The 288,358-nt window shown below is 42.9% G+C and overlaps 2 protein-coding genes and 1 long non-coding RNA gene across 12 annotated transcripts in view; 2 read left to right on the top strand and 1 right to left on the bottom strand.

Annotated features, from left to right (window-relative positions):
• ESRRG (estrogen related receptor gamma) overlaps positions 1 to 16,658 on the top strand; it is a 537,949-nt gene extending 521,291 nt beyond the window's left edge. For all 10 annotated transcript variants that reach the window (XM_075925198.1, XM_014580750.3, XM_014580752.3 and 7 more), the window contains one exon: positions 13,003 to 16,658. In XM_075925198.1, the coding sequence (XP_075781313.1) occupies positions 13,003 to 13,247 (245 nt within the window). In that variant the 3' untranslated portion in view covers positions 13,248 to 16,658. The remainder of the gene's footprint in view (positions 1 to 13,002) is intronic.
• A 47,833-nt stretch (positions 16,659 to 64,491) lies between these two features.
• On the top strand, positions 64,492 to 242,531 carry LOC142828021 (usherin-like). Its single transcript, XM_075925196.1, has 20 exons — positions 64,492 to 64,976; positions 70,378 to 70,543; positions 119,756 to 119,891; positions 120,859 to 120,922; positions 129,952 to 130,246; positions 133,162 to 133,346; positions 136,257 to 136,478; positions 137,764 to 137,857; positions 153,841 to 154,036; positions 154,803 to 154,933; positions 166,960 to 167,155; positions 170,653 to 171,294; positions 193,144 to 193,327; positions 201,002 to 201,165; positions 206,024 to 206,192; positions 207,820 to 208,304; positions 213,957 to 214,229; positions 216,912 to 217,069; positions 221,263 to 221,407; positions 242,293 to 242,531. Exons 1-20 carry the CDS (start codon positions 64,492 to 64,494, stop codon positions 242,529 to 242,531), a joined length of 4,629 nt encoding a protein of 1,542 aa, XP_075781311.1.
• Positions 210,404 to 240,531, bottom strand: LOC142828022 (uncharacterized). Its single transcript, XR_012902930.1, has 3 exons — positions 240,396 to 240,531; positions 213,932 to 214,079; positions 210,404 to 210,505 (listed from the first exon to the last, which is right to left on the bottom strand). It is a non-coding gene; the product is annotated as an uncharacterized LOC142828022 (long non-coding RNA).
• Positions 242,532 to 288,358: the final 45,827 nt, after the last annotated feature.

Below are 288,358 nucleotides of genomic sequence, written 5' to 3'. Positions count from 1 at the left end.
TTATAAACAAGGTTTTTTTATTGTTAACACTAGACATATTAGTTACTAAAGGTCAAAATCTTGATCCTACACATTCTTTAGCATACGAGTAGTCCCACTGAACTTTTTACTTAAGGATAACACACATTGACATAAACAGGAGTTTTGTCCGAGCAGGAATTTAGGATTGTATTCCTCAGGCATCATTTTCAGGAAAAGGTCAAACCAATCTCTAGTTTTAATAAGTTACATGTGCACCTCAGGTAGTTAGATGTCAAACTTCTACCTATTGCTAGCTCACTAATTGTAGGTATGAGTTGCACCTATAAAATTACAAGTCATTAATAGAGAATCAGGCCCTTAGTGTTTTGATTGATAATTCTATTAAAGATACAGTATAAACTTTTTCCTAGATAAAACAGAAATTTTTACATAACCATGTCCTTGATTAATGTAAATGCAATTATAAGAATAATCATTTAGTAGTTTAATTTTAAATATAGATTGTTGTTGTGGCATCTTTCTTCTATGAGTGATTTTAGAGTTATTCAGATATTTATTCCCCCAGCTTAACCTTAATGGACTCCTATATCTGTAGGGACAAAAAAATCAAGTACCACAAGGAATCTCACAGCTTTCATATGTTTCAGGCTGATCTATCTTGTCTAAAAAGAATCTCAGGTTAACTCTAATGTAAATAATAGACGATAAGGGGTTTCTGACACAGTATCTGTAGTTAGTGATTTATGATTTAACATCGTGCCATTTTCATTACTGGTATTCAAAGGCAGAAAAAAGAAAATTTGGATTATCTTAACTATGTTGGACTCTATTTTTAATAAATACCACAAGCTGTTGTGTGAACAGACAAATCTAAATGTCAATAAATAATCTTTTAATTATAAGTTCTCCAACAGTATATGCCATTGTTACCATTAAAAATCACTGTTTCCCAACAATTTGTGTAGAATGGTATCTAAAATACCACAATTATTTACTACTAAGAGCAGAGGAGAAATTTTGTATTTTGGGTAGTGCTGTGTAGTGCATATTGGCAAGTTTTCTCTTTTAAATGATGATCATTTTAGTTCTGTTTTTATAATTTTATAGACATCATACTGTGTCTGTTCTGTAGGTATCAGTGAATACAGAATGTGCAGAAAGTCTGGGAACAGTCTATAGTTGTTATAACTACATAACAGAATACATTTTTTCACATTTTGTACACACCGTTCAGCCCTGTGTACAGGCATGATTTCAATGATTCTTTTTTGACCTACAATGTTTGATATGACATTCATCTAAATTAACAGCTTAGTTTTAAACATCTGGCTTGATTCAATAATAATTAATGCACTCTTTATGCTTTAATACCAAAGAAGAGAGTTACTATTCATGTTTGTCCTATCAATATCCCCCCTTTCCTTTCCTTTCCTTTCCTTTCCTTTCCTTACCTTTCCTTTCCTTTCCTTTCCTTTCCTTTCCTTTCCTTTCTTCACACACATAAAGACAGACAGGTATCTTGAAATGGCTTCAAGAAAATTCCCTGTGTTCAACTGTACTGCTCAATGGACAGAAAATCTGGCACCACTTAGCGCTTTGTTTACTCACACAGAAAACCAGCTTTGAACATTTTCCAAAATATTCACATTCCAGTTCCTTTCTCAGATGTTAGGAGAGGTAAAAGGTTTGCACTGAATGTGTGACTGTATACACATAGACTTGTGCATGTGCACGCACGCACACACACACACACAAAGGGGATCCTGCCCATCTCTTTATGGGATCATGATATGCTTTTGTGTACTGATTTATACAAAGAGCCAGGAAAGCAGAGTTTTTGTTTTCATTTGCTTGTTTGTTTTGTTTGGGAATTTCTTAAACTATGCCTATAGGCCAGAATTTTAAAAAAGGGGGTCAGATTTTTCCAGAATAGCTCAGCTCCCATTTAAGTTCCATTTCAGAGGCAGCTATTTTAATATCCCTTGCCCCATAAAAGAGAGAGAAAGCAAGAATCAGGGGCTGTACATCATAACACAATGAAATACAGACAAAATGCACATGTAAGGAGGGATGAAACTTCATTGATATCAACAAATTTGGCTCTTAGCTAGGATCTAACTTCTAAAACTTTATCTTCACCTAAGTTCGATGGCATTTATATTTAATTTTATGACCAATTTTGATAGTAGCTATATGGTATGCTATGGCAGACAATATTTAATTTCTAGTGATGCCATCTTTTGTCGCCTGTATTTTCTCTATTGTATTATTATTTCCATTAGTCTTGAAATTAGTTAATAGGACATATATAAAATCGGTACTGATGTCATTGTTACTGTATTAGTATTACTTCAGCTAATATAAATACCAAAAATGAGGTCTGTTCCTTTCATAAAACAAATTGGAAATTGCTAGTATAATAAAAGTTTCCTGATACACACATGCAAGTTCATTTTCCATGTTGTCATCTAAGTACGATTCACTATTTGGGGAGCAGATGTCCCTGTTTGCCACCATTTACTAGAATTTTATTATTAAATAGACTTTTCTCTGGCACTTCATGCTAGAATCAACCTTGTGTTCATTAATGAGTTTTTCTTCATATCTTTATGAAGTAGGCCAACATTATCCCCATTTGCAGATTAGGAAACTGAAGTACAAAGAGGTGAAGTAGTATGCCCAATCCTGTGGCTGGACTGGGATCAGAACCCCAAGTTGACTACTGCCATTTACAGTCGAGTGACTTTACTAAAAGAGTCTATGGCTCCCTTGCTAAGAAGCAGGTATATTGACCAGGAAGCAAACTCAGATCAGCAGCTTTATTAACACAGTGGCAGAAACAGAAAGGCTTAAATTCATAGTTGCTTCTCCTGTTTTTCCAAAGTACAGCCCAAGGAACTCTCATTGATTATCCTGCATCGGAAGAATAGGACCCTTAATATTATCCACGCAGTCTTGGGGGTTTTGATATCTTGTTCAGTTACTCAGTATTGCAGTCTATCCTTCTCCAAACACTTGGTCTGCGTCTAGACTGACATGATTTTCCGCAAATACTTTTAACAGAAAAGTTTTTCTGTTAAAAGCATTTGTGGAAAAGAGCATCTAGATTGGCACGGACGGTTTTGCGCAAAAGCACTTTTTGCGGAAAAGCATCCGTGCCAATCTAGACGCGCTTTTGCGCAAGAAAGTCCCGATCACCATTTTCACCATCGGGGCTTTTTTTCACAAAACAGTTTTTAGCTGTCTACACTGGCCCTCTTGCGCAAATACATTTGCGCAAGAGGGCTTTTTTCCGAACGGGAGCAGCATAGTATTTGTGCAAGAACATTGACAATCTTACATTAGATCATCAGTGTTCTTGTGCAAATTCAAGTGGCCAGTGTAGACAGCTTGCCAGTCTAGACGCAGCCTTGGTATCTCTGCTTGGTAGCTGTCCTGTCTACTTATTTATTGTCCTGATCCTGTGACTCCTCTTGAGATGTAGGTAATTTTAGGAACAAAAAAGACAATTTCCCCCCTTTTAAATTCATGTTAATCCTGAATTTACTGTTTTTTCATGATACCATAAATCCTAACCACCTTAAACACCATCAAATAAAGTAATTCTTGAATTCATTTTAACATTCTGTTCTCATCTTTAAAATATATTTTCTCCACTGTTCATTAAGGTTACCTCTATATTGAGATATATACTCTATGGTACAGTTGCTGCTGGCCCAGGTCAGGTGACTTGGACTTGGACTGTGGGGCTAAACATCACTATGTAGACTTTCAAGGTCCGAGAGCTTGGACTCCAGTGAGAGCCTGAAAGTCTTCCCAGCAATTTTTCAGCCATGAGCCTGAGTCAGCTGATCTGGGCCAGCAGCAGGATTTTTAATCCACATTTAAACTGTGTTGAGGATTCACTCTACTTAAAAATAGGCCAGATCAGTGTACTCCCAACTACATATGTGTTGTCTGAAATTCCATTTTCTGTCTACTTGTTTGTATATGCCCTAGGTGTTCTCTGTGGGGTACCAGAATTTCTTCATTTGTATCTCTGTAATTTCCCTGGTATATGGTGGCGGAGAAGTTCTGCTTTCCAATGTTATAATCAGATATAATCTCCTCTTCAGAAAAGTTTTGCCCAATCACTTTAGCTGACAACAATACCAGACCCCAGGGCAGAATGGTCACTGCCCCTCCCCCCCCCCCCCCCCCATGCACAAGTCACACCCATAGAGGTATGTATGATCCACTGACATTTGGGTATTGTTGTGCCCAGCAAACTGCCAGTTGCTCTGCTAGTGTCCAATGAGCTGCTGGGCACCCTTTCCAGGCATGGCCAGGCCTTCCACATGCCTGTTCGGCTGCCTTCCCGAGCACTGGTACCAGCCTGCACATATCTAGGAGCCCTGCACCTAGTTCAGCCAATTTAAAAGGGGGTCTTCTGGCTGCTACCCCTCCCCAGCCCCGATCTATTTAAATTGTCCAGGCCCCTGGGCAGTTGCTGCCTTTGCTCACCACCTCCCAGTGGTAGCCTATGTCAGGCCACCAAATTCATTTTGAAATATACTTCAAATTCAGATCCTGCAATCCAGTGTTGCATTAAAAGCTCTATAATTACTATTCTGCTTGTTCTTGATCTCATCACATTCTCTCAGAATCCTACAACTACTTAATGTTGTATCTATTTTGGACTTGTGAATTACGTAGTTATACAGAACTATCAGTATATCCCCATGGTTGCTTTCAATCAAGTTTTTTCTCCTACTTGTTGATGTTTTTTCTGTCTCATGTCTTGTGAACATGTAAATGTTTATGCTCACTGCTGAATAATCCCTGTTGCTTGATTGCTACTATTTTCTTGATTTAGACAGCCTCTATTTTTGACATTCAGAAATGCTTCATTTGAAGTCCATGTGTTTCATCTCTTCATATTTTCTTCTTAGTGATATTAAATACATAAACACTACAAAGTACCATTTTAGAGTGGTCTTTCCCTCAGTCTAGGTTCATGCCAAACATTTGCTAGTTTTTGTGCTTTGCGGTGTGTCCTGGGTGGCCAGATGTTTGTTTTCTTCATTTGAGATGAAGCCTGAATGTTAAATGAGGTAGATGGTAATCAGAGTTGGGATCTGGACCTTTACAGTATTTTTCAGAGATGATAGGTCTAATTTTTCTCTTTTCTGCACAATGATATAATTAACCAGGTTTCTGTGAAGCTGATCAAAAGAAGTCCAATTGTATTTTCCCCTGCTGCTATGGGGAAACAAAGCATTTTCAAGAATAAGATGATTCTCAAAGCACAGTTCAATGAGTCAATGTTGATTTTATCTTCTTTCATTGCAAACCTCTGATCAACCACCTTTTTCACCAATTCAGCCATGAAGTCTCTTGCTCTGAGCAGCTGACGTTGGTTGGCATAGTATCAATGAGTTCCTGGGCTGTAGAAATCTTCAACCTCATCCACCTGTGCTCCTTTTTTGCATCCTAATGTCCTCGTTTACTTTCATTGTTAATCTAGGCACTGGGTTGAAAAGATTTCATATCTGAGTGTAGATTTCTACAGGACAGTATCTCTTTGGAATGGTAATTGTAAGATGTCCAGGAGGTGTTGAGCTATTACAAAAATGATTTTTTAAATTTTATATTCACACTTGCCACAGACAGACCATTTAAACTATTTACATTTAACATCTAACTATTTATTATGTTATTTGATATGTTATGCCTTTCTGAGTCTGCTTAGCTTCTGTGTTCCCTTAAATTATAATAATTCTCATTTACCTCACCATCATACACTTGCATGGACAGGGTTTATATTCAATAAAATAATATGCTTTTGATTTTCACTTCAGTTCCTGTATTTGCCACTTCATATTTTTTGCAACAATTTCTTTTAACTTTTGGGGGCAGTACAACATTCTGGGCCACTTCCCTTATTTTCAGAAACAAACACCAGCCTGATTAAGATCTACATTAATTTAATACTGGCAAGAGACATAGAGCCAAACTGCAAGGCCAGAACATGAAGAAGGATCTTAGTAGAGATTAATATTTTCTGGAGCAGTCTGCTATCTGACTCATGGTCGTCTAATTAAATAGCACAAATTTAGTGAGTTTGCATTTAAGTGTTTGCAGACATCAGGATGAGTAAAACTGAAATGATTTTGATTCTTTTCTCTAAACAGGAGGTTAAATGTTAGTAATTAATTTCATTTAAAAAATTTTCAAGCTAAATCAAAGTCTGCAAAGAATAGTTTGAAATCTGAATCACTGTTTGTAAACACACCTCTCTGCTATGTGGTCTGTCCATTTCTTGTGACATACATACCGAGGCATCACTGCCCAAACTTTTTCCCATGAACCCATTAGTTGTCTACAGAGTACATGCAGATGGCCCTTGGACAGTTGGCTGGTGACTCTGGGTTCATCTACATAACACCCTTACCTCAAAATAAGCTACGCAATTTGCACTATATAAATTGCGTAGCTTATTTCGAGGTTAGTTCAAAAAAGCTTATTTTGAAATTCGGTGCTGTCTACACGGTGCCAAATTTAGAAATAAAGCACTATTCCAACAAGTCCCTTAATACTTGTGGAACAAGGGTTACAGGGACGTTAGAATAGTGCAGCCATTATTTTGAAATACATTTCGAAATAACGGGTGCATTTAAAGACACGGAATTGCTATTCTGGGATACTTCCGGTATCCTGAAATAGCCCTGCTGTCTAGATGTAGCCTGTGTTTCCCACTGCCAAATTGATTTAAAAGACAGCAAAAATGCATTGTTATTATTACTTTTCTGTGTAAGCAATTTCATTGTATATCCTAGGGATGCTACATGATCACTGAGGTGAAAGGAAGGAAGCCACAATACAAATCCCTCTCTTAAAATGTAGTCCACACTGTGAAAAGGTTTGGGAGTCTGAGGTGTAACAGCTATGCTATGTCACAGATTCCAATTCGCTTTCCATCTTTTTTTTTTCTGTGCTTCCCCTCCCTCCCCCATCATCAAATCTAGTATAAGGGGGAAAATGTACAGGCAGCAAGCATTTGTAAAGTCATATAGCTGTAATTTAATTTGAGTTGCATTGTTACAGATTTGCAGAATCCCCATTGATTTCAATAAAAGTCTTGTACTCATCTGAGGAAAACATTACGAACCCACAATGTCTGCCCCCTGTCACTTTGAAAATTCAAACTTCACATCCACTGCATGAAAGGAAAATTTACCCAGTTAGGTGTAATCGGCATAATATGGTAAAGGGTAGAAATTAGCAAACATGTAAGGTAAATTTCTGCTATGTTTTGGCCTCTTTTTGCTCCTCTGGTGGCCAGAGGGGCTCAAGAACAGGCTAATTTGGCGAGCTGAATTTCTTTGGGATGGAAGTCCTTTCACCTGGCACAGAGCCAGCATACATGGTTCCTATACCAGCCCCCTAAGCATAGGTCTGGCGTAGAGAGAATGGAAGACGTAGTCTGCACGTATTGTGCGTTAGCGATGCATGGGGATGGTCAGCTCCTTGGGGATTATTATTGGCCACCAGAGTTTAGAGCAGTCAACACATTGTGCAATCAGAGAATCAGTGATCTGTTACTAGAAAATTGGCGCAATAGAAAGCCTGGGTTTTGGAATGCCATGCAAAGGTTTACAAAAACAATCATTTTAAATGGAGTCCAGTGGTGGTCAAGAAGTGTTTGTTTATGAATGCTGAATTTAATAGAGTACTCCATGTTTAATATCAGAATGTATGTGTGTGCATGTGCATTGTTATGTTATATACGGAGGGATTTGCCTTAAATTGTCACAGGTGAATAGTATTAACCAACCAGTTCTATACTAATACAAAAGAAGGGAAGATCTGAAGCTTTTGTTACACAAGTTTGAGTGATAGGAACAGTCTAAAATTTAAGAGATTTCCTTTTTAAATTTTTTAATCCTTATCTCTCCTTCACATATTTTGTTTTTATTATTCCCTTCTAATTTTTTTTACGCTGACCACCTTAGTGCATTATCTATTCTCTACAGTGTATGTGTATCATATCTAACTACCTGATTCTGAAAGCATCCATTCACTGAGACGTAGAATTATTAACCATCTAAAACCCCCAAATGACTTTGTTATGTGTAATTAATAGATAAAACTGTAATCTGAATCAATAAAATATGCTAAATGATCCAAACTTGTATATAAGGGTATGTCTACACTACAAAGTTAATTCGAACTAACAGACGTTAGTTCGAATTAACTTTCATAGGCGCTACACTAGCACTCCGCTAGTTCGAACTTAATTCGAACTAGCGGAGCGCTTAGTTCGAACTAGGTAAACCTCATTGCACGAGGACTAAGCCTAGTTTGAACTTACTAGTTCAAATTAAGGGGTGTGTAGCCCCTTAATTCGAACTAGTGGGAGGCTAGCCCTCCCCAGCTTTCCCTGGTGGCCACTCTGGCCAACACCAGGGAAACTCTATTGCCCCCCTCCCGGCCCCGGACCCCTTAAAGGGGCACGGGCTGGCTACGGTGCCCGTGCCAGGTGCAAGCCTGCCAGCGCCCAGCTAGCAGACTCTGCACCTGGCACGGCTCGAGCCAGCCACCCGATGCCCCCCAGCCCTCCCCCTCTTCCTGGGACCAGGCTGGCAGCTCCTGGGAGCTTGCCCAGGACCGTAAGAGGCGGGCACCCGCCTGGTCTAGTGCGGACATCGTGGACCTCGTCCACGACCTCCGCACTTGGCACAGGAAAGTGGCCGTCTAGGGCAGGAGAGCTGCCAGCCTGGCCACCCAGGAGCAGGTTTGCATGAAAATCAAGGTGGTCCACTGAGACCCCCGACCCTGAGCCCTGGGCTTAGAATGGCCATCCTGGGTCAGACCAAAGGTCCATCTAGCCCAGTAGCCTGTCTGCCGACAGCGGCCAACCCTAGGGACCCTGGAGGGGATGGACTGAAGACAGTGACCAAGCCATTTGTCTCGTGCCATCTCTCTCCAGCCTTCCACAAACTTTGGGCAGGGACACCACTCCTACCCCCTGGCTAATACCACTCCATGGACTCAACCTCCATGAATTGATCTCACTTCTCTTTAAACTCTGTTCTAGTTTTAGCCTTCACAGCCTCCTGCAGCAAGGAGTCCCACAGGTTGACTCTTTGCTTTGTGACTCTGTTATTAGTTTGAAGCCTGCTATCCATTCCTTTCCTTTGGTGTCCTCTAGTCCTTCTACTATGGGAACTAATGAAGAACTTTTCTTGATGCACCCTCTCCATCCCACTCATGCTTTTATAGACCTCTATCCTATCCCCCTCCGTCTCCTCTTTTCTAAACTGAAAAGTCCCAGTCTGTTAACCTCTCTTCATAGGGGACCTGTTCCAAACCTCTGATCGTTTTAGTTGCCCTCCCCTCTCCCACACTCTCTCTTCCCCTCTCCCAGCTCCTTTTCCCAGTCTCCCCCAGTTTTGTTCAATAAAGAGAGATTCTATTTTTGAACAAGTTTTCTTTATTTTGTACATCAGGAAGGAGGGCTATGGAAGGGTAAGTGGAAGGAGGTGAGGGAGGAATGGGGTACGAGCCCCTGATGGGGAGGACTGGGCTGGCTCTGCGGGCTTCTGGGGGTGGAAGCTCTCCTGCAGCCCCCCAATTGCCTCCTCTCTCCAGATGGCAGCCTGCAGCAAGTGCAGCCGGTCTTATGGCCGAGTGCTGTGATGTGCCCAGTGTGGGCACTCAGGGCACTCCAAGCCAGGACTGCTTTGGAAACGGGAAACCCCTGAGAACTGTCTGTCCGGGGTGGGGGTCGGGTCCCTTTAAGCAGAGCCCTCGACTAGCCTGAGGCAGCAGCTCCACGCTCTAAGTCCTCATCTGATGCCCTGCCGGCACTGCTTCCGGCCATCCTTAACCCTGGTTCAGGTCCACTTAATGTAGACATGCTAGTTCGAATTAGCAAAACGCTAATTCGAACTAGTGTTTTAGTCTGGATTCGTTAGTTCGAATTAGCTTAGTTCGAATTAACTAATTCGTACTAAGTTAGTTCGAATTAGCGCTGTAGTGTAGACATACCCTTATTGTTTGTTTAAGACCAGGAACAATAACTTTTTTTCAGTTTGTACCTTTCTTTCAAGGTGGAATATAGGCCATTCTTTGTTAACCTCTTATTTATCCGTGCATGTAATGTTTTTTTCCCCTTTCACATTGCCTTTTTTAGTAAGAGGAGAATTTCCCACATGCTGAAATTATCTCATAAAAGAGGTATTAGTAGGAAATATATGTATCTTATCTTTAAGATTCTAGTTCAGGTTTCTGGACCTAATCCTGCAATTGTTACTCACTTCAGCAACTTTTAGTCAAATGGTCCAATGAAAGCCAGTGGAGCCACATGCTTGAACAAAAATTACTTTGATAAGTAAGACTTGCAAAAATCAAACTCATGTAGCACAACCTGATAGACAGTTATCTTCTGTAAGATAAAACTGACAAATTAGATGCTGTGTCAGCCACCAGATATATGATACTGCTTAATACAAGAGATGAAATAATCATATAATTGATTTTAAAGTTTTTGACTATTTAGCAAAGCTCTTTTTTCAGATGTAATGATGTGAAAGTGAAATGTCTTCCTGTAGCCCCAAAACAAAGCTGCTACGATATGAGAGGTAGGAGGGGTCCCAAATCTACCTTCATCAGCTCTCCGATGATGGTGGTGTAACTATCTCTTAGAGAAGAAAAGAACATTTCTCCCCCCTTCACCTCCCCACTGCTGGAGAAAGAGAGGCTGTTAGGGTTCCTGTGGCTAAGTACTGAAGTGCCTTAACATTTCAATCTTGTTAGAAGATATCAGATAGCAATTAAGAGCTAACAGAGAAAAAGAATGGGAAATTATTATTTTATTATTATCTAACACATTTCATGTCAGAAACCATACCCAGGCAATTTAGGACAATACCTCTTTGACTTCTAGGGAAGGATAATCTATTGCAAGTGATGTACCCAATGCCCATTATTGCGCTCAGAAAACTATATAAGGTTCTGTCACCTTTACATATCTGAACCACTTGTTTCATGGTCCACGTTTCTCGCCACCCCCAATCTTCCATTATTTAGCTTTCATCGTTAAAGGAAATAATCATAGGATTAGGACTACAAATTTAAAATACACCCATTGGCTGTGTCTACACTGGGCCACTTATTCCGGAAAATCAGCCGCTTTTCTGGAATAAGCTGTGAGCTGTCTACACTGGCCCTTGAATTTCCGGAAAAGCAACGATGCTCTACTGTACAAAATCAGCCGCTATTCCAGAAAAACTATTCTGCTCCCGCTCGGGCATAAGTCCTTATTCCGGAACACTGTTCCGGAAAAGGGCCAGTGTAGACAGCCCAGTAGTCTTTTCCGGAAAAAAGCCCCGATCGCGAAAATGGCGATTGGGGCTCTTTTCCGGAAAAGCGCGTCTACATTGGCCACAGATGCTTTTCCGGAAAAAGGGCTTTTCCGGAAAAGCAGCCTGCCAATGTAGATGCTCCTTTTCCGGAAAAACTGAAAACAGAATAGTATTCCGTTTTAAGCATTTCCGGAAATTCATGCCAGTGTAGACACAGCCATTTTGTTGTAGTGTGTTTGGCTTTTTGATTACATCTCTTTGCTTTGTATCTGTGCTCTTCAGGGCTTTAATTTAGGTTGGACTAAATCTCCCCTTGTTGTCTGCAGCTTCTACTGCTTGAATCTTACCAGGTCACTTGGCAGTCCAGTTTGGTTCCTCCAGTTTGGTTCCTCCTGTGTGTTTTGGTTAGGTCTCTTATTCAAAACAGTTGAGTTTATCCCACTGAAACAGCTAGACAGACACAAAGTATCCAGGCAAGATGAAGAGAAGCATTTGGCTTTTTTATTTTGTTTTAGATTAATTGGCAGAAATATCAAAATGGGACTCAAACTGCCTCCTAACACTGACATGTCCTGCTAGATGTAGCCTGCCCAGAATAGAGGCATCTCCAAACACCACCCAGATGTGCTCTGCAGACCACTTGATTAGAATTTATGTAAGGATGACTTGCAGGAAGGAAATGTTCTGTGCTAGCCCATGAAGGATGAAAGAAGTCACATGCACACACAGTTTCCTTGTGCAAGCCCATGTGACAGACCAGTGGCCCTTTTTTTCTGATCAATGGCATCTCAGTCTGTAACCATGGAGATTGCCATGGATTGATGCCACACATTTTGAAGGGAGCCATTTTTGCAGAGCTAGCAATATAGGCTGTGACTGAGTGGGACTCTGCTCTTTCATTACTCCAATATCTGTGGAACTAGGAAAATGACCACAGGTTGAATCTCTCTGATCCAGCACATTCGGGACCTGATCAGTCCTGAATGAGGGAATTTGCTGGACCAAAAGAGTTTCCTTGCTACTAGTTGCCCAGATCACCTTCCCTCCATGCTGCCAGCCCCAGTCATGCCCCCTGCCAGGCTGCCGGGCTGCCCAGGTCCTAACCTCACTATCGGGGCTAGCCCCAGACCCACTACTGGGAATGCTGTGGCTGCTGTGTGTCTGGCCCCGGCCCTGCTACTGGAGCTGCCACAGCCCTTGCTGTGTTACCGGGCCTCCGGCGCCAATCCCAGGTTCCAGCCCCACTGGGCTCCAAGCCAGGACTCCCTGGTCCAGGAACACCATAGTTATGCCAGACCACGGATGTTGCCGAATGAGGGAGTCCCAGTTTTGGAAGGTCCAATCTGTCTAGGAAATGTGTCTATTTGTTGCAGGGATAGTTTTTAACTTTTTCACGTGTACATTCACTTAGCACTTTTACAGATGGCAATTACATGTGTGTAATTACACAAGGAGACCTAAATATTTTCCTGAAGGTCAATAGAGAAATAGTTACCCACTTACCTAGCTTATCTTAAACTAAGATGGATGTATTTACAGAGTATTTTCCAAGTCCATCAATAATTATAGTACCGTTACTTATTACAGTGCACATTACAGTCTAGAACTGTTATGCTGTCATCCAACATCCCAGCACACTGCTGAAAACTGATGTTGCTCCTCTATTTTGCAGACTCAATGCACATAGAAGATGTTGAAGCAGTGCAGAAACTTCAGGATGTCTTACATGAGGCTCTACAGGATTACGAGGCCGGGCAGCATATGGAAGATCCACGCCGAGCTGGCAAGATGCTGATGACTCTCCCACTTCTGAGGCAAACTTCCACTAAGGCCGTGCAGCATTTCTACAACATCAAACTTGAAGGCAAAGTCCCCATGCACAAACTTTTTTTGGAAATGCTGGAGGCCAAGGTCTGACTAAAGCATAATGGGCCTTCCCATCATGCTCATTGAAAAAAGGGAAAATACACAGGATAATAATGGCAACGAAACTTAGTGTTTAATTAAGGGAAAAAATGACTGCACTGATATTTAGCAGCAAGACTGTGAAGCAGCTTTCAACTCTTTCTTCTGTGTCTATCTGATGCAGGTTTTTTTTTCTTTCCTGTTTTCCTTTTCTGTTCTTTTATTTCTTCCTCTTCCTCTCTCACCCCTCCTCCCCCACCCTTTGCTGCTGAACTTTTTAAAAGAGGTCTCTAATTGAAGAGAGATGGAAGCCAGGCCTGCCAAAGGATGGAAATCCATAATATGGATGCCAGTGAACTTATTATGAACCATAATGTCCCCAGTGACAAAGGAATCAAAGAAAGAACCATCATACCTTGCAGTACAGTACAACACGATGAACTGACTGAATGCAGTATTAGATTTCATAGGAGCAGTCTCTAATTAGACAACTAAGCAACGATGCATCGGCTGCTTCTTATCATTGCATTTTCCATCTAGATCAGTTACAGCCATTTGATTCCTTAATTGTTTTTTCAAGTCTTCCAGATATTTCTTAGGTTAGCTACAATGTAACTTTTTCAGGGAATAGTTTAAGCTTTATTCATTCATGCAATACTAAAGAGAGAAAAAAATACTGCATTTTTGTGCTGGCTTGAACAATGATGAACAATAATGAAGGACAAATGAATCCTGAAGGAAGATTTTTTTAAATGTTTTGTTTCTTCTTACTAATGGAGATTTTTTTGTACCAGCTTTACCACTTTTCAGCCATTTATTAATGTGGGAATTTATCTTACTAAAGCAATAGTTGAAGGGAAGGTGCATATTATCACGGATGCAATTTATGTTGTGTGCCAGTCTGGTCCAAAACATCCAGTTTCTTAACATGAGCTCCAGTTTCTAACTAAATGTTCACTGACACAAAGAATTAGATTACACCTACCGCATATCTGAGTAGTCTAATATCAAGTATAAATCTATGGTAAGAGAGTGTGACTGTACAAATGTACAGTTGCTACATGATTTCTAAATGATTCAGTTGTAAATGAATGAGATACTGCCTGTTACTTGCAAAGTTATAATCACACAAAGACCTGTGTACCAATACTAGCATAGAGGCAATAAGACAAATGCCAATGTTTGCAAAATTAAGAAATCAGAATAGTAGACTTCTGACCAAATTCAACAATTTAACACGTCCACACTTTAGTTATTAACTTAGACTTTATTTTGGAAATTGCAATTTTTAACAAGTAGCTAAATCAATATATGTGCTTTTCAACCAGTATTGTCACAGCATGAAAGTCAGTCCGTTTCAAGACTGTTAGAGGTGTAATCTAATGTATAAGCCAATTAGATGCCCCCAGAAAACTACAGTCGCTAAATAACCAATAAACAATAACCTCCATCAAATGCTATACCAATGTACCAGTGTTAGTAGCTGCTCCCTGTACTATGTGAACATCCTTATTCTATGTACACAGATGTAATTAAAATTGTAATCCTAACAAACAAAAGAAATGTAGTTCAGCTTTTCAGTGTTTCATGTTTGCTGTGCTTTTCCAAATTTTTATGTTGCATTCAAAGACTGTTGTCTTGTTCTTCTTGTGGTGTTTGGATTCTTGTGGTGTGTGCTTATAGACACAGGGTAGAATTAGAGACAATATTGGATGTACAATTCCTCAGGAGATTACAGTAGTATATTCTATTCCTTACTGGTAATAAGGTTCTTCCTAGTAATAATTAAGAGATCGAAACTCCAAAACAAGTACTCATTACTGACAGATACACATTGAAATAATAATATTTTCAAAACAAGGGATAATTTCTGTAACAGTTTATTATAGAATACCAATGTATAGCTTAGAAATAAAACTTTGAATATTTCAAGATTCTAGATAAGTCTAATTTTTAAATGCTGTAAATATAGCTTTTATTCAATCATCTCTCAGATGTTGTTATTAACTCGCTCTGTGTTGTTGCAAAACTTTTTTGGTGCGGACAAGTTTCCAAAACTATTGCTACTTTGTGTGCTTTAAACAAAATACAATAGGCTGATGGTGCATCAGCCTTGTGCTAGAAAATACTGTGTATCTATCATTAGCTCTATGGGACTATATTGTAGATTGTGTTTTCTCAGTAGAGAAGTGACTGTAGTGTGATTCTAGATAAATCATCATTAGCAATTCATTCAGATGGTCAATAACTTGAAATTTATAGCTGTGATAGGAGTTCAGAAATTGGCACATCCCTTTTAAAAATGACAAAAAAATACAACTCCTGGGAAAAAAAGGTGCTGATTCTATAAGATTATTTATATATGTAAGAGTGCAAAAAATGTTTATTTTCCAGATAGTTTGTGCAGGGTTTAAGTTACTACTGTTCAATTACAGTATATATATATATATATAAATATAAATATATAATATAAATATTGTTTTGCTGTATCACATTAAAGAACTTGGGCTTCAGGGTCAAAAGCCAATAAACTAAAAATACAAAAAACACAGAAAAATGGAGATGTGTTAAAGGCACAAGGTGCAAACATTAGTTTTCATTTTTAGTAATTTGTAGAGCTGCAAAAGAACAAGTATCTCAAGACTTTAAAAACTTTTCAATGAAATAAGGCTAAAAGAACTGCACAGTCTTTATAATAATGTTAATCCTAAACCTAGCTGGAGGAGAGTTCTTTCAAGACCACTTATTTAATGTGAAGTGTTGGGAAAATTTCAAAAGGTGTCTGTTTTAGCCATTATGATTTAATTTCTATTTTTTGCTTCATTTTTTATTTTTTCTTATTTAAAGCAATATGATTGTGTGACTCCCAGAAGTTACACATTTGTTTCAATCAGATCAGATTGTTGTATTTATTCCACTATTTTGCATTTAAATGATAACATAAAAAAGATATAAAAAATTAAAACTGCTATTTTTCTTATAGAAGAGAAAATGGGTGTTGGTGATTGTATTTTAATTATTTAAGCGTCTCTGTTTACCTGCCTAGGAAAACATTTTATGGCAGTCTTATCGTGCAAAGATTGCAAAAGAACAAAAAAAAATTAAACTGCTTATAATAAATAAAAATCCAGGAGTTGCATAATAGCCAGTAGTAAAATAACCATGTCTATAGCTGTAGATGGGCTTCACATCTGTAAAGCAATCAACTGTATATTTTTGTGATGTGTATCATACCGTGTGCTCCAACCAATGTCCATTTGTGTAAATGTATTTATTTTATATTGTATATATTGTTAAATGCAAAAAGGAGATATGATTCTGTAACTCCAATCAGTTCAGATGTGTAACTGAAATTATTATGCCTTTCAGGATGATGGTAGAGCAATATTAAACAAGCTTCCACTTTTGATCGCTTTTATTTTATTTTTTGTGTTGTGGTTATGTTTTTTTGGTTTTTGTTTTTGTTATAAGAGGGAAACAATTCAATAAGCATTACCTTTTGTTACTTCCATTCAAAGAGTAGCAAGCATTACCCCTTTCCCTTTAAAGTAGAGTACAAGTCTAAATAAATGCTATATAAAGGCTTGTCAAAATGAATTCCAGTGTGGTGCAAGACATTTTGCATACTCTTAAATATGCAAAATGTCTCATAGCACATTAGAATTCATTCTGACAAGCCTTTATATAGCTCTTATTTAATCTTAAAGCATCTCCACATCAACCTGCATTACTCAAAATCATTGTCTCTCTGTCAATGTCATAAAAGAAAACTTTCCCACTATTTTAAGATCATATTAATACCATCTAGAAATAATTATTTGATTTCTCCATCAACAACTAAATCCATCATTCATTTCCTATAAAAGGGACTCCTTTTACATGTTCTGGGTTTGTTTCTTTTAAAATATATGCATTATTTGAACCAGCTTTCATGCATAGAAGTAAGTAGTCATGGGAGCAATAATAGAGATTGGTGTTAATGAAGAACTCTCATTAGTCTTGAAGATCCAAAGGGTTAAACAGCTTGGTTTAAAACTGACAGTAAATAGCCTCTCAACCTTTTACCAACTGAAAGGTTATAGCCCTTATTGCACTGGGTCCAACTGTGTGTCCTGCGGACCCTTCTGGAGCCGTCACAGAAGTGCTAATGTGTGCTTTTCTTGCTTTTTAGACTCTCTTCTTGATAGTATTTTGTCATTGTGTTTGCCCAACATATTTCTCACCTTCAGTGCTGGCTATTCCCTGGAGACTTTGGCTGATGACACAAAGGCTACTGAACTGAATGGTATTCAGGGACAAGAATTGTTTCAGTCATTCAGACAAACTATCAGGAGAACGCTTGGTATTTTAGAATTGTACAGTCTTTTAATTAGTAATATGCCATTGAAGGATATGAGAAGGGGGGAGGGAAAGTACTTTCTACATTTTACTTGTTTTAAGAAAGTTCTCCTGGAATAAAGGAATGACAGAAAGAAATCCAAATATTTTGAAACAGCATATACAATTTTGCCTGACTTGACTTTTATGATTTGATTTTGAGTTCTTGCCCAGTAGCTCTTCAGACTGGAGTATAATGCATCATCACATCCTAAAATGGAGAGCAGCATTGTTCAGAACATATCATTCTAAAAAAAGCAAAGCAAACTGTAATTTGCCATATGTAAACAATATGCCACTCTTCGAGTTGCAGATGCCCCAGATTTGAACAAAATGTAATTGTATCTATTCATTGGCTTGAAACGTTTGACTGTGAACATTTCCACAAACATTTCTTATAATAAGTAGCACTTCTATTCCATTGTTCAGCTAAGGATCTCAGAACAAGCATTGAATGAGCATCACATTTTCCCAGGAAAGGCATAAATAGGGGTATATACAAAGCAGAGAGCGTTTCACACAACTGAAATGCACCCACTTCTGGGTGCACCATGGCAAACATTTAACAGCTAATAGCACTACACAGCTGCTTAGTTGAGGAAGTGGACAACTATCCAATAGAAATATTTAAATAGGCACAAATATTTTTGCAAGTACCCATGGGGAAGTTGGCCAAGACTCACTAACTCTTAGCTGTAAAAGAGGAAAAGTGCTCAGAAGCTTGGTTTTTAAATCTCATTCAACAGGTGTTCTCTCCACCAGTGTGCTATCTAGTGCTAAAATGCAAAAGATTCAGTACTGATTCTGGAGGAAAAAGTGCTACTAATTGAGTATGTCACTGAACCACATTCTACTTCCGATAGCATCTTGGTTATCCTTGGAGACTCCCTGCCAGCAATAGTCTACTTCTCCTTCGCTTTTTATGATCTCATGGACTCACAGTACTGGGTGATATGGAACACCACCAAATTAGTAGCTTATATTCTCTCTAGATAAGCCTTCTGTAGAAAAAGACATTGTATGGAAATCAGTCTTCAGGCACTATGTATTTTATGCATACACTTGTGTTTGTGGTTATTTAGAATGTGGTACTATTGTTACAGAAATACTAGTACAGATTAAATGGATGTAGGAAAACAATATATTTCTAAAGATAAACATATGGAAATATTGCTTATGTAGGGACAAATATCCATGATGCGTAAATGTTCTTTTTAGGTGCTCCCCTCTGTCTCCTCTGGAAATGCCCCATACATGGTATTTTCTCACTGGCTTTTTTTTTTTTTTTTTTTTTTTTTTGCAGAATATCAAAACACTTCCTTATTTTTTCACTTAACCTGTATTGGCTCTTTAGACTGAACACAAGAATGGCACAATTTTAATCTGTTTGCTGAATTCTAAGTCAATTTTTGTTTACCCTTGCTTATTTTCCTTATCTGTTTTTTCACTTGCACCTTTCCTTTCCTTTGCATTCAGTCTCTCTAGTGGATTGTAGTTCTCTTTGATTTCACGTGGCTCTTTGTTAATTACTATATCCTTGTTATATAGTCTGGCTGCAGTAACTACATCACATGTTTTTTCTTGTCTGATAAGATGATGATTTTGTGTATCTAGAATACCTCTCCTCTAACATATTCTATAAACTTTCTCCTCTCCTTTGCTACAGAAATGCAAATGTGGAAAATGCCAGTAGTAGATTTGTTTGCCTTTTTAAAAATTTTATTCACAATCATTTAGTTTTTTATAGGTGGATTGATATATCTTGGTCATGGTAATAGTCGTCTTTGTTGAGATTTTCACCCATTCTTTCCCAGCATTCAAATTCCCAAGACTAATTTCTTACTATGTTAATATAAAAAAGCACGTAGCAGTAGATTGATTACACACAGCATCTTATTATTAAGTAGAACAGAAAAGAAGGGCATTTCAAAATATAATCCTCCTTTCCCAGGAGTATTCGTCTTGTTCTCCATGAAGTTAAAGGTCTGAAATAATGTGCCCATCAGGAGCTCAATGTTGCATGTCCATGCCAGTTGGTCCAAGGGCTTGTTATGATGGTAATGACCTGCTGAAACGTGAGCTTTGATGGCAACAATACAATTGCTACCAGCTCACCCGCTGGGAGAAATATTTTATTATTGTCAAATGCCCTCCACAGAGATTTGTTTTGCCTGTTCCTGTTTAAATTAAATTCAGAGCAGCACTGCATTATTATTTCTCTGGAGTATATTTGAAATAAACAACTAGTCCTCAAATTTAGGATTCCTGGCTAGTTTAAATTTTCTTATTAGCAGAAAAATTACAAGAGGTGACAACATAGCTGCAGGAATATGATTATGGCAGCTGTACAAGAGATTTACTCACTGAGCACATGGCCTAAAAGCACAAGAACTCCCTTCTACTTTACAGATGCCAGCCAAATTAATAATTAACTGTGTCATAAATTCTGTAGCCTCAAAGAATGGTGTCCAATAGGAACAATGCTTTTCTGCATCTTTCTATAGGAGTTTTGTCACAAACCTAAGTGAATGCTCTTCACGGGGTGTGTGACTGATCAGACTAAGAAACCAGTGCATGCCATTCCATATCACGGCTGCTCAGTGATAGTATGACTTGGTAGTCCAAAAAAAAAGGTAGTCCAAAAAACATATTACCCCATCCACCCTGTGTCTCCAATAGCCTGGCCCCACTATGGCTACACCACTGCAAACAGCACAGATTCGGAGTCATTTATTGCTGGTTGTCTAAGGCATAACTGCGACATTCTGCTAGCCCTGGCTCACTGAGAGTTTTGGTACAGATTAAATGGGCCAAGTTGTCAACTTCATGGACTACATTCACATACAGGAAACTTTGAGTTCCCGTTCTTAGGATTTCATTCAATATTCTTCTTTTGGAGAGTGGCATTCCCATGCTCACCTATGGAATTACTTAAGGGATTGATGGCACTACAGTGTAAAAATAGCTGAGAATTTAGGACACCAATAAATAACACAAAGCACAATACCACATCCTGACTCCATAGCACCACCGTGCGGTAGCTGTAATTCTTCAAACACTTTCCCCAAATGCTGCAACTCTGTGGCAAACAGCGTAATCGAATGGTGCCTGGAAGGGTATTTACATTGCCAAAATACATGTTCTTAATTCAGGTTAACTAACTCGCAGCAGCTAAGTTAAGTTAAAGTTGCAAGGGGAGACCTGCTAAAACCTGGAGAGGAGCCTAGGGTTGGTGATGAGCTGGTAACCTGCATTAACGTTTGCTGCTCACCTGAGGTAAAAGCCAGGTTTTTGTCTCTTCCATGTGATTTTTGCCTGAGTTAACACACCCTTTTTTCTTCAATATAGCCATATGTGAAATCAGGGTTTTTTTATTCAGGCCTTATACTTCTGAAGCATTTGGATAGGGGAGGTAATAGTAAGGTCTGGATTAAGAAAGAGGTTTTGCAGGCTGCAACTCTGGGCTAAGAGGGGCACAAAAGGGTGACAACAGTAATGGCGCTAGCTGTATAAACAAGGTTTCATCATAATGACTATTTGCATAGTTTGCATTTATTCAGCACCTTGTGTCCAAAGAAGTCAGTGGACTTTTGAAAAGCAGAGATGTGTTGTTATTTGGGTAAAGAGAGGCCCTGAGAAGTTAAGTTCCCTGTTCATAATTACGCTGCAAGTCAGATAGCTGGCTTCTCACCTGACTCAGCCATTGACTTCCTGGTCTGCACTCTAACCATTAGATTACAATACCTGTACCATGGAAAAATTCCTAGCACATCTTCATGACCTCCTGAGGTCTCTTCCAGCTCTATGATTCTATGATCTCTGGAAAAGTCACCCCACACCATTTAGCTGGATGGATGTGGCAAGGGTGGACTAGCTACTGTTCAGGTTGATGTTTCAGAGAAAATAAACAATGGTAATTGAAAGGAGTTAAAAGGAATGTATTTTTATAGGGCAAGAAAATTGAACTGGAGAGGGTTAGGAGTGTGAATTTAATCTAATATGCTCTAGCTTGCTTTACTGGGAATGGCCAAAAGGGACTGTTAGTAAAAGGAAGTCAATAAGGAGGACATGGTTGTGGAGTGTGGCCTCCAAGGACGGCAAAGGAGCCTTTTTTTTACATGCCTGCATTTAACTTTGACCCTTTAGGACTCTCAAGCTATGTCCACACTGCAGAGTTTTTGTGCAAAAAGGTCCGTTTTTGCATAAATACTCAGAGCGTCCACACCTCAAGTGCGTTTTTGTGCAAAAAAATTTACAGTGAATTGACAGAACGGGGGGGAGGGGGAGGTTGTTCAAGTATAGGTATTCCTCTTTCTACAAGGAATAACTCCGTTTTGCACAAGCGCTCTTGCCCAAAAAGGTATATGTGGATGGGGAAACAGGGTTTTTTGTGCAAAAACAGCCTATCAAAAGAAACACAGGTGCCCTGGTGCCATTCTGTTAATGGCAATCAGGGCTTTCTTGCAAGAGAGCGTCCATACAGTCTGGATGCTCTCTTGTGCAAAAGTGCATCACTTTTCCGATGCACTTTTGCAGTGCGGACACACTCTTGCAGAAGATCTCTTCCACAAAAAGATTCTTGCGCAAGAAGCCTGCAGTGTAAACGTAGCCTCAGCGCCCTCCACTTCTTCTGAAGAAGAATCTGTGTAACACACTGAGGAACTTTCCCTTCTGTTGCCACAGTTATTTTAGTGACAAACAACAACTGAGGCTACCCTCTCTCCATCCAGGCACTTTATTTCGCTCCCCTTGCTCATCCCATCCTTGTTCTCCAGAGCCCTGCAACAGAATTGGAGCCTTCCCTCCCCTATCTGAGCATGCTCTGCATAATTTGTCCCTTACTGTTCCATTATTCCAAACCAATCTATTAATAAGTAGTACTGGACACACTGAGCTTGAGCTATTGCTCAGTAATACAGGCTCTGAACTACGTTCTAGGAGCCCATGTCATGTGCAAGCGCTTATATGGTCCTTCCTGCTTTGTTGCCCATCCCCATTCAACCATCAAATTTGGCATGGAATATGAATGATTAGTCATTAAACACCACCAGTTAATTAGTTTGTGGCTACTACGTGGTGACCAACTTGGGAAAAAGCAATTCCTCTTAGAAAGCAAATCCCTGTTGGGGGGAAAAAAAAGATAAAAGCTGCTATGTTGCTAATAAGAGCCTGCACTTAACAAAAACAAAAATATTGCTACTTCTGGAAGGCTTTTATTATGGGGCTCCCGTGACAGATTAGTGGCCCAACCCTGAGCCGGGCTGAGTGGGAGTGGCAGGTTTGAGCATTCTGGCGCTACCAAAATTTTTACAGAGTGCCTCATTCAAATTCTTTCTCCTCCCTGCCACCTGTCTAAGGCTCTGGAAGGGAATTTGGGTTGGGAGTTTGGGTGCAGGCTCTGGACTGCAGCAGGGGGCTAGGGGTGGCAAAAGGAAGTGCAAGTTCTTGGGGGGAGTTTGGGAGGAGAGGTTGGCGTGCTCTGGAGGGAGTGGCATGCACAAGATGGTGTGGTAGGAGTGGATGGGGAGAGCCACACTTACCTGGGACCACTCCCCTCTGGCAATGGGTGCTGCTGCCCCAGTGTGTTCCTCAAGACACCACCCCTTCTCCCCCCCCCCCGCCATGATCTCCTTGTGCATCCCTCAGCACCACCTGCTTCCCCAGGTGATTTCAAACACATTTCATCCCAGCTGCTAGCATGTGCATCCCTGTGGCCCGAAGGAGGGGGCGGGAGAGGCGGATGCCTGCAGGGGGGCAGCAGGCATCAGCAGGCTGGTGGTGAGTTTTGATGGAGCCCAGCCCCGACCCAGGAGTATTCCTGGGGCTGGGACACCATGGGCCCATATAGTGCGGGTGCTTCCTAGGAGTTTCCTCAGCTTCCCCTGAGCTTAATGGCAGCAAATGCTGAGCAGGGCACTATGCACCGCTCAACACCTGAGGGGATTGGGCCCATGTCACCCTGTACGAGACAACAGAAGGCATCTGTCATCGGCCTAATTTAAGAGCTCCCGCCTCTCATTATATCTGTTCTCAGGCTACCAGCCCACACCTCTCTGCTTATTTAGAAAAAATGACCAGAGCAGAGGCATACGTGTGTAATCGGAGCTGGCCCAATAAAAGCGCCGGAATAGAGGTTATGCATGTCACCAAGCTGCAAGCAACACGCAGAGGCTGAGACAAATGCTCCGACCACTATGCCTACATGGGGCACTCCCCTCTGCAGCGGTGTCACTTGGCACGCTAAAACCAGCCCTTCCTTCTGAACAAAGCTAGTACAGGGATGGGCGCCCGAGGAAACAAGACAGTGTCGGATTGTTACGACAAAAGGACAAATTCAGGGAGAGGATTAGTGAAAGTCTACAGTGTGTGTGGTCACTGGATACTGGTTTAACCCCTTCACCGCTGACTGTCACCTCAAGCCCCACGAGGCAGCATTGTTCGTCAATGGTTGCGAAGAAAGAGGGGCAGAATCTCTGGTGTGTCTGAGGTGTTCTCTTGCAGGTTTAAAACACCTTTGCTTTTCTTGAATGCCAAAGACACTGCGTTGGCCCAATCCCTATCATCTGCATACCTATGGCACCTAGCTAGCATGCAGCAGATGGGGATCCATCACATGAAACACTTTGCCCTCCACATGGGTAGTGCAGGAACAGTTTGCTGCCCTAGTCCTGTGCATTTATGAGGAATACTCAGGTTACTCTTCCACAAGTTGATGTCTACATTGCACTACGTGGCTGTGCTTTATGAAATCCAACTAGACACTGGCCCTCCCATTGGCATGTGCTAGCTATTCACCAAGATGCTCAGGAACACAGCCCTGTGCTACAGACATCCCTAAGCCTCAGACTGCCAGATGATAATTGCTGTCTTCTTCCCATTGCCTTTGAAGCATCTGGCATTGGCCACTGTTGGAAGACAGGCAATTGGGCTAGCAGGATCTTTGGTCTGGCCATTTATACCATCTTAATTTCCCCCTCACCTCACGAGAAGGGAGTTGAAGAGGGCTCACCAGCTGCCCAGGTGAATGCCCTAATCATTGGGCTACAGTGATTGATGAGGGCTCCCACAATGTTACCAACTGAAGCTGTTCCACTTTACTAAACTAGTACTGCAGTGAAGTGGTGTTTGAGGCTCTCTCTCTAGGCCTGTGCTGGGGCTTCAGTGAGAAGGTGTTTAAGGCTCCCTCTCTAGGCCCCTGCTTGGGGCTTCTCTGGTGCGTTAAGGGAGCTGTTGGTTCAAATCTCCTTTCTGCTCCTTGAAAAGGGTGTGGGAGAAGAGGGAAGTGCTGCAGTCATGTATGTGCCTGGGTTGTACAGCTAGCTGTGGTGATGGAAGTTGGGGGCATCTTGAGCATGCCTGTTGAAACTAATACACTTTAGTTAAATATTTAGACAGCAGCAACTCTGCATGTTGTAGTCCAGAGGTTAGACTGCCTACCTTGCTGAGTGGGGCTGTGAGTTTGAATCCTCCTCTGCTTGATGTAAGAAGGGTTATGGATGGGTTTCAAACACAGTTGTTCTGCATGTGCCCTAGGTGATGCGGCTTGCTTCCCTTTTGCCTGTGGAAGCTGTTTAATTAAATTGAGCCAAAAGCTGTCTGAGACTTCCTCGGTAACCCAGGGGTTTGCCTGTGGGCTTGGCCCGCAGCAGGTGTGGTGTGAGTCTGCCTTGGTGCAAGCCTGGGGCTTTGGGTCAGGAGCACAACTACCCTTACTTCTAGTCCAGTTGCTTAAGTAGGGCGGTGGGCAACAAGCAGCCTTTCATGGACATTGTAAACAGCCACTGCTGGGCATTTCGGGCAGTGGCATTTTTATCAATAATGGGTCATGTTATTGAGAACTGGCCTTGAGAGGATTGAAATCCATATTGGTCACTGCCATCTGGAACTTTTTTGGTCCCTGCACACTGCACCCTGAAGAGTGGATTTAAGGTCAGGAGGAGATGTTGCCCAGCCATGGGCAGGTTGCGCTCTTATGGTTATCCATGATTAATTTGGATGTACCGGATCAGTAATAACTTTTTAAATGCCCAGAATACAGCCATGCAGTGTGGCCATGAACATTCAGCTCTATGGACCCACAATGCCAAACATATTGTCGTTGTTATAAAAGAGCTCTCAGGTACACTGAAAGAGCCATAGAAGTTTCAAGCAAGCCTGAGGTGTTTTAAGGCTTTCCATGTGTGCTTAGACAACAGTTTACCTATTTATATAAGCTGAAAATCTCTCCTCAAGTAGATGTTGAGATGCCAGTTGCCAGCTCATGCCAAGGTCTCCGTATCTCAGCAGGACACTGACAGACATGTAATTGGAATCTCTCTGGCTCATTTATGGGTTAATACAGTATTGCTAGAATAGCATGGGTGGCGGGTATTGTAGGCAGGAGAGGCTGAACTTCCCCAAACAGCCTATTATGGCCCCTCCCGCAGGCCAGTGCACTTTCCGTAGGGAGTCAGGGTTGGATGTGTTGCCTGCCCAGTGCCCTGAGGCGTGGAGCCCTGGGCGTGTGGGTGCAGCAACCTCGCCACCCAGGAACTGTGGGCATTGAAGCTGTAGCACACCAGGGCTGGGGACTTGCATCTCTGCCACAAGCTGAGAAGTGCTGAAGTCATGAGACATTGTGGGTGTGCTTTGGGCTCCTCTTGTGGTTGGCTTGGGGGAGGGGAGCTAGAAGAGGGGGCATAAAGAGAGAGGCTGGAGGTTAGCCCCCGTCTTGAGGCCTGAGACTAGTGTGGTGGAGAACCTTAAAAGGTGCAGCTATGAAAATTCTGACACCTCCTTCCCATGGGAAGAATAATTAATTAATGATCATAAATAAGCCAGCACATCTGTTATATATAATAAACCACGGGGGGGGGGGGGGGGACCTTGTGGGAGGTGTGTGTCTGTGTAAATTATGAGGCCATTTTTACACCTAAGGAAGAACCCATAATGGACAGACAAGTAGTTTAATTGTATTTTGCATCTCAGTTTGAAATCCAATGAAAAAGCTCTTTAATATTTTTAAGTACTCTTCTTCCTGATACTATTTCTATCATACTCTCAGCATATGGCAGCAAACAATGCTGCCTTTGCTGTAGCTGGGGTAGCAAAATGTCTAGAAAGTTCATTGTAAAATTGGCTTTGATAATGTTGTGAGAGGTAAATGTACCTGCAAGGAGAGGATTTTATATAGTTACTACACTGAAACCCTTACCACAATGTAACCTAGACTTAGGACACCCATTCATAAGGTAACCGGGGAAAAAATGCACAGTGAAGTGTGTGTATGTGGCGGGGAGGGGAGGGATCCTGCTCCTACAGAGTGACCAAATGTTTCGCTAAATGACTTGCTGAGCCAGGCTAGCCATATATTTTTCATATAAATGGGATCCATCTTTTTCCCAGAAGATTTCAGGAAAAAATTCCAACTCCCAGTGAGAAAAGACTTAAGGTCAGCTTCTGTACTTCACACTACAAAACCTTTTCACACGGTCAGGGTAACAAAGGGACCTGCAAATCTAACAGCAACATGTTTTATAACATGAACAAAATCAGGAGATTTCCGTGACATCCAGGTTTTCTTTTTCAGGGCTGTACTACTTCTTTTGTACCTCTGTTTTAGAAAAGGTTGAGAGAAGGAGGGTGATATTAATCATGTAGGAAGGATTGCAATACATTTCTTTCCCTGGCTCCACTTACCTGTTAATGCTTGTTATTGGGAGAGTCTTTGCAAGGCAGTATGCATGTTTGATGCAAAAAACAAAGATGCCTTGTCACAGTGGTCTGAAGAGTGTTACCCCCACATAGCAATATACATTTCTGCTTTTCCTGCAAATAATAATGACCTTCAGTAGATAAAGCATGTTTCAACTCACTGGTTTAGGTGAGACTCTGTGAGTACAAGGGTCTATCTCTGTGAATTTAGTTGCAGGTTTGGTACCAAACTCACTAACATATAAATAGCCCCAGTATGAAATATATTGTCTAGAATGGTATTAATGACCTGGAGAATGAGTCCTTGTAAAAGGATGGACTAGGCCTTGAAGCCCCTTGTTGGAGGCTTGGTATCCCTTCCACACCTGGCCCCAAAAAAGGGCAGTAGAGAGGTCCTCCAAGCTGCCTAGAGTGTCTGTGTGAGAATCAGCCAATCAAGGCCCAACAGGTTAGTATAAGAAGAGCTGCGGGGCCAGAGAGAGTTTAGCTCTTAGTTAGACCTGCAGGAGAGTAAATGGTGCTCTGGGGTGGCTTCTGGAATTCCACCAGGACAGGATCCTGAGATGAAGATCGAGACTGTGCTGAAGCTATGGGGATGTGGCCTACAGAATTGTAGCAGAAAAAGAATTTAGTGAAAGGGACATAGCAATGGCTGCTGCCTATGGGCTGTGAGGGGATCTGTGTCTCCTGCTCCTTCACCAGCCACTGGGAAAGTGGCCTGGACTTTGATGCAACCTAGAAGGGAAACTGAATTCTTGTAGTGGCCTGACTGAAGAACTGAGGTGAGAGAGGCCCAGGGTATGTCTACACTACAAAGTTAATTCGAACTAACGGACTTTAGTTTGAATTAACTTTGATAGGCGCTACACTAGCACTCTGCTAGTTCGAACTTAATTTGAACTAGCGGAGCGCTTAGTTCGAACAAGGTAAATCTCATTCCACAAGGACTAAGCCTAGTTCGAACTTACTAGTTCAAATTAAGGCCTGTGTAGCCCCTTAATTCGAACTAGTGGGAGGCTAGCCCCCCCCCCCCAGCTTTCCCTGGTGGCCACTCTGGCCAACACCAGGGAAACTCTATTGCCCCCCTCCCGGCCCCAGAGCCCTTAAAGGGGCACGGGCTGGCTACGGTGCCTGTGCCAGGTGCAAGCCTGCCAGCACCCAGCCAGCAGACCCTGCACCTGGCACGGCTCGAGCCAGCCACCCGATGCCCCCCAGCCCTCCGCCTCTTCCTGGGACCAGGCTGGCGGCTCCCGGGAGCTTGCCCAGGACCGCAAGAGGCGGGCACCTGCCTGGTCCAGTGCAGACATCGTGAACCTCGTCCACGACCTCCGCACTAGGCACAGGAAAGTGACGGTCTAGGGCAGGAGAGCTGCCAGCTTGGCCACCCAGGAGCAGGTTTGCATGAAAATCAAGGGGGTCCACTGAGACCCCCGACCCTGAGCCCTGAGCTTAGAATGGCCATACTGGGTCAGACCAAAGGTCTATCTAGCCCAGTAGCCTGTCTGCTGACAGAGGCCAACCCTAGGGACCCTGGAGCGGATGGACCAAAGACAGTGACCAAGCCATTTGTCTCATGCCATCCCTCTCCATCCTTCCACAAACTTTGGGCAGGGACACCACTCCTACCCCCTGGCTAATACCACTCCATGGACCCAACCTCCATGACTGTATCTCACTTCTCTTTAAACTCTGTTCTAGTTCTAGCCTTCACAGCCTCCTGCAGCAAGGAGTTCCACAGGTTGACTATTTGCTTTGTGAAGAAGAACTTTCTGTTACCAGTTTGAAGCCTGTTATCCATTCCTTTCCTTTGGTGTCCTCTAGTCCTTCTATTATGGGAACTACTGAAGAACTTTTCTGTATGCACCCTCTCCACCCCACTCGTGCTTTTATAGACCTCCATCATATCCCCCCTCCATCTCCTCTTTTCTAAGCTGAAAAGTCCCAGTCTGTTTAGCCTCTCTTCATATGGGACCTGTTCAAACCCCTCATCATTGTAGTTGCCCTCCCCTCTCCCACCCTCTCTTCCCCTCTCTCACCTCCTTTTCCCAGTCTCCCCCAGTTTTGTTCAATAAAGAGAGATTCTATTTTTGAACACAATTGTCCTTTATTTTGTACATCAGGAAGGGGGGTTAGGGAGGGGTAAGTGGAAGGAGGTGAGGGAGGAATGGGGTACGAGCCCCCGATGGGGAAGACTGGGCTGGCTCTGCGGGCTTCTGAGGGTGGAACCTCTCCTGCAGCCCCCCAATTGCCCCCTCTCCCGAGTTGGCAGCCTGCGGCAAGTGCAGCCGGTCTGATGGCCGAGTGCTGTGATGTGCCCAGTGTGGGTACTCTTGGCAATCCAAGCCAGGACTGCTTTGCAAGCAAGGCACCCCTGAGAACTGTCTGTCCGGGGTGGGGGTCGGGTCCCTTTAAGCACAGCCCTCGGCTAGCCTGAGGCAGCAGCTCCATGCTCTAAGTCCTAATCTGATGCCCTACCGGCACTGCTTCCGGCCATCCTTAACCTCGGTTGACGGTCCACTCAATGTGGACATGCTAGTTCGAATTAGCAAAATGCTAATTCGAACTAGTTTTTTAGGTCTAGATGCACTAGTTCGAATTAGCTTAGTTCGAATTAACTAATTCGAATTAAGTTAGTTTGAATTAGTGCTGTAGTGTAGACATACTCTGAGTGAGGAGTGGTTTTTTTTTTAAATTCTTACACCCCCCCCCCCCCCAAGTTTTGGGCATTGTAATGGCAGGGCATGGGATGAGAAGACTAGAATGCTTTAGTTCTTGGGAAAAAATGGGATTAACAGTCCTGTGTGAACCAGAATTTTGGCAGAACAAGATTAGCATTCCTGTCTGGATATCCTTCAGAACTGCGCTCCATTCAGTCCTTGGTCTGATGTCTAAAATTGCTAATATGGGTGATGAATGCTGGGGCAGTTATAGTAGTGTCAAGAAGCTCCAATCAGGTCAACATTACATTGTGTTGATTGTTGTTCAAATACATAGTAAGAGGAAGTCTGTGTCCTCAGAACTTAGATAGTCTAATTGAAGGCAAGATAAGATGTGCATGTCTGTCCACTAGGAAACCACCATCAAATGGCAACAGTTTTTAGGTTGTACCAGTTTAGATAGTCTTCAAATCAGTAATCGAGGGTATGTCTATGTAACCACCACTAAGACGGACATGTAACCACCATTAAGGCGGATTTGAACTTGGGACCTCGGGAGCTGACTATAGGAGCCTCTATCTTCTGAGCTAAAAGCCAGCTGGCTCCCAGCGCATGCTGTAGAGGTCTCTTGATTTTAACTGTTACAGAGGTCTAGGTGCCACTTGCAGTACTCAGTAACCACACTAGACCTATGTCTACACTCGCGGCTTCTTGCGCGAGTAATATGCAAATGAGGCAAAGCATGGAATATCGTTGTCTCATTTGCATACTTAATGAGCCACCATTTTTTTCAGAAGAGGCTCTTGCACAAGAAGGAGTGTCTACACTGCCCCTTCTTGCGCAAGAAAAACCCTCTTGCGCAATGCCATTCTTCCTGTCAAGTAATAGGTGTAATGGCATTGCGCAAGAGGCTTTTTTTTGCACAAGAAGGGACAGTGTAGATGCTCCTTCTTGCGCAAGAGCCTCTTCTGAAAAAAAGGTGTCTCATTAGGTATGCAAATGAGGCTTGGCGATATTCCACACTTAGCCTCATTTGCATATTACTCGCGCAAGAAGCCGCAAGTGTAGACATAGCCTAGGGCTGCGTCTAGATTGGCATGATTTTCTGGAAATGCTTTTAATGGAAACGTTTTCCGTTAAAAGCATTTTCGGAACAGAGCATCTAGATTGGCACGGACGTTTTTCCACAAAAGCGATCGGGGCTTTTTTGTGGAAAACGAATCTGAGCTGTCTACACCGGCCCTTTTGTGCAAAAGGGACTTTTGCCTGAACGGGAGCAGAATAGTATTTCCACAAGAAGCACTGATTTCTTACAATAGGAAGTCAGTGCTTTTGCGGAAATTCAAGAGGCCAGTGTAGACAGCTGGCAAGTTTTTCCAAAAAAGCGGCTGATTTTCTGGAAAAACTGGTCAGTCTAGACACAGCCTAGGTGAGTGGGTTACATCTACACTGCAGAGTTTTTTTGGAAAAATGGCCTTCCCTATATGCCACTTATGCTAGTGCTTGCTCCAAAGCTAGTAGGAAAATTGTGTGCGTGTACTAAAGGGAGGGAGATTCATGTGGGGTAAGTCTGTCAAACTATGAGCTCCATTGTGTATTAAGAAATAAATGTTATATCCTATAGCAAACACTTGTCTAAACTTTCCTGAGGGCAGCTCATTTTATTAATTCTAGGACGTGTCCAGAACATCTTACTGAGGCTATGTCTACACTACAGAGTTTTTTCGGAAAAACAGCCATTTTCCCCAAAAAACTTCACTTACGCCCACACTGCAATCATGTTCTTTTGGAAAACAATTGAAAGAGCAGAGGAGTTTTTCCGATATTGGTAAACCTCTTTCTATGACGAAGAAGCCTTTTTATAAAAGAGCTCTTTCAGAAAAAGGCACGTGAGGATGGGGAAGAGGGAGTTCTTTAAAAAATGAGGAAAGAGGAAAAAGCACAGGTGGCCTGGTGGCCACTCGGTCCATAGTAATCACAGCTTAAATGTGAGAGAGTGTCCATTCATTGTGGACGCTCTTTGTCGAAAAAGCAGATCGCTTTTTCATGTACGTTGGCAGTATGGATGCGCTCTTTCGGAAGAAGTTTTTTTGGAAGATTTCTTCTGGAAAAGCTTCTTCTGAAATAAGCCTGCAGTCTAGACGTAGACTTAGAGGTAAAAGGCTCTATTATGTTAAAAGGCCTCTGTGTCATCCAATCCCTGAGCCACTAGTTTTTAATCATAGATCTTTTACCAATGGATTGCTGGCACTATTTTGCTGATTACCATTTTAAAATGGATACATGATACTGCAGAATTAAGAGACAGACTTTTATTTTGAGCGACAGATGAAAAAACTGAAGATGGCATTTCTTTTCAAGCAGCTATTTTCACCATTTTGTAACTTTAAATATTAAACTTCCCACCTGAAATATAATAATAAACTCACCCCTGGGAAAGTCTCCTTAGAAGAAGCAGAATCAGTTTTTATATGGGAGAGGATATTTTGGCATTTTGATCCCAGTTCTCGCAGCTTTAAGCTGCTGCTTTTATGTCAAATAAATGCTTGAGCGGGGTACAGTCAATATAGTGCCTACTTTTCCTATTGGTCTGCTGGCACAGGTGTCATGGACAAGATAAATGGGTTAGCCAGGATATTCCTGAACATATTTCTGGTTGCTGGAATACCCTGATTGAAGCATAGGATGGGTAGAGAAACAAAGGCATATGGTGGTGAAGTGCCCTGAGGGAGTTCACACAGTAGGTCTTTAGCACAGCTGGGACTAGAACTCGGGACTCAAATTCTGGCTTCATTGACCAATATTTTATTTGAAGCCTCCTGATTTCCAATTGTCGCCTTTTTTCCTAGAGCCTGCTGCTCTTCTTTAAGCCTTCAAAATGGGTGCATATTCTCTTTTGTCCCATCCACCCTGAGCTGCCCTGACTTCAGCTCACGATCTAGAGGCAGCAATATAGGTCTCCTTTTGTCCCCTTTTCTGTAGGACAAATAAGAAATCACATTTGTAAAAAAAAAAAAATGTTCTACTGAGTCATTTTGAAAGCGTCTTTAGCAACCAAACCAAAGTAGGTAGAACTAATCTGCACAGATTAATTTTGTTCTCTTGCCCCATTTTATGGGGCAGCAATCTTGCAATGATTATTGATTATCAGGCATGACTACTAATTCCCTTAAGGTCATTAAGTGTACTTAATTAAAGAGCAGTTAGCAAGCTTCTCTTTACCAAAGTAATAGTGGCTGTTAAAAGTGATTTGCACATTACCAATATGGTGGCTATTACTCTAATGGTCAATTTGTCATTTATATTTTCGAAAACAAATACATTTGGGAGTTCAAATGAGTGCAAAAAACCCATCAGACATGAACTTGTTACAAAATATGTGAAAAGCAGCTGTCAGGAAGACTTTTTTTCTTAATGAACATAAATGTGAATGCATTTGTTTTACTTGTACATTTTATTTTAAGGTGAAGTGTATAATTAAGTAGACAATTTTTATTTCTTTTATGCACACGTCAATATCTGAATATCTGTGTAGATTTTATTATCTTGATGGATTTCCAACTTTCATGTAATTCCTCATAGCAGTTACTTTCTCAGATATTTTTTCCAAATTTTTCATACTTAATCTTAGCCCAGACATGAATATCTCTGGAAGGATTTTTAGAAAAATCAGTTCAGTCATTTTGCTTTTGAGGAAGAAGGGATGGGAAGAAAATAAATGTTATGTGTGTTTGAAAAAGCACTTCTGAACTTGTGCCGTGTGGTTCCGAGTTTCAACAGTTTTAATGAAGCTCTACCCCTTATGATATCACTAAGCAATCTGTGGATTGTCCTTGCTTGATGTAATTTAGAACCTGTAAGAGAGATTATAATTTCTGAAGTTTCAGCTGGGATAATTTTTGTGACTGAAATACACTCTACAAAATCCTTTAACCTTCAAAGAGAAAAATCTCCACTACAGGCAGTCCCCAGGTTACATACAAGATAGGGATTGTAGGTTTGTTCTTAAGTTGAATTTGTATGTAAGTCGGAACTGGTACATATTGTAGGGGAAACTCTAGCCAAACATTTCTCCAGAGCTCAGTTTTATTCTCCCACACCTCACTTCCCTCAGTCCTTTATTCTCAAGCTGAGGTATCTGCTGAGAAAAGCCACTCCGCGTCTTCCTGGTCTCCTGGAGGCGGAGCGCTAGCTTCGCGTCTCCCTGGTCTGCTGGGGGGAAGCAGCTAGTGTGGGGTTGCCTCACCCCGTTTGTAAGTAGCGATCCGATGTAAGTCGGATCCATGTAACCCAGGGACTGCCTTTATGAAAATATTGCAATAAATATTTTAGGTGTCCTTCCTTCTCTCCAACATCCACTTCTATCTTTAACCAAATCTTAAAACTTTCTTTTCTTTGTGAAGACACAGTATCTTTTCCATTTCATTGTGGCAAACAGGATTGCTCACCTTCTAATGGAATAAAGCACCTCTTTTGACCTCTGAAGGGTTACAGGATATTGGATCTTAAACACATCCTTGGTCCAGGACTCTGTATGACCCATTTTTGGATGTCAGGCAAGGGTCATTTGGGACTCTGCATGTGTGTGTTGGGCGGGGAAGAGGAAATGTTTCTATATGCTGTTTTCTTCTTAATGGCAGCTGTTTAGGAGGTTAGAGTTGACAAAGATGGGCACCGTGCAGGCAAGGTGGAACAAAGCTGCATAAATAATACATTCAACTGCATAATACATGCAATTCATAATCCATCTAGTAAGAGAAACATCACATCATATATGGGTAAAATATAGTTGGGTAAAAATTAGGGGTGTTAACTATCAGGTAATATAATAGTCAACTAACTGCATGAATTCTTAGTGGTTAGTTGACTATTCTATAGCCCTGGGGGTGAGGCCAGCAGACAGTGCAGTCTGGCCCCACTTCTGAGGAGCTCCTTGCATCCTGAATCAAAGGCAGCAGTGAGGAGTGCCAAGCGAGAGCCGGTCCACAAGGGGAGCCAGTTTAAAAACCATTTCCCTGTGCAGACCGGCTGCTTGCTGCCCCTGTATTAGAGGCAGCAGCACAGGGTGGCAGCAGCTTCTGTCCACAGGTGTCCAAGCTCCCTGTGGACAGAGGCTGCTAGGGGGTGGGGGAAGGGCAGGGATCAGGGGAGGCTGCCACAAAGCCACTCCAATCTGTGGCAACCTATGGGGGAAGGAGGGCTGCTGCTGAAGCAACTTCTGTCTGCGGCTAGCCCAGGCTGCCACAGACATGGGCTGCTTCTTGGCAGCAGCCCCTATCCACAGTGGGCCTCGGCTCAGCATGGACGGAGGCTGTTCCATGAGATGTGGACAGAGGCCTCTCTGTGGCATGCGGAGCAGCCTCTGCACACGGAGAGCTTCTCCTGCTCCCCACCCCCACACTGATACCTCTAATATAGGCAGAAGCATGGAGGAGGAGGGCAGGGAGCACCATGGAGACAGTGCTGGGGGGATCTGGCTTTTAAGAGGCAGCAAGATGGTGGAGGTGAGGGGGGGAAATGAGGGTAGTCAACTAGATTAACTGATAAGCCTAGGCAGTTAGTTGACTACTCACTTACATCCCTCCTAAATATGTCAATCAAGTAAACTGCAAATTCTTCATACACAGTGCATGTTGAAACAAAACAGACTGCTCCTCCAACATGAGGGCAAATTGATAAAAGGGCTTGAGTGTGCCACTCTGAATCACACATGGGACTACTTTTGGAGTAAGGTATTAATCAATATGTCTAGTGATACAAAAATCGCCATCCATAAGGACCCTGTTCCCTCCCACTGTGAAGCCAAGGGGAGTTTTGCCACTGACTTTATTGGGAACAGGCTTGGGCCTAGTTTTTGGTGCATACTAGTGCCATATTACATGTGCAACCATCTTCATTTTAAATATCTACATAGTGTTAGATCCCCCACTCTCGCTACATTTAATTTAGATATTTTCAAGCAGCTTACCAGCTAACAATCTTTTAATATTCTATTTATTTAATACTGTTGCTTAGGATGCCCGTATAATCAGATAAGGGTCATTAAATCACTTTTGTGATTAAATAGGATAATACTATTTATTCTCTTTACTCACCCTATTAATATTAGAGCTTATGCTGACTATATTTCGATATTTCAAATGAAGTTGTTATATTTTTCAAATATCATAATTATATGAAAAAGCTATATTATCTCATTGTAAGGATTACCCTCCTGTATCTTATCCACCATAATGTCTGGACATATTGGCCTCCAGATTTCCTCATGTTAGCTGCTGACCTCAGGTATTTCTCTAGTCTCCCATCTGGCATTTGTTATTTATCCTCAACATAGTTTTAAAGCAGGTCTCTCTCCCTCACCCCATTCTTGAAGATGTGCTGAGCAGTCACTCTTAAGAATTCATTCTCTCAGTGATCTCTGCTTCATTCAAAAGCAAGAGTTTGCATTTTCTGGTCAGGCTGCAAACCAATTTTTCATCTCCTCCTTTCTCCAACTGAAACCAAATTCTGCCACTTGTGACCATATCACAAACCACAGGGCCCCTGCCTGAGGATTCTGGGGAAGGTGAGTGAGATTATTCTTTGAAGGTTCATGCTCACCAAGTTTAATTAACTTAGCTTCTATTTCCAAGGAGCTAGGAACAAATCTTCAATATCGTGCAAGAGAAGTGGAACTCAACAACTGTACCTAATTGGCAGTATTTGAAATAGTTTTGGAAGGGACAGTTAGCCAAATGCAATGGGTATTAGAGTTAGAAGCACCCTGGCTATGGAGAGAATTTATGTGCATTTAGTGAATTTTATCACTTATGTAGCACTCCGCAGTCATGAATTATTCTGAACAACGCTGGGCAAATAATACAAACTTTTTTTCTAAAAGCATTTGTTTTCATAGCTTGAAAAGCTTACCCAGCAATTACACCTACCTCCACAGCTTCCATATCAGCCTCTCCACACTTGAGCTGTATCCAGACTCAGGGGTTTTTTCGAAAAAAGTAGCCTTTTTTCGAAAAAACTTCACCTGCGTCTAGACTACAGCCGCGTTCTTTCGAAATTAAATCAAAAGAACACGGCTTTTCTTTCGACGGCGGTAAACCTCATTTCACGAGGAAGAACGCCTGTTTTCGAAAGTGCTCTTTCGAAAAAAGGCGTTCTTGAATGCCAACAGGGCTTTTTAGAAAGAGAGCATCCAGACTCACTCTCTGCTTTCTTTTGAAAAAGCGGCTTGCTTTTTCTAAAGTTCCGCTTGCAGTCTAGATGCTCTTTTTCGAAAGAGGCTTTTTCTAAAGTATCTTTCGAAAAAGCCTCTTTCGAAGGAGGCTTGCAGTCTAGACATAGCCTTGCAGTGCACACAGACATGCTCCTTATATGCCACTCATGCAAGAGCTTGCTCCAAAGCTAGTAGGAAAATTGTGTGCATGTACTAAAGGGAGGGAGATTCATGTGGGGTAAGTCTGTCAAACTATGAGCTCCATTGTGTATTAAGAAATAAATGTTATATCCTATAGCAAACACTTGTCTAAACTTTCCATTTTCCCCAAAAAACTTCATTTATGTCCACTCTGCAGTTGCATTCTTTCAAAAAAAACCTGAAAGAACAGAGGGATTTTCCTGACATTGGTAAACCTCTTTCTACAAGGAAGAAACCTTTTTCTGAAAAAGCCCTTTCGGAAAAAGGTGTGTGTGGATGAGGCAGAGGGAGTTCTTTCAAAAGAAGAGGAAAGAGGAAAAAGAACAGGTGCCCTAGTGGCCACTCTATCCACAGTTATCACAGCTTAAATGCGAGATAGCATCCATTCAGTGTGGACTCTATCTTTTAAAAAAGAAGATCACTTTTTCCATGTGCTTTGTCAATGTGGACTCTCTCTTTCGGAATGCATTTTTTTGGGAGATCTCTTCTGGAAAAGCTTCTTCCAAAAGAAGCTTGTAGTCTAGCTGTAGCCTGAGGGACTGTCATGTAGGGGCCATGCAAACTGCTTTCAAGGCCTATTAACACTGGCTTACCTGCCGGGAATGGTGGGTTTTCTCTGCAGTGGGGCAAACCAGTGCGGGTTGCCAGTGGTGCTGCTCTGAGCAGGAAGCTGACCCATCACAGCACAAGTGGCTCTGGCTTGCCTGAAACGCTAACAGAACTTCACAGGGTGAAATTAGACTGGCGAGGGTGCAACTCAGAACTTTGTTGCTGTCTATGATCTCTAATTCGGTGCTTTCAATAATAGCCTCTGTGCTAAGCCCGTGTTTTTTGGTTTTCTGTCATGTTGTCCCCAAAGGGGCTAAATTAGAAGCCCAGAATGTCCACAGCTTAGAATGTTGTGTGTAAATAACTGGAGAGGCTCAGACGGAGGCTCTGATTTGGGGGTGCTATGGGTCTGGACAGTGGAGATCAACTTCCCAATAGTGGGCCATATCGTCTATTGTGGCTTGATTTTGCCTCATTTTTTGACGTCACTAGAACAGTCTGCATCCACACAGATACTGAAATATAATGGACTCGAGAGCCTTAATACTTATGTGGATCTGAGCCTTTGCCAGTAGCTTCAATGGTAACAGAATCAAATCCCAGCATAGCTGCACTGAAATACTTTTCACCAGCTAAGAATCTGGCCCTTAACTAATCAACTATAGTGCACATTGTAATTTATGAATTTTATATTAGTGAGAGGTTTGAATTTAATGCTGTTGTTTGGCCATCAATCATCCAATCAGTCAACAAAGCATATCTTATGGCTTGCTATGTCACTTACAAATGCAGCTCAAATTTTTCAAAGGTAGAACACTAGTCGTAAACAATCTAAAGATATGGAATTATCCATTGAAGAAACTCACGAATGACTTTTAAATATAAGATAGTAATAGAAATGTAGCCGTGTTAGTCTGGTGTAGCTGAAGCAAAATACAGGACTATGTAGCACTTTAAAGACTAACAAAATGGTTTATTAGATGATGAGCTTTCGTGGGCCAGACCCACTTCCTCAGATCAAGTAGTGGAAGAAAATAGTCACAACCATATATACCAAAGGATACAATTAAAAAAATGAACACATATGAAAAGGACAAATCACATTTCAGAACAGAACCTTCCTCCCCTCTCCCCTGCATCCTCCTTCTGTTCTGAAATGTGATTTGTCCTTTTCATATGTGTTCATTTTTTAAATTGTATCCTTTGGTATATATGGTTGTGACTATTTTCTTCCACTATTTGATCTGAGGAAGTGGGTCTGGCCCACGAAAGCTCATCATCCAATAAACCATCTTGTTAGTCTTTAAAGTGCTACATAGTCCTGTATTTTGTTTTAAATATAAAATACACTGAATAATTTGCAACTTGTTTGTAGACTGTTTATGAAGAGGATGTGACTAATTATAGATTATTAGAAACATATTCATGCAGCTCTAGTCAAATACCCCTTTTGGAGCAGGTCAGTATTATCCATCCTGGGGAATGAAGATAGGATTGGCAAGTTAATAACCACAGAGGGAATCAGTCGGAACCAGCAACTGAACTCATTCTATTATCTGATAATGCACAGTTCCTTCAGTGTTCCTTTCATTTAAATTACTATTCTGATCATTTCAATTTATATAACTACGTTTTAAACCAAGACTCAAGTAGGAAGGATTCCGAGAACACTCCTCCCTTCTGTCCTCTCCTTATAGAGTGTGGAAAGGATTGGATACAAATCCATGGAGCCTTTCATTATTAGGTGGCTGGTTTAAATACAACCTGGTTGGTAGGATTTGCAAAGTATCATGTCAGGGCTATATGGTGTTTTATGGGAAAGGAGCCTGATTTTAACCCAGATACCTCACCCATAGGGGCAGTATAATATTCCATACAAACAAATTATGTACTCATGCAATGACAACATATAAAAAGGACAATTAATTGTTCCCTTGTTACCTAATCTGAGAGGTGAGGTGAAGCACTGAGGAGTGGCGGGGGGTGGGGAGTGAATTAACTTTCTCACACCTATAAATTATACCTCCAGATCAGGACTGAGGCAGACTGACTGTTAGAGTATCTTGTCATGTAAACCCTGTACATCAGGGGTGGGGAACCTAAGGCCTGGGGGCCAGATGCGGCCCCAGCTTGCATGGATCTGTCCACCAAACTTCAGGGCTCCTGACCACCCAGCATTGGAGAGCCAGAGCTGGTGCACCAGCCCCTCCACTTCCCTGTGAGGCTGGAGCACACAATTTAATAGCCTGCTGATCCCCGCGTCCTCTCCCCTCCAGCTCTGGTGTGAAAGGGGAATGTGGGGAGTGTCTTTCCCATTCTCCGTTGGGAGCCACATCAGTGAGGGTCCACTGCCTCAACCTGAAAAAGGTTCCCCACCTCTGTTCTACGTAGTCATATGAGCACCATATTTTTAATAAACGAATTATAAGGATCAGGTATGGAGTGTCAAAGGGAAAGTCTGTGGGAGGTTCTCAAACACCTGGATAGGACAATCCCATTGTCCAATTATTTTGTTCAAGAAGTCAAGTCCTCATGCTGGGACAAATGCTTAATTTTCACTCAAGCAAACTCTGATTCCAATGAAATGGAGAAGGTATGTATTCCAAATCACCAAAGCCTTGAATCCTAATGATCTAAGAAGCCAAATACTCTCTAACTATTTTGTAGCCAGAAATAGTTTGACTTTGTGACATCAACTAATGAAACAAATGCTCTTACGAATCTGCTCCTTGCATGATTTCTGCTGAATCTGTGTTTTGCTGCTGGTGCCTTAACTCAGGGCTTGTGTGACTGATTAGTGAGCCCCGTTAGGACCTTTACATAGCAAAAAGAAGAATTCCAATTTCTGGTTGTAAGACTGACACGTCGGTGAGGAACACTGAGCACCTGGAGGCACTTTTTATACTGGAATCTTTGCAAAAGATCCTGAAAATAAAAAGTCCAGAGGGAGGAACCTTTTCAGTACCCTAGGATATTGTATGAGGTTATCAAAAGATTGTATCTAACCAATGTGGAAAAGCAACACTGGCCACTTCAAATGTCTTTCTCCTTCTCAGTTGGGAGCCACGTCCATGAGGGTGTTTCAGGTTTTTTTGCTTCTTACTTGTGTGCAGCCCCTGACTGATTTTTCTGTGGGTCCACAGAACAGGAAGGAAAGGCAGAGGGACTATTGAAGGGAAGTATGTGACAAGAGCACATGGGTTCTACCAGGTTTCCACTGAACAAAGGGTTCAGTTGCCTCTTCGCCCTTGCAAAGATGGACCACTTACGGATTGGCTGCTTGGAAGACCAGCTCTACATCCACTAGTCATGGGACTCGGGTAAATCTTAAACTACGAAATCTTGTTTCCTTTTCTGCTTTTGTTATATTTCTTGTGGAAAGGAAAACTTCTTAGACAGCCTTTGCATTTGTTTCTGCTTAGTTATCCCATCAACTTACAGGAAGATTCTACCTTTATATAAAATCAAAGACTAGATGGGGAAGAAGACAACAATTTATAAACCCTTCTGGGTGAGAAATGCTACAATGTGTCCGAAGAAGGGCAATTGAAAGAATCATGTGTTGAGATTAAGAAATTGTTTGGGAATCCAACCAGCAGCAAATTGCTGTCCTACTTGTCTGTCAAGTTGTTAATGACTGAGTCGCTAATTTGTGAATATATGTTAAAAGAATAGAAAATGTCACTACTGGTAGACTAGGTGCCAGCTCCTGCCAAGCCTGTAAGCATCAGCTAATCATTGACAAACTCATAGCCAGAAACCGGACCAGCTTACCTCTGTTAGTATTGTTAAAGATAAGTGTTAGACTTGTAGGGATGTTTATTCTCTATAAAATGACTATAAATTGCTCTGTTTTTACATGTAATGTCTGTATCCCATATTCATAAGGCAATATGTAACTCTTGTTTTATACCAGTAAAAATCTCAGAGCAGGAATGGTTTCCTCACCCATAAAAAAAGGACTATCAAAACTAAGTTGACCATTCTGAAATATCACAATGTAAAGACTGTGCTAATTTCTCCTACACAGGTTACATCAGTTTAGATTCTGGGAAGTTGCAAATCAAGCCCAGGATAAATATCCCGTGCTTGAATTGCATGTTCCCAGCCAGTCGCCATTTTAGAAATTCACTAGCCCAGAGTAACCGCCCGCATCTACACACAGCAGTGAAACGGGAGTCCGATTTAAAGCCCTAACTCGAATTAGCTGGTATTCCTCCTGCAATGAGGTTTACCAGCTAATTCGAATTAGGGGCTTTAAATCAGACTCCCATTTCACTGCCATGTGAAAACACGGGCAGTTACTCGGGGCTAGTGAATTTCTAAAATGGCAACTGGCCGGGAACATGCAAATAAAGTACGGGATATTTAAATCCTGGGCTTGATTTGCAACTTCGGTATGCTTCATTTGCCTCACTACTTCAAAGTAGGGGGCAAGTGTAGACATACCCTGAGAGAGTTATTTAAAGGTTAAAGCAGACAACATATACCCTCAGAAGGCAAAGAGAGACACTAGGGGAAGAGGTTGTTCTAGATTTGATTTTGACAAATGGGGAAAAACTAGTTGTGAATTTCCAAGTAGAGTGCAGCTTGAATGAAAGTGATTATGAAATGAAAGCATTCATGATTCTAAGGAATGGTAGGAAGGAAAACAGCACCATAGACAATGGATTTCAAGAAGGCAGACTATCACCTTCCTGAGCTAACTAGGTAAGATCCTGTTAGATTCCCTCACTGGCCCTTTAAGGGGTTAAAACCCAGCCTGGGAGAGGGGTGGGACCTGGGAGAGGGGACCTATGGAGCCAGCAGCTATGGCTAGTATGAGTCAATTAGGGACCAGCTGAGAGCAGTATAAATAAAGGCTTTCAGGGGAAGGATAGACACACTCTTGCTCTAGCTGTAGAGCAGGAAGGACCTAGCTGCCAGAGAAGCTAGAGGCTTCCTGATTTAGAGCAGTGCTGGGGAAAGGAGAAAAATAGTTTAAGAAAATTGGCAGTTTTTCAAGGAGATGTTATTGAAGATACAGACATACTATCTCACTGAATAAGAAAAACAAAGTAGGGAAAGAGACCACCCTGGCTTAATAAGCTCTTCGATTATCTGAAACTGAAAAAATTATCAATTTCCATTTTTACTAAAGTCACATTACAAAGGAATATAAACAACACAAGTATGTGGGGAAAATTACAAAGGTCAAAGTGCAAATAAGTTTTACAAACACATTAGAACCAAGGACAGAGTAGGCCCCTCCCTCAGTGAGGGAGGCAGGAACTAACAAAATATGGAAATAGCAGAATTGCCAAAAGATGTTTTTCACCCAAAAGTTTAGTAGCAATTTAATTTTGGACAGCTAATTTAATGAAAATGAGATAGGATCAGAGTTAAAACAGGGAAAGAAAAAATTTAAAAATACTTGGACAAGTTAGATGTTTTCATGCTGAAATGCATACTAAAATACTCAAGGAGCTGCCTGAGGAGATATCTGAGCCATTAACAATTACCTTTGAAAAAGTAATGAAAGATGGGTAGGATTCCAAAAGACTGAAAAATGACAAATACTGTTCCCTTTCTTAAAAATGGGACGGAGATAATGGAGTCAATCTTGCAAACATCAAGAAGATGATGTGATAAATAAGTTACCATGAATTTGTCAAGAACAAATGATATTAAACTTAATAGTTTTCTTTTGTCATGTTAACAAGATTTGGGGGTAGGGGGAAAGCAGTAGACTTCATATATCTTGACATTAGTAAGGTGTCTGGTATTGCCTTTCACAACCTTCCTGTAAGCAAGCTAGGTAAATCCATCTTATATGGAGCTACTACAAAATAGGTGCATAATTGTTTGGAAAACCATTCCCAGAGAGTCTGTGGTTCTGTCAAGCTGAAAGGGCATATCACATGGGGTCTCTCAGGGACCAGTTGTGTGTCTGAAGATATTGAACAGAAGCAATGATTTAGATAGAGTACACTTTATAAGTTCGTGGACAATACCACTTTGGGAGGGGTTGCAAGTGCTCTGGAGGATAGGATTAAAACTCAAAATGATCTAGACAAACTGGAGAAATAGCCTGAAGTAAATAGGATGAAATTCAATATGGATGAATGTTCCCTGCCAAGTGGAGTGCTTAGCTGCACACATACTAAATGGGAAATGACTGCCCAGGAAAGAGTATTGCAAAAATGGATTGAGCGGTCATAGTGGACCACAGATTGAATGAGTCGACAGTAACACAGTTGCAAAAAAAAGGAAATATCATTCTGAGATACGGTAGCAGTAGGCTTGTAAGCAAGCTTCAAGAAGTAATTTTTCTGCTGTTCTCTGTGCTGATTAGGCCTAACCTGGAATACTGTGTGCAGATATGGACACCACACTTTAGGAAAGATGTGGATAAATTGGAGAAGATCTCAGAGAAAAGCAACAAAAATAGGAGTCTAGAAAACATGACCTATGAGGGACTGAAAAAAAAAGGATTTGTTTGGTTTGGAGAAGAGGAGTCTGAGAGGGGACATGACAATTTTCAAGTACTTGAAAGGTTGTTATAAGAAGGAGGGAGGAAAAAAAATCTCCTTAATCTCTAATGATAGGACAAGAAGCAATGGACATATATTGCAGGAAGCGTGGTTGAGGTTGGACATTAGGGGAAAAAACTGTCAAGATGGTTAAGCACTGGAATGGATTGCTTAGGGAAGCTGTGGAATCTCCATCAGTGTAGATTTTTAAGGACAGGCTAGCCAAACACCTGTTAAGTATAGTCTAGATCACACTTAGTGCTGTGCTGAGTGCAGGGGACTAGATTAGACTAGAACTCTCAAAGTCCCGTGAAACTGACTTTTTTTCCTAGTAAATAAATCCTTAGTTTGCCTTGGAATTAGCTATAAGCAGTGCTTTTGGTGTGAGATATAAGGTACAGGTTGATGTGGTGTGAGGGACTGATGTCTCAGGATTGGGAGGAACCTAAATGTTATGTGATCTTTGGTATAAATGACAATGTTTACCTAAATCCTGGGTGGCAAGATGGTCTGGCATATCCTAAGGGACTGTCTGTGACTCTATGATCTAAGTCCCAGTTTTGCAGCAGTTCACGCTTGTTACTGGGTTGATTAAATCCAATTATAGAACAAGCCACTATTTTGGGGTATCTGCTCTGCACTTTGTTTTGATAATCTGCCCTGACTTTGGCTCGCAGTCATAAACCACTCCAGGCAATGTAGGGTTAACCTGGTGGTTCATGTAATTTTCTTTTGTGACTCTAAACATTTTTTCAATTGAACACTGACAACCAGTTTTTATGCTAGAGCCTTGTATGCGTCGGTTAGCCTATATTGGTATGGGTCACACACACAGGGGAGCTGAGGGTATGACTACACTAGCTCATTAATTCGAGCTAGGTAGGCAAATCAGGCAACCGGAGTTGCAAATGAAGCCCGGGATTTAAATATTCCTGGCTTTATTTGCATGTTCCCGGGCGGGCGCCATTTTAAAATCCCCCTTAGTTCGAATGAACTGCCCGCGGCTACATGCAGCATTTTAAAGTTAACCCTGGGCAAGGTGTGGGAGGGCATTGTGGGAAGGGGCAGGACTGGGGGCAGCCAGTCCTCAGCAGCACCTGGAGTTTGCCATGCCTCCCCAGACCTCAGTGCTGCCCAGAGTGCACGGTCAGGGCTCCAGTAGCAACTTAAAGGACTTCGGGCTGCAGCCCTGGCAGTGGCTGTGGCTGTGAATCCTAGACCCTTCTGAATCACTAGGACGCAGGGTAACTTCTCCCTTTGGCCCCCCTCTTCTCCATGGGCAGGCTTGCACAAATTGTACAATATTTGTCTGGTTCTAACCCACCAGAAAGGATCAAGTCACTTTCAGCTATCTCCAACTTTCAATGTACTGCTGCTGTTCTAGGTATGGCTAGGCTTTCATGAATCACAGAATCTCAGCAGGCACTCCTATAGATGTTATAGTAGCCATCCTTACAATATTTCATAATGTAAGCCTTATGCCTTCAGCCCTTATAAGTGTGAGTACTCTAGTTTATTTTAATGGGACTGATAACAGCTGCAACACTAACCATGTTCCTCATATTGAATTATGAAGAAAAATTGTTTAACATTATTCTCAAAGATAAAATGTAGGCTATCAAACCAACAAACTACATTGTACTGTATATTCAACAACAAACCAGTGTTAACAATTTTTTTCCTTCTAAAAATGGTTGCTCTAGTAGAGAGTCTGACCTTTTGAGCAAATATCTATTGAAAAGATCTTAATTTAAATTTCCAACTGTTAGACTAAATGTAACCTGCTGACACATCTTAACACAAAGGAGGGAGAGGCTACCAGTATAGTAGATGAATGTGACATTTTATTTCTAGAAACCTAGATTTGACACCTAGCATTCAGTAACTACAACCTTAGCATAACTTCTGTGAACATTTTACCATAGTTAAAACAACAACAACCTTCCTGCAGTTTTGCACAGTTGTTACTCTACAGTTCTCCTGAGAAGAGTGTATGTAATTTCCTAGCACTGTGCTTCATTATTATTAATCTTCAGGAAAAAGATGAAAGTGTCAAGAATGCCAATGCACATAGGTTTGTGTGAAGGTTCCCAGTGTAAATGTTTTATGGCTATCTAAGTAGAAAATGCCATGTAACTGAGTGACCTCTTGTATACCAATGAAGAGCAAATAATCAAAGACAAGGGCCCATCCTTGCAGTATCTGAGCAAACACCCGTAGCTTCATGAAGCTCCAGGGAAGATGATGGAGCTCAGTGGCCATGCACGGCACCTGTATGAAAATAACTTCCAGAATGAGGGCCATAGCTGAAGCACATAGTTTATGAACAACCAATAGGGCTGACATACCTTTTGCAATACCCTGAACATTCCTCTGTCTGTGCTCTGTCTAACCAAGACAATTAATGTTTGGGTTAGCCTTTACCACCTATTGTTAGAGTGTGACTGCCATCTGTTTGAGTCAGTCTCCACAACTATATTATTTAACAATAATCACTATTGAAAGTAGAGCAAAGTAGTAGTAAAACAAAAGAAAGTGTTGCATAACATACCTCCTATGAATGTTTTACTAACTACAATGAGATTATTTTCTGCTACCAGGTTATTTTTAAGTTAACTAAACAGTTCTGAACTTTAAAAAAATGCCTGTATTTGACCCACTTCCAGACAGAACCTTGAAAATATCTTTATGTATTTTTCTTGTTTGCCTGAACTTCTCAAAAGGCTTTGTCAAGATGGGCATCGTTATTCTAAATTTGCAGATAAGTAAACCCAGTTGAGTGACTTGCACAAGGCCACTAAACAGCTATTGACAGAACTGAGGTTGGATTTTGAGTCTCCTGACAATGTCTGGTGCTCCCTTGGCTTACCCTGCTTCTTCCTTTAATTTAACACCCATGTTTCCCAATTGGAAGATTGTTGATTTATCTTCTCCAAATTGGTCCAGTCTTCCTGAATTCCAGTTCAAGAAAATGATGTTGAAAAAAATGTATTCCTCAAAGGGACTCTAATATTCCTTGAAACTTGAAGAATGAAATTAGTGTACAAGATGACCATGCAGAAACATGTATGTAGTTATTGCAGATAACTGGGAATAATAAACCGTTCCAAGTTTAAAAGATGAACTATGTTAATGTATTTCTTTTACAAGTGGAAGCGTAATGTGGTTAACACCATAACTCCAGGGAGACTACTGTCTCTTTTAGTGGAATGCACTTTGTAAAGGGCCATGGGAGAAAGATAGTAGTAAGAACACAGAATAAACACCAATTTGAAGAAAGCCAAAGTGACTCACAAAGTCTGCTGGCATCTGTTTTGCTTTATTAAAAACAGCACAAAGTGGAACTGGGGAATTTAGGAGAGAAAAATGCATAGGAATAAGGGACTTCCTAACTATGCACCTAAAGGAAAGAAAAGAGAATCAGAGTCCACTAACCCAGCTGGCTTTGCCAAAGCCTAGAACATGTCAAAGCCCAATTCATTTGGGATGATTCAAAGAATTAACTTTTGATTTGAGGAAAAGGTACTATAGTTAAACACTGTAGTGGGTGTGGGGGAACCTTCCCCACCTAGATTTCTGTGTGAAGAGAGAAATGCTGGGAGCAAAGGATAGCAGTGCTCAGCCCTTATTGCTGGCAACGAAGGCAAAACTGCACGGTAGCTTCCTGGCAATAGGAGATGCTTTGATGCTGAGCAAGCTGGAGAGTGACTATCATCTGCAGCTAGCTCAGCCCCTGCCTATAGGTTTGCTTCCTCAGCTTGCTCTGAGTCCTGCACCTTCAAGCAGGGGGGATGGAGAAGGACTCTGCTAGGCGGCAAAAGAGGGAAAGTCAGAAGTTGGGTTTTTGAGTCTGTGAGAGGTTGGGGGCAATGCAGCTTTCAACGGGGTTTGAAGTGATTGGGAACCAATGGAAGGGGGAGTTTAGAGGCTTAAACTCAGCAGGGAGGGATGATCAAGGGTGAGTGAAATGCAGTGCTTCACAGGAGATAGTAGCAGAGAATGTCTGGGGGAGAACTCAGGCAGAGGACAGAGTGAGTCTGGAGCTGAGGGGTATGGAATGAGGGCAAATTGGAGCAGAGAAGGAGGGATTTGCAGGAAGGCTCGAGGGGATAGCTTTTCGGAGCACTATGGCAATGGGCTGAATCAGATGTGTTGGGCTTGGCAGATGAGCTTTGTGCTTTGACAGTTAAACCTTTCCTACTTCCATCTTTTGAGGCAGCATTATCATACTGCTGTCAGAGCTGACTTTTGCTACAAATGCAACCTGTACGTTGAGGTACATTTTCAGAAGAACAGCCTCATTCTTGTGGGTAAGGTTTTCATCTACCCAGCTGGAGCTGAACTAAAATTGAGGACTTCAATAACTAAGGGTACGTCTACACTGCATCCCTAGTTCCAACTAGGGATGCAAATGGAGACAACCGAAGTAGTTAATGAAGCGGGGATTTAAATATCCCGCGCTCCATTAACATGATCTCCCTCATTTTGTGAGGAGTAACATTAGTTTGGACTAAGGGCTTTAGTCCGAACTAACGCGTCCCGGCACGCACTTCCTGGTTCGAATCAGCTGTGATTCGAACTAGCGCGTCGGCGAGATCATGTTAATGGAGCGCAGGATATTTAAATCCCCGCTTCATTAACTACTTCGGTTGTCTCCATTTGCATCCCTAGTTCGAACTAGGGATGCAGTGTAGACGTACCCTCACTTACTCCCCTGCAGTGAGAAGCATAGGCCTCAGCCTTCTTGGAAATGTACCTGATGATCATATTGTGACAGACCCCCACCTCTGCCATGCTTTAGAAAATGGACTTGTGGACACAGATATGCTTAACTCAAAGGTTCTTTGGACAAATTGTCTCATGAAACCTGTCAATCTTCATGTCACAATCTGCTGGATCTGTATATCTTATGTTGATGTAGGTATTATCCTTGTGTGTAAAATTAGATGTATGGAGTATGGAATGCTTTATGGCAGGCATGTCCAAAGTCCGGCCCGCGGGCCAATTGCGGCCCGTGTTCCGGTTTAATACGGCCCCACAGGTAATTTGGCAATATCTATCTTTTATGGCCCCCAACGAATCCATATGTATTGAGATGAATACATTGTAAAATCTCAGTTAATGTCAGTTGGTCTAAATCAGTTATAAATATATTTGGACACAACATGTATACTTGGTGTTATGTTCCTGTTCATATTTTTTGAACTTAAAAGTTGACAGACAACCTTTATTACCAATAATATGTAATGTACTTTACAATGTTCCTGACATATATTTCAGCTTCCTGGATTTTTTTTTCATCTGGCCTTCAGATATGAAAGGCAGAGTGATTTAACACCTGTTTAGATTTGTCATCCATGTGACGAAATGAAAAGTATGCCGTTTGCAATAAACTTTGCATAAAATAGTTAATTTGCATTTAATTTTAATGGTTCAAAGAATGTCAGGCAAAATGGTCGGCCCTCACGCATGTTCACTTCATCAAATCTGGCCCTCTTTGAAAAAAGTTTGGACACCCCTGCTTTATGGTCTTAAATGTGCAAAGGAAAAGCCATCAAGGGTGTTTCCATGCTGGGATGCCTCAATGTCTGGGCAATCACATGTAAATAGCCTTTTGTCCTTACGTCTTAGCAGTGGTTGGTCTTAGGAAGTTACATGACCTCCCTAACTGGCAGGGACTGGCCAGGTAACTTCTCATGCAAAAGTGGAAATCTTTAAAACAATATGAAACGAGCAGGTCTTTGTCTTTGGTTGTCATGGCACTCCTAGGAAAGTGATCCAAAGACCTCAGGGTGAGGAGCTGCCTGGGTTTGGAGGCTTAGCTGGAAAAGGAACAGGTTTAGAGTGAGTTTGTAATAAGTTTGTACTGATGTTTTAGCATTTGAGTTAGCTAAGCATTTTTTGTTATTCTAAGTCTATCTACTTTGTTCTGCCTGTTCTCACTTATTAACACTTAAATCCTACTCCTTAAACTTAATAAAAACACTTTGATTTACTATCAAGCCCAGTGTACATAATTGTTACCTGGGGGAGCAACCAGAGTGTACATTTCCCCCTTTCAGTGTTAAAGGGGGCTTACCTAAATAATTCTTTTGGGGTTCTGATCCCATTTGGGGAGTGGTATCCCGGGAAGCCAGGCCCAAAACTGCACTCACCTTGGACCTGAAGAGTTTCAGTGTCTAAACTGCTTCTCAGGTAGGCAGTGATCTCAACTCAGTGTCTTGGCTGGGGGAGCCCAGGGAGTTGGCTGAACAGGCAGGGGTGGCCTGTGAGCCTAGGCAAACTAGGCAGTTGCCTAGGGTGCCACCGGCCCGGGTGCCCTATGATGACGCCACGTCCATTGACAGCCATGCAGGCAGGGGTGCCAATCGCGCCTTCCGCCTGGGGCACCAGCTGCTGCAGCTGGCCTCGGGCCGCTCCTGTGAACAGGACAGAGTGGTGAGAAGCCCCAGATAGCAAGAAGGCAAGTGTCTGTGGCCTTGTCAGCACTCAGGGAAGCCCCTCAAGGGGTCTTCTGTGACCATACCAATGTCACATATATCTTAGAAATTATTGCAAACTCTGGGACAAATCCTGAAGTCATGCTTGGGTACTCATTTGGAAAATATTTACTCAAGCCTTCCACTAACTTCATGGAGCATTGATGTGATTGGGTTCCCTACACAAGGCAGAACAGGCTAAATTAGGAAGGATAATTAACTTAATAGGCAACATTTTAGAAAGAGCGAGAGATTGAAAGGCTCCCTTTTCAATCAGCCCATCTGTGGAGAAACAGGAGGGACTGGTATAAAGCCAGGAAGCTGATAATAAGGAGTTATAGGGAAGTGGGATGCAGTTACCCCCTGGGAATGGGGAGGTGTGTTTGAGGGTATGGAGTTCAGCAGTCGGAAGCTGCTTCCTGAGAGGTGGGAGTTGAGTTGGAACACCTGGGAAGGGGCAGAAGGTATCATAAGGAATCTAGGGAAAGAACAACAGGGCCTCAGAGTGAGCACGCCAGAAATGCCAGATACAGGGCCACTGGACAGGAACCTAGGATTCAACTTTTTTGCTCACATGAATCCAAACCTCCGTGCCTCAACTCACCCCTGCTCATTTCATTCCCCTCTCCCTCTGTCACTTGCTCTCTCCACCCTCACTAGTTCATTTTTCCTAGGCTGGTTTGGGGGGCTGCGGTGAGGGCTTTGGTTGGGTGTGCAGCCTCTGATGTGGGAAGAAGGTGATGGAGCATGGGAGGGCTCAGGGGTGCAAGCTCCAGGGAATGCTTACCTCAAGAAGAGTGGCATGTCCTCCATCCATCTCCCAAGTGAAGGCACAGCCAGGTAACTCTGTGCGCTCCCTCTCTGAAGGTACCTCCCCCACAGCTCCCATGGCTTGTGGTTCCTGTCCAAAAGATGGACTGATGGGCATTAGGGAGGCATGGGAATATGTGGGGAGCTGAGCAGAAGGGAATAAAATGGACTGGGGAGCAGTGATTTGTTGTGAGAAGGGGCTAGAGAAGGGGTAATGGTTAAATTAGGATAGAGAAATGTTTGGAGAGGCTTGGGGGCATGGAGAAAGATGAGTGGGGATGGAGCATTGATGGTGCTACAAAAAAAACCAATATTGATGGGGGGGGAGATGGAAGATTGATGGAAATCTGAGGGGGGAAGCAAAAGTGCTGACAGGAGAGAAATTTTTAAAATACGTAAGAGGGGATCCCCTAGGACCATGCTACTAGATGGTGCTTGTGTCCAGGGTTATATTTTAGGCACACACAAGATTTCTACATAAATGGCCTTCACCTTTCAGGAAACTGATTTACTTTGGTGCTTCCCTTTGTGCAAAGGACAAACTCATTCCCCAGTGGAAATATGAGAGGAAATCTCAGCGAGGAAGACCTGAAGTCCTCACCACTGACTTTTCATATGGGAGTGGACAGATTGATCCAATACTATTTCAAGTGAAAGAAATTGTTACAGCTTCTTACCTGAATGACCATTTCAGTCCTACCCCTCTAGTGGCAAAATAAGTTTTTGGTGCTAAAAGAAGCTATGTGATGTAAAGAATTTCAAAGCTGTTAAAAGGCTCTTAACAGCTTCATAAAATGCTTGTGCCTCCTCCTGCTCTTTCAGAAAATTTTACTGTAGTATTTATCTCTCTGGCTTACACCGAATTTCCTCCCCTAAAAGATAAATTGTTAATTATTTGAAGATGTCAGGATTTAACTCCCTTCTAGCTATTAAAATGTTCTTGCATTGTGGTTTATTAGGGTTGAGAGAATATTTAAAAAATTCTGTAAGTCAGTTGAATTCAAAATATCAACTTGATCACGTAAATAGGGATGGGTCTGGTTCACATACTGAAAATAAGTGACTGGTGAATTTAAGGAAATTTGAACTAGAATACTTGCTGTAAGTGAATCTTGAATTTTGCAATTGTCTAATCTTTGAAATACATGATACATAGAGTTGTTTACATAGGTCCCTTCCATAAAGAAGCAGAAGCAATACCATGTAATTTGTACTAACCAATGCTGTACAAAGTTTGCTGTGGAATACAAGTTTTGCAAGTATATAATGTTCTCAGCATGTTCAAAACATTTTTGTAATTTTGCAGTCTGAGTAAACAGAAAACAAAGCAAAATAGATCAATCATTTGTTATGAATTATTTGCTCAGCACTAATTATTATAATGCTTAAAAGGGATTGATGCCAGATCTAAATGAATGTGCCAAATCTGTGGGGAAATTGATTAGAGAAAATTTTATATTGCTCTCTGAATGAGAAGGAATTCTGCATAACTGTATTAAATTCTTCAAAACTGCATGCAGATACATTGGGGAGTATGTATATACATTTCCACCTATACCAGTACAGCATGGTAGAACCATGTGTGTTATTCTAGTTGTTCATATGTACACGTACACAAACTATATTAAAAGAACATTGAGGTTTCAAAGTTGAATAGTCAAAAGTTACACATTGCAAAGATGATCCTTCATTAAAAAAAAAAAACCCTTAATTTGGCCTGACCATGTGCAAACTAAGGCTACGTCTAAACTACGATCCTCTTGTGGAAGAGGAAATGCAAATGGAGCGCTCATTTGCATATGTTGCTCTCATTTGCATTTCCTCTTACTTTCTTTTTTGAGCAAGAGGTTTTTGCGCAAAAAAGCGCTGTGTAGATGGTGTGTTTTTGTACAAAACCTCCCCTCTTGCGCAAGAGCCGTTTTTCTCATTTTTTGAGACTCATAATTTGGGCAGATGTTCAGATACCAAAAAGAACCTCTCTGACCCAACATAAGAATAGCTGAAGTGAATCTGACCAGAAGTTCCTCTGGGCTATTCTCCTGCCTGACAGTGGCAATGCCAGGTGATGCAGATAGAAGGAACAGAACAGGTAGTCACCAAGAGATCCAGTCTCTGCTGCCAACTCCCAGCTTCTGGCAAACAGAGGCTAGGAACACCATCCTTGCCTAGCTTAGATTATAACTATTGAGAGACCTCTCCTCCATGAATTCAAAAAGAATTAGAGCCTTCTTATAGTCTTGGCCTTCACAACATCCACAAGTTGACTACTTTTTATTGTTTTTAAACCTGCTGCCTATTAATTTTGCTTATTCCTTGTGGGTATGTCTACACTACCCTGCTAGTTCGAATTAGCGGGGTAATATAGGCATACCGCAATTGCAAATGAAGCCCGGGATTTGAATTTCCTAGTTCGAACTACCATTACTCTTCGTGGAATGAGGAGTAACGGTAGTTTGAACTAGGCTTCCTAGTTCGAACTACCTAGTTCGTGCCGCGTGTAGCCGCGCGGCATGGGGTTCGAACGAGTGGGGATTTAAAAATGGCGGCGCCCCGCTTATGCAAATGAAGCCCGGGAAATTCAAATCCCGGGCTTCATTTGCAATTGCGGTATGCCTACATTACCCTCCTATTTTGAAATAGGAGGGTAGTGTAGACATACCCTGTGTTACTTTCTCCAAACCAGTGCTGATTTTATATATCTCAATCATACCCCACTTCCTTAGACTTCTCTTTTTCAACCTGGAAAGTCCCAGTCTTATCCATCTCTCCTTATCTGAAAGCCATTCCATACTCCTAATTACCATGGGTGTACCATGGATTTATACAGAGGTAATATACTCTCTTTATCATCTGTCCCTTAATGATTCCCAAGGATGTTTTCAGAGAACTATCTATAGTGACTCCAAGATCTTTTTGAATGCTAACAGCTAATTTAGATCTCAATAATTAAGATTGTTTCCCAGTGGGCATTACTTTGCAGTTATCAACATTGAATTTCATCTGCCATTTTCTTGTGAGAAATCTTTAAACTGTTTGCAGTCTGCTTTGGATGTTCTATCTCGAGGTAAGTCAGCCTATTCTGCCAAATTTCATGTCCCTGTTTTGAAGTATATATGTGCAACAATGAAACAGTCATGATCATTTTAAATAGGAGAAAAGTAAATTGTTTTGCATATGCTTTTGAAATGGCTGAATTTTTGTAGCTGAAATTTCCCCATAAACTTTTGCTGGATGCAGACACTTGATATGGAAAATTTTCAAGCCAAATGGTTAATATGGTTAAGCAACTGAAAAGGATCTGCCTGATACTTTCCATTATTATCTCTAGGCATCTGTAGTCACACCTCATATAATAAGTGATCTCTATTTTGAGACCACATCTGTAAATAGCTGAGGCTTCACCTTCAGGGCTGCTATTCAAAAAAGGTATTTCCTGTGTCTGTCTCCATTTTTCCATTCTGTAAAACGGGGGGTCATATTTATCCATCTCGTGAATATATTTTCAAAATATACACACTTCTTCAGGAACCTGTATTGGGCTCTGAAATTTAAAAAATTATGTTTGTATATTTATTAAATGGGCCTCACAACATTTCAGTGGAGTGAGTAACTATCTCCTTGTAAAATTCTCATTTAGCGTATGTCTACACTACAGTGTTATTTTGAAATATCTTATTTTGAAATAGTTAATTCGAAATAGCTTAGTTTGAAATAATACATCTACACACAAATGCATTTCAAAATAGGGTTTTGCTATTCAAAATAGCATGTCCACACTGAGTGGACACTGAATTGCATTGAAGGCCGGCCGGAACCAGGTCCAGCAGAGCATCAAGTCAAGAGTTTATTTGTGAGGCTGCTGCCTAAGGCTATCTGAGGCTTGTGCTTAAAGGGACCCCCACCCCAGGCAGCCGGTTCTCAGCTTTCCCTGCTTGCTTGCCTACCTCGATGAGGGACAGGAAAGCATTTGTGTCTCTTCATACTCTGGTTGCCTGCAGTCGGGACACCACAGCACTCTGCAACATGGAGCCAGAGCTGCCCCTGGGCACTCTCGTGCTTCTTGTGAATGCGTTGATGTGAGCCTGGCTGCACTTTCTGCAGGCTGCCATCCAGGAGGTCCATCGGGAGGCTGTCATTATCCAGGAGGCCCTGCAGGAGAGCTTCCACCTTGAGGAGCACTAAGAGCCTCCCTGGTGTGCCCCACTGGGGGCTTGTGCCTCATTCCTCCCTCATGTCCTTCCACTTACCCCTCCCTAATCCCCGTATTTTCATGAACACAAACTCTCTTTATTTAACAAAACTGGGGGGTGGGAGGATAACACTGTTGAGACTGGAGAAAGGAGCTGGGAGAGGGGAGGGGGAAACCTGGGAGGAGGGAGGTGGAAGGGGGAAGCAAGGGGAAGAAGGAGGAGGGGAAGCTCAGGGCTCAGGGTTGGGGGTCTCGCTGGACCAACTTGATTTTCATGCAAACCTGCTCCTGGGTTCACGCGTGTCGCCTTTGGCGGCCAGGCTGGCAGCTATCCTGCCATAGATGGCTGCGTTCCTCCATCTAGTGCGGAGATCATGGACATTGGAGTCATCCCCCCCAAACCTAAGTAAGATCCACCCTGATCTCCACCCTGGACCAGGAAGGCGCCCACCTTCTCCAGGTCCTGGCAGGCTCCTGGGAGCTGGCAGACTGCTCCTGGGGAGTGGTGGAGGGCTGGCTGCCAGTGGCTTGCTGGCTTATGTTTTGGGGCCACTGGGTCAGGGGCAGTGACTGCTGCCTCTGGGCTGGCAGGCTTGGAGCTGGCACAGGCACTGTGGCCAAAGTCAACCCCTTTAACGGCTCCGGGGAGGAAGGGGAGGGAGAGGAGTGTTCTTGTTTGAGGCTGGAGCGGCCAACAGGGCACCCTGAGAAGGCTGGAGGCCCCCTATTTCGAAATAAGTGTCTACACAGCACTTATTTCGAATTATCTATTTCGAATTTGGCATTATTCCTCATAGAATGAGGTTTACCAAATTTGAAATAAGTGCTCCACTATTTTGAATTTATTTCAAAATAGCAGTTTGGCTGTGTAGACGCTAATAACGTTAATTTGAAATAATGGCTGTTATTTCGAATTAACTTTGATGTGTAGACATACCCTTAGATATTGAAGAGATGGTTTGTTTTGGCTCTTAACTTTTGGATAACTACTTGTAGGTCCAGCGTGAGTGGCTTCACCAGGAGCATTTATTGTCTCTGAAAAGATTCAGGGTATGTCTACACTACAGCACTAATTCGAACTAACTTAATTCAAATTAGTTAATTCAAACTAAGCTAATTCGAACTAGTGCATCTAGACCTAAAAACTAATTCGACTTAGCGTTTTGCTAATTTGAAATAGCATGTCCACAATGAGTGGACCCTGAACCGAAGTTAAGGCTAGCCGGAACCAGTGCCGGCAGGGCATCAGGTTAGGACTTAGAGTGTGGTGTGCTACCTCAGGCTAGCCAAGGGCTATGCTTAAAGGGACCCGACCCCCACCCCGGACAGACAGTTCTCAGGGTTCCCCTCTTGCTTGTCTACCTCGATGAGGGACAGCAAAGCAGTCCTGTCTTGGAGTGCCCTGAGTGCCCGCATTTGGAACATCACAGCACTTGGCCATCAGCCTGGCTGCACTTGCCACAGGCTTCCATCTGGGAGGGGGGTGTCAATCGGGGGGCTGTCAGGATCCAGGAGGCCCTGCAGGAGAGCTTCCACCCCAAGGAGCCCGTAGAGCCACCCCAGTCCTCCCCATTGGAGGCTCGTGCCCCATTCCTCCCTCACCTCCTTCCACTTACCCCTCCTAGCCCCCCTTCCTGATGTAAAAAATAAAGGACACGTGTGTTCAAAAATAGAAACTCTCTTTATTTAACAAAACTGGGGGGGGGGAATTATCCTCTGGGGAGACTGGGAAAAGGAGGTGGGAGAGGGGAAGAGAGAGGGTGGAAGAGGGGAGGGGGAAACCTGGGAGGGGGAAACCTGGGAGGAGGGAGCTGGAAGGGGAAATCGAGGGGAGGAACAAGGAGGGGAAGTATAAAACTATGGTACGCCATATCTTCAGTACTGTGTACAGATGTGGTCTCCTCACCTCAGAAAAGATATTTTGGCCTTGGAAAGGGTTCAGAAAAGGGCAACTACAATGATTAGGGGTTTGGAACAGGTCCCATATGAAGAGAGGCTAAACAGACTGGGACTTTTCAGGTTAGAAAAGAGGAGATTAAGGGGAGATATGATAGAGGTATATAAAATCATGAGTGGTGTGGAGAGGGTGCATAAAGAAAAGTTCTTCATTAGTTCCCATAATATAAGAACTAGAGGACACCAAAGGAAAGGAATGGGTAGCAGGCTTCAAACTAATAAAAGAAAGTTCTTCTTCACAAAGCAAAGAGTCAACCTGTGGATCTCCTTGCCACAGGAGGCTGAAAGGCTAGAACTATAACAGAGTTTAAAGAAAACTGAGATAAAGTCATGGAGGTTGGGTACATGGAGTGTTATTAGCCTGGGGGTAGGAACAGTGTCCCTGGCCTCTGTTTGTGGAAGGCTGGAGATGGATGGCATGAGACAAATCGCTTGGTCATTGTCTTCGGTCCATCTCCTCCAGGTTAGCTGGTGTTGGCCGCTGTCGGCAGACAGGCTACTGGGCTAGATGGACCTTTGGTCTGACCCAGTATGGCCATTCCTACGTTCTTACGTTCTAAGCTCAGGGCTCAGGATCGGGGGTCTCACTGGACCACCTTGATTTTCATGCAAACCTGCTCCTGGGTTCGCATGTAGCCTTTGGTGGCCAGGCTGGCAGCTATCCGGCCCTAGATGGCCACTTTCCTGTGTTTAGTGCGGAGGTCATGGATGTTGGAGGCCTCCCCCCAAACCTCGATGAGGTCCACAATCTCAGCACTAGACCAGGTGGGCGCCCGCCTCTTGCAGCCCCGGGCAGGCTCCTGGGAGCCACCAGCCTGGTCCCGGGAAGAGGCGGAGGGCTGGGTGGCAGCGGGTGGCTGGCTCATGCCATGCCAGGTGCTGGGTCTGCTGGCTAGGTGCTGGCAGGCTTGCACCTTGCACAAGCACTGTAGCCAGACCGTGCCCATTTAAGAGCTCCGGGGCTGGGAGGGGGGCAAAAGAGTTTCCCTGGTTTGGCCCAGAGTGGCCACCGGCGAAGCTGGGAAGGGCTAGCCTCCCACTAGTTCAGATTAAGTGGCTACACAGCCCTTAATTTGAACTACTTAATTCGAACTAGGCGTTAATCCTCATAGAATGAGGTTTACCTAGTTCAAATTAAGTGCTCCACTAGTTCAAATTAAGTTCAAACTAGCGGTTTGTATGTGTAGCGTCTATGAAAGTTAATTCAAACTAACGGCTGTTAGTTCGAATTAACTTTGTAGTGTAGACATACCCTCACATGCTTCTGAAGATCACTTCTGAAAACCCGCCCTTCAATTACATGTTCAAAACTGTGGTAGGGTTAGAAATCAGAGTCTTATATCCAGATTGTTTAGTCTCATGCTTTTGCAGCAAGGCCTTTTTTTCTCCTCTTTTAGTTCCCCAGAAACAAAAGGCTAAGCAATATCTTCACCAGATGTCAACTTAATCAAATGAATGATCACCTGGGTAAGTGGGTTTTTTAAGCAGGCAGAGAATTGTGGGTGAAAAAGTTAAAACGTGGCAAAGGAATAGACGTGCTGTCACCTGAACCGTAGCTAAAGATACAAAAAGAGGAATAGGAGCCCCCATTCACCCCTCTCACTTCTATTCATGATATGAGCAATGCTTGAAACACAAAAGCAGCATCATTGCACTAGAGAAGGGGTCCTGGCTCACAATTTATCTAGAAGCATGTGATGTGAAACATTATTGCTCTAAGTAGACTCTAAGCAAACTAATACCAAACTTACCTTTTATTTCTTTCTAACTTCTTATGCCTCATGACTTGTAATCACTTTCTGTAGTTAAAAGACTTGTTTTATTTGAAATGTTTGGGAGCTTCCATGGGAGATAACAGCATTGGTGAATATTATTTTCTATTGTGGAATAATGGACTTTCTACAGGCTTGTACTATCCAGAAAAAAACAGCTGAGCAGTACAAGATGCACGTTTCTGGGCCGAAGTATGGAACTTGGTATGTGCTGGTATTGCTCTGCAGTAATTCAAGATGGCCCTGGGAAGAAACCATCAGACAGCCATCTTCCCTGAGCCCCACACACTTTTCTCTGACTTCTGCAGCCCCACCTCTTGCCCTGAGCACCTCCTCACACCAACCCTGACTTTTGCACCCTCAAACTCTCCCAGCCTCTGCCATGAACTTCTCACTCCCCAACTCCTACTCTGTACTCCCATCCCCCCAGACTTCTGCCCTGAAGCATTTGAGCAATGCTGGGTAAGTCTTCTAATAAAAGATACAAGTTAAATTGTCAGTACCTAGTGTTGCTAGGGGTCCTTTCCTCAATCCTCAATTTTGTTTTTCTTTCTGTAAATCATTGCTCCAGGGTGTGGCTGGGGACGAGGGGTTCTGGATGCAGGCTTCCTCAGAAAGAGAGGACACCCCAGCTTTATCTCACTGCAGAACCTTGGTGCAAGGCAAGAAGCACCTCTCCATGGCTACTACAGCTCCAGTGGGCACAGCCAGGGGAGAGGTGTATGTCTCTGGTTGGCGTGTATGTCCCCGGTTGATTCATCTATGCCTTCACTTCCCAGCCAGTGTAAGGAATGAAGCAGACTGCACTTTCTCCTCATACCCTGAGGAAGGGCAACAGCCAGCAATGTTCCTGTATGAATTGGGGAGGATGTGAAGGTGCAGCCATCTGCACCTGGGGGATGGAAAGCTTGGGGCCCAGATGGGAGGGAGGTGCCTCCAGCCACCCCATTTCACCTGCCTGGCGAATGGCTCTTTACAGTATGGTTTTATGCAGCCCCATACAAATTGGGGAAAAGGCAGAGCTACTCCCTCACCTGTATACACAACCAAATCCTTACCTTGCTTTCAGTTATGATAAGAAGAAGCTGCATACCAAATATGGTGGTTCTAGTTCTCACTGTTCTAGAGGAGTTCTTGAACAGACAGAGAGGCTCGCTTCCTCATAGACCAACTCTCTGGGTACGTCTAAACTACATGGCTCCGTCAACAGAGCCATGTAGATTAGTTTACTTGAAAAAGGGAAATGAAGCGGCAATTTAAATAATCGCCGCTTCATTTAAATCAAAATGGCCACCACGCTGTGCCGAACAGCTGTTTGTTGGCACAGCGCGGCAGTCTAGATGGGGATCTGCAGACCCCAGAACCCATCATCGTCAGATCCTGTAAGCCTCATTTCACAAGGCATAAAGGATCTGCCGACGAGGGGTTCTGGGGTTGGCAGATCCCCGTCTAGACTGCCATGCTGTGCCGAAAAACGGCTGATCGGCACAGCGAGGCGGCCATTTTGATTTAAATGAAGCGGCAATTATTTAAATTGTCGCTTCATTTCCCTTTTTCAAGTAAACTAATCTACATGGCTCCGTCGACGGAGCCATGTAGTCTAGACACACCTTCTCAGTTATATAGTAGATTTATCATCTACAGCAGAAAAGAAAACAGAATAATTCTATAATTGCCACAAAGTTTGCAAATCGTGGTATGTTAGTATAGCATGTGTAAAACCATATATGTGAAAGTGACATGGTGATTGTGGAATCATGTTATAAATACGGTGATACACCAGGATACAATCAGAAGCTGTGTCACCTCTGCCCTCTAATCTGGGGTGCTTTCCTGCTATAGCCTCTGTGTGGACTTCTCACAAACAGCCTCTACTATGCAAGTCACTGTCTGTGTGTGCTGCAGCCAGCCCACCACAACTTGGCTCTTATTAGGCTAGAGTTTACTGCAAGGTGTTAGATTTTCCCAGAAATGTACATCCTGTGCTGCCTAGTCTCTGCTGGATAACACAAATGTATACGAAGTCTTCGGTTTCTTTAGTAGCAATATGTGCACAACTTGCTGCCTCAAATTGTTTTCCAAATGCTTCAGTTTAAACACACTGGATTAGATCAAATAAATTTTAGCGAGATTTAGTGAGTAAAAGTCATGAGACATCAATGTCAGAAATAGTTACAAGAAAATAAAGTTAAACAGCTATTGGTGTCAAACTTAAACTAGATCAGATTCAAGGAACGTTTCCCACCATATGCTTTTATCAGTCTTACTGACCAAATAACTTAGGTCAGAACCCCTTCTCACAGAGCTCAATGAATGCTTGCTTTTTCACTTCTGGTGCTGTGAATGTGATTGGGCAGGGAGAGAGAGATGAGCTGTCTCGGGGATTGCTTCTCGTTTTTCATAATTTTGTCCCCCTTTTGAAAAACACTTCCAGCTAGGTAATGAAGGGACAAAAGGTCTGTATAGAACGTTTCCTGCTTTTAACAGTGTTCCCTTCCTGCCTATTGGCTGTTTAAGGCTCAAATGCAAATCAGAGCACCCATTTCTTTGTTGGAGGCAACCTGTTTGCCAACCTCTGGTTGGAACATATGTCCATACCATACAGAGGAGTCTTATAACGTCATATATAATGTTTTATCAGGACAACATTGACTAGCAAATAGAATTTTCAAATGATACTGTACAAAGGTTGTTACAATAGAATGTATTGTACAATAGAATCCAAACCCTACACACTGTCATACCATGTTCCACTCCTGTGTTTTACCCATGAATCTAACTGCTTTCACACAATGCCCTATATTTTAAATTGTTCCAACAGAAAAAAAATATTTCTCTGTTCTCATCTGTGGCATTCACTTAACATCTGAGCTCATAAATCAAGTATGGGATGCATGAGAATACCTATTCTTAGCCAGACAGCAGTACCATCACAGGTCACAGCCTCTAATCCTCCAAAGCCAGACAGCAGAGAACATGCCAAATGTGGCACAACCTACAGCTTGGGTTCAGATACATGCTGCCCAAGTTTTGAGATTCCATACTAAAGTCTATTTTCCAGCAGTTTAAATGCTTGTAACCTTTGTAACTCACAAAAAGGAACAAGTTGTCATCACTTGCTGTATTAAATATTTTATCCCTTAAATTTGAGTGACTGGAAAATTGCTTGACAATGTACTTTTTTCAATCATGAGGGGAGGAAAAAGAAGAGTGTGTGTGGTGTGTTCTTCTACCTTGAAATGATGAATGTATGGCTAGTAAGTGTGTGTCTCCCACTGTGAGGAGTACTAGATGCTGGCCTGAAGAGTTAGGCCAGTGATGGGCAATTTGGGCTAGTTAGTGGGTCACATGAGTGGTCATCCCTCATCTAAGTGGATGTAACCAAGATGGTCTTCCAGGATAGGCTAGTTTTGCTAACTGTACTTGCAAACCTAGACTATGCGGGATGTGCCAATTGAACCATAGCAGCACTTTGACTGGCTGCAGAGGGAATGCATAGCTCTCACAATTAATATTGTGTGCAATCAGCACGCACCTCACTTCATATGCGGATGGAAACCAGTGGAATCTGCCAACAATGCACGTGGGTAATGGTAAACAAAATGTTTTGTGGGCCACAGAGAGAATCCCAATGGGCCACATGCAGGTCACAGGTTGCCCACCACTGAGTTAGGCTGTTGCAGCCAGGCTAGAGAGCAGACTGCTCTCCCACTCTGGTTAATAAAGTGCTTACCTGTGAGTCTGAGTGTTCCTGCTGCCAAGACCTGTTTACTAAGAGTAAGTGGGGTTAGCATGGTGTTGCCAGGCAACGGCAGCTGGCGTTCCTGCCAGTGAGCCAATTGTCAAACCGAGGGAGCAGTATCTTCTTCTTTGAAATGCAATAAATAACGGTAACTCAACTTATTTATCAATTGTAATTAAATAGTGCTAGCTGTCCATATATAACCAAAATTATATATCTGTCTCTAGTATCAGTGCAGACATTTTCTGTGAAAAGGTTTACATGGGGCAGATGGCGATATGTTTTTAATCAGCTTTACTTAGAGCTAAAAGGAGCTGCATCAAAAGGACAATAGGGGTAAGACAGAGCTTTGCAAACCTAAACTGTAACATTTTTCATTCAAACTTTGGATGCACCTTTAATTTCCCATTTGTGTGTTGGATTTTGTGTCTTAAGTGCAGGTGAACAGTTTATGGCATTTGTACAGTTGAACACCCTGTGAACTTTTAAGTATAGCAGTATACAGCTCGTATTCTGTGTAGCTTATATATGAAACTGTAGAGCTATACAGTTATGTTGCAAAGTTTAAGGTTTTAATTTAAAAAAAACTTAAATCCATATATTTGGCAGCTAAACTGTGCTTTTATATAATACAGCATTTTCATTACTTTTGAATTTATCGTGTGTTTTATAATAAAAGTGTGCCAAACACTGCAACTTCCATTAGGACTAATCCTACATTCTTTACCCAAACAAAACCCCCACAAATTAAATAAGACTGAACTTAAAGAGAATTTTGTCTGAACAGGCTGCAGGCCTGCCTCACTGACCTGTAGTCAAAGGAAGATTTTGGCTCCTAATATTTCCAACAGGATGTCTTCAATTTTTTTTTAAATGTAGCACTCATCCCATGGATACTGTCTGTTTGTCTCGGTTTACAGATGCTGGTGGTCATCCACGTCTGTGCTGTTGGCCGGAAGAATATCCACGTCCTGCAAAAATGCAAATCTGCGTTGGTTTCCCAAAGATGAAGCTCATTTTAGAACCACCCTACTTGAAAGCATCATTGCTGAGATGGATGGAATTATTTATTTAGGGATGTTTTAGCACCAGGACACTTTTTTGTAAACATGAATTGCCTGGTTCTTTCCTTGGGCTGTGGCTTCCTATTTCATGCCATTGAAACATTACTCTTGGCTTTTTATGCCTTCCTATCATTGGTTAGATCACAGGGGCATTTCCCCAAGCTAGAAAATGTGGGAGCTTTCAAGAATGTGTCTGTTGTGCCAACTCAAGCAACCTGTGGATTGCCAGACCGAAGTACTTTTTGTCATAGTTCTATTGCTCTTGAAAGTATTCAGTCCTGTACTCAACGGTTTTGTATTCAGGGGTGTCCATATAGATCTTCACCTGCTTCCTACACTGCACTTTTCTCAACAGGCCTTGGCACCTGTATCTCAGAAGACAAGAATGATTTGCATCCAGGCTCCTCCAAGAACTCAAGAGGTTTTATTTTCCATAATCACAAGGATTGCTTTTCTACTCCTCGTTCTCAGCAGATCTCAGCTTCATTTACTTTAACGGTGTGGCTGAAACCTGAGCAAGAAGGTGTAATGTAAGTAGTGTTGCACATGTTTACTTTCCTGGTGCTCTAAAAAATCAGTCATGGTAGTCAAGGCTACTATTACTTTGTTGTTTAAAATTTAACAATGGTGTATTGTAAGAAAGTATAAGACCTTTTTAAAATTATATTTCAGATCAGAGACTTCATGCTCAGCAAATATTAAGGCTAATGAAGTCTGTTCCTGCAGTGTTACTCATGAGTAGAGCCATTAATTTCAATGGGGATATGCATATACAAACCCATCTTCATTTTTTCAGTTAAATGTATTAAATCCTAATTTATATCAACTTTTTAAAAGATTACTTGTAAATAACTTTTTAAAAATAGGTTTGTGCTCATTTTCACTTTCTTTTAAGATGGATGAAGCTGGCCTAATGTTTTTAAAAACACAGAAATATTAGGAGTATAAAGTCTGATTGTCACAGTATTTTTGGAGGATTTCTGACAGGGTTAGGAATAAGGTGGATTTCTGTTGGTGAAAAGTTTAGGGATTTTTATTGAATTTGAAATGGTGCTAACCCTTTTAACGAAGGCTTATGTTATTCAAAATGTTAGCCATTGATGTTTGAATAAGTGTTTAAAATCTGACTAAAAATGGCTCCATTTCTCAATTGCTTAAATTTCACTTTCCTAGCAATTGTCATATTCTTATATTAGTTCTCCCATCATCTTTCAGCCTGGAGAGGATATGAATCTAATGTTAAACAAAAGCAGGTTTAAAAAAACAAACAAACAGCCTTTCAAGCTGACTTTATCATAAAGAAGAGCCAAAGCCCCAAAGTTTTTCTCTTTGCAGGTGACCTTTAAAATATAGTATGTGAAAAGTATAATATCTTCATGGTGAACCTATATTAAAAATAAAATGTTTCCCTATCTGTGCTGTTAATAACTTATTAGATTAAGGTTTAAAACTTTAATATGCTCTTCTGTGCCATTCTAGATACGTGATTGTTTATATGTCACAAGGAGGAAGGAGAAAATGTGTTCCTCTTGGTTTCTGAGGACAGGACAAGGAGTAATGGGCTTAAAGTGCAGCAGGGGAGGTTTAGATTGGACATTAGGAAAAAATTCCTAACTGTCAGGGTGGTCAAACATTGGAATAAATTGCCAAGGGAGGTGGTAGAATCTCCCTCTCTGGAGATATTTAAGAACAGGTTAGATAGACATCTGTCAGGGATGGTGTAGACGGAGCTTGGTCCTGCCTTGAGGGCAGGGGGCTGGACTCGATGACCTCTCGAGGTCCCTTCCAGTCCTATTATTCTATGATTCTATGATATTTTTACTCATCTCAGACAAAACTTCTTGGTTTTCAAACAGCATGGCAAAGCTGTTGTGTTCTAAGCACAAATGTTAAGATGAAACGAGTAATTGTAATTAAGCCCTTGCCATATGCTGTGGACCACATGCATACAGGGGTGCCGACAGCCTCCATGGACCCTAGGCAAGGTGAGGGGGGTGGCCCTGTGTTCCCAGAAGGGGCAGGACCAAGGACATATTAGGAAAAACTACTTTACTGGGAGGGCGGTAAAGTACTGAAACGGGTTACCTAGGGTGGTGGTGGAATCTGCATCCCTAGAGGTTTTTAACTCCCAGCTTGACAAAGCCCTGGCTGGGTTGATTTAGCTGGGGTTGCTCCTGCTTTGGCAGGGGGCTGGACTCCATGACTCCTAAGGTCTCTTCCAGCCCTAGGATTCTATGTCAGCTGCCTGGCGCATGGTGCACACCCCACCTCCCCTCAGCCCTCACTGCTGCCCAGAGCACAGTGCAGTGCTCTGGTGGTGATTTAAAGGGCCCAGGACTCCAGCTGCTATCCCCCCCTTTTCCCTCCCCATATCTTGTCAATAGACCTGCATTCTCTGCATTCATATACGGTTTTTGTGGTCAAAATCAGTGACTGAATCTGATGCCTTCTACAACAAAAGGGTGGGACCCTAGTACTTATGCTAACGGAGAAAATCAGCTGTGATATATCTGTAGAGGGTTATAGGCTCTGAAGTTAGCTACTCTGAAAATACAGTACAGACCCCTAGATCATGTGAGAGCTACAAAATGTAAAGTCCAACATGGGGAGACTAACCTGCGCCTACATACAGACATCATTGTTATAAAGGCAGAACATTCAGAACCAAACAGCAAGCTCTTTTAACTGTATCTCAAGGAATAATTGTAGCCCTGATGTAGCGAAGTGCTTAAATGTGGACTTAATTTTAAATATATTAGTGGTCCTATTGAAGTCACTCAGTGTGATATCACGACAAAATTTAAGCATATATTTAAATACTTTGCCAAATTAGGACCTCTATTAGATAGGAGCAGGCATAGACAAGATTTTGGGCCTGGTTCTTTGTTGGCTTATTCCTTATTTTGCAGTCTTTTGCAGAACCATAAATGACTATACAAGGGGCATATATAGTGCCTTCAGTTGTTATGGAGATAGGATTTTAAAGTATCAAATTTGAATGTTTTTGTTCAATTTTTGCATTGGATATCAGCAGTTTCTGTAATTTTGTCAATAAATATTCAGTACATATATGTGCATATTATGCTGATTAATCTATGGTTGATTATAAACTGGTGGTCTAGCAGACCAAACTTGAAACAAAAGCTCAACCTGACAGAGGAAACAGTTGGAGTTTTATGCAGATAGACGTATTGGGCCATACAATGGTAATACAAAGCCAGTCACCCACATAGTGCCACACAAATAGGCTTTAACCAATGTCTGATTCAGCAGGCATGTAGGTCACCACAGAAAAAGCAACATCGGCAGAGTAGACAGAGAGAGCTGCATTTTTCACTTTTGATATACAGCGTCTGTAGTAAACCTTTTCTTACTTGCTCATAGCATTTGTAGGCCCTTCCTGCATCAGAAAAAATCTTTATACAACAGAGAGACACTCCAAACCCCATTTGACTAAAGAGAAGGTGAACTGAAGTGGAAGCTGTACTGGCCAAGGCTTTACACAACTGCCTTGGCAACACTTAAGGAGACAGGAAAGTATCTGTTTTACTTCAGCTTAACTGAAAACTTACCCAGTGTTGGACTAGACCCCTGATCTCAAGGATAACTGATCCAAGTCTCGTCCATTTTTCCAATTGGTGTTCTTACCTGTGCTGTTTGAGATGACCCTGACCCTAATCCTAACCACTCAATCCCACTTTGTTCCTAGAGCTAGGAATGATACCCATGAGTGTAGTGTTGAGAGACAAGACCCCATAATAGTAAGACCCCTCCCCCATAGATGCAGAATTAATATTGAATGTACTAAGTTTGCAGACTTACTATTCTCTTATCAGACATGTTTTGTATGCAGTATTTATATGTTCCCCTTTTAGTTAGATTTTTAAGAAACTGAAGACAGTATGGCAAGAAAAAAGAGAAACATTAAGATAGAAAGAATGATCTTTGTATAACCATTGCATCTGAAATTTAAAAAGCTTTTCATTTCTCTGCCTTTGGACAATAACAGGATGAATCCCAACCTCCCTGGACTGTCTTCTTTTCCCCCTCATGCCACCATGCACTTTCTAGAGGCAATAGACCACCTTCATCTCTTTTTCTTGTTTTGTTTTTGTTTTTGTTTTTGTTTTTGTTTTTGTTTTTGTTTTGAATAGCTGGCAGGTGTGGATTCCAAGAACTTTGCAGTCAGGAAGTAGGTCTTTACAGATGTATTTTACCAGAAAGTTGGAACAGTCACAGAGAATGGCTGTTCCCTTTCACGGGTCTGGTTGAAATGCAAAATACCGGTCCTAACCAGAACTGATACCCTTATGCGTATTTCATAATTTCTCTTCATTTATTGACATAATTTCTCTTCACACACACATCTCGCTTTTTTTCTTTCTTTTTTCTTTTTTCAGGGGTAGGTCGCAATTCATATCTGTAATTTCCAGTTTTCAAAATCCAGTAAATCAAGGTCACTTGCCTTCTTAAAGTCATGACACTGGGGGGAGGGAGAAAAAATGTGGGGGTTGTTTGTTTTAGATAAGTAAAATGAACAAATCCTGGATAATCCAATTATTGTTTATCCAGGAACTGGGTAAATCCAGTTCCTAAATATTTTGCTACTTAGCTGTGCCTTCTCTCACATTTATTATCTACCAAAACTAGCATGTTTACAGGCAAACAAAAGAGTGAGAAGACCAATCAACAATATATTCAGAAATGTGTTTTTAGTAGGCTTGGAAAATAGGAGTCTGTGTTTGGCAAGTAAATTTTATTGACAACATCCCTGGAGGCTAAAAAGAGTGACAGTCAAATTCCATTTATTTTTCTCTTAGTGGTTTTAAATGTGAGTCAGTTAACAACAAAGGTACCTTTACCAATAAACCAACTGCTGTGATACCCTTGTGTGTACGGGAAGAGTGGCCATCATAGAGGAATAAGGTTTAATAGAAAATAAAGTATACTGAAACAAATTCTGGTTTCTCTTGCTCCAGTGAGGTCTATGGAGATATGAGTGTAAAACTGGTTTAACTCCTGATTTAGTTCAGTGTAACTGAGATCAGAATCTGGCTCTTTATGTATATGTTCATGGATGGGTGAGCGGAATTTTGCCTGAATGGCTTGATGGATTGATAATGCAACATAAAGCTTTTCAGCTTTAGATTGCCCACTCAGTAATGCCTAAAATACTTTACGATGTAGCCTATGTAGCCTAGGTCTGTTGCCTAGCTGCAGATAACATGGTGAGACTAGTAAAACTACTTTCAAAGCTAGAGATGTGAAATGAGTTTGTGTGGCCTCAGTCAAGTTCCTTGTCCATCGGTGTCCATGCTGCATTTGAAGTTAACCTGAAATCCTGCAGAAAAGCTAAGGATTGACTGAACAACCTTTTTGAAACTCGAGGGCTCTCTAGAAAGGGTAGAGCCATATCTACAAATCATTGTGTGGGAATCTTGCTCTGCTGATGACTCTGCTGGTTCTGATCTGTGGAAAAATAGTAGCCTTCTGGCACATATTTCCAGTCCACAATATTACAATTAAAAGAAAGCATGCAAATGGCTTAGCCTTGTCATCATGCACCAAGTTTGTAGGAAAGGTACAGCAAAGAAACTAATGAACCAGAATCTTAAACATTAGTTTTACAGACTGTAGCCAGCCACCATGTTTTCAGTCATAGATCCATGAAGAAAGGAAGTGGGACTGTGGGGAATAAATTGTAAATAAAGATTCTCCTTTCAAGTTAAAGAGGGTTTTAGCAGGAATAGTCTTCCTAATGTGCAGTGTATACTGTGACTCCTATCTTGCTGAACACCCACTTGGGTTATATTTTTAACATTTTTTTAAATACATTCTGGTTAGTGTCACTTTTCTGCATAGCACCTTGGCTTGAGTGTGTCTTCGTGTGTGCCTCTGACCTTATGTTGTTTTTCTTGGTTATTTTCAAAGGTGTGTGATGGAAAAGGCTATTGATGGGCAGACTGTGTTCAAACTCACAGTCTCCGAAAAAGAGAGCATGTTTTATTATCGCACAGTAAATGGTTTGCAGCCACCAATAAAAGTAATGACACTGGGGAGAATTCTTGTGAGGAAATGGATTCATCTTAGCGTGCAGGTGAGTAAAATAATAATAAAAAAGTTTCCTTAAATGCCAGAAGTGAGTGTGGTAAATCTGCACAAGCACCAAGACTGTAGGGAAAATATTTATCAACGAATGATAAATTCAGGGACCCTTTAGGCATTAGTAGCTCATGGGATATTTTTGAATCAAGCCCTTTGTGTAAGTTTTTTTTTTTTTGGAGTGGGGGGGAGGGATTTTGAAATAAACACTACTTTAGCATTGTTGCAATAGCACATATTTGACCTGATGAAGCAGAGGTGGACATCTCTTCATTCTGTCCCACAAACTCAAAGCTCTAGCACTGGAGGTAAAAGAGAACACTTTTTTCTGATACTAGTATCTGGTATCATAGCCTCTAGAGGGCAATGTCACACTCAAATATAGACACAAAGGCCCTGATCCTGCAAAGAGTTATGTATATGCTTATGTTTATGCACTGTGGATAGTTCTGTTGCTTTAGACAGACTATTTATGATTTGCAAAGTTAAGCATTCTCTGCAGGGCAAGGGTCAGATCAAGTACATTACAACACTAAACTTTACTTTTATTAAGTGTCATGCACATTATAAAGACAAAGCCCCTGCAACTTAAAAATTAATCTGCCCTTGACGTATCAACTTTGTAAGGATTTAAAAGAGCTTGTGAAAGACAAGCAGGATTTTTTAAATATTTACAAAAATCAGTCAATGTATACAACAGCAACTAAAATACTTTAAATTATTTGCATATCTTATAATTCCCAATCAGCTATGCTAAATCCTGTTTGTAAGCCAATTTCAACTAAAAATGTAATTATCACTAATTATCTGATATTGAAATGTTTTTCTTTGTTCTACTTAAGGTTATTTGGTTAATGATACACTTAAGAAATGGCTTAATGTATCATTCATGCAACTTGTTAAAGTGTATTTACTGTGATTTCTGTTAGTAGTGTTGATCTCCTCACTCATAGAAGTATCCAAGCTGTCCCCGATTTTTTTTTTTTTTTTTTTTTTTGCAGTTTTCTTTTTCTGAGATAACAGTGTGGTAGTGTGAATAAAATTTTGGCTGTAGGATTAAAAGAGTGACCTTAAGGTAGAACTAATGAACTCTGCACTTCAGACACCCAAAGGGTGCTATATTACTGCTGTGGCTGTCAGCCACATTTGGTACTAGCTTCAGAAGTTGCTAAAGGCTGGGATAGCCAAGTGAATAGCAAATGGACCAGATTTCTTTTTAAAAAGTTTTAAATTGCATGAAAAAGAGAGCTCCACATTATTTAGTCCATTTTTTTGAGCTGGGGCTATGCACACTGCACTTCTAGTAATGCAGCTTGTGGCCACCCTGCTCTCTAATAAGGAAGTACACCTTTTGGGACCAGGGGAGACTAATGACTTAATCCATTGCTGTGCTGCTTAGGTCAGGGTTGAATCTTGCATACTGTGATACATAGGCAGGCAACTCCCTACAAAGGATAATAATGTCAGCACACTGCTCAATACTTGGTAGAATAGATGTGGCTTTTGATCTCCAGGCCCTCAGTTTTGAATTATTTTTCTAGTCCCTACATTTAGATAACTGTTAGCAAATAATAAGACACTAGATTTTGCAATTTTTGTAAGGATATGAAGGTGGCAAGCTATCAATATTTGGGGAGAAGGGGTGGAAGACTGCAGAAAAGGCAGGCAGTAATGTTCATATGGGAGATGCTATGCTAGTATTTCTTAAACCAATGATTAATGTCCAGTAGGGGACAGAATGTTTCCAGAAACCTCAACATAATCAAGGTGGGGGAGGCAGGAGAAAGTGTTCTTAAATCCAAATTTAGCTCAAGTTAAAATCCTAGTGGAGACAAGTTATTCTCTCAAGTTAGAGTGTTGAGCTAAATCCCAGGTTCCCCCATACTCTGTCTTAATCTGCTAACTCATATGAAAACTACAGGCTTCTCTTCACTAGGTTATTAATTACAAGGCTTACTAATTACTAGGTTTCTGGGTAATTACTAGGTTATTAATTACAAGCCTTTTATTTCTTAGTGAAGACAAGGCTCAGGACCGATCTGGTTGCTTGATCAATTAGAAAAAGTTTAGTGCCTTTCTCTTACCAACTTGCTTTTTAATGTGCATCTTAGTTAGGTGCCAGGAATCATGAACCCAGGTCTAGGGGGAGGAGGGAGCTGAAGAAAGCTTTACCCTCTGCACAACTGAGCTGTGAAAGCTGATAAGGGAACTGTTGCTAGATTCCCCCACCAGACTCTACTAACCGAAGTGGGGTCAGTTGACTAACAACAGACTGCTGATTAAAATAACATTGGCATAAAATTTCCTGTTCCATCCCTTGTCTGAGCAACTAATTGCCAAATCTGTTGTTGCTCTGAGCTTTGAGACCAAATCCCTGCCTTCTTGCCTGATTTCCACTCCTGTCCCTACTACTTGATCTTGTTCCTGTTAGTGAGCCTCTCACCTGTTCTTGTTGCTATGGCTTGTTCCTGTAACCAGCCCCAGATTTCCTTTGCTAGAAGATGATGGTACCTGCAGTAAATTTTGCAAGTTCATGACCTAATGCAGACTCCAGTTTGTGTTTCAGCCGTAGGAGTATACCACAGATCAAGTTAGGATGGGACTAGTAGAAAGCTTACCCAGAGGGTAGGATGTATCATGGACCTCTCCCTTTTTAGAACAGAATTACCCAGTACTGATCACCTAGGACTCAATTTTACAAGCCTTTGCTATTTTTCAAAGTCTGCATGGCAGACACTGTCTTACCAAAGCTTAGGCAAACCCAGTCATTAGCCCTTTCCTATGTTGTCCAGGTCCGATGTTTAGCCATAAATGCTGCCTAAATTAATGCTGCATTCCTTAGCCTTTGCAAAGCACTAACAGATCAGCAGATGTGGGGGGGATTGCCTCTTCAGTTTAAAGGCCTTCATGGACCATGCAGATAAATACCAGACTGCTTGAATGGAAGCTGGAGCATAGGAGAACCTCACAAAAAGGGGAATATTGTACAGAAGCAGCCAACCCTGAAGAACCACCCTTTGAAATATTAAAACCATGCCATTTCATTTGTGTGTCTGTATATTTGGACTTCCTTACCATGATTGGAGCAACCCTCCTTAATAATCCTTTTCAGCTAAACTCATAACTTCATCCAAGGAGAGTCTCCCAGCTACTACCTTATGTTGCTATTCCTGGGTCAATGACTTCTGATATTTCAGGGGCTGACTGCATCCCTGTTGGTTGCATACACCTACAGACTAGCTGACCCAAGCATATATTAGACTAGCAGTATGCAGGTCCTTTCATAAGAACGTAAGAACATAAAAATGATCGTACTGGGTCAGACTATGAACCACCATTTTTTTTCAGAAGAGGTTCTTGTGCAAGAAGAGCATTCTTCCTCTCAAGTAATAGGTGTAATTAGGTATGCAAATGAGGCTCAGCGATATTCCATGCTTAGCCTCATTTGCATATTACTTGTGCAAGAAGACGCGAGTGAGACATAGCCTTATAGTTCTAGCCTTCACAGCCTCCTCTGGCAAGGAGTTCCACAGGTTGACTATACGCTATGTGAAAAAGAACTTTTGCTTATTAGTTTTAAACCTACTACCCATTAATTTCATTTGGTGTCCTCTAGTCCTTATATTATGGGAACTAATGAAGAACTTTTCTTTATTCACCCTTTCCATACCACTCATGATTTTATATACCTCTGTCATATCCCCCCTCAGTCTCCTCTTTTCCAAACTGAAAAGTCCCAGTCACTTTAGCCTTTCCTCATATGTGACCTGTTCCAAAACCCTAATCATTTTAGTTGCCCTTTTCTGAACCCTTTCCAAGGCCAACATTTTTTTTTCTTTTTGTGGTGAGGAGACCACATCTGTACACAGTACTCAAGATGTGGGCATACCATAGTTTTATACAGGGGCAGTAAGTTATTCTGTGTCTTATTTTCTATCCCTTTCTTAATAATTCCTAATATTCTATTTGCCTTTTTGACCGCTGCAGCCCACTGTGTGGATATTTTCAGAGAACAATAACTCCAAGATCTCTTTCCTGATTTGTCGTAGCCAAATTAGCCCCCATCTTACTATATGTATAGTTTGGGTTATTTTTTCCAACGTGAATTACTTTACGCTTATCCACATTAAACACATTTGCCATTTTGTTGCCCAATCACTTAGTTTTGTGAGATCTTTTTGAAGTTCTTCATAGTCTACTTCTGTCTTGACTATCTTGAACAGTTTAGTATCATCCACAAACTTTGCTACCTCCCTTCTTGCACCTTTCTCTAGATCATTTATGAATAAGTTGAACAGGATTGGTCCTAGGACTGACCCTTGGGGGACACCACTAGTTACCCCTCTCCATTCTGAAAATTTACCATTTATTCCTACCCTTTTTTTCCTGTCTTTTAACCAGTTCTCAGTCCATGAAAGGACCTTCCCTCTTATCCCATGACAATGTAGTTTACACAAGAGCCTTTGGTAAGGGACTTTGTCAAATGCTTTCTGAAAATCTAAGTATACTATATCTACTGGATCCCCCTTGTCCACATGTTTGTTAACCCCTTCAAAGAACTCTAAGGGTATGTCTATGCTGCCACCCTAGTTCAAACCTGCAAATGAAGCCCGGGATTTAAATACACAGGAGTAGAAATGGTAGTTCAAATTAGGAGCTTTAATTCAAACTACCTAGTTCGTGCCGTGTGTAGCTGCGGGCAGGTAGTTCGAACTACGGGGCATTTAAAAATGGCAGTGCCCAGGAACATGTAAATAAAGCCCGGGATATTTAAATCCTGGGCTTCATCTGCAAGTTTGAATGACTACATTAGCCACCATCGTTCGAACTATGGTGGCAGTGTAGACATACCCTAATAGATTAGTAAGACATTATTTCCCTTTACAGAAATCATGTTGACTTTTGTCCGACAAATTCTGTTCTTCTAAGTGCCTAACAACTTTATTCTTAACTATTATTTCGACTAATTTGCCCGGTACCGACAGTAGACTTACCGGTCCGTAATTGCTGGGATCACCTCTAGAGCCCTTTTTAAATATTGGTGTCACATTAGCTATCTTCCAGTCAGTAGGTACAGAAGCCAATTTAAAGGATAGATTACAAACCACAGTTAACTGTTCTGCAGTTTCCCATTTGAGTTCTTTTAGAACCATTGGGTGAATGCCATCTGGTCCTGGTGATTTGTTAACGTTAAGTTTTTCTATTTGTTCCAAAACCTCCTCTTAATGATACTTCAATCCAGGACAGTTACTCAGATTCATCTCCCACAAAGGATGGTGCAGGTTTGGGAATCTCCCCAACATCCTCAGCCGTGAAGACTGATTCAAAGAAATCATTTAGCTTCTCCACAATGGCTTTATCATCCTTGATTGCTCCTTTTGTATCTTGATAGTCTGGGAGACCCACTGGTTTTTTAGCAGACTTCCTGCTTCTAATGTACTTAGATAACATTTTGCTATTGTTTTCTGCGTTTTTGGCTAGCTGTTCCTCAAAATCTTTTTTTGCTTTTCTTATTACAGTTTTACACTTAATTTGACAGTGTTTATGTTCCTTTCTATTTATCTCACTGGGATTGGACTTCCATTTCTTGAAAGATGCCTTTTTGTCCCTCACTGCTTCTTTTACATGATGGGTATGCTATTTCGCTATTTGGCAGATCAGTCTAGTGGCATTTGACTTACAACTCTCACAATCCTGGAAGATCCACCTAGTCTTCTATATCTTCCTGGTGACGCCTTACTTTGGCCATCTGTTTCTTGGCTGGTATATGCCACCTCCTCTCCTGGGTCAAGTTCAATACAAATGTAACCCTTCTACCAGGTAGTCCCAGCAGCAACCAGTGCCGAGTTCAATATCTAGGGGTCAATCTCACACAGAACCAGCTCGAGCCCCCATCCAGTAGCCTAGGAAATTCATATACCCCTGGGTGCCTCTGAGAAGTAATGCTTCCCCACTCGCAAGCACAGAGTCTGAGTGTAGAAAAGAAACTTAATGAAAGAGAGAAGTCATGTGGCATTATCTTGCTCCTACTGGCCGCCTGCTGGTCGTTCCCGCCAGCCACTCTGCTGGCCACCTGCTGCCGCTCCTACCAGCCGCCCACTGGACATTCCCGCCAGCCACTCTGCCGGCCACCTGCCGCCGCTCTGACCGGCCGCCTGCTGGTCGTTTCTGCCAGCCGCTGTACCGGCTGCCTGCTGCCGCTCCAGTCAGCCACTTGCCAGGTGTTCCAACCAACAGCTCCACTGGCTGCAATGGGTCTGGCTCCTGGCCAAACCAGTGATTTCAAATCTTAGTGATTTCAAATCTTTAGCCACCAGCTAGGCTGGCCAAAGATTCCAGCTTCCACTGGACTAGCAAAAGGACTCTTCATTGAGTCTGCTTTAGGTCTGTCCTTAAAAGCAGGGGGAAAGGGGCAGGTTGAGCCAGCCTTACAGCTCACACCTGGCAGGTGTGAGGCAGTCTGACTCGAGCCTTCAAGCCCTTTGCCCCCCCAAACTCAGTTCACTCAACTCTGGCAGGGGGAGGCTTGTTCCTCTGAGACCTCTTAAAATGATGTTGTCTCTCCTGCAAGCACTGGTGTCATATTTTCCAGTTCCCACATTTAGCGGTAGCATGATTTGTGACCCCCCCACAACAGAGCCAAATTAGTTACAATACATCCCATTCCAGTCCAACACTGATCCTCCATCAGCCCTGGCTGAACTGGATTTACATAACCGCACCACGGATTCCTTCCCCCTCCTGGCATGAGCTGTATTTATATATCAACCATTACTTACCTTGCAGAGCTAAACAATTGGAGTGAGCATACCCACCCCCAGGGCAGCTCTCTCCTTTTAGCTGGCTGATAGCAAGCAGCCCCGGCTTACAACAATATCTTGTCTATGATGTCCTAGACTCCCAAATGAATGGTATTGTCTAATTGGGAGGGTTATGGGCCTGAAGCATGCCCTCAGGAGCCAGTCAATCTTTTGGATGCTCATACAAAAGCATGGGCTATCCACAGGAGCCATTCTGAGAAGCCTGTACCATGGCACCCAGGGATTGCCCTGGAAAGGGGATGGGAGTTTCAGTATGCTATGGGGGTTGCTACATGTCTCAAACCTAGGCCCATAGAGGCTAGGCTCTGTGTCTACACTACAGAGTTTTTTTCGGGAAAATGGCCATTTTTCCAAAAAAACTTCAATTACATCCACACTGCAATCACATTCTTTTGAAAGAAAATGGAAAGAACAGAGGGGTTTTTCTGACATTGGTAATCCTCTTTCTACGAGGAAGAAATCTTTTCCCAAAAGAGTTCTTTCGGAAAAAGGTGCACGTGGACAGGGAAGAGCGAGTTCTTTCAGAAGAAGAGGAAAGGGGAAAAACCACAGATACCCTCATGGCCATTCTGTCCATAGTAATCACAGTTTAAATGCAAGATAGCATCCATTCAGTGTGGACACTATCTTTCGAAAAAGCAGATGGCTTTTTCAATGTGCTTTTGCAGTGTGGACGCTCTCTTTCAGAAGAAGTTTTTTTGAAAGATATCTTCTGGAAAAGCTTCTTCCGAAAGAAGCCTGCAGTCTAGACATAACCCAGAAGATTTAACCTGTACACCACTGAGCTGTAATGACTGAGGCTATGTCTAGACTGCAGGCGGATCTTTCGAAAGAGAAATCCGCTTTTTCGAAAGAGAGCACCCAGCGAGTCTGGATGCTCTCTTTCGAAGACGGCCTCTTTACATTGAAGAACGCCTTCTTTCGAAAGAGGAGCTTTCGAAAGAAGGCGTTCTTCCTCATGAAATGAGGTTTACCGCCATCGAAAGAAAAGCCGCGTTCTTTCGAAATAATTTCGAAAGAACGTGGCTTGAGTCTGGACGCAGGGGAAGTTTTTTCGGGAAAAGGCTACTTTTCCCGAAAAAAACCCTGAGTGTGGACACGGCCTGAGAGAACTGCTGATAATACTCTCCCACCAGAAGATGCACCTGCTGGTTCAATGGAGTCTGATGTCTAACAGTAGACACCAGATATAAAACTTCCTTTTCTTATCTCCTCTTTTGTCAGAGTAGCTAGTTGCTAGCCTTGTTGCTGCTCAGACATCTGAGAAGAAGGTCTCACCTGGTTCCTGCTGCCATGTCTCATCCCTGTTCTTGGTAACACGTCTTGTTCCTACTCTCTTGTCCAGACTCCAGTTCCTGACTCTGGCTTTGACCCTTAGCACAACTTCTGACTCTGAATTCAGCTTTGACTCTTGATATGTCCATGACTGGATCTGATCGTCAGGTCACACAGTCCATGTAACAGGCCGTGATAGTACTGTACATTGCAATACCTTTATATTATTTATCAGACTTAAGCTATGTGAATGTATCAACTATATCGGGATGGGCAATCAGGAATAATGAGTGGACTGCATGAGTAGCCTCCTTCACTTCAGTGGGCTGCAGCAGTCTGCAGCCTTCTGGGGTTCCACCTGTAGCCTCGCAGCCCCCTGGCTGTCACCCTCCCCCATGTGCCCACTGCTGTAACAGAACTCCACACTTACCTGCTCCTCCTCCTCCCTCTCAGGGCTTTAGGAGCATGCAAATCACCTGATTCATGCTCTGTGCCCACCCCTCCCTCTCTCTCCCCAGAGCTGAAACTCCGCAAACAGCTGATTAGTGGTGTTCCAGTTCTGGGTGGGAAGGAGAGGAGCAGGGATGGAGCATGAATAAAGCAATTTGTGGCTCCTCCAAAAGTGCTGGAAGGCAGCGGGGAGGAGTAGGAAGTGCAGGCTCCAGTGCCCCAGTGTGTGGGAGAGGGGCTGACAGAGGGTCCATGGGCTGCAGGTAGAGCCCCAGTGGGCTGCATGCAGCCTGTGGGCCACAGGTTACCCACTTTTGAGCTATAAACTACAATGAGAAATCTTAGGTCACTATTCTACCTATTGTTATAGGACTGTGTGGAATGTGAAGTGTAAGGTTTGGGGCTGTCATATTCAATCACAAACAATTACATGCATATAATGAAGAATCTGTTCTTAATTTGATTTTTTGAGAGACTGTATAGACAGTGGACGGCTTCAAAGCAGCCTGCCAGCTGCATTTGTTGTGGTATTATTTGGGTTCAGTATTTTAACTCGAGCTTGGTGAAACTATTGCAAAAAAAAAAAAATCTGTACAAAATTGTTCACCAGTTCATTTTATTGGATCTAAAGTCTCCAAAATTCTGATGTGTGATTATTATTTTGGGTTTTTGTTTTGGATGAGAAGGCTAAATATTAGTGAAATATTCTGAAAATGTGTAGAACCATTTTCATGGAAATATAGCACACACGAACATTTTTTAAAATCATTCTGGTCTCCCTTGAATCTCCTTTCATGAGCCCCAGTTCAGTGGAGAAATATGCTGTGGGCAGTGCTTTTTTTGTGACGGTACTGCCCGGTACACAGTACCGGCACCTCCAGTCAGAGTTCCACAACTTTTCCCCTGGAGTACCGGCACCTTCATTTTTTTTTACAAAAAATGCACTGGCTGTGGGTATAGAGGTACCAGGCATTCATGGAGGACTTCTCTTTGCATGGATCTCAGCAGCTATGAGCTGACCACTCATATTATTGAAAATATTTATTTCAACCATTTTCAGCTATGATAGTAGTGGTAGTGTAACAGTTTTACTTAATTCTCATTTTCATGAAGTATATTAACGTTGTGAAGGGCATGTCATAAAATACAACTTACCGTCTGTCAAAAATTATTGAATTATTTAGAAACGTACTTTATAAGTCTTAAATATGGATAGCTCACACATTTATCCATAGTACTGTATATGATTTAATAAATTAATATTTAGAAATGTGCTTTTGAGGAAAATGAAGTTCATGCTTGTTTTCCATGAGATAAATGAATATTGAAAAAATATAGATTTTCAAAGAATTTTTCGGGGGGGCTTAAATATTTTGTAATGAGTGCAATCACCAACAGTGGGCCCAGTTAATCCTGTGCAATTGACGTCAATGGTATTGAACTGGGGATAAGTTTGGCCAAAAATTTGCTGTTAGCAAATCACAAAGCATTACCACCCAATTTTTAGCAGTGCCCAATTGGTGTATTATAAGCATTTTCACCTTCCTCTGAAATATTATTTATAGGCCACTGCTATTTACAGCATGTTAAATTGATTGACCAATAGACTTAGGGGAGATTGCAAATTCTGTGGATTTTTTGGTAATACGACACAATTGTTTTAGTAGATGGTTGGTCAGATTTCAATCTCATTAATTGAAAACTGGAATCTTGGCCCATTCTCTCTTTTTAAATCCCTGTGTACCTGTAAAAAACAAACAAACTAACAAAGAAAAATCTGTTTCCTTGCCAGCTTTCCTCAAGAAAATTGTGAATCATAAAATGAGGTTAAGAGCTGAGAAGGCCAACTTGCTACTATTCTTACTGCAGTGGCTGTCTACAGCTTACAATACAACCCTGTTTAATGTGTGCTATAATAATGCCTTAGAATCACAAAAATGCAGGGCTGGAAAGATTTCAGGAGGTCATCAAATCCAACCCACTACACCGTGGCAGGATCAAGTAAAGCTACACAATTTCTTCTTCTTAACATTCTCCAATAATTGGGATTCCACAGCCTTCTTTGGAAGCTGATTAGAGAACCCAAGAAAAACGTTAATATCTAATCTAAATCTTCCTGCTGCACATTAAGCCCATTACTTTTTGTCCTACTTACTGTGAACATAGAGAACAATTGATCACAGACGTCTTTATATTTGAGGATAGTTTTGAGGTCCTGTCTTTAGTTGTATTTTCTCCAGACTCAGTGTGCACACTGTTTTTAGCCTTTCCTTATAGGTTAGGTTTCCTAAATCTTTTAAAGATTTTTGATGTCCTTTTATTTCTTTCCAATATATCCATGTCTTTCCTATACTGTGGCACCCAGAACTACTCGTGAAATGAGGAGTAACAGTAGTTCGGACTAGGAAGCCTAGTCCGAACTACCTAGTCCGTGCCGCGTGTAGCCGCGCGGCACCGAGTCCGCACTAGCGGACATTTAAAAATGGCGGCGCCCGGCTTTATGCAAATGAAGCCCGGGAAATTCAAATCCCAGGCTTCATTTGCAACTCCAGTTGCCTACATTACCACCCTAGTTTGAACTAGGGTGGTAGTGTAGACATACCCACACTGACAGCAGAGACAGGTGTTGGTGAAAATATGTGTACAGTTTATTTCACTGTTGGTTTTTTGAAAAAATAAAATACTCTTTTGTTTAGAAAAATAAAGTGTTTGTAAACAAAGTAAGTGCTTCCCTCAGTGACTCTCACAGGTGGGAAGGGAGAATGTCAACCTGAAAGGGGGAGGGAGGCTCAGGGCTGAGGGTGCTGCCTTGATGAAGATGAATTGAACTATTGAATAATTATCAGAAATGAATATGGGCTATTACATTATTTTTTATTTCTTTTAGTGTAACTAATATTTCTCTGACCATGATGTGCCATACTTACATTACATTTAAAAAATTATATATAACAGGAGCACAGTTGTGATTTTTTTTTTTTGCATTGTAATTAATGTGTACTAAAAAAAAATTGTATCTTGTTCCCTTTGAATTCAGATGGAATACTCTCATTGATTTCAGCAGATCAAGTCCTTAAGGGCTGGGATAACTGCAGGCGTTAATTCTATTTGCTTTGGGGTGTTTTACTAATATTTATTGTTTTTCTCATTTAGGTATATATTCTCAGACAAAAAACTCTGTTAAGGTGTATAATAGTGTAAAGATGGAGAATACATATCAATAAGTTAAGTGTAAAAGGAAGTTTTAAGAACACAAGATTTCAAAAGTAGGAATGAAAACCCAGAAATTTCATACTTACAAATAAATTTAAGGGTAACCAAAACATTTAAATGTAAAACACTGCACAATGCATGAACCCACACTGCCTTAATTTTTGCTTCATAACAAAACCTCAGATCTGAAGATATTTGTATCACCAGCTCTCTCTATTTTTTCTTACTGCAATCTGTTCAGAGTCCCACATTTTCCCCTTTATAGTTTGATTTATTTAACAAGTTGAAGATGGAATTTAAACATGGATTCTATAGATACATCCAAGTCTGTTAAAACAGGAGGTTCTGGAGAACATGTCAGATTGATGTGTTTTCATATTTAGTGTCTGCAATTATAAAAATAATCTTTTTACTAACCTTTATTTTGCCTGATCATATCTGTGTAACTCTGCTATGTTTTGGCAGACAGTAGCACATTAAAAGCTTTAGAAAGAAAGTTTAAAATCTAAATGCAAAGAGGTAACCATAACTGAATTACTCTCCTGGGAACAAAATGCTCTTAGAGTGCCTATTGAAATCAGCATTATCATTTCAATACATGTCAAATATGAGTCATTTCCTAGTTTAGGTAAAATTTCTTTATAAATCTTTAAATCTTCCACTTCTTTCAAGAAAAGGTTAAAGTACTTATGATTTAATGAGACCGCTTTACATCATAACTGTTTGACTATCAAGAGAAAACTTGTCCTTTCCAATTTGTGAAATCCTTTTATTTTCTGCACAAGTTTTTGACTACTTTACATTTTATATTAAAAGCCAAGAGCCCTACTATGTCTTAAATGCATTGAGGAAAACAATAGCAGGTTCTCTATGTACATACAAAATATGAGATCCCTTTTGTATAGGCCAATGTGCAACATGCATCCTGATTTAATGGGAGCATAGTCTAAAAAGCAAGGAAACCACTTACTTCATTAAATCACTTTAGTCTCTTGCATGTTGTCATCTTTCACTTACAATTCACAACATTTTGCCTTTTCAGAAGAGGATGGAATCAGCAATGCAACAAAAAGCTCTAGTAAATGTGTTTGCCTTTTTTATCCCCCCAAACATGTCTAACACTGACAGAGCCTTGCTTATTTTCTCACATGTTGCTCCAGTATGCAACAAACTGTATTACAGATTGTTAATGAGTTTTGTTTGTATGCTAACAGACCTGTGTGTGAGAAAATAAGCATGGCTCTCTCAATAACTGGTCCATCATTTAGAGTCTGTTATGATTAGGGCCCATACAGACGTAGATTTTGACATGGAAATTAAGGTCCCCAATGCAGCAAACTCACTCCACCAGAGTCAGAAATGCAATGTTTAGGCCACAGTGTGTAAAGTATGGACTGCTTTGTGCTGATTGAAAGCTCACTGGTTATAATGTCTTTAGCTCTATGGGAAACTTGGCTATTTCCCTCAATTCCCCATTATCTCTTCTTCCAAAGCTTCTATCTTTGCCAGAATAAGTACATAAGTTGCTGTTCTCCAAACATTTCCAACTCACAAGAGTATTCTGACTGAAGTCAAGCACTATGCCTATGGTTTTGCAAGATTTGGGCCTTAACCTATGCCTGGGAGGCTAAGGTATATCCCTACTTTCCAAACTAGGAATTTAGCGCTATTATACAGTCCTGAAAAAGTAGTGTCACCAATATTATCTTTGCAGGGTAAATTGCCAGCAATAGAACTTGGTCAAAAGCCCATTAAAATCGATGGAGAATTTCTATCAAGCGACCAACAGCGAGACTAGGAATTAGTGTCCGGTTTGTTAAAGAAATGCCTTGCTTGTCTTTCAAGCAACATCTATAACACTTTCTACTGGATGGAACATTAGTGGGGGGGGGGTCTAATAGATTGGCTATATGAAACTACATCTGGGTTACATTTGATATTCAAATGTTCATTTCAATGTAGAAAATTGCTAGCAACCAATTGTCATATTTGTGTATTAATATTAAAAAAGATCAGATTAAGAAAAATTCAGAGACCTTTTCCCAAATCTTTAGCTCTAAAAATAAAATTTTGCTGGTATTTAGTGTAGTTTTTTTTGGGGGGGGGAGTGTATAAAACTGAGTAAATTGCTCAGTTTCAACCTGGAACTCAGGATTTCTTTACATTTAAAAAGAGAAACCAAACCCTCTTGTCCATCCTTCTGAATAATTCTACACATTTTATAGAATAAACGGGGTTAAAAAATAATCAGCCCAGTGAGCCTTCTATTGACCATTTGTAATATACAATAAAACCATCTCTGTATCTTACAGCTGATGGAATACAGCAGACATGGAGCCGACCAGTGAATTAACAGGAATATTTAACATTTTTCTGCAAGATTCTGAGAGTGATACCTAACATGGCATACAACAAAGTTACAGTGCATGCTAATCTTTAGCTGTCTATCCATTCCTTGTAGGAGTATGAGTGGGAAGGTGAAGGTGTAGGGATGGGATAAGTGTTCTGAGTGCTCAAAATAGGTATCAAAATTAACTATAATTGAAAGAATCAAGAGATGAAGGAGTGGGTGGTTTTCAAAGTCACTCTATGTTTAAACTAGAGTCTTTGGATTCATATATCTAATTGACTGATTTTATCCAAAGTAGAACAGGAGACACTTGATATGGATTGTAATCAGACTGCAACTTTCTTATAAAATATGTACAGAGCTGGTAAATCCATGTTTATTCAAATCAGTACCCAAGGTTTTCACACTCTCTCCTCCATGCAGTTCCCTCCCCCCAGTAAACCCATGGCTTAGACCTTAGCAACCAACTCCCTTGTAGGAGGTTTACGGTGGGCTATGAGAACGGGAAGAGGTTCACTCCTGCTGTATCAATAATTGAACTCCCTACCTCCTCTCCCCTGTATTGTTCCTTTGCCCAGTACCTCCTCTTAAGTCCTTTACCAGCCATTTATCTGACCACTGGATGCCTTCTCTATGGAATACCTGCACTGGACATCTGCCACAAAGAGGTGCCAACAATTTGCCTGGCTGCCTCCTCTCCAACCCAGTCAGTATCCTGGATATCTCCCATTGGCCTCTTGTAAAGTTGCCCCAACTGGTGAAGCCCCATTCGCTGAAAGAAGTCATTGTCCCTTGCACCATGGATTGTCAAGGGGTGCCAGCATCTTGGTAGTCCTCGTCCAGGTACTGCAACAACCATTCTCCTCAGTAGGCCGTGTCAGTGACCAGCACCTGGGATCCTTAAATCAAAAGAAATCATTAAAAGATAACTGTGTGGCCCAAAGCCTAGAGCTCCATGTCATGACTACATCATATGCCCAGGTCCCATAGAGCTAGCAACATCTGCTCCGGTTCGTTGCTAGCTCCTGGTGCAAGCTCACAAAATCTTCTGTCATACTGGAAATGAGACAAGGCATCTGCTATGTCATTATCTATGCCCAGCACCTGCTTGGAAGAAAAACAGTGCCACAAAGCTGACCACCATTCACCTTTTAAAGCAGTCTCTGACCTCATTTTCTCCCCAGCCATAAAGCACAGCTGCCATCCCTTGGCAAGCACAGCCAGTGTTTGCCCCACTTTAAGTGCAGTGCAATCATTTGGAATGGCTAGAAATCTGGAGTCCTAATGCAAAAGAAAATGTAAGCAAGGCTTTCATTAGACTAAACAGATCTTGCCTCTGAATTAATCTGAGTGCATGCCCATGCCTCCACCTTGATAAACCTCTTCCCATTTATCTATTGATTGCAGTGACATAAAATATGTTTATACAGTGGTCTGAGTACTTTTCCAATCGGTACACAAGTTGTATTCCCTGACGCTGTCTAAGGAGCAAACTGAGAGTTACAAAATCTCTGAGGGTATGTCTACACTACCACCCTAGTTCGAACTAGGGTGGTTAATGTAGGCAACCGGAGTTGCAAATTAAGCCCGGGATTTGAATTTCCTGGGCTTCATTTGCATATTGCCAAGCGCCGCCATTTTTAAATGTCCGCAAGTTCGAACTCCGTGCCCGTGGCTACACGCGGCACGAACTAGGTAGTTTGGATTAGGCTTCCTATTCCGAACTCCTGGTACACCTCGTTCCATGAGGTGTTTGGAATAGGAAGCCTAATCTGAACTACCTAGTTCGTGCTGTGTGTAGCCGCGGGCACGGAGTCCGAACTAGCGGACATTTTAAAATGGCGGCGCCCGGCAATATGCAAATGAAGCCCGGGAAATTCAAATCCCGGGCTTCATTTGCAACTCCGGTTGCCTACATTACCACACTAGTTCGAACTAGGGTGGTAGCGTAGACATACCCTGAGTATATCTGATATCAGTATTTGTAACTAAACTTCAAAATTTTCCTGATTGCGTACCTGAAACCATATGAAATTTAACAGGAAGCTTCAGAAATGCAGTGAAATTTTTAGAGCAGACTTGGATTTTTTTTTCAAAACGAATTATTGAATAGATTCAGGTTTTTCTGTGAAAGAAAAGTAAAAAAAAAAAATCAGGTCAATATATTAAGGTCTAGATTTTCCAGTTCTTAATCTGGCCTCCAGTTGTACATGCTCAGTTTTCTACCTGAAAAAACGTTTGTATGCATACTTTAGTGATATCACCTCCACATGAAAAACTGGCAGAGCAATAGAAATTACACATGCAGAGCCCATTCATGGTCTACATAGGGTTTGTTCATATAAAATGCAAAATCATGTGCAGGTGTTAGTGTTCAAATAGTATGTATATGAGATTCTCTAACACAGGCAAAAATCTCTCCTGTACCCAGCTTGAATAATTTAGTTTGAAGTTGTGAAATTCTGTGGAGGAAAGAGGGAGCTGCTTCTCTGCCCAACTCCAGCCTAATAATCCAAATATCTCTGGGTATGTTACATTACTATGTAAGGGTATGTCTACACTACAAAGTTAGTTTGAACTAATGGACGTTAGTTCAAACTAACTTTCATAGGCGCTACACTAGCGCTCCGTTAGTTAGAACTTAATTTGAACTAACGGAGCGCTTAGTTCGAACTAGGTAAACCTCATTTTACGAGGATTAAGCCTAGTTCGAACTAGCTAGTTCGAATTAAGGGCTGTGTAGACCCTTAATTCGAACTAGTGGGAGGCTAGCCCTACCCAGCTTGCCCTGGTGGCCACTCTGGCCAACACCAGGCAAACTTGTCTGCCCCCCTCCTGGCCCCGGAGCCCTTAAAGGGCCACGGGCTGGCTACACAGTTTGTGCCAGTTGCAAGGCTGCCAGCACCCAGCCAGCAGACCCTGCACCTGCCACAACATGAGCCAGCCACCCGAGGACACTCAGCCTCCACTGCTCCCAGGACCAGCCTGGCGGCTCCCAGGAGCCTGCCCGGGGACGCAAGAGGCAGGCACCAGCTTGGTCAAGTGTGGAGATCGTGGACCTCATCCAGGTTTGGGCGGAAGCCTCCAATGTCCACGATCTCCACACTAGCCACAGGAATGCGGCAGTCTACAGCCGCATGGCTGCCAGCCTGGCCGCCAGGGCCACCAGCGCAGCCGGGAGCAGGTGCGCTGCAAAATCAAAGACCTGCGGCAGTCCTACTCCCGGGCCTGCCTGCCAGGGGCCGACCCGGAGGCCTGTCCCCACTTCCAGGCTCTGGACCACCTCCTGGGGGCTCATGCCGTCCCTGCCCCCGGGACGTGATAGACCCCGGGGCAGAGGGACCGCTCCAGGAGACGAAGGAGGAGGAGGAGGGCTCCGAGAGCCAGGAGCCTGCCGGCAGCCTGCCCAGGACCTGGGACCCCCGAGGTACCCTACAGAGCCGCTCGCCTGTGTCATCCGAGGCCGGGGAGGCGTCCATCTGTGAGTACCATCGTGCTCCCCTTATGTGTACGGGGGGCTGGGGCGAGAGGGAGCCCAGGGACCGTGCGCCTGGGCCTTGCCCACCACGGAGCAGCAGCTGGGGATCCTGCAGGGGCCCTGGCCTTGCAGAGGGGAGCTGGGTTTCACACACCTGGGCCCCTGGGGTAATTGACCGCTGGTCTTGTTGTACCACAGCCGCAGCACCTGGGCCTGCAGGGCGCACCACCCCACCTGCAGCAGCTGCCTGTGCCTGGGCAAGCAGGAGAGCCAGGAACCAGGAGGACTACCAGAGGTGGCACCTCTAGTTCCTGGAGCAACAGCTCCGTCTCCAGGACCACTGGGTCCAGGAGGACCTGAGGTTGCGACGGAGGAGCTTGGAGGCCCTGGAGGAGCAGGGCCTGCGAGGCCACCTCCAGAGCCTGCTCAACCGCTTCCCAATTCCTCCTGCTCCTGCTCCCCCTGCTCCCTCTGCTGCTCCCCCTGCTCCCCCTGCTCCCCCTGCTCCCCCTCCTGCTCCCGCTCCTGCTTCCTCCACACCCCCCGTCCCTCCTGCCCCACCCTCCACAACCATTCCCCACCGACGCCCCCGGACCCGCAGTGTGGCGAGACGGGAGAGGCAGCCGGACTCCCACCCCTGAGCTATCCTTTCCCTTCCTCCCTTCCCTCCCCTTCCAGCTCCCTCGTCCCAGGTTTCCCCCTCCCCTTTCCCACCCTTCTTCCTCCCTCCCCCCACCCCAGTTATGTGAAATAAACAGACGTTTTTGTTTGAAAAACAGGTGTCTTTATTTTACAGTAAGTAGGGAGGGGAAAGGGGAAGGGGGGTAGGGTGGAAGAAGGCACCAGTGGGGCATGCAAGGGAGAGGTCAGTCCTCCTCCTCCACCTGGAAGCTCTCCCGCAGGGCTTCCCGGATCCGGACGGCCCCCCACTGGGCTTCCCGGATGGCGGTGGTGCGGGGCTGACCGTAGTGTCCAGCCATGCGGTCAGCCTCAGCCATCCAGGCTGGCAGGAAAGCCTCCCCCTTTCGCTCACACAAATTGTGGAGCACACAACATGCTGCCACCACGGGAGGGATGTTGTGCTTGGCCAGATCCAGACGGGTGAGGAGGCATTGAAAGCGGACTTTCAGTCGCCCGAAGGCCCCCTCCACCATGATGCTGGCCATGGTCAGCCTGGCATTGAAGGCCTGGCGGGAGGGATTGAGGTGCCCCGTGTAGGGCTTCATGAGCCAGGGCTGCAGTGGGTAGGCGGCATCCCCCACCAGGCACACGGGCATGTCCACGTCCCCGACTCTGATGTGGCGGTCGGGGAAGAAGGTCCCGTCCTGCAGCCGCTGGCACACGGAGGAGTTGCGGTACACCCGGGCGTCGTGTGCTTTGCCGGACCAGCCCACATTAATGTCCGTGAACTGTCCCCGGTGGTCACACATGGCCTGCAGGATCACGGAGAAGTACCCCTTGCGGTTCACGTAACGGGAGGCCTGGTGTTCCGGGGCACGGATGGGGATGTGCGTCCCGTCGATGGCCCCCCCGCAGTTGGGGAAGCCGAGGGCGCCGAATCCCCGGATGACGGCGTCTGGGTCGGCGAGGTGGACCACCCTGCGGAGCAGCACCCGGTTGATGGCCTTGACCACCTGCGGAGAGAAACACAGCAAAGTGCCAATCAGTGGGGAGCCCGGGTGGCTGGGAGCGTTCGTGCCCTGGCAGTGCCCCGCGCCCCACTCCCGGAAGCAACCCCCCTGGCAGCGTGTAGTACGGCCGGGACAGACCGACCCCTCCGGTGCGGGGCGCGTTTGCCTCTTCCCGCCCCCCCTTTGTCCCTGGGGTGGCCCATCCTCTCCTCGCAGCCCCCCTCCTCCCTGGCGTGGTGGCCGACGCGTGCCATACCTTCATGAGCACCGCTCCGACGGTGGATCTCCCCACGCCGAACTGGTTCCTGACGGATCGGTAGCTGTCCGGCGTGGAGAGCTTCCAGAGGGCGATGGCCACCCGCTTCTGGAGGGGGATGGTGGGCCTTCATGCGAGTGTCCCTTCCGCGCAGGGCAGGGTCGAGCCACTTGCAGAGCTCCAGGAAGGTATCCCAACTCATCCTGAAGTTCTGGGTCCACTGTCAGTCCTCTCAGTGCTCCAGGATGATGCGGTCCCACCAGTCGGTGCTGGTGTCCAGACGCCAGACGCGGCGGGGCACGCCGGTGCCGGGGCGCCGCCGCGGCTCCTCCACGGCCCCCATTGCGGCCAGGTGGAGAGGCAGGGGGCTGACGTGCACCAGGAGGTGCCAGGCAGCCTCGAGCCATTGGTGGCAGGCTTGCAGCAGCAAGTCCAGAAAGTGCACCAGAAGATGCAGGGCGAGCTCTGGCTCCATGTTGCCACCTGCGGTGGCATCCCCGAAGGGAAGCACCGACACAGACGGGCGCAGAGACCAACGCTTTGCTGTCCCTCGGTGAGGTTGGCAAGGAAGCAGGAAAAGCTGAGAACCGTCTGTCGGGGGGGGGGTTCCTTTAAGCACAAGACTCAGATAGCCTCATACAGCAGCCACACAAAGCAACTACTGACCTGATGCCCTGCCAGAACGGGTTTCAGCTGCCCTTAAATGCCCCCCTGCGTCCAATCAGTGTGGATGCGCTAGTTCTAATTAGAAAAACGCTAATTCGAACTAGTTTTTAGTTCTAGACGCGTTAATTTGAACTAAGCTAATTTGAACTAACTAATTCGAACTATGTTAGTTCGAATTAGCGCTGTAGTGTAGACATACCCTCCTTCTCATGGTATTACCCACTGTTTTATCCTCCTGGCCTAGCCTTACTTACTCTTCTCCAAGCCTCTTGTGAAACAGCATGTTGAGATCCACTGCAAATCTTAGCATTCTGTACGTGTGCATATACACATGCAATTTCTCTGCAACCACCTCTCTGAATCCTCTCTTCATACTTGTGAGGAAAATGCACTGGAGGAAGTGTCAATGTTTTTCAATTTAAAATATTTCTTTTATCATTTTCGAGGTGTGCTTTACCAAAATTAATGAAATAAGTAAATGCTGTACATTCAACCCTTCCCCCAAGGAGAGTACAATGTAAATTATAAAGACCATGCTGTTTACACTGCTAGCGAAGCACCTATGACTATGACTATGACTATGACTATGACTATGACACAGCAGGTGTCTTTAAAAAAATTAACATGCATCTGACGAAGTGGGTCTTTGCCCACGAAAGCTTATGCTCCTACACTTCAGTTAGTCTATAACGTGCCACAGGACTCCTCGCCGCTTTTGCAGATTCAGACTAACACGGCTACCCCTCTGATACTTTAAAAAAATTATGAACTTGTTTCTCATGGAAAGGCCTTCTGGAAAAGTGAATTCTAGGAAAGATGACTCTGAGAGTGAGGTGGTCAAGGAAAAGGGGGCTGTTCCAAAGGCAAGGTACCCCAGAAGAAGGCAGGAGAGAAAGGAGGAAGGGAAGAGTTAGGCATTGGTGCAGGAGACAAAATGGGTCAGGGAGGAAGAAGAAAGATGAATGGAAAGCAGAGTTGTTTATGACTTTTAGAATAAAGAAGGATTTGATCTTGTTACAGAAGACAATGGGAAGCTGAAAACACAGGAGTGGCTCAAGCGGTAGGAGAAAAAGACGATGTTATGGTTATACTGCCAGATTGTGCCTGGCCTTTGCCTGGATGTTTGGATTCTGGGTGGAAGGGCACTCAAGAGACAGTCTTTCACTCCACATATAAATCATCCTCCAAAATGTAGGCAGAAATGAGAAGAGGCAGGTCCCTGTTCTTTTCTCCATTGTCCTGCATCCATGGAGCTGGCAAAGAAACACCAGATGGCTTTTGTTCATTTCCCCCCTCAGAAGTCCTGCAGTGCCCCGCCATGAGTCATAATTATGCCCAGAGTTCCCCCGGTCAGTTCAGTGCTTTCCTATGTTCAGCTCTGGACAGTGCCTTCATGGATCAAAATTGCTCTCATATGGAATACATTCCAATCAGGTGACTAGAAAGAGTCTATAATTAATACTGTGATCTGTATTAATCCTTATGTATTAATAGCTGTTCACTTCCTTCATCTATGCAAGTAGTTACTTATTCTTTGGTAAAGTACAGAGACTTTATTTAAAACCAACATTTCATTTGACATCTACATCTCATTACTCATTTACATGATTACAAATAGTTCAGGAAAAAATCAGAATCAGTGGTAGCATTGTATTTTAAACAGATGAAAAAAACCGCAATGTTATGAGATTATCTCAAATGCACTTCCAGACCATTTTGTTTCAATTAATTTTGGCAAGTCTATTTTATGTAGCCGTTTTAGTTTCTAAAAAGCAGCGTATTGAATCCTTAATACTGGTCTCTTTCCATGTTACTATAGTGATCATTGGTGCTTGGACTGATTTGTTCTGTAACTTGGGGAAAAACAGAGTTATTATGCAGCAAGAAAACAATTGTTCTCCATTTATTTTCAGATATGATTATAAGGTCCTCTTATGTTGTATTGTATGGAACTCATTCGATCTACAAGTTACTTGCTTCTTCACAGTTGCATATGGAAACAGCAAAGACTGCTAAAATAGTAGTTGGAGAAAAGCCTATTTTTAATAATGTAAAGGTTTTTTCGGAATGCTTACAATTTTGAGCTTACATTTCCCCTCAGCCTTCTTTGAAATGTATGATTTGTTCTCTCAAGAGGCATCTGTAATAGCATAATGGGGCATGACTAACCCAGGAAATAAAGACTATTTTTATTGCCACAATGTTGTTTTGGGGTGGAATGCAACTGAACTACAATTAACAATTTTAATCTTAGTTCATACAAATAGCCTGATCTACATAGGCATTTTCAGATTCTTACTTGCAATTCTTGCCTATAAAGCACTGCAGGTCAATTCATCTCTGATTCGAAAGATGCTCTTTTTAAAATTTTAAAACAATATTTACTCTTTGATTAAATACTAATTCTTCTATCAAAATAGAGACCTGTTTTATATATTGTCTCTCTTCCTAATCTGTCATCTCCTCACTAGCTAGTCAGGTAATCAGATCTGTAAACTCTTTCAGTCAGATTTTAGACCTTGTCATGGCAGTAAAATTATCTTCATCCAAATAATTACAGGTACAGTTGATTTGTTATTTTGGATTCTTCTGCTGGGAGCTATATGACATTTTAGCATTTTGAGAGAGTTAGTGATAAGGTGACCATTAGGTTGTCTGAAGTCCCTGAAATACCTTCAAGGCCACACCACATTTCCCTTCCCATCTCATCTCACAATTTGAGGTTAAATAGGTATTACTACATGGCTTGTTCTTGAACACCAAGTTAATTGCTTCAGGAGCACACCAGGGCTCCATTCTTGGCCCCTTCTTTTCTTTTAATTTACATTGTTCTTTGGGGGATTCAAGCTGAACTAGTGGCACTATGCAGAAAAAGAAAGACTTGGATTGAAGGAAAACCATTTCCTGTTGAGAAGGGATTAACATTATAAGAGATAGTGGAAAGAAAAGTAAAGGAGGGCAAAGAGAAAAGCTAAATATCTTTCATTCAAACACCAGGAGCATATGTAATAAGACTGCTGAATTGGAGTGACATGTTTTCAAGGATAAGAAAGATATTATTGGAATAAGAGGGACAACCAGGAAAATGAAGGGGGATTTAAAATACCAAGATACTGAGTTTTAGTGAAGGGAGAGCTAATATGAAGCTGGAAAAGAGGTTGTAATATTGGTGAGGACTGATGCTGAATCTTCAGAGGAAAAAATCATAAATACTTTAACTGACCCAACAGAGACAGTATGTACAGAAGTTGAGGACAATATAAGGGTATGTCTACACTACAAAGTTAATTCGAACTAACAGACGCTAGTTCAAATTAACTTTGATAGGCGCTACACAGGCAAACCGCTAGTTCTAACTTAATTCGAACTAGCGGAGCGCTTAATTTGAATTAGGTAAACCTCATTCTACGAGGACTAATGCCTAATTCAAATTAAGTAGTTCAAAATAAGGGCTGTGTAGCCACTTAATTCGAAATAGTGGGAGGCTAGCCCTCCCCAGCTTTCCCTGGTGGCCATTCTGGGCACCACCAGGAAAACTCATCTGCCCCCCTCCCAGCCCAGGAGCCCTTAAAGGGGCACGGTCTGGCTACGGTGCCTGTGCCAGGTGCAAGCCTGCCAGCACCCAGCCAGCAGACCCTGCACCTGGCACGGCATGAACCAGCCACCCGCTGCCACCCAGCCCTCCGCCTCTTCCTGGGACCAGGCTGGCGGCTCCCGGGAGCCTGCCCAGGTCCGCAAGAGGCAGGCACCCACCTGGTCTAGTGCGGAGATCGTGGACCTCATCCACGACCTCCGCACTAGGCACAGGAAAGTGGCCATCTAGGGCAGGAGAGCTGCCAGCCTGGCCACCCAGGAGCAGGTTTGCATGAAAATCAAGGTGGTCCACTGAGACCCCCGACCCTGAGCCCTGAGCTTAGAATGGCCGTACTGGGTCAGACCAAAGGTCCATCTAGCCCAGTAGCCTGTCTGCTGACAGCGGCCAACACTGGGGACCCTGGAGGGGATGGACCGAAGACAATGACCAAGCCATTTGTCTCGTGCCATCCATCTCCAGCCTTCCACAAACAGAGGTCAGGGACACCATTTCTACCCCTTGGCTAATAACACTCCATGGACCCAACCTCCATGAATTTATCTAACTTCTCTTTAAACTCTGTTCTAGTTCTAGCCTTCACTTCCTCCTGCAGCAAGGAGTTCCACAGGTTGACTATTTGCTTTGTGAAGAAGAACTTTCTGTTATTAGTTTGAAGCCTGCTACCCATTCATTTCATTTGGGCTGTGTCTAGACTACATGCCTCTGTCGTCAGAGGCATATAGATTAGACACATAGGCAAACGCAAATGAAGCCGCGATTTAAATGATCGTGGCTTCATTAAACTTACATGGCTGCCGTGCTGAGCCGACAAACAGCTAATCAGCTGTTTGTCCACTCAGCCCGCTAGTCTGGACGTTCCCCTGCCGACATAAAAGCCTTTTGTCGGCAGCCCCGTTATTCCTCGTGGGATGAGGTTTACACAAAGGGCTTTGATGTCGGCAGGGGAGCGTCCAGACTTGCTCGCTGAGCGGACAAACAGCTGATCAGCTGTTTGTCGGCTCAGCGCAGCAGCCATGTAAATTTAAATGAAGCCGTGATCATTTAAATCGCGGCTTCATTTGCCTTTGCCAAAACAACAAATCTACATGGCTCCGTCGACGGAGCCATGTAGTTTAGACGTACCCTTGATGTCCTCTAGTCCTTCTATTATGGGAATTAATGAAGAACTTTTCTTTATGCACCCTCTCCACACCACTCCTGCTTTTATAGACCTCTATCATATCACCCCTCAGTCTCCTCTTTTCTAAGCTGAAAAGTCCCGGTCTCTTTAGCCTCTCTTCATATGGGGCCTGTTCCAAACCCCTGATCATTTTAGTTGCCCACCCTCTCTCTTCCCCTCTACCACCTCCTTTTCCCAGTCTCCCCGAGTTTTGTTCAATAAAGAGTTTCTATTTTTGAACACATGTGTCCTTTATTTTGTACATCAGGAAGGGGGGGCTAGGGAAGGGTAAATGGAAGGAGGTGAGGGTGGAATGGGGTACAAGCCCCCAATGGGGAGGCTCTGCGGGCTCCTTGGGGTGGAAGCTCTCCTGCAGCCCCCCGATTAACCCTTCCCCCCCGGATGGCAGCCTGCGGCAAGTGCAGCCGGGCTGATGGCCGAGTGCTGTGATGTGCCGAGTGTGGGCACTCAGAGCACTCCAAGCCAGGACTGCTTTGCAAGCAGGGAACCCCTGAGAACTGTCTGTCCGGGGTAGGGGTCGGGTCCCTTTAAGTACAGCCCTCGGCTAGCCTGAGACAGCAGCTCCACGCTCTAAGTCCTAATCTGATGCCCTGCCGGCACTGCTTCCGGCCATCCTTAACCTCGGTTCAGGGTCCACTCAATGTGGACATGCTAGTTCAAATTAGCAAAAGGCTAATTTGAACTAGTTTTTAGGTCTAGATGCACTAGTTTGAATTAGCTTAGTTCGAATTAACTAATTCGAATTAAGTTAGTTCGAATTAGTGCTGTAGTGTAGACATACCCTAAGTTATTTGCATTAGACCATCAGGAAGCCAGAAAAAAAAGACCAGGAAGCCTTTTTTTCAGCAAATAATAGACTCCCTAAAAAGATCAGGTTTTTGATCATTTGGGAAAAGAGGGAATCTGGAGTGAGGTTGTTAGATATCAGTTGTGATGCTTTCTGAGTTTAAACTACAAAGGAGAGCATAGTGAAAGTGCAAGATTGCTGCCTTTATGCAGTTTCTTAGATAGACTAGTCAGAAAGAATGTTCTGAATATTATTCTGGGATAGAATATAAATATGAATGTATATATGGAGATGAAGAACAGGCAGGATCAACTGATCACAAAAGCACTAGATTTAAAATGCTTGGGAGGGTATGTACTAGATAAAGGAAGCAGCCCTGAAGTTATTGATTTTAGCAAAGCTAACTTCGAAGGAAAGCAAAATGCTCCTGGGATTTTTGCCTGAAATCCTGTGATGAATGGGAAATCCACTCCACACAAATGGAAAGTAGACAATGTACAAAACAGGTAGAGAGACTGAAATTAAAATTCATCCCAGTTAAGTCAAAAAAGGGAAAGGCCAATATGGGCCTGAGGCAAAAGAAGGAAAGGCAAAGAGACAAGTTGCCCCTCTTGACCCTGTGCTTCTCACTTCTCCTTCACTGTTCTTTATCAGTCTTCCTCCTGTCCCTTTATCTTCCCTAGCCCTTCTGTTTTCTGACAGTTCTGTCACTATGGTCCCCTGATGAGGTTTGTTCCTCAAGCCTCTGACAATTTTTCATTGCTTTTGTAGTCCTTCAGTTACTCTGAGCATAGGCACGACTGTAGAGGGAAGTGAGAATGAGGGCACGTCTCAGCTTCTCCCATAACATTTTAGCATGGCTGTGCATCTTATGCATTTGAGGTAGCCCCTCACCCCCCAAACCTTTTTACATGGTTGCATCTTAGAGGTGACTCGGAATGCACCATGCACCTTATTGGACATTTTGTTCTGAGATGTAAATAACAGCTGTCAGACAGGAAGTGCATTTTAACATATTTAGGGCTGCAGTCTCAGCAGCTCTAAATCAGTTTAGGTCCGACATGAGATCAATGGGGATATTCCTATTTACACCAGCTGAGGATCTGATCTCTCTCTTAATTGCTTGAGCCAAAGCATGTAGTTTACATGAGTTCAACTGTGGCATTTGTTTTCTAGGAAGATAAGATGAAGACTATAGTGACAGAGAAGAGAAGGTGAATTGAGAAAAAAATGTAACAGGGAGAGTCATGATGGATCCAGTGTCTTTGCTGTCTGTCAAACCTGTATCCCTTTATGAAGTTGTAATCATGTGTTAACTGCAGAAATTGGCAAAAGGCTGAACATGGTGATGCAGTCATATGGCTTCCATGGCCAGTTGATGACTGACTAACCAATTTCTGAAGATGGTATGAGGGATCCTATAGTTTAGTTCCATGTGTATTGTGATGATAGTTGCATCTCTATTTAAAGCTTTCTGTCACTGAAGCACTCTTGGTGTTGTCAGATTGTCTGTTGGACTGGATGAGCTGCAACTTCTTGCAATTGAATGTCAATAAGACCAAAGCAATTTTGGTTGATTCATAGCACCAGCTTAAGCATATTCACTTGCAAAGATTACATTTGACAGATAGTTACCTTCAGCTGAACTCTGTGGTTAGAAGCCTTGGTATACTCTTGACAGTGAGCTTAGAGTTGATGCCTAATGTTTATTTCATATCCTGTTTTTACCTACCTAATATTGCATGTGCATGTCTACATTTAAATATATTCACAGCTACGTTCTAGTCACTCCACTTGTTATCTCTGGACTAAATGTTGTAATGATTCAAGTTCAATCATTTTAAAAAGTGCATTTTCCCAGTTAAGGAATTTTAATTCCAGAAGCCATCTGATCAAGATATTTTTGTTGGATACTCCTTGATAAGCAATCACAAAGGCTAAATACATCTTTGGAGCTATGGGTGTGATTCCCAGCTCTTGTAGATGTACTTGTGCTAGGTCTCATTAAGCTAGCATGCTAAAAATAGCACGGTAGTTAAAGTAGCATTGGCCACAGAGAATAGTGGCACAGGCAAACCATGCTAAAGATATACTAAAGGGGTTCAGGTGGGTTTGGAATCAGCCTGGCTGGATTGTGGTGCTGCTTGCTGCTGCCCTGGCTATACTATTTTTTGCATGTTAGCTTGATGAGAGTTTGCTCAAATGTGAGAGTCACAATCCTAACTCCAAATGTAAATATATAAGGGTATGTCTACACTGCCACCCCAGTTCGAACTAGGGTGGCTTATGTAGGCATTCGAACTTGCAAATGAAGCCCGGGATTTAAATATCCCAGGCTTCATTTGCATGTTCCCAGGCGCTGCCATTTTTAAATGCCCCGTAGTTCGAACTACCTGCCTGCGGCTACACGCGGCACGGACTAGGTAGTTTGAATTAAAGCTCCTAATTTGAACTACTGTTAAACGTCCTTGCAGGTGGAATAATGGTAATTCAACTTAGGAGCTTTAATTCGAACTACCTAGTCTGTGCCGCGGCGCAGTTCAAACTATGGGGCATTTAAAAATGGTGGCGCCCAGGAACATGCGAATGAAGCCCAGGATACCTGGCTTCATTTGTAAGTTCGAATGCCTACATTAGGCACCCTAGTTCGAACTAGGGTGGCAGTGTAGACGTACGCTAAGGAGAGTAGAAGCAAGAAAGGAGTATGAAAATGAAAAGGAAGAAAAGTTCTAAGTAAAAAACTGAGTTTTTGGACTTATTTCCTCAGTGAACAGTTCTGCAGACAAATGTGTTCTACCCTGACATTTTGAGATATTCCAAATTCAGTAAAAATTGAAAGTGCTCAGTAAGATTGGACATTGAACTATATATCTAAAAATATTCAGGGATATGTATACACACATGTGCACATGTGTGGTATAGACACATGTATATTACACTTATGAGCATATATAATCCCTTATACTTAATACAATTCATTTGCCATGTTTTCTTATAACTTTCCTAAATAAGAATGAAATAGAATGGTTTAAAATGTAGGTACAGTCAGAGGATTAGATATAAGAATGTCCATACTGAGTCAGACTAAAGGTCCATCTAGTTCAGTATCTTGTCTGCTGACAGTGGCCGATGCCAGATGGCCGAGAGAGAATGAACACAACAGGTAATCCTCACGTGATCCCTCTCCTGTCATCCATTTCCAGAAAAACAGAGGCTAGGGACACCATTCCTGCACATTCTAGTTAATAGCCATTGATGGACTTAACCTCCATCAACTTGAACCCTGTAAAAGTCCTAAGCTATGTCTAGACTGCTGACTTCTTGTACAAGAAACTTTTTGAAGAAGAAATCTTCTAAAAAAACTTCTTGCACAAGAGCGCGTCCACACTGTAAAAGTGCATCCAAAAAGCAATGTGCTTTTGTGCAAGAGAGCATCCAGACTGCATGGACGTGCTCTCGCAAGAAAGCTCTGATTGCCATTAACAAAATGGCCACCAGGGCACCTGTGCTTCTTCCTATAGGCTGTTTTTGCACAACCCCCTCTGTTTCCTGTCTATACATACCTTTTTGCACAAGAACTCTTGTGCAAAAAGGAGCTTTCTTGTAGAAAGAGGAATACGTATACCGCAAAAAGCCCTCTGTTCTGTTGATTCACTGTGTATTTTCTTGTGCAAAAACACGCTTGAGGTGTGGATGCTCCATGGGTTTTTGCGGAAAAACAGCAGGTTTTGCGCAAAAAACCTGTAGTGTAGACATAGGCCTAGTCTTCACAAAATCCTCTGGCAAGGAGTTCCATAGATTGACTGTGTGCTGGGTGAAGAAAAACTTCCTTTTCTTTGGTTTAAACCTGCTACCTATTAATTTCATTTGGTGATCCCTAGTTCTCATATTATGGGAACAAGAAAATAACTTTTCCTTATTCACTTTTTCCACACTAGTCATGATTTTATAGACCTCTATCTTATCCCCCCTTAGTCTCCTATTTTCTAAGTTGAAAAGTCCAAGTCTTTTTAATTACTCTTCATATGGAACCCGTTCCAAAAACCTAATCATTTTTGTTGCCCTTTTCTGAACCTTTTCCAGTGCCAATATATCTATTTTGAGATGAGGCTACCACATCTGTACGCAGTATTCAAAATGTGGGTGTGCCATGGTTTTAATTAGAAACATTAAGATATTCTCTATCTTATTCTCTATCCCTTTTTTTTAATGATTCCTAACATTCTCTTTGCTTTTTTGACTGTGTTTTCCAGTGTCAACATTACTTTGCCTTTATCAACATTAAATTTCATTTGCCATTTTGTTACCCAGTCACTTAGTTTGGTGAGATCTTTTTGAAGCTCTTCATAGTCTGCTTTGGTCTTAACTATCTTAAGTAGTTTGGTAACATCTGCAAATTTTGCCAACTCACTGTTTGCCCCTTTCTTCAGATCATGTATTAATAAGTTGAATCGGATTGGTTCCAGGACAGACTTTTGGGGGACACCACTAGATACCTCTCTCCATTGTGAAAACTTACCATTTATTCCTACCCTTTTAACCAGTTATCAAACCACAAAAGGACCTTCCCTCTTATCCCATGACAACTTACTTTACTTAAAAGCCTTTGGTAAAGGATCTTGTCAAAGGCTTTCTAGAAATATAAGTACACTATATCCACTGCATCCCCTTTGTCCATATGTTTGTTTAACCCCTCAAGGAACCTAGTAGATTAGTAAGGTATGATTTCACTTTACAGAAACCATGTTGACTTTCCCACAACAAATTATTTTCATCTATGTGTATGACAATTTTATTATTTACTATAATTTCTACTAATTGGCCCTGTACTGACGTTAGACTTACCTGTCTGTAATAGCCAGGATCACCTCTAGAGCCCTTTTTAAATATTGGCATGTCATTAGCTATTTTACAGTCATTGGGTATGGAAGCCGATTTAAAGTATAGGTTACAAACCCCAGTTAATAGTTCCGCAATTTCAGATTTGAGTTCTTTCAGAACTCTTGGGTGAATGCCATCTGGTCCCGGTGACTTGTTCCTGTTAAGTTTATCAATTTGTTCCAAACCTCCTCTAATGACACCTCAATCTGGAACAATTCCTAAGATTTGTCACCTAAAAAGAATTGCTCAGGTTTGGGAATCTCCCTAACATCCTCAGCTGTGAAGACCAAAGCAAAGAATTCATTTAGTTTTTCTTTATCGTTTTTGAGTGTTCTTTTAGCAACTTGATTGTCCAAGAGCCCACTGGTTGTTTGGCAGGCTTACTGCTTCTGATTTATTTAAAAAACTTGTTGCTATTACTTTCTGAGTTTTTGACTAGCCCTTCTTCAAATTACTTATTGGCTTTTTTATTATATTCTTACACTTAATTTGACAGTGTTTATGCTTCTTTCTATTTTCCTTAGTAGGATTTTACTTCAACTTTTTAAAATAAATCTTTATATCTCTCTCTGCTTTTTTTACTTGGTTGGTAAGCCACAGTGGCACTTTTTTGGTTCTCTTACTGTGTTTTTTTTTTTCTAAAATTGGGGTATATATTTAAGTTGAGACTCTATTATGGTGTTTTTGAAAATTTTTCATGTAGGGTTTTTACTTTTGTCACTGTGCCTTTTAATTTCTGTTTAACTAACCTCCTCATTTTTGTGTATTTCCCCTTTCTGAAATTAAATGCCACAATATTAAATTTTATTACATTATGGTCATTATTTCCAAGCGTTCCAACTATATTTACTGGTCTCAGACCAGATCCTGTGCTCCACTTAGGATGAAATCCAGAATTGCCTCTCCCCTTGTGGGCTCCAGAACCGGCTTCTCCAAGAAGCAGTCATTTAAGGTATCAAGAAATTTTATCTCTGCATCCTGTCCTGAGGTGATGTGTAACCAGTCAATATGGGGATAGTTGAAATCCCCTACTATTATTGATTTTTTATTTTGATAGCCTCTCTAATCTCCCTTAGCATTTCATAGTCACTATCACTGTCCTGATCAGGTGATCAATAACATATCCCTACTGCTATATTCTTATTATTAAAGTATGGAATAACTATCCATAGAGATTCTATGCAACATTTTAGTTCATTTAAGATTTTTACTTCGCTTGATTCTACATTTTCTTTCAGGTATAGTGCCACTCCCACACCAACATGACCTGTTCTGTCCTTCCAATATATTTTGTACCCTGGTATGACTGTGTCCCATGGATTGTCCTGGTTCCACCAACTTTCTGGGGTGCCTATTATATCAATATCCCCCTTTAATATGAGGCACTCTAGTTCACCCATCTTATTATTTAGACTTCTAGCATTTGGATATAAGCTGAATATACATATCTAAACTTGCAACTCTATTTAGTGAATGTTAAACTAGAATTAAATAACGAAATTATTTCAGAACATTTCATTTTGTCAGCTTCCAGGCTGCTTAAAGCGAATCCCTGCTTCTGCAGTGAAATTCAACCTCCCCTGACACATGGATTTAAATATACCGTAGTTTATAACTTTACATAAATATTGTCTTTTTAATGGCCTAAACTTGGGGGGGGGTTAGGTTTGAGTATAATCTATTAAACATTTTTAACACACACTCAAAGACCCAGTTTTGTTTTGCTTGGACTGAGAGCCCAGAAGACTTGAAAGCACCATGGAACAGACAGCATATGGGCTTTGGGGCTTCATTTTTCTTTCATTTTCTCCATCTTTTTTTTTTCTTTTGTTGCTGCTGCTGCTGTCTCATATTTCAGGTTCATGCTGTAGCTATTTCCCAGTTTGGGGAGCCCTGTTACACATAGCTAGTGTTGTAAGGACTTGGATTGAGTACATTTTACTTTTTATAATGTGAATGATACATTGTTAGGTTACAATATGGGACCATAGAAGTCTTTTTTGAAAAGCCAATATCCTTTCATAGCCTTTGTGTTCCTTTTGGCTGCCACTAATGTATGTGCATTTCTTGCATTTTTTATATTTTAAAATATAATATTAAGCAGACAATCTGGGAACAATGTAAAATATTTAAAGAACCTTAAACGGCCTCCTGAGATGGCATTTTCATTCTCCTTTCTCAGTGGATGTCTATAAAGACAAATGCATTTGATACTATGATACACAAGATTTCCAGCAGAAACAGCATCAGACTCATTGGCAGACACATCAAGTTGTGGTACTCACTTAGAAGTTGCCATTGGTCTGTCACATATTATGTAGATAAATTATCTGAGCTAGCTTGTCCTCCTGGATGTCAGTCTTTGATTTTCCCCTCTGTTAACATGGCATTTGCATCTTTTTTGTCTGTTTGAGAACAAGGCCCTAGACAAATTCCTCATGACATCTGCAGGGAGGCTCTTTTATGTTAAAAGTGACGTGTGTCTTGTTCTCATATGTTTGCTACATAAATTAATTATCTCTTGCCAAGTGTTAGATCTGCCAAGTTCCCTCTGTGTTGTCTCAATTTTCATTACAAATCAAAAATTAAAATGCAAAGAGCAAAAGATTAAAAACTGCACTCTTTCATCTGTGGGGTTGTATGCCTCGCTTCAGGAAGAGAGAGCACTGAGAGATTTTTGGTATACATAAAAATCTTACTGTAAGGTCATCCCCGCTATATTGAACTTGTTCCTTACAGTTCCATTCAAGTACAGTTTGTAACTCACTAAATCTAGAATCCATTATTATGCTGTTGTGAGGGGTGGAAAGGCGTCTTGTGGCTGTATACACATGCTGTGCGTTGGGCCAGCCAGTTCTAGCAGTGATTTGAAGGAAGCTGGCGTGTGATGGATGAGGTGGTATGGAGCTGTTCAGGATGGGTATCCCATCCAAATGAGCTTCTGGAGCCAGGCTGTGTTGGTTCCTGCAACTCTGGTGCTTGTAGCATAACCATTGTGTAGCTACTGAAAGGGCTAGAAAAAAAGGAATCAGGGTCGTCTGAATGGTTATATTCTATTTACATGCTGAGAAGGCTGTGGGAGTATAGGATATATCTTTCTTTCCCGCTCTGACTGCTTAGGTTTGTGAGAAGGGATATTAGTCCCGATGGGCGCTGGATTGAGTTCCAAGCTTATAGCACAGTATTTCTAGAGAAAAGGAGGAAGCCTGCTTGAAAGGGAGAAAAAGGCACCTAAACGGAAGAAAATAAAAATGAATAGAGTAATACAAAATAAGAGTATTTGACTGATCCTGAAAGGAAAAACAAGAAGCTAGAGAAGGAGTTGGATTAAGGGGGGGAAGGAACCCCTTGGAGTAAGGAAAGAGAAGTTTTACAGAAAACAGGTACATGAAGGAGAGCTGACTCAGTGAAAAGAAAGGGTTGATGTGTGAGGAAGTGATTTCAGCTGCTCCTGATGCATCAACTTCATTGGTACCCAAAAGTTAATATGCAAAGAGGAACACACAGAATGTTAAGATCAGTGGGCTGTATTTGAGTTAGTATAGCTCTGGTCATATGTGAAAATAAGTTTGCTGGTCTCATTCTGCTCTCTGCTTTCAAAGCTGACTGCTTTGAATGGCACGATTCAAAGCAGTCAGCATTCTCTGCGCATGAAAGAGAAAATGGCATGTGTTTCGAAGACTGGGATTAAAATCTATTGACAGATTTCTGAGAGGCAAGTTGCTACACTTTGTCCATTCACGCCAATGCCCTTGATCACTTTCAGGTGTACAGAATTCACCCCAACTTTACATATCTTTTAGTATTTTCATTCTTTTTTTAAAAAAATTCTAAATAGATTCCCCATCTGTAACCATTGCAGTTGTGCAAGAAAATATCTGAGTACATAACCTATTACTCTCAGTTTATGTGGTAATGTCTATTAGGGTATGTCTACACTAGCCCCCAGATCGATCTAGGGAGGCTAATGAGGGCGACTGAAATTGCAAATGAAGCACGGGATTTAAATCAAATCAAGCGCACTTGATTTGCATGTTCCCAGCCGGTCGCCAGTTTAGAAATTGACTAGCCTGAAGTAACTGCCTGCGTCTACATGCAGCAGTGAAACGGGATTCTGAAATAAAGCCCTAACTCAAATTAGCTGGTAAACCTCATTGCAGGAGGAATACCAGCTAATTCGAGTTAGGGCTTTATTTCGGACTCCCATTTCACTGCTGCATGTAGACGCGGGCAGTTACTTCAGGCGAGTCAATTTCTAAAACGGCGACCGGCCGGGAACATATAAATCGAGCGCGGGATATTTAAATATCCCACGCTTCATTTGTAATTTAGGTCACTCTCATTAGCCTCCCTGGATCGATTTAAGGGGCTAGTGTAGACATACCCTAAGTGTGTCTATTTAGCGTTAACTATTATGCATGGGCTCAGAAGCTGGGATGGTGTGAGCCTGTGTATCAGAAGAGAGAACCAACCCCTCATGGGAAAATATGCTGTCTTCCTACATGAGGCAAAAGTAATGTATTTCAAAATTCTGAAGGTGAACAAAATTATATTTGAGTTTACACTGTTGGAGCAACATCTTTAATTTGCTCCTCCATCTATTATTTCTTCCTTCATCTGTTGTCAGCAGTGCCCACTGCTAATTTGTTTTCTCTATTAAAAGTGTTTCAGGAAGCCATAGGCCTGTCATTTTTGACATACCCTTAATTTGTTTTATTACCTTGGAAAAAATGTCTTGATATGCAGCTGTCCATTCCTTTATACTGGGCTTTTTGGGAGAGCTTCTGATTTGTACAGTGTACACAATATATCTGAAGGAGGTGGGGAGAAAAAGTCCATATACTAGAAATATCCATTAGAAAAAACATACAAAATTACTAGGTAAGGAACAGTTGAAAGGGAATATTGTCTAGAGATTTAAAATTGATAGTGGGGAGTCATGATTAACACTAATTACCTGTGTGACCTTGAGCAGAGAAAAATTCCACTTTCACTTACACCAGTTTAAATCCAGAGTAATTCCACTTACTTCAATGGACTTCAAGACTCATCAGCATAACCAAGACGAGAATTTGGCCCTAAACAGCCATATGCCTCAGTTTCCCATCTGATACATGAGTACAGTATAGCTATATTTTTCTAACTCTCAAGTGTGTTGAATGACTCAGTTAATTACTATTGTAAAGTGCTTTGAAGTCCTTGGAACGTGCATAAGTGCACTTTTTTATTAATAATATTGATAGTCCTGAGGAACTTTTAAAGTGTAATTGATAATTATTTAACAGGTGAACTAAATTAATTGGGAGACTCTCTCCACATGCCCCCAGCTCCCAAATTATGTCTGAAATGTAGAGAAAATGTGAACACCTATTGTTCATAATGGCTCTGTGCTTTGCTTTGAGGCCAGGTATCAGGTGCATTTGAAGTCATCTGCGTTTGTACAGTTGCTTGCAGAATGGGGTCCTGGCATATGACTGGATTACCTATGCTCTACAGCAATACAGATAATATAGATTTTTTTTATTTGATGGAATCTAAAGGCTTCTCTCCTCTTCCTCTCTTCTCCACCCTTTCCCCCAACCATATTCAGATTTTATCAGGATATTTCATGGTTGGGTTCAGTGGGGAGCTTAAGACAGAGATTTATTTCTGCTATATGGCCTTGCTGACACATGAAAACTGTACTGATTTAACTAAACCAAACTAAGAGTGGTCACACAAGAGACATACTCTAATTTAAGTAAACCAGTTTCTAAACAGATTTAGTTAGAGATAAAATTTTCTTTTTGGAGGAGAACAAAAATACAATGCCCGGCCTCTTGTAGAAGTAGTTCAATCATTTTGCTTTATATAATTAATAATGACATTTTGAATGGCAGGAAGTTTTGCATACATATATAAAAACATGGTATGGTACATATGACATATTGTATGTGTACAGTACTCTAATCTTTTGAAGTTCCCTCAGCATTGCAATCTCTGGACCAAACCCTCAAATGAGATATTCAGCATTTATTCTCGTCACCTCATTTTATGAATTGTGGGACAGTGTAACTTCATGCACGGGGAAGTGCAAACTCTACTTCTTTGAACCAGCTTGATGCACTACCCCAATGGGGGATTTACCCCAGGGAGGGTAGGTGACCATACTTCTTCCTGTTTTCTAGGGCTTTCTGGCTGCAGAGATCAATTTTAATCACAGCTAGGGCACAAGGTGGATGCTTAGCTATCATCTCACTGGACAGCCCACTGTTGAGGCTGTGCTGGGTGACAGCAGACACTCCACCAAAGGAGAGGTTATGGGGATCTTGCATCTCCATAGCTTTCTGCTAAGTGGATTTTTGACTGATTTTTTTTCTTTGTATCAGGCTCTGTATCAAGCCAGCACAATTTCAAGATGAATCTAGGGAGGGTGCATCTACACAGCAGGGCTTATTTCAAAATAGGGAGTGTCTACACAGCACTTATTTCAAAATAGAGCACTCTTCCTCCAACTTCCCTTACTCCTCGCTCAATAAGGTTTACAGGGGTCGGAGTAAGAAGTCCTCCAGCTTGACAGTATTTTGACTCTATTTCGAAATAACTGCCTGCTCTGTAGACATGGACTAAATAATTTTGGAATAGCGCTAGTTATTTCAAAATAGTGTTGCAGGGTAGATGTACCTAAGTAACTATTCCTTATAACCTATTTGTAAAGTGCTTCAGTGAATATTTGACAGATTGGGACAGAGTCAGAACTGGGATTAAAATTATGGCAGTCTAGGCTTCTGATCCTGTGCTCTGTAAAACCACAAGGCCATACTTAGCTCATCTCTTCATCTTTTTCTACTCTCTTGGGGGAAATTAAAGGTCACATAGAACTTTATAGATAGGAGAATAGGGGAAAACCCCTGTTGTTGTCCGTCTATCTGACAGCAAAAATAGATAGTTTATTTGAACAGTTTTTTATGTGATTTAATACTCCTGGGCAAGGCACTTTAATCAAATAATCTATTCAGTGCCAACATTTCTTCTTCTTCTTTAGCTTAGTTTCCATTGACACCAAACTTGGAGAAGTTCCCTTCCTCCTGCAATGGAGAGTTGCTGAGATATTTTATCCCACACATGGTTCCCCTCCTACAGTTTTCTCCTTTGTCAGATATTCATCCCCCCTTTAATAACCAGGAGAAGGATCATCATATTGAGCTACTGCCAAATGCATAATGACTGCTGCCTTAGCTGTACACACTCACTGCATTACTGCTATCCAGTTCAGCACTGTAAAGTGCTTAGGGCTACTTTGGGAATGTACTATATTAAACCCAACTATTCTAAATCCTATTTAATATAAAGAGGTTGCGGATGGGGGAGTGGGAAAGCTGGAGAGAGATTGAGATGGCATTAATCATCTATTTTTACTATATAGAACATCTAATCATTTAAGGTTCAATTCTGCCAATAGTCCCACTGATTTCCTATAGCAGTACCTATAGAGAAAGGTATTACTCAGTACAAAATAAAGGTGAGACCTATAAGGGTCCTGTAAGGATTAAGATAGAAAATTTGTACTGAGCTGATAGAGTTGAGAACTGGCCCACTCACCCCTAAGTACAGACGTTAATACAGTGAAAACAGAAAATCAAAAACACGCTTCATATCTGACTCAAAATAAAGGTGCACTTAAACTTGTAAAAAGACAACATTTTTATTTGAATGATATGACAGAGCTGCCACAGGAGTGTTACCTGCTATAAAGAAAGCTTAAGAATTATTACCTTTATTAGACCGGTGACACTGAGCTTTAGCCATACATTTCTAAGTTCTGTCCCTCTACAGAGACAATTTTCTTTTCTTAAATAAACTGTCATGCTAGTGTTAATATATTGTTGGCTCTCTCATACTCTGAGAATACTGCTGATATAAAACATGTATATGTTAGATTGGTAATAGTATCTTTAGTGTAGCTGACTAGAACAAATGTGTTTCCCTCATGGCTGTGCTAATGTGATAAAGGAAAATTGGCTGTTCATCAGCTTTTGGCTGGGTAAAGACAGTAGAGATGGAACCACATTCTTTTTTATGCATTAATACCACTGAGAACTTTTCACTAGTTATATTTCATGTGCCTGCATGTTGTGCAAAGATGTTGTAAAACATGAGATAATGCTACAAATAACAAAGTAGAAAAGCCTGTATCTTTTATAATGATAACAGTCATACACCAAATGACAGTAAAAGGCTGTAAAAAATGTGATGCAAATCCCACTCTCCCCCTCCCCGCAATTCAACCAGGACACAAATATACACTTGGAGACTCTCACATTCAGGATATGGGCTGTTGAAGGCTTTGTATTAAAATTAAATAAGATCTTCCTGCATTTGGGTCAGCGATGTGTCAACACAGAAACCTAACTTAAAATGAAAGTGACGTGTTTAAAGTGGGGAAACCCATAAGCGAGAACTTTGTGACAAATCTTGATGCCTAGTAATTATGATGATAACCTTCAGATTTTTTTTCAGTGGAAAGGCAATAAATCCTTGTATCTAAATTTGGGAAATATTGAGTGCATCTGGAAATAACAATAATTAAACTCAGCATATGTATTTTAAAGTATAATTTAAAAGTATAATCTAAGAGAAACAAATTTTCTCCATAAAATCAAATTTCTATTCATTTTATATTTTCTTACTTAAAATACTAATAGAATCATAGTGCCTGAAGCACCAATGATAATCACTCAAGCTCAGATTTATAGATAACTGTAGCTGTTTATCTTGGTCAGAATTTGAAAGGCTTTGTTGGTGGAATAGCATTCTGAATGCCCGTTCTCTGATTTTCAATGAATTTTTCAGGGTCTCGCCTTCCTTTTGCTCCAAATTACTCATAAGCCTTTTGTTTGTCCTCACACACCCCTTGTTCCTAGGGATGCAATTATACTAGCCCTATTTGATTTGATTAGAGTGGATATCAAGGCAGGCTAGAGCACTCTAGCTTCTCTTATCCTCTATCAGTAGAGATGATTCACCAGGCTTCCATTTAAGTTCATGATTACCTGTTTCTTCAAAATGGAAATAACATTCCATAATCTGGCAACAACAAAATAACATTTCAAAATCTGACTCTCTCCAAATCATCATTTGAAATAAAAGTCTCATAAATGAAATATAGTTAAAATCAGATAATTCCTGATTGGACCGTTCTTGCGAATAAATCTCTCTCATACCTTAACAAGAAGGTGTTTCAATAATAGAAGTTTATTCATAGTATTTATTAATGCAGTGAGCTATCGAGGCAAGTTTGAACATTTTAGGGAAATATGGGTAAAAGGCAGTGAAACTGGTATGTGGTTTCTTTTCCCATGTGTGCATCTCCATATTTTTCAGACGAAATTTTAGAGTTCCATAAAGTTGACAGCAAATACCCAGAGTTATACTCTGAATTCTTGCTAATTTTGTGTTACTTGTACGCTAATGAAGATCAGGAAGTGATCCAAACAAGGGTCTGACCCATATTCTTGTTGAGTCCCCACAGTCATGTTCATACGCTTCATTTAAAATCACTATGGTAATGGCAGAAGTCCAGTCAATGCATGCATTTGTTATACTTTATGTTATGGTATATTTTATAGGCTACTATTTGATACAATCAAGAGGACTAATTTTCCCCAAACACTTTGCCGGCTTTCAGGCACAGAGACTATTTAGCAAGGGAGATTAGTGGTCATATCCTTTACATTATTGGGAGCCCAATCATTGTTGTAAATATTTATCTGTGTGTGTATCTTTATTCATGCACAATCGCTTTTTATGAAAGTGGTAAGAGAATTAAATTTAAACTCTGCACTCTGCTTCTAAATCTGATAAAATTCTCACTTTTCTAGGAACGAAGACTTGGTAAAATTTTGTGTGGCTCAGGAAAAAAAAAGAATGCAAGACTCTAAGGCTGTGTCCAGACTCAGGGGTTTTTTCGAAAAAAGTAGCCTTTTTTCGAAAAAACCTCACCTGCGTCCAGACTCAAGCCGCGTTCTTTCGAAATTAAATCGAAAGAACGCGGCTTTTCTTTCGATGGCGGTAAACCTCATTTCACGAGGAAGAACGCCTTCCTTCGAAAGTTCCTCTTTCGAAATAAGGCGTTCTTCAATGTAAATAGGGCTTCTTCGAAAGAGAGCATCCAGACTCACTGGATGCTTTCTTTCAAAAAAGCAAGCCGCTTTTTCGAAAGTTCAACGTGCAGTCTAGACGCTCTCTTTCGAAAGAGGCTCTTTTGAAAGTATCTTTCGAAAGAGCCTCTTTCGAAAGAGGCTTGCAGTCTAGACATAGCCTAAGACACATCACCAGTTGCAATTAAGCCACACAGCTTGAATTCTGAATGTTGAATGTTGTATGCTATTAGCAAACTGGGTGCATCTACATGGCACCATTATTTCAAGATAACTAGCATTATTTTGAAATAACAAAGCGAGCGTCTGCACAGCAGTTCCATTATTTCCAAATAATTTTGAAATAATCGATGGCTTATTCTGAAATCTGTAACCTCATTCCACAAGGGATAGTGCCCATTTTGAAATAGCTATTTGGGAATAGGGTGTGTGTGGATGCGGCAGCTGGACTTATTTGGAAATAAGGGGCCTTCAGGAAATCCCACAGGTGCACTGCTCACCACTCCGTCCATACTCATTAGGACTCTATCGTTCCTCTTCTCCTGCAGCCCTTAAAATTGCAGCCACAGGGAACCGGGCTTGTGGCAGGAAGCTGGCCCTGACAGCCTCCAGCCACACCACAGCTGCCACAGCATGTCTTTGGGTAATCATGACTGGCCTTGAGCCCCCAAGAGCCCTCCCCTGCTCCCAGGGAGCAGTCTGATGGCTCCCAGGAGCTTGCCAGGTGCTGAAAGAGGCGGGCACCATCCTTGTCTGGGGCAGAGATCCTAACCCTCATTGATGTGTGGCACAAGGAGGAAAATCTCCAGTATCTCCACTTCAGATGGAGCAATGCAGATATCTATGGCTACATGGCCAATAGCCTGGCCACCAAGCTGGGCCGGACTAAGGGGTGGGTGAGCCAGGCAGCTGCCCGGGGTGCCAACCGATGGGGGGCGCCTCATGGCAGCTGTAAGGGGTGCGTGGTGCCCCTTATAGCTGCCATCAGGTGCCGCGCACCCAGCTTTAACCCCCGCAGTGCCCTTCCCCCCGCAGCTGCGGGGCCCTGCACAGCCAGGCACGGCCCGCCCGGGTGGCCCCGGGCTGCATGCCAGTAGCAGTAGCCAGGCAGCACATGCACCGTGCACCCGCCCGCGCATCCCGGGGGCAGGCTCACGCATGTGCCATGTACCCGGGGGTGGGCCCACATGCCCTGGAGGTGGGCCCATGCGCCCTGGGGGCGGGCGCCCAGGACAGCGCCGCCTGTCCGGGACCCGGGGCACCAAAATGGCTCAGGCCGGCCCTGCCACCAAGGGCCATATCTGGACCCAGGAGCAGCCCCGGATGAAAGTTAAGGAGCACCACCAGGCCTACGCCAGGACAACGGAGCTCAGCTCCCATTCTGGGGCAGAACCCCACTCCTGCCCCTATTACCAAGACCTGCACTGCATCCTGGGGGCAGTGGAGCCCCTTCCCTACCCCTGGTGGTTAACTCGGAGCTCAAGACTCCCGTCGTTACCCACCCAGGGGCCAGAGCTGGTGATGCGGAAGAAGGAGAGAAGGAGGAGAACCCCGATGAGGCCAGCACCATGACCTCAGTGACACTGGAGCCAGTACTCCATGGCCCAAATATGTCCCAGGCATCCTCCGAGGCTGGGGAGGGAACATCAGGTGAGTGACCTTAGTTACCTCACACAGACAGGGTGGAGGTGGCGGGTGGCAAGGGGCTGAGGCACGCTCTTCCCTTCTCAACTTGGGGATCACACTGCAGTCCGTGCACATGGATGCACGTGCAGCATCCGTCTGCACCACACAGCCCCAGAAGGCTACATCTGAGCACCCCTGGGCTCCTGCTCACAGAGGCTGGCCACACTTCAGACACCCAGGTGGGACACTCTCCCACCACAAGCCACGACTAGAAGGAGGCTGGGGACATGGCCACACAGACTCGGGAGTGCTGCACATGGCACACGGTCATGCCTGCATGCTCAAGGGAGCACCTGCTCCCATGGACAGTGCTGCCAGGGACAGCTGTGTGTGCTATTCACTGCATCCTGGGGGGCAGTGGAGCCCCTTCCCCACACCTACACCCCTTCTTCCCCTGCAGCCAGGGATACAAGTCCTCTCCCCTTGCAATGCTACTATTTGCTGGGTCCGGGGTGTGCGCAGCACCGACGCAAGCCCAGCCAGCCCAAGGCCCCCCGCCCCCATCCTTCCAACTGGATCCCAGGGTGGCTGGCAACTTCCCATGCCTGTTTGTCCCCAGTATGTGGAGGGGAGCCTGCTACTCTGGGGATGTCTGGGCCTCTCTAAGGGTACGTCTACACTGCATCCCTAGTTCGAACTAGGGATGCAAATGGAGACAACTGAAGTAGTTAATGAAGCGGGGATTTAAATATCCCGCACTCCATTAACATGATCTCGCCGACGCGCTAGTTCGAATCACAGCTGATTCGAACCAGGAAGTGCGCGCCGGGACGCGTTAGTTCGGACTAAAGCCCTTAGTCCGAACTAATGTTACTCAAAAAATGAGGAGTAACATTAGTTCGGACTAAGGGCTTTAGTCCGAACTAACGCGTCCTGGCGCGCACTTCCTGGTTCGAATCAGCTGTGATTCGAACTATCGCGCCGGCGAGATCATGTTAATGGAGCGCGGGATATTTAAATCCCCGCTTCATTAACTACTTCGGTCGTCTCCATTTGCATCCCTAGTTCGAACTAGGGATGCAGTGTAGACGTACCCAAAGAAAGGGCCTGCTGTCCAGGCCACACATGGCCCTGCTCCCAGGACATCACCTTCATCTTACCCGAGAACTGTCGATCTCGGCTCACAGATGAAGGTGTGGCTTCAGGGACAGTGTCTCCAGGGATGACTGACCAGCTCTCTTTATTCTCCCCACCTGGACCAGACATGACAGGGGGATGGGCAACACCACCCGAAGCAGCCACCCAACATCGAGGGGAGCCACAGGTGCTGGAGGACGCAGGAGGATCTGCTGTGGGAGTATGTCGCCGTGCTCTGGGCCTGCATGAGATGATGGATCAGAGGCTCTGGGAGGACATGAAGTGGCAGAGAGAGATCTGGACGGAGTTGCTGCAGCAGGGCTACACCACGTGCATGACTGTGCAGTCTCTCCTTGCCCACCCAGAGCCAGCTTCTGCTCCTGGTGCCGCTTCTGCCCAGCCCCAGCACCTGCCCCTCCTCCTATGCCAGCTCCTGCCCCTATGCCCATGCCTCACCCTGCCACTCCTCCCATGCCAGACCCTGCTCCAGTGCCCCCCCTCCTGCTTCTCTCCCTAGTCTCCCCATGCCTCTCTGTGTTTCCTGAAGTCCCTGAACACGAAGTGGTGGAACCATCCGAGCCAGGCACCAATCCCACTCCCAGCTCTGAACCTTTCCTCTCCCCGCCTCTCCCTTTCAACTCCCTCTCTCCAAGGTCCAAGGTTCTCATCCCCCCTCCTGTCCCTCTCCTCTCCCAGGTTCTTTCCCTGTTCTCTCTCCAGTTACTTCTACCCTGAATAAATAACCAAAGAGTTCATTTTTTTCAAAAACAAGCAGTTTGTTTTATTGTCTCTGCAGGAGAGAGGAGTGGAGCAGGGAAGGGAAGGGTGTGGAGGAAAGGCAGAGAAGGGGCAAGGCACAGGCTCCTAGTGGGGAGACCCCGGGGACAGTGTCACTGGGATCCTTGTGAGAAATTCTGCCTCAGGGCCTCCTGGATGCACAGCCCTATCTGATGGGCCTGCCTGATGGCAGCTGTGCACAGCTGTTGAAAGGCCCTGCCCACACAACTGTTCTCTGCCCCCACCCAGGGAGGAACACCTCTCCCTTCCTCTCACGTATGTTGTGGAGAACAACACACGGCCACCACTTGGGGGATGTTCCACTTCCCTACATCCAGGCAGGTGAGGAGGCATCAGAAATGGGCCTTGAGACACCCGAATGCATACTCCACTAGCATGTGGGCCCTGCCCAGCCTGGCATTAAAGTGTTCCTTGCTGGGGTCCCGGTGGCCAGTGTAGGGCTTCATGAGCCATGGCATGAGAGGGTAGGCCATGTCCCCCACAACACACAATGGCATGTCCACATCCCTGACCATGAGCCCAGGGAAGAAAGTGGCAGCCTCCATCTTGTGGAATAGACTGAAATTGCGGAACACACGGGTGTCATGCACCTTCCCCGACCACCCAATGAAGATGTTGCTGAACTGGCTGCAGTGGTCAGCAAGGGCCTGCAGACCCATGGAGAAGTAGCCCTTATGGTTTATGTAGACGGATGCCCAGTGGTTGGGGGCCTGGATGGGGATGTGGACAACAGTCCCTCCCGCCCCCCTGCAGTTGGGGAAACCCATGGTAGCAAAGCCAGCGATGATGGGATCCATGTCACCGAGCTGGATGACTCTGTGCAGCAGAATGGTGTTGATGGCCCACACCATCTGTAGAAGGAGACAGACAAACAGACAGAGAATCACAGAGGTGCCAGAGCCCTTTGGAGGTCCCTTCCCTCCCCCACCCCAGGAGCAACCCCTACGCAGTCCATCCCCTGGCACGTTTGTGTGAGGGCGGGGCTGGAGAAACACCCGGGGAAGGGGGCTCCCCCCACTCCTAACCCTCTCCTTTCTTAGGGTTCCCCATTCCAGCACTTCACCTCCCCCCTCCCCAGATTCTAGCCTGAGAGCACCATACCAACATGATGAGGGCCCCAATGGTAGACTCCCCCACACTGAACTGGTTCCCGATAGAGCTTCCAAATAGCAATGGTAACCCACTTCTCCAGAGGGATGGCGAGTTGCATCTGGGTATCCTGTCACCTGAAGGCTGGGGTGAGCCAGGCACACAGCTCCAGAAAGGTCTCCTTCCTCATGCAGAAATTCTGGAGCCACTGATGATTGTCTCACTGCTCTATAACAAGCTGGTCCCACCAGGTGGAACTGATGTCCGGCTGCCAGAAGTGATGGTGCACAGTGGAGTGCAACTGGAACAGCTGCACTCCCAGACAGATGGTGAGGGTCTCCTCAATAAACTGGGGGTTGCATTGCTGCAGGGCCAGGAAAGCAGCCCGAAGAAACTGCTGCAGAAACTTCAGCATGACAGACAGGGGCCATCGCATGCCCAGAGGCAGCTCTGGCTCCATATCTGGGAGTGCTGTAGTGTCCAACAGGGCAACAAAACCACTAATGGAAATGCTTTGCTTTCCCTCAGAGAGGTAGGCAAGCAGAAGAAGAACCTGAGAAACGGTTTTTCGGGAGAGGGCGGGGGGTAGGTCCCTTGAAGCACGCGTCTCAGAAAGTCTCAGGCAGCATTTCCAGGAAGGAACTGCTGACCTGATGTCCTGCCTGGAGTGCTTCCGGGTGGCTTTAAATGTGATTCAGTGTCCAATCAGTGTGGACGCTCTATTTCGAAATAGCTAAGCACTATTTCGATGTGCTTTTTGTGTGTAGACGCGTCATTTTGAAATACGTTATTTCAGAAAATAAATTCCAAAATAGTTTATTTTGAAATAAATGTGCAGTATAGATATACCCTTTTGTGATTAGTCTTTGAAGTAAAAGGCAAAAGTTACATGGTTGAGGAATTTGTGATCTTCTTATAGATAGTCTGTGAATAGGAAAAGAAGGCTAAATTAATCTAGTAAAGTATTTGTTCCAAATTATTCACTCAGATCTATAAATTAAAGGGAATTGCTTGCATTGCTTCATTTATCAATAGGGTTAACTTTTTAAACTGTGTACCAGGTTCTGGCTTAGGGCTGGGATTGATACCTATAAATGCCTAATTAGGAATACAATGTGCTCTTGTAATCTTATCAGACCTATTCTTTGTGTCATAAAACCCTAAAACAACCATGCAACTTCTGTTTACTTTAAATTGTAGATGATACTCATTTTTTAAAAACCTCGTAATTTTAAGTTCAGGGTTTTCTCCTGGTTAGCACAAAAAGGCTCTTGAAATCTGTATCCCACCGGTCCCACTGCCTTGTACTTTGGCCATTGGCTAGTCATTTAAATTGACTGAGCCTCTGTTTACCCATCTCTAAAAGGAGGATGATACTTATATTACAAGTGTGTAACATAGGGTATGTCTACACGAAAAAGTTAATTCAAACTAACAAATGTTAGTTCGAATTAACTTTGATAGGTGCTACACACGCGAACCTTACTAGCGGAGCGCTTAATTCGAACTAGGTAAACCTCATTCTACGAGGACTAACTCCTAGTTCGAATTAACTAGTTCGAATTAAGGGCTGTGTAGCCCCTTAATTTGAACTAGTGGGATGCTAGCCCTCCCCAGCTTTCCCTGGTGGCCATTCTGGGCACCACCAGGGAAACTCGTATGCCCCCCTCCCGGCCCTGGAGCCCTTAAAGGGGCACGGTCTGGCTACGGTGCCCGTGCCAGGTGCAAGCCTGCCAGCACCCAGCCAGCAGACCCTGCACCTGGCATGGCTCGAGCCAGCCACCCACTGCCACTCAGCCCTCCGCCTCTTCCCAGGACCAGGCTGGCGGCTCCCGGGAGCTTGCCCAGGTCCGTAAGAGGCGGGCGCCCACCTGGTCTAGTACAGACATTGTGGACCTCATCCACGACCTCCGCACTAGGCACAGGAAAGTGGCCGTCTAGGGCAGGATAGCTGCCAGCCTGGCCACCCAGGAGCAGGTTGGCATGAAAATCAAGGTGGTCCACTGAGACCCCCGACCCTGAGCCCTGAGCTTAGAATGGCCGTACTGGGTCAGACCAAAGGTCTATCTAGCCCAGTAGCCTGTCTGTCAACAGCAACCAACAGTAGGTACCCTGGAGGGGATGGACCGAAGACAATGACCAAGCCATTTGTCTCGTGCCATCCATCTCCAGCCTTCCACAAACAGAGGCCAGGGACACCATTTCTACCCCCTGGCTAATACCACGCCATGGACCCAACCTCCATAACTTTATCTCACTTCCTCCTGCAGCAAGGAGTTCCACAGGTTGACTATTTGCTTTGTGAAGAACAACTTTCTGTTATTAGTTTGAAGCCTGCTACCCATTCATTTCATTTGGTGTCTTCTAGTCCTTCTATTATGGGAACTCATGAAGAACTTTTCTTATGCACCCTCTCCACACCACTCATGTTTTTATAGACCTCTATCATATCCCCCCTCAGTCTCCTCTTTTCTAAGCTGAAAAATCCCAGTCTCTTTAGCCTCTCTTCATATGGGACCTGTTCCAAACCCCTGATCATTTTAGTTGCCCTCCCCTCTCCCACCCTCTCTCTTCCCCTCTCCCACCTCCTTTTCCCATTCTCCCCAGAGGTTAATCCCCCCCACCCCGAGTTTTTTTAAATAAAGAGAGTTTCTGTTTTTGAACACATGTGACCTTTATTTTGTACATCAGGAAGGGGGCCTAGGAAGCGGTAAGTGGAAGGAGGTGAGGGAGGAATGGGGTACGAGCCCCCGATGGGGAGGATTGGGGCTGCTCTGCAGGCTCCTCGGGGTGGAAGCTCTCCTGCAGGCCCCCAATTAACCCCCCCTCCCCGGATGGCAGCCTGCGGCAAGTGCAGCCAGGCTGATGGCTAAGTGCTGTGATGTGCTGAGTGTGGGCATTCAGGGCACTCCAAGCCAGGACTGCTTTGCTGTCCCTCATTGATTTAGACAAGCGAACGGGGAACCCCTGAGAACTGTCTGTCCAGGGTGGGGGTCGGGTCCCTTTAAGTACAGCCCTCGGCTAGCCTGAGACAGCAGCTCCATGCTCTAAGTCCTAACCTGATGCCCTGCCAGCACTTCTTCCGGCCATCCTTAACCTCAGTTCAGGGTCCACTCAATGTGGACATGCTAGTTCGAATTAGCAAAATGCTAATTTGAACTATTTTTTAGGTCTAGATGCACTAGTTCGAATTAGCTTAGTTCGAATTAACTAATTCAAATTAAGTTAGTTCGAATTAGTGCTGTAGTGTAGACATACCCATAATTAGTTAATATTTGTAAAGTGTGTTAAGATCCTTGGATGTAATATGGAAAGTAATAACTATTATTGTAATTACATTGCTGCACAGTGAAGGAAGGCTATCCTAAGCACTCTGAGAAAGATGCATTGAAATGTCATCCCCATGAAGAAAAAAATATGAATAGAATTATGGTGTATGGAGACCCGATCTTAAAATGAGGAAATAACTAGGCATTCAAGTGAAATTGGGAATAGAGTGATAACCTTGTTTCTGCATTTCCTTGATTGAGAATTAGTCCAAAACAGTCCCCTTAATATTAATTAAATGTAGCTTTTTTTGGTTTGACCATTATGATACTTTTCTCGTGCATATAGCTGACATTTTTGTTGCCAAGCCTGGGATACTAGAATGACTAGTGGGAAGCTCAGTTAGTAAATACAGAAAATGGACTAGGGGATTTAAAGACACAAAGAAAATAAAAAGCTGCCTTTCTTAGTTTGAAATGGTTAATCAATAATAGATGAAATTAGTACAAAATTTAAAATGATTATTTGTAATGAACCTTTATTTTACTCTTTATATGTATCGTTGTAGGTTCACCACACCAAAATTAGTTTTTTTGTGGATGGGTTAGAGGATGACAACACTGCTTTTGATTCAAGAATACTTGGTGGACCAATTGCAGACCCTGCTGCTGAGGGTGCATTGCGAATTGGGCAAAGTTTCAGTGGTAAGTTCTGCATTTCACAATCACTATGTCAAATCTGTGTACTTAGCTGGACTTTTTGTAGTCACTAGACAACCTTACTTTTCTGAACCAGGGAGAGAACTCAAGTTTCCTGGTAACTAATATTCTTCTGCTGTGAAAGCCACTTGCAAAATGTGAGGTCCTTCAGCCTTCATCAACTGCTGGTTCACATAGATAATAATTTACTGCTGCTACCAGTTCCTCCTTTCAGACTACATTGTGATTTATAGAGCTCTACATCAGTCTACACACAGAATTAGACCATATTCTACATTATTGTATGAACAATGCAGCGCAAAATCCAGAGCTGTTAGTTTGTGGATCTCTTCATTTTGGTATGATGATGAACTGGTTCTATTGACAAAAAGGTACTACTGATCCAGAACATACTTATATTTAGGAGTTAGTTGCAAATTAAAGTATGTCTATCTTAAACAGAGTTATTTTGTTACTGAGCAACTAAGCCAAGTCATTTTACATACTACTTTTTAAAACTCTTAAAATGTCTAGAAAAGTCTTCTGTTGCCATTCTAACTTTTGAATGCTATTAATCTAATGACTGTATAAAGGAAAGGAATATTTTAAATACCTTTTATCTTTATTTTATAAATTAATAGGTACAGTTGTACCTACTGTATCTCTTCTCTAATTAGAGGTGGCACATAGACTGGCTCATTACTTCTGTCTAATGAGCCAGTCCTTGTGCCACCTCTCTAATCAGAAAAGAGATAGGTACAAAATGTTCTTATAAAGTTATTATAAATCATTCTTTTTATCAAAAAATTAAGTCACTGCCCTCTATGCTTTTGTCCATAACCAAGAATGTTTCACTCAGGGGAGGTAACTGTGCAAGAGAAACCACTGTATGCTGATAAAGATGCTTTCCTGCAGTGCAGAGTTGCCTACTGGATGATGTAATTAGACTATTATTTATAATATATTTTCATAGGTTTAGAGCAATTTGTGGGAAGAATGCAAGATTTTCGATTGTACCAAGTGGCACTTACAAACAGGTAAAACAAAACACTCCTCTCTCCCTCCCTCCCCACTGCTATTTTTCTCATATTAGGAGTATGATGAGAGGGGGGAAGAATACATAAAGGTAAAATTGGTTCCCAAAATAGTGGACTGTTTGATAGTCTCCTTAAAAGATTACTTTTGTTTCATAATTTACTGGGCATGGATTCAGTGGGACTGTTTGCACTTCAAAGCCTGTTTAATGATTAGTCCATGGGTGGAATGTTAAATATCTATTGTGCTTTTCATACGTTTTTTTCAATGTATATGGTAACTTCTAATGCTAGTTAGCCATACTGTGATATTCATCTCATTTATATGTTGACACTGTTGCAACCTGACCCAGTACCCACCATACACTTACCAAGCTTGTGGTGAGTTACCAAGCTCACAGATGACACTAAGCTAGAGGGAGAGGTAGATACACTGGAGGGCAGGGATAGGGTCCGGATTGATCTGGACTGGGCCAAAAGAAATCTGACGAGGTTCAACAAGGACAAGTGTATAGTCCTGCACTTGGGACAGAAGAATCCCAAGCATTGTTACAAGCTGGGGACCGACTGGCTAAGTAGCAGTTCTGCAGAAAAGGACCAGGGCATTAGAGTGGATGAGAAGCTGGATATGAGTCAACAGTGTGTCCTTGTAGCCAAGAAGGCTAATTGCATATTAGGTTGCATTTGGAGGAGCATTGCCAGCAGATCCATAGAAGGGATTATTCCCCTTTACTCAGCTCTGGTGAGGCCACATCTGAAATATTGTGTCCAGTTCTAGGCCCCCAACTATAGAAACGATGTGGACGCATTGCAGAGGGTCCAGCAGAGGGCGACCAAAATGATTAGGGGGCTGGAACACATGACCTATGAGGAGAGGCTGAGGGATTTGGGTTTGTTTAGTCTGCAGAAGAGAAGAGTGAGGCGGGATTTGATAGCAGCCTTCAACTTCCTGAAGAGAGGTTCCAAAGAGGACAGAGAAAGGCTGTTCACAGTAGTGACGGATGGCAGAACAAGGATCAATGGTCTCAAGTTACAGTGGAGGAGGTCTAGGTTGGATATTAGGAAAAAACTATTTCGCTAGGAGGGTATGTCTATACTAGCTCGTTAATTTGAGCTAAGTAGTCAAATCAGGCAACCGGAGTTGCAAATGAAGCCCGGGATTTAAATATCCTGGGCTTTATTTGCATGTTCCCGTCCGGCCGCCATTTTTAAATGCCCCTTGGTTCGAATGAACTGCCCGCGGCTACACACAGCAGTTTAAAGTTATTCCAAACTAAGTCCTCATTCCAAGAGGAGTAAAAGTTAATCTGAACTAAGGACTTAGTTCAGATTAACTTTAAACTGCCGCGTGTAGCAGGGGGATTTTAAACTAAGGGGGATTTTAAAATGGTGCCCGCCCAGGAACATGCAAATAAAGCCCAGGATATTTAAATCCCGGGCTTCATTTGCAACTCCGGTTACCTGATTTGCTTACCTAGTTCGAATTAATGAGCTAGTGTAGACATACCCGGAGAGTGGTGAAGCACTGCAATGGGTTACTTAGGGAGGTGGTGGAATCTCCATCCCTAGAGGTTTTTAAGTCTTGGCTTGATAAAGTCCTGGCTAGGTTGATTTAGTTGGGATTGGTCCTGCCTTGGGCAGGGGGCTGGACTTGATGACTTCTTGAGGTCTCTTCCAGCTCTATGATTCCATGATTGGACCCTGTTACCCCAAAAAAATTCCCACTGGAGACCACCCAGGGTTACGCTAGCATGGGTTTATTGTTTGAGGAATTAGCACTCCTCTGTATGCACTACAAACATAGAGCTGCCAGCGAGGATTTAAATTAAAGGGGGACCAGCAATCTCTCTCACACACACACAAACAAACAAGCACACTCCCCTCCATTCATTCACTCATTCACACACATTCATTCCTGCCCTCAGGCACTCACACACTTACATAGTCATATGGGTTTCATGAGGCATACTGGAGCGATCTACAAAAGCTTCCCTTGTCAACTGTGCCATGTCTAGATTGCTGCACTGTGCCAGATCAGTTGATCGTCGGCACAGAGCATCAGCCATTTTTATTTTAATGAAGCGGGGATTATTTAAATCCCCGCTTCTTTGACTATGCTGAGTAAACTACTTTACATGGCTCCGTCGACAGAGCCATGTAGTCTAGACATACCCTCAGGGTAGAATGCAGTTTAGAGCAAGTTACAAGCAAGCTGGCTGAGAGTTACAAAGGTTACAAAGTTGCAGTTTACAGTACGTTTCTGAGAGTTACAAAGATTACAAAGTTTTATAAAGATTAATGCAGGTTACAAGGTTTGACAAATATTACAATGAGTTGCAATTTAAATCCTTAGACCTTACAGTTAGTGTACTTTCAGAAAATGCATGAGTAAAATCAAGTAAGCTCAGGCGAAAGCTTTTTTACGCAACAGACCCCATTGCTATATCTCACTTAATCCCAAGACAACTGGGTCAGAGTAGAGTCTAGGCTCTTTTTTGTCTCTGGAGCTCTACAGTCCCAGGCTCAGACTGCTGCTCTGAGATACTTTTCTGGGGTGTGTGGCACCACTCAACCAATCTAGATCCTGAACTCACTGCCTGTGACTTTCCAAACACCACCTATTGTTTATATACACTTGTCAGAACTCCACCTGGGGCTGTGGGCACTCTGAGGGCATGTCTACACTACAGAGTTTTGTTGGAAAAACTTGAGGAACGTCCACACTGCAATTGCATTCTTCCGAAAGAAAACTGAAAAAACAGAGGGGTTTTTGTGATGAGAAAGAAGCCTTTTTCCAAAAGAGCTCTTTTGGGAAAAGGTGTGTGTGGACGGGGAGGAGGGGCTTTTTTTTTTGAAAGAAGAGGCCTCCAGGGAATAGCACAGGTGCCCTGGTGGCTACTCCATACAAAGTAATCACAACTCTATAGTTCCTGTCTCCTGGCCCCTCTTAAAGCTGCAGGCACCCTGGACAAGCCTTGTGGCAGAAAGCCAGCCTGGAAGCAGCACCCTGACTGCGCGGCTCTCCCTTCCACAAGCCTGCATAACAATGGCACAGCTTAAGCCCTCCTGCAACCGCTCTAGCTCTCGCAGGAAGCAGCCCCAGGGGGTCCCAGGACACACACAGGGGGACCAAGAGGCGCTCCCTGTCCTGGTGTGGCCTGGAGAGCCTGTCCCTCCTCGAACTGTGAGGTGAAATGGAGACCTTACAGGATCCCTGGGCCAAGAGCTGCAATGCGGACATTTATGGCTGGATGGGCGAGTCCCTGGCGGAGCGTGGAGTGCAGACACCCACCCCGGACCTTGGAACAGGATCAGAGTAAAGTGGAGGATCTCCGGCAGGGATACGTCCGGGACACAGAGCACAGCTCATGTTCAAGGGCAGGACCCCACACCGGCCCCTATTACAAGGAGCTCCACCAAAACTGGGGGGTGGGGAAACGTCTTCCCCACTCATCCTCATTGACTCTGGACTTGAGACCCCCGTGATCACCCAGCCAGAGGTCTCTGCAGAGGAGGAGAAGAAGGGCCAGGGCCAGCTGGCAGCAGAGGAGAAGGAGGAGGAGATGGGCACTGTGACCCTCTCCCTGGAGCCGGTGCCTGTGAGCCAAGACATCTCCCAGACCTTCTCGGATGCCTGGCAGGGATCTTTAGGTGAGAGGTCTCACGTTGTCACACACACAGGGCGTGGGAGGTGGGTGCACAACGTGGGGGGGCAAGTGTTGCTCAGGCTGCTCAGGCTGGACATCATGCTGTGGTCCCTGCACATGCAACCACGTGCAATGTTACCGTGCAGCATGTGGACACAGCAGGCAGCCCCTGAGCATGCCTGGGATCCTGCTGCCAGGTTGAAGGGAGACCACACACATCCTGCCCCCGGGGGGCCACCACGGCTGGAAGCAGGCTAGCCACAAGGGCTCAGGCATGACCCCACACAGACTGAGGAGTGCCGCACCTACCACACTGGCATGCCTGCACGTGCGAGACAGCAGCTGCTTCCGTAGACAGCTCTGAGAGCTCCACCTGTGTATGCAGACACCGGGGAAGCCCGGGCTGGTCCTGGCTCCTCTGCCAACCACGAGGGGATCCAACTGTGGCCGGAAACTTCCCTTGGCTGCTTGTCCATGGGCTGGAGGGGTGGGGGCTGGGGAAAAGCAGGCAGCATGCTCCTCTGGGCACTCTGAGGAATGGCCTGTGAGGAATGGCCCACTGTGCAGTCCACACATGATCTTGTTCCTGGGACATCCCCCATCTCTGGGCCATGGACTGTTGGTCACTGCTCACAGAGGAGAGCATGGCCTCAGGGGCAGTGTCTGCAGGGATGACTGACCACTTCTCCCTCTGTGTGTTCTCCACAGCTGGACCAGCCAGGACAGAGGGCAGAGCCACACCACCACAACCACCCGCCAGAGCCTGGGGGACCTGAAGGTGCACCAGGGTGGAAGGAAAACTTATGCAGCAGCACAGTGGTATCCTGTGCAACATCCACCAAAACCTGGCACACAAGGTCCGCGCAGACATGGAGTGGTGGGACAGCACATGGAACCAATTGATGCAGTGGTGTGACACCATGTGTGCCGTCATGTCCCACACCCACCTGATGCTGCTGCTCCTGGCTTCCACCCTCCCACCCTCCATGCTATGCCCATTCCCCATCTTCCTGCCCCCCCGATATGCCTCTGCTCCCTCCCCAGGTGATGTCCATGCCCCCTCCCCAAGTGATGCCTATGGCCCTTCCCACTGTCTCCCTGCTAACCCTGAGCTTGCTCCAGCCCCTGCTCCTATCCACCCTTCTGTGCTCTCAGTACCCGCCTGACTGCAACTCCGACGAGGTCCCCGCACCTGAGGTGACACATCGAGCTGCTCATCCCCCTCCCCATTATGAACCCCCCTCTCCCTCCCAGTTATGACCTTCCCTCCCTCTGCTCACCTTTTCAGAATGTTTCATTAATACAGACTGCATTTTTTTGAAAATTTAAAAGGTGTGTTTATTGAAAGGTCAGGGAAAGGGCGAAGAGAGGGGTTGTGGTGGGGAAGGGATTGGGCCACAAGCCAAAGGTCCGTAGGGAGGAGGCACTGGAGAGAGTTACTGGGGTCCTTGAGAGAATCTTTCCCTCAGAGCCTTCCAGATGTGCACCTTGGACTGATGGGCCTTGTGGATGGCAGCTGTCCATGGCTGCAGGAAGGCTCGCCCCTTGTGGCCAGTGTCTGCCCCCCATCCCAGGAGGAACATGTGTGGACTGCACAGAGGAGCATGCTGCCTCCCCCTCCCTCGCCACAATGTTGTGGAGGACACAACATGCCATGACCACCTCAGGGATGTTGTGCTCCCCCACATCCACGTGGGTCAGCAGGCATCGGAAATGTGCCTTGAGGCAGCTGAAGGCGCACTCCACCTGGATCCGGGCCCAGTTCAAGTGGGCATTGAATTGGTTCCTGCTGGGATCCAGGTAGCTAGTGCACAGCTTCATAAGCCATGGCATCAGGGGTAAGCTGCACCCCTGGCGATGCACAGTGGCATCTGCACATCCTCAATGCCAAGTTCACGATGGAAGAAAAATGTGCCCACCTCCAGCTTGAGGTACAGGCTAGAGTTTCTGAACACTCAGGTATTGTGTGCCCTGCCCGACCACCCAGCAAAAATTTCTTTAAATTGTCCCTGGTGGTTGACCAGGGCCTGCAGCACCATAGAAAAATAGCCCTTTTGATTAATGTACTGGGCTGCTCAGTGTTCTGGTGCTTGGATCGAGGTGTGGGTCCCATCAATGGCTCTCCTGCAGTTTGGAAACCCCAGAGCAGCAAATCCGGCCACAGTCATGGATGACCCTTCACAGCAAGATGGAGTTGACGGCCCTCACAACCTACAGAAGGAGACAAAGAAACATACAAAAGAGAGAATGAGAGAGGGGGGTACCTGAGCCTTTGGGAGATGCCCACCCAGCTCCCCTTCCCTGCCCCCCAACACCCCAAGAGCCACCTCCTATGAGGCTGCCCACCCAGAAGCAGAGCTGTGTGAAGGTAGGACATCACAAGCCCCTGGGGATGGGGCTTCCCTCCCCACCTCCACTTCATCCCCCACAGCTCCCACCCCCCCTTTCCCAAAGATCCCCCTTATGCAACACTCCCCCTCCCCTGCAGGGACTGCAGCCCAAGAGTGTCTTACCTCCATGAGGAGGTCACCGATGGTGGACTTCCCCATGCTGAACTGATTGCCCATTGTCCAGTAGGACACATAGGGTATGTCTACACTACCCCCCTAGTTCGAACTAGGGGGGGGTAATGTAGTCATACGGAGTTGCAAATGAAGCCCGGGATTTTAATTTCCCGGGCTTCATTTGCATAAAGCCGGCCGGTGCCATTTTTAAATGCCGGCTAGGTTGGACCCCATGCCACGCGGCTACACGCGGCACGGACTAGCTAGTTTGGATTAGGTTCCACGAGGCGTACAGCTAGTTCGGATAGGAAGCCTAATCCGAACTAGCTAGTCCGTGCCGCATTTAAAAATGGCGCTGGCCGGCTTTATGCAAATGAAGCCTGGGAAATTCAAATCCCGGGCTTCATTTGCAACTCCGTGTGACTACATTACCCCCCCTAGTTCGAACTAGGGGGGTAGTGTAGACATACCCATAGATCCAAAAAGGTGGCTTTCTGCATGCAGAAGTTTTGGAGCCACTGCTGGTCATTCCACTGCTCCAGAACCATCCGGTCCCACCAGTCTGAACTCGTGATGAGCCTACAAAAATGCCTCTCCACAGTGGGGTGTGGTTGCCAGAGTGAAGCAGCTGCACATAGGGAAAGGGTCCCCAGAAGAAGCTCCAGGTCCAGCTCATGCAAGATCAGGAAGGCAGTTAGCAGAAAGTTCTGTAAAAACTGCAGTATGGCCATATAGGGCCATCGCATGCCCGGGGCAGCTCCGGCTCCATGGCTCAAAGGAAAAATCTGTGGCATCCAAAAAAGAACTGGGCAACCACAGCAGGCACTGCTAAAGCTTTGCTGTCCCCTGAAGAGGTAGCAAGCATGCAGCAGAAGCAAAAAAATGGCTGTACGGGAAGGGGGGGGGGTCCCTTTAAGCGTACGTCTCTGCAAGGATCTGGCACCAGCACTCGGCATTAACTGGTGACCTAAAGCCTTGGAGTGGTTCTGGGTGGCCTTTTACGTGAGAGAGCATCCAATCAGTCTGGATGCTCTCTTTTGCAAAAGCAGATCGCTTTTTCAATGTGCTTTTGTGTGTGGCACGCTCTTTCGGAAGAAGTTTTTTCAGAAGATCTCTTCCGAGAAAAGATTCTTTCGAAAGAATCCTGCAGTCTTGACATAGCCTGAGGTTCTAATTTAACTTATTTGAGGACAACATGGTGGGTAAACAAGGAATGCAGGTTTAGCAAAAATATCTAACTAGAGAAACTTTACTGATTAAGCTCTCAGAGTTACAGATCTTTGAAAACAAAAATCCTTAGAGCACCATCCCCTCGTCTGATCTCACTGGTTGTTGTGAGTCTGAGGTTTGTTAATATAAAAGACTCTCCTGATGTAACCCTCTTTAAAGTCCTTCTTGCATGTGGTGATGATCAGTCACCTTGTCCAGAGCAGTACTCACCTCTGAAGGAGTTCTCTGTTTCTGCCACGTGTTTCACTGGCAAATTTTCAACCATTCTTCAGTTATGTATGCTCCACTACCATGCAGACCCCTCAGTAGAAAGTCCATTATTCCGTGCGAGTGAGTCAACAGTTGGAAAACAGTCAAAGTTGATGGCTCCTATATTGTAATTTGGATGGTTTCTCAGTAATTGTCCCACAAGGAAGTATCAGTCATTTTACTTTGGAAGATCAGCCATGTGGAAATACATTTGCAATAGGCTGCCTTTAGGCAAGTATAGACACGGGTGCAAGGCATAATAGAAAATAGAGTTCATAATTCATTACAGACATATCCCTACACTGTCACAATCACATTGGCTATATATTCTTTCAAGGAAATGCTTGATTTTTTCCATGAAAGAAACAATGGATGAATTGAGTCCAATTTGATTTTAAAAGATTCTTAAACCATCATCCAATTTTGTGGGTGTAATGGCCACAAACAAATGAGCACAAAATATCATGTCCAGAATTAACTGCCTGTTCAGATGACAGATAGTTGGCATATGAGGTCATTAAATACTCAGATATTTAAAAGTATCCACTAATTTTATATGCCTTAACTTTTGTGTAACGTACCTAAGAGCTAGGGCCTAATTTCATTTGCCAAAAAAGTATGGCTGAATGTAGTGAAGTCCGTATCCTTTGAAGTCAGAGCCTAGTTGGCTAATCATGAGGAGAGGCACATAGAGTTAGTCAATATTTAAGATGCTGAAGCCAAAATTCTCCATAAACATTTTTTTCTGCACTCATAGAGTATGTCTACACTACCACCCTAGTTCGAACTAGGGTGGTTAATGTAGTCAATCGAAGTTGCAAATGAAGCCTGGGCTTCATTACTTCCACGAGGAGTAACGGTAGTTCTAATTAGAAAGCCTAATTTGAACTACCTACTCCGTGCCGCGTGTAGCCGTGGGCCCGGAGTCCGAACTACCGGGGATTTAAAAATGGAGGCGCCCGGCAAGATGGAAATGAAGCCCAGGATATTTAAATCCCGGGCTTCATTTGCAACTTCGATTGACTACATTAACCACCCTAGTTCGAACTAGGGTGGTAGTGTAGACATACCCATAGTTATTTGAAGATGCAAATCTTGAACAATTGGATGGGTTTTTTTAGAAAATTCAGGTGCTAACACTCAAGTACTATAGACATTATGTCAATGCTATAAATGAGTTTTAAGGACAGTATTCAGATTAGTGATCAGAGTCAGGCATGATGTCATAAAAGAAATCAATTAATGGTGGTGCTCTGATCATATTTAGTGTGATCATTTATGATAGTGGTGGTTAAAGTTAGGGCTAGAATTTAGACTGTAACCATACATGCACATAATTTCATTCATTTTCCCTTTTATCCATGTGCCTATTTATTTTTTTTATTTATTTTTTTTATGACAGAGACATTGTAGAGGTATTCTCTGGGGAATTGCCTCACCTACATACCCAGACAGAATGCCGCTGCCCAGGTAGTCACCCCCGGGTACACCCGTTGGTGCAGAGGTATTGCATCCCGAATGGTGCAGAAGACACAACTAATGACAGAGTACTGAGACTAAACCCTGAAGCCCATTCCCTGTATTATATCAATGATAATGATATTGGGACCTCCTGGATCTCATCTCTGTTCATGAACACTGCACATCTGGACCATGGAGTTACTATCACAATCGATTTACAAAATGGACAGTATGAGGTAAATGAGAAGATTTTTTTTCTGTCATTGGGGCATGAGAATGGAATGTTGATGCACTCCGATTTTATTAAATCAAAGCAAGGAGGAGGTTTAAGCACACCAGATTTCAATTATAAGCAAGTTCAAATCTCTTACTTTGAGCTACTGACAGATTACTTTGGTGGCTTGGAAGAAATTTCCTGCTGCCCATAATGTTGCAAAAAGGGAGCAGGTACATTATGTTTCTGGCTTCTGGCTTTTCTCTGGTGGCAGAGGAAGTGTAGCAGAGTAGATGAACTAATGTTTGGCTTCATGATGACAACTCTTATCCTCATAGATAAAACACGCATGTTAAGTTGCTTCATTGCTCTAATTTTTAACCTTAATTTCTATTAAAACACAAAGGACTTATTTCATTCTGTCGAGCAATGGAAGACAGATGAAGTAAAAAAATAAAATCTACTCAAAAGTGCAACACTACAAAACCATATGCAATCTCTGCTTCATCACAAAGGTGATAGACTGATGTTGGAGAAGAAAGAATGAGACCAACATGCGTTTCTACCAGTCTGGATTCTGTGGGATCCTGGTTGGAGTCAGGGCCGGATTAACTGTTCTGAGGGCCAAGGGCTACTAGATTTTGTGGGGTCACCAGAATGGGGTCAAAATGAGAGGTTCAGAGTGTGGGTGAGAACTGTGGGTTGAGTCAAGAGGGTGAATGCAGGAGGTGTTGAGGACTCCACCTGGGGAAGTGGGCTCTGGGATGAAGCTTAGGATGAGGCATTTGATTTTCAGGAGAGGCTCCAGGCTGGGGCCTAAGGATTTGTAGTGTGGGAAGGGGATCAGGCAAGGAGATTGGGGTGGGGATGCAGGGTCTGGGTAGAAGTTAGGGTGCTGGGTCAGGGCTAGGGGTCAGTAATAGCAATTGGATTCTGGGAGTTAGGAACGTAGGGTGCAGGAGTGGGTCTCAGGGCCAGGTCAGAGGTTGGGGTTGGGATCTGGGAGGGAGTTAAACTGTGGGAGGGACCTTAGGGTATGTCTACACTACCCCCCTAGTTCGAACTAGGGGGGTAATGTATGCATACCGAACTTGCTAATGAAGCCCGGGATTTGAATTTCCCGGGCTTCATTAGCATAAAGCCGGCGCCGCCATTTTTAAAAGCCGGCTAGTGCGAACCCCGTGCCGCGCGGCTACACGCGGCACGGACTAGATAGTTCGGATTAGGCTTCCTAATCCGAACTATCTGTACGCCTCGTTCCACGAGATCTGTACGCTTAATCCGAACTATCTAGTCCGTGCCGCGTGTAGCCGCGCGGCACGGGGTTTGCACTAGCCGGCTTTTAAAAATGGCGGCGCCGGCTTTATGCTAATGAAGCCCAGGAAATTCAAATCCCGGGCTTCATTAGCAAGTTCGGTATGCATACATTACCCCCCTAGTTCGAACTAGGGGGGTAGTGTAGACATACCCTTAGGGATGGGAGAGAGGAATGGGAGGAAACAGGTGAGTCAGTACGAGCTGTGCTACCCTGCACTCACCTGCAGGCACTTCAGACACCCCTCTCCTCAGCGCCCATTGATCAGGATTCCAGGCCAATGGGAACTGCCTGGGCAGAGCCTGCAGTCAAGCGCAGCATGGGGACAGCAATGTGCCTCCAGCCTAGCAAGGGGGTAGCAGTGCATGGAGCCACCCTCTGCTCTGGCCATGCAGAGCTGGAAAATGTTCAAGGCTTTGATGGCTGCAGCCTGGATTCCTGATCTAAGGGGCCTCACAAAATATTTGGACCTCTGGCATTCTGGAGATCTTTTTGTGGAGCTAAAGGGGTCCTAAGCTGCAGCTTCTACAGTTTCTTTCTTAATATGGGCCTGGTTGGAGTTTGCTGCTAAAAGGCAGGAGCCTACTGTGGCCTGCTCTCAGGATGAATAGAGCTACTAATGGAATTGCTTCATTTGTTTCCGAATGTGTAATGTTTATAGAACTTACTCTTATTAGCTTTTGGGGTTTTTTTTCCAGTTGGGTATGCACGTTTGGGGGAGAAGAAAAGTATATGAGGATAGATTTGGTTAGTTTGTAAGAACATGGTCTCTATTTAAAAGCCAATTTAAATATCTGTGGAATATTAAGGCTCACTTGATCTGAGTATTTGTGCGGGACTGCTTATTACAAATGCCCATATGATGGTGTGGTTGAGGAAAATCTTCTGTTACAGTTATTTAAAGTAGTTCCAGCCCAAAGGCAGGGAAAAGTGATAAACTGGGTGGTCTTAAAAACAGAAAACTTGCTAACGCCCGTTTAGTGACTCCTAAGTATGCCTTTTTGCTTGTGACTAAATTTTGGCAATATCACAGACCATGGAATTGCTATACAATGAGGTATTAATTTCAAATAGACCTCAGAAGGTAATGAAGAATAATTTTCATGGAATTATTTCACTGCCTACCAAGGAGTTGTGTGAAGATCAGGTTAAGAAGTAAGATTACTTCAACTCTTAAAAGTGTTTGGGGGATGGGGAGAAATATCTTAGGGTATGTCTACACTACCACACTAGTTCGAACTAGGGTGGTAATGTAGTCAACCGGAGTTGCAAATGAAGCCCGGGATTTGAATTTCCCGGGATTCATTTGCATCTTGCCGGGCGCCGCCATTTTTAAATGTCTGCTAGTTCGGACTCTGTGCCGCATGTAGCTAGGGTGGTAGTGTAGACATACCCTTAGACACACCCGCAAACTAGGGTGGTAGTGTAGACATACCCTTAGATATTTCTAGTGCATCATCTTACTGTTTTTTTTATTCAAAGTACACATATACGGTGACTGCTGAGAAAGAAGTTATTGCCACATGTGGATACAGAAATGTAATATTTGTCTTCATGCTGGTATTCATGTTGGTATATAAATCTAGCAATTCTAAATGTAGTTCTATTTTGTTCATTTGTAGGTATTCTATATTATACTACAGTTCTATAGTCCACAGCCTGAAGCAATGAGAATTCAAAGGAAAAAGAAAAATGATTTAAATTGGGAAGATTGGCAATATTTTGCTAGAAATTGCAGTATCTTTGGAATGGAAAACAATGGCTTTCTAGAAAGTCCGGACTCTGTCAACTGTCTCCAGCTTCCTAGGTATGAATAGATATTGTCTGTATCATACAAATGCTTTCAACAGGTATCTGATACAATTCATTTCCAAGTTCCCATTGCGATAGGTGGTTTCCATGTTCTCACGGAGTTGGAATACTGAAAAATGGTAATTCGTATTTTATGGGACTGTTATCACTTAGTGAAGAAATTGAGGCATACTGATAAGCAAGATGGAAAAGAGTGCTAGTTTAACTGATTTCAGTCATCCATTTAATCTAAAAAAATTACCGATGACTTCTGAGAGCATCGCGTCTTGCTTTGGAACTTAGACGCTTTTGTATTGCTGAACAATAAACAGCAATGGCAAAAGTGAGCAAGAACACAAATACTTCCTCTTTTGGGGAAGCACTCTCAGAAACATATTGCCAGTCACGCCCATTTCACTGACTGCCTTGTGTAAATTACAAAGTACCTGTCATAATGCATTAGCTCTGGTTTAATTTCAGACTCTAATTGGAGTTAGGTCTGTTTATTACTTGACTGAAAAACAATCTGTGAATACTGACCAGGTGCTTATGCTTTTTCACATTTGCCACCTCACCAAGTCTTTTGAAGTGTCATTATCTTTATATGGGCTTGAAGAATTCAGGATTCTAAAGGAAACGGCGTGTGGTCACATGAGTTCAGTCAGTTTTTCACAATGACTACTGAACATTGCTGCTATTCAGTGGGGGAGGGGGTTGGAGAAAGCCAGTTCATTAAATAAGCATAGAAAACAGTTTTGATCATCTAAATTAGTTTTAAAATGATGCCTCTCCCAACATTAAAATTAAGGTTGGAAGGATTATATTTTTATCGGGAAATGTCAGTATATGTCAGGTTTTTCACTGCACATACACACAAATTGACACAGAAATAGTTCCATCAATGAACATAGAAATTTATAGATAAGCAAAGTAAGAAGTGTACTGTTGAGGATTTATGAGAGTAAAATCAGTAATTTAGATTTTATCTGTTACAAATGGATTAGCAAATAAATAATAAAAAAGGTAGAAATAATTGATTTAAGCATATTCAATGTACAGTAAAACTCCAATAGTCCGGCATCCAATTGTACGGCACTCACGATAGTCCAGCATCAAAATGGCAAGAGCCTAGTGAGTGAGCTTCGGCAAAAAATGAGTCACAAGGCATCAGTGGCAGCAGCTGAACCGAGTGAAACTGGACAGGACCAAGTCAGTCTGCCACTGGCATTGTGTGATGCTGGACAGTGCTTGTGCTACAATAAAAAGCATTAAAAACACTTTATATACAGTATATACTGTATATATATATATGACCAGTTTATAGTACCGCCTAATAGTCCGGCATATTTAATAATCCGGCACCACCTAGGTTCCAAAGGTTCCAGATTATCAGAAGTCTACTGTATTTTATATTTATATACTGCCTTGTTGATAGTTTGAGTTTTAGTAACTTAAAAAGCTTTAACTTTTTGAATCTCTGAATCTACGATCAGTTAATGTCTTTTTCCCTGCCATCTCATAATTTCCCACATATGTGAAAATTTAAATAGATTTAAAAAAGTTAACACTTAAGTCCATAATTTTGGACAACTACGAAACTTAAACTGCTAAAAATTTAATAAACTAATATTATCTGGTAAAATTACAAAAAAATAAAAAATCTGCCAAGCCTAATCAGCATATCTTCTAAACAGAAACAGCTAGGCTGTGTCTACATTGGCACCCCTTTCCGGAAAAGGGATGCTAATGTAGACTTTGGAATAGGCAAATCCGCGGGGGATTTAAATATCCCCCACGGCATTTGCATTAACATGGCTGCCGCTTTTTTCCGGCTTGGGGAAAAGCTGGAGAAAAGCGCCAGTCTAGACGTTATTCTCCGGAAAATAAGCCTTTTCCGGAGGATTTCTTATTCCTACTTTCAATATTTGTGGGGGTTTCAACAAAGTTAATGGGACCCCCACTGAGACTCCGGGGCCTACACTAGCAGAGGATTTCATTGCAGGGTAGGGGCTTAAACTGGAAACTGTTTACAAAAATTACTAGCAAGAGCTTCTACTTTTCAAAAATCCCAGAAGTTTTCTAGAGGAAAAAGAAATGCATGGGAATTTCATTAATCAAGTGCCAAGTTCTGCCATTGGGTGCATATATTTTAGAGTGTCCAAATTTGGGTGGGGGAAAAAAGCAATGCTTCTTCTCCATAGGCTCTGCCTACTTGCCAAACTCTGACCATTAAATATGCCAAAATGAGATTCTGCTCATAGTAGGTTGTGAAGACTGTTGTGCTGGGCTTTGCTTGGCTATGTCCTCCCTTTTTGAAGCCCACATATTCAGCTGTGCTCATTGACCTTGGCTCCCATTGAGCCCTGCTGGGTTTCACTAGATCCAAAGCACTTGCATTTTTCTTAATTTGGGGAAGGAAAAGGAAGTTGTGTAGTACTCTCTCAAATACTACCCACTCATACTATCAAAATAAGATAACACAGTAGTTTGTAGGCTTTCATAATGTGATTTGTGCCAGTTTTTACAAGCTTTGATCAGCTGGCAAATAGTTAATAATGTGGGCACTTGAATTATTACCACTGAATGTATGAATTGCCTTTTATCAGCCAGACCAGTTCATGAGTCATTGTTCTTGGCTCTCTACATACTGGGGAAAATATTGCTTTCAATTTCCAAGATTTTCTTCCCATCCATAAGGGCTAGAGTCTTTGTAATCAAGAATATAAATTTTCATTTTAAAAATAAAGTGGCAGTCTGGGGGAAATAGACACATGGCATATTTGAGTCATGAGTTTTTATTTGAGCTCTGTATGTGATTTCCATTTGCATCAGAATTTGTCCATTAGAAGCCCTCTTTAAAAACATGAAGAATCGATATTTTTACAATGTTTTGCAGTCTTTGTGATCTTTTTTGTTTTTTAAGCAGATTTACTCCATACTCCTGTGGAAACGTTACTTTCAGCATTCTTACACCTGAGCCGAATCGTCGGCCTGGTTACAATGACTTCTACAATACTCCATCTCTCCAAGAGTTTGTAAAAGCCACACAAGTGAGGATTCATCTTCATGGCCAATACCATACAACAGAGCCTTGGGTCAACTTCAGGCACAGATACTATGGAGTTGATGAAATTACAATCAGTGGAAGGTAGGCGTTATTGGGTAAAGACATTTCTGAAAAACTGAACATTTGGAAAGATGTGTGATATATCATTAGCTAACTTGAAGTCAATGGCTTAACTCTGGTTTTACTTTGTAACTGTGCAAAGCATCTGGCCTATAGTATTGGATCAGAACTCACATACCATTAAACTTATTTTCTGAACATTTAGCCAAATGCATGTTTAAAATAATTAATGGCTTTTATAAGATAAATATGTCAAAAGAGTTTATTTTTCTTGGCATTACAAACTCTTCTAAATAGGGGCTTATAACTGAAAGTTTGACTAAGGTCTTCTAAGTTTCATTACAGATTTTCAGACATGGCAATTTTAATGGTCCTAATGATCTACATTCTTTGTTTTTGCCACAGTTTTTCCTTTAAAAAGGAAGCCATTCTGAAAGTGTTGTATTATTTCTGACTGACAACTTAAATATGTATGTTAAGTGTGCAATTTTGTTAAAGGACTAATTATGCAAATTTAGAGAAATAGTCTCCAAATGAATATATGGTACTGATTTTTGTGAACAAGTATTATTTCTGAATTCATATTTTGAAAGATTTGATCTCATTTTGGTAGATAACACTCTACCATGGTCACACTTACCTTCTAATTATTGTATTTGTGAAAAGGTGTTTATTTAGAAATATTGTGATGTAGTATGTCAGTGACTCTGTAATGCACAGTCCTTTCTATTGCAGAGCTAAAAGACTAATTTCATACTTCAAAAAAGAAAAAAAAAACCTGTAGTCCCAATTTTGTCCTCAGTTACTTGGGTATATTACTTTACAAGTATTGACTTTCATAGGAGGACTTGACTTCAATAGGAGTAGTTTATATGTAATTGAGGGCAAAATTGGGCCCTTGTGTTTAAGTTCAATACATGAAAGATCTTTAAGATATTATGACCAACTTATAAGATCAAAGGGTTAATATTGACAAGATAGGTGCTAGCTGTAGTAAATAATTAAGGCCTTGTTATCTGCATAGTATATACTGAAAGCACATAATGCACCCTTGATAACTTAATAGTTGGTCTAGAAATGGTCCTGTCAATTTATTCCCCTAGAAAGCTGCATTTACTTGACATTTATAAATGTTGAATAGAGAAGACATCTAATGGTTACTACACTTAAGAACAGTATTTTCTGGGACTTGGTTTATTCTTAACAAAGTAGAAAATTACCTTCATGACAGTGTAAAAATAGTGGAGAGCTGTCTCTCAAATAATGCATTTTGTGTATTTCCTTTAATAGCTGTTTTTGTATGCAGGTGTAATTGTCATGGCCATGCTGATCATTGTGACACAAGCACTAAGCCATATAGATGCCTCTGCTCCAAGGATAGCTACACACAAGGAGATAATGTAAGTCCTACCATTCTTCGCGTATTTTATCTAAATGTGGGCCTAAAGCACAACATTTGGAATGGACTTTCAATTCTGCAAACTTGGAACATTTTTGGATCCCATGTTGTGGCAGCGAAAAGTCACAACATTTGGCTTTAGATTCATGTATGGATTTTAAAAATGTCCATCCTTCAATTTCCGGTGTGTTTGGGTTCAAAGGTTTGATTTGGCCTGTTGCAAACATATTATGAGTTGTACAAGCTGGATTCAGATCTAAATTTAGATTTTGAACATCTGTCAAAGATTTATAGATAGTTGGGATTCCTCTGAAGCCCATTTCTGATTTTTATCTTATTATGAAATACTTTAGTGTAGTTAATTGCTGGAAGAATCTATGTGGAGTCTAAAATGGAAGCATTTGAACATGTGTTAATCTGTACTCCAAAAGTGAGTATAAAGTTAACAGAAAGCTGAGATAATACTTGTCCAGGTAAGTTTACTGCTTAGACATGCTCTCAGGATGATAATTGAAATAAATCAGAGCAGAATCTGCCCCAATGGCTCTGATACTAACATTTTAAAACAATGAAATCTAAGCATTGGCCTTTTTAGAGGCTAATTGGAAATGTTAATCTGCTCATATTTTTACAGTCACAAATGACATTTAGATATTTTCCATGCAACTCTTGTTAACTACAATGGATTATTGTTCTAGTAAAAAATCAGAGTTAATATTGAGATTTTTAAATGTTTTCCACATTTTTAAAAAATAAGAATTTAGGATAAACTTGTTATTTTCTATTGGAGCCAGAAGTAAAGCATCATATTCTTTACAAAAAACAAAAAAACAAAAGCCCAACCTGGATATACTCCAGAAGAAATTTCCTCAATTCCACTGTGTTCTTCTCACCACTAACAATAATGTTCAGTAAACAGGGCTTTTGTGAATTGCACTGCAGCCATTTGGCAAATTTAAGACTTGATAATTTTCCTGTGTACTTGGCACTGGCATACTCAGAAAGAATAAACAGAGAGTTAGGGAAAATTGGGGAGGAGGATACAGAATAATGAACCTTTTAGTATATTTTGTTTTCTTGTCCTGAATTGTGCAAGCTGTCTGAAATTGTAAAGTTGACTTCTCTGGAGGAGCTTGGGCAGATGTAATAAGAAAAAAGGTGTGCCATTTGGTGTTCTTACAGGATTTTTCATACGTGACTCAGCACAAGCAAAGCCATCTGCTTATATACAAACTATAATAAATATTTTATTGAATATTCAATAGACAGCTCTGCTTTGGCTGAACCAGATGTGTAAATTAAGTCAACTAGCATAAAAAAGGCCTCAATTCTAAGTTCCCCTGTTCCTGTGCTGGATGCTGGAAGGGGGTGAAGAAAATACAGATGAAAATCACTGTGTCACTTTATGCCTTCTGGATGTTGGGATTGTTAGTTGGCAGGTCTGCTTTGTCTAGGATCCGGGAATGTAGCTGTTCAAGACTCTTAAGTGTGGGGTGGTAGTGATTTCCTTTTCTCCAGAAACCCCTCCTCTAAAAGTCTTCACCTTTTCCACTGTGGGTTTCTGGATCTCTGTGTTCTTGTCTAAAAATCTGCTTGGGACTAATATTAAAGCCTGGCCAAAACCCACCTAGATTACAGACACTCTAAATCTGACCCAAGAGTGTTGGGTTGCTTCTACACTGGACTTGACCCAAACTAGTACTAGGGTTGTGTTGGAATTTGGTTGGGTTGCAAGGCTCTAGCTGCTGGCTCAGACTTAATTTTGTTTTCTCTGTAAAGTCCCTGAGGTTTAATTACCTCCCAGCCCACCAGCTGTTCCCTTGTGCTCCTGGCTCTGCATTGCTCATTGTAGAGCAGCTGGTTTCCCATGAACTTGTGCTAGCACTGCTGCTGCCACCTTGTCTTTAGGTCTTACCTGGTTGGGACTTCTGGTACTGCATGCCTTAGATACATCTCTGGATGTCTCCTGAATGTGAGGTTACTGATGTGGCAACCACATGTTCTGCTCCTGCTTCTGGCTGCCTCTCTGTGTTGTGTGTGCTGCAAAATGAGAGGCACTGCAATTTGTTGGCATGCTCACCCTGTAGCACACCCTGCTTAGTGAGGGTGGGTGGCAGGAGGGTGACTTGCAGTAGCAAGAAATGCAGTTACTGCCACGCCAACCCCATGGGAAGAAGAATGTGATTAGAGGCTACCTGACCCAAGTCCGAGAGTGTCAGATCGTTTTCATACTTGAGTCAACCCAATCTCAACACCTGTAAGCATGTCCTGTTGAATTCTGGTTGGGTTGCATCTGTTCCCAAACTTTCTGTGAAGCCTGGAATGTGCAGGACAGGTGGACCGCTCCAGGAGCAAGGAGGAACCAGGAACCAGTAGACATTGGCTCCATGCGGGGAGAGAAGGCTGGTGGCTGTGGGAGTAGGCAGGTAATGTGAGGCTCTCTGGCTGCTCAGGGGTGCGGGTGTGATGTCTTACAGGCCTTGCAGAGGGATTGGGCTATGAAGGAGAAACATCCTGTTAGGTTCAAATAGTGGGGGGAAGTTTCCTCAGCTCCTGTTCATTAAGGTTGAAACAAAATACAGGACTATGTAGCACTTTAAAGACTAACAAGATGGTTTATTAGATGATGAGCTTTCGTGAGCCAGACCCACTTCCTCAGATCAAATAGTGGAAGAAAATAGTCACAACCATATATACCAAAGGATACAATTAAAAAAATGAACACATATGAAAAGGACAAATCACATTTCAGAACAGAACCTTCCTCCCCTCCCCCCTGCATCCTCCTTCTGTTCTGAAATGTGATTTGTCCTTTTCATATTTGTTCATTTTTTAAATTGTATCCTTTGGTATATATGGTTGTGACTATTTTCTTCCACTATTTGATCTGAGGAAGTGGGTCTGGCTCACGAAAGCTCATCATCTAATAAACCATCTTGTTAGTCTTTAAAGTGCTACATAGTCCTGCATTTTGCTTCAGCTACACCAGACTAACACAGCTACATTTCTATCATTAAGGTTGAACAATCTCATATCCCTGTATAATTTTGAGCTTAACATTGACAAACACAAATAATTATGTGCACAAATTTGTGGCTGGTGAAGTCAGAAAGTTCAATGAATAAGTAACAGCAATTGCTGATATAAAATATGGAAGTGTACTAGAGTTCCCTGCCAAACCCTTAATTTTTCCTTCACCAAAAATTGTAAATGTTAATCTTAGTTTTTTCCGTCACTGCTGTGTGTGATCAGTGTTTCTTCTTTTGAATTATGCCATGTCTGTAAATTTATTTAATAACTTTAAGAGGTGTTAATTGAAACCCACTATATCCTTTTTCTTTTAATCACTGTTTCTGTACAGCTAGCGTTAGGGTGGCTCATATCATGGTAAAGGACATTGCCAGCACACTTTGTGAATTGGGGTAAGAACTTATCCTCTCTCTGCCACATGATGAAATCACTCATTTATGATAAGGACTTGCATTAGCCCTTTCTTTGAGATAGGGCTATAGGTTATTAACATCATCTACATTCTAATACAATGATGTTGCAAACACTGAAAAATTAGTGAGCTTGCCTTTTTTCCAGATTAATACAGAAAACAGTACATTGCCATACTTGCATCTAGACTGTGGGGGGAAGAGGGGTCCAGGACACCTCCAGTATCCAAAAAACACTCCGTGTCCAGGGAACGTGTTTGCTCTTCTGCATTTTTTTTGCGGAAGAGCAGACACGCTCTTTTGGAAGCCCTATCTTCCTCATTCCATGAGGAAGCAGGGATCTTCCAAAAGAGGTTTTTTTTTCCCCAAAATGTGGCCCAGTGTGGACGGGCCAATTTTTGGAAAAGCCTCTTTAAAAAAAAAAAAAAAAAGGACAGAAAAAGGTACTCAAATTGCAGAGCACATTTTGAGCTCTTTTTTCTGAAAAAAAGTTGTAGTCTAGACATAGCCATATAGTATTGAAGGGAAATTGTCAGCTTGGAAATCACATTTCTGTCCCAAAATCCCAAACTACTGCAGTAGAAAGTAACCCCTAAAATAACTTTATTTGACAGATATTAAAATATTCTGAAAATACTTTTTCATTTCCTTTATGCTGTGCATTTCTTTTGCACTCTATATATTGAGTTCCAATGTTTTTGTTGCTTGTGCACGTCTCTAAAATGTGAAGTCTTACTCATTTCAGTCTCAAAGTTACCTCACTTATGCACAAATCTGATATTCTCTTCAGTTTTATTGTTGAACATTTACCTCAGAAACAAAGAATTGAAAAACAAATCAAGAAAGAGCTTTTCTAAAGGAAGGGTCCTGCTTCATTTTAAGTTTCTTGCATGAATACTTTTTTTGTGTTCATCATTTTTGGTCTTTGTCACATCTTGTGTGCAATGGTAGACAAGCTTCCCCAAGGCCTGGAAAATTTGGAAGTAAAAGCAACAGCAAAGATGAAACTGACCACGCAAGAAGAAGAGAGGAAAAAAGGTTGAGGTGGGGTGAGAAGGTTAGCCTGAGTAGATTTGTTGTGCTCACAGGATCACACCACAGATACTTCTAAATACAAACTGTGAATTTATAATTGTGATAATTGGAACAGAGAATCTTGTAATTGTTTATTTAAAGAAATTAACAAAACCAGACTCCATTATTTAAATGGCACTCTACCAAAAAACTTGGTTTTTTTTAAGTAGTTATTTTCAAAAAATTCAAGTTGACAGTGTCCCTTTAATTAGAACAAGCATTGTGAAATGTGACTTTGTAAGGATTAATTATAAATATTTAATAAGATCTGGAAGTTCAGCAAGCATTCTAGCTAAACCTGTGATACCTTGTGAAAACAAACCAAATACATGTTAATGGTATGACTACCTTATCAGATAACTTTTGTCATTGTTAATGGTCTGTTTCAATGGGTGTCACTTTTTTTTTGCATTGATTGAGTGCATTGTGGTTTAAATTAACCAGATTCATTCAGAATAAAATAAGCAGGTTGTTTAATTGTATATTTTCATTGTTAACAATAATATCAATATCCAAAATAGATTTGGTTATTTGGAATACGTTATTCTCCTCCTGGATTTTCATGGGGAATTTAGATTAACGAGATCCAAAGGGCTCAAGGTTTTCAGGTGGCAAGGCAAAACATACAACTGATGTAATGCAAATACAAAATCCACCTGGTTGTGGCCATGTCAGGTATCTATACAATAGTGGCTGGAACTCAGAAGGTATGTTTCCTCTATGCAGTTTACTTGGAACCATAATGGTGAATATGATACATGAGTGTGAAAACTTTAGTAATCCTGTATTTGATACTATGATTATTTGAAAATAAAGAAAGAGGTTAGTGTTAAGAAGATGGTAGGTATAATACTCCTTTCATTCCATTTTCATAACGCTGTTGACTTCAGCAGACTTCAAATGCTGCTCTAACCTTGAGACTGAAGCAGTAGTTGCAGAAAGCTCTGTGGCTTGTGGAGGAGGATTTGGATTCTGCTGGTCTCTGTAGCTAACTTCTGTACAAAACTGTTGTACCGTAAATTAGTGTATATAACCTGTGTATGTGTATTACTGGCACCCGTGCATAACCTGCGATTTTTCCTGATTTTGTAAAAAAGTCTTAGATAACCCGCACATGTGTATAGCCCACAGGAGATGAACTGTTAATGAATGATAATGAGGGTAATTAACTCAGGTGTCAGGGTCTGAGCCTGTCACACAGAAGCATTTGAGCTCTAGCTACATCATTGCACAACTGCCAAAGCGCAGAGTAGATGACTGCAGCCCAGCAGGGCAGACTGGCTGTGTCGTGGGAGGCTGCATGGGAAGGGAAGGTGACTGGGCTTATCCCTCGCACCGTCTCCAACCCTCTACACCTGCCTATGGCTGGGAAAGCTGCCTTCCGCCTGTGTTGTGCACTCCCCTGAGGGTAAGCTGTCTGCACCAGGCAACCAGAGCCAGGAGCTGAGCAAAGGAGCTGTGTCCTTAAACAGAGCACCCCCCCGTCTCAGGGAGAGCCAACCATGTTCAGAGAGATGCAACAGAGGGAAGAAGGTCACAGGGAATTCTTATGCTGCTTTTATCAAGTAAGAGTCAATCTCGTCTTCCTGTAATTTCAGTAAAAAAAACTTGTATAACACGCAGACGAGTATAGACCGCGGGAGGGGGGGCGGGATTTGTAAAACTTTGCATAACCCATGGGTTATATATGCTAAAACATGGTACTCTTTGTACAGTTGTCACGATTAATTCCACAGGTAGAAGTCTTCTGTTTGTGTGAAATCCTCCATGCAGACTTAATGTTTCAGAATAAACTTTCATTCTTTTGCAGGCACAGATTATATCTGTATTTTTGAACCTACAAAAAAGAATTGAATTCAAATCTTATTACACCTCTATCTAGTTGTTGTGCTTTGGATATAAAGCAAGCAGCTGTAGGATGAACTATTTATGTGTACCTACAGTTTGTTTTAGTTTTGTAAGAACCAATAGCTCTGCAAACAAAGTGACTGAGGATTAAACTTGTAATGCAAAATAGCAGTAGTTGTTCAGGGGCTGCAAATATATATGAAAAGTAAATGTTTTTGTTGAGTACCTTGGAACAGAAATCTGAGCTCCCTTGATAAACTCCTAACATAAGTCATAGCGTGTCCTTGTCACACTTACACTATGTACAACTATGTAAAGGTATCATCTTAAGCATATCTGGCATATGCATTGGAGGGATGTTGCACTCTAAAGCAACAAAAGAAATTAAAAATAAAAAAAAACTTATTACAGATGGAAAATGTCACTAAATGAATTACTTCCATCTAGTCCCTATCTGAAATAGATAAGTCCAAGATGAGTTTCCAGACATTATTTTTTTTCCTTTTTAGAGAGTTTTGTTTGGGTTGAAAACCTATTATGATGAGAAATTTAGGGCAGGGAATCCTTATGAGTGATTTGCAGATGAAGACCCAGGAGATTCTATAGAGGAAACAAATATCTATACCAGAGGAAGAGAAAATAAAATAAAAAAAACCTTTCCTAGAGGAATTTTAAAATTCTTCCTGAACCACTGGAAAGATTGTCCATTACCATATGAAATGTAATGTATTTTATGAAATACTGTTTTCAAACTGCTGTATGAATCTTAGTTAACTAATCTATACAGCACCCTTTATACTGTAAGGAAGTACCCTCAATTTAAAAATAGAAACTGAGGCACAGTGACTAAGGTCCTGATCTTACAGACATTTACACATGTGGGTAGCTTTACAAACAGGAGTAATCATATGTCCAAAAAATGTTTCTAGGTCAGTGGGACATCATATGAAAAATTAGAAAGGTCCACGGAAAAAGTGGCCCTTGATCACTTTAGCTTTACCTTGTCACCCAGATAGACTTCCTTAAATTGATCACAGTTGAACATTCCCCTTCTGGTTCTGAGAAATGGAAATAACTCTGACACTGTGTACACTCTGGAGGTTCATGGGTGCAAATCTAAGAATCAGTTGTTGGTTACAACATGGAGGACTGAGGCATTCAAGGTTTTCAACATAGATATGTAATCAGTACAATCAAATACCTCTTCCGTTCTCAGCATCCATTCAATTAAGAGGGTGCTGCACTATTGATTGCCATGAATCAGATTAGTAAGCCATTTGATATTATTACAAGGAATATTGCTGTTAATAAAGCCAGTTTGGATCAGTATATTTTTCAATACTTAATTAATGAGTTCTGCGTACTAGAAGACTTACCCAGTGTTGCCCTTCAGGGCAGAGGTTTGGTAGTGTGGGGAGTATTAGAGTGAGGACGGGGCCTTGGAGATATGGTGGAGGGCATGGCAGAGGCTTCAGGTATGTGGGGGTGCAAGAATGAGGGTTGAGGGTGAAGAGGGGTTCAGGGTGAGGGGTGTCATATGGCAGGGGCCTTTTCTCTCCCCCCAGACCTGTCCCCAGGTGGCAGGAACCCTTTTCTCTCCCTCCCCCACAGCAAACCCCTCTGGCCAGCAGGGGCCTTCTCTCTATCCTGCTTAGGCCCTCCTGCCTGATAGCCAACATGGGCCTTCTCTCTCCCTCAGCCTCCCCACCTCCAGTGCTGTGGCCAAAGGCTGGGGGAAAGGGTATGGGACATGGGGCTATTTACCCGGTCTGGTGGCACCCAAGATGGTGAGTCGCAGCCCAGCTGGCCACTCTCTTGGTGCTACTACTGTCCCAGTGGTCTCTCTGCAGTATTGCTCTCCCCTGCATATTCACTGCCCCTATGGGCCACTCCAGTATTACGGCCCTCCGCTCTGTGTACCTCCCTTTCCATGTTGTGGGAAATAGGCCCATTCCCAGCACTTCCCATTTTCTTGGCCCAACCAAACCCTGACCTTAAGGAAGTCTGAGAGGAAGATGCACACCAAATTTGGTGGTCCAAGCTCTTACCTTTTAGGAGGAGTTCTTGAACAAAGAGACTCTGACAGACAGAGGCGCATTTCTAAAATATATGGATAGACTACTTAATTAAATGAATAAGTGCATTGCAATCCTGGCTGTCCAATAAATAGTGCATTGTTTGTAGTCCCTTCACTATAGGAGCATCTGACTTTTACTAGTAGGATCCTTTGTGCTGCAATTTAGCCCTAGTGACTACAACTCCCATGAGTCTTGAGGGGAAGAGAGAAAAAAAACTCTTGCTCTCTTCTAGGCAGGGAGAGAGAGGGTTGGTTAGCTCCATTTTGGGGAGAGGAGCCAGATTGCTGGTGTGGGGCCTTTTCCAGGTCAGGAGTTGCTGCTGGAAGCTAGAGCCTGTTCCTGAGAACCTGCTGGGGCTTGTATCTAGCAGGCTGCTTCAGGGAATGTTGGTGTGATTGTCCCTGGAGGGGAGAGAGTTTGGTTGGGCCTGTGGCTGAGAAGGGCCTGCATAACCCTGCATGTGAGTATTTGTGGCTGTTTGGGAAAGTGCTGCCTGGGACAGAGCACAGACTACTCTGGGTGCAAAGAGAGGCAGAGTGATATACCCAGTAAACCAGAGCTGCTGGACTGCTTTGCCTGGACTGGCTGCACAGTTTGGACTGACACACACAGGACCTGCCCAGTGCAATCTCCACTCCAGCTGCCTCCAAGTGTGCCTGCAAGTGTCTAGGACTCTGAATCCAGAGGAGTGCACACACTGGGGTGGGATAAATGGTAGGAGTGTAAATGCCAGATAGTTAAGTTTCCTTTCTTTATGTCTACTTTGTTAATTGATTTTATTCACTTTTACTCTGTTAAACCCTGTTTCTTTAAATTTCTTAAGCTGTGTTAATTCTAATTTTATCAATTAGATGTATATTATTTATAATTGTTTCAGAGTTGGATCCAGATTATTGCTGGAATAATTTTATTCCTGCAGGCTCCCAAGGCACACCATTGAGTGTGTACAGAGCCAGCCAGGTGGAGGCACGGCCATTGTATATATCTTTAGGAGTAAGGGATAGCAGCAAGGGGGTGGATAGGGAACCCCCAACTAAATAACATCACAGCTGAGGTACTCAGGATCTCCTTTTATGTTAAAAACATCAGCCATCCAGGCACACAGGTGAGTGTGGCCTGCTCCCGGGTAACCCAGGGAGGAAAGAGGATGTTACATATAATTGGGGCTTCAGGGATAAATCTGGGAAGAAACTAGTCATCTCAAAATGAACTGAAATGAAATATAACTGGCAAATGATTAGAGTTTGGCAAAAGAGCTGACAGAACGTCATCTGGTTCAGGAGCCATTCAAGCTTGAAAATTTTGAATATCTTTTTTACGTGTTTTTAGAAATTATGGTTTTGTCCATTAATTCATCCTTGGAAAACCACTGTAATGTCACAAATCATATATCATAGATTCTTGTGTACACTGAAAGACTGAAAGAACTTGTTTCCGTCTCTAGTACCTAATCATAATTCAAAATAATCTAGACAAACTGGAGAAATGGTCTGGGATAAATAGGATGAAATAACTATCTATGACAAGTACTTTGGAAAAGGGTGTAGGGGTCAGAGTTCACAACAAGTTAAAAGTATGTCCACAATGTGACATTGTTTTAAAAAAAAGAGTAGTAACAGGAGTATTGTAAGCAAAACATGAAAAGGAATTCTTCTGCTGTACTCTATGCTGATTAGACCTCAACTGAAGCATTGTTTTGGGCACCACATTTCAGGAAAGATGTGTTCTGTCCTTAATGGGCATCTGCCAGCATAGGGCTCAGCGGGACTCTGCCTGAAACTGCAATTCTGGACTGCTGCTGGCACTGGGCAACTGAACTGAGAGCAGGGGACTGTCTATCATTGTCTATCCCTGCTGGGCTCAGATGGCAGGGAAGGAAACTGCCTGACTGGAATGCTGAGGGGATAAGAGCTAGACCTCTGGTGGAAATAGCTTGAAAGAAGAAGCCCTGGGAAGTGGTGAGGACAGAGAAGAGTTGACTGGAGTCAGGTAGCGGGGAAGAGGGAACTGACAGCTGGGTGTGAGGAGACTGATTGGCTAGGCAAGGAAACTAGGACTGGGAGGGCGGGGATTCTGAGTGTCAGTCCGTGGGTGGAGAATGAGATTGGGACTGAGAATTGCAAGGGAGAGGTAAGCAATGTGCGGAAATATTTTACCAGAATTAGGGAAGATGGGCTTAATTAAGTACCACTTATTGTAAGGCTTAAAATACTCGTACCTTTTCAAGCACCACTTTGCATTCTTGATATGTTGAAGATTGCTTCACTCTGATTTTCCTCCAGCTTACCAAATGATTAATGGGGAGCTCTGCACATCTGCATTCAAGCTGATGTCATTAGGTCTATCCACAAATTTGCTGGATCCAGGAATTGTGATACAATGATTACAAATTAGGACAAAGTCTTGTTTTGACTAATGAATTAGATCAAGGTGAGCTAGATACTTTTGAACCAGTTGACTTCATGTAATGTATTTTCCCAGAAAACTATCCCTACAGAAAGTAGGGGATCAATTGTATATCAGCGTGGGCGTATTTTTCCATTATGTGCACAGACAGAACCAAACTCTGAAAAAGTCTTGTCTGTACCTAGTCCTGTGAACAAGAGAGATGACACCCAACACGATTTACTGACATCAGTACTATCACTGGAGAAATGACATTCTATCTATTAATTAGCAGTCATAATCACTAAGCTGTGTCCAGTTTTGGGCACACCTTTAAGAAGGATTAGAACAAATTAGGGAGACTCCAAAAGAGAGTAACAAAAATAAGACATTTAGAAAACATGCCCTGTGAAAAAAGGGTGAAAGATTTGTGTGTGTTTTCTTTTGAGAAGAGACACAGAGAAGTTGTCAAACTTGTCAAACTTTTTAGGCAGTTATAAAGAGGACAGTGATCAATTGTTCTCCATGTCCACTGAGTATAGAACAAGAAGTAACCAGCTTAGTTTGCAGCATGGGTGATTTAGGTTATATATTAGAGAAAACTTTGAAAATATAAGAATTGTTAAGCACTAGAACAGGTTATCCTAAGGGGGCTGTAGAATCACAGTCATTGGGAATTTCTAAGGAAAGATTACACTAACATCCCGGACAAGAACACATGGCCTAAGAAATCCTAGATGTGTGAGAAACACTCAAAATTCGGGACATGAGGAAAATAGTAGTTCAGGGAGCCTTATGTAGGGGGCCCAACAGAATTGCCAGACACGTAGGCAAGGTGGTGGTTGGGGGGGAGGCAGGCTCCATGCTCCCAAAAAGGTCAAGGTCTTAGGCAGAGGTGATGGGATTGGGGCTAGTCTCTCCCCACCAGCGCTTCAGCACTGCCAAAGGCTCCAGTTGCCACTGCTACGGCAGCAGCATCAGGAACGGCCGGGAGTCCCTGTTGGCAGGCCTGGCCTTGTGTAATGTAGATTTATGCCTAAAAAGAATGCCCTCTTCATTTCAGTTTCTTGATACTAGTATATCTACTCACAACAGGATGTAATCCCAAGTAGTTCAAGATCCAAGTGTGGCTCAGGGCTAAAAGCTGACCGGACCATCCTTTGGAAAGAGGGACCTGTGCGAGGTGTGCTAGTTCTGACAGAGTAAACATGAGTGATAGCCTAAGTACCACGAAGAGACTGAAAGATTTGACCTATTCTAATCCTCTATTTTTTGTAACACCTTTGTAACAGTGTCAATACTTTTCCTTATATAATTCTTGATTTTGAAAACTCATTCTATAAATAGCCTTATAGAAAAGCAATTCCTGGTAAAATACACATAACTGAGACTACTAGGATCTGATTAGCTAAAATTTATCATGAAAATGTAAAACAGTATTTTATTTTCTTTTCCTGTGTCTTGCCTTTGCCACCTCATTCACTCTAAGCTGCTCCCTGGAGCGAGCCACAAATATTTGTAACTTGGCACAAACTTTTAAAAAATATCACAAGTAGCGTTTCCAAAAATGGATGTTACAGTGTTTAGGAATAAGAAAACAGCACTTTAAATAGTTGTTTGTATGCACAAGTCCTGCAGTTGCAATAATGTTAATCACTTCAGCCATCACTAGTATGTGATGTACCATAGCATTTGTCATTGGCAAGATTTCCCTTTGTGCCATCTAGAGCACATTGACTTTCTCTGGTTCATCTTGGTTATTCTTACCTGACCTTTCCAGTAGTAAGTATGACAAACACCCTGAATTCATGTGTTGGTTGCTATTGTTGAACTCTGAATCATAAAAATGAGCACCCAAGAATTTCACCCATCTCCTTAACCCTGCTGCTGCCTTTCTTTGGGTTAAATATTGAAATGAGCAATTGTTCTGTAATCCAGAGTAAATGCAGCTTTTCCCATAGAGATATTCAACTTTTTAATTCATCCAACTAAACTTGGAGCTTCTCTGCGGTTATGAGCATATTTACATTCTGAAGAAGTGTAACAGCTAGAAGCAAAGGTGTTTTGGCATGATCTCACATTACATATGAAATTACAGCTCCTATAACATTCATGTGCAGCTAGATCCCAGGTAATGGTTTACTGCCTACATACAAATTTGCAAGGTTAAGCTATAGACACACTCCTGTTCTGACATACTTGCGGTAGCTTCTGGTACAGAATGTGGTCTTGCAACTATTGAAAATATTACTACAATATTCCTATACACTAGAGACACTCAGTAGAGCCTAGGCACAGATGACTTGTGATATAGTTGTCTCTAAAAGATGCTGAATGATGTCCAAGGCTTAAATAACTAAGTCACTGCTAGCCAATGTCAAATGTCAACATCATGTACCCCTTCCAATCAGGCATCAGGAGCACAGGATAAAGAAAGTGTTTGTTGCTTGGTGCATTATCTCCTTCTGCTTGTTGACATACACTAATTTTAATTCTGCTGGACCTCTCAAGCATTTAATACTGTTGACAACTAAACACTCTTGTCCTGTCAACAAGACACTGCAGGTGTGAATGGAAACGTCTGAAATGGTACGATTTTTTTCTTGTTAAGCAAACCCAGAATTGTCATGGTCAAAAGCCCTCACTTATAAAGTTGAAGTTGAGTTCCCATTCTGTTCAATACCAATATGAAAATGTCTTGGAAGCTATTAAGACAAAATAGGCTGCAGTGCTAGCACCAGGTGGGCAATGCCCAGCTTTGCATCTCTTTCATAGCAAACATTAATATCCCCAAACTTTCCTTAAGCCTGGCTGGGATCAGTGCCTGGCTGAGGAGCATGTGACTGAATCTGAACCCTGACAAGACTGAAAACATTAGAAAGAAAGGAGTGCTTTGAAAAATTTGCCTCTGTTTCGGCCCTTACTACTGAAATAACCTATATTCATGTTGTTAGAGTGAACTGTAGCAGTGGGGGTTGTCTTAAGCTGCACTGTGCTAAGGGACCCAAGTAACCATTGTGCAAAGAACACTCACTTCATCTGGGACTAGTCAGAGGAATGTGCTATTCCATCAAATACTGATGAGGCCACGACAAATACATGGTCATAACCTTGCGGTCAGCTACTGAAAATTTCAGTATCTAGGAATGAAACTCAGTGGGCTGAGGAAGCTGCAGCTGCTTCAGACAGCAGCAATTCATGTGCTTACTAACACTGGTTATCAGGAATACATCCTCCAAATTTGCTGCTTCCTGTGCAGAGTCTAGTTCAAAATCATCACACTGATTTTCAAATCCCTGTGTTGCATTGGCTCTGGCTATGGGAGAGATTCCTTTGCTACTGCAACAATAAACACACATGATGGCTTCATTCCCCACAAAAAAAAATCTGCTGACAAATGGGAAGAATTATATCCACAGTAAAGAGAACCAGAGGAGTTTTTGACTACTACAACTGAACTCTTCCAGACAGATTAAGAACAATAACCACCTTCACTGTATTCATAACTCAATGAATATAAAGTTTCCTGCAATAATCTTCTCAAATTCAACACTCCCTCTTTTAATATATTTGTTTCTACCAATACAGAGTAAAACATTGTTTTATGTGTCAAATTCAGACTCTCGTTTATGTATATAATTACATGATTGAAATGAATGAAGCTGAAGTCTGAATGTTGTCCATTTTGCTTTGGCAGTAGATGCTTTCTTATACCATGTAGCTTTGTCCATTTTCTTGCTCTTCATGCTCGTGATGCATTTCAAATCTGATGAATGTCTCTAAATACTAGCTCCTTTTTAGTTTTTGTACTGGCCTGCATTGATTATGATGCTGTAACTAAGAAACATCGATTAGAACAATGAGAACAGTGAAATTGAGTGAATAATTTGTAGAAAACAATTTATTTCAATAATTTAGCTTCTTTCTGAAAAAATAGAAGCAATGATTACAATATATCTTACTACTCTGTTTCTCAGATCCAGCAGAGTATCAATAGTTAGAGAATGGGGCCCTTCAAAATACCAGTTCTAATATAAAAACTTGGCATAACCAATCATCAAAATATCTCTTCAGTGTCAACATTAACAGCTCTTTGAGCCAATTGTGTAAATAATTGGCTGAATAATTAGAATGTAATTGTCCAAAATACCATCCATTAGTTATCTGTACGAAATCTATGCATTTTGTTTTGGATGAGCCAATAACAAAGCTTTTTCTTTGAAGTTTTCCAGGGTCTATTATAAACTTGAGATTGTTGTCATTTTATATTCTTTACAGATTGTGTTGAAACCAAGCTATTGCATTACTTGAACAGAAGTGTTAGGGTTTTTTTGGATTCTAAACTTTTGTTCTTTTTAATTTCACATGAAGACATGCATTTAAAATCATTTGGTTTTGTAAATACTAAGTACATTTAAAGAAAACCTTTTAGATTAGAAAACATTTTGCCACAGGACATTTATGCAAACAACTACAGTTGGTTTACTACTATTTCATCAACATCACATTTCACACTCAATTTAGTAAATAAACTATCTATAGAAATGGAGAGATTTTGGTTTAATCAGCGTTGAAACCGCAACAAAATTTCTTAACATAAGTGGATATTAGGAATCATTGGTGAAATATGGACAGATAATTCAGACAAATATGAAATTTACAGAAATATTTCCAGTTGAGGGATCCCTATAAATATATCTTAGAGTTTTTAAACTAATGATCTTTTACATTTTTTTTTAATGTGAACAGAATGCTTTTGAGTAGTTTGGAATATATTTTGGACTTGAAAATCCCTTCATAAAACATGTATAGGGTGAGATTATAGCTAGATGTGTAGATGCATTATGGTGGGTAGGGAGGGCGCATGGTGTCTAAATGCATCTCTTTAGTGTCTAAATGCCATTGTAAATCTGTTCCCAAGCTTTAATTTTACAGATTTTATAGAAAATTTAGCTTTGGAGATCTGGAGATCCCCATACCCATGGAAGCAGGCATTATACCTATTTATTATATCTTAAAGCCCAAACACCTAATTGATTTAGCTGGGCATTTTTGCAAATCCCATCAGGAACCTGTTTGTATCTTTAGGTCCATAAAATGCTATGTGAATATTTATCTCATAGAGATATAAAGCAATAAACTTTTTTTTTTAATTTTAGTGTGAGCGCTGTTTGCCATTGTATCATGACAAGCCTTTTCATCCAGGTGACCAAGTTCAAGCTTATAATTGTAAAGCTTGTCAGTGCTATGGCCATGCACGAAGCTGCCACTATGATATAACCATGGATTCATTTCCTAATGAACACTATAGAGGTGGTGGTGGAATATGTGATAACTGTCAACATAATACAACAGGTAATTTAATGAGCGACATCAAAATACTGAATGTAGAGTTACTTTTGAGAAAGTCATAAAAATCCCAAATGGTTCACCATGATGGAAAGAAAATTCAAGTTTTTAAAGAAAACTACTGACCCTGTGTACTTCAGTAGTTAGAATTACGGGAATAGCTAAGATAAAAGATTATATAAATGCAGTCACTACAATGCAGTCAAAATTTTGTATAGAGTTTTCCATTTAAATTATATCCCAGCTTCCCTGCATCAACATCCATGGCCATGAAGCTTGCAAAATGATTTTCATTGTACATGATGTGCAGTGTTTCTACCAGGACCATCAGTTTGGTAACCAGATAACATATAGCAAACATTGTAGATTTTGGGTAAAGTATCAGATTCCTGAATTAGTATAAATCTGCTCACTCCATATGCAGAGGATTTGCATATTTATGTCATTGTTCTTGTCTTTTTATAAGGTGAAAGTTTGAGGTTCAACAGTAAGTTGTCCAAAATAATGTATAGGTATTCACAGCGCCTGTCTTTATAGAAGTGTGGTATTATATAACAGATGGAAGTTTAATGGAGTAAAACACAGTTTGTAACAGGTTCATTGTTTCATATGCTCTGGATCACTAAATTGGCAGGTAGAGATGAAAGGTGCATTAAAATGGACGTCCTGAAAATTATAGAATTCTCTCAAAGGAATAGAGTCTTTAATTTTGAATTATACAGCTAATTTTAATGAATTGGAAGCCATAATGCATAACCTTTTCCTCATGCAGGAAGAAACTGTGAGCTGTGTAAGGATTTCCATTACCGGCAAGCAGGTGCAGCTCTTTCAGCTGTCGATGTTTGTAAAACCTGTGAGTGCTATTCTGCAGGCACCAAAAATAACAGCCTGCTGTGTGAAAAGGTAAGTGATCTCAACCCAGAATATAAGAAAATGTTCTGTCTGCTGGTTGCCATGACTGTAACATTAATTACAAGATGTGCTCAGACGGATACTGCTTTCTATAAGTTGCTGTAATTCCTCCTTTTCAAAAGGGTGGCTGATTCACACTGCAGGCTGAAAGGCTAACGACTTAATAAGCAATCTGAGAATGATTTAGTTACAGATCTTTGTTCTGCAATCTGGAGTGACTGTAACATATATAAATGTTCAGAAATGAATATGGTTTTGGGTGCCCAAAATGAGTATCAACCTCCTTAAAATCTGGGTTCTAAGGTGTCTCAGGTAGCACAGTCAAAATATGGATGCCCCAAAATTATTGACCAGTTTTGAAAATATAGACAACTAGAGGATTTACCTGGCGTTACTTGGGTCCTTAATTCAAATAGGATATGTCTACACTACCCCGCTAGTTCGAACTAGCGGGGTAATGTAGGCATACCGCACTTGCAAATGAAGCCTGGAATTTGAATTTCCCGGGCTTCATTTACATAAGCCGGGTGCTGCCATTTTTAAATCCCGGCTAGTTCGAACCCCGTGCCGCGCGGCTATACGCGGCACGGAGTAGCTAGTTCGGATTAGGCTTCCTAATCCGAACTAGCTGTACTCCTCGTGGAATGAGGATCACTGCCCCCCCCCACAAGAAGCAGTACAGACACTGAACCTCCTCAGGTCCAAGGAGAGTGCAGTTTAGGGCCCAGCTACCTGCGATACCACTTCCCAAATGGGAGTAAAACCTCCAATGAATTACCTGGGTAAGGTTCCTTTACCACCGGTTGACCCTCCAGGTAACAATTACTTACATTGGCTTTTATAGAAAATAAAAGTGCTTTTATTAAGTACAAGCAGTAGGATTTAAGTGATAACAGATGAGAACAGGCAGAGCAAAATAGGTTACAAACCAAAAGAAACAAAATACTTGGCTAATTCTACACTGAAACCTCATCACAAACTTTTCAAACTCACCCTAAAACCTCTTTTCCACCTGCCCCTCCAAACCAGGGTTGTCTTCCCACCCTGGGGTCTTCGGCTCCTTTCTTCAGGTGCAACCCAGCCAAAAGACCGTGGCCCCTACTTTCCTATTATTTTTTTAAGGAATTGAGGCCATTCCCTAACAAACACTGCTCAGACTTAAGGACAAAAGAGATTGTTCACCAGTTGCTCATCAAGACTTTGAGGGTAATACCCTCAATGCCTCTCATTCACACATTTAAAACCCACAAAGTGTTCCCCACTCCATTTGTCTGATTTTATACACATAAATGATACATACATCAAAATAAGATAAACAGAACTAGCGGATCATGACATCAAGATTGATGTGTTACATGAAATAAATTCATGTCTATAAGTCCATTTCATAAAGCATGAGGTCACAGTTGCTTTAAATTATGTTAAAAGGAACCTGCCTACAAAATTTGGTAATCCTAGCTCTTTCCGTTTAGGAGGTGTTCTTGAACAAATGGAGAGACTTGCACACAGACTCTTTCAAATATGTGGTAGATGAGCCCAAATTAAACTAAAATTTACTTAGCTTTCCTCTGAACTACAGACAAAGATTGATCTATGTAGAAGTCACCATGTTCATCTTGTTTTTAACAATAAGTGAAGGCAAGTAAAAAGGAAAAAAAGGCATCAGCTATGCTTCTTGAGTCTTTGGATCTCATTTACAAGAAAGGCATATAGTCTGCTAATAAATCTTACTGTGTCTTTCCAAGTGCCTACTGAGTGTCTGTTAAAATGGTGCTCAGTCACAGTGTAAGAATGATAAATCATGGGTCTTGAATCTAGCAACATGTTTAAAAGTCTGGGTTTGTGGTGTTTTTTCCCCCCCTCATACCTGCATATGGAAAATAAAGTGAACAAGAAAACACAAGTGACACTCAAATCTTGCATATGCATTGCATTGAGAAATGTATAGACACAACTTTTATCACATTGTACCAGAATTCTGATCCTGAACTGGCTCTGATAAGCAGACTTGGTTTTTTTTCTCTCCCCAAATATAATTTTAAAATCTGCAACCATTTAAACATATTCTATTATTTCTCTTTCATTGAGAATTAAATGCTTCTTCCAAAAGTTCTTAAAAAATAATCATACCATTTGTCCTATAATTAGGTTTACTTTTCTTTTACACACATTGTAAGATCTTTGAAGTAGCATTTCCTTTGTGACAAGTATTAGAGGGGTAGCTGTGTTAGTCTGCATCTGCAAAAACAGACTTCTAATTATTTTCTTTGCGGTCTTGATCTTGCAAATGATCCACCATGTCACTTCATCTACCTGTGCGGAGCTCATTGCAAGGGTGATGGCTGTGTTTGCAAAGCAATACCAATAGCCATAAGCATAGACTCATAGGCTGGAAGAGACTTCAGGAGGTCAAGTCCAGCTCCTGCTCAAAGCAGGATCAGTCCCAACTAAAACTATCCCAGCCAGGACTTTGTCAAGCCAGGACTTAAAAACCTCTAGGGATGGAAGCAGAAACAGACTCTCTGATATCCATTTTCTGAGGATGATGCTTCTTAACTACAGTGCATAAATGAAAATCCTGCAAAACTCCGGAAACAATATTAGGACCCCACATTGCTATAAAGCACTATTGGATGGAAGAAACAAAAGAGAAATTAGACAATAGTTTTAACATTCACTGTTGCTGATGATTGGTTACTCTAGTCTGATAGTATCTTGGAGTAATAATTAAAGGTGGTAAAATAAATTCAGACTTTAATAACTGATGAAATAGCAAAATAATGAAAGAGGCTGAGATGTGAGCTTGAAGCTATGGTTATAAAACAAGACAAGAAAAGGGGGGAAATGGGGGAGACTGAGCTGCTGAAGAAGGCATCAGTAGACTGTTGCAACAGAAGCAGGGTAGAGAGAAATGATTAAGAGGCATTAAAAAGAGATTAATAAGGCTGTAGACTAAGGTCTGAAATGAATTACATGCAATAGAAAGGCGTCACTGAAGGAAGTGTTTCCAGGTCTGACCTGTGGAAGATGGAATCATAAGGAATAAGGACTCTACTCATGAAAATTAATTGTCACATCACAATGATAATTTTCAAGGAAATACACTAAAAACGATATAGAATACACTTTCACTGCATAATTTACCATTTCCTACAGTTCATCAATGTTTCTTTTTTCTTCTGCACATAACTAGTTATCTGTCATCGAGCTCTAAAGAGCTGTGGAATTTCAAAAGGGAACATTTAAATTACCCCAATAGCATATTTACTTCTCATGTGCAAAAATATGCACAGATACAATTAGCAGGAGGGGCAAAAGAGTAGATAATCAATACACTACTGCTGCACCACACACTTCATTGAAATGAACATGCAAATTGTGTTTCTGGTCTCCTTATCTATTTCACTCAGCTCTAGGTGGGAAATCTGAGGGTATGTCTACACTACAGAGCTTTTTCAGAAAAACTTCCATTTTTCTGAAAAAATTTCACTTACGGCCACACTACAATTGTGTTCTTTCGAGAGAAAATCAAAAGACCCAAGGGGTTTTTCCAACGTTGGTAATCCTCTTTCTAGGAGGAAGAAGCCTTTTTCCAAAAGAGGTCCTTCAGAAAAATAAGTGTGTGGACAGGGAAGAGGGAGTTCTGTTGAAAAAAGAGGCAAGAGGAGAAAAGCACAGGTGCCACGGTGGCCACTCCGTCCATAGTAATCACAGTTTAAATGTGACCTAGTGTCCATTCAGTGTGGACGTTATCTTTCAAAAAAGCAGATCACTCTTTCGATGTGCTTCTGCAGTGTGGACGCGCTCTTTTGGAAGAAGTTTTTTTTAGAAGATCTCTTCTGGAAAAGCTTCTTCCGAAAGAAGCCTGCAGTCTAGACGTAGCCAGACTGTTATATGTGTTGTGTTTTTGCTTGAATGGATTCTGAATGCCTATAAGGTAGTAGATCATATATACTTACCAACCACTATGTTCTCGTAACTGTGGTGGGGTGTTCACACCACACTTGCCCTGAAAGGGTTAATGAAGACAAAGAATGGAGCTTTATTAACCCAACAGGATACAACAGAGAGGAATCAGGTGGCTAAGCAATCTTCTGACTGTGAGTGAGGTAGCCCAGCTGAGGAGGAACAGCTGTGCTGGACTTACAAAGGCAGGAAATTGGCAGCAGGAAGAGATGCTTGAAAAGTCTGCAGTCACTCCTTGGGAAAATGGAGGTGTGTTTGGGTTGACAAATCCAGAGAAGGTGGAAGGTAGAAAAGGGCTCAGGGAAAGAAAGATCTAGAAAGCAACAGACCTTGGCTGCTAGCTAGAAGAGGCCCTGAGCTCGAACCCAGAGCAGGGAGGAGGAAAATTGGGGGGTATATTCTCTTGCCAGCCACTGGAGGAGCGGCACTTGTGGCAGTGAATGGGAAGACTTCTGAAGGAAGACTTAGTGATTCTGGAAGGCAATATAGAATGACCTGGCTGGAAGGCTCAGTCACAAAGAGGCGGCAGCAGCAGTGAGAGAGGTGAGGTGTTGCAGACCCAGAGAGAGAGGTGGAGAGATTGTGGACAGCTGCAGGAAAGAAGCTTTCAGAAGAAGCTTTTCCAGAAGAGATCTTCCCAAAAAACTTCTTCTGAAAGAGAGTGTCCACACTGCATAAGCACATCGAAAGCGCGATCTGCTTTTTTGAAAGATAAGAGTCCACACTGAATGGACACTATGTCCCATTTAAATTGTGATTACTATGGACGGAGTGGCCACCAGGGCACCTGTGCTTTTCCTCTTTCCTCTTCTTTCAACAGAATTCCCTCTTCCCCATCCACACACACCTTTTTCCTCATAGAATGAGGATTACAATGTTGGAAAAACCCCTCTGTGCTTTTGATTTTTTTTTTCAGAAGAACGTGATTGCAGTGTGGATGTAATTGAAGGTTTTTTTTTTTTTTTTTTTTTTTGAGAAACAGCTGTTTTTCTGAACCCCCCCCCCCCCCCACTATAGTGTAGACATACCACCAGGAGGCATCTGTGTGTGCCAATTCTTGACCACCAGTCTGTGTAGAAAAGATACAGAGAAATCCACAACTCATTTAGGCTACGTCTAGACTGGCCCCTAATTCTGGAAAAGTCATGCAAAGCAGGTAAGTCAGAATAGGGAAGTCCACGGGGGATTTAAATATCCCCCGCGGGATTTAAATAAACATGTCCGCCGCTTTTTTTCCGGCTTGGGGAAAAGCCGGAAAAAAGTGTCTAGACTGGTGCGAACCTCCGGAATAAAGCCCTTTTCCGGAGGATCTCTTATTCCTACTTGAAAGTAAAAATAAATAAGGGAGAAGGGAGAGGAGAGGGGAAGGGGAAAAAAAAGGAAGGGGGTGGGAAACAAAGAGCAGAGGGTATGAAAATATCAAAGGGAAAAACAAGTAGGCAGAACTAGTAACCTATATGTGACACGGTAACACTGGCAGAGTAGCGTGGACATTTGGTAATAACATGAGGCTGAATTGGGTCCTAGATACATTGAGGAACTTTCTAGCCTTATAATGGAGACTGGAGTTGCTAGAAAAAAACAGACCTTTTATCTCTTTTGTCTTTTCTGCATTGATTTACCATGCTGCATTCCAGGAAAGTGAAGAAGGCCACCAGATGCTGAGTGTTGCACCTATCAGGATGCAATCACTGAGGATGAGCAGCACAACACAGAAGCAACACAGTTTTTCACTATTTATTTATTTCCCCTTTGATAGCTTGTCCCTTTAATCCTGCTTCTAAGGGGAGGAGAGGGAGGAATTAGACATTTGTGATTTTCCTCAACAAAGACAGGACTATACATTTAGTTCAAATTTGGAGCCATTTGATCCCTCTTGCTTCCCCCTGCTGGTAGATATATGCCTCACAACCTATTGGTTACTACTTGGCTCTCTCCCTGTAGCCTTCTAGAGCTCTCAAAGAGCAGAATACATTAAACCCTGTATGACACAATGTAACACCTTTTTCGTTTACCTACATCTGGCTCACTCACAAATATCAGGTCTGCTCACAGGAATCACCCTAGGCTTCTAAAATATTCACTATTGAACTGTGGATTCATTGCTGAGCTGTTGGATTCCTTCTGAGGCCACTTTTCCACTTGCAGGAAGATCAACACTGATGTGGTTGATCTTCCAGGCTGTGTCTAGACTGGCCAGTTTTTCCGGAAAATCAGCCGCTTTTCCGGAAAAACTTGCCAGCTGTCTACACTGGCCACTTGAATTTCTGCAAAAACACTGACTTCCTACTGTAAGAAATCAGTGCTTTTTGCGGAAATACTATACTGCTCCCGTTCGGGCAAAAGTCCCTTTTGCGCAAAACTTTTGCGCAAAAGGGCCAGTGTAGAGAGCTGAGATTTTTTTTTGCGCAAAAGCACATCTAGATTGGCCACTAAAGTGCTTTTGCGGAAAAGCGTCCGTGCCAATCTAGACGCTCTTTTCCGAAAATGCTTTTAACGGAAAACTTTTCCGTTAAAAGCATTTCCGGAAAATCATGCCATTCTAGACGTAGCCCCAGTGTTTGATTTAGTGGATCTAGTAAAGACCCACTAAATCAAATGTTCAGTGTGACCCCATCAGCACTGGTAGTCCTTCTCCTTGTGAGGAGTAAGGAAAGTTGATGGGAATGTTTCTCCCATGGACCTCCCGCTATGAAGACAATGCCAAAGCTTGGCTTAAGGTATGTCAGCTCCAGCTATGTTTTTTACATAGCTGGAACTGAGTACCTTAAGGTCTGCCCTTCCCCCATAGTGTGGATGTGGCCTGAGGTATTGCATTTGGTTTGCTTAGATGTGTTAGATATTCAGCTGTTGTATTGGTATTTTGCTCATTGTAATCAACTGGGCTAGTGTTGGTCACAAATTGTGTTAATACTGATTGCAATGTCTATAATTACTGGGAGAATGCAAACAAAGAAAGTCTGTGTTTAATTTTGAACAAAGGAGGGAAACACTTCCACTTTAAAGATTGAGATTCTGAATGTGTGCGTGTAAATACAGTTCACCCAGTTTGCTTAGGCCTGCTAGATATTCAACTGTTACAATGGTATTTGCCCATTATAACGTATTTGGCTATTGTGGGGTCACAAATGGTGTGTCTACATTGCACCATAACTTGAAATAAGATCCGCAGTTTAAGCTATGCAACTTGCATATTTTATTTCAATGCTATTTTGAAATAACTTTTTTCATCATTTTGCACTACCTCCACCAAAACGTCCCTTACTCTTCATAGAATGAGGTTTACAGGGACATTGGAATAGCAAGCTCAAATAATAATGTGAAGACACGGATAGCTATTTTGGGATACTTTGGTATCCCAAAATAGCGTTGCAGTGTAGATTTAGCCAAATTGTGTTAGCACTAAATGCAGGAATTGTGAGATATGATCACCAATGCTTGCAGTTACTGTGGGAATGCAAAAAAGTCAGACTTTGTTTAACTCAGCTCTAAAGGAGAGACGTTGACAGTGTAAAGAACCTTGGCTGGACAAGGGATTGACTGCCAAAGTTCTGTGATGTTAAGGGGGGCGGGCAGGACTCTGAATCAGCAGGCTACCTGTCCTCCAGGCATGAGCTGTAAAACAGGTTCAGCCTGTTTCTCCCTGCTGGTCTAATGATAGAACTCGAACAGACTCCTTAAGAAGTCTCTTCTATTATTTTAAATTTACTCCAGTGGATGCTGGAATTCCTTGTGGCTGGACTGTGCTTTGGGTCAAGAGCTGAAATTATTAGGTTTGGCCCAGAGCCAAATCCATCACAAGCCAGCAGATGATATGCTGAGTGGCGGCAGCATGATAAATAGCTAGTAGTGCAGCAATGGAGAGGTGTAATGAGCAGCTAGCAGAGTGGTGGCATTGAGGAGTGACGAATGGCCAGCAGAGTGGCGCCAGACAGCAGAGAGCAGGTGGATGGTGGGTGACCAGCAGAGTGAGTGAGATGTCTTCTACTCCTACCCCACTCAGGATGGGAGGTGAACTCTGTGGATGCACCTTTGAACTCTGGCTCTGCCCTGACCAAGGGCAGCAACTGTGAGTGGGGATCAGCGAAGGGTTGAGCATGTGAAGGGGACATTTTCATTGCTGGACTTAAGAACCTGAGAGGAAAAGGATACTGCTCAACCTTCTTTTAGTTGGTTATGAACTCTGTGGTATTTTCCCAATTTAATGCCACATTATTTCCCTCTCTTTTTAATAAAGGTGTATTTCTTACACTCAGAATCTGTGCTTGCGAGTGGGGAAGCATTGCCTCCCAGAAGCACTCAGGTTTGTGTGAATTTCCCAGGTTACTGGGTGGATGCTCAAGCCAGTTCTGTGTTGGATGGATGGAAAGAAACCCCTAGATATTGAACCTGGGCCTGGCTGCTGCTGGTGCTACCTGGCAGAAGGGTTACACATTCTTAGTTTTTTCTCATTCTTAGCTTTTACTGAATTATTTCCAGAGGCTGTTCCAGCTCCACAGGGGCCTGAGTTAAGGTTGTTTTTCAGGTTAGATATGTACCTAACCTATGTAGGGACTAATTTTCTATGACTTAAGCGTAGGTACATTTAATGTTCTAGAAGGATAAGAATCATGGCCAGGGTGGAGGTGTTCAGGCATAGTGGTTGGAGCTATGAGGATGGCCAGGCCTAGGGTTTAAAGCAGAACTGAGCTAGATTAAAGGGCAACACCACGGACAACTGGGAGTGTAAATGAGATTAAAGCCAAATTCAGACCCAGGGATCAGAAATGGAAAGCCAATGAGCTAGGAAGAGATGTGGTCTGGAAATGGAGCTGGGGTCACAGACAGGGATGCCATGGATTGGTAAGGGGGGAACAGGAACAGGGTGGACAAGAATAGCCATAAGCTGGATGGAAGTAAGAGCAAGCTTAGGAACCAGGATCAAGTGCAGCTGCGGCATGGAACATGTTGAGCAGCCAGGGAGCTCGGTGTGCTACTGGGTGAAGTAATACTTTAGCTCTACCAATCAGGAATTGCAGTCCATACAGCAGCCTTTCAGGGTCAGCTATGTTGCTAGGAGAATGACACTAGAGAATCTGACTCCTGAGGTTGCTGCTCATCATTTTTTGGTAATGAATTATGCATTCCAAAGAGGGGCTGAAACAGATCTTCCAATTACAGATCTTTCAGCTTGGCACCCTGGGAACAAGGGAAGGATAAGGGGGGCACAGAATGTAGGGAGGTTGGGGGGCTCCTCCAGTGGCACAGTGGCTAAGGTACCCGCCTCCAGAGCCAAAGTTAAGGGGGGGCAGAAAAGTATATTGTCATCTGATGTTTTCTTGTTAAGAGTCATCAGAACACTTAACAATGTTTTAGAAATACTGTATATGGAAATTTGCCAAGGTGCCTTCTCAATCCAACAGGAGGCTTTCTTTTCTACAGATATGTCTTACTTCCTCACATATTTCAAAACCTTGAAAATCAGGGTGGGAGACAGTGTGTCAGTACATGACTATAGAGAGCTTCTGCAGGTATATACCCATACTTCTGACCTCATAGTACTCACTCTAATGAGGCTTCCTCCATTGTTAAATATATTCATTCAGAATCTCCATTTTCATTACCTCTTGTTTAGCTACTGAAAAAGATTATTACTGTTTTAACTGGTTGCCTGCCTTTAATCTCCTGTTGTATAACTTTGAAAGGTTGTGCCATAGTAGGAGGGAGGGAATATTTATAGTCTGATTGCTAGTGGATTTTATCAACTGGTCTGGAGATAACTTATATTATACCTAATGTTCAGCAAATGTTCCCTTCCTTTGAGAGCCTATACTTACTATTTTGGATTCTCTCCTTGTTAAAGGTGAGTTCTTGAGTGTACATTTTCTTCCATTGAATGTTTAGAGTACTGCATCACCTCTTGGCACTCAATAGTACCTGGCACATCAATGACACTTCCTATTTCTGGCATTCACTACCCTGGACATTTCATTAATCTGCATGAGACTCCCCTGTAATTGAAACCACTTGGTGCGGTTTTGCTGTACATTTATTTCATGTAGTATCTTTGGTTTCTAACCTTGCTTTTTCCTCTGTAAAATTTGGTAATCCACAATAGGTGTCTTTCTCCTCAATACAAAGAGGTTCTACTGCATAATATAACACAATTTTCTTTTGGAATGTGCTTGGATATAACCTTGAGCCACCGTTTTTGCATCCAATATTTACTATCAGGCCTAGAGATGCTATATTTCCTCTCACTCTGGTTAATGATCCCTACATCTACAGAGTACAGATTAGAAGTTCCAAATAAATAGAAAGTGTATTTTACATGGAATATTTTTGCAGCTTTGACCTAGCCATCTAATGCCTCATCCTTTGTTCTAGTTTGGCTTTGGTTTTGGGATTAACAAAACAAAACAAAACAAAACAGAAAGACCTCGGTTAAAGAAGTTTTGAATTGATTTGGAGATCATTTCAGTAGAGAGCATTTCAAGAGGAACGTTAATGTTTTAGAATATTTTGTTTCTTTTGAGCCAAATCCTGCTTTTCCTCACGTGAGTATTCACAGAGATGTAAATACAAACACGTGTGTGGGTGAAGCAAGTAGTTTTGGCCCTATGCATTTAATTAATGCTTCCTGATTGATGAGGTAATGGTGAACACATTCTACAAAGTTGACAAGTTATGGAAACACAATTTGATTATTCTCTTATGGTGTAAATATGGAATAACTCTATTGTAATCAGTTGTTAAAAAGTATCCAGAAATTATCCTATCCTGATCACATGAGGCATTTAGCTTTATTTTGGGCAAGTCCTGCAATCTTTATTCCATTCTTATTTTAGTCAGTTCTCTCATTAAACTAAATAGAAGCATTGTCTAAAAAACAAAATAATACAGGAATTTGCCTTTAGAAATTATACACTATTTTGTAATAAAAGAAAGTTCTTCAGCACACAGTCAATCTGTGGAACTCCTTGCCTGAGGAGGCGGTGAAGGTTAGGACTATAACAGGGTTTAAAAAAGAGCTAGATCAATTCATGGAGATTAAGTCCATTAACGGCTATTAGCTGGTATGGGTAAGGAATGGTGTCCCTAGCCTCTGTTTGTCAGAGGGTGAAGATGGATGGCAGGAGGGAAATTGCTTGATCATTACCTATTCAATTCGCTCCTTCTGGGGCACCTGGCATTGGCTACTGTTGGCAGACAGGGTACTAGGCTGGATGGACCTTTGGTCTGACCCAGTGTGGCCATTCTTATGTTCTTATGTTCTAACTGTAGATCAGATAGTACTATCCGTTTTTAAGCAGTAATCCCCATTTGTAGCCTAGGGTCTTATATTTCTCATAGGATAGCTGTCCGTGTGCACAAACTAAGCTTGGGTCCCCTGAAGCAGGTGAGTCCACCAGTCGATTAAAGAGGGCTGGGGTACACCTGGCCCACAGAAGGCTGTTAGTGGCAATTGGGGGATGGACTAAGACAGGTGGTGCAATGCAAAGGGAAAGCCACAACAGAGTGATGCTAAGGACCTCAGAGGAAGTAGCGAGGGCTCAGGGAAATAGCCACGGAGCTGGTGGTCCAGCAAGGGAGCAGAGCTGAGAGAAACTGGGAAACTGCCAGGGACAGGAGTGCCAGAGCCCCCTGGGAAGAGTGGCCCTAAAACCTGAGGCTAAGAAATGAGTTGACTGTTTTCCTGCTTGTTTTCTAAACTCCTTGCAAAGATTTGGAGTGTCAGAGGATACTCTGAAACTGAGGAGAAGTGTAGTCTTGTGACAGTTTTTCTTTATGGTTTTCGATATTTAGATTACGAATACACCTTAATTTTTTTGCACTCCAAAAATGTTTGATTTCATGTAATTAAATTCTGAAATTTATGCTTGTGATTTAATAATTCTTGTTTTTTCTTCTTGCTGAGCAAAAATAGTACATATATTTCAGAGACCTGATCTTCCCTTTTCCATTTTAATGTTTTTTTCTCTCTCCCCCATCCCCTCCACCGTTGTTGCTAATGAGTGTATCATCTAAAAATAGACCCGTTCACCATTCAATAATATTTTGTATCTTTCTAGATTGGAGGCCAATGTAATTGTAAGAGACATGTGTCTGGCAGACAATGCAATCAGTGCCAGGAAGGATTCTACAATCTGCAACAGTCAGACCCTGATGGCTGCAGTCCCTGTAACTGTTATACCTCTGGGACAGTCAATGGAGATATTACCTGTCACCAAAATTCAGGCCAGTGCAAGTGCAAAGCAAATGTTGTTGGTATGTGTAATATAAGAGTGTTCAGCCATATTCCTTATCTGCTAAAAATAAAACATTTGATTTCTAAACTGAAAAGTACAGTAAATTTATTTTGCTGAAGGCAGATTAAAAAAATGGAATGAAATTAACTGTCTAAAAAGTATTAATTTAATAATTCTATCAAAATACAGTTTGAAGTTTAGCTTAATCAACCCTTAGAAGTCTCTTTATTCAATAGCTGCATTAACTCACATAGCTCCATACTAATAACTCACAGAAATAATATTAATTTGCTTACTGCATAGATGTTTCTTTTAGGAAATTAGCACTTTTTCAAAATGTTTTATACTTAATGAGTTCTAAGCAAATCATTTCCATGCTAGTTTTCTTAATAGACCAAAATAAATGGATTTTTCCCCCTCAAAATAGTCTGTGCTACAGGGTCCTTTGTGATAAATCTTTCCATTTTTTCTATTGTATTTCTTTGAACTGTTCCTATGAAATGCAAAATAAGTCAACATTATTCCACAGATCATGAACATTGCTAGGGTTAGTTATCAAGGGCCACATAATTTTAATTTTGTAATTCAGTGCCAAGCTGATTATAATAAACTGCTACCTTCTGTGTTATTTATCATTTTTTTTACAAGACGTGCTTTTTTGTTTGTTACTCCCACAGGTATTTTTCAGAAATTAGATTTGATTATAGCAATTTATTACTTCCAGCATATTTGAGGGGAGCCACAGCCACATAAGGACAAAATTTATCAAGTGCCCAAAATACACAGTGTACATAATACACTTTGAAATATTGATGTATGGGAATATTATGCAAGGAGAATTTCCTGATAAAGTGTGCCCTGCATGGTAACTGTACGTGTCTCAGGCCATACATATGGCTCAGAAGAAAAACCCATACTAATTTGTCATTCAAACTATTGGTAATCTGTATTTTCTGAACTAACCCAGATCATATGTTGATATCAAAAATACCTTTCAATGTTCAGATCTTAGGTAATTCACACTCACTAAATTGTGAACAACTGCTTCTTCCAGACTTCTAAATCTCTGTTAGTGTCCACCCATATCTTTGTAAGAAAGAAATATGATAGCTGTGGGCTTAAAGTGAATGCCTTACCTTAAAAGGTTGAATTGTGATTTTTTTTTTTACGAGCCATTAGTCTTTGTTCTTGTGGCTGGAGTTTCCAAAACAAGCCAAAAAACAAAAAAGAAATACATGAAAATGTTCCTCTAAAAGGATCTGATCCTGGATGGTTCCCAGCTTCCTTCCTATCGAGGGCTTGAGTGCCTTTAACATCTATTATCTACAGTAGGGATTAAATCAGAGCCAACATCCTTCAGGAGGTGCTCAGTCCCTCGCTGGATTTTTTTTTTTTAAGTAAACAGTTAATGCATTTTATAATTGAATTTCTTACACTAAATAAAATAGGAGTATTTAAATAATTCTGTGTCTTTTTTTCATATACATTTGGGGCCTGGCTTTGGATTCTTTGTACATTCCCAAGCTTGCTTTGATGTCAGTGAGTAATTGGATGCACAAGGATTGCAGGTTCAGGCCCTTGCTTAATTGTTTGCTTAAATTATTTCAGGTGTTTTACTTATCTATCAATGTAATTGGGATTATTTTTCTCTCCTCCCCAAAAAAATCTATGGGAGATGAAAGATTGAAAAATACATAGAACACAGTCCTGTAAGTACATAGGTACATGCTCACCTTTAAGCTCATTCTCCTAATTGACTTGAGAGACACAATTTGCGCTTAAAGTTAAGCACTTGGCTAAATGCCAGTAGGACTGTTTACACAACTAACTAAATATTCTATTGTCTCCTGTTGTTATGTGTAAATAGGTGTTATTTCCCACTTCTGAGCAGTGAACTTTTACAATGAAAAGCTATATTTTAAAAAAGGATGTTGCATTATTTTTTAAACTGGGTTTACAAGTAAACCCAGACTATTGTCACTTGGTCTATTTAAATAAATGTGATAAGAGAAAATGTAACTGTGTACTGCTATGTTATGGAACATGAACTGTTAGAGTTAACACAACTGTTAAATCTTACTAATGATTCTATCACCAGTAAAATACATTAGCACCAATAATTTTATTAAAGTAGGTCATTCATCTAGAATAAAAAGGTAGAAGAATGTGAATTAAATGCCAAGCGTGCTAACTCCCCTGTACTTGTTAACATTGAATGTGATGCCCTGTAGGCCTTCCTCAGTATCGTTAGGAATAGATTACCTGTCAGGAATATGTATGGCATATTCAAATAAGCACTGCGCATATTTTTAAAACTGATATGATATGAATCCATGTAGACCAATTTTAATAGTTCAAAATGAGTCATAATTCTTGTTAACAATACAGTTATTTTTAAAATTTGCAGCAATAGTGGTCCTTTTTTATTTTCCTTATTGAAATTAAATGATATGCCTTAGGTGAGCCATTCATCACTGTTAACAGAACTTGCCTTCTGTTGGAGTTCTTGAGTTTTTATCCATATATATATATATATATAATGCATTTCCTACCATTTCAAGAGATGCTTTTCTGCATATGAGTTTCTAAATGTATTATTATATATTTATGCCTTTTTTTAAAGGATGGAAATATTTTGTTAGGACCTAGTATTTTTTTTTCTTTTACTGTATGCTACAAATAAACTATGGCATCAATTTGAAAGATTTTCCTGACAAAAAGGAACACATATATACATATGAGTTAGCATTTCTCAAATAATAATTTTGTTTGCTTTTTTGTGAGGTGAATTTTATAAAAAAAAAATTAAGCTGCAACCCCCAAGTCAGGGATAAAACAATGACTTTAAAAACAAAGCTTGCAGAACTACAGGATAAAGTATGAAGAAAACAATTTAATTTCTTATATATTGAAGTAAATGTAAACTGACACGTACATTTGAACAAAAACATTATTTCATCTTGGATTACGGAAAATGTTTTCTGTATCCCATAAATACTCCTAATAAATTCTAGTGTATCAGTATTAAAACCAAATTATGATGCTGAGTAAAACTTGTAGTAACTAGTTTAATTTACAATGCCTATGCATGTATTTATGTATATGTCATCAAAATGGGCTGACAGCCCTTAGCATGTTTTCTGCCTTCCATTTTTGTATCATTTGTTGCAGTTAAGATAGGCCAGCTATTAAAGTGCTCACCTACATCATGCTTAGTTCTGCAAGAGATTTTAAAATGTTCTTGAGATGAAAATAAATCTACCTAAAACACTGTATATGAAAACCACATCAAAGCTGTTATTTCTGAAATATTCACAAAGAAAAAATAGCTGTTATATTAGATCATTCTGGTTTCTGTGGTTTTGTGCAGCCACCTCATTGCTGCTGCACTTACAAATTGTGGCAGGAAAACTTTAAAAAAATCTAAAATATGTCATTTGTACTGAATTTCTACTGACTCAATTGAGTGCCCCCTACCCTTTTTCTCCTTTAATTAATAACTGTTTCTGTCTTTAGGTCTGAAATGTGATCGTTGTAATTTTGGATTTAAAGTCCGCAGCAATTTTCGTGAACATGGATGTGGGCCTTGTCTGTGTAATATCTATGGCTCCCTGAATCAGTTCTGCAACCCGTTTACTGGGCAGTGCAAATGTAAAGAAAAAACGAAAGGGCTTCAGTGTGACACCTGCATGGACAACTTCTTTGGTCTGGATGATACCGGGTGTAAGGCGTGTAACTGTAATATTACAGGATCACTTTCTGGAAGCGTTTGCAATGCTATGACAGGGCAGTGTGTATGTAAAATTAATATTGGAGGCAGACAGTGCAGTGAATGCTTGGATGGATACTACAAAGTACAAGAGAACAACTCCTTGGCCTGTCTGCCATGTGATTGTGATAATGCAGGTACAGTAAATGGCTCTCTGTTGTGTGACAAATCAACAGGACAGTGTCCTTGCAAAGCTGGTGTAACTGGCCTTCAGTGCAATCAGTGTGGGCTTCACATGTACAATCTCACCATTAACAATCATCTCGGCTGCCAGATTTGTGACTGTGACCCCTTGGGGACATTAGCAGGAACTGCTTGTGACCAGATTAGTGGACAATGTGTATGCCTGCCTAATCGTCACGGAAGAAGGTGTAATCAGTGTGAATCAGGTAAGAAAAGTGCTCGTGACACTATGCAGTATTCTAAATTCAGAACTGTCTTTTCCTTTATTACACTGATAATTTCCTTTTTTTTTATAGGAAAGCTATAGAGCTTTAGAGTTTGTTTTCCCCACACGTCATAGACATAAATGAAGTTATTCTGTATTTGACTGGTGAGCAAAGGGGGAGGCCCTTGCACACACATTTAGTGTGCTGCTAGGCAAAAATTGTTAGTTGGTATTTATAGTCTTATAGTAGTGGTGTGAATCGGGCCTGAGCCTTGTAATGCTAGATATTAACAAAAATTACATTTCTTTTCCAAAGAGTTTACAGTGGGGTTGCCAAGTGACTAAAAATTATTTGTGATTTAAAAAAAAAAAATTGTGATCAATTGCATTGACCTCCCCTGGTCTAGCAAAATTCCTTGTTCAGGACCGGTCAGGTCTTGAGGATCAAGGAAGAAGTTGTAATCTTCCAGGGAGGTTCCAGCCTGTACAACACAATAAAAATGTACAGTATTCACTTCATATTTTTATTACAAATATTTGCACTGTGAAAAAAGTCAAAAGGAATATTTTCCATTTTGTACTACAGTACTTGACTGAGGTGATATCTTTATCATGAAAGTGTAACTTACAAATGTCTTTTTTGGGGGGGTTATATAACTTTGTTAAAAAAAAACCATTCGAGCCTACAAGTCCATTCAGTCTTCCTTCTTGTTTAGCCAATGGCTCAGACAAACAAATTTGGTTACAGTTTTCAGAAGATAATGCTGCTTTTTCTTGTCTACAGTGTAACTTGAAAGTGAGAATAGGCATTCACATGACTCTGTGAATAAGAGATTTATATGCCAGATACACTAAAGATTCATGTGTCCCCTCATGCCTCAACCACTATTACAAAGGACATGCACTCATTCTGATGATGGGTTCTGCTAAATAATGATTCACAGAGGGGACCAATACCTGTTCATTTTCATAATCTGAATGTGGGGGTTTGTCCTGCTCCCCCTCCTCTTCTCGCCTTTTTGGCTCCTAGTCACAATCCCCTTTTTCCCGCGTCGGTATGCATACAGCCACGAAACTGCGGGGAGGAGGGTCCGGGCCCACCCTCTCTCCCAGACCCCAGCCCAGGGCCCTAAGGACAGATTCTCAAGGACCTGTCCCACCGGAGGGGTAACGACCCTCAACCCACCGGTGCGCCGGCTCCTTGCCCTGCCCTGGGCTACTTCCACCCCGCTTGGCTTACCTCGGCTTCACCTATTCTTTCCTCCTGCTCAGGCCCCCCCCCCCCCCCGTTCTTGGCTCCTCCGTTCCGCCATTTAAACTCCCCGCGGCCGCGGCGGGGACATCTGACGACACCGCCGTCGGCTGACATCAGCCCCCGTGGCCCCGCCCCTCCTTTCCCTCCTGCTGAGAGCTCGCTTGCGGCACCCTCTGTTCTGCCGCTCAGCTGAGCCGCTGCCGCGCTACAAGGCGCACACACTCCTACCGAGCCCCGCGCCACCCCCAGGAGTGACAGGGCGATCGCGGGGTCAGTGCAGGGTGGGCCTGCTTCACCGGGGTATGCAGGTTCCGCCCCGTCACACGCCTTCCCCCTTACGTTCTCCGCTCCCACTGCCCGGCTTCCCTGTTCCTCTTTCATGTTCCTTGAAAAGAAGTCCGCGTTCCCGTGGGCTTTTCCGGCTCGATAGTGGACTTCAAATCGGTATGGCTGAAGTGACAGATACCATCGCATAATACGAGCATTGGCATCCTTCATGGTGAGTAGCCAGCGCAGGGGGGCATGGTCCGTCACCACCTTGAACGAGTTGCCTAGGAGGTAATACTGCAACAAGTTAACGGCCCATTTTACCGCCAGTGCTTCCTTTTCTATCATAGAATATTTCTGTTCTCAGGGCAGTAACTTGCGGCTTCCTCCCCTCCGTCCTCCTGTGACAGCACCACCCCGAGACCTACTTCTGAGGCGTCCGTTTGTAGGACAAAGGGTTTCATGAAGTCTGGCTGGGCCAGCACTGGGGCTCGTGCCAGCCGCTGTTTTAGTCTCCTAAAGGCCTCCTCGCATTGGGGACCCCAGCGTACCTTTCTTGGTGCTGCCTCCCACATGAGGTCCGTCAACGGGGTAGCCAGCGTTGCAAAGTCGGGCACGAACCGGCGGTAATAGCCCGCCAACCCTAAAAATTGCCGGACCTGCCGCTTTGTGTTCGGGGCCGGATAATCTCGCAGTGCCTCGATTTTACTTACTTGGGGTCAGATTCTGCCCCCACCGACCGTGTAGCCTAAGTAGGAAACCTCTTGCTGGCCAAAATGGCATTTGGAGGGGTTGGCCGTTAATCCTGCCTCTCTTAATGACATCAGAACGGCCCTTACACGTTTTAGGTGTTTGGGCCAGGTCGTACTGTAAATGATTATGTCGCCTATATAGGCGGCAGCATACATCTCGTGGGGGAGTAGCACTTTGTCCATCAGGCGTTGGAAGGTGGCCGCTGCCCCTTGGAGCCCGAAGGGCATCCTTACAAATTGGTACAGGCCAAAGGGTGTCGAAAAGGCCGTTCTTTCCCGGGACTCCATGGTCAGCGGTATTTGCCAATATCCCTTGGCCAGGTCGAGGGTGGACATGTACTTCGCCGTTCCCAGTCTCTCTAGTAGCTCATCAACATGGGGCATCGGATACGCGTCAAACTGGGATACCGCGTTGACTTTTCGAAAGTCGATACAAAATCGAATGGTGCCGTCAGCTTTCAGGACCAACACGATGGGGCTCCTCCAAGCACTGTGCGACTCCTCCACTACACCCCACCTTAGCATCTTGTTCACTTCTTCCCGGACCGTCGGCCACAACTTCTGAGGGAGGGGTCGCAGCAGGTCACGGACCGTACATCCCGGTTTCGTCCGTATATGGTGGCGAGTGACCTCCGTTTGTCCCGGGGCGTCGGTGAGAACCTGCGGAAACTCCGCTAACACACTTAGGAGTTCCCCTCGCTGTTCTACTGCTAATTCTTGGCCCACCTGAAACTCTTGCCCAGCCCCCACCCTGGCTCCCATCAAGCTCTCCCTCGCCCGCCATCCTTTCAGGAGGTTAACATGATAAATGTTGGTGGCCTTCCGCTTCCCTGGCATTCTGATTTCGTAGTTCACCTCCCCTACTCTACGAATTATCTCAAAGGGGCCCTGCCAACGGGCCAACAGCTTGGAAGTCTGTTCCGGCAGTAGGAGGAGAACCCTATCGCCGGGCTGGAACGTACGCAGCTGTGCCTTCCTATCATAATACTGCGTTTGTTGACCCTGCGCCTCAAGGAGATTCTGCGTCACGAATTCTCCCACCCGCTGTAGTCTTTCCCGCAACCTAAGGATATAGGGTACTGTCCCTATGGCCTGGGTAGCTTGTTCCTCCCAGGTTTCCTGAATTACGTCTAAAATCCTCCACGGTTGCCTGCCGTATAACAACTCAAAGGGGGAGAACCCTGTAGAGGCCTGTGGCACCTCTCTTACCGCAAACATGAGGGACAGCAGGGCTTGGTCCCATGCGTTCGGTTCCTCCTGCACAAACTTTCTGAGCATACCCTTGAGTGTTCGATTAAATCTTTCGACCAGTCCGTCCGTTTGCAGACGATATACGGAGGTCCTCAACGCCTTGACCCAAAACAGACGGCATAATTCCTTCATCAAGGTGGAGGTGAAGTTCGTCCCCTGGTCGGTAAGGATTTCCTCCGGTAGGCCCACCCTCGCGAAGATCTTGACCAGTTCCTCCGCCACCGTGGCGGCCGTGATATTACGTAGGGGTACTGCCTCCGGGTACTGGGTTGCGTAGTCAATGACTACCAAGATGTACTGGCATCGGTTCCTCGTTCGCTCCAGGAGACCTACCAAGTCCATAGCGATCCTCTGGAAAGGGACCCCCACTACAGGCAGCAGCACCAGAGGTGCCCACGGTACATGCCCTGCGCTGGTCTTCTGACACTCTGGGCAAGAATCGCAAAAGTCCTTCGTGGTGCGGTAAATTCCTGGCCAGTAAAATCGTTGGAGCAGACGGCGGATGGTTTTTTCATACCCCAAATGGCCAGCCCACGGATTACTGTGCGCTAGCTCTAATAGGCGCCGGTGGCGTTTGCCCTGTACTAATAGCTGGGTCATTATTTCCCTTTCCTCCTTCCCCTCAATGACCCGGTATAATCTGTCGCCCTGTATCTCGAACCGGGGGTAGGTTAAAGCCCCTCGGGGGTTATCACTTTCCCCCTTATCCCCGGCAGCTTGTTCCCATGCCTGCTGTAGCGGGGGTCCTCCCTCTGTTCTCTTACAAAATCGGCGGGCCAGTCTACCCCCTCCTCTGTCTCCTCTTGCTCCGCCCCCGCACCCCCTCCTTCGTGGGTGTTTTTCGGGTCGGCCGTCAGGGCTACAGTCCCTGCTGCAGCTTTTTGCCCCGGCCATTCCCGTAGGGCTCGCTCAAAACCCTTCCAATCTTGTCCTAACAGGACGGGATACACCAACCCTGGGACGAGGGCTACGTAGGCCCACCCTTCTTGCGTCCCATCCCTGAGGTGTACCCATGTCGTGGGGTACAATTCCACTTGCCCGTGCACGCGCTGGACTATTACTGGGGGCCCTCTAGGACCCCCCCTTTTCCACCAGATCCACCCGGACCAGGGTCTGGCCACATCCTGAATCCACCAGAGTGGTGACCACCCGACCCTCTATCTCTATTTCCCTCAAGATCCTCCCATGTCCTCGAGCTTCCCCCGTGTCTGGACCCACCCTTACCTGCCCATAGGAGCAATCCATATAAGGACAGTCGTGTCTGAAGTGTCCCTCTTGTCCGCACTGGTAGTACCCTTCCATTGGGGCTTGCACTGGAGTCGAGCTCTCCTTCCGAATCTCTCGAGGTGGTGGACACGGCACGGGCTCCGCCACTGTAGGTCTGCTCCGCACCGGGGCCAACCGCCTCCTGCCGGGGCTGGGGGGTCCCCCCCCAGCGGCCCTCTCCCCAAAGCGTGAGGAGGGTTGCACCCCCCCTCCTCCCTGCCCTACTGTGGGTTCCTTCCGGCTTCCACTCCCCACTTCTCCTCCCTCTGCCGCCAAAAAATCCTCCATAAGGGTAACCGCCTCATTTAACAATGCTGGATGGTGGCGGCAGACCCACTGTTGGCCCCCCCCCGGCAAGATATTGATAAATTGCTCCAAGACTACCTTCTCGACCACCTGAGGCCCGGTTTGCTGTTCCGGCTCTAACCAGCGCCAGCCGGCTTCCCTCAACCTTTGTGCCACAGCTTGGGGTCTTGCTCCGGGAGGGTTCGTTTCCTGCCTAAACCTTTGGCGATAGAACTCTGGTGTAACCCCTAACTGGTCCATTATAGCCTCTTTTACTTTAAAATAATGTAGGGCTTCATGCGGATCTAGGCTCCGATAGGCCAGCTGAGCTGGGCACGCGAGGTAGGGAGCTAGAATCGTTGCCCAATGTTGCTCTGGCCACCGGGCGGATGTGGCCACCCGTTCGAAGGTGACCAAGAACGCTTCAGGGTCGTCTAAGGGCCCCATCTTGGCCAACCTTACTGGCAACTGGGCCAGGGCCCCCCTTCCACCACCTCGTCGCCCTGCCCCCCGGGATGTCCTCGTCCCAGAACCCCCCATTGCCTCACCCACCGCTCTTGGTTCGCCTGGAACTGGTCTGCCACCTCGGTGAGGAGCTGTCGCTGTTAATCCTGGTGCTGTACTGCCAGCTGTTGCAGGAGGGCCGTCTGCTGTTGGTGCTGCTGCCGTTGGTTTTCTGTTAACCACTTAAACATGTCTGACGCCTCCATGTTTGCCTGGGGCCCTTGCCTTTACTTCAGTCTCCACCAGTTCGTAGTGCTACCTCTACCACCTCCTTTTCCCAATTTTTTTCACCCCCCCTTTTGTCTAGGAGGTTCATGGTGCCCACATTCTCCACCATGTGTGGGGGTTTGTCCTGCTCCCCCTCCTCTTCTTGCCTTTTTGTCTCCTAGTCACAATCCCCTTTTTCCCGCGTCGGTATGCCTACAGCCACGGAACTGCGGGGAGGGGGGTCCGGGCCCACCCTCTCTCCAGGACCCCAGCCCAGGGCCCTAAAGACAGATTCTCAAGGACCTGTCCCACCGGAGGGGTAACAACCCTCAACCCACTGGTGCGCCGGCTCCTTGCCCTGCCCTGGGCTACTTCCACCCTGCTTGGCTTACCTCGGCTTCACCTATTCTTTCCTCCTGCTCAGCCCCCGCCCCCTTCTCAGCTCCTCCATTCCCCCATTTAAACTCGCCGCGGCGGGGACGTCTCACATCAGCCCCCGTGGCCCCGCCCCCCCTTTCCCTCCTGCTGAGAGCTCCCTTGCGGCACCCTCTGTTCTGCCGTTCAGCTGAGCCGCCGCCGTGCTACAAGGCGCACATGCTCCTACCGAGCCCCGCGCTGCCCCCAGGAGTGACAGGGCGATCGCGGGGTCAGTGCGGGGTGGGCCCGCTTCACCGGGGTATGCGGGTCCCGCCCCATCACACTGAATCAGATGCCATCAACAAACGGTTGATTTTCAGTGGTTCAGGTTCTGTAGTTTTCAAATCAATTTGTTGTTCTTTTAAGACTCAGAAAACATGCTCCATAGCTCATCTCCCCCATGTTTTGGAAGGAACTTCAGATTCTTAAATCTTACATCAAATGTTGTTGCTAGCTTTAGAAAGCTCACATTTTTGCATTTTACTCAAATATGCAGTGAAAGTATTCTTAAAACAAACAACAGTCATCAACTAAAACTGCTATAACATGAAACATATGGCAGAATGCAAGTGAAACATGGAGCAGGACCCCACGGAGTTCAGAGACAAATTTAATTAAAGCATTATTTTCTTAAATGAATGTTATTGGCATGGAAGTAAGTCTAAAATGTTGGCTGAAGCATGAAGTGGGATATGAATGTTTAACATATCTTGCATATAAAAACCTTGCAATGCTGGCTACAAAAGTGCCATTCAAATGCCTGATCTCGCTTTCAGGTAACATTGTAAATAAGCAGGCAGCATTATCACCAATAAACAAACTTGTTTGCCTTAGTGATTGGCTGCACAAGAAATAGGACTGAGTGGACTTGGAGGCTCTAAAGCAGTGGTCTCCAACCTTTTTACACCCAAGATCATTTTTTAAGTCTCAGAACAGGCGAAGATCTATTGCCCTGATCCTTCCTTGAATCCCCGCCCTCTCTATTCTCCTGTCCATCACTTGCTACCCCCAGCCCAGCATAGTTTATTTTTTAAATTTTGCAATATATAAAATTAAAATCACGTTATGGTTATGAAATAAATGGTCTGTTTTTAATTCATGCTATTTAAATGTCAAACGAAGCATTTACGATTATACATTTTGTTCTCTGCTATTTTGTAAATCTAAAATCAAGTATTGATAATTATATATTTTTCTTCCAGTAACAAAGTCTCAGTGTGACACCTGTGACTGAACAGTATCTGCCAGTGTCTTGAAGTCTGGGTTGTAGTCTGAGATTGCTAGTTGTATACAATCCATCAGATGGGCATCTGTGATCCTGCGCTCAGCCTGGGAAGCTTGCTTCAGCATAGCTGGAGCTAGACGCAGCCTCCCTGGGCTGAGCGCAGGGCAGCTGGGCTGGAGGGAAGAGAAGTGCCTGCTCGGCCAGTTGGCCATGGCACTCAGCCAGGGTGCACCAAGCTCCACGTGGGCAGGCTCAAAGGAGAAGCCGCCGATCAGCTGGAGTGCGCGGCAGCCTCTTTCAGCTGAAAGCCATAGTCAGCTTGCTGGGATGTTTCAGCCCTCCTGACCTCCCAGCTCCCACCATTCCTCTCAGCTACTCACCTGTGTTGTTGCTCGGTGAGTAGCTGCTCCTCAGATGAGGAAATCTAATGTAAGTGTACTGCGTAGGTGCGCAGTTCAAAGAGAGGGCTCAAGAGCTACTCTTAGAGCCCCTGAGATCTACCGGTAGATCACGGTCTACTGGTTGGTGACCATGGCTCTAAAGTCTTACATTGTTTTATTTTTAAATGCAGTTATGTAATAAAATTGTACATGTATAAGCTGAACATTCACGATAAAGAGATAGCAGTATTTGTCTGAGGTAAATTGAAAAATAGTCACTTTTCCCCCAAAATGGGGGAAGGGGTGGAGGCTCTGGACTTGGGTTGAGGGATTTGAAGTGTAAGAGGGGTTCTAGGATGAGTGTGAATATTTGTAATTAAAATAATATAGAGTGAGCACTATATTCTGCATTCCAAGTAATTAAAATCAATATACTGTATTTTAAAATGTTTATATATATATCCAAAATAGTTAATACATTTCAATTGGTACTCTATTTAACAGTGTGATTTAAGACCGTAATTAATAGTGTTTTTTTAATCCTAGTTAATTTTTGAGTTAATCATGTGAGTTACCTACGATTAATCGACAGCTCTAGTTTACAGTGTAGTAGCATAAGTATTATATGGAAGTTGAAAGGAAACTGATGAAAACAAATGCATGCAATTTCATTTACATTTATGTCTCAATTGTTAATATTAAAATAACATAGATCATCATCATTAATTGCAGCAATTTGGGTTCTTGCAGAGAGAAGTGGAAGATAAGTTTCTGCAAAGATTAGTTTAGGAAGGGAGCTCCTTGCATGAGTGATTAGCATGGAGGAAGTTGTGGAGATATTTTTAGGAACAGCATAGGAAGTCTGGCAAAACAAATTGTCCTATAAGTGCATGTGATTGCCCCATCGTGTTGGGGATATACAGCTTCTCACAAGGGCTAAGCAAGCAGCTGACAATGCTATTGGTATTGCACAGTGGAACAATTCAGAGATTTCATTCTACATTACTGTAAATGGAATTTATAACTGAGTTAATGATATTGGGTGGCACTATAATTATCTTTATTAATTTTTAGAAAACAGGTGAATATAAAGAAAATATAATATTATAATAGTGTAGTATTAACCTAACCTATGTTAAAGAGAGAGATTTAGTTGAAGTTAAATTTATAGGCAGTTTGTTAAAGTAGCAGTGCACATTAGAAGGTACATTAGAGCCCCATTGATTTTAATATGCCATTCAGTAACTGAACATAGGTTAAAAATGCAGCTTAACCTCCATTTGTATTTTTTTAATTAATTTAAATTATTTTCTGTACATATACTAATAAATACAGCAATATTGTGTTTTTCTTCCTTCCGTGGTGCTATCTGACCTGCTGACACTCTGCAGCAGGCACTTAATCAGAAAGTGGGCTGGGGCTAGGCAGAGGAGTAATGTCAAGGTTTCCTGAGACAGTAAGCCACCCTTGTCCTTGAGAAGTAAAGTGAAGGGGTTTTGTAGATCTATAATAGTTTTAAAATGTCTAATTGATAGTATGCACAGAATAATGTGGAATAATCTACATGACACATGAGGAAACATTTTCACATACTTGTTCGTTTTTAAAAAATCTTGTATTCAGGTAATTTATCTTGCTTTACCAAGAGAGGTCCACCAAAAGTCTAAGTGATTAGAATTAGTTTACTGCTTTGTAGATGAGTTTGATTCCTTAACATTGCAGGGGCCCAGTCTCGTACTCATTGTATTAAATAGTAATTTTGTACTGACTTCAGTGGGGACTAGTTTGGACCCTAATAATACTACCTAGCCTAGGTCTTACATATTTCCTTTCATTAGTAGATATCAAAACACTTTACAAAGTGAGCCAATATCATTATCACCGTTTTACAGAGAGGAAAACTGAATAACAGAACCATGAAATAATTTACCCCAGGTCACCCTGCAGGCCAGTGGTAGACCTGGGAATAGTACCCAGGTGAACATGAGGCACAGACTAGTGCACTCCTGGACCATATGATAGATGCTGATATCAGGGTACATTCAAAGGAGTGCAGAGAAATTGTGATGTGCAATAATATCCTGAAAAAGATTATTAAGGTGTCAGTACTAGATTACAACTGTTGTAGTAATGAGGCGGGTTTTAAAGTAGGGAGAAAGACTCACAGGATTGTCAACTGATCCAAACACCCTTCCCTACCCCTTCACTAAGGCCATGCCTCTTCTCTGCTCCTTCTCCAACGGCCTTACCACACTCACTCCATCCCTCTCCCCTTATTCGTTCATTCTCCCCACCCTCACCTTTACCAGGATGGGGGAAGCAGTGGAGGTTCTCTTGCTGAGCTGAGGAGTTTGACGAGTGGGAGAGGGTTCTCGGATGAGCCTGGGGCAGGGGTTGAGGTACAGGAGGGGATGTGGGATGCAGGTTTTGGGAAGTAGATTGGGTATAGGAAGGGGCTCAGGATTGAGGCAGGGGTTGCAGTGAAGGAGGGAGTTTGGGTGCAGGAGGGGGCTCAGGGCTAGGGAAGGGGCTTGGGTATGGGCTCTAACCCGATGGTGCTTTCATTGGGTGTTTCCTGGTCAGCAGCATTGCAGAGACAAGGCAGGCTCCCTGCTGCTGCTGGTCACTGATGCAGGAGGGCTAGGACAAGCTCCCAGCATGTCCTGGTCCTGTGCCACTCCCAGAAGTGTCCAGCATGTCCCTATGGCCTCTAGGGAAGGGCGTGAGCTAGGAGGCTCTGTGTACTGTCCCTGCCCACAGACACAACCCCCTCAAGTTCCAGTGGCCAAGTTTCCTGGCTAATGGAAGCTGTGGATTCAGGATGCGAGTGGCACTCAGGATGGGGGTGGCATGCAGAGACCCCCTACTGTCCCGTCCAAGAGACACAGGAATATGCCAGACAGTTCTTGGATCAGTGTGGAACCAGGGAAGGAAGGGAGCTTGCCTTAACCCCACTCTGCTGCTGAACTTTTAGCAGTTCAAAATCTTCCAGATTGCTGCATTAACCTCTGGGATACTAAGCCCCATTCTGTGAAACTCCCACTAAAATCAGGAGGGTTGGCAACTCCAAGGCGGAGGAGAGTAAGAAGGCAGTAAAGATTAAATAACAGTGGATGAAACATTTTTGATGGGTGAATTTAATCTTGCAGTTTATATATCAGCTATTAAAAAAAAGGAGAGAAACCCAAATCTGCTAAAATGACAACAGCCCTGTAGTTAAGAATTATAACTTGAGTCATAGTAACATAATAAAAATACCCAGCTCTAAATAGTATGCATTATTAAAAATACTATTTGTTTACATACTGATCTGATGATAGTAATGGTATTAAATTATGGAACCATAGAGCATTTTAACCTGTTTCAAATAATCTAACCATGTCCTTTGGCTTTGCCTTAGGCCAAAAATAACAAAATGTACTGCAAGCACATCGGTAGCCATCACAGCATAATTAAAAGCACAAAATTAATTAGATAAAATGGTAACCATAAAATATATTAAGGATAGCTTAGGTTGATGGGATAGTGCACCTGTTTTAACTCAGTTGTATGATTAAGTGTGATATATAGCATAAACATAAGCTATTTAAGTATTCTAATTTCCCAGCATATTTACTTAAAGTATACTCAAGTCAGAGGCCTACAATTAGCCACAATAAAATAGATATTTGTAGTTTAACTTTCAAAATATCTCTCACTTTCATGTGATTCAAAATGTCAACACATTGTCATGCCTTTGTACCTTGCAGAGAAAGGATATCAATTATCTGTTTCATGGAGGAAGGGGCAAACATGGTCTCTTGGTTTGGTGTTGATTTATAAAGAATAATTTTCTTCCACGTATTTTTTTGTTGAAAGAAAAAATATTGAAATTGAATACAACATGTGTGAGGCACTGCTTGCTCAGTTTTGATTAGTGGTGTGTAGAAAGCTGGAACAACCCTTTCGAAACATCTTTTTACTTCATACATGAATTTAATGCCTAGTATGGAGAGGCATTGGTTTTACAGCCCTGCCTCTAGCCAGAAATAGGTACAGCGGGGTAAGCCCTGGACCTGTCTTCAGCCTTTGTGTACATACCCAATCAGTATAGTTCCCTGCCACCCTGACCTGGATGGACAACCTCGGCGCAACCATTCAGGCCTTAGAACATGGGTGGGCAATAATTTTTGATGAGGAGGTACTCCAAGATTTTGATAAGTGGTCAAGGGCCACAGTTTTCTATGGAGAGGCTGCGGGGTTTTGGACAATGATTGGGGGCAAAAGGGAGTCTGGGGTAGAGGACTGGGGTGCAGGAGAGGGTGTGGGGTCTGCAAGGTAGTTTAGGTGAATGAGGGGGTTGTGACCTGGGGCAGGGCAGGGGATTTAGGTCAGGGCTGGGGAGGGCGGATGGGTGCAGGAGAAGAATTTGGCCTGGGGGAGGGATTTAGGAGGGAGTGGAAGATGGGTGGGGGGGAGGAAGGGGAGTTGTGATGTGGGGTAGGGGAGAAGGAGGAGGGTGCAGAGAATTTGGGTTGTGACATGAGACAAGGGATTGGAGTGTAGAGTCCAGGAGGGGATATGGGTGCAGGAGAGGATTCTGGCCTGGGGTAGAGTTTAGGAAGTGGGTCCAGGGTCTGGGAGGGTGCTGGGGGGGAGGGAGGAAGTGGGGTGCCAGAGGCAGGCTCTGGCTGGGATGCACTTACCTAAGCATCCCTCTCAGGAAGGCTTCCCCCGAGCAGCCCCAGACTACTGGCTGGCTGCGCATATGGCTCTCCTTGCTGTGAGGAGGGGGCAGGGATCAAGAGGCTTCATGCGCTGTCCTAACCCCAGGAAATCTCTCAGCTCCTATTGGCTAGAAACCTACCAATGGGAGCTGAGAAATTGTGATGCACTGCCCCCCAGCAAAATCTCCTAGCTCCCACTGTCCGGTTTCCTGCCAGTAGGAACTGAGGGTATGTCTACACTGCCATCCTAGTTCGAACTAAGGTGGCTAATGTAAGCATTCGAAGTTGCAAATGAAGCCCGGGATTTAAATAGTGCGGACTCCGTGCCTGCGGCTACATGCGGCATGGAGTAGGTAGTTCAAATTAGGCTCTCTAATTCGAACTACCGTAACTCCTTGTAGAACGAGGTGTACCGGTAGTTCAAATTAGAGAGCCTAATTTGAACTACCTATTCCATACCGCGTGTAGCTGCGGGCACGGAGTCCGCACTAACGGGGATTTAAAAGTGGTGGTGCCCGGCAAGATGCAAATGAAGCCCGGGATATTTAAATCCCGGGCTTCATTTGCAACTTCGAATGCCTACGTTAGCCTCCCTAGTTCGAACTAGGGTGGCAGTGTAGACATACCCTGAGAGATTTTGCTGGCGGGGGGGAGGCTGGGTCAGCATGCTGAAACCTGTCTCTCCCTCCCTTCTCCCTGCAGTGCTGAGCATCATAGGAAGCAGTCAGGCACTTTGATCTGCACTGCTTCCTGCCGCAGGGGCAGGCGCTGACCGGATCAAAAGGCTTGGTGGGCTGGATCCGGCCCGCAGGCCAGATTAGCCTGCTCCTGCCTTAGTATGGGGTGGAGGTCTAGCAACAGGAAGGAATTTAGGAAACTCTCACCAACCAGAGAGCACAGCTGTCAGTGAGGCTGCTCAGGGCAGTTCTACACGACCACTTTTATTGATACAAGTTATGTTGCTTGGGAGTATGAAAAAACACACCCCACTCTTTAGAAACACAAGTTACAGCAACCTAAATGCTGTCCTCACTGACGTTATGTCTGCAGGAGACACTCTCCCATCAACTTACCTATCACCTCTCGCAGAGCTGGAATAATTATGTCCATGGGAAAGCTTTCTTCTGTCATTCATTATAATACTTTAGGCTTACCATTTATCTGTTGCTGTCCTTTGTTGCTTGTCAATTTTATTCTAATTATCGAGTGGATAGGAATCTGTCTTTCTTTAGAGTGCACTAGGGTCTGCCAGAAATGAATCTTTAGTGCTCTTGGAGCAGGTTATAAATTAGCTACCCAAGAGGTACTCTGACCTTTTTCGTGAGGTCTAGGGTTAAACTTGTTTCCTCTCTTCCATCTATACTCCTGCATTGAGTTGTTCATTTTGTTTGAGAGTGACATTGCTGGGAAATGGCCTCCTCTATTTATGTACAGAACAAGGGCTATACTGTACACGCAACTGCAGTAGGAGATAATACATGCTGCTTCACTAATAACTTCAAGATATTCAGTCTCTGTGATGGCTCAGTTCTGGGTCTCTCTGGAATAAAGTGCCGACAGTATGCTTGTTTTATGATGTGAATGTGTGTTAACTGGAGACTGATATCACTTGACTGTCCACTGGAGATTTATCTCACTGAGGACCAGAAACTAAACTTGAACAAAGACTTGAGCAGTAAAATTCTAATGTTTTCAGTTTGTTTAGTTCTTTTGCTGTTTGGATATGAGCTCACAGCACAACACTGCAGCAAAGAAAGACAATACCACCCTGGGGTGTATATATAAAGATATCACTTGTAAGGCAAAGGAAATAATGGCTTGGTTAGATAGCACATCACCATGCATTTTTGTGCTCTTCATTATAGAACAGAACATCAGAAAGTTAGAATGTCTCTAGACTACAGGGTTTTTTTGAAAAATGGTGGCCTTTTTAAAAAAACTTGCCCTGCGTCTAGACTGCCGCCATGTTCTTTCGAAATTAAATCGAAAGATTGTGGCAGTTTTTTCGACCACAGTAAACCTCATTTTATGAGGAAGAATGCCTTTTTTTGAAAGTGCTCTTGCAGTGAGCACTTTATTTCAAAGTAGTTGCAGTGTAGATGCTCTCTTTCGAAAGAGGCTTGTAGTCTAGATGTAGCCTTAGAGGAAGAGTTCATAGACAACTAAAAGAGATTCAGCAACTGAAGAGCATGACTAAAGAAGAGACTCAGGGTATGTCTACACTACAGCACTAATTCAAACTAGCTTATTTCAAATTAGTTAATTCGAAATAAGCTAATTCGAAATAACACATCTAGACCCAAAAACTAATTCGAATTAGTGTTTTGCTAATTCAAAATAGCACGTCCACACTGATTGGACGCTGGGTCTCATTTTAAGGGCAGCTGAAACCGGTTCTGGCAGGGCATCAGGTCAGTAGTTGCTTTGTGTGGCTGCTGTCTGAGGCTATCTGAGGTTCGTGCTTAAAGGGACCCCCCTGGACAGCCAGTTCTCAGCTTTTTCACTTGCCTGCCTACCTCGCCGAGGGACAGCAAAGCATTTTCCTCGCCGCCTGCCTGTGTTGGTGTTCCCATTGGGGATGCTGCTGCAGTTGGCACCATGGAGCCAGAGCTCACCCTGGGCATGCTGTTCCAGTTTTTGGAATTGCTGCTGAAAGCCTGCCAGCAATGGCTGGAGGATACCTGGCACCATCTGGTGCATATCAGCCCCCTGCCTCTCCTCCTGGCCTCCCTGGGAGCTGTGGAGGAGCTGCAGCAGTGCCCGGATGCCAGCGTGCCCCACCGCATCTGGCATCTGGACACCAGCAACGACTGGTGGGACTGCATCGTCCTGGAGTGCTATCAGCAGTGGACCCAGAACTTCAGGATGAAGGACACTTTCCTGGAGCTCTGTGAGTGGCTCGCCCCTGCTCTGCGGCGACGAAACACTCGCATGAGGCCCGCCATCCCCCTCCAGAAGTGTGTGGCCATCGCCCTGTGAAAAGTCTCCACGCCAGACAGCTACTGATCCGTCAGGAACCAGTTCGGCGTGGGGAAATCCACCGTCGGAGCAGTGCTCATGCAGGTATGGCACTCACCGGCCACTGCGCCGGAGGGGAAGTGGGGCTGCTAGGAGGGGATGGGCCGCTCCAGGGAAAACGGGGGGGAGGAGGCGAAAGTGTCCCGCACGGGAGTGTTCGGTCTGTCCCAGCCATGCTACACGCCACCCGCGGCGGCCAGGATCATAGCGGGGGTCACTTCTGGGAGTGGGGCACGGGGCAGTGCCAGGGAATTAACACTCCCAGCCACCCTGGCGCTCCAGTGATTCGCAGTTTGTTGTGTCTCTCTGCAGGTGGTCAAGGCCATCAACAGGGTGCTGCTCTGCAGGGTGGTCCACCTCGCTGACCCGGACGTGGTCATCTAGGGGTTCGGTGCCCTCAGCTTCCCCAACTGCAGGGGGGCGATCAACAGCACATTCCCATCCATGCCCCAGAACACCAGGCCTCCCTCTAAATAAACAGGAAGGGTTACTTCTCCGTGATCCTGCAGGCCATTTCTGACCACCGGGGCCAGTTCACGGACATTAATGTGGGCTGGTCTGGCAAGGCACACGACTCACAGGTGTTCCGCAACTCCTCCGTGTGCTGGAGGCTGCACGCCGGGACCTTCTTCCCCGACCACCACATCAGGGTCGGGAACGTGGACATGCCCGTCTGCCTCTTGGGGGGTGCGGCCTACCCCCTACAGCCCTGGCTGATGAAGCCGTACACGGGGCACCTCAACCCCTCCTGGCAGGCCTTCAGTACCAGGCTCACCAGGGCCCACATTGTGGTCGAAGGGGCCTTTGGATGCCTGAAAGCCTGATTTAGATGCCTCCTCACCCACCTCAACCTTGCCGAGCACAATATCCCTCCCGTGGTAGCAGCATGTTGTGTGCTGCACAATGTATGTGAAAGGAAGGGGGAGGCTTTCCTGCCAGCCTGGATAGCTGAGGCTGAGCACATGGCTGGCCAGTACGCACAGCCCTGCATCGCCGCCATCAAGAAGGCCCAGCGGGGGGTCCGTTCAGATCTGGGAAGCCCTGCGGGAGAGCTTCCAGGTGGAGGAGGACTGAACTGTCCCTGCAAGCCCCACTGGGGCCTTCTTCCACCCTCACCTCCTTCCCCTTTCCCCTCTCTAACCCCCCTTCCTAATGTAAAATAAAAACACCTGTTTTTCCAAAAAACCCTCTCTTTATTGTTCATAACTGGGGTGGGGGAAGGAGAAATGAGGGTGGGAGAGGGGAGGGGGAAACCTGGGAGGAGGGAGCAGGAAGGGAAGGGAAAGCTCAGGCTTGGGGGTCCTGCTGGCTCTCCCGTCCAGTACTGCGAGCGCAGGGGCATTGGGGGGGGAGTGGGTGTGGAGGGTGGGGCAGGAGGGACGAGGGGTGTGAAGGAAGCGGGAGGGGAAACACGGGTGGGAGGGGGAGTGAGAGCTGGGGTGGCCGCAGGGGCCGGAGCAGGAGGAGGCAGGAACCTGTCCACCAGGGTCTGGAGGTGGCCTCTGAGGATACGGCCCTGCTCCTCCAGCACCTATAAGCTCTGCTGCTGCAGCCGCTGCTGGGTCTTCCCGGACCCAGTGGTCCTGGGTGCAGAGCTGGTGCTCCAGTAGCCGCAGGTGCTGCCACTGGTAGTCCTTCAGGTTGCAGGTGTGCCTGCTGGCCTGGGTGCGGGTGGCTGTTGCTCTGCAGTCCCAGATGCTGCGGCTGTGGTGAAACAAGAGCAGTGGTCAGTTCTCCCTGGGGACACAGTGTGTGAAACTCAGCCCCCCTCTGCAAGGCGAGGTCGGCATGTGGGGAACAGGCCAGGGCCCCTGCATATCACCCAGCTGCTGCTCCATGGTGGGTTAGGCCCAGGCGCATGGTCCCTGTGCTCCCTCTCCACCCCTCCCATACACATAAGAGGAGCATGATGGCACTCACGTGTGGAGCCCTCCCCAGCCTCGGACGACACAGCCGATGTGCTCTGTGGAATGCCTCGGGGGTCCTGGGCAGGCTCCCTGCAGGCTCCTGGCTCTCAGCATCCTCCTCCTCCTCCTCTGTGTCAGGGACGGGGCCCTCTGCCCCGGGGTCTATCACCACCCGGGGGGCATGGACTGCGTGAGACCCCAGAATGCGGTCCAGGGCCTCATAATGAGGGCATGCATCCAGGTCAGCCCCTGGCTGGGAGGCCCTGGAGTAGGCCTGCTGCAGGTCCTTGATTTTGCAGCGGACCTGCTCCTGGGTCTGCATGTGGTCTGGTTGACAGCCATGCGGCTGTAGATGGCCATGTTCCTGTGGCTAGTGTGGAGATCGTGGACATTGGAGGCCTCCCCCCAAACCTCTATGAGGTCCACGATCTCTGCACTAGACTAGGCGGGTGCCCACCTCTTACGGCCTTGGGCAGGCTGCTGGGAGCTGCCAGCCTGGTCCCGGGAAAAGGCGGAGGACTGGGTGGCAGCGGGTGGCTGGCTCATGCTGTACCAGGTGCAGGGTCTGCTGGCTGGGTGCTGGCAGGCTTGCAACTGGCACAAGCACTGTAGCCAGACCGTGCCCCTTTAAGGGCTCTGGGGCCGGGAGGGGGGGGGCAGAAGAGTTTTCCTGGTTTGGCCCAGAATGGCCACCAAGGCAACCTGGGAAGGGCTAGCCTCCCACTAGTTCGAATTAAGTGGCTACACACCCCTTAATTTGAACTACTTAATTCGAACTAGGCGTTACTCCTCGTAGAATGAGGTTTACCTAGTTCGAATTAAGTGCTCCGCTATTTTGAATTAAATTCCAAATAGTGGTTTGCATGTGTAGCCCCTATTAAAGTTAATTCGAACTAACGGCTGTTAGTTCGAATTAACTTTGAAGTGTAGACATACCCTGAGTGATTTTTATATAAATCTTGGAGGAAAAATGACTAAGAGGTTTATGAAGCTATGTCTGCTCTGCACAGTTATTTCAGAATAAGCTATTCCAGAATAGTTATTCCAAAATAGCTTATTTTCAAATAGCACATCTACACTGCAGGGAAGCCTCAAAATGAGTCCAAGGTAGGCATCCCTAATGTAGATGTGCTATCTCGATTTAGAGCCCCAGAAGGAATAACTTAGAATGGACCTGGTGAGGGGCTATTTCAAAATAGCAGAAGTGGAGTGTCTACAGATGCCTTATTTCAAAATAACTATTTCAGAATAGGGGTTATTCCTCATAGAGTGAGGTTTACAGAAGTCAGAACAAGCTGTCCATTATTTCAAAATTATTTTAAAATAACAATTACTGTGTAGAGGCACCAATGCTATGGAGAGGTTTTACAGCACTGTGGAGGAATTCCACATAATGAGTGAGGAAGTGAAGGTGAACTAGATCCTTCTCTTTATCCTTTTCCAAAATATAGGCGGTCCCTGACTTGCGACATGGTCGGTTCCTGGGGAGGCGTTGCAAGTCGGGTGCATCATAACTCGAACTCTCATATACAATAGGCATCATGTGCCATCGTAAATGCAGGGCAAGGACGCAAGTTGGGGAGTTTCGGCCCTTTCTACTCTGCCAAAAATGATTGTAAGTGGTGGGGGTCGCAACTCGAGTGGTTGCATCTTGGGGGTTTCCTGTATAAGAACATGTTGATGGGGGACAAAACTGAAAAAAGCCATTTTAAAACAGAGAAAAGAAAACTTTTTACACAAGAGCTAATCTACCTGTTGAACTCATTATCCAGCTACACTGAAAGGAGGGCAGAAGATGTTTGACATGAGTTTAATCAGGCCACAGCTTTATTATTAGTTGTCTGGAACTAACCAGCAGATAAGGATACATTATTTATACGCGTATTTATTCTGTATTACCTGGGGAATTTCCATCAGCTCCCCCTTTTTTTCTCTCCAGGTCCCTCCAGCAGATCCATTGCTGGGACCTTACCATCCACCCCCATCTTAAGAAGTTTAAGGCAGGTTAAAAGAATATGAAGTTGGCTCCCTGCCATAACAATCATAGGAGTCCCCAGCTGTTCCCATTTGTTTCTTTAACAAACACCCCTTTTCCAGCCATGTATCTGGTCATTATATACTTTTTTGTGGAGTACTTGCACTGCGCTTCTACCCTACACTTGCATGAGTTGCAAAATATAGATGATCCCCTTCATGCCATGCATAACAGAGCTCTTCCTAAACCCACTGTCCACAAAGGCAGAAAATCCAACTGTATCCAGGCCAATATGATGGTAAGGAGAAAAATTCTTACCGAGCCTCCCCCCCTAAAAATGGGCCCACTAGCATGCCCACAGCAGGTCTTGCCAAAATGTGGTATTTTATGACCTAAATGGCAGAGAGTGTGGGTGCTGTTTCGGCCTGCTCAGTGAAACATGAAAGCTTCCTGTGTGGAGCTGCCCCTTGGAAACCCTGCATTCTCAGAGGATGTGTCAGTGATCGTGCTTGACCCTTTTTGCACCTCACTTACAGGTGCGGTCATTGTCACAAAGCACACTGCTTAGTAGAAGTGTAGAAGAATTATTTAGTTCTTTATATGGATAAATATACACTTGGAGGAGAGGAAGATGATGAGGAAAAGTCAACATGGATTGATCAAGGGCATCGCATGACTGACCAAACTGATTACCTTCTAAGATAAGATAACAGGCTCTGTGGATATGGAGAAGGCAGTGGATGTGCTATTCTTTGACTTTAGCAAAGCTTTTGATATGGTCTTCTATAGTATTCTTGCTAGCAGGTTAAAGAAGTATGGCCTGGATAAATGGACTATTAGGTAGGTATAAAGCTGGTTAGATCATCTGACTCAATGAGTAGTGATTAACAGTTCAATGTCTAGAAATGAGGTCACCAGTTTTGGGTGCCCCACTACACTTTCCCCCACTACAGAAAGGATGTGGACAAATTGGAGAGTCCAGCAGAGGGCAACAAAAATGATTAGGTAGCTGGAGTACATGAGTAAAGTAAGCTTATTTAATTTGCAGAAGAGAAGAATGAGGGAGGGATTTGATAGCCAGATTCAGCTACCTGAAGTGGGTATCCAAAGAGGATGGAACCAAGCTATTCTCAGTGACAGAACAAGGAGCCATGGTCTCAAGTTTCAGTGGAGACAGGTTAGGAAAATCTATTTCACTAGAAAGGTGGTGAAGCACTGGGATGGGTTCTTTAGGGAAGTGTTCGAATCTCTATCCTTAAAGTCTTTTAAGGCAAGACTTCACAAAGCACTGGTTGGAATGCATTGAACAGAGGGTTGGACTAGATGAGCTCCTGAAGTCTCTCCATACTTCTATGATTCTATGATAGGAACTTTGACCGCATAATGTTAGCTCTCATGGCATAAAACAGGCATCTCAAACTGGTGGCCCCTGGGCTACCTAAGGACCAACCATTTTTTCAATCCAACCTGGGAGTCCCTGAGGCTGTGTGCCTGTACTCATCTCCCAAGACCCACCCCATCTTCTCCCCCATTGCACCCCTTCCCTCAAGAGATGCGACCTCGGGGATTACCGGGGAGTCTTGGCATGGGGTGGCAGCAGGGTCTGAACTCTCACACTAACCACAGTGGAGAGAGCCACAAGGAAGCAGAGCAAGTGCACATGCCAGTGTGGGGGGCCCGACTCCTAACGCTGTCCCGTGCCAGGCCTCCTGGTAATCCCCAAGGCCACATCTCTTGAGGGAAGGGGTGCAATGGAGGGAATATGGCAAGGTGGTGACAAGAAGGGACAGGGTGGTGGTCAGAAGGGTCCAGGCTTGAAGGATGGGCCCCACCTGGGCCGAAAAGCTCCCAGAACAAACTGTGAAAATACTTGTGCTGTAGATGGCCCATGGCTGTCAGTTTGAGAACCAACCGCTTAGCTAGAGACTTTAAGGAATTTCTCCAATGAGGACATATCAGTTTCAAGCATTTCCTTTGACTGGTGCCGTATTGGTTTTATCAGAGACAGGATCCTGGCTAGATGGACCACAGCTCTGCTCTTGCACGATATATTGTGTGTCTCCACAGTCTGTGTTGCATTCATTTGTCCCTCCTGTGCAATGTGATCTTTGTTTCCCTCATTGCCTGATACTTATGGCACTGTTGTCCTTTTTTTTCTCTGGTGTCTCCTGCTTTGCCTAAGAAGAAAATGTGTGAGGCTGAGAATAAAAATCAGAGTGGCAATAGATAACATCTTTAGACAATGCCATTGAATGGGCTTAGACATTCTGTTCCACATGATGACTGCATACATTTGTAGGTATTTGAATGTGTATATGTACTAAATTTGTAGGTATTGGTGGTGCTAAATTTGAATGCACAAAATAGTGTTCTGTTTGTATTGCTTCTTCTGCAAGTTTGTTAAAATGTGTATTCACCAATTTGTCTCTTGCTAGGTTTTTACATATCTCCATACAATGCATCTGACTGCTTGCCATGTTTATGCCACAGAACTGGTTCAGTAAATCAGGTTTGTAATGGTTTAACTGGCCAATGTGTTTGCCAAGATGCTTCAATAACTGGTCAGAGATGTGACCGCTGCAGAGAACTTCATTTTGGATTTGATTCTGATTCAGGGAGGTGAGTATTGTATTATTATTTTTTTTTTATAAATACAGTTTATTTCCAATTTCTTTTTTTTATTTCCTCACCCCAACTAACTCTAAAATCTGTAGTAACAACAATATCATCTACTTTAAACAATCTTTCACCCTCATTTTGTGGTGCATCAAATTTACACATGGTATCATACACCAACGACACATTTTCCCAGTTTTGCCATTGACTGCAGTGGAAGCATAATTAAAACCATATATTCCACGTCTCATGTTATAATTGTATGAGGATTGTCTCATTACCATAATTCTATATGTGAAATAGTCAGCTATTAAGATATTTGGTGTGGTACTTGGAAAAAATGTGTGTAATCACAAATTAATCAATAATTAACCCTGGTGGAAAAATGTTAGTGAAAATTAAATTTCTCTGGAGAAGAGTAGCAAAAATTAGATGCCCCCCATATTTTGTATTGACACTAAAAGAAATGTAAAATGTGCAGAGAATGGATTGATTTAATTACAGACTTTTCCATTTCCAAAATCTTGTAGTCCTAGAGGAGTAGAATTCTCTCTATCAGCACTCTAATTTTGCGGTGCACGTGTCCTAGCTATCTGAGAGCCTTTGTGCACACTAAAATAGTGTGACTATACTTCCTTGAATTTCTGAGATACATCAGTAGGTGATGCATTGTTATTCTGTCTATTGCTCTATCTTTTTCTTGCAGCTTCTTCTCTTGCTTGTCTAATCCCCACAATCTCAATTTCCTTTCTTATGTTGTCCAATAAGATTTCACAGGCACTCATATTATCACATTTTCCTGCAGACCATATGATTGTAAAGTATTTTGCTACATTTAATATTTATGCTTTTTAAAAAATAGACATAAATGAAAGTGATACTACACCCCTATGCTAGCCTTGAGTAAAAAAGGAATAAATATACCCTGACTCTAGAAAGTAAGTATATGTCTTCCTGAATGCACTTGACATTATTCTAGTATAGATTTTTTCACTTTAACTTTTATATTATTGTCATCATTAGGCAGGGGATTTTTTAATGTTGTGGATCATAGAGGTATCTGTTTTCGATGGTCTTGGAATCTGTAAGAATGGAATTTTATTTTGTTTCCTGTCACTCTTAATGGTAAGGGATGAAAGTAATATAGTATTTAAGTTACAGAATTCTCCCATTTCAAGCTTAGATCCAGGAAACGGAAGAAGTCTGTGGCTGCTACTGGGCACCTATCTACACTTGAGACTAGTAGGCCCAGTGGATCCAAAAGCCTCTGTGGGCCTCAGGAAAGTTGAGGGGGGTGTCAACTCACAGGGCCAGGGCCCAACAGGGTTGTGGATTTCCTTCAAGGCAGTCCATTATGAATAGTTGCTTTTATGTCTCACTACGTCACTACTATTACAGGCTTAATATTGCCAGATGGTTATACAGCTACTGCAAAGTAATACACCAATAAGCATAGGCAAAGCAATGCATAAAAGAGTAACAGGCACTTGGAAATGCTTATGCCCCATTCTAGTTACTTCTCACCAAGCCGCAGTAGACGTGGCTCCAGCTAGGGGGATCCAGGGCACCCGTCGAGGTCTAGGTCGCTGGTGAGACTCAGTAGACAAGGGACTAGTAACTTCCTGCACAAATTATACTACAATTGTTTACCGGGTGTGCATGTACCTGGCTCAACGCCATTCTTATCACTCTTATGAGCTGAGACCGAGGTCAGACTTGTTTACCGCTTAGTAGTTTCCCAGCTCAAGGCATGGGTTAGAGCTGATAAAGCCCAGCTGCTGTTTGGGCTTGCAGGGTCCCAGGCTATGCTAAGCTTGATACAGCAGGGATGGAAACTTAAATCCCAGGCCTGCTAAGCTGCAGGACCCACATTTAACTTTTATGTGACAGGAGGAAGCCCAGCTCTGCACTCCCAGAAGGGGTGGAACCAAGAGCAGAAGGGGCAAGGCTGAGGGCAGCTGGCCCTCAGCTTTGCCCGAAGTGCAAGGGCACCATTTCGGGAAGGTGGCAGGACAGCAGCTGTGCGCTCCAGGACATGGCTTGCTTTTCATCCAGTTCCCCGGACACGAAAGGAGTGAGGGGAAAGTGCTTGCATTCCATGCCTGCTTCTCATATGCAGCTGGTGAGCTCCTATTTCAGCAGTGCCAACTCTCAGAGCCCCTTTGAATCACCGGGCTCCAGGGCAACTGCCCCTTGGCACCTCCCCTTTCCCTCCCCTGTCGACAGTCCTGAATAGACCAAAAGAATTTATAGACCTTATCAGCTGTGCCTCAGTTTGCTTCCTTGGACTCCCATAGTCCCTGAACAGGTCTATGGAGAAAAGACTCCATGGAGCTTGGCTTTGTAGTTGCTTTTGAGATCTAGTCCTCTCGTGTTAACAGATCCATGATGGTTCCACTATATGTTTCTCCTCTTTTTCAGGAGGATTAATCTATTAAAAGTGATTGTCTTTAGTCATATTTGCTAATGTTTTATTCTTTTTATGCACATTTTAAGACTTCTTTAAGAAAGCAGGGCTGGACTGACTATTCGTGGGTCCTTTGGAGATGGATTGTAAAAAACAGACGATCAACACAGAAGGGCAGGAGGGAGGATAGTCCCCAGCTGGAGTGAGGCAGGGGCTGGGGGTACAGTGGGCTTGGGGATTAGGGTCAGTCATGGGAGTCAGAGAGGATATGGGGGTAAGCAAAGCAAGGTGGAAGAAGGGGCAAATAGGATCCCCACCATCTTTCTCTATCTTTCTCACCAAGCTGCCCCTCCTCCAACAGCAGCTTCCTGCCCTCCAGGATGGGGGTAGACTAACTGCAGTTTATTCCAGTAATCAAGATTTTAGTTTCCAGTAGGGATATTTGATTAACCGATAAGCAAGAGTGTATAGATTAATGCTATAGACTATATGCATTTCCCTCCCTCCAACCAGTACATTTTTTAGCAGACTGGCCAAAAGCCCAGCTCAAGCCTGGTCTGGGACCTACCCTTCTCCCCCCCTCCCCCCCAGCTGCCGTGGCTCTGCATTAAAAGTATATTAGGAGCTGGGTGGGCAGTTCCAGTTCACGCTGGGTCCAGGAGCTCGGACTCCACCTCCATACACAGGCTGCTTGTCACCCTGCACTGCTGCCTCTTTATCAGAAGCAGCAGCATAGGGCAACAAGCAGCCACTCTGCAAGAGGAGCTGGTTTTTAAACTGACTAGCTCCCATCTGGCACCCTGCTCTGCTGCTGGCCCCACCGCCAGGGACTATAGAATAATCGACTTATTGATAAGAATTCATGAGGTTACTTGATTATTCAATTAACCGATATTTAACATCCCTAGTTTCCAGTCAGCACTGATAACCAGACCAGATACTGCCAAGTCTCCTTCCCTAGTGGAGTTTCCAACTGAAGAAAACTGGACACCTGGTAACGTGGGGGCAGAAAAGTGTGGGAAGGATAATTTTTTAAAGTGGGAGGCCTTAGCCTTATGGGAGTGAGGTTGGAGGGGTGAAAAACAAGTGGTGGGAGTGGGGGTTGGGGGTGGAGGAGAGGAGCTAATGGGCAGGACCATGTCTGCTGTGCTGCCCAGGTAGGGACACTCTTCTGGTCCATACCACAGTTTCCAACCTACAGTAGACTAGTAATTGTGGGATCACAATTCCCTGGCAGTATTGCAGCCCACAGCCCAAACATGGCCACACAGGGATCTCCATTCCCAAAGTCAGTGCTCCCTCCTCCTCCCTGACGCTCGCCTGATGGCAACAGAGTGTGAATGGCTCAGAGTCCCAGTGTCCCACCCCACTGCCTCTTCCTCTGCTGCTGCAGCCTCAGAGCTGAGCAGTAACAGGGACTCTGTCCATTCCACTCTTAGACTTCAGGCTTCCTGGCCCCCAGGGGAGATGGAAGCAACCATGGACCCACTGTGAAGCCTCCATCAGTCACTGGAGTGGGCTGCCTGGAGGAATGGGGCGGCAGTGGCTGAGGACTCTTCCTTTTCCAAGCCTGTCAGCCGGTGAGGTGAAGTGGGTGGCAGGTGTAGAAAGAGAAGCCCTCAGCAGGCAAGCCAAGAAAGGAGCCAAACTGTTGTGGATGGGAGCAAGGAGAAGCCCTGGGTCAGCCAGTCAGGAGGGCAGGAGACAGGCTGGAGAGATGAGCTTCTGTTGCAGCCACTGGATTGCAGCAGAAGAGGAGAGACCTGGCTGGGTTAGACTTCTGCTATGTGTGGACCCGGTGTCATCATACCTTTGGTGCCATTCATTTGATATTGTTAAAAAAGAGTGATTTACCATTGTTTGCACGTTCTACTCTGATTTAAGCATTCCCTGTCCCTTTCTAGAAATTTGGAGGTTATGAAATGAATCAAGCAAAGGATATTAGCCATCCGCAATCTAAACATCAGAGCTGTGTTAACTTTGGCTGTTTTTCTATTACTATCCTGTGATATGCAGAGACAGAGTCATGAGGCCTTAAAAATCCACCAGTCTTGCAGGAACCCAAAAGAGTCTTCAGTGGAATTCAGTTTGCAAAGTAGGAAATTCCCTGCAGGATGGGGGAATTTTAGACTCCAGGATTTTACAGTGATTCAGGCAGAATCCTAATGGCCATAAACATTGGCAGAGAGTAGATCAGCCTTACTTCTGTATTGTTTACTATAATAAACTGGTCAATGAACATTACAAATTGTTTATCTATATATATATATATATATATATATATATATATCTATATATATATCTTGACAGATTACTGTTTATGAAATCCACTTAGCAAGTGAGGTTTTCCCATAAGGATGAAAAATTAAGATTTTAAACAGATTGCTGGAGAGGCTCTAACTGCACCTAGAGAGTCAATGTAATAAAGGTTTCTCTATATTAATATTACAAAACCCATTTATCCTCACAAAATCAATATTGCAATTCATTTTGACTTGGTATTTCTCTTTCCATATTTTAAGTGTTTTTCTTTGATTATGTACAATTCTGTTTTAATAAATGTGAAATATGTTTGATTTAAAATGTCTTGGGAAGATAGCATTTGAAAAATAACAAGCTTCTAATTTATTTTGTTAACAGCACTCGAGAATGTTGAAAATATTGCTTATATGTCTGGAAAGTTTCAGGGAATTAGTTTATTTACCACTGAAGTCCTTAATGGCATAAAAATATTGCCTTCACAAATGTATGGCAAACTTTTTAAATAACGTTTTAATGTCATTATTTAGTATATTAATGAAAACTCTGATTCTGGAAACACAAATGAGTAGTCCCATTGAACTCAAGAGGACAACTTAAATATTAGTGTTTGCAGATTGGGGGCTTAAGTTAATAAAGGTGGAAGCCAATATTTTAGTATGTTGGATAGAAGACACTACAAGTACTTCAAACAACCTTTCCCCCTTCGCACACACCCACTGCAAATGTATTGTATCTAAAACTAATTTGTTTCATGAGAGAATGATAATGAAACCTGAAATACTCAGGGGATCCTTATTTATGAGAGGTGCAGTAATATACAGTAATAGTAAGAGAAGTCTCATTATTTATGTACTGTGACACTAGCATTAAAACTCCCCACAAAGTATACACACTAAATAGCAGCATGTAATGAAATTATTATTTGCCTATCAATACAATATCTTTTTTATCTCTAACTAAACCATTTTCTTCAGCCATTACATTTAAATAGTCTAAACAAAACCTCTATTTGAAGAGGGATTTGGATGCACTGTCCACAGATGAAAGGAAGTAATACAGTTTTTGTTTGAAAGAATTGCCCTTTTCTCTTGCTATCAAAGAGAGCAAACTACAGGATAGTGGTTTCCAGGAGAGGATGTATTTTATTTATTCTCAAGAGGATATTAGTCCATAAAACAAATTTGCAGCTTATTTTGCAGCTTTAGCTTTTATCAGCCTTTTTAAGGGTGTTGAATGATTACTCAGGAGATCACACGGCAAGAGTTGCAATGGAGTACAAGAACTCTAATAAATAGAGCTCTGGGATGGGCAAAAAATGTATGTGAATAGTTCTCTTAAACTTGTTTAAAAATCTGTCACATTTAATGTCTATTTCACTGATTATTGACCTGGATCTTAGTACTCCAATGTGAAAAAAGATGTTTTCCCCCCTTTGCTTTTATCATCCTAAAGTGTAGTTGAACTCAGCATTATTTGACCTACAGGTGCGCCTTAGTGAGGGAATAAAGAAAAGGGACATGGAAATCAGGGGCAGAATCTTGAATATGATGTATTTATTTTATATTGTACCATATATGGAATCAGGTTACAGATCCAGTGTCAACCGTAAAGGGAGGATCAGCTTAAGTGTGGGAAACCTTCCCAGATTAACACAGGGATCCTCCTGTAACAAAGGGAACATAACTGAATCTTTCATAGATCTGTCAAGTCCTTTACCACTGTTTAATTGTCATTTTGGGACTGTTGGCTCCTATGTAATTTAGAGCTGCTTTTAGTCTGCTTACATTTATGCCACAAGACAGGACTTTTGTACAACCAGCTGAGGTTTAAGTGAGTGCAGACTGAGTTCCATAATCCTTTTGTGGCTCCCCTTCTGATCTGCTGCCAGGGAAATCTGGTAGTATATTGCTGCCACAGATTTAGCCCATGGTTTTTTAACTTTTTTTCTGTCCATTGCGGTACAGATGTGACATTAGAAAATTAAAGCAGAAAAGTAAATTGTTTTGTTTGCTTTTATTAAACTCCCCACTGTGGTTGATGGCATGACTTAGAGAATTGGCAACCTTGTGGGATGTTGGTTGCTCATTCAAAACCAAACCATCGTCTATTTAGCAGGGGTTTCATACATATACTGTGGAGAGAAGCAAATTCCATTTTTAATTGTGATCCAGAAGCCAGGATGTAGCTTTAGGATGAAATATCTCAGTCCTCTAAGGATTTTTCACTGATGCCAATGAGAGATTTGCACAAAAGATGAAGGTTCATATGTGGACATTTGTGTAGTAGTTAAATTTTTAATTATTGCCATTTATTTCAGCACCTTATTATCAATTTCAGTATCACATAATGGGGAAAATGTGCTCCCAGTTATGAAAAGTATTTTTGACCTTTCTCTTCTTCCTTTGTCCTCCTTTCTCCTTCTTCCCAGTCTTTGGATCTTTCCGCGCTTATTTATTCTGCATTTGTGTCACTATCAATTGCTTCTGTGAGTAAGAAACTTTTTTCTTTGATGAAAGCATAGATTATTCAGGATCTCAATATATCTAGAAGATCTTTCATGTGCACAAAGCAGACAAAATAAATACATCATCCTATTGCATTATTTGTGTGAGTAAGAAATATTCTGGGTGAATAAGGATTACAGGATTGAACTACAATAGGCTTATTAATCAATATTGGTATGCACTTTGCATACAGGTCAATTGTATATTAACATGTTTTTAAATCTAAACTATTTTCTTTACCCCGCTTAGCATACATTTCACCTAATGCTCACATTCCAAATGCTTATTTTGAGCATTTATTAAAACACTATGAAATAAATAACATGCAAATTTTAAGCTGCATTTTGAAAAATATTTATTTTTCAATGTACTTCGATCCACTAAGCTGTTTATTTATCATTCTGAATTATGTAAGACAAAAGAAGGCACTGAATAAAACCCTACTGCATCTAACTGGAGTATTAATGTGCTCTGATGACTTTCTCCGTTTGTTTTTGTTTATAGATGTCAGCACTGTAATTGCCATCCTTCAGGAGTCATTAATGGGACTTGTCATCCTGTTACTGGACAATGTGTTTGTAAACTGTTTGTAACTGGCTTGAAATGTGACAACTGTGTTCCCAATGCTAGTAATTTGGATGCCCACAACCTGTTTGGCTGCAGTAAAAGTAAGCGGATGTTGGTCTTAAAACTATGTCTTTCAAATGAATGGCTTGTATTGGTTAATATTAAATTAGTACTGTCATACTAACAGTGATTGTTTTTCATATTTTAGGACCCTATTTTTCTTGCCTTATATCTATTTTGGGAGATCCTTCTGGAAAGATTTAGTTAGAGTATTTTGGAGCTTGAACTGAAGTTGCTGAGAACCATTTGCCTCCATTGTCTTCAGCATTAGGCTCATAAGAAAGCTATATTGGCAAATGAGTGAGACAGTGGCATTAATCATATTGCTCCTGAACACCTGAACTGTCGTAATTGTAATGAGTCTGAAGTATAGGATGGCAAAGCATCACCCTTTATATGATTCCTAATTAGTCAAAATAACACTTTTAAATCTTGCTTTCCAGTGGATTATGTCTATGCTGGCATACATTTGGCTGCGTGGCTATAGTAACAATTGCGTTATTGATAGCAGGGTCAAGTTGCACCACTGGGAAATGCTAAGAAGAAAATGAGGTGCAGACAAGGAGAAAAGGTTTCAAAAGCTTTAAGTGATTTGGGCTCTTAAAACACTTTTGAAAATGGGGATTTAGGCTCCTAAATGGCTATGTGTTTGGGGACATTGTTTCTGCATCTTATGTGTTTATCCAGGCATTTACATTATATTCAGCACCACTGTATCTGCATTGTGGACTTGCATGCCTGCACATGTGCAAATACACACAAAAGGGCACTCACAAACACACAAAACTTCCACTTTGTTTGTGGTTTGTGTTAGGGTCCTATATCAAGTCAAGTTAAAGCCAGTACAGGCAGTCCCCAAGTTATGCGGATCCAACTTATGTCGGATCCGTACTTACAAACGGGGTTTGCTCCCCGTCTCCCTGGTCTGCTGGTCTCCAGCAGACCAGGGAGATGGGGAGCAAAGCTGGGGAGCACGCGGGCAGCGGACAGCCCAGACGCGCCGCGGCTGTCCCGCTGCCGGCGTCCTCAGAGGCTTTGCTCCCTGTCTCCCTGGTGTGCTGGTCTCCCTGGTCTACTGGGGGGGAGGGGGGAGGGCGCAGCTAGTACGCTCCCCCCCCCCCACCCAGCAGACCCGGCTTTTCTCCGGACGCCTGTGGTAGAGCAGCTGGGGCGCTGCCGGTTGGTCCCGCAGCGCCGCTCTGGGCGCTACTGGACCAACCCGGCAGCACCGCAGCTGCTCTGCCCCAGGCATCCTGATTCAGCCGCTGCTGGTCAGTTTCAGCAGCGGCTGAATCAGGACACCTGGGGCAGAGCAGCTGGGGTGCTGCTGGGTTGGTCCAGTAGTGCCGAGGAGCGGCGCTACTGGAGCAACCCAGCAGCAGCCCAGCTGCTCTGCCCCAGGCGTCCCCAAGTCAGCTGCTGCTGAAACTGACCAGCGCTGACTACAGGAAGCCCGAGGCAGAGTTGCTCTGCCCCGGGCTTCCTGGAATCAGCCGCTGATCAGTTTCAGCAGCAGCTGACTTGGGGACGCCTGGAGTTCTTAAGTTGAATCTGTATGTAAGTAGGAACTGGCGTCCAGATTCAGCCTGTTGAAACTGATCAGAGGCTGATTCCAGGAAGCCCAGGGCAGAGCAACTCTGCCTCGGGCTTCCTGTAGTCAGCCGCTGGTCAGTTTTAGCAGCGGCTGAATCTGGATGCCAGTTCCAACTTACATACAGATTCAACTTAAGAACAAACCTACAGTCCCTATCTTGTACGTAACCCGGGGACTGCCTGTATACCATTGATGAGGACACAGTACTATAAATGGGCCTTAACCCAAAAGATGTATTTATTTCCAGATATGCATTAAGAAAATACTTTGAAAAAAGAAACTTTGAAAGTATTCAGATTCAAGGTTTTGGTTCAGACTCATCTCTAGAACACATGCTACCTCTCCATTGTTCTGATAGTTCATTGGTTTGGAATTTCACATTCAAGTGTATAATGTTTCATCTGAATTTATAATAATAATACTTAGCATTTTATGGTGCTTTTCATCTTTAACTGATCAACTCATTTATATCAGTATATACATTTTATAAAGGTCAATGGTAATTCTACTATAAAATTTTTAAATGACATAGATTAATACAGATTTCAATTAGAGAATGTGTGAAAAAAACGTACAAAGCATTCTGAATAGTAAATGGGGTCTTTTTCTGGACACGAATAAGGAAGCTGCTGCAGTCTTCTCCTTTCAAGTATTCTTGACAATAGTTCCTAATTGTTGTCACAAGTTTTGGTGCTCTTCCCCTCTAGATTAATGCTTAGCTTTACAAACACTATTCTGTGTCTGCTCAGTCTTGTTCAAATCTAGAGATCTGTGGCAAGACAAGGAATTTACACTCATTAATCAGAACTGTAGTAATGATGATGTGTCCAGATGTTCAGTACTTGAAGTGCGATGAATGTTCCGAAATGGAAATTCAGTATTTTAAGTGGTACATCATTTGTGATTATGCCTTATTGTAATTTAGCATTTTACTGACAGCTATCATATTAGTAAGTGCAATACCCACATTAATCTGTGTTAGCAGAAACAAAAATAAGGCATTGCTGGTGTCCAAGTAGAATTCTACAGGAGGGAGATTTATTTTCTATTTTTTGGGGCCAAAGTATACCAGATGCTTCACCCTCCACCAAAAATCAGATCAGACCAACAACTAACGAACAAAGATTCCCCAAATGCAAGAGAAAAACACGCCCCTTACCCCAAAGAGCTTACTATGACACAGGTTACAACAAATAAGAGCAACAAACTAGGGCAATAGAGAATCAAGGTTAACCTAATAAATTCACACAGTTACTCAGCTGGTCAGTGCATGTCTTGATATGATAACAATATATCTACATTGCAGGGGAAACACTGAAAAACACCTGATGGATTTGGAAGTGCAGGACCTTCTGATTTTCTATTGGACTCCTGCTCTTCAACTCTTTAGGTGCTTTTGGTAATCTCTCCTTTTAATCTGTGTTGAACCTACAAGATAGCATAGTGCCAAAGTCCCATTCCAACAAAAAGATGCAGAGTTTTGCAATCTGCACACAGTTGAGGAACACTAATGATATGTTCTGTGCTATTTCTTCATTTAGCTTAATCACAGTATCTACACTACGGGATAAAATCAAATTAAAATATGCAGCTTCAGGTACGTTAATTGTGTAGCTGAAGTCAAAGTACCTTAACTTGAATTTTGGTGCTGTCCACACTGCAGGAAGTGAAGGGAGAACACTCTTCTTTTGACTTTCCTTACTCCTTGTGGAAGCAGGACTACTGGCATTGTCCAGAGTGCCCCCCTCAGTTCGAATTAGCTGTCTCAACTAGACCTGCTAATTTGAACCCTAAAAGATTGACAGTGGCAGCTTGAATCTTTTCTGTAGTGTAGATGTACCCTCTAGGATTAGGAACCTTCCAGACAGTTTATCCCAAAGACTGTACTTTAATAGGTGTTTTAGTTATGTGTTAAGGACTGTTGTGCCAAAGATGGTGCCATCATTCTTCACAAGTCTTATCTGTAACAAAAGACAGGACTATGCAGCACTTTAAAGACTAACAAGATGGTTTATTTTTTAGACTTTAAAAAACTTTATTTAGTCTTTAAAGTACTGCATAGTCCTGTCTTTTGTTTCAGCAAGACCAGACTAACACAGCTACATCTCTATTACAAGTGTTATCTGTGGAAGTCAAATCCTTACATTTAAAAAAAATCTGGTTTTGTGAAGCAGACTTTTTTTTTTTTGCGAGCGTTGACATATTCCTTGAACCACTATATGTGATGATGACACAACTAGAGACCCAAAGTTCTTGAACCTTCATGAGTTTTGAATTATAATGTAACTCTCACAGTGGACTGTTTGGCCCTTAGAATAGGGAAGAGGTTTAATTTCCATAGCCATGATTGGCTGTATTGATGAAACTTTCCTTGTAGTTATCAGTCCACAAAACTGAGTAGGTGCAGAAAAGTGGCAAACACATTCCCCCTCGATATTGGAAAACGGAGGGAGGGTAGTGCTTCTGTAAGAATATTGCTTTCTGGAACACTCCTCAGGGGCAATGCACAGCTGCAGTGCCTTCGGCTGCCTAGAGGTTTAGTGGCCTTAAGTGTTCTGGCTATTACATTATTTCAACGTTATCAACAACATTAATACAATTCATTTAAGGATACTTAAGATTATTTAATAAGAAACAATAACAACACTCAGAAAGGACCTGGTTCATTTGTTTGGATCACAGAAGAAAAACAGAGGAAACTTTGCTCCTTGTTAGTAGACCAATACCTAAATATGCTTTGCCTCTGCTTGTTGATATTGGTGTAATTCAGGAGAAAATCCATTGAAGCTTATATAGTTAATACTGATGCAAAACTTGAGTAAGGGAGATCAGAATCAAGCCCAATGTTGTCGAGATTGGTCTCTTGCAGCCTTATGTTAGCCAGAGGTAAGATTTTTCTCTTCTGCTTCATTAGATAAGGTTTATATGGGCATTGGGATCAATTGATTGGAAATGAATGTTCTGCAAATGTGATAGCTGATTAGACTGCAAACTTTAATAATGTACACAGATAAATATGATCAAACATTTGATAATTTCCTAAAAAACAAAGGAGCTTTTAAAAAATGGAAGTAATACCGATGTTCAACTATTGTGGTTTTTCCAATTTTTTGTTGTTGTTGCTTTGATATAGTTAGATAAAAAGGTTTTTCCAGAGTAGTTCTGATGCAGTAACTTTGTTGATGTTTTATTAACCATATGTCCACTTGACATTTTTTTTATCAGGACAACCTTTAGCCTAAAGAATTCACTTCAATTTATTTGTATGTTTAATGATGAGTTCTGTTTTAAAAATTGTCCTTTAGGTCCATCCCAGCAACCTCCACCCAGAGGAGAAATTCTAAATTCTTCTGTTATCTATCTTGCATGGAACCCACCTGATTCTCCAAATTCCAACCAGCTTATTTATGAACTATATAGAGATGAGACTGAAATATATACAATAGAAGACCACTATCCATACAGTGAGTGTTAGTGAGAAAAAGATAGCAGTGTTTGTCATATGTATAATATTTTTCTAGTTATCATCTCAGGTTCCTGTCATTTGTCCTAGAATCTATAAGGTTTTTCAGTATTCATGTTTTCTTACTAGTTGACTAAGGTTCCACACTCCTAGATTTCGTTGGAAAGAAACATCTGATTACGGTTTCAAAAATGATTACTGAGTTGGAGTGATATTGTTCAGTGTCTAAGCTGATGCTATTTAAATGATGTTAAAACATGTTAAAAATGTTTGAGCACTTTAATCTGAATTATTTTTAATTTATATTTCTTTTATTTGTTTACCTTGTGTGCTATGTAATACAGCTGAACACAATGAATGAAAGTTGAAAGTATATTGCATGTGTATTTAAGGGACTCGACGAATGTGGCGAGAGAAACAGAAAGGCTGCAAAGTTGAGTAATCATATGTTAGAGTTTCATTTGCTTCATTTCCCAGCAAAAAGCCAAAACTTGGAAATTATACTGAATCCTTTCACAAGTAAAGTCAATATATTTCGTTCATATTTATAATACTGCAGCATATAATCTGTTTAAGGATTGAGTGCAAGTTGAAACTATTTCATTAGCATTCACTGATATATTTAAAGAGCTACTTTAAAACCCCTAAATATTCACTACCGGGATAATTAGACATTGATTTACTCCTATTTAACAGGATCATTATTTTCTATTTGGTTCAAAAAATTACATTTCTGACATTTCCTGGCATTCACTCTAATTAATGTTGTGAAAATCATCTTCATGGCATTTGAATGGTAAGACCTATTTGTTAATGCTGTCAGAAATTTGTATTGTTCTAATAATATTCTGATGCTTATTACTTTATTCTTAGAATATGAGAGATCACATAGCCTCTATAGCACACACAGGAAATGCCACTTAAGTGCAACTGAGTGAATACAGATCTTATTACTAAATGAGAGTTTGAAATTACAGTTGTGGAAGCATTGAACTTTTCAAGGAAAATTAACAGTAGTCTTCTAACTTGGCCTGATGATTTGGCTGATAGTTTTGCAGACTACCTTATTAGAGTGATTTTTTTAAAGCCTTCTGCTAGCTTTGCTGTTGGATGGGGGCACATTCAGGAGATGACTAGAATGCTTGCTATAAAATATGGAATAACACCAAAATCTATTTAAAATTCCAAATCATAATTCATTGGACTTAACCATGTAGAAATATAAAGGAGAAAGGAGAGAGTATTTCTGTTTGTTTGTTTTTCTTCCAGACAAAATGAAAACAGAAAGCTAGCAGAATGAGGATTCAGATGAAACGTACATGAATAAAAATCCTGTTCTTGGGCTTCAACTCTTCTCTTTCCCTATTCTCCCACTCCTCTGATACCCTAGGGTTGGAAAGACTACTTGATTAAAAAATAATTTTTTGGAATAGACACTTTGATTTATGCTCACTGTTACCCAGTTATATGATTTTAATTTATATTGTATTTTATACTTAATCTTTTCCTATGTGGATACTGTAGTCTTTCAAAACTTGCATAAAAGGCAACAAATTGAAGACCCGTGTTTGACAGGTGGAACATAATTTGTCAGCTGGAACATAATTTTCTTCTTATGCTTGTTTTAGGAACTCAGAGCTTCAGTGACTCCACTTTGTGCCCTTATACCTTCTATTCCTATTACCTCAAGGTCAGCAATGTTCATGGTTCTACAAGGAGTGCAGCAGTAATGTACCGAACAAAATCAGGTTCACCTAGAGGAAATCTACATTTACAGATAATTTTTCCTGTTGGCCCACACACCATTTCCCTTAACTGGACAACCCCATCAAATGACTCTGGGCCTATAGAAAAGTATGTTTTGACATGTACTTATTCCATTGATCTTCAGCCCTGTGGACAGTATGAAAGCTTAGAAACCTTTACAACCATTCAGAATCTAGTTCCTTTTACAAAGTACATTTTTTGTGTTCAAGCATGTACCAGTGGAGGCTGTTTGCAGAGCCTTCCAGTGACAGTAATTACTGCACAGGCCCCTCCGGAAGGGCAACATTCACCTGTGATAAAAAACATCAGTGCTACGGAGTTCACTTTAAAATGGCTTCCACCTACAAAACCAAATGGTAAGACTTAAATCACTTAATTTCTTAAACCTGAGATTCAACAATGAAAAAACAGTATTTTATCTAAATCTGTTCAGGGTTCCCCAGTCAGTGGGGTGCAAGCATTGGACCAAAAAAAAAAAGATAACAAAAATCAGTTGAACTGTCTCTTTTCTGTTGTTTCATTCTCTTATTATTCTCTTAGGCCTAGTATACACTAGGGCTGCGTCTAGACTGGCATGATTTTGCGCAAATACTTTTAATGGAAAAGTTTTTCCGTTAAAAGTATTTGCGCAAGAGAGCGTCTATGCTGGCATGTGCCTTTGCGCAAAAGATTTGCTTTTGCGCAAAAGCATCCATGCCAGTGTAGGCACTCTGTTGTGCAAGAAAGCTCCGATGGCCATTTTAGCCATCGGGCTTTCTTGTGCAGGAAATTAACTTGGCTGTCTACACTGGCCCTCTTGAGCAAGAATACTTGCGCAAGAGGGCTTATCCCTGAGAGCGAGCGTCAGAATATTTGTGCAAGAACCACTGATTTTGTACAGTACAAACTCAGTGTTCTTGCGCAAATACTCGCAGCCAGTGTAGACAGGTGGCAAGATTTTGCGCAAAATCTTGCCTGTCTAGACACACCTTAGAACCTTAGCCCAAAATTAGCCCCCCAAAGTCAATTTTATAAGTGATATGCTCATACTATCAAGCCTGTTAATCTGGAATAAGGGGCCGGGGAATTCAAACTCTGTAGTCCTGCTTTTCATGAGGAATAATGCTAGTCCTGAACTTGTACGTCCAAAATAACATAGTGTGGACACTCCGGGGCTGCCAAGTCAAACTAATTGGCCTCCGGGAAGCCACCTGAAGCTTTCCAGAGCGGTTCCTGGGGTTCTGTGTCTGAAATAGTGTGTCTACATTAATGGAGCCTGCCTTGGACTACATTCCATTCTTTCCCATAGAGAGGACACCAGACTTTGAATTTGTAAAATTGGGATTCCTCTTGGAGTGCAAAATTCCAAGTGACTGTAATGAGACCAGGATTTGCCCCTTAATGATATCTGCCTCAATAAAAACAATGTTTACAATGAAAGTTTTACTGAAAAATCCATTTTTCACACCAATTAGTTTACACAGATGAAGTGACCATTGCTGTATCTTCTAAATCAGTAAATAAAAGGATTAACAAAGTAAAAGAATTAACAGGAGTCTGTTTTTTTAACCATGAGGCATATATGGTGGCTCATTCTGTTATCAAGCTAATGCATTGTTACAGATTTGATAATGTCCGTGTCTGCCTGACTTGCAAGGTATATGTAGTGTGTTAGTTTTGGTGTGTAGAAGTACCAGCTTTTGTATGGAAGACACTGTGCTGCACTCCATTCTGCTCTTTCCTATTTTGTCTTTCAGTGCATGGCCACATTTTTGTAGAGCTCTTGTAATCACCCTGGCAGCGTTTGCATGGCAAACCTCATAGATACTTCAGGAAAGAGCTTTTGTGTTCGCCAATGTGGTGAACAGGTCTCAGTTCCCACTTTGTGTGGATCGTATCTTCCTAAAATAGAAAGAGCCAGAAAACTAACCCAGACTAGAATGTTTCTGTAGGCTTAGTACTGCCAGACTATAGGCACTGCAGTATTCACTTGTGTCAATGCTAGTCTTGCCATCATACAGTAAGTGCTTCTCTTTGCTTGCTGCCACCCCCTGATCTGTAAGCTGATGGTAGTTAAAGCTATGAATGTCAGCTCTTGGATTCCATTCACACTCTCCCAGCAGCTGCTGATGGAAGAAGCACTTCACTTTGTTAGAAAACTCAGTGTTAAAGTGAATGAGTGGTAAGAACCTCCTGATTGGTTAGTGCACATAAGTCACAACTTTTGGGTTCACAGAGGCCTCTGGTAACTATGCCTCTCCTAGAGCACAGCTGAGTTAGGAGCATGAATAGCAGGAACAACTCCTAATTGCTAATATCATATTCTTAGTACTTTCTAAAGTTCAAAGGATATTTTATATTGGGGAAGGTAACAATTGCTATGTATGTGGGTTTTTTTTTAACTTAATACTAACAAATGTGACTTTTCAAAGAATGACATAGAAAACAATGAGGTCCTGATAGAATGCAATTATCTGTACGTTAACATCACCATCTTACAACTTACATGTACTTGTAAGAGCAGGCAACTGTGGACAATGATATTTTATTTCTTTGATGCCTAATCAAATCTTCCTGTCTGTCAAAAAGACAAGGGGACAAGTCATTTCCCCCCTTCCCATCCTGTTATGGTTATTCAGTTTCCTGAAGTCCATAAATGTGGCTCGAGATACTTATTCACTATGATGCTTATCTAACTTCTGGCTGAGCAGTTCCTGGTCTTGTAGAAGTCTCCCATTTAATATTTACATTATTCTGCTTTGTCAGGCTCACTTTAGCAAGGTGCTTACGTACATGCCTAACTTGAAGCATTTGAGGTTAATGGGCCCACTCATATGTTAAGATTAGGCATGTACTTAAGTAATGCGCTCTGCCTAATGTGAACATCTATTCTTGGCCATTGAGATCTTGCCACATAGTTAACAGATTCCCTTTGATGGAAAATGGACAGAAAACAGGCTCCCATTCCACCAGCTTATTTTAAAAATACTGTTCATTACTGTCACTAAAATCATCATCTGCCCATTACAGAAACATTTAGAATCATAGAGCTGGAAGAGACTTCAGGAGTCATCAAGTCCAGCCCCCTGCCCAAAGCAGGACCAATCCCAAATCAATCATCCCAGCCAGGGCTCTGTCAAGACGAGACTTAAAAATCTCTAGGGATGGAGACTCCACCATCTCCCTTGGTAACCCATTCCAGTGCTTCACCACCCTCCCAGTGAAATGGTTTTTCCTAATATCCAACCTAGACCCCTCCCCCACTTCAATTTGAGACCATTGAAAATACTATTATGCTATACTGCTATAGTATCCATGTAGAAACTCTCTAGATCAAGTTGAAACCTACAAACCGTTTATCTGTCCTTAAAGGAAAAAGCATAACAAATCAAATTACAACAGTTCAACCTGAGATATTTTCAAGTGCAAAAATTAAGTGGGTTGTAAAACCAAATGTTTAATCCAATAACAAGAAAAGTTGTGATAGAACAACAACACATTTTCATAGAATCATAGAATACTAGGACTGGAAGGGACCTCAAGAGGTCATTGAGTCCAGTCCCCTGCCCTCATGGCAAGACCCAGTACTGACTAGACCATCCCTGATAGACATTTATCTAACCTACTCTTAAATATCTCCAGAGATGGAGATTCCACAACCTCCCTGGGCAATTTATTCCAGTGTTTAATCATCCTGACAGTTAGGAACTTTTTCCTAATGTCCAACCTAAACCTCCCTTGCTGCAGTTTAAGCCCATTGCTTCTTGTTCTATCCTCAGAGGCCAAGATGAACAAGTTTTCTCCCTCCTCCTTTTGACACCCTTTTAGATACCTAAAAACTGCTATCATGTCCCCTCTCAATCTTCTCTTTTCCAAACTAAACAAGCCCAATTCTTTCAGTTTTCCTTCACAGGTCATATTTCCTAGACCTTTAATCATTCTTGTTGCTCTTCTCTGGACCTTCTCCAATTTCTCCAGATCTTTCTTGAAATGTGGTGCCTAGAACTGGACACAATACTCCAACTGAGGCCTAATCAGCGAAGAGTAAAGTGGAAAAATTACTTCTTGTGTCTTGCTCACAACACACCTGTCTATGCATCCTAGAATCATGTTGTTATTTTTGCAATAGCATCACACTATTGACTCATATTTAGCTTATGATCCACTATAACTCCTAGATCCCTTTCTGCCGTACTCCTTCTTAGACAGTCTTTTCCCATTCTGTATGTGTGACGCTGATTGTTCCTTCCTAAGTGGAGTACTTTGCATTTGTCCTTATTAAACTTTATCCTGTTTACCTCAGACCATTTCTCCAATTTGTCCAGATCATTTTGAATTATGACCCTATCCTCCAAAGGAGTTGCAACCCCTCCCCACTTGGTATCATCTGCAAACTTAATAAGCGTACTCTCTATGCAGATAGCTAAATCGCTGTTGAAGATTTTGAACAGAACTGGTCCCAAAACAAACCCCTGCAGAACCCCACTTGTTATACCTTCCCAGCAGGATTGTGAACCGTTAATAACTACTCTCTGAGAACCGTTATTCAGCCAGTTATGCACCCACCTTTAGTAGCCTCATCTAAGTTGTATTTGCCTAGTTTATTGCTAAGAATATCATGCAAGACCATTTGAAATGCCTTACTAAAGTCTAGGTATACCGCGTCCACCACTTCTCCCTTATCCACAAGACTCATTATCGTATCAAAGAAAGCTATCAGATTGGTTTGACATGATTTGACCTTTACAAATCCATGCTGTCTGTTCCTTATCACCTTATTATCTTCCAAGTGTTTGCTAATGATTTCCTTAATTACTTGCTCCGTTATCTTTCCTGACACAGAAGTTAAACTGACTGGTCTGTAGTTTCCTGGGTTGTTCTTATTTCCGTTTTTATAAATGGGCACTATATTTGCCCTTTTCCAGTCTTCTGGAATTTCTCCTGTCTCCCATGATTTTCCAAAGATGATAGCTAAAGGCTCAGATACCTCCTCTATCAGCTCCTTGAGTATTCTAGAATGCATTTCATCAGGTCCTGGTGACTTGAAGACATCTAACTTTTCTAAGTGATTTTTAAGTTGTTCTTTTTAAATTTTATCTTCTAAACCTACCCCCTCCCACTAGCATTCACTATGTTAGGCATTCCTTCATCAGACTTCTCAGTGAAGACCAAAACAAAGAAGTCATTGAGCATCTCTGCCATTTCCAAGTTTCCTGTTACTGTTTCTCCCTCCTCACTGAGCAATGGGCCTACCCTGTTCCTAGTCTTCCTCTTGCTTCTAATATATTTATAGAATGTCTTCTTGTTTCTCTTCATGCCTATAGCTAGTTTGAGCTCGTTTTGCGCCTTTGCCTTTCTAATCTTGCCCCTGTATTCCTATGCTGTTTGCCTATATTCATACTTTGTAATTTGTCCTAGTTTCCATTTTTTATGTGACTTCTTTTTTATTTTTAGATCATACAAGATCTCCTGGTTAAGGCAAGGCGGTCTTTTGCCATATTTTCTATCTTTCCTACACAGTGGAATAGCTTGCTTTTGGGCCCTTAATAATGTCCCTTTGAAAAACTGCCAGCTCTCTTCTGTTGTTTTTCCTCTCAGTCTTGCGTCCCATGGGACCTTACCAACCAGCTCTCTGAGCTTACCAAAATCTGCCTTCCTGAAATCCATTGTCTCTAATTTGCTGTCCTCCCTTCTACCGTTCCTTAGAATCATGAACTCTATGATTTCATGATCACTTTCACCCAAGCTGCCTTCCACTTTCAAATTCTCAACCAGTTCCTCCCTATTTGTTAAAATCAAATCTAGAACAGCTTCTCCCCAGTAGCTTTTTCAACCTTCTGAAAGGAAAAAATATCCCAAACTTATATGAACTTTTGTAGGAATTAAAATTACACCTTTGCATACATTATATTTTCTGTGGTCTCTGCTAGATTATTAAACATTTTAAAATATTTTTGTGTTGATATTTTAATTGTGCATTGAATAACAATTTGCAACATCTTACCTTTGTTTGCTCACTTTATTTCTAGGTATTATAATAAGATATGAAATCTATATGAGAGGAGCATTACAATCAGATGGAAGTCATATTCCTCCTGAAAGCCGCATCTTCCAGAGCAGTGGATGGCTCAGTCCTCAGCCAATTATGGAGTCTGCTAATGAAAACGCATTAATGCCGCCTCAGATTAGTACCACAATTACTGATCTTGAGCCTTTCACAGAGTATGAGTTTTGTGTCTTAGCTATAAACATGGCTGGTAGCATATTTTCAGACTGGATATCAGCAAGAACTGGAGAAGGGGGTAAGTATTAGTTCATAATAACTCATTTTTAAAAACCCAGATTGCATTATTGCATTCAAAAAGAAAGCTTTTATGTTAAACAAACAGCTTTATTGAGCCAAATTCTGTTCATCTTATTTATTCAAAACTCACTTAAATTTGCTAGGAATTTAGCATAGGTAAAATGACTATGGATGAAAAATCACAATCACACTGAAACAAGCTTCTAAGGCCATATGATATCAAAAATCTTTTTACTCTAAAGTTTGGGTTTCTGAATTTTATCCAGTTTTCCCCATCATTGCATATATCTCCTTCAAGCAAACACTCATTCATCCACTTTTCCCCTGAAAACCTCAGAGAATATACAGAGTACTTGAGGTGAGCTTTGAAGGTCAACAAACTCAGACTCTGTAGCATTTGCAATTTTGGGAGAAGCAGATGTGGATGCAAAAAATATCGTTTAAGTCCTTATTCAAGAAAGGTTAATAATCCTAAGCCTAACCTTAAATACACACTTCCTAAATGGAAGCATTAGTTTACATATAGTGCTAGTTTTTCCAAAAAAGCTCCTCCCTGAATTTTCAAGTATTCAGAACACACATTTTTTAAGAGCTCAGCTCTCTTGTGGATTAAATAAGAGCCAGGCACCTAAGTAAGGACCAGATTTTCAAAAGTGCTCTTCACACAGCAGCTGCCACTGTGACACCTATGACCAGATTTTCAGGAGTTCGGTATTCAACATACTGAGTCCTTTTGAGAATAAGGTCCCTTGTTTTCTTGGCTAAATTGAAATTGAGCTCTATTGATGGATCTGGCTTTACCTACCCGAAAGTACTCAGATTTCAGCAGTTAAATGTCTCAGTGGTGTTGCCCACATTTGCTGGCATCCAAAATCATGCCCCTAGTTATTTGCTTCCACAAAATGGGAGGCTGGACTAAAACCTCTTTTAGAATTAGTCTTTCTTCTTATCTGGTTTGTGTACACACACACACTTGAGAGTTTGTGTGTCTGTCTGTCCATGAGTCCGTCTGTCTGTGAGTCTGTTTGATCAAGAAATCCTCATAAATAGTAAGAGATAGAACCCCCAAATTTAGTATGCAGCTTTCTCGTATCATAACTCAAAGCAGGGTCGGGGTTTGGTTGTACCAGGAGAATGGGACAAGCCTGGAATTTCATTGTTTTCCATTACATGGAAAGGGAGGGGGCTGATAGGAAAGACAGTTATGCTCCACAATGACCAGAGGAGGCAGCAAGTGTGGCTATACTGAACAGTGACCATGGTGGTGGGGGCAGGGGCGGGGGGCTCATCAGGAAGAGAGTGGCCAACTGTGACCAGGGCTCTCCATATTGCCAACCACCAATCAATGCAGGCAAGCAGTCCTCTGCTCCCAGTACCCTCCCCCCAGCCCTCGGTTGCAGCAACAGACAGTGAAAGAGCCCAGTCAGCCAGAAATCTCTCTCCCTCCCCCCAGGAGGAGCTTCTGGCTAGCTTGGGGGAGAGGGGCTGAGAAGCCCAGGCCTGTCCCCTCGTCAAAAGCCCCCCCAGGTAGCCCAGCCCTGCTCCTGCTCCTCCCCTCTGCCAGGAATCCAGTCACTCTAGCACTGTGAGGAGCCACCAGCCAGGGGGTGTTGATCAGTGCAGCCCTGCTCCCCCACATGGAAGAAGCCACCAGGGCAGCATGACCCTAACCCATGGAAGGAGCCACCGTTGAACCAGTATAACCTCCCAGCCCTCTTGTGCTGAACCCTTCACTCCCGTCCCAAATCCTGCACCCCTCCTGCCCTGAGCTCCTGCATACCTCCCACCCCTCCCCTGAGATTCCCACCCCTGGCTTGACTCCTGTACCCATACCTCCCAGCCCCTTGCCCTCAACCCCTCACCTCCTGTCCTGAGCTCCCAACACCTTCCAGCCCTTTGCATTCAGGCCCCCTGCCCTGAATCCTGCAACCCCATGCCCTGAACCCCTGCACACTTCCCACTGAGCTCCCTACCCCGCCTTGACTTCTGTGTCCCCCACCTGCCCCGAGCCCCCATATTTCCCAGCCCCTTGTCTTCAGCCTGCCTTCCTAGCCCCCCAGCATATGTCATAGGAGTGTCAAATTTGCACTTGGAAAGAGGTCCACAAGTGTGGGCTTTGTACCTAAGAGGCACTACGAACCGGGATTCTATCATTACAAAGTGAGAAGGTGGGACTTTTACTGCAGTGCTTTTTCAGGTTTTGTTATCCAAGACAGGAGCATTGCTTTATAAGAAGTGAGAAATGTGTTAATTTCAAACCTGCCCGGCAGACAAAAAGCTGTTTAAGCATTGAACAATCGCTGCTTTTATCGGTTTTCCAGATCACATTAAGATTTTGCATCTGAGAGCTTTTCATCTTGTACTTTCTACTTATACCTGACAACAAAGGCGTTTAGTAGCCAAGTGGTAGTTAGTACTTCTTTAAAAGCATGTGCTTCACAAAACCAAGGTTTTATTCTACACAAGTGATTTTTTTTGGCTTTTTACATAATATTAAAAACAATATAACAATTCCATTTAGACCCGAAAATTAATTTTTTACAAGGTGCTTATTAAGGAATTGGATGTGAAAAGACATTTTATCGCCTATAACAGATGGCATTTTACAAATACAGTAAGAAAACTTGCATGACACATGTTGTTCATTTATTTTATGGTAAATTAGCACATTTGTTTTTAGCTCCTGTATTCATGCCATCTCCATCAGTAGTCCCTCTTTCACCGTATTCTCTCAATGTATCTTGGGAAAAGCCACAAAATAATGTAGCAAGAGGAGAAGTGATGGGATACAGCATCAACATAATTACCACACAAAACATCTTGCCAGCATTTTCTCAGGTATTGTTATCAATCTGTTTTCATTTTTTGCTGATCTGTGGAGGTATCAGCCTTGGTGTCATGGCAAAATTTTTATTTGCCTATTTACTGTATGTTCTGCTTACCTAATTTCCTCATCCAGCAGTTTGACATTCTTTTCATTTTCTGTAACATTGTGTGAATTGCATAAAGAGGCATTGAATTGTACCCCTGAAGAGAGTTGTATTTCAGAAATTCCCAGATATCAAGAGTCAATTCAGGTGAATTGTGTAAACCCCCTCAAGCTGTGCATATGTTGATTCTGTAAAAGAAGCATATATGTGTGCCCTCAGGGTGCCCAGCAATATGTGCAATCCAGGCATAGCCTCACTATTCCCTTGCTGGTGTTGACATCTCTGTTTTATTGAAAGGCTTGGTTGTTGTTTTTTTCAAAGCCTTCACTTTTGGAGTCTGGAGATTATGCAAGAATTTCAGCCTTTGTTTGTTCATGTGTGTGTGTGTGTGTGTGTGGGACCCTTGTTGTTTCAGGGAAAAGCTTAAAGTCACGATCTTCACATTCAAAAGGCAAATTAAAAGATTGAAACAATAGTGGGTCATCATCATGGCTTTTAAAAAAATACATGTAATGAGTTTTGGGGTCCTTCCTGATGATTGATGAATTGTTGGGGCTGGCAATCCTGCCTTACCCAGATGACTACTGATAGCTCCTTCAAGTACACTTGCTCCAGAGCTGTGCTAAAAGCAGGAATAATCTGTGTGCAAGGCACATGTAAATCGATCACTGTTGGAGTATGCCACAGGCGCTAACTTTCTACTATCTCAGACATGCTCCATGCCCACTCTGCCCCCTTCCCTCAATGCCCCCCCTTGCTCCATATTCTACTCCTCTTCCAAAGCTCCACCTCCATCCTGCTCTTTTCAGCTTCACTCTGCCCCTCCCCCAAGCTCTCACCATCCTCCCTCCACTTCCTTCTGCCCCTGACTTCTTCCACTCCTTCCCCCCCTCTCAGCACCTCCTCTTCACTGTAGAGCAAGGTGGAGGAGGAGGGGAGGAGCTTATCATTGGGTGACTGGTCAGTGGTCAGTGCTGAACCAATCCCAGAGCACCTATAGTGTCACATTGGCACCCATGGAGTTTGCGTAATGACTTTTACTCCATCCCAGAAAGTACCACTGCAATTCCACAAGCAGAAATCCTACACTGCGTGGAAATGTTTTGGGTGGAGCCCCAAATGGGAATGAAAAATGGTTGTAATGAACTTCTCATTATCCTGTGGCTTTTCTCTCTCTGTGTAAGTGTTGGTTAGAATTCAATCCATAGGTTATGAAGCACTCTGGGTACCTTTCAGGATGAAACGTACCATGTAAATGTAGGACTTGCAGTGTTAACCATTTTTGCAGTTTGATCACATTTGTTACAATATTCTTTCTTTCATTAAACTCCAGTTCCTGGAGTCTTTTTATTGTGAGGATTTCAGCTATTGGTTGTAAATTACAGGTTGGAACTCACTTGTCCAGCACCCTCAGGACCTGACCTGTCCTGAAGGAGGGAATTTGTGGGATCAGGGTCCTTGTCACCAACTCCCAGGGCACTCCCCCTCTCTGCAGCTGTGTCCATTCTAGCACCACTGCCACTGAGCTCCAGCCTGCAGAGCGTGGATTTGGGTTCCAACCTGCAGGAGCTCCCAGGAATGGAGCTCCCCAGCTGTAGCATCCCCACTTCTCCGCGCCTCACTGGGAATCCCGGGGGACGGAGCTTGTCGGCTGCCCTGCTTCCGCTGTGCTCTGCTGGGAGTCCCTGGGGATGGGACTTCCTGGCTGTCCCACTTTTGCTGCTGGCTGCCCCTCTGCTATCCCATGCGGCCAGGGCTCCCGTGATGGAGTTCACACTCCCAGGTGCTAGGGCTCTGATCCAGCAACATCTGTGGTCCTGCTGGATCATGGATGTTGCTGGACCACTGAGTCCTGGATTTTGGAGGTTCAACTTATAATAACCTTTTAGTCTTCTGGTTGAAAATATGAACCCTATAAAAGAGAAGGCAAGTAAAAAGAACTCCAGGTTTTTTAGGTCTTAGTCAGAATTTTTAAATGTTTGGGGTTGACCAAACTGAATTTATAATTTTAATTATTTTGGCAATTATATTGAATGAAAAATGCAACAAGCTGTCATGTTGTCCAGTAGCTAGAACAAGGAAATGCCAGACAGAACTCCTGCATTCTGATTCTGACATTGATTTAAGCATATAATTTATGGTACTGTTTCTATGCCTCCATATGCTTGTCTGTAAAATGGAGACCAGAATACTTAGACTCATAGACTTTAAGGTCAGAAGGGACCATTATGATCATCTAGTCTGACCCCCTGCACAGCGCAGGCCATAGAATCTCGCCCACCCCTTTAGAATAATCCTCTCACTTATGTCTCAGATATTGAAGCCTTCAAATACTTTGAAGGCCCCAACATGCAGAGAGTCCTTCAGCTGTGATCTGTGCCCAATGCTACAGAGGAAGGCGAAAAACCTCCAGGGCCTCTGCCAATCTACCCTGGAGGAAAATTCCTTCCTGACCCCAAATATGGCGATCAGCTAAACCCTGAGCATGTGGGCAAGACTCACCAGCCAGACACCCAGAAAGTTCCCTATAATGAATGGTCAATTAGTTACCAAGATCATGTTATTTCATCCAACCATCCCCTTATCATAGAATCATAGAACTGGAAGAGACCTCAGAAGGTCATCAAGTCCAGCCCCCCGCTCTAGGCAGGACCAATCCCATCTAAATCAACCCGGCCAGGGTTTTGTCAAGCCGAGACTTAAACACCTCTAGGGATGGAGACTCCACTACTTCCCTAGGTAACCCATTCCAATGCTTCACTACCCTCCTAGTAAAATAGTTTTTCCTAATATCCAATCTGGACCTCTCCCACCACAACTTGAGACCATTGCTCCTTGTTCTGCCATCTGTCACTACTGAGAACAGCCTCTCTCCATCCTCTTTGGAACCTCCCTTCAGGAAGTTGAAGGCTGCTATCAAGTCCCCCCTTACTCTTCGCTTCTGCAGACTAAACAGACCCAAGTCCCTCAGCCTCTCCTCGTAGGTCATATGCTCCAGACCCCTAATCATTTTGGTTGCCCTCCGCTGGACCCTCTCCAATGCGTCCGCATCCTTTTTGTAGTGGGGGGGCCAGAACTGGACACAGTACTCCAGATGTGGCCTCACCAAAGCCGAATAAAGGGGAATAATGACATCTCTGGATCTGCTGGCAATGCTCCTCTTAATGCAACCTAATATGCCATTAGCCTTCTTGGCTACAAGGGCACACTGTTGACTCATATCTAGCTTCTCATCCACTGTAACCCCCAGGTCCTTTTCTGCAGAACTACTACTTAGCTGGTTGGTCCCCAGCCTGTAACTATGCTTGGGATTCTTCCGTCCCAAGTGCAGGACTCTACACTTGTCTTTGTTGAATCTCATGAGATTTCTAGTGGCCCAATCCTCCAATATGTCTAAGTCACTCTGGACCCTATCTCTGCCCTTAAGCGTATCTACCTCTCCCCCTAGCTTAGTATCTACCTCTCCCCCTAGCTTGCCTACCTCATCAGATTTTTGAAACTGTAGCTTAATTATTTGTAAAGTGCTTGAGGCCCGAAGGGTTCCAATTGTGTGAGACTTTAGATTACTGGAGAAACAAGTACCTGAAATAATTTGAACTGAGGAACATCATCTTATTCAGGTTTACCTATTTCTAACCCCTTGATAAATTACTTTAATTTTGGGGTAAAATATGTCTTTTCTTATTATTTGCCAGTTCCCATCAGAATGTGTGCCACTCCTGTCTCTTATTCCACTATGATCAGATGGATAGACTTAGATTTCATCACCTAATGGTGACATCTTTGTCATCCATAAAGTGTTTTTAGTGATACCAGCACCATCACACAGCTTTATTAGGCAATAACTATGTCTTCTCATTTATCTACCCAGGAACTGGATTACAAAGAAGTGTGATAGAAGTATTATCATTTCAATCTTAGCTTGTTGAGATTCACCAAAATAATCCTTTTCTACTAATTGGTCTTGGCTAACCTTTCCATGTCTAAATGCAGGAATCTACAAATTTTGAGGTTAATTTATTTTTAGTGACCATAGCCTCTATTAACAGGAGTGAAAATATTATGTAACCAATACCATCTTCCATTTAATTTGCCTTGCAGGTTGTGTACATAGCTGAAGCTCATGAGCTGTCCTATATAGTGACGGGATTAAAACCGTACAGAAAGTACAACTTCACTATTACTCTCTGCAATCGAATTGGATGTGTAACTAGTGAACCAGGCATGGGACAAACCTTAGCAGCTGGTAAGGAAACAATCTGATCCATGTACAAAGTTGATGCAGCTTTCTAATGAGTACCATTACAGATGGTGATAGTTTGATGCACAGTGACAGGAAGAGGTGTTGTATTAATATAAAGTGACTTGCTTAATTATAATTTGTTTATCTTGGCAGTGTAAAAACAAAACAAAATGTTTTCCATGCAGGTTACCAGTATACCCTAATGTGATAGGATTTATGTGCTTCTCTCTCAATTACAAGTCGGTTATTTAGTTATCCTATTCCTCTTTGTTTATATCATGCCCATCCATAGCTCTTATGATGATTAGTGCTGATAATAAATCAGTTGCTTCTTTTAAGTGTCCCTGTGCCAGATTTTCAAATGAAGGCATGCAGAAGTGTATATGTGCTTTTTTATATGCCTGGCTTCACACACAAGTTGGGGTTGCATTCTTTTGTTACGAAATGGAATTGACCACTTGGACTAGCTTGTGTGTGAGGAATATTTGTGTACCTAAGCCAGGAACGCACTGATGTGCATGCATATTTTGGGTTTGCCCATTTGAAAATATTCAGGTCATGAAGTTTCTCTGTTACAGAACTGCAGTACTAGAAATATTACTTCTACCAAATCTGTGGAGTACTTGCTGTTGGGGTGCAGAATTGGCTGGTCACATTGGTCTTTCCTTATTTCCAGCTGGGGCATTATATTAAAAAAAATAATTTCACAATATTACCCATTTCCAATTACGCACCTGCTCTAGCTGTCACAGGAATGGTATGGGAACAGTAGCAGAGTTGATCCATGAAATGAGCTATCTATTGTGATGTGATCCATATTATGAAAAGAAAATTGAGAATCTCTGCTATGGAGGATATATTGTTTAGACTTTTTAATGTGCCCTTCTGCCCTACTATGGTTGCCTGTCTATTTTCAGTTACGGGAAAAATGATTTGTTTCCCTCCTGATGGACTCTGCTCCTTCACTGTTTAAATGGACAGAGTTGGCTCTGAGGGCCATGTCTTCTCAGTTACTAGAGAGATTCCTTTGCTCTCTTCATGCTGCAGCCCCTTTAAAAGCTTGACTTGTCTGTCTTGAGAATAACCCATCTCATATAAGCATGACTTTACTTCTCCACCATCATTCTGAATGGTTCAATTGTCATATATGGAACGGAGTATCAAAGTAGTGCCAGGCTGTTCAGTTCTGCACCATAGACACCTCACTGTTTCAAGGGATTCCAAGGGCTAATAGTCCCAGAAACCAATATGACCTACATAGGGCCCTTTGTGGTTACAAATTATCCAGCCTTGCTTGTCTATATTTATTCAAAGATCGAGAATGTATAGCTCTGTTAAGCTTGACAGCTTGTTTATGACTGTCTCCTCCCCATTTGTGTTAATGCTCAGGGACCTATCACATTAAAGAAGACAGAATACAAAACAGAGTAACAGACAGGAGTGGATTTATTAGACATTTCACATTATAACATTTTTCTGATTGCCATTTTCAGCTCTTGAAATTGACCACGTTGAGAATTGGAGGGTTGTATTGGATGCTCTCAATTGAAACAGTACTGCTGATGTTGATTTCCCCAGATTTTATGCTCATAAATTTTAAAATGTAAAGGACAAAACACTTGGCTTTTGCACGCCATTTCATCTTTCACCATTCAGGCTTTTCTTAAATATGGCAAATTGTTTAAAATCCTATCATTCAACATCTAAAACTACTTCAATAACAGTTTCATCCTGGGAGCAAATATTTCTAAAAATACATTTAAAATACATTTATTTAAAAAAAATAAAACCGACTTGTTTTTAATCTTTAAGTTAATATAAGAGCAAGGACAGTACGGGCTTGTCTAGACTGCATCCCTCTTTCGAAAGAGGGATGTGAATTAGGCAGATCGAAAGTGCAAATGAAGCATTGATTTAAATATCCCATGCTTCATTTGCATATGTGCACCCGATCGCTGTTTCAAAAAGGGGCATTTTGAAAGTGAAACCGCAGTCTAGACACAGTTCTTTCAGAAAAAAAAAACCCTTTTTCGAAAGATCCCATACTCCTCATTTTTTCAGGAGTACGGGATGTTTCGAAAAAGGGTTTTTTCCCAAAAGAACTGCATCTAGACTACAGTTTCACTTTTGAAATGCCCTTTTTCGAAACAGCGATTGGACGTGAATATGCAAAAGAAGCACAGGATATTTAAATCTGTGCTTCATTTGCACTTTCGATCTGCCTAATTTTGAAAGAGGGATGTAGTCTAGACATAGCCTACTAGACAGACTTGGAGATGAAATTCACATCTAGAGAATGAGGGGCTGATCGATCAGATGTTGGTCCAGGCAAAGTCCCCTTGGCACTACTGAGTGGTCAAAGGGGAATTAAAATTGCCTCGAAAGGGTAGGTGAGGATTCCCTGAGCATAAAGGAATCTCTTTTTTGGCAAAGAATCTGTGCCACTCCTTGCTGACCCCTTAGTGCAGAAGAAGCTTCCTGGAGGAAGTGTGGCTGTAGTGTGTTTCAGTGTAATGGTACAGCTTTACAACCCACTACAATTTAGAGCACCCTTGAGTTTTGTTTCAGCTTGTAGCAGAGCCGAATGCTGCTTCCAGATTTATGGAAACAGCTCATATTAACTTTTAGAAACAGAATTTAGCCCATTATCTCTTGCAGATACCATATTAGAAAGACCCTCCCATCTACCCACTCACCCACAGTCTCTTTTAAGGCACCACTGTAATTTCCAGACACAGCCAAAACTCAGAAGGGGTTTCTCAGATAATCCTGGGCTACAGTTCTCAGAAAATTTTACCTTTTGCCTCACTGTCCCCCCTTTTAAAAGATTCTTCTATGCTATTTTATTTGGGCACTGGCTCAAAAGTCTTTCTCCTTGGAGGCCCTCTTTTGCCTGTAGGCCCTTGAGGGACTGGAGGCAGTGGGAGCTGAGCAGTGTCTCTCAGGGTATGTCTAGACAGCAGCATTATTTTGGAATAATTGACATCTACACAGATAACAAAGAGCACGTCAACACTGCAAGTCATTATTTCGAAACAATGGCGAGCTGGAGGACTTCTTACTTCTACTCCTGTAAACCTCATTTAACAAGGAGTAAGGGGAGTTGAAGGAAGAGTGTTCTTCCTTCGGCTTCCTGCTGTGTAGACAGCACCAAAAGCCAAATTAAGCTATTTCAACTTCAGCTACGCAACTGATGTAGCTCAAGTCACATAGCTTAATTCGACTTTTGCCCTGCTGTGTAGATGTGAAAGAGGGAATTTCAGAGAAAGAGAGAGCTCAGAACGCAGAGTCAGGAGAGTGATTGTTCAGAAGAAGGATTAGAGCTGAAACTGAAAACTGCAGGGGGAGGGTTCTCCTGAAGTGGGGAGTAGCAGAGTCAGATCAAGCTGGTGAAAGCAGAAGGCAGTTGAGTTGCCTGTGAATTTCACGAGGATAAGGAGCTATGCCCACAGTGGGCTGAAAAGGGATGAGGTAGACTCCTGGCTCCCTACGCTGGATAGCTGAAGACTGGGAAATCATAGAGGGATAAGCTTGCTGTAGTCTCTGGGAAAGGGTTAGCTCCACACCTGGAAAGCAAACAGAGTAGATTCTGAGGGGGGAGGTGTGGGGAGGAGGTGAGGGCTGCTAGAGTGCAGAGAAAGGTGCTGGAGCTGGACTTAGAGTGTCAATGTACTATTGGGACTGAAAAGAGTGACTCTTTGAATGCTTGTTCACATCAATTCCAATCAAGTGTGTGCCCGTTGCATGCTTGAGCATCGGTGGTGGTGGTGGTGAGCAAGGGATTAGAAAGATGATACTTCATTCTCTCTAGGAGGTACAAATTCCTTTTTTCCCACCCTCATCCTACTCCATTGGTAGTATCTGCAGTGAACAAAAAGGAGAGGCAAAGCCAGCAAGTGCCGGCCCTGAAAGTCAAGTGGCCAAAAGATTAGACCTCTTTGGTAGAAAGATCTATGCAGCGGGTGGTCTTCAATTGAGCACAGCCAATCAACAGGCTGTCCTCAGTAGATATGCTTATATAACCCTTCTGCCCGGTAGGCCTGGCAGCAACCAGGGTCGGGTTCAATATCTAGGGGTCCATCTCACACAGAACCGGCTCAAGCCCCCATCCAGTAACCTGGGAAATTCATACACCCCTGGGTGCCTCTGAGAGGCAATGCTTCCCCACTCGCAAGCACAGAGTCTGAGTGTAGGAAAGAAACATTTAATGAAACAGAGAGAGAAGTCATACGGCATTAACTTGGGAAAATACCACAAACAGAGTTCATAGCCCAAACATGAGCCAAGCCCCCCCCCCCCAGCCAAGAATCCCCCTAAGTCCCAAAGTCTGACACCCCAAAAAGTCTCTGTCCCTGGTCAGTGCTACCCCAAGTCCAAAAGTTCACCCGCAGGGTTTTACCTCCCAAGGGTAGAAATGGGAGCGGGGGGATAGACAGGGTCACCTTACGTGGTCTCAGGCCGACGGCCCCACCTCTCTGTAGGATTCTGCTGCAGTCTTTAACACGAGTCACTCTGCCACGCTCCACCAGCTGTCTCATTCCACTCCACCAGATGCTCCGCTGGTCGCCTGCCGCCGCTCCTACTAGCCGCACCGTGCTGCTGATCGCCTGCCGCCATTCCTAGCCTGCCATCGCTCTTACCAGCCGTGTCATGCCGCTGGTCGCTGCTACTCGCCTGCCACTGCTCCTACCGGCTGCGCCATGCTGCTGGTCGCCTGCCACTGCTCTTACCGGCTGCCTGCTATTGGTTCCCACCAGCCACACGGCTGGCCGCCGCTGCTTCGCTGGCTGCAATGGGTCTGGCTCCCAGCCAAACCAGTGATTTCAGCTCTTAGTGATTTCAACTCTTTAGCCACCACCTAGACTGGCAAAAGATTCCAGTTTCCACTGGACTAGCAAAAAGACTCCTCATGGTCTGGCATAGACTGGCATGATTTTGCAGAAATACTTTTAATGGAAACGTTTTTCCGTTAAAAGTATTTCCACAAAAGAGCGTCTAGATTGGCACAGATGCTTTTGTGCAAAAAGTGCTTTTGCGCAAAAGCATCCATGCCCAGTATAGACGCATTTTTGAGCAAGAAAGCTCTGATGGCCATTTTAGCCATCAGGCTTTCTTACACAAAAAAATTAAGGTGCCTGTCTACACTGGCCCTCTTGTGCAAGAGGGCTTATCCCTGAGCAGGAGTGTCAAAGTATTTGCGCAAGAAGCACTGAATTCTTACATTAGAACATCAGTGCTCTTGTGCAAATTCAAGCAGCCTGTGTAGACAGCTGGCAAGTTTTTGCACAAAATCTTGCTAGTCTAGACACACCCATAGAGTCTGCTTTAGGTCTCTCCTTAAAATAAAGGGGGAAAGGGGCAGCTTGGGCCAGTCTTATAGCTCATACCTGATAGGTGTGAAGCAGGCTGACTCAAGCCCTTTAACCCTTCCCTGCAGTTCAGTTCACTCAACTCTGGAAGAGGGGAGGCTTGTTCCTCAGAGACCTCTTACGATGATGGTGTCTCTCCTGCAAGCACTGGTGTCATGTTTTACAGTTCCCACATTTAGGGGTAGCATGATTTGTGACCCCCACAACAGCCACAAATTATTTACAATACACCATATTCCAGTCCAACGCTGATCCTCCATCAGCCCTGGCTGAACTGGATTTACATAGCCATGCCTCGTATTTCCTCCCCTTCCTGGCATGAGCTGTATTTACATATCAACAGTTAACAGTTAATTATCTTGCAGAGCTAAACAATTGTAGTGGGCACACCCACGCCCAGGACAGCTCTCTTCTTTTAGCTGGCTGATAGCAAGCAGCAGTTCAGCCCCTACTTACACTTACAACTCTTGGGATGCCATGTCCAAGATTAAGGAACTCCTCCCTGCTGCTTTTAGGAAGTTTCAGCTGTCATTGGAGAGGGTAAGACTGTTGCCAGAACCTCGCTGCAAGCCCTTCTTGATTTGGCTGACTCAACAGCCAGAACCCTGTTCTCAGGGACAGTCATGCAGCGGTTGTCATGGCTCCAAGCATCTGGGCTGCCACCAGAGGTCCAGCAAACCCTCCAAGTCTTCCTGTTTGAAGGAAAAGGTCTATTTTCATAGCAAACAGGCACTAAGCAACATTCAGTGAAGGACCCGAGAGCTACCATTAAATCACTTGGTATGCATACTCCAGCCCCTCAAAGAAAACTGTCCAGACCACAGTCCTTACAGCACAGATATACACTGAGGCCCAGACAAGAATAGTTTCATCACTGGAACAAAAACATAGGCACAGGTCCTCTAATCAGCCCATGGGCCAGGGCTATAGCTCTATCAAATCTACTGCACACCCCAAATAGGGGGTTTGAAGATGCGCTCAAGGATAGTGTACCAGATCTAACCCAGGATCCACATCATGCTTTCTGAACCAACTCTCCCACTTCTTCTGTGTGTGGTCTCATATCACATCAGACCTGTGGGCTTTATGCATGGTTGGGGTGGGATATTCTCTTCAGTTCTCCTCCTCTCCTCCCTCATAACCCTCTTCTCCGTTCCCCTTCAGGGATCCCTTATGCAGGAGGTACAATTGGTCCTCATGCTAGGTGTGGTATAAGAGGTCCCTCACAATGTAAGAGACAAGGGGTTTTACTCACAATACTTCCTAATCCCCAAGGCCAAGGGAAGTCTGAGGCCCATATTGGATTTAAGAGGCCTCAACCAATACATGAAGGGACAAACGTTCTATATGGTATCTCTAGCCATCGTTATGCCTTTACTGATCTGGGAGACTGGCCTGCTGCCCTCAGCATGAATGATGCACAAATTCATATTGCAATTCTCCCTGTACACAGGTGATCTCTCAGGTTCATGGTGAACAACAACCATTTTCATTTTAAGTTCTCCTGTTCAACCAGAGTACTGCCCCACATGTGTTCACCAAATGCATGGCAGTGGTGGCAGCCTTTTTGCACATCAGAGAAGTCCAAATCTTATTTGTATTTTGTCGACTGGCTTCTGAAAGGCCATTCCAGAAAACAACGACAAGCTCATATTCAACTGACCCTGATCATATTCCAGTCACTAGGCCTGCTCCTAAACAAGTCCATACTGACTCCCATTCAAAGAATAGAGTTCATTGGGGATGATTCTCAATTTGATACAGGTGAGAGCCAGTCTCCCATCTCTAGGTTTCAAACCATGGCCAACATTGTAAGATCACTCATACAGTACCCAATCACGATGGCAAGAGTGTGTTTGTGCCAACTGGGACACATGGCATCTTGATCTTATATGATCAGTCATGCCTCAGGACACTCCAAGCTTGTCTAGCCTCAACACACCATCTAGTGCAAGACAGCCTGCACCTTGTAGTGACAATTTCCAACAATGTGATTACCACTCTCAGCTGGTGACTGGACCCTCACAAAGTATGCAAGGGAGTTCCTTTCAAATTCCCATCTCCTACACTGATGATGGTAACAGACGCATCGGACATCAGGTGGTTAAGCCCTTCTGAGGAACCTAAGAGCATGAGAGACCAAACAGATTCCAGACTACACATCAGTGACAAGGAACTCAGGGCGGTCAGGCTAGCCTGCCAGGTTTTCCAGTCCTAAATGCATGTCCTGTGTGTGGCAGCATTGACAGACAACCCCACTGCCATGTTTTACATAACGGGGGAGAACGGTCATTTCCACTCTGCCAAGAAGCTCTGAGTCTTTGGCACTTCTTCATAGTGCATTCCATTCACCTCAAGGCCCAGTACCTCCCAGGCTTGCAGCACAACCTGGTGGACAGTGTCAGCAGAACCTTTCTTACACACAATTGGTCCATCAGAACAGGTGTTATCTGTTCAATTTTCCTGTGGTAGGGGCTCCCCCAACTAGACTTATTCATTACCAGTGTCACCAAGAAGTGCAATACTTTCTGTTCATTCCAGAACCACAGCCCAGATTCTTCCACAAAAGCATTAATGATTCACGCAGGGTAGGGGGCAGTTACTGGCTGGCTGTGTCTACACTGGCACCCTTTTCCGTAAAAGGGATGCTAATGAGAGACTTCGGAATTGCAAATTCCGCGGGGGATTTAAATATCTCCCGCGGCATTTGCATGAACATGGCTGCCGCTTTTTTCCGGCTCAGGGATTTGCCGGAGAAAAGGGCCAGTCTAGATGGGATCTTGTGGAAAATAAACCCTTTTCCGGAAGATCCCTTATTCCTACTTGAAAGTTTGTTCATGCAAATGCCGCGGGGGATATTTAAATCCCCCGTGGAATTTGCAATTCCGAAGTGTCTCATTAGCATCCCTTTTACGGAAAAGGGTGCCAGTGTAGACACAGCCTATGTGTTTCCCTCAATATTGCTGATTCACAAGGTCCTGATGAAGATATACAGGGATGGAGCAGATATAATACTTGCTTCGGCATGGACACACTAAGGGTATGTCTACACTACAAAGTTAATTCGAACTAACAGAGGTTAGTTCGAATTAACTTTGATAGGCGCTACACTAGCGCTCCGCTAGTTCGAACTTAATTCGAACTAGCGGAGCGCTTAGTTCAAACTAGGTAAACCTCATTCCACGAGGACTAAGCTTAGTTCGAACTTACTAGTTCGAATTAAGGGCTGTGTAGCCCCTTAATTCGAACTAGTGGGAGGCTAGCCCTCCCCAGCTTTCCCTGGTGGCCACTCTGGCCAACAACAGGGAAACTCTATTGCCCCCCTCCTGGCCCTGGAACCCTTAAAGGGGCACGGGCTGGCTACGGTGCCCATGCCAGGTGCAAGCCTGCCAGCACCCAGCCAGCAGACCCTTCACCTGGCACGGATTGAGCCAGCCACCCGATGCCCCCCAGCCATCCCCCTCTTCCCGGGACCAGGCTGGCGGCTCCCAGGAGCTTGCCCGGGACCGCAAGAGGCGGGCACCCGCCTGGTCCAGTGCAGACATCGTGGACCTCGCACAGGAAAGCGACTGTCTAGGGCAGGAGAGCTGCCAGCCTGGCCACCCAGGAGCAGGTTTGCATGAAAATCAAGGTGGTCCACTGAGACCTCCAACCCTGAGCCCTGAGCTTAGAATGGCTGTACTGGGTCAGACCAAAGGTCCATCTAGCCCAGTAGCCTGTCTGCCGACAGCAGCCAACCCTAGGGACCCTGGAGGGGATGGACCAAAGACAGTGACCAAACCATTTGTCTCGTGCCATCCCTCTCCAGCCTTCCACAAACTTCGGGCAGGGACACCACTCCTACCCCCTGGCTAATACCACTACATGGAGCCAACCTCCATGAATTGATCTCACTTCTCTTTAAACTCTGTTCTAGTTCTAGCCTTCACAGCCTCCTGCAGCAAGTTCAACAGGTTGACTCTTTGCTTTGTGAAGAAGAATTATCTGTTATTAGTTTGAAGCCTGCTACCCATTCCTTTCCTTTGGTGTCCTCTAGTCTTTCTATTATGGGAACTAATTAAGAACTTTTCTGTATGCACCCTCTCCACCCCACTCATGCTTTTATAGACCTCTATCATATCCCCCCTCCATCTCCTCTTTTCTAAGCTGAAAAGTCCCAGTCTGTTTAGCCTCTCTTCATATGGGACCTGTTCCAAACCCCTCATCATTGTAGTTGCCCTCCCCTCTCCCACCCTCTCTCTTCCCCTCTCCCACCTCCTTTTCCCAGTCTCCCCCAGTTTTGTTCAATAAAGAGAGATTCTGTTTTTGAACACAATTGTCCTTTATTTTGTACATCAGGAAGGGGGGCTAGAGAGGGGTAAGTGGAAGGAGGTGAGGGAGGACTGGGGTACGAGCCCCCGATGGGGAGGACTGGGCTGGCTCTGTGGGCTTCTAGGCGTGGAACCTCTCCTGCATCCCCCCAATTGCCCCCTCTTCCCAGATGGCAGCCTGCAGCAAGTGCAGCCGGTCTGATGGCCGAGTGCTGTGATGTGCCCAGTGTGGGTACTCCGGGCAATCCAAACCAGGACTGCTTTGCAAGCGGGGCACCCCTGAGAACTGTCTGTCCGGGGTGGGGGTCGGGTTCCTTTAAGCGCAGCTCTCGGCTAGCCTGAGACAGCATCTCCACGCTCTAAGTCCTCATCTGATGCCCTGCTGGCACTGCTTCCGGCCATCCTTAACCCCGGGTCAGGGTCCACTCTGTGTGGACATGCTAGTTTGAATTAGCAAAACGCTAATTCGAACTAGTTTTTTAGTCTGGATGCGTTAGTTCGAATTAGCTTAGTTCGAATTAACTAATTCGAACTAAGTTAGTTTGAATTAGCGCTGTAGTGTAGACATACCCTAACATTGGTTCACTACCCTGCTAGAGTTGCCAGTGGAGGCTCCAATATCTCTACCACTGTACCTGGACCTCATTTTCCAGGATAAGGGTCACCTTAGGCTCCCAGACCTCCAGTCCCTCCATCTCATGTCATGGAGACTGCACAGTTTAACACTTTAGAATGGCAATGTTTAGCTCTGGCTTAAGAGCTACTCTTACCTGGACAAATGGAAGAGGTTCTCCTGTTGGTGTTTTCCCATGTGTGCCCCCTGTTACACCAAAATTCCCACTGGAGACCACCCAGGGTTACACTAGTATGGATTTATTGATTGCTTGAAGAAGTAACGCTCCACTATATGTATGATATGGTTAAACTAAAGAGACTAGAGCTGCTGCTTAAGGTTTAAACTAAAGGGGGGAAAGCTATCTCACACCCTCACCCTCTCCCACGCACATGTACACCCCTTCATTTATTCATTCACACACATTCATTCCTGCCCTCAGGCACTCACACAGGCATATGGGTTGCAGAAGGAGCCAAGGCATGTTGCACCGGAATGGTCTGTCTGCTGATCATGGTTGGGGAGCTGGTCAGCAAAGAGAGCTACTGCCACATGCTCTCTCCTTTTATTGCCTCTGTACAACTCCTGTGAGTCATCCACATTCGTCACCAAGGAGCATGCCCAGACTGTCCTTGATCCAGGTCCTTTGTTTGCTCAGCCTAAATTGGTTTGATGACTCATCTCCTGGTTCCATGTGCTCAGCCTTGCATTTTCTAATCCCAAACACACAATAGTCTCCACTCACACACACACATTCATATCTCAGAGGAGAATGCAGTTTAGAGCAAGTTACAAGCAAAGTGGCAGAGAGTTATAAAGATTACAAAGTTGCAAGGCTCAACAATCACTAAGCCCGTGGTCCCCAACCCGGTGCCCGCGGGTGCCATGGCGCCCGCCAGGCCCTTTACATGCACCTGCGGAGCAATCTGAGCTGGCCCCGCCCCCGGGCATGTGGCAGGTGCCAGCCCCGGGCGCATGGCCGGCCCCGGGGGCGCCGCGCGTGCCCTTGCCGGCCCTGGCGCTGGCCCTGGCCTTGTCCCCGCCCCCGGGGGCGCTGCGCGTGCCCTTGCTGGCCCTGGCGCTGGCCTTGGCCCCGCCTCCGGGGGCGCTGTGCATGCCCTTGCCGGCCCCGGCCGCACTGGCCCCGGCCACGTGGAACCTGGGCAGCCCCTGCCCGGGATCGCAGCACATGCCGGTGCCGACCTCGGGCTTGCAGCACATGCTTGGTCCCGCCCCCGGTCACATGGCCTGTGAGCGGCCCTGTGCCCGTATGCACAGCGCGTGAGCGGCCCCGCCCCCACGCGCCCGGCAGCCCCAAAACGTTGGGGACCACTGCACTGAGCTTACAGTAAATTTCTGAACTTACAAAGCAAAGTTGCTGAGAGTTACAAAATTGCAAGGTTTTACAAAGATTACAGAGTTGCAAGGTTTAAAAGGCAATGCAGCTGAAACAGTTACAAAGCTTCAGAGAATCATTTACAAATCATCAGTAATTAAGTGATTTAGAAGACAACTGTCCCCCAGCAATGCAGTCAGCAGGAGGTTTTTGTTAGTCCGTATTTCATGTGTTAGCAGGATCTTAGGGTTTAGTGTATTTCCAGAAAATCCAGTAATAGCTCGGGCAGAAGCTTTTATGCAATACACCCATTCCCCTTATCTTGGGATTACCTCCTCCATTTGTGAATGCAAGGCCTGGCATCCTCCTCAATTTAGGGTCTATCCAGGTACTCTAACAATTCTACCTCTGGCAAGACATTTTCCTTCCAGTTTTCCAGCTGAAACCACACACAAATGCCCAACAACAGGTGCTGCACATGCTAGATGTGTGTAAAGCCCTTGCATTTTATACTGATTGCACAAGGCCTTTTAGGAAGTCTACCCAGCTCTTTGTAGTTATAGCTGACAGGATGAAGGGTTGCCCAGAATCTACACAACAAGGGTGGCACAGGGAGGAGGGGGGAAATTGTTCTCCTTGGCATCTGCTGATAAGTCAAGAAGCAATGGGCTTAAGCTGCAGAAAGGGAGGTTTAGGTTGGACATTAGAAAAAACTTCGTAACTGTCAGGGTCATTAAATACTGGAATAAATTGCCAAGGGAGACTGTGGAATCTCCATCATTGGAGACATTCAAGTGCAGTTTAGACAGACATCTATCACAAATGATATTGACTGTGCTTGGTCCTGCCATGAAGGCAGGAGACAGGACTTGATGACCTCTCGAGGTTCCTTCCAGTTCTAGTATTCTATGATTATGGATCTCCAGGGAGTATCTGGTCACAAAAAAGTTATTCAAAATATAGTTGCATAGAATATTAGGAATATTTGCATCACTCCCTGAATATTAAAATGAGTTTAGAGATGCTTGTCATTAAGGATTTCTAGTTAATTTCAGTGGTGCTGGAACTGTTTGTACAGTTGGGTGCTCTGAGCCATTGAACCAATCTGTACAGCTTATATATAATGGAAAGTATTTTCCATTGAAAAGGCCACGGGGTGTTGCAGCACCCTTATATCCCATAATTCCAGCACCTATGGTTCATTTTGACTTTAGATTATATACTTAATGCAGATTTCTCAAAGGCAAAATGTGTAGGTGCTCAAAAGTTTTCAGTCAGGCACGGAGCTTATTAGGGTATGTCTACACTACAGAGGGTTTTTTTTTTTTTTGAAAAACAGCTGTTTTTCTGAAAAAAAGTCACTTACGTCTACACTGCAGTTGTGTTCCTTCAGAAAAAAATCGAAAGAACAGGGGGGTTTTCCGACATTGGTAAACCTCTTTCTATGAGAAACAAGCCTTTTTGTGAAAGAGCTTTTTCAGAAAAAGACACGTGTGGACGAGGAATTGGGGGAAGAAAAGGAAAGAGGAAAAAGCACAACTGCCCTGGTGGCTACTCCACCCATAGTAATCACCAGGGCTCGACAAATCAGCTCGCCCACTTGCCTGTGGCAAGTAGATTTTGGCAGCTGGCAAACTGTGATGGGGTGGAGCCGCCCCGTGGCAGTGAGGGCGACCCGCCCCATACTTCAATGGCACCGGCCCCCATGCTGCATGGGCAGCACGGCATTCTGACAGTGGTCTGCACTGCTTGCTCCCGTGCGGCCACCCAGCTGAGCGGCATGCAGGGAGGCCAAGTTCTGGGACGGGAGCCAGAGCATAAGAACGGCCGTACTGGATCAGACCAAAGGTCCATCTAGCCCAGTAGCCTGTCTGCCGACAGTGGCCAGCACTAGGTGCCCCAGAGAGGGTGGACCAAAGATAATGATCAAGCGATTTGTCTCCTGCTATCCTTCTTCTGCCTCTGACAAACAGAGGCCAGGGACACTATTTCTATCCCCTGGCTAATAGCCTTTTATGGACCTAACCTCCATGAAATTATCTAGCTTCTCTTTAAACTCTGTTATAGTCCTAGCCTTCACAGCCTCCTCTAGCAAGGAGTTCCACAGGTTGTCAATGCGCTGTGTGAAGAAGAACTTTCTTTTATTAGTTTTAAACCTGCTACCCATTAACTTCATTTGGTGTCCTCTAGTTCTGCTATTAGGGGAACTAATAAATAACTTTTCTTTATTCGCCCTCCCATACCACTCATGATTTTATATACAGTACCTCTATCATATCCTCTCCTTAGTGTCTCCGCTCTGGGTTGCTTCCTACCTCTGCTTCTCCTTTCACATCCTTTGCCCCCATGCTCTGCTCTATGCTTCACTCCCCGTTTCCCTCCTGCTTTCTCTGACCTCCTCTGTCTCTCGTCCCCCTCCTCTCTACTCCACTCTGACCCTTCACTCCTCCGCCCACCGCCATTTTCTAGCTCGCTTCTCTGTTCTCCCCTCTCCCTCCATTACTCTCCTCCATCTCCTCTCACCTCTGCCTCCCTCCTCTCTTCTGCTCTCCTCTGCTCCCCTTTTGAATGCAGTGCTATCTTGCGCTGGCACCTCTCCTCCTGACATCAGGGATGCACGCATACTCTGGCCTCACCCTAAGCCCGCATGTGTGGCCCTGTCCCCACTTCTGGCACCCGTCCCAGGACTCAGCCCCCTTGCACGCTGCTCAGCTGGGCGGCCGTACGGGAGCCAGCGGTGCAGACCGCTATCAGAACGCTGCGCTGCCCTTGCAGCACGGGGGTCGGTGCCGTTGAAGTGTGGGGCAGGTCGTCCTCGCTGCTACGGTTGTCCTGATCATCCCATTCTCCAGGTGGTGCGCACCTGCACGGTGGGGGTCACACGGTGAGGGTGGTGAGTCCCTTTTTTGTCTGGCGAGTAGGGTTTTCTATAATTTGTCGAGCCCTCGTAATCAAAGCTTACATTCGAGATCAAATCCACCCAGTCTGGATGCTACCTTTTGAAAAAACAGATCATTTTTCCGATGCACTTTTGCAGCGTGGACGCTCTCTTTTGGAAGAAGTTTTTCAGAGGATATCTTTTCGAAAAGCTTCTTCCGAAAGAAACCTGCAGTCTAGACATCGCCTTAGTTTAGTCACTTTCTCCCCCACCTTCCTATTCCTGGTTTGTGACATTTCAGCAGACTAGAATTAGCTATGTGATGTCTATAACAGACAGTAATTGCTTATCCTATAGATTTCAGTATCAAATATTCAGTGTGCCTTAAACAATGTATACAGCTGTGTTTCATTAGCTACTGTGTGACTGAACTTACTTTTTGTAATTAAGTTTGTCTTTCATTTGCCCTTTTGTAAGATTGAAAAAAATCGTAAATTTAACATTTGTTTTTAAGAAACACCAAAACACACACTTGTGACTGCTGCCATTCACCCCAGAACATTGCATTAGTACTCCTTTGCTTTTGATGACAATTATAGGGTTCATAAGCTAATGTGTAGAAGATATTCTTCCAGCAGCAGCTGCATCTGGCTTCTTGGCAAACTCCTTACACAGTTGTATTGGTGGCTTTAGAGTTGCCTCTGGGTTGATAGGGGTAATGATGCTGATGGACTGTCTGGGCTGTCTTATGATCCTGGATGTCATGTTATTTTTTGATTACCATTTTAATTTAAGTAATTTTGTCCACTTTTCTCCATTTACAAATAAAGTCCAGTGCAAACCCTTTTGGAGAGCTACATTCCATTTTCACTAGCAATGCATCACTTGCTTATGCCTTTCACAAATTGGTTTTATGCACAATTCTAAGCAACAGTGTTAAAACAACCCATATCCCCTTATGCTGGTAATTAATCATGCATTAACTTTTCTCTCTCTATTAAAAGTAAAATATGAAGGCTTTTGCTGCTCGTCTGAAAACACACATTGTTTTGCATGCATGTACATAAGTCTTTTCATTGCGAATAAGACCCAAAGTGATTAAACAAGCTCTCTTAATATGTTAATTTATAATTTTAATTACAACAATCTTGTATATATAGTCATTAGTGAATACTAATATAAATATTTTTCTACCTTTTTATTCATAATGCATAAACCAATCATCCAGTTACTTCTCGGCAGTTGCCTGTTTTTGTTTCATAATACAATCTTTGTTCTTAGTTATGAATGCATTTTGTTCATTCCTGTCTTGAATAATCCCTCATTAAGCTAGTCACTTTCTGCTCCATGCTAAAAAGGAAAAATTATCATGCAAATGTGGCATGCCATATTAAAAAGCACATTACCAAACACTTTTGTTGCTGTCCTTCAATTAGTTTCCCTTCTTTGAATTTAATTTCATTTGTTGTTAAACTACTGACTTGATGTATGGACTCATGAATTTGAGGCTGCTGCCAAGAATGTAGAAGGCAAAAAATAAATAAATAAATAAATAAAAAATCAAAGACTCTTCAGAACGCAGCAGAGGCAAAACTGAAATGAATTTGTTTCACCTTTGACAATAACACTTGAACAGCATTGGAGTCGTCTGATGATTCAGCTTGGCTAATTATCCGATTATTTATTTCAAGAACAAAGGGGCTGTGTTACAATTATAGAAGTGTAAAGTAATCTGAGAAATTTGGTAATGACAGATGACTTAAATAACTTCGGAGATAAACAGTATCTGCTCAAATTTGTGTCTCTGAGTGTTCTCGGGCTGTAGCTAAACTCCTCTTTGAGTCTTGGAAAAATAGTAGAAAGCCAAAAGTTGCTGTTGTTCTCCCAACATTTCACTTGAGAAAGAAGCTCAAATTATTCTTTTGCCAGTGTGTCAAATATTCACAGTCTTTAAGGTATGTGTAAGTTGTATTTCTCTTGATTAAAAGCGTTTGGTTCAAAGCAATACTTTTTAATTGCCTAATGATATAAGTCAGTTCTTAGGAAAGAACCGCACATTTAGGAGTTCATTTGCAATATAACTGAAAAATTCATTGCATGGCAGTAAAACAATTTACTGTTAATTACAAGGAGAAGAATTTGCTGTACCATGCTCACAGATTGCCATGAATCATGCAGCACTCCTAGAGATTTATAACAGATGTGTAAGTGGGATGAATTAGCAGGGTTTAATAACAGAGACACAAATCATGCAGACTTCAAGGAGCTTTAATTGATATACTAGAATGTGACGGGCATGAATCACTCAGCCATTCAACAGCACTGTAACATATGGTCAGCTCAATATGCTGCATCTTAAATCGGTTGGTAAGTCGTTGGTTGTCCCATATGGTGGAAGCAATATATTTTTCATGATTTTTTTTGAATACTCTATTTTACATCTCTTTAAGATATTATTATAATACATGTTATTAAAAATTCCCCCGATACCTATTATGGATGCTTTTCATTTGTTTTTATATTAACATTTCTAAAAAAAAACACACACACAAAAAACCCACAAACCAACCTAAAAAGATTCTTTGGAAAAAGTCTAAAATGAGTGTCAACATCCATAAGTACAGTTGCTTCACTCATTTACTACTGACACATTTGGTACTGCTTGAAGTGTGCATGCAAGCAGAGCTTGTATCAGGAATGCTACAGCAACTGCAGGGTTCTGTGAACCAAATAATTCATACTGGTAATGAAATCAATAGTGGTCTGGCTTTGCATATAGTTTTACTCATTAACAACATTTGGAGACAAATAGGATTCATTCCATCCTGCCCCCCCACCCTCCAAAAAAATTGCACCTCCAATATTGTTGGCAAGTTCACAACTGCTCTGATTTGTATATGTTCCAGTATGAACCCTAATGGGACAGCTGTCAAAAGTGTAAGTATTTATATGTCTTTCACTGTGAATGTTACCTTTTAGAGGAGTAAAAGCAAGAGTAACACTTTGCTCCTGCAATGATCTTGAAAACCCGAAATAGCTAATTGTAGATTAATACTTATGGGTACAGAAACAATAATCTGTAATACACTGACAATATTTATTTAAACATCTGCAAGTATGTAGACTGGGTAATGGTTTTGTAAACGCATTTTTATTGGAACAGGAATTAGACAATCAGTGGGAAAGCTTTAGCAGTTGTATTAGTAAACCTGACACACTTGAGAAAGGAATATTGCATCTTTAGAACTGTGGCTGCCAGAATTTAATGTCAACAATTAAAATTTATTTTGATCCTTACCTAGTGTTTATTACTGTTTGTATACACAACAGACCTTACTAATACAGAGATGCTCTATTAGATGGAATTGCCATCTGTTCAAAATGAATTGCTGGCATCTGTCTTAGATTCTAAAACTAAAATATTATTTCAAACAAAAAAAATTAACTGCTCTTTACTTAGCAATTTCATTTTTGCATGTGCACTCACATACCTAGGAAAGGTTTATTTGTAATGACCTATGTAATAACATCTATATCTGAATATATGACTTTAATATCAGCTGTATGGCCCATCTGTCTTTACTGGTCTTTTTGGTGTCCCCCGTTACACAATAGCATGCAGCAATCATAGGCTTTTAAATATTGTTTTATCTTTACAATATTAAATATGTATTATAGCGCAAGACATTAAAACTACATAATTAAAATATACAAAATGTGACTTTGAATCTACTAAAATACAGTATGCTCATTATTTTGACAGATGTGTCTTAACAGAATGTGACTGAAAAAAATTAAATAGGTAAAATTATAGTCAATTTATCTTAACATTGTAGCTACAGGCACCACAGTGACACCTTTAGGAAAATATATACTGTATCTTTTAGTCCTGAATATTTTAAATTTTAGCTTATAGTACCAAGAAGGCCAATGTTACAGATTTATTTTCAGCTTTTCTGGGGGAGGAGGGTCTGGACTTAAGTAAACTAAGTCAGAACAGACTCTCACTGTGTGCAAGGAGGTGAATTCTCAAACACCAAGGACATTGTAGTTTAAACACTGATGTTATAGCAAAGACTTTCTGAAAGGCTAGGCTTCTATTCCATATATCACAAAATAATAAATTGTGTCATGCCAGTGTTTAATGCATGTACACAGTGCATTAACTATAACTGTAGTACATTTATTTGTGCTAGAGGAGACTTGAAAATGATTAAAAGATCAATACTTCCCTGTCACAGAAGCAAGTGTTACGATGCATTTAAGTAGTTAATTGCATAAGCCCCATAAAAGCTTCAAGTTTGGGTAGCGGGATGCCATAATTACAGTCCAAGCAACTGCCATTTATTAATGTTGGACTTCTAAGGGAGATTTGCTTGTTGTCATAAGTGTAGGCTGTCTGTGTACATTTTAGAAATAATGAATTTGAGCATTTCTGTTTTAACATCAGTAGGTTGAACCAGAGGCCTCAACCTCAGTACTCACATTTAAAATGCTGATGTACACCTAGTCTCCTCAGAGATGAAGTTTTGATTGTTAAGTCATGTTTTCTGTTTAAACCTCTGCAGTTACATTGGAATTCATTAGTGTTTTGCCCTACTTATGCAGGGAAAGCTTAGGACCTCACACCACAGTGCTTTAATTTTGACATAGTAAATTTCTAGCATAGCAGTGTGATGCTAATTAGTTTGTGAAGTCATAAATGATGTCTGTCGGAATGTACACCACACACAATAGCTGGTGGGTTTGATTTTGCCCCTTCATGACAAGTAATCATCAAGTTGGAGGAAAAGAAATAGCAACTTGTTATAGGAAAAGAAAATTATGTTTAATAATCGTGTAAAAGCAAGAATCTTTAAAAGAATGTCATTAATTCAGTCCAAATGAATGTCTACACAATCAACTCATTGTGCAGACAATGGTGTGCTGTGATGTAATTCATTAGATTTTGAACATCTGTCTTTTAGTCCAGATCATGTTATTCTGGAAGCGAGTTTGGTACCCATAGTCATTCTAGCAATGGTTTACTTGAACATGTTTGAATCATTTTCCTTCCAGGCACTCACAATGAAGATCCATTTATTAAATCTTTATTTATCAGACAGGGGAGTTACTAACAATATAAAATGGATATGGATTCCATTAATAAAGAACTATTGCAGCTGTAGACAATAGCTGATTACACGGCTTTGCTGAATCAATTTTATTCACACCTGTATGACCATCACTTCATTATCCAAACAGGTCATGCTGCCCTCCAGTGGCTTACTGTACAGCATTTAAAAAAAAAACTTCAGTGGTTTTATTTCATAATTTGACTGTCAAGTGATCAGCATAATTGTCCTGATTAAATAGGTGCCACATTAAATGTTCCAATATCGGGAAAATAAAGAAATACTATCAAACTGCCACAAAAAGGCAGTCTTTGTATTGGCTTCTTAATGTTCTATGGAGCACCAAATTTTAGAACACTAGAAAAGACAGTGTAAAACATTTAATCAAGTTGGAGGATTACCTGTATACAAGACAATGGTGCATAAAATTATGTATCTGCTTTGAGGAAGAACCTTTCATGGGAACAGGGAGGAAGTGCCAAACTGGTTATTTGCTAGAGTGCTTTCACTATGATGTGGGTCCTCAATACCAGTACTGGGGTAATGGTTGTGCTCTTGTTGACCAGAATTCATTCAGCTCATGGCAAAATCTTAATTTATCATGTACCAGAGTGGTAAAATGCAGTTAGGAAAAAGCTACTTAAGTTTGTTTTTCCTCTGAGCATAGGTCCCAACCATGTTCTGAGAACCCTCTGGCCTTCATGGAACCCCTTGAGAACAAAACAGGATTGGAGTCCAGGACTCTAATCAAGGAGTGAAAATTTAATCTGTTTTGTAGGAAATGATTCAGATAATTAAGAGCTTGTTTACACTATGGAGGAGATTGACCTTTCGGAGGTCAATCTTCAAGTGTTTGATTTAGCAGGTCTAGTGTAGGCCCCCAAATCAAACACTGAGGGCAGCCCCAACTGGTGTTGTGTACTTCTCATTGTGTGAGGAGTAAGAGAAGCTGATGGGAGTGTGTGCTCCTGTTGGCCTCCCACAATGTAGACACTGTGGTGGCTCGCAGTGTAGATGTTGTGGTGGCATTAGAAGTTTGAAAATAAAATGAGGCTTCTTACAGGGTTGAGATGGGGTGTGTTTCTTTTTAAACACCAAGAATCTTCCCAGCAATATAATAACATTGTATACAGGCTCCATGGAGGTTTGTACTTATTGATTGGTAGGCCAGAGACTGAGCTCCTCGTAATATATTATGTATATGAAATTAAATCCCAAGCACTCTGGACAGTGATACATAAGTAACGTTTTTTTTTTCCTACACATAGCTCCAAGAAAACTCTCTGCCCCTCTTCTTGAAGGAGTAAACAGCACAGTGTTAAAAATAAATTGGAATGAACCTGAGGAACTTAATGGGCCTTCTCCCATCTACCAGCTAGAAAGGATGGATTCATCTTTAGCTATATCCAGGGTAGAAGTAATGAAAGGAATTCGTTTCCGAGGAAATGGTTATTATAAATTCCCCAGTTCTACTCTCCCTGCCAATACTTACTTTACAGGTAAATGACTTTAAATTACTTACAGAATGTTTAAAATGTACTCTGCATTTGTTTTACCATTTATTATCTTCTATATCATTTTTATTGCTAGATCTGTAGATTTTACTTTGAGTGAAATTGTGTGATTGTTACTATGTAAAGACTATTTCAGTTGTGCTAAGTCTATAACTGAATGTGTGATTTGAAAGTCACAAATTCTCACAAAGAACCTCTAGAAAACTTTACCAGCCATGGAATTTTGATTCCTTTGGAGACAGACACCGAAACATACTCTACGGAGAGATCTGCAGCCTATGTGATATATTTTTCTTAGTAAACATAAACTAGGCTTTTATTTATTTTCCTGGAGTGAGAGCTCTGCTGTGTATTCACTGTTGACCATTAAGCATGTTTCCTGCCCTGTTACCATTTAGTGTTCCAGTGATGGTGTGAGAGCTGGTAAAAAAACCATCTCTCTCTTGCTTCTGCTTTGATTTTATCTAGTATTTTAAGAGTGATGGGACAAAACGTGCCTGTGCCTGTGAACTGTGTTCTGGCTGTGAGAGGGCGGTGGGGACACCAGGAGGGATGCACCAATCTGAAAAAGTGACTGGTACCAATACCTTCTGCTGTTTCTGGGTTTCTGTCTGTCATCAGCATGCTTTCGGTCTTTCTCCTGGCTCGGGAGAATCAGAATTTTTTTTTCAGGAAAGCCTGTGGCATATGCTGGGCTCTTTTGAAAGGATCTGCTTCTGTGGATGCCTTCATTCTGTGGACCAACAAGCGAATTTTCAGGGCATCAATAGAAAGCAGGGCTGATGGGGAAACGTCTCGGCTAAGCTGCTGCTGATGCCAGCTCATGGTACTGATGAAATCTGATGAAAAAGATTAAGACCAAAGTGATCATTTTTCTCTGATTTTCTCTGATGGTGACTCAAGTCGCTTTACTCAGTGCTGATGTGTTTATTGGAAGTCTTGCGTTCACTCATTTGGCTAACTTTGACTTAAGGTGCTTAAGCACAACTGTCTCTGACTGCATAGTAGGCCCATAGCTACAGCCAGTGGACTCTCTTCCACGTTGAAATTTCTTGCTGTTTGTTCCTCTGATAGAAAAGGCATGTAACCTCCCCGTATGTTTAGTTAAAATCTTTTATTTCCCATTGTGTCTTTGTGCTGTTGTGATCTAAACTGCACATCAATCCAGGGTGCAATATTTCCTGATTGTGCTATTATTATCTATTCTGTCTCCCCAGTGGAGCTTTCCACTATGGCTACGTCTAGACTGGCATGATTTTCCGGAAATGCTTTTAACGGAAAAGTTTTCCGTTAAAATCATTTTCGGAAAAGAGCATCTAGATTGGCACGGACACTTTTCCGCAAAAGCACTTTTTGCGGAAAAGCGTCCATGCCAATCTAGACGCGCTTTTCCACAAAAAAGCCCTGATTGCCATTTTCGCGATCAGGACTTTTTTGCGGAAAACAAATCTGAGCTGTCTACACTGGCCCTTTTGCACAAAAGTTTTGCGCAAAAGGACTTTTGTCCGAACGGGAGCAGCATAGTATTTCCTCAAGAACACTGACAATCTTACATGAGATCGTCATTGCTTTTGCGGAAATTCAAGCGGCCAGTGTAGACAGCTGGCAAGTTTTTCCGGAAAAATGGCTGATTTTCCTGAAAAACTGGCCAGTCTAGACACAGCCTATTAGTCTGAGGAGATCCAAAGAGTAATAGATATCACTGATTCTCCCTCTACTTTGCTCAGAGCTCCCAAGTGTTCCACTTCCCGTCAGTGGGCGCAATAGTTAAATTGTCTCATTAACATAATATGTTCCATTGTCATAAATTCTAGGCTACAAACAAAATGTTGTTTGTAGCTGAGTGCCCCAAGGATCGTTTCTAGGGGCAGTTTTGTTCAACATCTTTATTAATGACCTAGATGAGGGGATGGATTTCATGACACTAAGCTACGGGGAGAGGTAGATACGTTGGAGGGCAGGAATAGGGTCCAGAATGACCTAGACAAACTGGAGGATTGGGGCAAAAGAAATCTGATGAGGTTCAACAAGGACAAATGCAAAGTCCTGCACTTGTAACGGAAGAATCCCAAGCATTGTTACAGGCTGGGGACCAACTGGCTAAGTAGCAGTTCTGTAGAAAAGGATGTGGGGATTACAATGGATGAAAAGCTGGATATGAGTCAACAGGTCACCATTGTAGCCAAGAAGGCTAATGGCATGTTGGGATGCATGAGGAGGAACATTGCCAGCAGATCTAGAGAAGTGATTATTCCCCTTTATTCGGCTCTGGTGAGCCACATCTGGGCTACGTCTACACTGGCCACAATTTCCGGAAAAGGGATGCAAATCAGGTAAGTCAGGATAGGGAAATCCACGGGGGATTTAAATATCCCCCGCGGATTTAAATAAACATGTCCGCCGCTTTTTTTCCGGCTTAGGGGAAAAGCCGGAAAAAAAGCGTCTAGACTGGCACGATCCTCCGGAATAAAGCCCTTTTCTGGAGGAACTCTTATTCCTACCTGATTCCGGAGGATCGCGCCAGTCTAGACACTTTTTTTCCGGCTTTTCCCCCAGCCGGAAAAAAAGCGGCGGACATGTTTATTTAAATCCGCGGAGGATATTTAAATCCCCCGCGGATTTCCCTATCCTGACTTACCTGATTTGCATCGCTTTTCCGTTTTTAGGGGCCAGTGTAGACGTAGCCCTGGAGTATTGCATCCAGTTCTGCCCCCAGCTTCTCCACTACAGAAAGGATGTGGAGACATTGGAGAGGGTCCAATGGAGGGTAATGAAAATGATTAGAGAACTGGAGCACATGATTTATGAGGAGAGGCTGAGGGATTTGGGCTTCTTTAGTCTACGGAAAAGAAGACTGCGTGGGGGATTTGATAGCAGACTTCAACTACCTGAAGGGAGGTTCCAAAGAGGATGGAGAAAGACTGTTCACAGTAGTGACAGAATGAGGAGCAACGGTCTCAAGTTGCAGAGGGGGTGGTCTAGGTTGGTGGATACTGTTTTTATGGACTGAGGCTGGTGAGCCTGGTTCTGAAAGAGTAGACAGGGCAGGGAGTTGTGGACCCGGGGTCTTTCTGGGCCACTCGGTGGGGCTAGAGAGAGCACCCCATCACAGTTGGACATTAGGAAAAACTATTTCACTAGGAGGGTGGTGCAGCACTGGAATGGGTTACCTAGGGAGGTGGTGGAATCTCCATCCCTAGAGGTTTTAAAATCTCAGCTTGACAAAGCTCTGGCTGGGATGATTTAGTTGGGGTTGGTCCTGCTTTGAGAAGGGAGCTGGACTCAGCCTCCTGAGGTCTCTTGCAGCCCCATGATTCTATGATTCTATGACCAAGGGGCAGTCAAGACATTGAAGTTGCTTGTATTATTGCAACTGAACGCTAGGAGGAAGGAGAAAGTCTCTGGTGATGGTTGAAGGGGACTCTGAAAGATATAGATAGAAAGGATTGGATAAGATGTTTATAATAAAATCTCCTTTAGATTGGCAATTTGTGGCTGATTATGGTACCAATGAATGTAATTTATCATTACTTGGGATTATAATCTTTCGATGAAGATCAGTTATTAGTCATAGCAATTTGTCCAGGCTTCTGCAGATAATTCCTGGCAATCAGGTTAAATCAGCCAGCTTGATACCCAGAAATATAGAAGTCATGTATCTTGACAATTCATTAAATTATCCAGAAATAAAAATCTGGCTAGCTATATATTCAATCATCTGAATTCAGTACCCCTTCCAAAAATATGATGGGGGAGGAGGATAAATTGAAGAATGAGATGATCAAATGAAAGACATGTATGGAAAATAAAAATCATTTTAATTGTTTTCTCCACTCAGCCTTTCCCTTAATTCTTTTCCTTATTATTCATTGCTAAAGTCAGGCATTTGGCATACAGTGTATGCCATAGATGGAATGGTATTGTTATCATTATGCACGTGCACGCGTCCGTACACTTTCAGTTCCAGAGATCTGTTTATTCATTTCCCATAAACGGGAGTTGTCCTCACTTTTGCCTCTGATCATTCTTATGTTCTGAGGGGCAGGTAGTAGGGGCAGATATATTGTCTGGGAAGTTTTCCAAATTCAGCTTTTTTACAAGAAGTTAAGAAACAAACATTGACTGTACTAGGAAGCATCCTTCTGTCTGGAACAAAGTCTCCAGCTGCACAGTAAAATGTGCTCTGAGTATACATTAGATAGAAAGGAAGTCAGGTATAGAAGAAAATCACTTCTGCCACAGCTATCCACAAAGGTCTTCTCAGTTCCCAAAATCATGAAGAATTTTCCTCTATACAGTTGCATCTTTAAGGCATCTGCAAATAGTCTTCTACTGAAAAGGTGGATTGAATTATTTTGAATCATTCTGCCCTATCCTGTAGATAACCAAACATATCCTAATTTATCTGCAGTCTCCATATTCTGTAAAATGTTTAGGGAGCAAAATATTCAATTATATGCATTAAAACTCACAAATCTAAAAGTTACTTGTGCAAACAGGTGGCCCTAGAATACAGAGAGTGCATTTTCAGTCATTAAAAAAATGTGTCCTGTAGAATGTAATTTACCAATTAGTTGCTTGTTTAGCATTTTTACAATGAGTATTGTATGTCTCACTAATTTTAAAGTCCTCAGTCATCCAAAGAGATTTAATATTTTTTTCTTCACCCCTCAACATGCCTGGGAGTAATTAATGGTGGTCATAACGACAGAAGAGATGTTATTGTTGATGCTGGTTTGCTTGTTTCTTGAGAGGAGTCCCAATCTTTGATAGCGGGAGTGTTTACAGTGGCTAGTGGTTTTATTTTCATTGCTATATACAAAATATTTAATACAGAGTCTGAATTTGGCTACTGATTAGTATCCTTAGCACAGACTGAGAAGAAGAAATTACACTGCGATTAACATACACAGAGGCTGTGTCTACATTGGCATCCCTTTCCGGAAAAGGGATGCTAATGAGACACATCGCAATTGCAAATCTGCGGGGGATTTAAATATCCCCCGCGGCATTTGCATTTACATGGCTGCCGCTTTTTTCCGGCTTGGGGATAAGCCGGAGAAAAGCGCCAGTCTAGACGTGATTCTCCGGAAAATAAGACCTTTTCCGGAGGATTTCTTATTCCTACTTTCAAGAAAGAACTCAGGGGACTGGGCATAAGAATCAAACAGGATCTGAAATCACATAGCAACTTCTGAGAGAAATTCTAAACCTGCTTTTAATGCCATCTTGGTCAAGTGACCATCTGTCCTAGTTTATCATAATATATCCCAGAAATTTCTTGTGGGATGTCTGAAATAGGTGGGGTGGAATTTTTGGTGGTGGTGGGTGGAGGGGAGAAATTGTGTTTTGGTTTCCATTTATTAGTAATAACATTTGTTTCTTCTAATGTCTACAAAACGGTTGTTCAAGATTCATTACTTTGTTGATTGGAATTTACTCTATTATTTCACTCTCATTTCAGATACCAAATAAAAATAGTTCTGCTATTTTATTAACTGGTCCTTAAAGAATATTTGTGTACATCACAATAAACACAATGCCATCAGATCTTCAACAGTTTATCCAACTGCAGTTATTTCATCTTCTCTATTTAGGGAAGACTAACATCATCACATAAGTCCTTTCCTGGTCCAAAATGAAAAAAAAACCCCAAAAGGGTCTTTTGAACAGGACAACACCAAAAATACTGGAGGAGCAACTTCCATCCTGTGTGGTAGCTGTACTGCTCTTAGCAGCCCTAATAACACTTTATACTCCCTTACAGAAGCTTGAGGTAGAGCCTTTATAAGCTGCCCTTGAACTCAATCCATCAATCCCTACTCAAGATTGTAGGGAGGGGGAAACCTGGGAGGAGGGACCTGGAAGGGGGAAGAAGGGAGAGGGGAAGCTCAGGGCCCAGGATTGGGGGTCTCGCCGGACCAACTTGATTTTCATGCAAACCTGCTCCTGGGTTCGCATGTGGCCTTTGGTGGCCAGGCTGGCAGCTATCCTGCCATAGACGGCCACGTTCCTCTGTCTAGTGCGGAGATCATGGACGTTGGGGGCATCCCCCACAAACCAGAATAAGGTCCGTGATCTCCACCCTGAACCAGGAAGGTGCTCACCTTCTCCAGCCCCTGTCAGGCTCCTGGGAGCTGGCAGACTGCTTCTGGGAAGCGGTAGAGGGCTGGCTGCCAGTGGCTTGCTGGCTCATGTTTTGGGGCCTCTGTGTCAGGGGCCCCAGTGGCCACTGCTGGCTCTGGGCTGGCAGGTTTGGAGCTGGCACAGGCACTGTGGCCAGGGTCTACCCCTTTAATGGTTCCGGGGCTGGGGGAGAGGAGAGTAAGTTTTCCTGGTTGTGCCCTGAGTGGCCACCAGGGCTCCCTGGGATGGGTTGGAGGCCCCCTATTTTGAATTAAGTGTCTACACAGCTATTTCAAATTTGGCATTACTCCTTGTAGAATGAGGTTTACCAAATTCAAATTAATTTCTCCGCTATTTCAAATTAATTTCGAAATAGTGGTTTGCATGTAAAGATGCTAATTAAAATTAATTTGAAATAACGGCTGTTATTTTGAATTAACTTTGCAGTGTAGACATACCCTTAAATAAGCAGTAACCTGTGCGGGGTTTTCTCCCCCAGACACCCTCAGGTCCATTTATTTTCTCCCAGCAACTGCCTCTGCCATTCCCTAGACCTTTATGTGTTCCAGAAATGGAATAGGGGGATAGCAAGCTCCAGTCCCCACAACCACTTAAAGGAGACACACACCCTGTTACACAGGGCTTACAGGTATCTCTCTGGCTGTGTCTACATTGGCATCCCTTTCCGGAAAAGGGATGCTAATGAGACACATCGCAATTGCAAATCTGCGGGGGATTTAAATATCCCCCGCGGCATTTGCATTTACATGGCTGCCGCTTTTTTCCGGCTTGGGGATATGCCGGAGAAAAGCGCCAGTCTAGACGTGATTCTCCGGAAAATAAGCCCTTTTCCGGAGGATTTTTTATTCCTACTTGAAAGAACTACTATGTCTACAGTGCTGAGAAAAGTCGGAAAAAGATACACAAATTGCAAACTGCAATTTACATATCTTTTTCCGCTTTTTTTCTGAAATTTGGCCTGTCTACACGGGGCCAAATTTCAGAAAAAAAACCTCCTCTTTTGGAACATCCCTTATTCCTCTTACTGAGAGGAATACAGAGATGCTGAAAGAACATGTCTGCTTTTTTGGAATCTCTTCCAAAAAAGTGGATATGTTCCTTGGATGTGTAGTCTAGGCATAGCCTCAGTCTTATCTTCACAAAAGAATCATTTCAACCCATGTTTTCCTCTTCATTTTTCTTCCCTCCACTGAAGATTTTGGGCCTCTCCATGAATTTGGTGGCTTCAGTGAAGAGGAAAACCATTCTTTCACTTTTTGCCAGATAGCCATTCATATAACCATTGCCTGATGACTCCAGAAGAAAGGCAATGGATGTAGTGTAAATTACTCCACAGTTCAATCCATGTAAAATATGTGGGAGTAATAGGCAACAAGTAGCATGGTGCAGGAACAAGGGGGGTCAGTTCCCCCCTACTCCAGAGGTATGAGTTCCCAGACTTTTTCCTCACTTTCTTTAATGGGAGTTATGACAAGTAGAGGAGAGGTCCTTTCCCCATGGTCTGAGATAAAGGAGTCCAACTCCCCCCTCACACACACACACACACACACCTTCCTCACAGACACTTTCCTTCAAATCCTTTCCCCATTCATTTTATCTGATAACTATATTCTTTCCAGACACAGTACCTGCACTAACCTCATCTCAGTAAAAAAAAAAAAAAGGCCTCCTAATGGGTCCCTGCACTGTTAGCCGGAAAGACCTGACTGGTTAGCTGGAAAGGTCCTCCTGACCTGGTCCCAACTGCTTCCTGCCCTTGGTGTATATCCCCAGAAACTTTCCTCTCCTCCTCACTCCTTGTAAGAAGTTTTAAAGTGGCAATGCCACATTTCTTCTAACTACCCTTGAATGAAGGTTGCAGTGGGCACATTTTAGCAAGAATTTAGTCCTTGCACTCAAAATGAATTCACAGTTTCATCTGGAAAGCGACCTTCCTTCCTAATCCCAAGAAGCCAAAAGATCAGGAGATGGGGGGAGGGGGAGATGAATATAAATGAGTGATCCAACTCTACAAAGGGAATTATGCTGCTTTATGAACAAAACCTCTTAAAACATTTCCTAACTTTCACAACAGGGACTTATGCAACAAATATTCCAAGCTGACACTGACCTCGCCTGTGTAACAGGGGTAATATTTTCACAAAGATGAACTGTTTTTGTTAGGCATAGACATACTTTCTATCAGCATCAAGCATCTGCTTTTTCTCTCTCTTCTATATTGTAAAAAGATTTATTATTGCTAGGACAGAAAAACGCCAATTCTCCACTTGTGTATGAATTCTTATACTTAGCACTCATAGCATAACAGGTCAGCTATGAAGCACAGACTGTCACCCAGTTGCTTTTTTAGCCTCTCATAGACTCCAGAGCCAAAGGACATTGTTGGTGGTGGTCAGTGACATTCAGAACTGAAGGTTTTAAATTTATTTTCCTGTCTGTGCCGAAAATTTCACAGTAGGTGGTTTCTCTAAGAGTACAAGTTCGGATGGCAATAATTTTTAGTCCTGATCCTGTAATTGGCTCTGTGCAGAAAGAATCTCGTTCCTAAGTAGCCTCTCGGTGTCTGTTCCACATTTCCTGTTTTCAATCAGCATAATTTCAACTTACGCTTTGGACCCTATCAATTTGCCCTTTTATTTGGACTAATTCAATTATTTGGTTTCCCTTTCGTACCTTTTCCCATCAACATTTGAGATCACAATTTGGTAAATTTGCAAGCCCACTTGTTGCATGTCCTCCACCCTCTTGAATTTTTTATAAGATAAATAGACCACTGCTATCCACACTGCCCTTTTTATGTCCCAGTCTTCAAAAACAGAAAGAAAATGGTGACATAAAATAAATGATAGAAAAATCATCAAAGAAATACCTAAACAGAAATGATCAGTTCAACAAATGTATCTTAATCATAACATATATTCATCTGAAGTGCCTTTTACTAAAGTATAAACAACAGCAGAAAAATTTGTTCTTCAAAGGGGTTAGAATGCACTCAACGGCTGCGTCTAGACTGGCATGATTTTCCACAAATGTTTTTAACAGAAAAGTTTTTCTGTTAAAAGCATTTGCGTAAAAGAGCGTCTAGATTGGCACAGACGCTTTTGTGAAAAGCACTTTTTGTGGAACAGTGTCCGTGCCAATCTGGACGCGGTTTTGCGCAAGAAATCCCCGATCGCCATTTTCGTCATCGGGACTTTTTTGTGCAAAACAGTTTTTAGCTGTCTACACTGGCCCTCTTGTGCAAATACATTTGCACAAGAGGGCTTTTTCCCAAATGGGAGCAACATAGTATTTCCGCAAGAACACTGAAAATGTTACATTAATTCGTCAGTGTTCTTGCGCAAATTCAAGCGGCCAGTGTAGACAGCTGGCAAGTTTTTCTGCAAAAGCGATTGCTTTTGCGGAAAAACTTTCCAGTCTAGACACAGCCAACATGTTTTGTGACAGATTGGTAAGATACAAGGCACCATAGAAGAAGTCTGCAATGATGTTACCTGGTCCTTCATCAACATCTTCATTAGGAAATACAAGCTTGGTCTATTTTTTTCTGTAGAAGCAGACTTTGGCGGCAAGTGTTCCATATGGTGATGCCTAAGTAACTAATTTTATCGCTATCTTTGAGAAAGAGAAGCTGTTATAGGTTTTTCCTCTCTCTTTCTACTATTTCTCCGTACTGTTTGCTGTATCCAACTCACACCCTGTTGAGGCAGTGACAAAAACAATATGTAGAACAGATACATTTTGAAAAGTTTTCCATTTTAGCACTTTAACTTTTGTCCTGCCCCTGGGAGATTAGTCTAACCTACAAAAGTGAACGTTGTAAGACTGAGTATAATTGAAGTCAACTCTATTTGGTGGTAGTCTTACAAAGAATCCAGGATGCTGAATAGTTTTGTAACTATGGACATGTAAATGACTCGTGTTTATTTCAATAAGAATGGAGTAGTATGGGAGGGCATGACCTCAGACATATGCTAAGGGATTATATAGTATGTCTAGGTTTGGCCTTATTAGATGTTAACAGTCTTCTGTCTTTTGTCTGAGATAGCTGAGTTTTTATATTTTCAGTGAGATCAGAAAGCAACAATAATAATTTAATAATTTAATAATCTTGACATCAATGTTAAATCTTATTCATCTTGTGTTTCTGCTTAGTTGTGCTATTGTGCTACTTCTATTTCAAGAAGACTGGTTGGCCTAATTCAATATGTGAGCAATGCCTTAATCCAGGGGTAGACAATAGAACAGTCCATGGGCTGGATGTGGTTCACTGAAAGTGGGCTGCTGGTGTTTTATTTACATGTGTACCTTGGGTACAGCTCCTGTTGGCCATGGATCAGGATTTCTAGGCAATGGGAGCTGTAGGAAGCGGTGCAGACTGAGACACCATTTCCCACAGCTCCCATGGGCCAGATACATCAATCCACAGCCAATGGGAACTGTGAGCGGTTGTCTCTGTGGATGTACAGGTAAATAAAACACTGGCAGCCCGCTAGGGACTAATCCTGGGGAACTGCATCTGAGTTTATTGCCTACCCCTGCCTTAATCTCACACCCAGCCTCAAAAACCTTAATTAAGTCTGGGAAGATGAAAAACTTCCCTTCAAAGTGTCAGCAAAAAGATATAAACAAACAAACAAACCAGTCATTTAACTTTCACAATGAGTGCTAATCAGAACTGCTCAGTAACTCAACTGGAGCCATGATGACAGGTCTCCTGCAGTGGCACGAAGGACCCTGGTTTTACAGGAAGGAACCCAGCACAGTGTGACAGGACATGGAAAGATATACATTCAGGGGCTATATTGTCTTTGTGTGTGGAGTTATGAGGAACAGGCGGAGGGCGTTACTTTTCCCTCCTATCTATAGTAAACCATAGACTCCAGGGAGAAGGATGCTAAGGAGCCATGTGGGATTCTGCCCATGTGGATCTCTGGACCATATTTGTTTCCATACTCTGTTTAGCACGTTGTTCCACTACATTGTTATCCAAAAGAGTGAAATATAGTAATCCATAATTCTGAGAAACTAAAACACTTTATCTCACTGACTCTGATCCTTCTAAATGCTTTCTGCTGTTAAGACGTGGTTTCCACATTCCCAGTTTTTGACTTATGAATAGAGCAGTCCAGGCAGAACTACTGAACAAGGTATTGAATAGACATGTATAAAAAGACATGCATTGATTATAATTGTGTTGTGCATATCATCAGGAAATGTTTATATGAATATTATCAGTATGTGTTTCAGCTTCTAATTGATCCTCCAGAGATATCAAATTAATACCATGTCTAAGTTTGATGGGCTTTATCAATTGAGTGGCTGCTAACAGAGTAAAGAAATTAAAGGATTAAAAATGTGTGCTTATTAGGATTCACTATCTAAGGTCTAAAATCAATCAGCTCATAGAGTGAACAATGCCATTGTGTCAAAGCTATCATTCAGGATTAGACTGATGATTTAGTGGGAAAAATTGCTGTATATATTACATACACAAATTGAAAAAACCTACCATCCAAGTTAAAAGAACATTAAGGTTGCAAAATAAAACCCTTTGGTTATGAAAAGCTAGAATGATGATGCTCATGCAACCTTAATTCAGACATATTTTGCATATACTCTATCGTAGTTTTTAATAACATGACACGTTACTGAATGGGCAGCTATTTCTTTTTAATTGTCCTTATTCAGTGTATGGCCCAATATTTTATTTACTTCGTACCACCTTCTAACCTAACAGATTAACTGAGAGAAGCAGAAAGTTGTCATCTTCTAAGGCAGTGGTGGGCAAAAGGGCCTCCGCGAAGCCTCCTCCCACCGTTCCAGGAGCACGTGACGCTTTGAAGCGCCGCGTGCTGCTTGCAGAGTGGGGGGGGTGGGGAGTGGAGGAGGCTTTGTGTGCTTCCCCACCCTCAGGCCCTAATTGTCCTGGGGGTGGGGGAGCTGCATGAAGCTTACTTTACCCTGCCCCAGCCCTGCAAGGAGCCAGCAGCACCTCAAAGTGTTACGTGCTCCTGGCAGGTTGGAAGGAGGCTTCCCACACTCCCCCGCCCCAAGGCCCTGTTTGGCCTGGGGATTGGGGAGCATGCCAAGCCTCTTCCAGGACATGGGTGCCTAGTCAGAAGGGGGGGCAAAGGGGCTCCCCCACCCCCAGACCAATGTTGGTCTGGGGCTGGGTTAGCCCCACCCCTTCCTATTTAGGCCCTACCCCTTCTTGGGTGGCCCAGGGCTACTTCAAACATTTTTTAAGTGGCCCCCGGGCAAAAATTATTGCCCACCCTTGTTCTAAGGGTAGGTCTAAACTACGTTTTTTTTTTTTTTTTTTTCTTTTTAAAGAGGATAGTAAGAGAGGGAGAAAGAGGGGCAGGCTGAAGGAGCAGGAGCAGAAGGACTTCTGATCTCACTTTCGAAAGAGGATCTGGATGTAGTTTTTTTCAGGGAAAAAACCCTTTTTTGAAAAAATGCGTAAGCATCATCTGGCTTTTAGAAGGAAGTGTTCTTAGGGTTACAAGTACTTTTCTGCTTCTGCTCCTTCCGCTTGCCCCTCTTTCTCCCTATCTTACTTTGCTCCTCTTTTTTTTCCTCTTTAGCGGGCTGCTGTTGCCATCCAGATTGCTTGTGTCTTGACTAACAGTTTCATCCTTTTTCAATACATCCTCTGCTCCTGACCCTTCTGCATTTGGTTAAGGGTGCTTCCTCCTTATTGTCTACATTGCTGGGTATCAGGAAGGAAAATATTGGGACAAAGTCTCCATGGTGTCATTTCTGAGGTCCAGAACCACATCAGTCTTCTGTAGTAAGGAAGAACAGTTTATTTGGAAGTCCTAGTGAGCCCTGGCACGCTTGAGTTAGAACATGCTCATTGTGGATGGAATCTTTGAAAAACTGAATTGCCAGCCGCTACCAGGAAGAGCAAAAGGCATCTCTCTGACCCAAGGGTTCTCTGCTGACTTTGAAGATCCTTCATTAAAGCTTCGAGGTGACAAAACTCGGAGGTACCAATGAAACTATTGTAAAAAATTTTTACAAACTGGCAAAATGTCATAATTTCCCATGAACTGATTCTTTGAAATGGGCAAATTGTTTTAGCTGAAATGTTCTGAAATATTTAACATAAAGCAGATATGGCTATAAAAGATTTTAGTCTGCACAGTTAAAACAGAAAACAGACATCATCATAGGACTAGAAGGTTCTCAAGAAGTCATTTACTTCAGTTCTCTGGACTCATTGGAGCACTAAGAATCACCTAAAAATTACCTTTTGTTTTATCTAGATCAGACTAACATGGCTACCTCTCTATTACTAAGAATTACCTAGACCATCCCAGTCAGGTGTTTGTCTAACCTACTCATAAAAATCTCCCATGATGGAGATTGCACAACGTCCCTATGAAATTTACTCTAGTGTTTAACCATCCTGACTGGAAGTTTTTTCCTAATGTCTAACCCAAACCACTCTTTAAAAGGTTAAAGAGAATTTTTTCTTCCTCCTTGTGTAACAACCTTTTACGTACTTAAAAACTGTTATGTCCCTTAGTCTTCTCTTCTCCAGGCTAAGCAAACCCTCCCCCCCCAATCTACCCTGATAAGTCATGTTTTCTAGGCTTTTAATAATTTTTTATGGTCTTCTCTGAATCTTCTCTAATTTGTCCACATGTTTCTTTTTATGAGGCACTAAGAACTGCAGATTATATTCTAGTTGAGGCCCAATCAGCACAGAGTAGAGCAGAAGAATTACTTCTTGTGTCTTCTTTGCAACTCTCCTGTTAATACATTCCAGAACAATGTTTTCTTTTTTGCAACAGTGTGACACTGTTGACTTTTATTTAGCTTGTGGTCCACTACGACCTCCAGATCCCTTTCTGCATTACTGCTTCCTAGCCAGTCATTTCTTGTTTTGCGTTTGTGCAATTCATTGTTCCTTCCCAAGTGAAGTATTTTGCTTTTGTCTTTATTGAATTTCATCCTGTTTACTTCAAATCATTTCCCCAATTTTTCCTGATTATTTTGAATTTTAATTTTATCCCCTGAAGTACTTCCAACATCTCCCTACTTGGTATTTGATTCACACAATAAGTGTACCTCTGTCATTATCTAAATCAAGGGTGAAGATACTGAGCAGAACTGGACCCAGAGCTGATCCCTGTGGAATCTCATTTGATATGTCCTTTCAACTTGACAGTGTTCCACTGAGAACTACTCTCTGGGAACAGCTACCCCAACTAGATAGGAATCTTTTTTGAGTTTTTAGACCATTGAAGATCTTTGGGTGAAGCCACGAAGGTCTCTTGCCATACTTCCTACTTCCCTATGTGGAGGGATTGTTTGCTCTTATGTCCTTAATCATGTCTCTCTGAAAAACTATCAACTTTCTCGTACTTGCTTTCTAAGTTGACTTACCTGTCTGCATCCTGCCTGCCTCCCCCATCTCTCCCCACTTTCCCCTTCTCCCTCTCCCAGCTTGAGCCTGACTTTGCTGCTTCCCCTCGCCACTTGGAATTATTATTTTAAACCAAGCCCCTACTGCCCTTCCCCCACTCCACAGTGCTTTCAACACCAAGAAACATGGCACAGTAGCTGGCAGACACTTCATTGTAGCCATGACAGCCAAGGGGTGGGGAGGAGTAGGGAGGGTATGGTATTTGGGTCAGCAGCCTGGGACTGAAGTAGGAGTGGGGTTCCCAGCCGGGCTTGTGTGCCAGCAGAGGGGTCTTGGGGTCTCCCCTGCCTCCAGACTCTTGGGGAGCCACTGCATGGTGCCCGATTGACCAGAATCTGGCTGTCCCGGTGGAGACTCACCCCCCTCCCAAGTGGCTTCCTGAGCATCCCTGAGCAGCCTGGAGGAGCTGCTGCAACGATCTGCCTGCACCTTCACTTCCTTTCCAGGCAGGAGGGTGGATGGGCAGCCCTGGGCTCTGCGGGCAGGTCTGGGTCAGTGAGCAGTGCAGGTGGGACCACATGGGAGAAGTCAGGACAGGGGCTCCCTGCATTGCTGTTCTCCCCACCTCAGCAGGCTGCAGTGCCCCAGAGTGCCACGTGCACATGGCAATGCACTACCTGCACCTCATTGCACCCCAACAGGGCAGGCAGGCACCCCTGCACCTCCCGGACTGCCAGAACACAGGCCAGCATGTGGTGGGAGAGGGAAAAGGGGCCTTGGCTGGCGCAGCAGCAGCCCGGGGCCTTCCCAGTCGGAGGGGGCAGCAGAGTGGGTGAGCACAGCAAGCAGGGGGCACAGACTGCTAGTTATCATAACTATTAAAATGAAAACATAAGCTTCTGCCAAGTCATGTTGTTCATATAATAGCCATTTAACTTGTATGGCAGAAATGTCATATCCCAAATTATTAGAGGATTTGTGGATTTCAGCTATTTTATTTTCTACATTAATAATATTTGTATCACAAACAAAAGCTTTGAAAATCAGAATGAAGAGTATACTATAGTACAGCAAAATTAGTCTTATACCACCCATCTACATTGAAAAGGATGTTTGTTTGACATTTGTTAGAACTGACCTAAGATCCATATTATCTTAAAACTAATTGAGAACATAAATGGAGAGGCTGACAACCTGGAATCTTGACTTCTTAAAATTGTTGACCCGATTACTGCTAAATCCCTTGCTGACATGTTAATATGTCTTCTTAAACTGGTAAATTACACCATTCTGGAGGAGTAATGAAGTTAGTCCATTGGATAAAAGAAAATGTAAGTTTAATTTAAATAATTATTGACCTGTTTGACCTGTTCATTTCACTAGCATGGCTCTTCTCAAGGTAAGCAATTATATTTTATAGCATAGGATGGTAATCAATGTACAGGAGCTATCTTTATTGATTTAACTAAGGCCTTTGATCTGGTAATCACCAACTATTGCTATCTAGGTTGGCCTCAACTATATTAGCTGCATCCACAGTTCTCTGATTTTTAAAATGAGCAAAATTAAGACATTTTATTTAACAGTGTTAACTAAAGTTAAAGATTTGTGGAATCCCTGTAAGGATTGCAAAATGTCTCTTATCAATCATGCTAAACAATTAGGTAATATACATGAACATTACAGTCTTACAATAATATTTTGAGGGCCTGGAAACTGACTTACTTTGTTACCTAATCACCTAATAGGAGACTGTTTGATTTTGTTTTTACCAATCCTCCCTAGGCACATGGTTCAGTAATAAACCGATCTCTATAGCTGGCATTCTAGTACATTTCTCACATGCCAGACTTACAAGCAAAAAGGAGTAAAAATTTACTAGTTTATATATTCACACTTTCACACAAACAAGCACACCATAATACATTTGTGTTATGTATTTTTACATGGCTTTATGCTTCTGAATTGTGACTTGAATGGAGGCAGAAGTGTGAATTTATAAGGAAACTTGATCTTTTAAGGTTATCACATCAGTTCTGTAGCACAAAGTCCAAATGATCTTAAGAAGCATTTGGCATCTATCATGTTCAGAAAGTAGTACCAGTTTGTGGGGTATCAGAACACCTCCAAATAAACTCATAACAGTCCAGTAATTTTAATTTCCTCCTCCTCTCATTCTCTTCTCATGTACCCCCCTCATAAGTTCCATAGCCAATGGCCTGTGTGCCAAGAAAACTCCACTTTGATTTGATGAGCCTCGCCCTTTAGATTAGCAGAGGCTGATGGGAGACGGCATCAACATAACGAGAGGGGCACTCTCTGATCCTGAGTAAATGTTATAGATTGTTTTAAAGCTTAGTACAGAGACCTTACACTTAACTCTGTATTCTATGAAGAATCACTATATTGAGCAATGCTGCTCTGAGCAGTTACTGTTCCTGAGGAGAATGGGCTGCTGCTTTCTGGACTAACTGACCTGTTAAAAAAGTTTTAAAAATTATCTTTAGGTGGTGAGTTGAAATTATTTAGCTTGGAAGTCGTCAAACTGTGGGTCATTAGTGACCAGTGAATGTTTGATGAGAAAAGGCCTAGTCTCCTGGTTAGCTACAGAAGGTAGAAAGCAGTTAGTGGACATTAATATCTAGGTATCAAGCAGAAGGGAAATTAATGAAGTCGATGAACTTATTGATAGTCAGTCACTATATGTGATAACACAGTGGAGCTAGTAATTAAGGATACCATTGCTCCTCTTTAGTGGCTGAAGCGGACAGGGGGCTGCAGACAGAGGAGTTTGAGAGGGACTGCAAGAGATCCCACTGCTGAACAGGCTACCTGGTGCGAGTGAGAGTACTCGCTTTTGGTGTGAGTGAGTTTGTTCGACTGTTTGAATTTTGTTTGTTGAATTCTGATTCTGAATCTGATTTCAGGTGAGCTGCTGTGGCAGTTGGGACTGAGTGCTTGACCTTTTGTTCCCTTAATTGCTCTTTTGATTGCATCTGGTCAGCCTTCCCCTGTGTGACTCACGAGGAGGCAGTCCTGACCTAGGCAAGCAGGCTTTAAAAGCCAGAGGCAGAGCGACCAGGGAGTAAAAGCAGACAGGAGGCTGCAGACAGGGAAGTTTAAGAGGGAGGCCTATGAATGTTCAGGAAGACCTGCAACACCTGCTTCTGTCTCCTCCACCTGCTTCTGTAGCCAGACAGAGAGCCTGAGCATGGATACCTCTACCCAGATCCTGGTGTGGTTTTTCAGGGACTGTGGATTGCAATTCCCACTTACTGATATCCAGGCTGGGGAGATCATCCAATGTGAAAGGTGCCTGCTGGTGGAATCTCTCAGGCAGCAGGTGGGAGAGTTACAGGAGGAGGTGGCTAGGTTGAGGAGCACCTGAATCCATGAGCAATTCCTGGACTGTGTCCATGAGGAGACAGCTGAGGTAGCTGTCCGGTACACAGGACTGTGGGCACACCACTGGTGGAGGAGGAGACGGCTCAGGGTGGACACTGGTAGCTGGTTACTTCTGGCAGCAGGCACTGCTCCATCCCCACTCCAAACCCTCCCACCGTGGTACTAGGAAACCATTATGCTCTTCTTTATACAGAAGATAAGGAATCACCGCCTACAATGGAGGAGGAGAAGCCTTGTACCCACAAGGCTGGAAGGTCTGCTGCCACCACTGCGAATAGGAAACGTAGGGTAGTGGTGGTTGGAGACTCTCTTCTGAGGAGGACGGAGGTGCCCATCTGTCGCCCTGACATTTCATCTCGGGAGGTATGTTGTCTGCCGGGGGCCCATATCCGAGATGTTACAGAGGCATTGTCAAGGATTATCCAGCCCTCTGACTACTACTCCATGCTACTCATCCATGTGGGCACAAATGATACTGTGAGGTGTGACACTGAGCAGATCAAGAGTGACTACAGGGCTCTGGAGGTACAGGTGAAGGAGTCTGGAGTGCAGGTGGTATTCTCTTCAATCCTTCCTGTCAAAGGTAGGGGCCCCGGCAGAGACAGGTGCATCCTGGAGGTGAATGCCTGGCTGCAAAAATGGTGTCGCCAGGAGGGCTTTGGCTTCCTCAACCAGGGGATGCTATTCCAGGAAGGACTGCTAGGCAGAGATGGTGTTCACCTTTTGAGGATGTGGCAGACTCTGTTTAGACACAGAATGGCTAACCTAGTGAGGAGGGCTTTAAACTAGATTCGACGGGGACAGGTGAGCAAAGCCCACAGGTAAGTGGAAGACATGGAGTCCTGGGAGATGGGTCGGAAATGGGAGCGTGGGCTATAATGGCAGAGAGAAAGAAGGATCAGGGCAAAACTGGGAGGCAAGGTCAAATCAGCATCTTAGAGGCCTATATACAAATACAAGAAGTATGAGTAATAAGCAGGAAGAACTGAAAGTGCTAATAAATAAGTACAATTATGACATTGTTGGCATCACAGAAACTTGGTGGGATAATACACATGATTGGAATGTTTGTACAGAAGGGTACAGCTTGCTTAGGAAGGATAGACAGGGGAAAAGGGAGGAGGTGTTGCTTTATATATTAAAAATAAACACACTTGGAGTGAGGTGGAGATGGACATAGGAGACGGAAGTGTTGAGAGTCTCTGGGTAAGGCTAAAAGGGATTAAAAACAAGGGTGATGTCATGCTAGGAGTCTACTACAGGCCACCTACCCAGGTGGAAGAAGTGGATGACAATATCATCCAAAGCCCAAGATTTGGTGGTGATGGGGGATTTCAACTATCCAGATATATGTTGGGAAAATAACACAGCAGAGTACAGACTATCAAATAAGTTCTGGGACTGCATTGGAGACAACTTTTTATTTCAGAAGGTTGAAAAAGCGACTGTGGGGAAGCTGTTCTAGATTTGATCCTAACAAATAGGGAAGAATTGGTTGAGAATGTGAAAGTGGAAGGCAGCTTGGGTGAAAGTGATCATGAAATCATAGAGTTCACAATCTTAAGGAAGGGTAGAAGGGAGAACAGCAAAATAGAAACAATGGATTTCAGGAAGGTGGATTTTGGTAAGCTCAGAGAGCTGATAGGTAAGGTCCCATGGGAATCAAGACTAAGGGGAAAAACAGCTGAGGAGAGGTGGCAGTTTTTCAAAGGGACATTATTAAGGGCCCAAAAGCAAACTATTCCACTGTGCTGGAAAGATTGAAAATATGGCAAAAGACTGTCTTGGCTTAACTACGAGATCTTGCATGATCTAAAAATAAAAAAAGTCGTATAAAAAATGAAAGTAGGATAAATTACAAAGGATGAATATAGGAAAACAACACAGGAATGTAGTGACAAGATTAGAAAGGAAAAGGCACAAAATGTGCTCAAACTAGCTGCGAGAATAGAGGGAAACAAGAAGACTTTTTATAAATACATTAGAAGCAAGAGGAAGACCAAGGACAGGGTAGGCCCACTGGTCAGTGAGGAGGGAGAAACAGTAACACAAAACTTGGAAATGGCAGAGATGCTTAATGACTTCTTTGTTTCAGTCTTCACCGAGAAGTCTGAAGGAATGCCTAACCTAGTCAATGCTAGTGGGAAGGGGTTAGGTTTAGAAGATAAAATAAAAAAGAACAAGTTAAAGTTCACTTAGAAAAGTTAGATGCCTGCAAGTCACCAGGGCCTGATGAAATGCATCCTAGAATACTCAAGGAGCTGATAGAGGAGGTATCTGAGCCTCTCGCTATCATCTTTGGAAAATCATGGGAGACAGGAGAGATTACAGAAGACTGGAAAAGGGCAAATATAGTGCCCATCTATAAAAAGGGAAATAAGAACAACCCAGGAAACTACAGACCAGTTAGTTTAACTTCTGTGCCAGGGAAGATAATGGAGCAAGTAATTAAGGAAATCATCTGTAAACACTTGAAAGGTGGCAAGGTGATAGGGAACAACCAGCATGGATTTGTAAAGAACAAATCATGTCAAACCAATCTGATAGCTTTCTTTGATAGGATAATAAGTCTTGTGGATAAGGGAGAAGTGGTGGATGTGGTATACCTAGACTTCAGTAAGGCGTTTGATACGGTCTCGCATGATATTCTTATCAATAAACTAGGCAAATACAACTTTTGGTCCTGCCATGAGGGCAGGGGACTGGACTCGATGTCCTCTTTCAGGTCCCTTCCGATCCTAGTATTCTGTGATAAATTTTGTGGTCTATAATTCTGCTTTTATTTGCAAGAAGACTTGTACATTGGATCAGACGATTCAGATATGAATCCTAGTAGTATCGTAGCCAATTTGCTTAATCCGAGGTGCAATTATTGCCAGTTGAAAACTTTTCCTCAACATCTTGATCTTGATCACCATAGTCTGATAGCTTGTTTTAAAGGCACCTTGTTTTCTCAGTCTGTGCTTGTATCTTTCTGAGGTGTTGCTTCCATTATTTACTTGAATGAATCTTCTATTAAGTCATCTGTATAGAAGCACAGTCTCTTTGTAATATCCAATATTGTTAATAGATTTACTTGTGCAGGCACTGAGTACTGCAAATCACTTAATCTCAGTTTTTGTTATTCAATCAAGACCCTGATTGTCTTTTAAGACTGGCAAGGATCCCACTTCTCCAGGCAGCTATTGGACTGTGTCTTTAACAAATGAACTTTTCATAATAATGCAAAGAGTGGTACAATCAAAGCTTTTATGGTGGCTTTTAAAGGAAGGGATTATAAATTTACCCAAATGGCATATAGGCCCTCATACTCATTTATGGACATGTTGGTGGCTTTCTGTCAACCTGTTATTGATTTAAAAAGCCACTGCAGTCATCAGTAGCAGTCTTTTTGTATCTAAGTGTGACATATAACAGAGTTGGCATAAAAAGCTCTTAGTGAAACAAGAAACTATGGTAAAATCTACCTCTTGATAAAAGATTTCCTCTGGTATTGGGGGAAACCCAGGAAGGCTGAATGGTTCTATTTCACAGACAGCTCCTCAAGGTTCAGCTTTAAGTCCTTTTCTTTTTCCGCTGTATTCCTCTGGCCCCTCAGGCCTCTTGAAATCATGGGTATACACGTTGCAGATGATATTGCACTTCATATCGCAGGTCATGAAATTGATGTATTGGCAAATGAATTGAATGAGGACTTGGAAATTGTAACTAGATGGGCCAAGGAACATAAATTCCATCTGAATCCAGAAGAAAAAAGTCCACCTACTTTAGGACAAATTATAGAAGGTTTAGCTACACTTCAGAATTGGAAGAAAAACCTGTTGTCATAGCAAGGAACTTGATATATAGTGGAGTGAACTTGGACACAGAACAAACGTTCAGACCACAAGTCAGAAAGATGGGAGTGAAAACAAAGAAAAGATTAAATCTTTTATGATGTATTGCTCCTACTAATTGAGGTTCATTTGTTAGAACGCTGAAAATAGCATATCACATAGTTTGTCCAATACTTGAATAGGCCTTTCCTGTTTGGTCACATAATGCTCTTAGTAATTTTTTCTAATATTGATGCTGTGTAGTCATTTGAAGCCTGTATGATAACTGGAGTTATAAGATCCACTTATAAGACCCACTTGTGAAGACCAGGACTTTAACAGAGTTCGAGAAAGAACTAGATAAATTCATGGGCTGTCTCTACACTGCACCCCTTTTCCGGAAAAGGGATGCAGATGAGACAAGTCGGAATTGCAAATGAAGTGGGGATTTAAATTTTCCCCGTTTCATTTGTATTAACATGGCTGCCACTTTTTTCCAGCTCGGGGATTTGCCGGAAAAAAGCGCCAGTCTAGACGGGGATCTTTCGGAAAATAAATCTGGTCCCTCAGGGTATGTCTACACTACCCCGCTAGTTCGAACTAGCGGGGTAATGTAGGCATACCGCACTTGCAAATGAAGCCCGGGATTTGAATTTCCCGGGCTTCATTTGCATAAGCGGGGAGCCGCCATTTTTAAAACCCCGCTGGTTCGAACCCCGTGCAGCGCGGCTACACGGGGCACGAACTAGGTAGTTCGAACTAGGCTTCCTAGTTCGAACTAGGAGGGTAGTGTAGACATACCCTCATTCCTGATTTTAAGAGGAATAAGGGACCTTTCGTAAAAGGCTTTCGTAAAAGGCTTTATTTTCTGAAAGATCCCCGTCTAGACTGGTGCTTTTTTCCGGCAAAGCCCCGAGCTGGAAAAAAGTGGCAGCCATGTTAATACAAATGAAAGTTTAGGTCCATCAATACTTTCTAGCCAAAATAGGTAGTAATGATATCCCTAGCCTCTGTTTGTCAGGGATGATGAGGAGGGATCACTTGATGATTACCTGTTTCTCTTTACTCCCTCTGGGACATCCGGCATTGGTCACTATCAGAAGATGGAGTTTTATATTCAGCCTCTCAGGAATCATAGAAAAGAGCAGCTAACTTAGTTCAGAAATCATCTTCGTTCTCTACCTGAATGTCACCACTATTTAGGTGTGATCAGAAATTGAACAATTTAATCAAGGCTGAAACAATCATCTTGTTGTAATAGACATGTAAAGGCTACTAAAGAAAGCATTTGGGGATGGTAAGAGAGTGTCAGTGACCATATTTTCCAAAGGGAAAAAGGGTCACCATGCAAGGCTGGCCCTAGCCCTTCCCTACCTAGAACCACTTGGCAGATACAGGGGACAAGCAGGGCTCTGGTGAGCAGCAACACACATTAAATAGAGTGGCCATATTTCTCAAAGGCTCAGGCTGGCATCACACCTCACCTGAGGTCTGCCTGCCCCTGGTGCTCTGCTGGCATCACAGCTTGCTCAAGCCCTACCTCCTCTCTGCATCACAGCTTGGAGGAAAAAGAAGGGGAAAAAGGGGGAAAGAAATTGTCAATTGGAGTGTCCATGCTAAATGAAGCTGATAAGAATACTTAGTACCCACTCTAAGAACCCTTTGTTTGGTTTTATGTCATTAGGATGTGGAATGTACCATCCAGGCCATCCGATCAACATCTTTGTTTAGATTTCTGTTGTAGGAATCAAACTTGTAAATGAAATTAAGTTCTGTAGCTTCCCTTTTGAAATTGGTTTGAAATATTGTGATGACTCTGAGATCAATTAATGAGCGCCCAAGCAAGTTAAAATGTTCCCCAAATGTTGACTTTCTGGCTGATTTGTGTCCATTAATTCTCTCTCGTAGAGACTGTCCGGTTTGGCCAATGTACATGGCAGAGGGGTATTGCTGGCACTTGATGGCATAGTTCACTCTGATGTGGTGGTTTACTGGGTTAGGTCCTTTGATGATAGTGTCTGTATACAAGTGTGGACAGAGTTGGCACCAGGGCTGATTGCAGAGGCGGGTTCCTGGATGATTATGATGGTGGTGTGCTAAGTGGTTACTGGAAAGAATTTGTTTGAGGTTAAGGGGCTGTCTTTAGGCGAGGTATGGTCTGTCGCCCAAGGCCTGTAAGAGTTAGGGGTCATTTTCCAAGATAGGTTGTAGATTGTTGATAATGAGTTGGAGGGTTTAAGTTGAGGGCTGTAGGTGATAAGTAGTGTTCTGTTGTTTTCTTTGTAGGGGCTATCTTGAAGTAGCTGATGTCTGGGTACTTGTCTGGCTCTGTCAACCTGTTTTTTTCACTTCTCCTATGCCAACATCTTTACGGCTGACCTTGAGCAACATTTCTTCAGCTCTCGCCGCCAAGCATTCTTACTCTACTTATGCTACATTGATGGTATTTTCATTATATGGACCCACAGAAAGGAGACCTTTGTAGAATTTCACAGGGATTTCCACAACTTCTACCCCACCATCAACCTTAGTCTGGATCAATCCACACAAGAAATCCACTTCCTTGACACTGCAATACAATTACACAATGAACATATTTCTACCACCTTATACCAAGAACCTATCAACCGTTACACTTACCTACATAGCTCCAGCTTCCATCCAAAACACATTTCCTTATCAATTGTTTTCAGCCAGGCCCTAAGATACAGCTGGATTTACTCCAGTCCCACAGACAGAGACAAACACCTACAGGATCTATATAAACCATTCTTAAAACTGAAATACCCATCTGGAGAAGGGGGGGGGGGGAACAGATTAACAGAGCTGCAAGACTATTAGTTGTTGTTGTTTTTGAAAGTTTTTCCATGAAATTCTCTAGACTGTGTGTGGTTTCTATCTGTATTTTACTACCTGCTTTTATTCCCCTCAGCTTCAAATCATGCCTGTTTTTTGCAGTAGGAAATTGAAAGACAATCCATCTGTCCCACCCTGTACACACTTAGTACAGAGTGCAAGAAGCATGGGTGCGGACTAGTGGGAACAGTGCTTGCAATAGTCCTCCATTCTCAGGTGTGTGGCGTTCATGTGTGCCTCATAGTGAAAGAGATATCTTAAAGAGCTCCAGGTACAATAAAGTAAGTAACTTTCCTTTATTCGGGAAGTTCTGCTGAAGTTAAATAAAATAAATTCTTCTGAACTATTCCTTCATAGATTTTAAAGCCTGACAGGACCATCATGATTATCTAGGCTGACCTGTGCATCACAGGCCACTCATACTTATCTGCATAATAGGTTTCTCCAGGTGATCATCCAGTCTTCTAATTCCTCTTCAAAACTCATTGCTTCTGTTAACCCTACAAATATTAACTTATGTGAAAAATATACTGTTTGGCACTCATTTCCATAGTTATTTGTAAGACAGAATGATTATGAAATCATCTGAGTCCCACAGTTATTAGACTGTAGGCTTTTTTGAGGTGCAGATGTGGATAAATCCCTGTAATATTATCACTCATATAACTTTGTATTAAGATCTTATCCTTTTAGATATATCTTTAAGTGTTCTTATAGAATCTCCGTAACATTTCTCCTATAACTTTGTATTAAGAGAAACTTTTCTTTTTATATATGTAGATCTTGTGAGAAAAAATGTCTTTTGAGCTCCCCCCTTTCCTTGACTTTCCTGTTGAAATGAATGAAGTGTGAATGGAGAATGAAAGGTGAGCACCTCCAGCAGCAGTTGCAAGGGTGGAGAAGGTCTGGGAGCCAGATCCAAGACAATACCTGTAACGTGAGCTCATTAAGAAGACTGGACATACAGATGCCTTGGGAGTCAAGCAGCAAGTGCCTGCCCTTGGAAGAACTCTTTGAAGCAGCATTAAGAAAGGTGAGGTGATGACTAATTGGCTGCATGAGAGGGATAAATATGAGGCATCTTGCAGAGGGACTCCGGGTTTTCATCTTGTCAATATGGGAGCATCGATCCGGATTGGCAGAAGCCCAGCTCCACCCCTTCCCCATCTAACTCACCCGGCCAGTGCAGTTAGGGGGAGCAACTTTTGGTAACAAGACGGAGTGTGCTTGAGAGTGCGAGAGAGTGCATGAGTGTAATGTATCCTATGCATATGATAAATATTGATTGATCTATGTATGTTCAATAAATGTGCCGTGTTGCCTTATCCCCCTGAAAAAGATCCCAGGTGCTTCTTTTAAGCACAACATTGACAATGTCTCTCAGTATTGTGTATTGAGACACATACTGTTGTTGGAATTTTCTGCCAAAAAATTAAAAATCGTGCATACAATATTTTAAAATGGATCATATTTTATTTGTAAAAATTACACTGCATAATTGTGTCATTTCCAATTCGTTTGGTAATTCATTTTAAAATATCTGTCAGCAACTTTGTGTGTAACAACAGAGACAACAGTAAAATGGTTCCTCCAGGAACAAAGAGTTTACAAAACAAACCCTATGACAACCAGCTTCTATTTTTCTGTCCCTTTTCCCCCTGAGACCAGCTAGATGGAAAGTCATCAGATCTCCCCACAAAGCCCACACCCTGGTACCCTGGGGAGGAGGTGCAAATGTCTGGCAGTACCCCCTCACCCTAGAGTCTAGCCTGTCCAGACAGACTTGGCCAACGAGTTTGCAGGGCCCAAGGTGGCATGCTGTGGTTGGCTGCCAGGGCAGGGATCGAGCAGCCAGCGGGTGGGTGCCAGGCAGCATGGTGCCCTGAAAGCACGGGGTCCAAGGCAACCGCCTTTCTTACCTTACTCTATTGCCAGGCCTGAGTCCAGACACCTCCCCACCAGAGCCCAGGTCCTGGACTCCTCCAGCCTAGGCACCTGGATTCCACCCCCCTCAGAGCCCAGCCTTGAGACACCCTCAGAAAGATATCTATACCCCCTTTCCTGAGAATCGAGCCATGGGGTGCCCCCCAGCCCACGCACTCACACCACCATTTTGCAGAGCTCAGACGTGGGTGCCCTCGCCCAGCACATGCCTGTTGCATTCCTTCCCTTCCAGAGCGCAGCCATTGTTTCCATTTTCATATGTATTTTAGGCATTATAAATCAGCTTGTAATCTAACTGCCTGTTTAAAAGAAGCCTGGGATACCAATCATACCAGGTGATTCTGGAAGTTTGCATTGCACCGCAAAGATTTTTTCTTAACAAAACATTCCATGTGTTTTGAGAAAAAGGGAAGCAAAAAGCAAAAACTAGAAAACAACTCCCCCTCCTCCATGAAATTTAGTCCTTGGGGTACGTTTTCAGTACAATATGACATTTAACAGACAAGTCCCATTAATGCTAATGGTCCTAGGCTTTCTTTTATTCATCACAATGCTGATAGCACTTCGTCAGCTTTTTATCAGCTTGAAATATTGACAGTAAGAAGAGGCATTCCCTTAACCAGGCTTGACTATTGCTGTGTTCTTTTAACTTAGTCATCATGCAAATGCTCCTATAAATGGGCTTATTTCAGCAGATCCAAAGCACATCAACCAAATCATCTTACCCTGATGCTGGGCTCTCTGCATTGGCTGCAGTTTGCAAGAATATTCATTTTAAAATATGGATTGTTAACTTATAGAGCACGCTCTGGATTTCTGCTGTCTTATTTGATCACTTTTTTAATTACACTGATGTCTTCAGGCCCACCTTCATTTTGTTAAGAAATGAGTATTTGCGCCTTATGGTCTTTACTGAAGTTTCCATTTTGAAGCACGAATATTCCCCAGTGTCATGTTCTACCTTTAGAACTTCTGTATTGTGCTGTTAAATTTTGTTCTGTTCCTTTCCCCCCAAACTAACTCCAAAATTGTAGAGGCATTTTGCACAGATTGTACAGTACCTCTGGGTATATTCAGTGTAATTTTTTTTTCAGTGTGATTTTTCGTGGGAGCAGTAGACCAGATACATTGACATGGAGTGCATCTACATTGCATTGTAGGTCGAAATAAAATACACAATCTGAGCTATGCAAATTACCAGGGCTTGATGAACGGTGGCAAAAGCTGCTCACCTGACCCGCACTGCACATGTGCAAGACCCGCATTGCGCATGCGCGCGCCGCAAATGAACGGGACGCCCGGCTGAAATCTACTCACCACGGGTGAGTAGATTTAATACTTTGTCAAGCCCCGTAAATTACATATCTTATTTCAAAATACCTTATTTCATAGTTTGACGCTGTCACAGCGCCAAATTTCAAAATAACCCGCTGTTCCAAAACATCCCTTATTCCTCATGGAATGAGGTTTACAGGGTCATTGGAATAGTGAGCCCGATATAATGGGCTTACTGTTAAGATGTGGTATAGCTATTTCAGGATACTCTGGTATCCTGAAATAGGATTGCAGGGTAGACATGCCATGATGTCCAAGTCGTCCTCCGTTTTTTTCCCCCTTGACTTCTCTTATTTGTAGAGAAAAAATAATGAGAACAGAAAAAAGGACAAAAGAACAAAAAAAAGCAAATGAATGGGAAATGAGGAAAAGAAGAGACACACCTTGGTTTATATCAGCTAAGGAATAATCAAAGATTTCTAAGGAATTAGACCAAATCTTTTCAAATTTGTTTGATGTCCTTCTTCTCTGGAATGTTAATTCTTTTTTAGATCCTAGGTCAAAGCCACTGAGTCGGGCTCTCATCCACTGCTGTAGTCTACTCTTTTGTCCAAGCAGTCTGTAACTTTCTAAACACAGCTTCAAGCTGCTACACCATTGGTAACCATTAAAACTCCACCAAATTCAGTGTAAAAAAGTAAAAGTAAAATGTTTTTTAAGTATATCAGAAGCAGGAAGCCTGCTAAACAACTAGTGGGGTCTTTGGATGATCAAGACGCTAAAAGAGCACTCAAAGATGATAAAGTTATTGCAGAGAAGCTAAATGAATTCTTTGATTCAGTCTTCACAGCTGAGGATATTGGGGAGATTCCCAAACCTGATCCATTCTTTTTAGGTGACAAATCTGAGGAATTGTCCCAGAATGAGGTGTCATTAGAGGTTTGGAACACATTGATGATAAACTTAACAGTAACAAGCCACCAGGACCAGATGGCATTCACCCAAGAGTTCTGAAAGAATTCAAGAGGGAAATTGCAGAACTATTAACTGTGGTTTGCAACCTGTCCCTTAAATCAGCTTCTGTACCTGATGATTGGAAGACAGCTAATGTGATGCCAATAAAAAGGGCTGTAGAAGTGATCATAGCAATTACAGACAGGTAAGTCTAACATAAGTACTGGGCAAATTAGTTGAAACTATTATAAAGAATAAAATTGTCAGACACATAGATTAACATAATTTGATGAAGAAAGGCAACATGGTTTCTGTAAAGGGCAATTATAGCTCACTAATATACCAGAGTTCTTTGAGGGGGTGGTCAACAAACATGTAGACAAGAGGGATTCAGTGGATATAGTGTACTTAGATTTTCAGAGAGCCTTTGACAAAGTCCCTCACCAAAGGTTCTTAAGTAACATACATTGTCATGGGAGAAGAGGGAAGGTCCTTTCATGGACTGATAATTGGTTAAAAGACAGGAAACAAAGGGTAGGAATAAATGTTAAGTGTGGAGAGAGGTAACTAGTGGTGTCCCCTAATGGTCTGTCCTGGAACCCATCCTATTCAACTTATTCATAAATGATCTAGAGAAAGAGGTAAATAGTAAGGTGGCAAAATTTGCAGATGTTACCAAACTGCTTAAGATGGTTAAGACCAAAGCAGAGTGTGAAGAGCTTCAAAAAGATTTCACCAAACTAAGTGATTGGGCAACAAAATGGCAAATGAAATTTCATGTTGATAAATGTAAAGTAATGCATATTAGGAAATATAATCTCAACTATAAATACAATATGATGGGGACTAATTTAGCTACAACTACTCAAGAGAGAGATCTGTGGATAGTTCTCCAAAAAACATCCACTCAGTGTGCAGTGGCACTCAAAAAACAAATGGAATGTTAGGAGTCATTTTAAAAGGGAGAGAGAATAAGACAGAATATCTTGTTGCCTCTCTATAAAACCATGGTACACCCACATTTTGAATACTATGTACAGATGTGGTCGCTTCATCTCAAAAAAGATATATTGGCATTGGAAAAGGTTCAAAAAAGGGGAACAAAAATGATCAAGTGTTTGGAATGGGTCCCATATGAAGAGAGATTAAAAAGGCTTGGACTTTTCAGCTTAGAAAAGAGGAGACGGGGGAATATGATAGCAGTCTATAAAATCATGACTGGTGTGTCAGTTTAAAACAAACAAAAGGAAGTTATTCTTCATTCAGTGCACAGTCAACCTGTGGAACTCCTTGCCAGAGGATGTGATAAAGACTAGGACTTTAACAGGGTTCAAAAAAGAGCTAGATAGAGTCATGGTGGTTAGGTTTATCAATGGCTATTAATCAGGATGGGTAGGAATGGTGTCCCTAGACTCTGTCTGCAAATGGATGACAGGAGAGGATCACGTGATGATTACCTGTTGTGTTCCATCCTCTGGGACATCTGGTATTTGCCACTATTGGCAGACAGGGTACTGGGATGGATGGACCTTTGATCTGATCCATTATGGCTGTTCTTATATCATTATGTTGGTGCAATGCCAATGTGAGAACAGAATCAGGCCCCAAATATCTTTATAACAGAAGACAAATAGGGATAGAGATGACACTAAGCTAGGGGGAGAGGTAGACACGTTTGGCAGAAAAAGAGCTGGAGATTACAGCAGATGAGAACCTGGATATGAGTCAACAGTGTGCCCTTTTAGCCAAGAAGGCGAACAGCACATTAGGTTGCATTAGGAGGAGCATTGCCAGCAGATCTACAGAAGTGATTATTCCCCTTTCTTCAGCATTGGCGAGGCCACATTTAGAGAATTGCATCCAATGTTGCATGTAATCCATCTCCCCCACCCCCCATGTAAACACACTGGAGAAAGTCCAGTGGAGGGCAACCAAAATGATTAGGGGGCTGGAGCACTTAATTTATAAGGAGAGGTTGAGGGATTTGGCATTATTTATAGTCTCCAGAAGAAAAGATTGAGAGCAGGATTTGATAGCAGCTTTCAACTTCCTGAAGGGAGGTTCCAAAGAGGATGAAAAGAGACTATTCTCAGTAGCGACAGACGACAGAACGAAGAGCAATGGGCTCAAGTTGCAGTGGGGGAGGTCTAGGTTGGATATTAGGAAAAAGCCTATTTCCCTAAGGAGGGTGAGGAAGCACTGGGATGGGTTGCCTAGGGAGGTGGTGGAATCTCCATCCCTAGAGGTTTTCAAATCCCAGGGTGACAAACCCCTGGCTGGGATGATTTAGTTGGGGTTGGTCCTGGTTTGGGCAGGGGGCTGGACTCAACGACCTCCTGAAGTCTCTTCTAGCCCTAGGAATCTGATTTATGATTCTAGAGGGTGGATATTTTTAAATCACTTTGCACATGAGCCATTCGCTTGCTAATATTTGGCATTCAACTGGTGCTGGGTTATATTAGTTTCTAATAAAAACCACATCGTTCTCGGTAATTTCAGATGGTATCAGTGGCACTGAAAAAGAGAACAGCAAAAGTGCTCTCAATAACATTTTATTAAAGATGTGAGATGGCATAGTTATTGTTTAGGGGTGTGATTTTTTTTTTCAGAGTCCTAAGGGTATGTGTACACTACAAAGTTAGTTCGAACTAACGAACGTTAGTTTGAACTAACTTTCCTAGGCGCTACACTAGCGCTCCGTTAGTTTGAATTTAATTCGAACTAACGGAGTGCTTAGTTTGAACTAGGTAAACCTCATTTTACGAGGATTAAGCCTAGTTCAAACTAGCTAGTTCGAATTAAGGGCTGTGTAGACCCTTAATTCGAACTAGTGGGAGGCTAGCCCTTCCCAGCTTGCCCTGGTGGCCACTCTGGCCAACACCAGAGAAACTCTATTGCCCCCCTCCCGGCCCCGGAGCCCTTAAAGGGCCACGGGCTGGCTACATAGTTTGTGCCAGTTGCAAGGCTGCCAGCACCCAGCCAGCAGACCCTGCACCTGCCACAACATGAGCCAGCCCCCCGAGGACACCCAGCCCTCCACTGCTCCCCAGGACCAGCCTGGCAGCTCCCAGAACCCTGCCCGGGGACGCAAGAGGCGGGCGCCCGCTTGGTCAAGTGCGGAGATCGTGGACCTCATCGAGGTTTGGGGGGAAGCCTCCAATGGCCACGATCTCCGCACTAGCCACAGGAACGCGGCAGTCTACGGCCGCATGGCTGCCAGCCTGGCCGCCACGGGCCACCAGCGCAGCCAGGAGCAGGTGCGCTGGAAAAACAAGGACCTGCGGCAGTCCTACTCCCGGGCCTGCCTGCCAGGGGCCGACCCGGAGGCCTGCCCCCACTTCCACACCCTGGACCGCCTCCTGGGGGCTCATGCCGTCCCTGTCCCCCGGGACGTGATAGACCCCGGGGCAGAGGGACCGCTCCAGGAGACGGAGGAGGAGGAGGAGGGCTCCAAGAGCCAGGAGCCTACCGGCAGCCTGCCCAGGACCTGGGACCCCCGAGGCACCCCACAGAGCCGCTCGCCTGTGTCGTCCGAGGCCGGGGAGGCATCCACCTGTGAGTACCATCGTGCTCCCCTTATGTGTACGGGGGGCTGGGGCGAGAGGGAGCCCCGGGACCGTGCGCCTGGGCCTTGCCCACCACGGAGCAGCAGCTGGGGATCCTGCAGGGGCCCTGGCCTTGCAGAGGGGAGCTGGGTTTCACACACCTGGGCCCCTGGGGTAATTGACCGCTGGTCTTGTTGCACCACAGCTGCAGCACCTGGGCCTGCAGAGCGCACCACCCCGCCTGCAGCAGCTGCCCGTGCCCGGGCCAGCAGGAGAGCCAGGAACCAGGAGGACTACCAGAGGCGGCACCTCCAGTTCCTGGAGCAACAGCTCCGTCTCCAGGACCACTGGGTCCAGGAGGACCTGAGGCTGCGCCGGAGGAGTTTGGAGGCCCTGGAGGAGCAGGGCCGTGCCCTGCGAGGCCACCTCCAGAGCCTGCTGGACCAGTTCCCAATTCCTCCTGCTCCTGCTCTCCCTGCTCCCCCTGCTGCTCCCCCTGCTCCCCCTCCTGCTCCCCCCACACCCCCCCGCCCCTCCTGCCCCACCCTCCACAACCATTCCCCACCGACGCCCCTGGACCCGCAGTGTGGCGAGACGGGAGAGGCAGCCGGACTCCCACCCCTGAGCTTTCCTTTCCCTTCCTCCCTTCCCTCCCCTTCCAGCTCCCTCGTCCCAGGTTTCCACCTCCCCTCTCCCACCCTCATTCCTCCCTCCCCCCACCCCAGTTATGTGAAATAAACAGACGTTTTTGGTTGAAAAACGGGTGTCTTTATTTTACAGTAGGTAGGGAGGGGAAAGGGGAAGGGAGGTAGGGTGGAAGAAGGCCCCAGTGGGGCTTGCAAGGTAGAGGTCAGTCCTCCTCCTCCACCTGGAAGCTCTCCTGCAGGGCTTCCCAGATCCGAACGGCCCCCTGCTGGGCTTCCCGGACAGCGGCAGTGCGGGGCTGACCGTAGTGTCCAGCCATGCGGTCAGCCTCAGCCATCCAGGCTGGCAGGAAAGCCTCCCCCTTTCGCTCACACAAATTGTGGAGCACACAACATGCCGCCACCACGGGAGGGATATTGTGCTTGGCCAGATCCAGATGAGTGAGGAGGCATTGAAAGTGGGCTTTGTCGCCCGAAGGCCCCCTCCACCATGATGCGGGCCCTGGTCAGCCTGGCATTGAAGGCCTGGCGGGAGGGATTGAGGTGCCCCGTGTAGGGCTTCATCAGCCATGGCTTCAGTGGGTAGGCGGCATCCCCCACCAGGCACACGGGCATGTCCACGTCCCTGACCCTGATGTGGCAGTCGGGGAAGAAGGTCCCGTCCTGCAGCCGCTGGCACATGGAGGAGTTGCGGTACACCCGGGCGTCGTGTGCTTTGCCGGACCAGCCCACATTAATGTCCGTGAACTCTCCCCGGTGGTCACACACGGCCTGCAGGATCACGTAACGGGACGCCTGATGTTCCGGGGCACGGATGGGGATGTGTGTCCCGTCGATGGCCCCCCCGCAGTTGGGGAAGCCGAGGGCGCCGAATCCCCGGATGACGGCGTCCGGTTCGGCGAGGCGGACCACCCTGCGGAGCAGCACCCGGTTGATGGCCTTGACCACCTGCGGAGAGAGACACAGCAAAGCGCCAATCAGTGGGGCGCCTGGGTGGCTGGGAGCATTCGTGCCCTGGCAGTGCCCCACGCCCCAGTCCCGGAAGCAACCTCCCTGGCGGCGTGTAGTACGCCCGGGACAGACTGACCCCTCTGGTGCGGGGTGCGTTCGCCTCCTCCCGCCTCCTCCCGCCTCCCCTTTGTCCCTGGGGCGGCCCATCCCCTCCTCGCAGCCCCCCTTCCTCCCCGGCGCGGTGGCCGACAAGTGCCATACCTGCATGAGCACCGCTCTGACGGTGGATCTCCCCACACCGAACTGGTTCCCGATGGATCGGTAGCTGTCCGGCGTGGAGAGCTTCCAGAGGGCGATGGCCACCCGCTTCTGGAGGGGGATGGCGGGCCTCATGCGAGTGTCCCTTCTGCGCAGGGCAGGGGCGAGCCACTCGCAGAGCTCCAGGAAGGTGTCCCTCCTCATTCTGAAGTTCTGGGTCCCTGTTGGTCCTCCCAGCACTCCAGGACGATGCAGTCCCACCAGTCGGTGCTGGTGTCCAGACGCCAGACGCGGCAGGGCATGCCGGTGCCGGGGCGCCACCGCGGCTCCTCCACAGCCCCCAGGGAGGCAGGGGGCTGACGTGCACCAGGAGGTGCCAGGCAGCCTCGAGCCATTGGTGGCAGGCTTGCAGCAGCAAGTTCAGAAAATGCACCAGAAGGTGCAGGGCGAGCTGTGGCTCCATGTTGCCACCTGCGGCGGCGGCCCTGAAGGGAAGCACCGACACAGACGGGCACAGAGACCAACGCTTTGCTGTCCCTCGGCGAGGTTGGCAAGCAAGCAGGAAAAGCTGAGTACCGGCTGTCCAGGGGGGTCCCTTTAAGCTCAAGCCTCAGATAGCCTCAGACAGCAGCCACACAAAGCAACTACTGACCTGATGCCCTGCCAGAACCTGTTTCAGCTGCCCTTAAATGCCCCCCTGCGTCCAATCAGTGTGGACGCGCTAGTTCAAATTAGCAAAACGCTAATTCGAACTAGTTTTTAGTTCTAGACGCGTTAATTCGAACTAAGCTAATTTGAACTAACTAATTCGAACTATGTTAGTTCGACTTAGCGCTGTAGTGTAGACATACCCTAACAGACATAGCTATGACAAAAGGACTTTGAAATATAGACAGGCCTTAATTTTACTGGGGGAGCGAGGCATTTCGTTTTCAGGTTGGGAAGCGCAAACATGGCTTAAGCCTTTATCTCACTCTTTTCAGCTGCACTGAGGATCGAGCCCTTACATTTTTTACTGTATGCTTAATTATTCAGATTTAATGTTTGCATTATTAGTAGGTGTTGTCACATTTCATTTACATGTTCCCTTTGGGGTTAGATATTCAGATGAAGTATGATGTCTTTAACCAATATTGTATGGCCAGTCATCCAACTTCTGATTCATTATATTACAATATTGCAATCAATCATAATCTTCTACGTCCTGTATAGCCTCCTATCTATGAGAGGAGAGAGGAAGAAAGGAATTAAATTAGCAGTGAGTTTACCATATAGGAAAAGAGATATCCTTATTATAGTCATTCAGGATTAGTCAGTCATATATCTGGTAATCATTCATGTTTTAAGGAATAATATAAAAATCAACAGAAAGGCAGGAAACAATGATATTGCCTTTAATTTATGTTTGCCATAAGGAATTAAAAAAATGCAGAGGTAACAAGATAATTTAATTTCCCTTCTCAAGATCTCACAATGCAATGAGGACAAATTTTATAACTCTATATCAAAGAAAAACTTTTGAGAAAATAAAATCTGCTTCTAATATGGCCTTTATCTTTAGATGTTAAATTGTTGTTTAGAATAGATCATTAAAATTGAAAAAAAAACATGACCAGACCCTCAACTAGTTCAATTTTCCATAGTTCTGTCAACTACTGTCTTAGACTAGTGTAAACCATGAGCAAGTCCACTAAAATCAATGGGGTTTCAGCAGCATAAAAAAGAGTGAGGTAAGAATCAAGTATGTGTCTTTTCAGGTTTGGATAAAAAGATGTCTGTGTGTATGCTTTCCTTTCAGTGTTTCCTATGATTCTAAAGTTTGTGATATTATGGCTCCAAGGGACTCCAAATGAAACCTCTTGGGTTCAGTTTCATTTTTCATTATCACAGCATAGTGCACTGCCATAAATGATAGGTTTCTGTACCTTTTTTAGGGGCTGGCAGTGATCAAGTGGACAATTATATAGTCTAAACCTATTTGATCTTGCAAAGAAATTCTAAAGGGTATCATTTAACTTCTTCCATTCTTGTTTTTGCCAGTATTTTATAAAGTTTCAAGCTCCAACGAGTTCCAGCAAGTTGAATTTGCCTGCCCATGTCCTTGATTTCAGCAGTTGCAAAAAGTACTTTTTTTTGGCTTCCTTGGCTGGAAAAGATATCCTAATGTTTTACATGTCACTCTTAGACTATTCCCTGGAGTACAGATATTAACTAACTGATTAAAAATGTAAATGGTATACAGCACATATTGGAATATAGCCACTATGGTTTTCCCCATGCTTTTCTTTTTCTTAACTGGTATCGTTAATCCAGAGGTTTGAGTTTTGGGAATAAGCCAGACTCCAAATTGATGCAAAACCTTCAATAGCTGGCACACTGCACTGTGGTCATGTTGTTCCTTGACATTTATTTTGTAGATGACAGGCAGAGGAGAAGTGGTAGGGTGAATGTTGCCTAATGTACTGTGACCATATTCCCTGTAATCTGTGTGCTTGTGTGGCCACTCAGGGTAAATTAAAATGTTGCCCAACTGTTTAGCAGTGTGCCCCCAGCTAGATTTTGTGTTTATATTGGTGATGTGCATTCGTACATGCCTTGGTGCACATACAAATGTATTCCGCTCATGGCTGAAAAAAAAAAATCTCCATGTGGATGGAAAAGATTGAGGGAACATAATTGAGAGAATGGGCTACGTCTACACTGGCATGATTTTGCGCAAAAGAATCCATGCCAGTGCCATTTTAGCCATCGGGCTTTCTTGCACAAGAAATTAATGTTGCTTGTCTACACTGGCCTCTTGCGCAAGAACAGTTGTGCAAGAGGGCTTATCCCTGAGTGGGAGCGTCAGAGTATTTGAGCAAGAAACACTGCTTTTATACATTAGAACGTCAGTGTTCTTGTGCAAGTACTCGCAGCCAGTGTAGACAGGTGGCAAGATTTTGCGCAAAAGCAAATGCTTTTGCGCAAAATCTTGCCAATGTAGACACAGCCTGACTGTGACTAACATAAAATCCACTATGCGATTATTAGTCCATATGTTTGTAACGACATGATCATGAATATAAGATAAGAGTAGGCATTAATACTGAACTGAAAATAATTTTAAATTACCCTTTTAAGAACAATTTAAGTGTCTTGCCTGCTTCAGAAAATGGAATAGAGTCTAACTTTACATGCTCAGGAGTACTGGAGAGAGTGAGGAGGGACTATACAGAAGCGGGAATCAATCAGAAGAGATCTGGAGCTCTTCTCCTTGTGGCTCCTATGCAGTGCAGACCAGTGTCATCTGTGCCATCCATGATGAGGATGTATTACCCGTAGTTCCTAGCCATCTCCTCCGGAATGAGCATTGGACCTATAACTTCTTCCTACTGCCTTTCAGACCCTTTACATTTGGAGTCACTATGCGTAAGTCTACACAGCTGGGCTAAAGTTGAATTAAGCTACACAACTTCAGCTATGTCAACTGTGTAGCTTAAGTCAAAATAGCGTAACTCGGCTTTAGGCGCTATCTACACAGCAGGAGGTCGAAGGAAAGACACTCTTCCTTCAACTTCCCTTACTCCTCGTGAAATGAGAGTTACCATGTGTTGGAGTAAGAAGTCCTCCAGCTCGACATTATTTTGAAATAAAGGCTCATCACCTATAGCCCCTAACTTAAACCCGTCCAACACATTATCAATAAACTACATCTTATACTGGAACAGGATACTACACTTCGAGAGGCTCTGGGAGACAGACTCATTCTCCTATAGACAACCACTTAACCTCAGGATGATTCTTAACAACCACAGGACATACCACACTAATATCAATCCTGGAACTTTCCCTTGCAACAAAGCTTTGTCCACGTATTTACTCTGCTGACACCATCATTGGACCTAACCATTTCAGTTACAAGATCAAGAACACGTATTCCTGCTCATCCAGAAATATAATTTATGCCATCATGTGCCAACAGTGTCTGTCTGCTATGTATTTTGGACAAACTTCAGACACTTCGCCAAAGAATCAATGCACACAAAACAGACATCAGACAGTTTCACAAAGAAAAAACAGTCTCTTGCCATTTCAACCAGACTAGGCATTGTCTCAATGACCTCACTACATGCATCCTGCTTCAAAGAGTCCACAAGACTACAAAGGGAAGCCTCTGAACTGTCATTCATGCTTAAATTTGACACTTTACAACTGGGCCTTAGCAAAGATGCTAATTATCTTACCCATTACAAAGATAGCTTCCCCTCCCCTCCATCCTCCTTCTGTTCTAAAATCTGATTTGTCAATTTTATGTGTGTTCACTTTTTTTGATTGTATCCCTTTGGTATATATGGTCATGCCAATTGTCTTCCACAATTGGATCTGAGGAAGTGGGTCTGGCCCACGAAAGCTCATCACCTAATAAACCATCTTGTTAGGCTTTAAAGTGCTGCATAATAGTGTCTTTTGATCCTGTGCTGAGGCAGGGCCAAGTACACCTTGATGTTTGTATAACCTGTACTTAAATATGTCCAATGAATGGGATTCTACAACCTCCCTTTGAAGCCTGTTAATGTTCTTACAGCTAGAAAGGTTTTTTTCTTAATATCTAATCCAAATGTCCTTTGCTTCAAATAAAGCCCATTAATTCTTGTCCTGCCTTCAGTGGACTTGGAGAACAAGTGATCGCAGTCCTCTTTAGAACAGCCTTTGATACCTGCTATGTATCTTCAAATGTCTTCTCAGCACTAAACATGCCCAGTTTCTTTAAGATTTCCTTAGATGTCAGCTTTCCTAAAACTTGGATCATCACTTTTGTTTTTCTTCTCTGGTCTCTCTCCACTTTGTCAACATTTGTCTTAAAAGTGTGATGTTTAAATGTGGATATAATATTCCAATTGAGGCCTCACCAGTGATGAGTAGAGTGGAACAATAACCTTCTGTGTCTTACAAAGGACATTTCTGTTTATATACTCCAAAATTATAAAGCCTTTTCTCAGCCACATCATATTGCTGGCTCATTTGCAACTTGTGATCCATTATAACCTCTTTCAGAAGAACTATTGCCTAGTCAGTTAACCCTGGTCTACACTAGGGGATAAGTTTGAATTAAGATACACAACTTCAGCTATGTAAATTGCATAACTTTAACACAAAATATCTAAACTTGAATGTTGACACCATCCTCGCTGCAGGAAGTTGAAGGGAGAACACTCTCCCTTTGAATTCCCTTACTCTTTGTAGAAGCAGGACTGCTGGCATCGACGAGCACCCTCTCAATTCTAATTAGCGTATCTTAGCAGGTTTAGCAAATTCAAACTCCAGAAGATCAACTGCAGGTGCTTTGACCTTAACTGTAGTGTGAATATGACCTCAGAGTCTCCATTTTGTTGTTGCTCATTTGATTTTTCCTTCCTAAGTGTAGTACTTGATCTTTATTGAAATTTCATCTTGTTGATTTCAGACCAATTCTCCAATGTGTCAAGATTATTCTTTTTTCAAATCTTGACCTCCAAAGTTCTTAAAAAAACCCTCCCAGCCTGGTGTCTGTGGCATATTTTGTAAGCATGCTCTCTACTCTATCATCCAAATCGTTTAATGAAAATATTGACTAGTACCATACCCAGCACAGACCCATGCAGGACCCCCTTCGACATTTCCTCACAGTTTTATGATGAGCCACTGAAAATTACTCTTTGAGTACAATAATTTCATCCTGACCACCTCTCTCTCATTTGGTTACTAAAATCAAGATGTACCATATCATGTCTGCAGCTTCCCCCTTTCCTCAAGGACTAGGCCAATAACATTGTCAAAGAAGGAAATTTAGGTTGGTTTGGGATGATTTGTTCTTAAGAAATCCATACTGGCTCTTCATTGTAATTGTCTCTAGATGCTTGGAAATAGATGGCTTCATAATTTGTTCCAGTATCTTTTCAGATGTTACAGTTGGGTTGACTGATTTCTCAGGTCTCTTTCCCCTAGGGATGTGAAGGACTAGTCGACTAATCGATGATCCATTAAGCAAATGCTTATCGGACAGACAAAACACTAGTCAACTAGTCGCTCCCCCAACCTTGCTGCCTCTATCAGAAAGAGGCAGCAAGGGGGCAAGAAGAGAGAGGGTACTTCAAAGCGGCAGTGCCACTTGAAGCCTGGGGCCAGACCTTGGGCTTTGTGAGGCACTGCCACTCCGAAACACTGCGGGAGACTAGTTTTAGGCTCTTCATGGCATTTCAAAGTGGCAGCGCCACGTGGAGCCCAGGATCAGCTATGGACTCCCCTACTGACCCCGGGCTCCACGCAGCGTTTTTGCCTTTGAAGTGTAGCAACAGCCCTAAGGCAGAATCCCCCTATCGCTAATCGAACACTAAATGCTCAGATGCCAACTTCTTATAAATTTATAGAAGTTGTGCAGTTACATGCCATTTTTATCAATATACATACTGCTATATCAAAAGACATTTCTGAAAACACCAAGAAAAGTAGTACATCTTTAGTTCTAATATTTATGCAGTAAAAAAAAAAAAAAGCTCTGGCAGCCAAGTCTGCATTTCAGAGCTGTTGCAATCCCACCCCACACAGGTCAGATTAAAATATGAGAACAAGAAGTTACCACAGCTCATACACATCATTTCTGGCACTATATGAAAAGTGGATTTCAGAGATGCACAGCTCATAAAAAAAGAAGTGGAGCTTAACATTTTTTAAAAAATACAAGACATTGTAACACAAAACAACTTGTGAACAATCTCAATTTTCAGTTTAATTCTGTGGGAATTTATCCAACACAGCTCCTATTTTTTAGCTGCACATTGCTGTTGTATAGTATTTTTGTAAGCAGTTACAGAGTTGTACATTATACCCATGTTCACTGGATATCAATAAGGAGCAAAGTGATTCCTGGATGTATACTGTATCTTTTATGTACATGTAACATCTACTGAAATTAAAAAAAGATGTGGGTCAGCAAGTACTGCAAAATGAAACCCATCATAATAAAAGCACTTTGCAATCTACCAGGTCAGTGTGACTTAAGCATGTGCTTAAATTTAAGAAGGTGCATAAGTGTTTAGGTGAAGTTACATATCTAATGAAACCAAAGTTTTTAGCTTGTAAAATAAAGCCTGAGAAAAATATTTCCTGTTTATCAAAATTAATTGGTCAGACTTTCAGTTATATCTGTGCACCCACACTGATTTCAGGAATACCATGCTTTTTCAATTAATTTCCATCTATTTTCTTTGTGGGATAATAGCATTTCTTTTTTGCTACTAGTTAAACATATTGGCTCTTAAAAAGTAACCCAGACCTGAAAGAGTTGTGAAAGCTTGTCTCTGACCAACAGATGTTGGTCCAATTGAAAAGATTACCTTACCCACCTTGTCTCAGCATTTCTAAAGTTATTTATGATTTTTTAAAAAACCCTTGCCTTTAAAAATGGAACTTTTGTTCAGAAATGGGCCAGGTTTTACAGCAGTTTCACAGACAAAATTCCACCTCTGTTTATTTCTCATGATACATTCCTGATTGCCAGAAATGTAATATAGCTATCTGATTAGATGTATATATTTGTGGAAAACTGAATCGTATTTCCATGCACATAGTGAAAAAGCATTGTTTCCCACCTTAAATCATCATTCATTTTAAGAATATTTACAGAATAATAAAGAGGGAAATATAAACTATATATAGTCAGGAAAAAAATTAAACCACAATAAAATTTGCTAATACAGCTCTTTAGTGTAGCAATGAAGATGGGCAGAAAGTCTAGAAGAGAGTACATGGGAAAGGAGAGAAATCATCTGTAGAAAAATCTTCATGATAGAAAAATGACCCAGTAGGTATATCACTTAATTACAATGTTCATGGTACCAAATTTTTACTATTAAAGGAAGGTAATGATTATTCTGTAATTAAGACAAATTAAGACCATGGCTCAGATCCTCAACTGGTAAAAAATCATTAATATAGCTATGCTGATTTATACGAGCTGAGATCTGGTCCTATAAGTCTGGAAACTTTTCAGTTTCTTACCATGGTCCATCTGAGTCTTTTAAGAGCTATCATTTCTGGCAAGTAATGACTCTCTGAAGTTAAACAGGATTTCTTCCTTTCCAAGACAATCCATAAATACAGGCTAAAGAACCAATCTTTGAGGATTTGAAGGTTCTAATTGTACTTATATCAGTCCAAGTATGTAAGGGTACGTCTACACAGCAGGGCTTAACTTGAAGTAAGCTACACAAATTGAGCCACATCAATTGCATAGCTTATTTCAAAATAGGGAGTGTCTACCCAGGACTTTTAAAATAGAGCACTCTTCCTCTGACTTCTCTTGCTCCTCGTACAATAAGGGTTACAGGAGTTGGAGTAAGAAGTCATTCAGCTTGACAGTATTTCAACATTATTGCAAAATAACTGCCTGCTGTGTAGACATGGACTAAGTTATTTTGAAATAATGTTGTTGTGTTGACATACCCGTAGGTGTGCGTGTGTGTGTGTGTGTTAACGGAATATCTACATGTAAAATAAAATGTGTCCTGTTTCACTAGATGGATCCACATCTGTGTTAGGAAAAACGCTTTCCTTTTGTTTTCTGTCTCTGAAGGGGAACGGGAGAGGGGGCTGGAATCTCTGCTTCTCAACTCTGCCCTCTACTGTGTCTGTCTTTCAGGGTGGGGAAAGAAGTATTTCTGCAATTACCCTAATGATTTCCAAAACATTTTAAATGCCTGTCATAATATGGTATATTTAAGTGTACTAGGTAAAAACTTATTGTCAGGTTATTTTAGTTTTACAGTATGTTTCAAAATACATGTACAAATATCACATTAAAATTAAGGGATGGAATGGTTTATTACAGCAATTTGTAAATGAAATGCACAGTATCAGGTCTATAAGCCTTTCTAGTTACATTTTTGTTATTCTCCATTTTTACTATCTCTTATGAGAAGACAGTTTTGCTTTGCTTTTTATATTTCCTTATGCATAGAGCTCTATGATATAATATTGGCTAATACTCAAGAATGTCAGAATTTGAAGAGGTTTTTGATATAATCGTTTCGTAATAATATCTAAAACTGCCAAAAGGCTAATTAGGTCAAACTTAAAGTCTGAACAAGGCTGAATACAGGCACAATGAAAGTGTGAATGAATAAGTGAAAGGAGAGACACTAGTATATATTCTACAAATCTCTACTTTCAGGGCTTAAGAAAATCACTTTGATTTAGCTTTCAGTACTTTATGCTAAAGTGACTAATTTGATACCTGTTTTATTTTGTTTCTTTGCTATCCCATTATGCCCACTACTGGTAAAACAAACAGGACATTTTAGCTTTAATCTTCTTACTACATAACCCAAATAACTTCAGTCATGTTTGCATTAATGCTGCATTAATCATGTTGTTGCGTATTAATGAGTTTTCAGGCTATGCTAATTACTGTCATAGATTCTGCAGCAGCCCATTAAATATACAAATTACAGAATTAAAGAGCCAGAGCTCTTCATGATTAATCTTTAAATGGAGAAAAACTAATGATGTCTGTACAAAGTTTCTCTCTACTTTTGGCTGACTGAGCCCAATGAACAATCAATTAGAATATATAAAGAATATGAAAATGGTACATAATAAAGATAGTATGCAGTTATTCCATACAGACATTGGATTTTTTTTAAGTTTCCTGTCATATGAACTTTTATATATTTTCTCATTTTGAAGGCCTTCTTAAGTTACATTGGAGTAAAAGTTACAGGCTTTGAATTAATTATTACATACCCACTGGAAACACCTAGTTCCCTATGAATATAGTAAATCAATCTTCTCTTTTTAGCAAGGACACCAGTCTTATTACTCTCTAGTTAGTAAGATTTACAACAAACCTTGGTGAAAAGAAAGCCAAGATAAGTTTAGAGTCATTTGATAAGATCTGATGAATTAGTAACACTTTCTCCTCACAGAGTGATGTTTTGTTAAGGAAGGAAGAAATGCCCAGTAGTTAAATGGCAATATAGCAGCTAGGAAACCTGAATTCTGTACCCAGCTTTTGATCAGAAGATCAGCTTTGTCTAATCATTTAATTATTCTGTGCCTCAGTTTTTTTCTCTCTCTAAAAGTCAGTCTAATAGCGCCTGCATACTCTGGCAGGATTATTTTCAGATTTTATTAATGTTTATAAATCAAACACATTGGGAGAAATAGTGGAAGGCTTGTAAAGATCAACTGAAAAATGCCAAAGCTGCCAAACTCAAACAAATATACTTGGAAAAATTACATGAATTCCAGATCTGTTCTTCCACCTCAGGAACAGCATTTAGCTGGGAAAAGTGTTCTTATAGAACCCTCTGTAAATGTAATATACAGCAAATCACAGGTTTTCCCTGAAAATAATGGTATTTCATTTACTGTTAATATTACTCTACATATTATTCTGTAGTTACTTTTCAATTTGGAGTCAACAAGGTCTTTATAAACACTAATTAAATGAAGTCTCACAAGATCCTGGAAAAGTAAGTATATCCGTAACATTACAAAAAATTCTGACACGTGACTGGCTGAAAACAGCCATGTTAAGTGTTAGTATATTTCTATTATTTACTTCTGCCTAGGCAATCAATACTGAGGTCTTAGGAATGTAGACTGTTCAGCACCATATCTAAATCGGTGTATATGTTGAGTTCTATTTCCCTCTCAGAGTGATCAAAGGCATGGAAAACCTTTCACAAGTGAAGAGGTATTGAGAAGACTGATGGTTAGAGATGAAACAAATATGAGGGGAGCATCATAAACGTACATAAAATAATGAATGTTAGAGAAATTAAATGATGAATATCTGTTCTCCATTTCTCATAATACAATATCAAGGGGACATTCAATGAAGTTGAAAGTTTAAATGAAAACTTGAAAAGTTCTAAGCCAATAAAAGGAAACCCATTTTCACACGATATATAATTAAATTGTGGGAGCTCATTGCCATGAGACGTCATTAAATCCAAGAACTTATGAATCAAAACAAGAGTGGACATTCATATAGATACAAACATATCCAATTGCCTTAATAAACAAACATTTCAGAAGGATATTAAATCCAGGCTTCAGCATTTAAACCAATCTCTCTCTACTAGGGATAGGATGAGAACTAATGTGGAGGTCAGATTATCTCCCCCTTATCTTTTGTGGTGCTCTTATATGTTTGTAAGAAGCATCTGGTGTGGGCCAGTGTAAAGACAGGATAGGTTACAGCAGTTCCTATGTTTTAGAACAGTGATGGGCAATCAAGAACAGCGAGTGGGCCGCATGAGTGGCCCTCTCATCTCAGTGGGCCACAGAAACCTGCGGCCACTGGGGTTCCACTTGCAGCCTGTGGAGCCCATCGTTGCTCTCCATCCCCATGTGCCTCTTGCACACTGGGGCACTGGCATCCCACACTTCCTCCTCCTTCCCCCTCCCAGCACTTTCAGAGCTTCATGAATTACCTGATTCCCTCTCCATCCCTGCTCCTCTTCCCTCCCTCCCTCCCAGAGCTTGAACAGCTGCGAACAGAGCTGATTCCAGCTCTGGGAAGGAAGGGAGGAGTAGGAAATGTGGGGCTCCAATGCTTCAGTACATTGGAGGGACACAGTGGGACACAAGTTGCCTACAACTGTCCTAGAAGGTAAGAAGGTT

This window comes from Pelodiscus sinensis, chromosome 3, assembly GCF_049634645.1.
Source record: "Pelodiscus sinensis isolate JC-2024 chromosome 3, ASM4963464v1, whole genome shotgun sequence".
Lineage (NCBI taxonomy): Eukaryota > Metazoa > Chordata > Testudines > Trionychidae > Pelodiscus > Pelodiscus sinensis.
The sequence above is the reverse complement of the archived record's forward strand: the minus strand, read 5'-3'. Positions and strand labels throughout refer to the sequence as shown.

Excerpts from the sequence above, each read along its gene's own strand:
- LOC142828021 (XM_075925196.1), top strand. The coding sequence starts at position 64,492 with ATGAATTGCCTGGTTCTTTCCTTGGGCTGTGGCTTCCTATTTCATGCC. Across the intron at positions 64,977-70,377 it reads CCTGAGCAAGAAGGTGTAAT|GTGTGTGATGGAAAAGGCTA; the intron begins GTAAGTAGTGTT and ends TTATTTTCAAAG. Across the intron at positions 154,934-166,959 it reads ACAGCCTGCTGTGTGAAAAG|ATTGGAGGCCAATGTAATTG; the intron begins GTAAGTGATCTC and ends GTATCTTTCTAG.